Source organism: Thamnophis elegans, chromosome 11, assembly GCF_009769535.1.
Source record: "Thamnophis elegans isolate rThaEle1 chromosome 11, rThaEle1.pri, whole genome shotgun sequence".
Taxonomy (NCBI): Eukaryota; Metazoa; Chordata; class Lepidosauria; order Squamata; family Colubridae; genus Thamnophis; species Thamnophis elegans.
This window is the reverse complement of record NC_045551.1, coordinates 21,938,641-22,226,998: the sequence shown is the minus strand read 5'-3', so window position 1 is coordinate 22,226,998 and position 288,358 is coordinate 21,938,641. Positions and strand designations below refer to the sequence as shown.

At 39.0% G+C, this 288,358-nt stretch overlaps 1 protein-coding gene across 1 annotated transcript; it reads left to right on the top strand.

Moving 5' to 3' along the window:
• The first annotated feature begins 101,348 nt into the window (after positions 1 to 101,348).
• Positions 101,349 to 267,094, top strand: GLRA2 (glycine receptor alpha 2). Its single transcript, XM_032226714.1, is given in 10 exon segments — positions 101,349 to 101,416; positions 102,865 to 102,998; positions 130,983 to 131,050; positions 138,470 to 138,693; positions 152,286 to 152,368; positions 153,737 to 153,874; positions 156,693 to 156,907; positions 244,206 to 244,355; positions 266,815 to 266,954; positions 266,956 to 267,094. Coding segments are annotated over 10 exon segments (1,359 nt in total).
• The last annotated feature ends 21,264 nt before the right edge of the window (positions 267,095 to 288,358 follow it).

Here is a 288,358-nt window from a genome sequence, read left to right as displayed (position 1 = left end):
CAGGTTCCAGCTCTATGGTTTTTGTCAATTTTTCTTTACTGCAATTTTGGGCAGACCGCCTACCCTTTGGAATGAATGGTGGGGAGAGTATTCAGAATGTTTTAGTATGATACTGTAATTTCATTCCTGCACCCTGGAAGGGAAGTGTATGTGTTCATTTACAGTTGTTGTTGATTTACAGTGAAGACTTTTAAGGATTGTGTGACATATATCAAGTTGTTAAGAATGGCATTGCAGTTAACAATACATTTGTCCTGGAAGTTAGAATGAAGGAAACTTCTCCTAAATGAACTAGATCTACTGAAATAAAATTATTTCTCAGTAATTTTGTTCAAGGTCAAGCTGTCCTTACAAGTTGTTCACTATTTTTCCCTCCATACAGTATGCTTGCTCAAAAAATAAATCCCACCAAATTCAGTGCAATGGCACCTTATTACCAGTATAGTAATAGTGGTAGCAATAAACTTATATACCACTTCATAGTGCTTTATGACCCCCTCTAAGTGGTTTACATAGGCAGCATATTGCCCCCAACAATCTGGGTCCTCCTTTTATTCACCCCAATAGCTTATCTAGTACAGATTGTGGCTAATCTGAGCAATTTGCAATATTTTCTATTTTGTTTTCCTGTCCCCTAGAAGTATAATGTTCAGTCATTAGATCCTATTTTGCTACAATCCATTGCAATTTAAAATGATTATTGTAGGAATGATTCACAACCAGGGTGGCAGACTTTATACTCTATTTCAGGCTAGACTAAAATAAGGTGACCAGACGTCCCGCTTTTGGCGGGACACCCCCGCTTTTGGATGCATATTCCCGCGTCCCGCCCGCTTTTTAAAAAGGCATGCTTTTTTTGGCGCTCGCAGCTCCCGCCCATCAGCTGCTGGGCTGGCTCATCGTTTCGTTCTATGCTACCTACAAATTTAAGCCAGCCCAGCCTGCCGCTCATTGATTTGATTGGCTGGACTCCAGCCAATCAGTGAGCTAGCCAACCAGCTCACTGATTGGCTGGACTCCTTAGCTGAGGGCGCATGCGCGAGTTTCCATTTTATTTCGTCTTTCTTTCTTGTTGGGGTTGCAGCTGCTGCGCTTACTCACTGGTGGTGAGTAAATAAATAAATGTATTATTTTATTCTTATAATTTTATTGTCTTATTGTCTCGGTCACGGACGGAGCTTTGTGGCAGCGCCTGTGCTGTGCGCTTGCCTTCCTGGCTTCCCAGCGACCACGCCGCAAGTCTGCGAGGCGTGGTCGCGTCCCGCCGCCCTCCCCTGCGGCTCTCCTGCCGCAGAGTCCGTTTTTCAGCCTTGCTGCCCTTGCAGACAACTTTCACTCGCTTCCGCGGCTCTCTCGCCGCCCGGCAGAAGCCACGTGGAAGTTCTCTGGGCGAGGTGAAAAACAGCCGCCGCCCCGCCCGCCCTCCCCGGCTGGGCTGGCTTAAATTTGTAGGTAGCCTGGTAGCATAACGAAACGATAAGCCAGTCTGGGCGGGGGAGCCTCCCCCGCCCATCAGCTGCTAGCTAGCTCGCTGGGCTGGCTCATCGTTTCGTTCTATGCTACCTACAAATTTAAGCCAGCCCAGCCTCCCGCTCACTAATTTGATTGGCCTGGACTCCAGCCAATCAGTGAGCTGGCTGGGATGGAAAATTTTCAGCACGCCACGTGCTGAAAATTTTCCATCCCAACCAGCTCACTGATTGGCTGGACTCCTTAGCTGAGGGCGCATGCGCGAGTTTCCATTTTATTTCGTCTTTCTTTCTTGTTGGGGTTGCAGCTGCTGCGCTTACTCACTGGTGGTGAGTAAATAAATAAATGTATTGTTTTATTCTTATAATTTTATTGTCTTAGACTTATTTGGTACCGTGGGAATCGGGAGGCGCTGGGCTGGGGAGAGGAGAAGGGAGGGGGAGGACAGCACCCGAACCGCGATAGCAGAGAACCGATAGGAAAAGCACTTCGTTCGTCCCTTTCACCCGAACCTGAGCTAGGGCAAGCCCCGTGGCCATTGCACACGTGCGCTCCCTCGCTCGCGGAGGAGGAGGAGGAGGAAGCAGCCCGGCGTCGCTGGTCGCCGCGTGCTCCCTCGCTCGGGGCGGAGAGGAGGAGGGGGGGGAAGCAGCCCGGCGTTGCTGGTCGCCGCGTGCTCCCTCGCTCGGGGCGGAGAGGAGGAGGGGGGGGAAGCAGCCCGGCGTTGCTGGTCGCCGCGTGCTCCCTCGCTCGGGGCGGAGAGGAGGAGGGGGGGGAAGCAGCCCGGCGTTGCTGGTCGCCGCGTGCTCCCTCGCTCGGGGCGGAGAGGAGGAGGGGGGGGAAGCAGCCCGGCGTTGCTGGTCACCGCGTGCTCCCTTGCTCGGGGCGGAGAGGAGGAGGGGGGGGAAGCAGCCCGGCGTCGCTGGTCGCCGCGTGCTCGCTCGCGGCGGCTCCGGAGGAAGCAGCCCGCCGTCGCTGGTCGCCGCGCGCTCGCTCGCGGCGGCGGAGAAGGATAGGGAAGCAGCCCGGCGTCGCTGGTCGCCGCGCGCTCCCTCGCACGCGGCCAGGCTTTGGTCCCGCCTTTCCCGCTCTGCGTGGGAGAATGTGTGTGTGTGTGTGTGAGAGAGAGAGAGATTGTGTGTGTGTGTGTGAGAGAGATTGTGTGTGTGTGTGTGTGTGTGGGAGAGAGAGAGATTGTTGGTGTGTGTGTGTGAGAGAGATTGTGTGTGTGTGTGTGTGTGAGAGAGAGAGAGATTGTGGGTGTGTGTGTGTGAGAGAGAGAGAGTGGGTGTGAGAGGTCATAAAATGGGGCAAAACCAATGTGACCACTGTCTGTGATTCCTTTGTTCCATCCAACTATATATATATATATGCTATAGAACAATTAAGAAAATAGTGTGCAAATCACCTGACTTTCTGTTTCCTAAGATCTTAATCAGTGTTTAGTCAGAGATGTTCCAAAAAGTTGATTTTAAAGATGTTAGAACAATGTGACCACTGTGATTCCTTTGTTCCATCCAACTATATACCAATTATCCCATATCCAATAAAATCAAATTCTGATTCTTCTTTTCCCTGTATTTCTTTTGTTAATATATCCATTTCGGCACAGTCCATAATTTTTCTTATTATTTCTTCTTCATTTAGGTTTAGTTTATTTTTCCACTTCTGGGCGAAAGCGATCCTTGCTGCTGTAAGTATGCGTAATATTAGATATTGTATTTCTTTTTTGTATTTCATCGGTATAATTCCTAATAGAAAGAGTTCAGGTTTCCAATCTAACTTAACCTTTGTTATTTCTTCCAACCAATTTTTGATCCTTTTCCAGAATTTTTTTGCCTCTTCACAAGTCCACCATAAATGATAATATGTGCCATGATGTATTGAATCACATTTCCAGAAATTTAGCGAGGTATTTGTTGAAATTTTGGCCAACCTTGACGGTGCCAGATGCCATCTATAATAAAGCATTTTGTACTGGATTTCCTTGTATGGGATTGATAGTGTCATTCTTAAATTTATTCCCCAAAATTTTTCCCATTTGTCTAGTTCAATGTTATAGCCAAAGTTCTGTGCCCATTTTATCATTGGTTCTTTTACAATTTCCTCTTCCATTTGATACTTCAAGAGGAATTTGTATATTTTCCCTATCATCTTTCTGTCCAGACTTTGAATAATTTTATCCAATTCGTGTGGTTCTGTTTCAATACCATATATTTTAGTGTCTTTATTGTATTTAGTTTTAATTTGGAGGTAGGTTAGCCAATCACCTTTCATATTCTGATCTGCCAATTCTTCAATTGTTTTTAAATTTCCCTGTCTATCAATTAGATCTCTGTATCTTAGAATTTTGTTCCAATCTGTAAAATTTGGGTGTGTCGTTCTTTCTGTTGGTGATAGCCAATTTGGGGTTTTCACATAGTGTTTTTTTTTTAATTTTGAGCCATTGTTGCACTAAAGTTCCAATTAAATGATTTTGAAAGTATTTGTGCGTTTTATGTTTGTCATTCCATAAGAAATTGGCTTTTGGGGGAGGAGTCTGTCGCCGACGGGAGCTCAACGGAGCTCCTCTCAGAGTTCTGGTCTGTATATCTTATAAGATCTATAGATATCTCCCCTCCAAAATACCAGCTTCAATTTTGTAAAAGGCTCCCTTTTCTAGCTGCGTCACAAGATGGCGATCTTATAGCTTTTGTGTTTGATGTGACGTACTTAGTCAGCCCTACTCTCCTGAAGGCTTCTCCGTATTAACTGTTAAAAGATTAACTGAGGGGAGCAGAGACTTTGATTGTTGGCTTGCTTGATTGCTTGTTTTTATTTTTTATTTTTTTGGAATGGCTCCCAAATCTAAGCAGAAGCGCTTCCTTAATAACACATCTCAAAAAATTGCTATGAAGTCGCTGCCCTTGCCTCCTACGCCCTCCACTGGAGATTTGTTAACACAAGAATTTCTTCTCAAAACGCTTAATAATTTCAGACAGGAAATTAATCAACTGATATCGGATTTATATGATCAATTTGATGCTAAAATTGCTCAAGCAAAGGAGGATATGATCGGAGTAATGACAGTTATGACAGATTATATTGCTGAAACGGAGGATAAATTGGAACTTTTGGAAGAAACCAACTCTAATTTGACATCCAAAATCCAAACGTTACAACAGGAAATTGAAAATGCTCAAAAACAACTTGTCATGATAAATTATAATAAGACTGCGTTTGCAATAAGAGTTAGAGGACTGCGTGAAAAGGAACAGGAGAATTTGAAACAGATCTTCTTTGAGGCTCTTAGCCGTTCGGTGGGAAGTCCGGGACTTAACTTTGATTGGCAGATCCAAAAAATTTACCGCCAGAATTCGTGGGTAGCAAAACAGCGACAGCTTCCGAGGGACATAATTATATATTTCACCACAAGGGAATCCAGAAATGTGATAATACAGAGGCTTTACAACAAGAGGCTGAGAATTGATGGACAGGACTTGATTGTTTTTAAAGAAATACCATCTCAAATATTAAGAGCAAGGAGAGACTACATTTTCTTAACTGAAGAACTCAGAAATTCTCAGATTCCATACAAATGGGAAGTCCCGGCTGGCATTACAGTTACATTTGAGAATCAAAAACATCGCTTTAACTCTGTCTGTGAAGCCCGAGAATTTTATTACAAGACTTTGAAGGCGGGACTTCCTGACTCATCCGGACCTGGAGAGAGACAAGGAGAAGGAGAAGACAAGCAGCGGGACACGTGGCCACAAGGCGGAGGGTGTTGCTTTCCTCTTCCGGAAGGGCAGAAGAGTAAAGAATAAAGACTTAGCGAGGCTTTTAAAACTTCATGATTTCTGCCTGGTATAAAATGGAAAAGTTGTACATCGATGATGAGATATGGAGGCTGAAAGAAGCGCTGCTGATTGTGGACATATATTGTATATAAGATTTGTTTGAACTCTAACTCAAATTGCGCATGAATTATTTTCCTAGGCGAGGAGAGCGGAGATCGCGATCTTCTTGAGTTGTGGTTTGGGACGAACGGAGTTGGGAGCTGCGTGGGAGATGGAAGGGTAGCGAAAGCTTAACTAGACTACTTGGGGCTAGAATGCAAGCTGATGTTTGTATGAATTGCTATTTCAATATAAGGTTAAGAAAGATTAGTCAGAGAGTCTCCAGGAAGGTGGAGTAAATATGTGAGGAGCAATGGACGCGGATAAAATATATATGTGGACATGGGTAAAGGCAGGGTGGAAGGTAAAAAATTTACACGTGGATGTGGGTAAGGACAGAATGGGAGGTGTTGGAAATGAAAAATGAAAGAAGTACTTGAGTTTAATGGTTTTATAGAAAGGTTTGGATATTTGCATAAGAAATTATGCCAGCCTGCCTGCAGGTCATGGCCTTCTAAGATCAGAATTCTTTTATTCTTTAACTCAATCCAATCCTTCATCATTGTCATTGTTACTGCAGTTGCGTATATACTAGGCTCCCTGTGTGCTTCCATCCATCGCTACGAAGATCTGCTGACTCTGCCTGCCTGCTGGTAAGTGAGCCGGGTTTTTTCTTTTGTTTTTTTAATGTATTTTAAAATAATATTTTATTTATTGTGCATATGATTTTTTAAAATAGTGGTATTCTGTGTTGATTCTTTTTTTAAATTGTCTTAGACTATTTAAAAAAAGATTCTATCCAAAATAAATTGAAACAAGCCATTTTTAAAATTTCTATGCACAATACTTTGAAATGGACTCAGGAGTCATGATTGGCACTGAGTGAATTTGCACTTTAATAATCAGGAAGATACAATGGCATTGAAAAAAGTGACTGATGACTATTTTTCACACTTAGCGACCGTTGCGACCATTTTTCACACTTAGCGACCGTTGCAGCATCCTCATGGTCATATGATCAAAATTTTGTTTGGCAACAGATTCGTATTTATGCTGGTTTCAGTGTCCTGGGGTGACCTTTTGCCAAAAAAATTTTTTTTAACCCCCCCTGTGAAGTTTCCGCTGTTCGCCCATGAAGCCAATGTTGAGAAAAGACAGGAGACGAATTTTCTCGGGATGGAGCGACCCAGATGGGAACCTGAGAGCCCCTTTTATTGAGACAGGACGAAGGCAGGAGGAGCAATAGCATGTGATAAAAAACAGCCTGTAAAAGTACAATTTCTAATCTACTGCTTCAGGAAAGTTCTCTCTATATATGGTCAAATCCTGGATGTCAATGGTAGAGCACATCTCAGAATGTTATGTTATTCACTATCAGGTTGTTATGGCTTTCTAGGAGTTTGTTTTCTCCTGTGTGATTCAGCGTGACTCTGCAGGCTCTAGTATGAACTAGGCCATGGAGGACACACACCTACACAAGGAACCATATTACAACATCTCCTACTTTTTTATTTTCTTTTTGTCAAAAAGACTCTTCCTCTTCATCTGACAGGGCTAATCACAGCATTCTACACATAAACCAATAGAAAATCACATCATGGCAAAGGGTGGGCAAAGGGGGAGTAGAAAGTTATAAGCTGCATGGCATTGGGAGGGGAAAGGTCATGTGTGGGAGTAGCTGGCTCACATAGTTCATGTTACATGAGGCTGCATAGTGAGTCCTGGCCGTTTAGGCCGGAATGATATTTCTGGTGCGATGTTTTTGCATCCCTGTGTATGTGTGTTTCAGACAGCAGAAACTGCCCTGCACACACACATCCGGAATGTTTTTGTTTTTTAAAAGGCAGCGTCTCCTTCTTTGTCTCTGGGCATGCAGAAGGGATCTTTCCCCATGAAGGGGTTGACTGTTCATGTAACTCCATGTGGTTGACAATGTGAATGTTCTTCGGTGGAGCCAAGCTAGAGAGTATATTCTTACACATAGTTACTAAAGAGGATAAACATTGAATACAGCAACACAACAGTATCAGCAAAGCAACAAGGGTTGTAATGGTCTTGACAACATTTCCCAACCAGATAAAATTAGGTAACCAAGAGGTCATCCAATCCCACCAGGACTCCAAGGCTTTGTATGTTTGTCCAACTGTTTGAACGGTATCATGTAATTTGTCCACACTGGTTTCAATTTGTCCGGACTGGTTCAAATAATGACAACAGGTAGCATTCAACCAAACACATAGTAGGGGGATCTGTGGCGAAAGACGGGGCAGCCGGTCGGGGGAGTGGAGGGTGGAGGGTGCTCTGCTCTGTTTTCCCGGTCAGAGACAGAGACAGCCTCAAGCTGTGGTTCTTGCTGGTTGGTCATGGTCAGGCTGCTTCTGCGTTTGTGTAGGTGGTTGTATAGGTGGTTTTGGCAAATATGGTCTTACGTGCCATCCTGGAATCCAAAGAACTTTGTCTTTGAGTTGGGTTGCAGCATAGTTCCTTCCCCAGGTAATCAGGTCAGCAGGTCCTCGCCACGTCAAGTCAGGCAAGCAGCGATAGTAGACAGGTGGATGGGAGGTGTCTGCAGTAGGTGGAGCTGCAAAATGACGAGTCGCTGCCGAGGATGGTGGCTGCCGGTGTGTTGCACTGCTGGGAGGCCAGGGGGCGTTTTCCCCTATTGCCAATATATCTGTCCAGGGCATGTTTTAATGTCTGGTTGGCGCGCTCAGCCAACGCCTGAACCTGGCTGTTATAAGGAATGCCAAATTTATGCACAATGCCCCATTGGTTACAAAAGGCAGCAAAGGCTGTTTTTAATTCTTTTGGGCGTCCCAACGATGCAAAGGTCCGAATACAATAATTAATAACATGTTTGGTGGCTTCACCCCTTTGTGGGGATGCCATAATATAGCCTGAATACGTATCAATGGAAACATGTAAATATTTCCAAGGGGCAAATGGGTAACATGCACTTGCCAAATTTAGCAACACTCTGTCCCCCTGGGGTTTAACTCCCATAGGGAGAGGGTTTGCCTGCTGGCTACAGGTGGGGCATAGTTGAATAATAGCTGATGCCTCATTTGCAGTAATGCCAAATGGTTTTATGAGCGCTTTTTTATTCTGGTGAAAGTAAGAGTGGCTATCCCAAGGTGTGATAGCAGAACAAACATTGACATGGGGTGGGGGGGCTGATGCTGCAGCGTCAGCAACATCATTGCCCTCCTGGAGAGGCCCAGGGAAAGGCTGATATGGGAGACATGGAAACAATAACAGCGAGAGGAGACAAGACCTTGTAAAGTGAGAAACAGAGACAAAAGTTGTGAATCAATAGAAGAAGAGAGATAAGACTCATACAAACAGGTTATAATCTGAGTCACATAAAGACTAGCAAGAATTAAGTTAAACAGTCATTTGTCAAATAACTGAAAGGCCAAGATGAAAGCAGCCAATTCGTCTCTTTGAGCAGATTTTTGTGGCTCTGTGAGCTGGGTGTGCCATGTACCATCCTCCTGCCAGGCACATGACAGTTATAGCGTCTTTGATAGGAAAAGAGCTGTTGAAGGAGGCTTCCACTGGAGTGGAAGGGCTTTTGTAATTAGGGCTGCAAAAAGGGCGGGTTTCTGAGAAATAGTGGACAAGTGTCATGAGATCACATTCTTGGGGAATCAAATTTGGATTGGGGAGGCCGCAGCGCTCCCACGGGTTGGAGAATTTTACTAACAGCCTGCAAATCATGCAAAAAACGCCATTTACCAGATTTCTTTTCTATAACAAACACAGGGGTGTTATAAAGGCTGTGGGATATCTCTTTCCTCTTCTTCTCTTCTCTCTGTGTCACTCTGTTCACATTCTCTTTCACTCTTTTTCTTTCTTCCTCTCTCCCACTCTTTCATCACTTTCTCTGTACTCTCTACTGCCCAACCTGTCCCCATAATTCACCTACTAAATAGGTGCAGTTCCCTTACTGGATCCTTCGCTCACTCAAACACACACACACACAAACTTACACATGCACAAAACCATTTTTCTCCACTCCAATTCGGATCCTATAAATCAATCGCTCTGTGAAACATCTGTGAAAAGAATTTCAAGGGCTTTCCGGGGGGGCCGTGGCCTGAAGAGGCCCCGTATCAAACCCATCCCCTCCCTTTAGCTGAGGGGCGGTAACATTGTTGGGCAGACCTCTGACAATTTCCTTGTTAATCTCTTTAAGGTATTCGGAGGCCCAAATGGTATACTGAGAGGGGGTAAGAAGCATGCCTGACAAAAGGTTTTGGAACAGCATCCTGGAGAGCGCTACGCCACACTTGCGGGGCGGGGGAAGGGAGAGGGGAAACCTTCTCTTCCGGAGGGGCCGGGGGAGGTGGAGGAGTTTTGGAGAGGGCCTCAGGAGGGGCGATCTCCTAGTAGCGCGGGGGAGATGTTGCCGAAGGCTTAAAAGCAGCCCTCTGCATATCTTCCTCATGAATTTGAAGGGATTTTACAAGAAGTCTCCAAGTAGTGAGAACTTCCGGCAGGGCTCGAGGTTACTTTAAGAGAGCCCTTCTCAGGGTAAATGGGACAATTCTTAGATGTAAGCCAATAGAGAGAGGAAATGTTTTTTCGGGGGAATGGGAAGCGGATGATCTGTCGCCTGAGAGATTGCAACAGACGATTTAATGATTTCCCGAAGCTTGTGCAGGTGTGCAGTCTGAGCCTTCGAGAAACCTGAGCCCATACTCACGATTGGGAGGGTGCTCCGTTCGCTAACGGCAGGCCCTGGTTGCGAGACTTTGCCAAGTCAGGGATGAGTGAAAGGCTGGTGACACAGGTTATCACGTCGATCACGTTGCATCACGTAGGGTTGATCACGTCAATCACATCACGTCGGGGTCACCAAATGTGAAGTTTCCGCTGTTCGCCCATGAAGCCAATGTTGAGAAAAGACAGGAGACGAATTTTCTCGGGATGGAGCGACCCAGATGGGAACCTGAGAGCCCCTTTTATTGAGACAGGACAAAGGCAGGAGGAGCAATAGCATGTGATAAAAAACAGCCTGTAAAAGTACAATTTCTAATCTACTGCTTCAGGAAAGTTCTCTCTATATATGGTCAAATCCTGGATGTCAATGGTAGAGCACATCTCAGAATGTTATGTTATTCACTATCAGGTTGTTATGGCTTTCTAGGAGTTTGTTTTCTCCTGTGTGATTCAGCGTGACTCTGCAGGCTCTAGTATGAACTAGGCCATGGAGGACACACACCTACACAAGGAACCATATTACAACACCCCCCCCCCCCCGGTGAAGGGCGTCCCTCTTTTCCAATCTGAAAATCTGGTCACCTTAGACTAAAAGCTTATTTTCTGAGAAATCTGCAGATGGCTTTCTAGGTTATTGCATCTGTTTTCCAAGCATACAAGGAAGCATAAATCTATCAGGCCTTCTTATCATGCAACATAGATTCCCATTGGGTCTGTCTTTGAGTGGTTTAAAGGCTCCATATATTCATACCTTGCATTTCAAGTTTAATATCACATTCTGAAAACCTTCAATTTCGTAGTCCTCCATTTAGTGAGTTTCAGATACAATGGATAAATTGTGTCCATATGCTATATTTTTGTGCACTTGCCATCTCATGCATGTGTAAATGCACAACCTATGCATACAAAAGTCCTATTTAGATTTAGTGGGCCTTATGGCTTTAAGATTATTGTTTTTGCTTTTCTTATTTAAAGAGAAGTGAAAAGGGAAAATCTCTTCCTGTCCATTGGAACTACATTTCAGTTTATTGTTGCGGACATAGTACCGTTTTGCTACTGTTATTGTTACGTTTCGTTACTATCATTGGTTATTTAATTAGAATACAGTATTTTTACTATTTTCATTTTACTACAAGAAGAATGTAAGCCACACAGATTCCTGCTGGACTGGAACAGGATATAAGCAGCAACATACAAAGAAGGTAAATCTAGATTTTGGACAAAGTAACAAAGTTACTTAGGAATATTGAAGGCCGCATCAGGATTATGGTTGCTCTCAAAGGGGCAGTTGCATGTAAGATTATGATGACTCACAGTGGTCAGGTGGGCCTGGCTGGGTAGGCATGGCTGGGTGGTCACAGCCAGGTTGCTACAACTTGGTGGGTGTGGCTGGGGGCTGGCTCAAAAGACCTCCTATGTCCTTCTAACTCTGTTATTCTGTATTCATTTGGGATTTACATTTTAGCAAGATTGAACCTCATTAGCTGAATGGAAAATCACTAGGAAATCTCATAATTGAGTATTAGACCGAGAATTCAGAAAAGCATCCTAAAACTAGCAGTGAGACTTTTATATTACCAAGGAATCATGGACAAGACTTTGGGGATATCTTGCCAATGTTTTTGTTAAACAGCAGTTCCAGAGTAATCATTATGAGAAAAATGGAAAAAGTCAAGTAACCAAGATCTTTCCTGGAGGTGGGGTGGGCAGCTTTCCTGGAGGTGGGGTGGGCAACAATAGTGATGAAGCTCTTTCCTAATTACAGAGTCCACAATTTAAGACCACAATTGAGCCCAACATTTCTGTTGCTAAGTGAGACAGTTGTTAAGTGAATTTTGCCCCATTTTATTGCCCCAAATGCTATTCATGCCTTTAAAAATGGGGGGCGTTTTTGGGAGGTTTGCAGAGTGCAAAAATGTTTTTTTCTCTTTAGGAAAGCTCTTTAGTTAGAATGATTGATGAGAATTACATTGATCAAGTGCTGTGCCAGCAGAAACAAAGCTTTAGGTGCTGCAGATTGTCAGCAATTTCCTTCTCCAGCACATGGATAAATACATCTGGAAACATCTACCTATCTACCTTCTCTCTCTCTCTCTCTCTCTCTCTCTCTCTCCCTACCTACCTACCTACCTACCTACCTACCTACTGTATTTCTCTTTCTTTCTCTCTCTCTCTATCCCTCTATTGACCTACCTACTCTCTCTCCATAACTACCTACTGTATTTTTCTCCCCCACCTCTACCTACATACCTACCTACCCTTTCTCCCTACCTACCTACTGTATTTCTCTCTTTCTCTCCCCCTCTATCTACCTACTTACATACCTACCTACTCTCTCTCCTTACCTACCTATCTACTGTATTTTTTTTCTCTCTCTCTATTTCTCTCTCTCCCTACCTACTATATTTCTCTCTCTTTCTCTCTCTCTCTATATATATCCCTTTATCTATCTACCTACCTACCTACTACCTAACTACTCTCTCTCTCCCTACCTATCTACTATATTTCTCTCTCTCTCTCTCCCTCCCTCCCTCCCTCCCTCCCTCCCTACTTACTTACCTATCTACCTACTTTTTTAAAAATTTGCCTCTTCAAAACCTTGGTGCACCTGTATTCCGATGCTTCTTATACTCCGAAAAATATGGTAAGTCACTTTGTAACTTTGAACAATCACTAAATGAACTTTTACAGGACTATCTGTATAACATTTTTTTTTAAAAAAAACTTCATGTTCACTTCAATTTGATGCAGAAAATGCCTTTGCCTTGAATCTCTGCAAAAGATCCAGCAAGGGCCATTGGAGCTCCCTATTTTTGCCTCTCCCATCTTACCTGGGATTCCTCCTTAGGGAAAATCAGACAATGAGTCAGTTCAGAGCTCCAAAGCTGGGCTTTGCCTTCTCACATCATAAATAAAACACACCGGAACTTCCTGCTGCAGCCTACAACTCCCTTGTGCTCATTACATCAGGGCCGGACTGTACCATTTGCTCTTTTCTTGCCATGAATATAGCTTGGCTTGTAACAACTGGGAGCAGTGGGAGTCAGAAAGCTCAAAATGAACAGAAAGAAGCTGCAGAAGCTTACTGAGCTACTGTGCAAATCCACTAAATATTGTCAGTAAAAATGTGTGTATTCTGTCCTCTCTACTTCTTTAAATCCAGCTCCTCCTGGGTTCATTAATGATTTCATGATAATTGTTTTTATATTGTTACCTTAACAGGATTGAGTTTTACACCCAGAGATGCTGAAACTACAGTGCCCAGAATTCCTTGTCAGTGGAATAATCAAGTTGAGAATGGCAACATTAGAGTACCTGGGAGATGTCTACTCAAATTAACATTTGATGGTGAACAAATAAATCTTCATTGCTGATTTTGTTTAACTATTTCCTTTTGTAGTTAACATATTTGAAAGATGAGGTGAGGTGCGGCTGGGTTGGACAGGCTGGGGTGAAGTGGAGCAAGGTGGAGTAGGGTAAGGCCACATGAGGTCAATGAGCTGCAAGTGCTGCCATGCACTGGGGAGCAGGGGAGTAGCCGTCTGGACTGGGCTGGGCCAGGGCTGAAGTGGTGGGGTCCCAGCTCCTTGCTGTTTCCAGGGTGAACCTTCAGACCAGATCTAACTACATTGTGACCTGATCTGGCCCACAGGCCTTGAGTTTCACATGTCTGATTTAGAGCATCAGAAGGGTTTCGATAAGCTCCAGTGGAACACCAGATGGACTCATCTGAGTACCTTAGGTAACCATAATTCCACTGTAACTGGGTTTATAATTTGAACAATTGGGAACAGACCTATGTACTTGGGACCCGGTTTCTTACAAAGGTGGTTCAGCATCAAGTATTTAGTAGACAGGTATACTTTCTCCCCAACCCTGAACTCTTTCTGGAGGGCTCTTTTCCGATCTGCCTGTTTCTTTTGTGACTCCCTGGTTTTATTCAGGGCTTTCTGCAGGCAGTTTTCAGAGTATCCATCCATTCAGCTAATGTTACTAAGGGAAGGGGGTCCCTCAGAAATTCTGGCATTGGCATAAATTCAACATGGTCATATCAAAGGGTGTGAACCCAGTGCTTCTATGTCCCTGGCTTGACCCTATTATTTGCTTAATGAACTCCCACCAAACTTTACTGTAAATAGCAATAGCAGTTAGACTTATATACTGCTTCATAGGGCTTTCAGCCCTCTCTAAGCGGTTTACAGAGTCAGCATATTGCCCCCAACAACAATCCGGGTCCTCATTTTACCCACCTCAGAAGGATGGAAGGCTGAGTCAACCCTGAGCCGGTGAGATTTGAACAGCCGAACTGCAGAACTGCAGTCAGTTGAAGTAGCCTGCACTGCTGCATTTAACCACTGCGCCACCTCGGCTCTTAAACTGCAACCCAGTCTGAAATGATGCACTTTATGACTCCGTGCAGCTGCTAGATGTGCTGCATGAACATTTTGGTCAGACTTCAGGCTGAGGGAAGCTTCAGACATGCAATGAAGTGCTCTTGCTTTCAAAACAGGTCAACCACTGTCCAAATCACAAATCACAATAACTCTCAAGCAATTCCACTATTAAATCTATGGCAATTTCCTTCCATGGTCTGCTGGGATTGGCCATTGGCTGCAGAAACCCAGAAGTCTTCCCTGGCAATTGCTTCATGGAGATGCACATCAGGCAACTGATTATATAGTTTTCTATGTCTTTCTTCATCTTGGGCCACTAGAACTAATTTCACCTCAGGCAGTGTTTCAATGGCACAGTCAGTGGGGAGATGGGGAGGGAGTGCATCTGATTCCCACTCGCTAAATGCTTCAGCTACTATTCCTTTGGGATGACTGGTCCCACTTGGCCACTCTCAGCTAGTGCATTGATGGGCTCTAATGTTCCCCTTCTCACCAACAGTGTTTGCCACCTTTACATGTGCTCCTACACCTTGCAATCCATCTGCTTTACTCCTCCAGTGCCAATTGTTGTTCTTCCAGTTAACTGCTGGATTCCACTTCTTCAGCCACCCCAATCCCAAAATCACAGTCTCTGCCATTTTGGGGGACACTATAAACCAAATTGTGGGACACTATAAATCTCCTTGTGGATCCCTTATTTCATGGTTACTGGCTCAGCCCCCTCCTTAAGCAAGCCATCAATTTGTCCAAACTTTATAGGTTGCTTCAATTTTTTAAATGTCAGTCCCATCTTTTCCACAGTTTGAAGGCCAACCAAGCAACGGGTGCAACCTGAGTCTACCAGGAGCCATGAAGACTGTTAGGAATGTAGTCAAACAATACCTTATGTGTTATATTTAGAGCCTAAGGATGAACTGAGCATAACTGCATATGCTGATGCAAGTTTTGCTACAGACGTGTCTACACGTAAATCCACATCAGGTATTGCTATATTCTTAGGTAAAGTGTTAATTGGATGGCGGTTTATTCATCAAAAACATTTAAGTTTATCAACAATGGAGGCTGAATTCTCATGTTTGTCTTTGTTATGTATGGATTTGGTTTGTAACAAACAACTCCTACTGGATATGGGGATTAATGTACAAGAGCCTATTGTTGTATATGAAGACAACCAAGCAGCGATTCAGATGGCATCCAATCTTGCTGTAAAGACAAGGACAAAGCACACTGACTTAAGACAAAGTGTTAGTAGTAAACTGATTACACTAGAGTATTGTATGTCTGAAAATAACATTGCAGATCATTTTACCAAAGCCCAAGGTACTATGAAACATAAATATTGTTGTGATGAATACGGACTCAGACTGTAAGGTTATATATATATATATATATATATATATATATATATATATATATATATATATATATATATATATATATATGTTGCCTACCCAAAGAGGAGAATGTTAGGAATGTAGTCTAACAGTTGGGTTAGCAATATAGAAGCCATGATAGTAGTACTGTATCTTTAAGTACTGCTGTAAATGTGATTGGTTGCTGTTACCTCAAGCGACCATAAGATGGAGCCAGAATGACTGTTAGCTCTCTGTTTGTTAGACTCCGTGAGTAGGATACTGGTTGTAGATGTGTCGTGTATTACTTAGTGTGAATTACTGTGCGTTTTGCTACTGTTAGTGACTTTGTGTGCTGAACTGATTACCGTATATACTCGAGTATAAGCCGACCCGAATATAAGCCGAGGCACCTAATTTTACCCCCAAAAGCTGGAAAAGTTATTGACTCGAGTATAAGCCTAGGGTGGGAAATGCAGCAGCTACGGTAAATTTCAAAAATAAAAAATCAGTGTTATTTGAAACTCAAAGTTATGTTTATTCAAGGGACCCGCTTAATTAAAGTGTTCTATAATATCAGTATGACTTATAATACTGCAAGTCTGCAATATTAAAATACTTGTATAGGGGATCCCCGGGATCCCCCGAAGAGATCAAATCACAACCAGTATGCCACCTTCTTGGTATATTGTTTTTATTTTCACTGAGTTTTTTAAAATGAGCATTATTTCATCCTTTTTTTCTTTATGTTTGATTGGTATCTGCAATTTGTGTTAATTCTGTTCATACATATAATATAAATGAAAAACCCAGCTCTCTTAAAAAATATTTTAAGTTCTTTCTGGTGCTCCCTTTTAGAATTGGCCAACTAATATTTCTGTTCACCCAACTAATGTCAGGCAGAGTTAACTGAAAAAGTAATTTTTCATGAAAGGACATTTTCCTAGGATTTTAATTGTTCTTACTGTCAGATTTCTCGTTATTTCCAGCTTGAGTCTCCTTCTGACAAGTTTCCATTGCTTCTTGTCCTGTCCTCAGGTGCTATTGCTGCCGCCGCCTCCTCCTCCTCCAACAGCACCAGCACATTTGCTGCCCAGCGCTGCGGCTGAGGTGAAGCCGCCAAAGCTCCCGCTGGCGCCCCCGCAGCGTTGGGCGGATATCCGGCAGTGCTGTTGGAGGAGGAGGAGGCGAACCAGCCTGCCATCGCCGGCCACTGCCAGCCCCGCCGCTCTTCCCACCCCCTTCCAAGCCCCACAGTCCAGCGGATGGAGCAGCGAAGCCCCGGGGCTTCGCTACTGCTCCCCGCATTTTCTGCACGGGGATCCCTTGGAGAGGGGATTCCAGCCTGCCATCGCCAGCCACCGCTAGCCCTGCCGCTCTTCCCACCCCCTTCCAAGCCCCAGTGGGCTTGGAAGGGGGTGGGAAGAGCGGCAGGGCTAGCGGTGGCCAATGTTCCCTCTAATTTTTTTTCAGTGTGAGCGGAAAAGTATAGTGTTTGAGCAGCACATTTTCATACCTGAGCACCTGGATTTTTTTCATAGAGGTCACCCAAGACAACGAAATTAGTGTTATTTGAAACTCAATTCTACCATGTAAATATCCATTAAGTAAAAAAATCTCCCTATACAGGTAATCCTCAATCTACAACCATAATTGAGCACAAAGTTTCTATTGCTAAATGAGACATTTGTTAAGTGAGTTTTGCCCCATTTTACAACCTTTCTTGCTACAGTTAAGTGAATCACTGCGGTTGAATCAGTAACCTGGTTGTTAAGTCAGTCTGACTTTCCTACTGACTTTCCTTGGCAGATGGTTGCAAAAGGTGACCCCAGGACACTGCAACCGTCATAAATATGAGGCAGTTGCCAAAGATCCAAATTTTGATCCTATGACCATGGGGATGCTGCAATGATCATGTGTGAAGAACAGCTGTAATTCACTTTTTTCAGTGCTGATGTAGCTTTAGTCATTAAGTGAACTGTTGTAAGTTGAGGACTATACTTTCCCCCTTACTATCCAATAGTCTGCAGTGATTTAGCAAGTTATGAATAAATTACCAACTGATGTAGATTAGCAATTGGAGCACTTAAAGAAGCAAACAAAGAGGGGAGAGGAAGGGAGGGAGGAAGGAAAGAAGGGAGAGGGAGAGAGAAACAGAGACAGAGGGAGAGACAAAAAAGGAAAGAGGAGAAAGAGAAAAAGAAAGGGGAGAGGACGGTGGGAGGATAAGAAAAAGAGGCAGAAAAAAGAAAGAGAGAGAAAGAGGAAAGGAAGAAAGAAGGAAGGAAGGAAGGAAGGAAAGAAAAAAGGAAGAAAAAAGGAAGAAAGAAAAGAGGAGAGTAGAGAAGGAATAGAGGCCAAAAAAGCAAACAAGGAAAAGTAGGGAAAAAACTTTCACTGGAAAACACTATTTTTCCATCAGTGCAAAACTTTCCTAAACAAGGTTAATTTTCTGGATTTTGACTTTCCGGTCCAGGTGGACCAAGAAGCCTTTATTTTCTTTTTCTAAAATCAAATAAAATCTGCAGAGCACCAGCACGCCATATGAAAAAGAATTTGTATTTGCAAGTAGGTTGATCACCAATCCATGACAAATAAGCTGAAATGCAATATTTAAAACATTCTTACTAAACAGCAGTCTGCCTTCGCTGGATGGCTTGGATCTCTCGCTGACTCTCCATGAAAGCACCGAGATAGAAACAGCCCTCCTGTGCGACATTGACAGTAGGGAGATGGGGGAGGGGTGCCTCGCCTTCTCCTGGGGAGCCCTGTCTGGGGAAGAACCCCCCTCCTTCGGCCTCGGGACCGTCGGTTTCTCCGACGGGTCTCCCCCCCCCCTCCTCTGCCCCCGACCGACTTCCTTTTCTGGGCTTTTTGCAAATGAGCCGGACGCAGCCGAATCTCTCTCTGTGTGTATGTGTGTATGTGTGTGTGTGTGAGCGCGAGTTGCCCAATCCAGTTCCTCCCTCCGTAGTTTTGAACCTGGGAGGAACTGGTTTGGGCAACCCGAGAGCTCCGCCTGACGCCCGAAGGGCTTTGCACGAAGAAACGCGGCTTGAGGCGCAAGGACGGTCCTGGCTGTGGGGCGCAGGCCCCTAAAATCCTCTCTTTGGTTCCCTCCTCCTCCCCCTCCTTCCACAGCCTGCGTGACGCCCTAGGCTGAGAGCTGCTGCTGCTGCACAGCTGAGGGAGGGAGAGCAAAAGCAGAGGCGGGGCGCCAAGCTTTGGTTAAGGCAGGCAAGGGAAACCGCGAGCCGAAAGGAAGTCTTGCTGGGAAGACGCGGCAGCAGGGCTTTAAAGGGCTCCCTCCTCCCCAGCCAGCCAGCCCACCCAGCCCATTCTTCCCCCGCCACAACTGTATCCAACAGGCCAAGTTGCTGGGAGGAGAAAGTTTGGGCTGCAGGACATGAGATTCCTCTGGGGAGGTCCTTTGCGGGAGGCCAGTTCCAGCCGCCTGCAAAGGACTTCCCACGTTTGCTTTGGTAGAAATCTCTGCGCGGCAGTTAGAAACTTCTGCGCGGGGATTTCTTTCCATGTGCGCGGCCGCGCACGCGCGCACCTTAGAGGGAACAGTGGCGGTGGCTGGCGATGGCAGGCTGGAATCCCCTCTCCAAGGGATCCCCGTGCAGAAAATGCGGGGAGCAGCAGCGAAGCCCCGGGGCTTCGCTGCTCCATCCGCTGGACTGTGGGGCTTGGAAGGGGGTGGGAAGAGCGGCAGGGCTAGCGGTGGCTGGCAATGGCAGGCTGGTTCGCCTCCTCCTCCTCCAACAGGCAACAGCACTGCCGGATCCAGTTGTAGACTCGAGTATAAGCCGAGGCGGCTTTTTTCAGCCCAAAAAGTGGGCTGAAAAACTCGGCTTATACTCGAGTATATACGGTATATGATACTGGACTGTGTTTGATGGATCACCCCTTAACTGAGAACGTTGATGACTAACTGTCTTAACTGTGTATGAATTGGACTCTGCATACCTCTATTTCCACAGAAGTAAAATACTACAGTGTCTCCTTATGCTAGTTTATGCGTTCTTCCACACCACTCTCACTACGGTTCTCTGTACGCACTCGTTCTCCTAACGGGGAGCTTACCTAACAAAGACCCCTCTTGCCCTTGAGTGGGGAACTAGCATCTCCACCCAGGTAGTCAAAGAGGTGATGGTTCTACTTACCATTGGGTCATCCTCCCCTTCTCTGTTTTTCTGGCAGAAGACCAGATTGGTTTGCTGGGGGTAAGAGTTCCCTCCCCCTCACTGGAGGGGGAAGAGACCTCCATGACCTGCCTCACTGCCCACATCTTCTCCTTTCCATTCCTCAGCATCTTCTTGACCTTCAGCTGTCTGGGACCCTTGGTGCTGACATGGGTTGCAGGACTGGGCAATTGGCCACCCCATGGCTCACATTGGAAGCAGGCTATGGGCAGGACCATAGGTTGTGTCTTGGATGGCTAGGAGGAGCCATTGATCACTTTCACATTGGCAGGTATCTCTCCAGACCTTGTTGGGGATGACCCTCATGTGCTGCATGCTGCCAGTACTCCAAAAGTTCTAACTCCACTGTAGTCACCAGCTGGTACCATGCCCTGAGATTGTCTGGAATTCCTTGGGGCAGACAGTTTTGGTACAGCTCCTTATTTAGTCCATCTCCAAAATGGTAGACTAATAAGCATTCTGGCCATCCTCTCAGCATTATAGCTGAGAACTCCCAAATGTATTCAGTTACTGGCTGACTCTCCTGCCTTATGATGCGAATCCCAGATTCTGCTTGGCAGGCTCATGCAGTATCTCCAAATCTGGCTCAAAGCTCATCCAAGATGGCATCTACATTGTCCAACTCGGCATCCCTCATCATGGAGGAATACCACCCAATCTTCCACCCCTCCTTCTAGATTCAAAGTGATGGCATTCACATAGGCAACTTTATCCAGGTATATTGCTCTGTATCACTCCAAGTAGTTTCACACCTGGTTCAGGAAATAGGCTAGCTTTTCTGACCACCCATCAAACATGGTTTCAGAGGTGGGGGTTCTTAGTCATACTGAACCAGTACATAACCTGGTGGCAGCCTCACCTCCTGTGGGACTACTTGAACCTGAGCTCCTGCCACTACAGGGATCTCCTGGGCTTGTCCAGCAGCTGCGGGAGGGATAGCAGCCCTCCCAGGGGACCCCAACTCCTTGTGCTATGCTCTCCACCCTCACCCATTGACAGGGATGGGGATAGGGTCACCAATGCTTGGCCAGTCCCAAATCCTGTTCCCAGGACTGACAATTTCATCAACACTGCTCCTGCATTTCCATTCTGACAAATCTTTTATGCAGCTGTTCCATAGAAGGGCTATGGCATGCTGTCAGGAAATTCCACTCCGTCAGTTCTTCCCAGTCTGCAGCCTCCAGGACTTCCATTTGCTTCCTTGAGCCACTGTGGGTAGGATCAAGGGGAACTCTACTTTGGCTGCCTCCCCCACTACACTTGTCCATTGTGTCTTTGGGTCAGGGCAAATGAATCCTGCCACAACTACTTCCTCACGCACTGGCGGCTTCTTTGTCTTCTCCATCCTCACATTAAATTGGATCATCACCATGTCCCAGAGTCAGCTTGGGCTGCTGTCAATGATTTTTGAGGAGAGATCGATCCAGGCTTCACTGCGGCATCAATTTTCTGCTCTGTTTTGGATATCATTAGGTTACAGCTCTCTTGGAGGCATCCAAATAGGCTGTGTTAAGTTAAACCAGGAGAGCTGGTTTAATGTCAATTGTCCAATTAGTAAACCCAAAATAAGGAAACATTCTCAGGAGCTTTGAATTCCCAAATGTAAAACTATAGTGTATACACCATTTTGGTACTGAAGAAATCAAACCAGCTCTGGTTTTCCTGTGCAAATGCTTGCCTAGTTAAACAATAGCTTCCTTTTCTCCCCATCCTTTTGTTATGGGAACAGTCCAGAGGTGGTATTCAGCAAGTTCTGACCAGTTAGGGAGAACCGATAGCAGAAATTTACTGGAGAATCAGTAAATACCATCTTTTTTTAAAAAAATATCAAACAAACAAGACACAATAAACACCATAAAAACATATTCCCTTACAAATTATAAAAAGTGTGTCAATTGGTTACAAAGAACTTTGGTGCATCCCTTCCACAGTCATCACCTATAATCCATATCAAATTATATATTTTACATCAAATATATTTTTATATATATTACTATCATCATACCTCATCCTTCATATGACTATAGTTGTTTTAACATCCCTTTATAACAAATATTCCAAAATTCAAAGCAAAACCACATAATGGCATTCCATTGTCTATTTTCAATATCATCAAACAACATTCTATTTTTATGAAACATTCTAAATAAAAATTAATTATGTTTGATAACAAAGTTTCTAAATATCCTTTCTTAATCACTGTTTACAATTTATATCCAATTTCAATATTATAGGTTTTCATACATAACTAAGTTTCAAAACTTCCTTTCATGGTCACCATTTAAAATTTATATCAAATTTCCTCTTGTTGAACCAATATATATGTATACATTATATCATTATCAATTATTTATCTAACTATATCCATGTTCAGTTCAATTTCAATATCATAGGCTTTCATACATAACAAAATTTCTAAACTTCCTTTCATGGTCACCATTTAAAAAAAATATACCAAATTTTCTCTTGTCAAACCAATACATATGTATACATTATATCATTATCAATTATCTATCTAGCTATATCCATTATCACTTCATTTTTTAACATAATACTCTAATTTTAACTAGCTAGTATTTTGTTAATAGTTTTCATATCTCAACCTGTGTCTTTCCAGTAGTAGTATAGTCTTATTTCTTTTGCCTTATGTGGGATTAATATTCTGGTTATTTCCTTAATCAACTTTGTGTGGACTTCTCTTCACACCTTGTTGCTTGTTGTATGTCTTATAAATTCTCGGAACCCTCCATCAGCTTCTTTAATCAGCTTATCTTTGGTTATCAGTAGTGCTTTTGTCAAAGTTCCTCTCCTTAAATCCATCAATTCTTCTCTTTTTTCTCCTTCTATACCTTGAAATCTGGGGTAGAGCTCCTTTCCATCTCTTTCCTTTCCATTTTCCATTCTTTCCATTTCCAGCCACGCTCAGATCACTGTCAATATTTACAGTTATCTTGCCTCTTTGTTCATTTTTCCCTTGGGTTTTTGAGACCTCCACTTTTTCCATTAGCTGCCTATATTCAATTTCATCAAATTTTGCTATATTACCATCTATATTTTCCAATTTCTTCTCAATTCTCTCTGATGTTTCTAATGATTTTTGAATTTCAAACATAATCTGTTGTAATATGGTTTCTTCTTGGTATTGTGTCATTGTCCAATTTATAAACACTGCCACTCTAGTTGGAAAACAAAGCTTTGTTTTTCACTTCTCTCTCATTGCCAAAGAGGGCACCTGCATAAACAACCCATCTTATCTCTTTGCAAGCTAAAACCTTTGAAGTGCAAGGTCAAAATGATCAAAGAAAAGAGAGAGAAAAATATTTCCAGAACTCAGCCTCTAACCTCCAAGTGGCAGTGTAACTTCTTTTCCCTCTGATGTTACTGCTCTCTTTATATTCCTTTTATATCCTCTTTATATTCCAAGCTTAAAAGAAATAAGGGTTTTAAATGGAACAAAATAAAAAGAAAAAAACCCATCCAAGCCAGTATTGTGAAAAAAAAAAGATTTAATCCATAGGTAAAAAAAAGAAGAAGAAAAGCCAATACTTTCACTTTAAAAAGTAGGAAGTGTTTGCAAAACTTTGATCCATAGAAGACAATTAAAAAAATGATAACACACTGTCCAAAATAGCTTAAATTCGCCACTTATTTTCTTTTCTTTACAAGTTTAATTTGGTTTTAATCTTTTTTGGGCAGTGTCTTTTGTAAAAATAAAATTTCCTCACCAGATGGACACACTTTCTCTTTCCGCTTTTCTTTGGTTGCGGAGCTGTCCTGATTTCAGCAGCTTGGGGCTGCACTTCTATCGCCGGCTAGAAGAGATTCTCTTGGATCAACCAGGGACTTTGCGATGTCCCTGAGATCAGCAAGACGTACTCTTCCCTGTTACAGTCTCTCTGGGACAGTTTAGGTCCAGATGGACCACCCAGCGGTAAAAGTATCGGCTGCAAACTTGGAGCTCCGAGATTGCAAGTCCGCATCATCGTGACATCAGCTCCTTCTCCAGTAAATACCATCTTTGACTGATCCTACCTCAACTATTCTCTTCTGAGTCCAGCTGATTGGGAGGAAATGGGGATTTTACAGTAACCTTCCCCTGGGGTGGGGAGGGAATGAAGATTTTACAGTATCAAGTACTAAGCTATGCCCACAGAACCAGTAGTAAAAATTTTTGAATCCCACCACTGGAACTGTCAATCTCTTTCTCAAGCATCTGCAGTGGTGACCTTGATGGTGGCCAAAGCTCTCATGATCCACGCACACATTCTCAGCATTCTATTCCCTCCCGTTCATTGGCAACTTGAAAAGCATTAAGGTTTGAAAAAAGCAAAACGGTTCAATCTTGACACTCTCTTTCTATGTTTCAAATCTCCCATGAATATGAGAGTGCTGAAGAGATTCTCAGACAGCAAAAATATTTTTAGTGAACAAGTGCTTTAAACTTGAATAATTCTGTGACTTTGAAATAATGTGGAGCTTTTTATCAGTATGCAGAAGAAGCCTGGATACCTATGAATCAGCTAAAAGGCCATAACATCAGCATGCTAATGACTCAAATTATATAATTTGCACTTCAGTTCATTATGATGTCATTAATTTTTAGTGCTTTTCCCTCAGCATTGCTACAGGGAAGATATTGCAATGTACTTTTTAGGACTAACCTGAATGGAGGAAAGCTGAAAAGTGAGTCATGTCCTTGTGTATTGTTCATATTTTTGTGACCTGATCTGCTCCTTTTCCCTCATTTTAGTAAATTGGCTAAATAAAGGGTAGAACAGTAGCAAAGCAATGTGGCAAGAGTGGTATCAACCCAATGTAATGTAGACCAATGTAATGTAGACCAAACCAAAACATCAACTTCACTGGAAGACTAATCTACCTTTATTAAGATAGGCTATGGTAGCAGAATCTTGTAAGCCTGACTATTCTTTATGTCCTTTCCATCTTATACTCCTGTGAATTTGAGAGGTCTCTGAGTCATTTTGGTGTATCTTCCTTTGCCTAAAATTGTCAGACTTCTCTCCCTATATGTTCGCTTCAATTAGACTATGTCAGGAAATAGACACCCAATGGTTGCAAGAATATAACTTTAGTATTGTAGGGTATAATAATAGAATCTAAAACATCTGCCTGATTTTCCCTCTGTTTTTTCTTTGATCACATAGAACAAAGGTTCTATTCACAATAGAGTATGTGCATCCTTCCTTGTACTGCATAGTACACACATGCAATAAACTTTGTTAGCCCTTTAAAAATGCTCTCTGTATGAATGAATTATAAAGAATATTTGAAGTTGTGGCATGAATTTAATATTTTGGGGGAGCCAAATATATGGGCACACAATACACTATATGAAGTTGAAATACCCCCCCCCCTAATTTTCTGAGAGATATGACAGAGGATGATAATTAGTATTTCTTAAATTCAAAGGGGGACAAAATAATTGGGCCATTACCCTTCATATAAATTAAATAAAATTATAGCCACGAAATACCTTTGAAAACAATATTCTCACTGGGATATTTTCCAGAAAGACTTCTGCCATCTAGTTGCTTTTCTGCAGTTCCAGTTATCTGAAATGATAATAAACGTTAAAAGCATATTAAAAACATGCTTTTATGAACTTCCGGTGGTGACGTCGAGACGAGTGTGGGCACGAAATCAGGGCTCTGACTTCTTATCCCAATCTACATGTTTGGAGGATCCCTTCGGGGGTACGCCAATTTTGGAGAGAGATGCAGAGAGTAGGGAAACCCTAGGACTAATGAGGCCGAGGGCGACCGCCCGTTACGACGTGGGGATACCCTTTAAATCCAGCGTGCAAGCGTCTGCCTTGTTTCAATGGCAGACTTGAAGTCTCGACAAACTATCTAAAAGGGGAAGGAAGAATTTAATCAACTTGTTGTTGTGTCACCGAGTGGATTAGCGGACTGGCTAGTGAGTGGAAACAGCAGTGAGTGTGGGCAGAAAGCGAAGATCGCAGAACGGGCAAAGCAGTGAGTCTCCAGAAATTGGGTGAGAGAGCCCTATAACCTAGAGGCCACTTGGAGGAGTGAGAGCGACAGATTTTTAGAGGCAAAGACCAGCCCAAAGAACTAATTAGCATAAGTGAGCAATCAATTGGAGGGGAGGCAACAAGAAAGAGCACGAACTGATTCCAAGTCATACAGATTCAAGTAGTGGAAAAAAACCGAGAAAGAAGGAGGACTTGGAGAACTGTGGTGCGCTTGAGAGCAGCAGTTGACAGACAGTAGTTACGAAGAGAAGAGAACAACGAAACAGAAGGGGTAGAGGCTGATGCAACAGCTGTGCTGAAATTATTTAGAACTATTTAGAACAGAAGAACATGGACAATTCTGCAAAGACTGAAAAGAAAAGTAACTCAACCCAGAACTTAAAGAAAAAGTGGTGAATGAACTGACTGCATTAATAGTTTAGTGAAATAAGTTACAATTATATACAATATCTATATATAATATTTATAATACCATATTTATATCTGTTAAATTCCAGTAATCATATTAAGGATATAATGAAATAATCGCACCTTTAAGATATAGTACTGTTGATATGAATGAGCACTGAGACTTTCTCTGTCCTTCCCTCTCTCTATTTGTTTTCTCCTTTTTACTATTACCAGTTATTATTGAATAACTTAGAGATATACATAGATATTATTTCAGTTGCTTATACTGCTTTAAGACTACTGTTTGTATATTAATATAGATAGAACAAGCTAAGTTAAGGAATCATTTAAAAGGGAAGGATATTGGATGCTAATTTGGGATAACATATATAAGATATTAAAAGAACAAGATAAAATTTTAAAAGAGATGGCGAATATCACAACAACAGCACTGAGATCCAGGAAAAAGACAATTGTAAACCCAGCGACAAATCCAGTGACAAAGGTATTGATTGCTTCTCCAGCATCCCAAAGGTCAACAGAAGAAATGACTACAATGGAAAAACTAAATTCTGGATTGAATATCAAAAATGTGCAGACAGCACTGCTAACTATCCAAGAAACTATGATTAAGTTTCAAGAGGCAGTAGCTAAAAACCACAGTGAATTGAAAACGGATATGAATGAAATGAAAATAGAGATGAGTGAAATGAAAAATGAAGTTTAAAATGACATACAGAAATTAGATGACAAAATGGGAATTATACAACAAACACTGGAAAAAAATGAACAGTTAATAAAAGCGGTAGAAAAAAAAACAGAGCAAACAGAGAAGAAACTAGACTTAGTTGAACAGCAATGAAAACATCAAGCAAAAACTTAGAAGACTTTCTCATCCACCTGGAAATGGACCGTGCAGCATTTTACCTTCGATTCTAGAATGTAACAGAGACAAAAGAGGAAGATCTACCAATGATAATGTCGGGATTAATAGCAGAGATGTTAAAAAGAGACACACATGAGATTCTAAATGAGTTGGACGATATATACAGGGTAAGCACCAATTATGCCAGAAAAAACCAACTGCCCAGAGAAGTACACATCAGATTTGCGAGGAAAAATTAAAAGATATAATTTATAAAATAACAAGAGATGAGCCAATGATGTACAGAGGGAAAGAGATACAAACCCTGAAACAAATCCCGCAAAGAGTGAGGGAGCAAAGGAGAGAATATCGATTCCTGGCAACACAACTGATTAAACGAGATATACTATTTAGATGGTTGGTACATGAAGGGATGTTGGTAACCTGGCAGGAGAAAAGGATTAAAGTTGACAATCTGGAGAAGGCACAGGATTTATGTGAGCAACTAGTAGGCCCGGAAGAGGAACAGAGTAGTAAAGAGGAGATGGAATATAGAAGCCAGGAAGAACAACAACAGAGAAGAAGGGAAGAACAGGAAGAAGGTAGTAGGGAAGAGGAAGAACAGCAGAGAGAGGAGGAAGTGAGACCAAAAACAAGGAGCCAAAAAAGAAACTAGAGTTAATAAAAAACAAAGACAGGTAGAGAATTAGGAGGATGGAAGAAGAAATTCAATTATTGTCAGTAAATATTAATGGTTTAAATTCGCCAATAAAAAGAAAGCATATCTGGGCAAAATTAACAAAACAAAAGGCAGATATAATATGCTTACAGGAAACATACATTAAAAAACAAGATATAAAATACCTGGAATGTCCTAAATTAGGAAAATTATATGCAGCATCAGCAGAAGAAAAGAGAAAAGGGATAGCGATATATGTTAAAGATGTGATAAAGACAAATTTAATTTATGCAGACCCAAAGGGAAGAATATTAATTATAGAGATATGGATAAATAAAAAATCAATACTATTGGTAGCAATATACGCCCCAAACGAAAATCAGAAGGACTTTTATAAAAAATTACATGAAAAAAATAGAGAAATTGGAGTGAGGAATATCTGCATAATAGGAGATTATAATTCCATAGTAGATTAGTAAAAAAGATTACATAAGTGACAAAAAAACTAAAAATAAAAAAGTATTACCAACAACCTGTTTTGAGATGATGGAGGAATTAAACGATAGATATTTGGAGAAAAATGGAACCAGAAAAAAACTATTTACTTTTTATTCCAACCCACACCAATCTTGGTCACAGATTGATATGGCATGGATGAATGGGGAAATTGGGGCAGAAATACATACAATTGAAATATTACCAAATACTTGGGCAGATCACAACCACATTAAAATAATCTGGAAAGGGGGAAAAAAGACTAGGCGAAGATGGATGTTAAATCTGCAAATATTAAAAGAAAAAGAATTTATTTTTTTTTATATATATATCTTTTATTTCATTTTCATTTTCATTTTATACAATCACTTATATACTGTGCATAAAAAAAAGAAAAAAGGAAAAAAAAACCCAACATAACACTTCATTCCCCCATACACCCTCTCTTCTCCCCCTCCAACTTTCCTTTCACCCCTCCAGCATTCCCCTCTTCTACTTCCCTACCCCCTCAGACATCTCCCCCTCCCTCCATTTCACCCTCCTTACATTCCCTCTCACTCCCTCTTTACTTCTCCCTTCTCTTTCCCTCTTCTCCTCACTTTGGTGTATCCATACAATTCAATTTGTTTTTTACAATAAAAGTAGAAAAGAAAAAAGAAAAAAAAAAAAAAAAAAAAAGAAAAACGAGCCGCAGTACACAAGTGAATTCTTATTGTTCTAAAGATTGAAACTGTAATTCCACCCTCCCCCCTCCCCCCTATAATCCCCCCTCCCTAACCCCCTTACGGCTTCGCAGGTCCCATGCCCGGCATAATTCTTTAACAAGCATTTGAGTATAATAAGGCCAGCTAACTTTAAAATTAAAAAAATAAGATAAAAGTAAAGCCAAAAAGAAAAAGGAAAAATAGTAGAAAATAAGAAATTAAAAAAAAAAAAAAAAAAACACCCACACTCACACACAAAAAGAAGAAAGAAACAAAAAGGGTCAATAAACCCACTACGTTAACACAGCTTCCCATTATCTGTAAATCTTAAACAATGTGACTCATTCCAAATTTCGATTATTTTGCTACTTGCAGGGTTTCAAACTGTATTAGAGCCAGGTAAGTTGATCAATTAGAATTCCCCAACTAAAAGTCTCCTTGCTTTGTCTATCTATTCAGACCTTTAATTTATCTCTTTTTTATCCAAATATCCAAACCTTTCTATAACACCATTAAACTCAAATACTTCTTTCATTTTTCATTTCCAACACCTCCCTTTCTATCCTTACCCACCTCCACATATAAATTTTTTACCTTCCACCCTGCCTTTATCCATATCCACATATATATTTTATCCACATTCATTGCTCCTCCCATGTTTACTCCACTTTCCTGAAGATTCTCCGACCAATCTTTCTTAACTTTATATTGATATAGCAACTCAAACAAACATCAGCTTGCGTTCTAGCCCCAGGTAATCTAATTAAACTTTCGCTGCCCTTCCCTCTCCCACGCACCTCCCAACTCCGTTCGTCCCAAACCGCAACTCAAAAAGATCACAATTTCCGCTCTCCTCGCCTAAGAAAATAGTTCATGCACAATTTGAGTTAGAGTTCAGACAAAACTTCTGTACAATATATGTCCACAATCAGCAACGCTTCTTTCAGTCTCCATGTCTCATCATCGATATGCCACTTTTCCATTTTATCCCAGACGGAAATCATAAAACTTTAAAAACATCGCTTAGTCTTTATTCTTTAGTCTTCTGCCCTTCCGGAAGAGAAAAACAACACCCTCCGCCTTGTAGCCACGTGTCTCGCTGTTTGTCTTCTCCTTCTCCTTGCCTCTCCCCAGATCCGGATGAATCAGGAAGTCCCGCCTTCAGGGTCTCGTAGTAAAATTTTCGGGCTTCACAGACGGAGTTAATGCGGTGTTTTTGGTTGCCAAATGTAACTGTAATACCAGCTGGGACTTCCCATTTGTATGGAATCTGAGAGTTTCTGAGTTCTTCGGTTAAGAAAGCGTACTGTCTTCTTGTTCTTAATATTTGAAATGGTATCTCTTTAAAAACAATCAAGTCCTCCCCATCAATTATCAACCTCTTTCCGTAAAGCCTCTGTATTATCTCATTTCTAGATTCCCTTGTAGTAAAGTATATTATTATGTCCCTCGGAAGCTGTCGCTGTTTTGCTACCCAGGAATTCTGGCGGTAAATTCTTTGAATCTGCCAATCAAAGTTAAGTCCCGGACTTCCCACCAAGCGACTGAAAGCCTCAAAGAATGTCTGTTTCAAATTCTCCTGTTGGTTTTCACGCAGTCCTCTAACTCGTATAGCAAAGGCAGTCTTATTATAATTTATCATGACAAGTTCTTTTTGGGCAGATTCAATTTCCTGTTCTAACGTTTGAATTTTTGATATCAGATTAAGGTTAGTTTCTTCCAAAAGTTCCAATTTGTCCTCCGTTTCAGCAATATAATCTGTCATGACTGTCATTACTCCGATCATATCCTGCTTTGCCTGAGCAATTTTAGCATCAAATTGATCACATAAATCCGATATCAGTTGATTAATCTCCTGTCTGAAATCATTAAGCGTTTTGAGGAGGAATTCTTGTGTTAGCAAATCTCCCGTGGAGGGTGTAGGAGACAAGGGTAGCGGCTTCATAGCAGTTTTTGGAGATATGTTATTAAGGAAGCGCTTCTGTTTAGGTTTGGGAGCCATTCCAGAATAAAAATAAAAGACAAGCAATCAAGCGAGCCAAAAATCAAAGTCTGTGCTCCCCTCAGTTAATCTTTTAGCAATTAGTACGGAGAAGCCTTCAGGAGGGTAGGGTCAACTAGCTACGTCAGATCAAACACAAAAGCTACGAGATCGCCATCTTGTGACGCAGCTAAAAAAGAAAGGGAGCCTTTTGCGAAATTGAAGCTGGTATTTTAAATAGTAATAGAAGAAATTCCTCGGGAATGGTCCCCGCCCGGATTGGCTTTTAAATAGCTTAGCTTTGTCCTGGGGGGGGAGGCAATCTGCCTAGGCTGCAAAAAAGGCAGCGCGGAAAACTGGCCGGAGTAAAGGCTCAGCTAATGTTGAACCTCTTCTCCATTCACAGCAAAAAGAAAAGCTATGAATTACAAAGAGATCCTAACGACTGACCTCCTCTCTGCCCCTTTCTGCCAGAAAGGGGAGATATCTATAGATCTTATGAGATATACGAACCAGAGTCCTGGCAGGAGCTTTGTTGAGCTCCCGACGGCGGCAGCTCCTCCCCTCGAAGCCCAAAAGAAAAAGAATTTATTAAAAAAATGTAGAAATGAATTGGAGTTATTCCTTAAGGAAAACACAAAAGAACAGACATCTATATAAAATTTATGGGACACCATGAAAGCATATTCCTGTGGAATTATTATAGCGTATTCAGCAAAAAGAAATAAAGAAAAATGGGCACAACAGAAGATATTAGAGGAAGAAATTAAAAATTTAGAAATAGAATTACAAAATAAGCCACAAAGTGGCAAAATTAGAAAGGATTGGATGTTAGCAAAACATAAATTAAATATATTAGACCAGGAAGAAATGGTAAAGGGCCTAAAACTAACAAAACAAAACTTCTTTGAGCAAGCAAATAAACCGGGGAGGTGGCTGTCATATAGATTGAGAAAAGAAAGAGAAAAAAGATTAATATATCAACTTCAAGAGGAAACTGATGTACTACAACATACAATAGAAGGAAAGAAAAAGATTGCATACAAGTACTTTGAGAATCTGTATAAAGGGGAACAAGTAAATGGAAAACAAATAAAAGAATATTTAAATGGAGAAGAAACCCCAACAATAGCAGAAGATATGAAAGAAATGTTATAAAAAAAATAACAAAACTAGAATTGAAACAGGTGATTCAGAAACAGAAAAATAATAAAACGCCAGGCCCAGATGGATTCCCAGCAGAATGGTACAAAATAATAGATGAATTGAACTAATTGATAGAACCCTTGATGTTGGAGATGTATAATGAGGCACTGATGAAAGCAAAAATACCGGACTCATGGAGGGAAGCACATATTACATTAATATTTAAAGAAGGTGCAGATAAAAAACAGATTCAAAATTATAGGCCAATCTCGTTGTTGAATGCTGACTATAAAATATTCACAACAATAATAGCAGAGAGATTGAAAAAACTATTAAATGGCTATATACATCCAGACCAAAATGGATTTCTCCCAACAAGACAAATCAGGAATAACACTAGAATAATAGCAAATATTTTAGAGTACTATGAGGTGCATACAGAGAAACAGATGGCACTTGTCTTTCTGGATGCACAGAAGGCATTTGACAATTTAAATTGGGAATTCATGATACAACAAATTAAGAATATGAAATTAGGGGACCAATTTGAAAGATTAATAGAAATGATATACTCCACCCAAAAGGCAAATATATTATTAAATGGGGAAAGTACAGAGACCTTTAAAATAATGAAAGGAGTAAGGCAGGGATGCCCACTATCACCTTTGCTCTTCATCCTGATACTTGAAAGTCTTTTAATAAGAATTAGACAAAATTTGGAGATAAAAGGAACTAAAATTAAAAAAGAGGAATATAAAATCCAGGCCTTTGCAGACGATTTGGTATTCATTATAGACGACCCACTAGAAACAGGAAATAGCTTAATGCGAGAACTAGGAAAATAGGGAGATGTAGCAGGGTTAAAGATTAATAGAGAAAAGACTAAAATGATAATTAAAAATTTGAAGGAAGAACAAAATAAAGAATTAGAAAGAATAATAGGACTGCAAGTGACAAAGAAAGTTATATATCTTGGAATATGGCTAACTGCAAAGTGCTCAACTATAAAAGAAAATAATTATACAAAATTAGTGCAACAAATAAAAAAAGATCTAGAACTATGGGGGGAAAATACAACTAACATTATTAGGGAAAATAGCAGCGATAAAAATGAATGTACTACCCAGACTATTATACCTATTTCAAACAATCCCCATAAAATTAGGATTTTTTTTTTTACTGAATTGAATAAGATTATATTAAAATTTATATGGCAAGGGAAGAAAGCCAGGATAAAGTTGAAAGCGCTACAGGATGACAGAAGCAGAGGTGGTATGGGACTCCCGGACTGGGAGCTTTATTACAAAGCAGCAGCACTAACATGGGTCAGGGATTGGATAAATTTAAAAAATAAAAGAATACTAACATTAGAGGGCCACGATTTGCAAATGGGATGGCATTTTTTCCTATGGGAAGAGGGTAAAAAGAAACAAAAATACTTTCACAGACACTATATTAGAGATGCACTGATACAGGTCTGGAATAAAATTAGAGAAAAACATTACATAAAAATACCGACATGGCTTTCCACTATGGAAGCCATGACACATCCCAATAAACTAGATCTATCGAAAATGGTTAGATATAGTGAAATTTTAGACAGCCAAGGGAATTTGAAAACAAATACAGAATTAAAGGAGCAAAATATAAATATAGATTTGTGGCCATATCTCCAACTACAATCAAGATACAAAAAAGATGTAAAAGAATATGGAATATACACAGAATTACAACAAATAGACAAAATTTTAATTGGCCCAGAAAATAAATTCATAACAAAAATTTACAAATATTCATTAGAAGTAACATTAGAAGAAGAAAAAGTTAAAGGTTGCATGATAACGTGGGCCAAAAACTTTGGTTACAACATAGATCTAGTGGATTGGGAAAGAATTTGGAACACAAATTATAAACTAACATGATTAGCAGCACTTAAAGAAAATATGTACAAAATGTTTTATCGTTGGCATTTATCACCAACAAGATTGGGCTAAAATGTACCCAAACATGAAGCCGACCTGCTGGAAGAGTAAAAAAGTACAAGGGACTTATTATATTATATAATAACACAAAAATATTGGACAAAAATTTGGAAATGGGTGCAAGAAATTACAGGAGAACAGATAAAATACAAACCCGAAATCTTTCTACTGGAAATAATCAAAGAAAATTAAGTACATATTAACATTTGCTAACTACAGCTAGAATAGCATTTGCCCAATGCTGGAAAAAAAACCCTCGGACGAATTAGTGATAAAAAAAACTTTGGATTGTGCAGAGATGGACAAATTAACACTGAAATTAAAAGATAAAGAAAAGTTGGAATATTATGAAATTTGGAATTGGTACAAATGGCTGCAAAACAAGAATAAAATTAATTAAGCCAAAAAACAATATATATAAATATATATAGAACTGTGTATAAAGGTGTGTAAATATAGAAGCAAAATATTATATACCTGTACAGGTATGATGACATAACAATGTTTATATAATGACTGTAAGGTGTTGTAGAAGGGAAAAAAAATCTGCTAATAAAAACATGCTTTTATATAAACGAAATAACTGAATAGAGCTCCCCCTCCCCAGCTGATTGTAATAACATGCTCTGGGTCAATTATACTAGCAATAATGTAATCATGATGAATGAAAGAGAATACTTTATATATTCCCAATTTCCTACTAAATGTTTTCTTTCAAAAGTAGAAAACTGAAATGAAATCGTAAGAATGATCCTATTCAGGGAAAAGCAATCTAAAGGAAACCAATGATTATATACACTTCCTAGCTTTGAACAGTTATTCATTAGAATCAAAAGATTATTTGATTTGTAGTTTTTAACAAGCCAACATATACCAAATCAATCGTAACAATATAATTAGTGGTTCCAGTGGCAAAACCCATTTTATCATTTTATGTGTGCTTCTTCTTCATTTGGTTTTTTTACTCTCAACTTCTTCCCACTTTTTTATGAAAAATAAGCAAGCTTTTTAGATTCTTCTGAAAACAATGGACTGATTGAAACAGTAATCCATCCTTATTTACCCCTTCATGTCAACTAAAACTGTATTGTTAATAGTATATGCCCTTGAGCAGCATAGATCAGATAAACAAGCCTACTTTGAAGACAGAATGTCATTAATCAGATATATAGATCAAAAGCATGGCAAAGTCTGTTGGTGATCATTTTAACCTGTCTGGTCACACAGTCTCATATATCAAGATAGTGATTATACAGAAAATCAATACTGAAGGATTAATGAAATGTGAGAAAGTGTTACAATAACTCGTATTAAAATGCCATTGCATCAATCTCACTTTGTGGGTGTAATGTACTCTGCAGAAGCACAAACTTTATAGTTGGATTTATTATGTTTTTCAGTCTTGTGTTTCAGTCTTTCATATATTATCTAGGACTATGTGAATAAGCTAAGATTTTATTTAAATAGAATTCAAAGTTTGGAAATTCAAGTTCAATTCATATTTGAGATTTGAAGAGAAGATTCAATTTGAATCAAGTCAAAATTGGATTTCATTTATCATAAAAGGTAATAGATAATCATCAAAATGTTTGTGCTGTTTCTTTGGAGGTGAGAATGACAAAAAACAACAGGTAGATTAAAAGGTGTGTAAAATATAAACACGATATAGAGACTTGAATGTTGTAGTATTTCACAACACATTGAAAAATGTAAACATGTATTTAGCCACAATATTTTGTTGTTTCAAAGGCCAAGTGATTTGGGAATAAATTCTATTTATAATAATTGTTTAGCCAGGTTAATTAAAAATTGTGACTTCAGATCTGGGCATCTGTAAATGGATTTAGATATATTTAAAATTCATAAGTTTAGTTGTCTATTGTTACCTTCTTGACAGCAATAGCAATAGCAGTTAGATTTATATACTGCTTCATGGGGTTTTCAGCCCTCTCTAAGTGGTTTACAGAGTCAGCATATCGCCCCCACAGTCTGGGTCCTCATTTCACTCACCTTGGAAGGATGGAAGGCTAAGTCAACCTTGAGCCGGTGAGATTAGAACCGCTGAACTGCAGATAACAGTCAGCTGAAGTGGCCTGCAATACTGCACCCTAACCACTGCGCCACCTCGGCTCTATCTCATCTCCTTTATCTCACACATTGTAAGACTGGCATAAACATTGTTTGACAAAATATTAAAGCCAGGTTTCTTACAGGATGCTATTATGCAGTGAAAAATGAGCATTTTTAAAAGAACCACATTCCCAAGATAATATTAAAGTACATGACTTATATCTCCTGCTTCATTTACATAGAAATAACACAGAGAAGTTTAAGAAGCAATGAGTGTGAGTTAATAGCTAATTTACATGTGGAAAAGATTCATCCAACCATGCAAAAGATAATTAGCTCCTTACTTATTTGGAGTATCCAAACCATGTTAGAAATAAAGCATATCATAACGAATAACAGTATTATCACTTCTGTAAGTTATCCTTAAGCTGTGGATCACTCCATGTTTATTTATCATTAGGGTTTGAAAATCTTAATCTTAATATTTGCAGGCTTTTGGAATTTCAAACTTTCCCATTTCTTTACTTTCAAGTTCAGACATGACTTTTTGAGTTTAAGAATCTACACATGTAAAGCTTCTTGATGTCAACCCTGAAGCTGACCTGGAACCTCAACACTGGACTTAAACATCTTCATTATTGTTGATTATAACTACTGATACCATGCCTGGCTTTCAGACAGGAGCTTTATGAGAAGATGCAATGTTTGTTTTTGGTACATATTACAAACAATTGCAAATTTACCCATTCATTAATGCAATGAATGTTTGGATATGAAATAATGCTATGATATAGAGCAGTGTTTTTCAACCTTTTTGTGCAAAGGCACACTTTTTCCATGAAAAAAATCACGAGGCACACCACCATTAGAAAATGTTAAAAATTTTTAACTCTGTGCCTATATTGACTATAGGCAGGGTGTTTTTCCCACGGCACACCTTACACTATGTCACGGCACACTAGTGTGCCACGGCACAGTGGTTGAAAAACACTGATATAGAGTATTACAACAACAACAAAAAAGGACAATGCCTCTTATCCAATTGTGAGATATATAAGTATATTCATAAACTTCATGGATTAAAGTGAAGTAAAATTGATTTAAAAAGTGTACGTTTTTAAATGAACTTTATCAGTAAGACACCCTGCCTCCATTTTATGCATTAATATGAGAATCTACATTGTCGATAGGATTTAATTTTAGAACCAATGTAGTAGGTTACTGTAGTATACAGACAGAATGACTGCTATTATCCTTTCTGTTGAGGTTTTACATTTGATGTATCATAGGAAAACATTGGCTGTATAGCTGCTTTTTAACTAGTGCTATAAGATTTATCTTTCCAAATGTAGATTAATCTGTAGTTTACAAGCGATAGTCTGATTAACATGCAAGATAACTTGGCTTTCTTGATAAATGTTCAAGGTCACCTTCTTTTGCAATGCTCTGAAACGGGGCTGTCTAAAGCTGAATGACTGAATCTATTGACAGAATCTTGATAGGGACACTTAAAGGGCAGAAGATACTACATTAATCCATCTTTGAACATTATGAGGCTGTGTATCACTTCTAGCCTGGCAGGCAGTTTTCCAAATGGAACTGTTACTGAGTGTTTCTGTAATCTTTCTGTGCCTATAGGCTTCCTTTGTAACTTATTTAGCCTTTGGCAAGTGGTTCATTTTGGTACACACCCTCGGTTTATTAATAGATATCAACTCTTCTTTTCTCCCTTGAAGATAACCTCAGCTGCTTTTCACAGATATGTGATGACTTCATTTCAAAGCATAAAAGAACACATGAAGAGACAGACTGTATTTGGAAAAGTCTTTTTACCTTTATTCCATGAGAGCTAATGCTTCAGAGGAGATCATATAGCAAAATATATTAATCCCATTTTTGTCTCCTTCCTTCACCTTGCATAATTTGTGAATGAAATGATCAAGAGATTTGGGAACTGTTACTTCCTTTGCTGCAGAGTAATTCAGAAACAAAATATAAAGATAGGATCATAGAATTAAGATTAAGAATTAAGAAAGGCAGAAAGAGCAGACTGCAATTTGGCAGTTCAAATCTCACCAAGCTCAAGGTTAACTCAGTCTTCCATCCTTCCGAGGTGAGTAAAAGGAGGACCCAATTTGTTGGAGGCAATATGCTGATTCTGTAAACTGCTTAGAGAGGTAAAACACTGTAAAGGGGTATATAAGTCTAAGTACTATTGCTACTTGGATTATCAAGTCCCACTTTCTTCTCTGAGAAGGAATTTCAAAGCTTCCATAGCAGATATTGAAGATTCTCAATTATCCAAGTAGAGTTGTTTGGATGTTAAGTCAGGGCAACTGTGGTGCTTCTGCCTGTGAAAATGGGGCTCAGGTGGGTGTGGCCGGGGTGAGTGTGGCCAGCTCATCACTCGTGTCAGGGTTGCCTATGGCAGCCTGAGTGCTCTGCCAGAGAAAATGGGCTCCCAAACTCTGTATTCAGCTGTGACGTCCTCCTGCAGCCCTCTGCCAATGAAAATGGAGCTCAGGAGAGCTATACGGAATCCTTGGGAGCTCCATTTTTACTGGCAGAGGATTGCAGGAGACTGTTGAAGCTGAAAATGGAGCTTGCAAGGGCTGCGTGTAGCTCTCCTGAGCTCCAATTTCACTGTCAGAGGGTTGCAGGAGGCCATCGCAGCCAAAAACAGAGCTCGGGAGCCTGTTTTTGCTGGTAGAGCTTTTGGGCTGCCACAGGTGCCCCAACACAAGTGATGATCTGGCCACACCCACCCTGGCCATGCTCCCCATGTCCCCTGAGGTCAAACACAACCCTGATGTGGCCCTCAATGAAATAGAGTTTGGCACCCCTGCATTATGTCCTTCCATTTTACCTCACAGGATTTAACTTTTAGATCACTGGGCATCTTTAAAAATCTCCTCTGAATGTGTTCCAGTTTCCCTGAATCCTTTTAGAAGAACAGGGTTTTTTTCTGAATCCTTCTTAAAGACCCCTTTGACATCTAGTCTGATCAATGCAAATAAAGTGGACAATTCCTTTTCATGATTTAGAATTATGTCTCTTTTGATGCAGCATAAAACTTCATTCCCCTTTAACCACATCACACTCATATACAAGTTTGAAATACACTATATTGCCAAACGTATTCGGTCACACATCCAAATAATCAGAATCAGGTGTTCCAATCACTTCCATGGCCAAAGGTGTATAAAATCAAGTACCTAGGCATGCAGACTGTTTTTACAAACATTTGTGAAATAATGGGTCACTTTCAGGAGCTCAGTGAATTCCAGCATGGAACTGTGATAGGATGCTGCCTGTGCAACAAATCCAGTATGGAAAGATGGCTCTGTGTGCCACGTCTGGCACGTGTACTATAGGTTCACCATCATGGGCCTATACCAAAGGTTTTCCAACCTTGTCTTAAAAACCTCTAGTGTTGGAGCACCCATTGCTTCTGGAGGTGTTCCGCTGATTAATTGCTCTGTCAGGAAATTTCTCCTTAGTTCTAGGTTGATTCTCTTTTCTCCTTAAATTTCCATCCATTGCTCCTTGCCCTGCCTCCAGGTGTTGACCGCTTTTATTTGAGGCAGCCCCTTAGATATTGGAACATTGCTAGAATGTCATCCCTAGTCTTTCCCCCCACCCTCCATTAAATTAGACATACCAAATTCCTGCAATGATTTATATGTTTTAATCTCAGTCTCTTAATCATCTTTGTTGCTCTTCTCTGCACTCTTTCTAGAGTCTCAACATCTTTTTTATATTGTGGTGATCAAAATTAGATGCAATATTCCAAGCGTCATCTTACCAAGGTATCATAAAGCACTACTAATGCTTCACATGATCTTGATACAACCTAGGATTGTGTTGGCTTTTTTGAATGATCTAGTGATTGTCCACTAGAACTCCAAGATCCCAATTTACTGTGTTTGGAGTTGTAATCCTGAACTGGAGGGCAATAATGCTTCCCCCCTGATGCTTCCTAGCTAAGAATACCTCAGCATATTGCTTGTGATTCAGAAACTACAATCAGAATTGTTATGTGGGAACTAAACCTTTGATTGAAAAAAGATGAAACTATTTCTTTCCATCCATTCTGAATCCTCCTGTTTTTACAGTACTTTCACTAAATGATAGCAAATTCTTATATTGTTAGAAAGAAAAGGAAACTTTCCTCTTATTCATGTGGTGCATGCCTTTTATATGTCTCTATTTATTTATTTATTTATTTATTTATTTATTTATATGAGCCAAGGTGGCGCAGTGGTTAAATGCAGCACTGCAGGCTACTGCTAGATCAGCAGGTCAGCGGTTCAAATCTCACCGGCTCAGGGTTGACTCAGCCTTCCATCCTTCCGAGGTGGGTAAAATGAGGACCCAGATTGTTGGGGGCAATATGCTGACTCTCTGTAAACCGCTTAGAGAGGCCTGAAAGGCCTATGAAGCGGTATATAAGTCTACTGCTATTGCTATTGCTATTTATTTATTTCCCACCTACTCATCGCTGCGAATCAAGGCGATTTACAGGAAGTAAGATAAAAGAAATAAAAATAATAAAATAATAACCCCCATGCCTCCACCCCAATGATAACACATACTCATGCCATTTAATGGGCTCCATCACACTCTGGGTTCCTCAACCCCACAGGCAGAACCACATCTTCAGGGCCTTCCAAAAGATTGTTACAGTGGGGGCAGTCTCATTTCTGGAGGGAAGATGTTCCAGAGGGAGGGAGCTATCATGGAGAATACCCTTCTTCTAGGTCCCATCAGATCTCCCTAGGGGATGGAATCCATAACATTCCTTGCCTTCCCCACTCTAGTGGGTTGGGTGGTTGTGGTTAGCAAGATATGGTCCCCCAGAAAACTGGTCCCAAGCCGTGAAAGGCTTTTAAGAACAGCACCTAGAAACAAATCGGCAACCAATGCAGCTCCCACAGGAGAGGTGATACATGTTATACATGATACACTGAGGTTTGCACAAAACCATGTGGGCCATTGCATTTTGCACTAATTGGAGTTTCTGGATGCTTTTCAAGGGCAGCCCCGTGTCGAGCATGTTGCAATAATTAAAATGGGAGGTGAGTAGGGCATGGGTGACCATGAGGAGGGATTGTTGGCCCAGGAAAGGGCATAACTGTCTGCAGTTGCACAAAAGCTCCCTTTGAGCAGGAGTCGCAAGTCCAGAAGAACTCCTGGATTATGCACTGGGTCTCTTTGGGGCAGTGTCACCCCATGCAAAACTAAAGATGGTATTTCTCTATAGGCCAAAGAACCCCAAGTCCAGAGGCACTTGGTCTTGCCAGGATTCAGTTTCAATCTGTTGCTCCCCATCCAGGCACTGCGAGAGGGAAGTCATTGCATCACTTCCCACCACAGGCTGAGATATACAGCTGAGTATCATATTGATGATATTTTAGCCATGGTGATAGTCTGTAGAGATTCTCAGTCATCCAGGACATGGTTGTCCCAAAAATACTTTTTCAGGAGACAGCAGGACTTTCTTGTTTTTTTTCTTTTTGAAGACGTTTCGCTTCTCATCCAAGAAGCTTCTTCAGCTCTGAGAGGATAGTGGGGAATGGAAGGGCTTTTAGCTATACAATTTGGTATGAACACCCTTTGAATGGTGTGGGAGTAGGAATGGATTCCAAGAGGAAAAAATTGCGGACTACAGGAACCAGGAGCACTACTCAGGCGACCCTGAGGACAAAGATAAACCTCCAAGTTCTTCAATGACCCTCTAAAAGGATGCAAATGACCAGCTGCCTGCAAGGAATATAAATCCTTCCATTCCTCATTATCCTGTCACAACTGAAGAGAATGAGAAGTGAAACATCTTGAATGAGAAGCGGAACATCTTCAAAATAAAAACAAGAGAGTCCAGTTGCCTTCTGAAAAAAGCACCTTTGGTGATGGATAATATCTACAGCCTCATGTAGATGTTGAATCAGAGTGGGGAGAAATTATCCAACAGGGTGGAATCCAGAGATGGCTGGATTATTCTGGGCTGACCAGAATTATAAGCAATGCTCCAAATGTGATCTAATGATGGATTTGTATTAGGACTATTTTTAATTCCCTTCCTAATTGTAGCAAGCATGGGATTTGTTCTTCCTTCTTGTCCTCTTCTTCCTCTTCTCCCCCCCCCCTCAGTTGCAGATTGGTGTGACATTTGTATTTAACTCTCCATTGTGATTCTAAGATCCCTTCCCTGCTCATACTGCCTGTTCATATGCTACTAAATGAAATGTCCAGACTATTTGTTTTCACTGTATGTGTCCAGGATTGCTATTATGAATGAAAGAAACTCCAGAGTAGTTCCTGCCTTAGAGATAAATATTGATTTTATATTTTGCAGCTGTTTCTATTCCAGACCCCTGAATGTTATTTTTCTACCTAAAATATTAGGGTTTTTGTCTCTGTAGCATAATTAAAGTTATATCATTTTGTTGATCCACAGTAGTGCAGAAATTTGATCAGACACTACAGAAAGGATAAAATAAATTGTCTTTGATTTTTGGAAGTATTCATTATAAAATAGAGGCAGATTATTCATTTATTGGCAGTATTAAAGTTAGGTGCTTAGTAATGTGTTCATAAAGATAAAAGAATAAACACTAACTTAAAATTATGATAAAACTAAATGCATCAAAAGATATCTAGAAGAAACCAACAGTCAAATTTTATTACATAACAAAAACATAGAGTATGCAAGCAATAAAAACAATCACAGATTTTTAATACACAATCTACAGTAGGACACTGTTTCTTAACTGGGGCAACTTCCAGATTACCAGCTCTAAATTTCTGAGTAGAATAATTCATCTGCAAGGCTACAGTATTCCTAGTTAGTCCAATCTAAATAAAAATCCATAAAAACATTGCATAACAGATCAGTTAACTATTAAATGATTTGGTTTGCTTTTTTTAAAAAAAATATTATTTTGGTACCATGCTGTTTTTAAAAGATAGCATTGCAATCCCAAGCTGTTGTGGCAATCATTGGGAAGAAGAGAATGCTGCAGAGAGGGAAAGCAAAAGTCATCATACCACATTATTTTGCAAATGAAAAGCCACTTTCCATTTAAAACTGATTTACCTATTTCAATTGAATGAAGATATCTACTGTAAAATGTTTCTACTGCTCATGTGGTTCTGCCACAAAGCTATCTCTAGTTATGATCAAGTTATGTTTTTATTTATTTTGTGGAAGTTTAATCCTTCTGCCCTTTCCCAGCCAGAGATGAAATGCTGGTGCGTTTAGGTGCTGGGAGATGCTGGAGAGAGACGGGGCCATTTCAGCGCCTGACACACTGAGGTCCTCGCTTCCCCCAAGCATTTCTTTGCTAACCTGATTTCCAGCTCTGTCACATTTATTGCCATCGGGTGCAGGGAAACAAATGTTTGTGGGACTAAAAAAAAGTTAAATCAATCAATTCCAACTTTGTGAGTTTTTTTTTCACGAGAAGGTGGAATTGATTGATTGAACTTTTATTTTTAGTCCCACAAACTTTTGTTTCCCTGCACACAAAGGCAAGAAACGTGACAGAGAAATATGAAGGAACTGGAAATCAGGTCAGCAACAAATGCTTGGGACAAATGAGGGCATCTGGGCTGTGGTTGTGGGGCAAGCTCCGTGGCTCAGTGCTGCGCTGCAATGGAGAAATGGGAATGGAGTGCCCAGTGCAATGAAAGGAGGAGGAGCAGGGAGAAGAAAGAGCAAAAGGCAGAGAACTGGTTGTTAAATTATTTGAATCCCACCACTGCAGGGGTGGGGTGGGGGTAATCTTTAGGACAGCTGAATCTTTTTATTTTCATTTTCATGGTTTAAAAAACTTGGGCTTGTTGCTTGTCTGGGAAATATCAGACATTTTTAAATCTCAGAAGATTTTGCAAATAGTTGCCCTTTGTATATTAAAAAATACAAGTGTTTGGAACTTGTTTCTCAAGACTTATAACTTTTTATCTATATTTTCAGCAGGTTAAAGGTTTCAGCAGAAAAAATATTTTATTATGGATTTTTTCTTGTCCTCTTCCCTTTTCTATTTTGGTGGTGTAATTTTGACTTTGAAAAGTCACTTTGTTGTTATTATTGGCATTGTTATTCAATATTAGGAGAGTTTACAAAATTAAAACACAGACTTAAAACAATATAAAAATCACAATACTGTAAAAAACCAGGAAGGAGGGAAACAAGAACAATTCATCCAATATTTATAGTAAAGCTCTGGTTGACAATATGTAAACATGTAAAATATGCAATAGTAGGCACATCAAAACTCTAGGAATATATGATTCTTTCCTCCACACTTTTTATATTTTCCTTTCATCAACCAATTTATATTTTTTGATAAGTCCAGGTATATTACAATTAGGATGATCCTAATTCATTTCAATGAATGAAAGGTTATAGCTATTTTAATGAAATTTCTTTTTGTGGCATGGTAGCAAAACAGTTAAACATTTTGGCTCATTTAAAATGCCTCTCTGGTTGATGAAAAGAACAGCCTGTCCCATTTACTTAACATGTTTGATTTAAGCATGAGTAAGTAATTTTATTTCTTAAGAAAACCACATGTGTCAAACAGCTTTCTGATTGTAAAGGGCTAATCTTCTGAGAATGTTACTAAATTTGGACACCAGATGGAGGTCTGAGGGTCCCCAGCTAAGAAGGCTCCCAAATGCATTTGCAGCATCGTTCTTTTAAGAAGAGGTCAAACATGATGCATAGAGAACCTCCAGCAAAATGAGATACTAGACACAAGTGCTTTTGGTAAGGAATGGAGAGAGAGACAAAGATTACTCAGGAGAGGGAAGACTGGAGGGCAAGAGACAAATGAGAGATAAAATCATGACAAGCAGAGGGAGATAAACCAGGAAGAAAGGAGAACACACACTCACAAACATGCCTAGGAGTTAAAAAGTGAAGGTATTTTGTCCAGGTCTATCTAGTTTTGACAATAGCATTGGTGCATTATTCCTCAAGGAGTAGTTAGGTCAAATGATCTGATCTGAATATAGAGAACCTGTCTTAAAAACTAATAAAACAGCAAGGTATATGAATAGTGACTATATTATTCAAACTCTTTGTTTTTCCTGAGCTTGAAAAAATGATTTGTATATGTTTTCCCTACCAAATATTTTTTTTTCCTCCCAGTACTTTTAGGAAAAGTTGAAACAACATATGTTCAAACAGATCATGATAACACATGATCTGGAAATGGCCATGAGTCAATTAATTTTATTGAAGGTAAATATTTTAGGAGTTGATCTTTGATGTGCTCTTATAAAACCAGTAATTAAAAAGCTGCTTTCTCACATCCATTCTTCAGCTGTAGCATTTGCAAACAGCAAAATATGATCAGCCCTATCCTGATAAAAGTTGGCTAGTGTCAATGGTTTTATCCTTGAGTTCAAACTCTAATTAGCACTCACTTGGAAGGACTTTATCCTGAAACACTTTTCTCTCATGCATATATTTTAATATATTTACAGGCAGCTCACACTTGGCTCTCCGATAGCTGGCAGGCTCAGAATAGTACTACAAGAAAACATGGCTTGCTTCAGTATCAGAGACAGTCAACTGGGTCTGACAACATTTTTCTGACAGCCTCATTTTATATACCTAAGGCTGATTTTGTAAGAAGCCACCCATGTCTATGCTGATCTTATCTCCCTTATTCGAAAATAACAAGCCTGCTGACTTTTGACTGAGACCAGCTTCTACCAAATGAACAGCTCTCCCAGAATGAGTAGGAGTCAACACTGATTTCATGGGTTCTTGTGCTCTGATTGCCTAATGATAGCTTTTTCCCTTTCATTGCAGAAAGATGTACACTATTCACTGTTAACTCAAAGAAATGGATGGAAAAAGATTGATCTTTCACTGAAGCATCCAGATGAGAATAAAAAAGCTGCTTTTCTAAAAGTTTGTATTTCCCCAGTTTTTTTTTTTAAAAAGTATTTTTTTTCCCATATCCAGAATTTTGGATTTACTTTTAACCAAAATGTATTAGTTGAGTGTTTACAAATAAAAACAAATGAACCTGTTTACCAGCAGAGTCATGCTCTACCTACCAGGTGCAGACCATTCCCAATCCCGACATTAAGCCAAATAAAGCAGCAGATTTCCAGGTGTCCTGAAAGAGTAGCAAAAAGTTGAATATCTGATTTGTTACTCTGTCAATGACTTTCTGTTATGGCAGAGAAACTGGGATTTCTGTCTTAGAGGCAAAATAATTGGATTGGTTTGGAGGATTTCAATTCGATATAAAAAAAGGAGAAAGTGGCTTTTATTTTTTGCCAAAATAAGATCACTATAAGTGAAGGTGATTTTCAGACTCATTTCATGGTTTTTATAAAAACAAGATTTTTTAAAAGCCTACAAAAATATTTCATAATAATAAAATACTATTTTTACCAAATTACTTAAAAACTTTCTTCCTTGTCACTTTGTTGTAAAAAAATATATAAAAACAACTGATGTAACAGGAAAAGTTAGAACATTAATACTTTCCTGAAATATTAAACAAATTAATTGCTTAGTCTAATTTTCAAAACAGCTATATGCACTTAATTCAGTGAATACTTAACTGATTTGCTTAGCAAAACGTTTAGAGCAAATGTCAAACTGAAGACCCATGGACTAGATCTGGCCCATGATATGGTCAGATCTGGCCTGCAGGGCTGCCCTGGAATTGCTGAGGGGTTGGCCTCCACTGCCTTGTCCCTGGCCCACGCCCAATAAGCAGTGAGCATGAAGGGGATAGTGGTGCTCAGCAGTAGCCGCAGCTCCTTGGTCTCGCCCGGCCTCACCTTGCCTCACCCCAACTGGCCTCGCCCTACCCCACCCCAACTTTGCCCTGCCCTGCCCTGCCCTGCCCTGCCCTGCCCTGCCCTGCCCTGCCCTGCCATGCCATGCCATGCCATGCCATGCCATGCCATGCCACACCTCACCCGGCCTCTCCACACCACACCTTGCCAAGCCGCTACCTGCCCTGCCTCTCAGCAGTCTCAAGGAGAACCCTGCTTGGCCTTGCCTCCCCCCACCTCCGCCAGCCTTGCCATGCGGTGCCTTGCCTGGACTCTCCACACCCTGCCTTGCAGCAGGCTCAAGAAGGAGGTAAGTGTGACCAACACTGGCTGCAAGGTTGCAATGTGACAGGAGCTTGAGAGCCAGGCTGGGTGCTTGCCCTCCTCTCCCCAGGGCTCTGGGCAGCCTGCACCGCAAGTCCCCTATTTGAATTAATATTTTGAACTAAAGACATATTGGTGTGCATTGATCACAATTAACATATTTCTATCATGTCATGGACTCATTTCTTGATTTAAAGGAACAGTGGACAGGATTTTAAAAGCCTAAGCCCATTTTTAAATGAGTTTGCGAGGGGTAAAGTTGTTTCCTCGGTTGAGCACGGCTTACGAGGCTCCGTTTGAGAAAAATGGAAAGAAAAAATTCCAGTTAAAAAAATCCAGAAGCCTGAACTTGGCTATAGAGAAATCTCTCTTGCATGCTTCTTTAGTAATAAATCAAACTGAGTTCAGTACAGCAATTTTCCTGGGCTCGCAAGGTAAACTCCAGTACTCCAGACTGTTGCCCCATTTTCCAACAAACACTGTAGAGTTAGCAAAGGACTCACAAAGGCTCTTTCTCCCTCCCTTTTCCTTAAAGAAAAAAAGAAAAGAAAATAAGAATAAAGCAAATTCTGGGTTTTAAATCCCCAATAAAAAAATGATGGAGATTTACAATCCCACTGAGGTGGCTAAATGAAGGTTGTCTGGTTATCTTGCTTGTGCCTGGAGGCCCAAAATTTATTGTAGACATTTATTTTTTGCATTATAATTGTCCTCCCTCTCTCCGAGTTGCTTCAATTCAGAGAGAAAAATCCTGTGTGGAGTTCCACAATATGTGGGTCAATTGCCCTCTTTAACATGCTCTTTTAAAACCTTCCAAAAAAAAGTCAGTTTTCTTTCATTGTTTTATTTCCAATGCCCCTTTGGAAGGGCAAATGGGAGATTGTCCAGGGGTGAAATTACTCAAATGAGGCTTAAGTTTAAATTAAAATTAAAATGATATTCAGGCCAGAGAATCTGTGCCTCCTATAAAAACAGTCTCATAAAGGTAATTTAAAGTTAAGGGTAGAAGAGGAAAAACAGTCTCATAAGGTCCGAGCTTCAGGCTTAATCCAATAGTAACAACTCCAGTTTTGTGGGTGGGTGATAACTGGGTTTATTAAGCCAGACTCAAGCACACAAATGAGATCCAAAAAGCACTGGTTATAAAACAGATGCAATCCAGAATTAAAGTTAGCACTGGGAGCATCCACCTCCCAGTGCATTTATATAGACAAGCCACACCCTCCGTCAGTGCAGGACTTGTCTGGAAATCGGCTGTGGCTCTGATCAGTTCCCCGAGGCATCACAGTTCTTTGATGCCTTCACCCCCTCCCAGCTGATTGTCAGGTGTTCCTGTTGCCTCGTGCTGGCTGCCTCCCAGCCATACAGCTGATTGGCATTCCAACAGAGGTTCCCGCTGGCTGCCTTGCTGCCACAGCTGATTGCCATTCTAATAGAGGTTTGTGCTGTCCGCCTCCCTTCCACAGCTGATTGGTGCTCCAATGGAGGGTCTTTGGCATGTGGCTGCAGTTGCTGGCATCACAAACTCCCCCCCCCAACATCAGGAGCTTCCCCCCCCCCCCGGGTAAGGCAAATCCTAAGGAGTGACAGGCGGCTCCCTTCTCACCAGGGCCACAACTGGAAGATAGTAAGCACATGTAGTGAGGATACATAGCAAAAGGGTACTAGTCCCAACCTCTCATATCCCCCCCCTGGTTTGTGAGAATATTACCTATGGTACTTCCTGAGCAGATGGGCTGCCAGTATGTCTCTGCTTGCCACCCAGGAGGCTTCTGTATTGAGATATCCCTTCCATCAAACCAGGTACTGCAATCACCCTTTTTGTAGTTCGGAGTCTAATATCCGATCAATCTCATAATGGGTCTCTCCTTCCACCTCCATGGGACTAGGTAATGGTAATGGTTGTGGTTGAATGGACTCACGACTACTGTGAAATACAGGGTGCACCTCAGGGGTGAGTTCTGGCTGCCATTACTACCAGTTCAGTAGTAAAAAAAATTGCTCCATGCGCGTGAGCATTTTCATTTAAAATGATCTGCACATGCGCACAACATTAAAAAATGAATAAAAATTACATTTTTAAATGAAGATTGTTCTGCGCATGTGCAGAACAGAAAATCAATATGGCACCACAAATCGTCGAACTGGTACGGTCATGTGTCCACCGGAGTTATTATCCATTCGGCTGAACTGGACAGAATAGGTAGGAACCCACCTCTGGTATATCTTTCCTAACAGTCTGGGTAGTTTCACCTCCACCGATACAGGATTAATTATTCATACAATGGGGAATGGGCCCACAAACTTTGGACTCAGCTTCTGTCAGGGAACCCTTAACTTTAGGTATTTGGTTGATAGATACACCCAGTCTCCCACCTGGAATGGCTTCTGGGGAGCCCACTTTCTGTCTGCCTGTATCTTTCCACAAGGCCTTCTACACAGATTCCCACACTCCTGGCAAGGTATCTATCCATTCTTTTGGGTTGAGGGGGATAGGGAGTTCTCGCGGGTACTCAGGTATGGGAATGAAATCCAACCCATTCACTACTCTAAATGAAGTACCAGTAAAGCCGGTTCTTCTGTGGATGGCATTATTGCATTCCACCTCTGCAAATGGCAGGAGTTCCACCCAATTGGTCTGCTGATAGGTGACATAGCACCTAACACCTAAGATATCTTTCCACAATGGCGTTGGCTCTCTCTTCTGCCCTGTTAATACTTGGATGGAAAGCTGAGCTTAACCCCTGGGAAGACCCTATCATTAGGATGAACTCCCACCAGAATTTGGCTGTGAATTGTACCTTCCTATCCGAAATTATCCTCCATGGCACCCCATGAAGATGAAAAATATGCTGTAAGAATAGTTTAGCGAATCTTCGTGCTGATGGTAGCCTGGTGCAGGGTATAAAATGGGCCTGTTTAGAACGAAGGTGACTTCTTCTCAAATAGTTTAGACAAACAGTTTTACATCAGAGTGTTTTTGAAGTGTCTCCTTTTTTCTGGTTTCACCTGGTGTCCAAAATATCAGCCTGGCAAAATCATGTACCTGAATTACCAGAGAAGTCAATGAAAAAGTTACCAGTGGCTGTGAGAAGTTATGGAAGGCAAAAGGGTTAAAGCCCAGGGCAGTAAAATTAGTTTGTTTGCTTTGTAAATTCAGTTTTCCAAATCACCTAGGTTTTTGCATTCCATTTCAAACCTGGCAAAAGTTCTTTGCCAAGGTAGATGCCATCTCTGGACAGTGTCCTTCTTCTCACCTTTCTCCTTTCCCTTCCTTTCCTTTCCCTTCCCTCTTCTCTCCTTCATCCCTCCCTCCCTTCCATTCTCATTTCTCTCCCCTCCTCTCCCTTCTCTTTCCATTTCTTTCCCCCTTCCTTTCATTTTTCTTTTTTCGATTCACCTTTTCCCCTTTTCCTTTCCTGCTGCTCAACCCCCTCCTTATGCTTTCCTCTTTCCTTTCCAACCCTTTCTTTTTCTCTTCCTCTTCCTTTCTTTTACATTTTTTCCTTTTCTTTCTAGTATATCATATTTATTTCCACTCCATTTTTCTTATCTCATTTAAGGAAGGAAATTGAAGATTTAAGGGAGCAAAATATGGACCTTGAGGGTGGACAGAATGCAGTAGAACCTCTGGTCATGACTACAATTTGTTCCATAACTTTGCTCACAAACTGATTTGGCCATGACCTGAACCTAATTTTGGAAATTTGGTGCTTCAAAAAAAAAAAAGGGGGGGGGAATCAGTTGCAAAAACTTTTTTGTGTGAATTTGATCATCAGAGGCATTCATGACCGGAGAATGCAGAACAGGCTTCTAGCGCACCGTGTGAGCCAACCAAAATAAATGTTGGGATGTAATCTTATCTGATATAAAATGGAATATAATAATACAGATAGCCCTGTACCAGAAAGTGGCCCTGGCCTACTCCAGCCTGGCCAGGTACTCCCCTTGGGCATGCACATGGGATACAGCATTGAGCCAACCACACTCATGCAGCCACCTGGCCACTGTCAGTCATGACAGTCAACAGGCCCTTTGAGGTCAACCATAATTCTGATGTGGTCCTCAATGAAATTGAGTGTGACATTCCTGTCTTAGAGTAACCTCAGGAGAAAGACTTATGTCTTCTTCCCCCTTCCTTACATTGTTATTTTAGCCAAATAGAAACTCTTGATTTCCCATTAAATTCACCCACTGAGCAAATTCTTTTTACCTGTCCCTATCCCATTTCTAGCCTTTGCTTACCCAGCAGGAAGCAGTCATTCAACCCTGCGTGTATATTAGTTTACAATCCTCAAAACATGCAATTTTCCTCTCTTGGGCTCTTAAATGCCTCAAAAGCTCTTGTTACATCTTGTTTCCTTGTTCACTAATTATGTATCTTACATTGTTGTGAATTTATATAGTGCTATAGAGTGGTTGGTTTATTTTTCCTGGGTGCATGACTTTCATTCAGTCAGAATTTCTGTGCAAGGAAAAACTCATCTAAAGTATGTTGGTCCGGAGTGATACTGTAGAGATTATTCTATTCAGCATGGAATTCAGAAATTAATAAATGAGAAATAAATGTAGTCTTCACATTTCTGCAGAGTGCCAAGTTGGGAAAGAGATATGTGAGAAATTAAGCAGGAATGTTTCTTACTTTAATTATTTAAAGTGTTGATGGACCTGTTAGGTCCAATCCACTTTCATGTTGTAATGCAATATTTTTTAAATGATAAATCTGAAGTTTAACGCTACCAGAGGGTCAGATAATTCAATGTTAAGTGAAATTTGTGACAATGTTAATATTATCATAATTTTATTCAAGGAATCCTTCTCTGAATCATTGACATGGAGTATGTATTGCTGCCAATGTTCATTGTTTAATTACTTTCCTGCTCAAATATATTAATTAAGGCAGACCTAATAAATCATGCAACAGCATAATGAAATATTTAATTAGTATGTGTTGTTGCATTGATTGATGGATGTAGAAAACCAGAGTAATTTTGAACAGGTATTTACATTTGACCATGCTACATTACAAGGACATCTTCAACTAAGTTTGACATTTGAACTGAAAAAGACAGCATTTTAAAGGTCACTGTTGAATTTTTAGTTTTATTCCTCATTCTGTATATTAAATATACAATATTAAATATGTGTTAAAAGCATATCTATAGAAAATGCATATTAGAACACATAGTTCTTTAGGTGCAAAGAGTAGGCAAACATTAAACAAATGATGTTTGGATGATAAATTGTTTGAAGGATGCATTAGAGACTGAATCTAAAATGGATATTTACCATATTTCATCTACTGTTTGAAGCTCATACAAAACAGAGAGGTTTGCAAAAGGAGGTTCCCCAGATGTTGTTAGGACTATAACTCATGATACCTCAAAACTGGTAATAAAGCTAGGAGTGATATCATTGGAAGTTGAAGCACTATGCATGCCATTGTTCTGAGAACCTGACTGGATTCTGAGTGGAGCAATTAGTAATGAAGAGTGTTTTATAATAGCAAGCAAAACAGAAAGAATATTTATTTATAAAAATATATTACACATAGGCAAAGCTAAGTACATCTAGCTAACTACATTCTATTAAAGGAGAGGCAAAGGACATGTACTTTCTGTATGGAAACAAAGAGAAAAGGAATTGACTCAGCTGCTTGGAGAAAAAATAGGCAGAGGAACTGACAAAAAAGGAAAGTATCCTTAAAACTTTGCCTGAACCCCACTGATGAACCAATCTCAAACAGAAAAATATTTGAAGAGTTATAAAGCAAAGTGCACATCAATATATTTATAAGCGCTAAATAGAAACTCCACTGCATCTGAAACATTTTTTTCCTCAAGAGAAAACATTTGTATTTCCCAAGATTTACCTATATTATTTCCAGTCATAAGCAACTTTTATGTGAAAAATAATTACATGCAATTAAAAATACATTTGGTAGTATTTTTACTGCCAAACATACATGTATTTTTTTAAAAACCCTGGTGGACTTTTCTACAAACACTTTAATTAGCATTCTTCTGGCTCTAAACCAATTCTTTTTTTTTCTGATTAAAGTTTTTTATTTTTCCATTTTCATAACATATAATCACATGTATACTATTACATAACCAACATCATATTGTATTGTTAAATGTTTTCATCAATTCATCTTACCAATAACTTCCAAAAACCAATTATTGGCTCTTCTGCTCTCCAAACACCATATTTGTACTTTATCATCACTTTCTTCTCCCTCTCTCCTCCCTCTCCCTACCTCCTTTCTTCCCTCTGTCCTTCTCTTCTCAAATTCCCCTTACCTCCCCTTACCACTTCTCATTCCTCCCTCCCCTTACCACTTCTCATTTCTCTCCTCCTCTTCCTCCTCTTTGCCCTCTCTCCTATTCCTCTCTTCTTCTCTTACCTTTCTCCTCTACTTTCCACTCTTCATTTCATTTACTTGGTGTATTTCAGCTTCTGAGCAAGCTCCCTTTTATGTTGATGGTATTTATAATTCTTTTTCAATATGCATATTTAATTTTTCTCCTCTTTTTTTAGTAAAAAAAAGTGATATAACAGAAAAGTATACATTGTCATTGTGCTTTTAAACCCCTCCTCCCAACCTAATTTTGGTCGAGCTATAGACCTGGTTACAATTCCGAGCTATTCTCATCATTATCTTTATATAGTTATACATCCTTACATGCCCCCAATTTGTGATTCTGTGTTTTTATCACAATAGTTTCCCATTGTCGGTATGTTTCATATTCCCTCTCCATTTTTCTATACCTTGAATTAGATTACTCTTAGTTATCTCTAGATGACAATCTTCGCTGTTCAGTATTCATTACACTTCCCTTAATGTATTATATAAAGTAACAAGCAGTAAACATCTCACTTTGTTCATCATCTTAAAGGTTCTATATATGTCCATGTTACATAGATTTTGACCCATGCTTAGTTGTCCTTCTATTGTCGTATTCACTCAATTCACAACTCGATCAGGGACGTGCAGTCACTAGAGGCAAGGGAGGCGGGGCCTCACCAGTCTCCTCAGGGAAAGGAAAGGATTTTAAATAATTTTCTTAAAATAATTAAAGCCAGGGTAGTTGCTACCAGATTTCAAGTCACAGTGGCTTGGTGTCTGCTCTCAGTATTAACTAGGAGGAGGCCAGAAAACGAGGGGCCTCTTTTGCATAAGGATTTTTTTCGCCTTTTAAGAGTTAAGCAAGGGTTAACAAGCGAAGAATTTCTTATTCAAATGAGGCACGTATTCTCTCGCCTCATGTAGAGGGCATTTTTAGAGGCTTTTTAGAGTTTTCTGGGAGCGACTAGCTCAGTCTGACTTCAGAGCTCTGGCTTTTCAAGAGGGGAGGGGAGGGCTGGGAGAAGCAGAGTTGAAATCGTCTCTGAAACAGGTGGAAAAGGTGCGTGTGGGGAGGGGGGAGGAATTCAAAAAGTTTGATCGGAAGGCAACAGGGAAAGGGGGGGTATGGCAGAAGAGCTGCTTTCAAGTCTTTGGAAAATATATCCAATTCAACTTCTGTGTTTGTGTTTGAGAGTGAGTGAATGAGAGAAGGATCGAAGTTCTCTGTGTTCGTGTGTCTGTTTTTAGAGAGGGGGAGGGAGGGAGAGAGGGAGGAAGGAGGGGGAGGGAGAAGAAAAAGAATGGGAAAACTTATTTTGCAAGGGGGAAAAATGCTGTTGCTTTAAATCAGAACTGAGCATGCCTGGCTGTGGAATTCTGGGAGTTGAAGTCCACAAGTCTAAAAACAGCCTCACCGGGGGTAAAGCTGACCGCACGTCACTGAACTCGATTATCATGTTAAAAAGGTAAATCACAAACCTCTGCTTTACAAGCTCCCCATATCAGTTTCATATTTGTCCATATTCCATATATTTTAACTTTTATTTAGTTATCTTTCCATTATCATGTTCAACCTGATAGGAACTCCATTTTATTATCATATTTAGGAATACAGCCCTTATCTTAACTTTATATTTTCCCATATAGTAGTTTCTAATTATCTGCCTTTTTTCCTGGTCTTTTGTCTCATTTCTCTGTTCCTGTCTTCTCCCTTTTCTTTATTTTAAGACATCCACTCCCTTCAAATTTCCCCAGGTGACCAAAGGAATAATTTATATTCCTCTTTGTTGGGGGGTAACCTTCTGCTTCAATTTTCCTTATACCACTAACAGCCTCCAAGATCACTTTTGTCAGCTTTCTTTTCCTTTTTGTTGGGACACCTCCCCTTTTCACAATTTTCCCTACACCATTGCTAGGACCAAAGGAGTTTTTTGTCTGCTTTTACTTTCCCTCCTCTTCTACCCCTTCAATGTTTTGCCCTCCTTCTTCTTTGAGTTCTTCTATAGCTATCTGCTTCTCTGGATTCAAAATTCTAATTAGGCTTGGTTTTACTGATTTTACTGATTTATGTATATTCTTTAAAATTCCACATAGTTCTTCAAATTCCCAGTTTTCCATGATGTCTAGTTCCAAAGTTACAGTTAATTATACAATTATGCAATTCTTATTTCAGAGTTCTGTTCCACCTTAAGTTTGTCTGCTTCAATTGCTTTGGGAAAAAACGATGGTGGCCATCTTAGTCTTTTGTTCTACCTTAATGTCCAGATCCAAAATTGCAGTTAGTTATTCTTTCCCTTACCGGGTCTGGTCTCTTGTAGCTGCTCACAATATATCACTTGAAAACAAGCTTGCGATCAGCTATCCTACTTTTCAAAGTTCTGATTTATGGCAGTTAATTAATTGAAACCTCCTGCACAGTCAAAGTTAGACCATCAGTTATCAGTAAGAAGAAGTGCTTTTTCTTTGGAGTTAAGATTTATCATTTGGAAAAAGTTCAAACAGAATAAATCTTTCAAAGTGTTTGGTTTCTTTTTCAAATCCAAAACCAAGTTTAAAATTTATATTTGAGTGAGGTGCTGGTTGTCACCTTTAAAGCCCTACATGGCCTAGGACCCGGGTATCTGCGAGACCATCTTCTGCCACATACCTCCCTCAGACCAATAAGATCGCACAGGATGGGCCTTCTCCGGGTGCCGTCAGCGGGACAATGTGGACTGGCGACGCCTAGGAGTAGGGCCTTCTCTGTTGCCACTCCGGCCCTGTGGAATGAGCTGCCCCCTGAGATCCGGGCCCTACCCACTCTCATGGCCTTTCGCAAAGCCATTAAAACCTGGCTTTTCCGGCAGGCTTAGGGCTGTTGACCCCTTGATTGAGGACCAGCCCCCTCCTGATTGGGTGTTTGTTGTGTTTCCCTTTTTAACCTTGTTGTGTCCAATTTTTTAAATAATTCTTTTTAATCTTTTTTCATTTCTGTAAGCCTCCCGGAGTCCTCTGGGATTGGGCGGCATAGAAATTTAATAAATGAAATGAAATGAAATGAGTTTGTCACTTCTCTGCTTCCTCCTTTCTGTCCAAAAATTGTTTCGAGTAAATAACTTTTTGGGGGGGGGGGGGGGCTGATGTTTCAACCCTCCATTTTCCCTTTCTTTCTTTCTTTTTGGAAAAGTCCTGATCTGAAAATCAATATTATTTATGTTCTCAAGATTTCTTTGCCTTTTCCAGGTTGGATTTATGGCTGTGGATTAGATAAATTATCTTACTGGCCATTCAACTATTCCAAACTCTCCTGTAGTTCCTTTTGCTTTGACAAGAAGTTCAGCATCTTGTCAGCCATATTTATAGGCTGTCGCCCCGACTCCGATTCAAAAGACAAATCTCCGACTTGCAAGGGGTCTGTTGCCTCCCTCTGGGTTTAGTGAGATGCTGTCCTCTTCTCCCCCTCCAGGGGGGTTCCGGTCCAAACGGACTTTGAAGTTGGTTTGTCAGACAGGGTTCATGTGAGGCTCTTGAGAGCCCACACCCCCCACGTCTGTCCAGCTGAAGAACTTCCTGTTGACTTCTTAATCCTGATTTCACCTGTATTTTGGTAAGCAACTCCAAACTAGGGCTGGGCAGTACTTCAAATTCAAAGTTAAAAAAAGGTCCTTCCAGTCATGTGGTCAAAAGTAGTCTATAGCTCCTTAAAGTAAGTGTCTCTTTCTTTAGATTGTATGGCTACAGTGTGTTTGATGTGTTTGATTTAAAGAGTTGTAGATGGATTTTCCAGAGCACCAGTGTACAAAGGAGCTTTTTGCCTTCAAATGCAAAGTGTTGTCAAACCCTAGTTTATACACTTACTGCAGCTGTCACACCCACCATAACTATGTATACACTTTATAAAAAATGAAGTACAAAGCAAGAAAGATTATTAGGGGACTGGAGGCTAGAACATATAAAGAACATGTGCTGGAATTGGGTATGTCTAGTTTAATGAAAAGAAGGACTAGGGGTGACATGATAGCAGTGTTCCAATATCTAAGAGGTTGCCACAAAGAAGAAGGGGTCAACCTATTCTCCAATGCACCGGAAGGCAGGATAAGAAGCAATGGATGGAAACTAATCAAGGAAAGAACCAACCTAGAACTAAGAAGAAATTCTCTGAAGTCAAGTGAAATGACTTACCACCAGAGGTTGTGGGTGTTCCAACACTGGAGATTTTTCAGAAGAGCTTGGAAAGCCATTTGCTAAAATGGTATAGGGATTTCCTGCTTGAGCAAGGTCCCTTCCACCTCTGTTATTCTGTTTAGAATTGGTACCAACAAGCCACATTTTAAGTGGCAACAGGCACTTAAATTTACATAAGCCATTCATAGCAGAGATATCAAAGAATGAGAAAAATATAAGAAATAACCAATTACTTCTGAGGATAACAAACAATAAGAGTTTAATTCTTGATTGTACTGTAACACTTTCACTTCCATTAAACTTTTTATTGGAGAACTTTACAATGCGTTGTGACAAAGAATGTGTAAGGTATAACTCAGCAAACTGGCTGTTGTATTTAAGAAATAATTAAGTAGATATCTGCTTGTTTCACAAGTTTTATATTATATTATTAAAAAGAGATAATTCCTTGGTTAATTTCGTTTATAAAATGCCAGCAAGAAGAATATTTGGTGATATAAATGGAAGAAGACTTCATGTGAACAATATAGAAGCCCAGTTTGATTGACTGTTTTGCAATAGTTCATTATTGATTTATTAGCTTCAGAAATGCTAAATTAGAACAATGTAGAATTATGACATTGCTGCTATTTTTACTTTTTAAAGCGCAAATTATACAATCAAAAGGGCATCATTTGTAAGGCATCTAAAGAGCAATATGTACCAGATGCATCCACCATATGCACTGAATACATATGAGATTATTTAATGATGGAAGTTGTAACCTTAATGCATAGAGTGGCAAGATGCCAAGAGGATGCAATAAAGAGAAGAGAAGACAGAGGGTAGGTTCTTTGTCTCCCATTTTTTTTTAAAATCTCTGTTACACACTGCTGGAGACTTTTAGGTCCCCCTAAAAACAATTTGGAAACAAATGATAACATGTACAGCTAATTAACAAATGAAACAAAGGGCACTTTGAATATCAGGCAGAGATCTATTTATATGTATGGGGGTGTCTCACAGGTAATAGAATGTTAGATCAGTAACAGATTGGAACTAAGGGATGAGGGTATGAAGGAATGGGAAGAATTCAAAGTAAATGTTGAAGGTAAATAATAATTGACTAAATTAAGGATAAAGAATTCTCTCCCTTTCCCCTTCTCCCTCTTGTATTTCCTTTGACATAAAGTTATTATGGGCTGGTTCAAATCAAAGCAATATTTTCAGAAAGAAGAATATAATTCTTTTTTCCAAAACTGCTTTAAGAAAAATTTAACCATTTTCTGCTGGACATAGAATATTGTTGTAAAAAAAGACTCAGTTGCTACCAATACAACATTTAATTGAAGCATACTTAAAGCAGGACCTTTTTAGTGATAATACAGTCTTATAAACTTTCTTTGGGGAATAATGACATTATTCTTAACTGTTTATTCTTTAAGTTCCAGATTTGTGGCTTCTTCATAAGACATTGGGAACAAATTTTGTGCCCAAAATTTAACTCACCAAAAGCAGGGGTGTCAAACTGGTGGCCCATGGACTGGATGCATCATGCGCAGCTCTTGCCCCCCAACTCTGTGAAGGAGAAAATGTTGTTATATGGCAAATGATGGCAATGTGATGCTGTGAGTTTGACATCTATTACCTAAAGGAACGGAGTCACTTTGAAGATGCAAAAGAACCTATTAGCATATAAATAATTAATTTGTTGGGTAGCCCTGATCAAAGGCAGAACCATATATATATATATATATATATATATATATATATATATATATATATATATATATATATATATATATATATGTTATATTTATGCTGATAAATAAATAAAGGGAGACTAGTATAGATCTATTTCAAGCTATTTAGCTCTCATCAGCTAGCCATACCCAAGTTTTTTTTTTTTTTTTGGGAATCGAACCTGTGCTCCATTGCCTCCCAGGCAGGGAGTTAACCATTTGAGCTACAGAGAACGACTCCTTATCAGCCAGCCAGGGTGGGAGGTATATACTTAAAGTCACAACCCCTGGTATGCCCAAGTATGGGAGGAAGGTCACACTTCCACTCTCTGTCATTAGGCTCGTCACAAGAGACCATCCAGACAGAAACCCAATATTTTTTACTGTTGCCTTTTTGTTACATTTGTTATATTTATGCTGATAAATAAATAAAGGGAGACTAGTATAGATCTATTTCAAGCTATTTAGCTCTCATCAGCTAGCCATACCCAAGTTTTTGGGAATCGAACCTGTGCTCCATTGCCTCCCAGGTTAACTCCCTGCCTGGGAGGCAATGGAGCACAGGTTCGATTCCCAAAAAAAAAAAAAAAAAAACTTGGGTATGGCTAGCTGATGAGAGCTAAATAGCTTGAAATAGATCTATACTAGTCTCCCTTTATTTATTTATCAGCATAAATATAACAAATGTAACAAAAAGGCAACAGTAAAAAATATTGGGTTTCTGTCTGGATGGTCTCTTGTGACGAGCCTAATGACAGAGAGTGGAAGTGTGACCTTCCTCCCATACTTGGGCATACCAGGGGTTGTGACTTTAAGTGTATATATATATATATATATATATATATATATATATATATATATATATATATATATATATATATATATATATGTATATATATGTATGTATGTATGTATGTCAGAGTGTCAGCTATATTATCTCTGAGATGTAATCAATGAATATAAACAATTTTGTTTACTGGGCCACTGGGCCACTGACGGATTCTTACCTCTGTCACCACTCAGAATCAATTCATCTTGGTGTGAATATCTTTTTACAATGTCACTTTAAGCAGTTCATGTCTATGGGGGCGTCTCATAGGCTTGGTAATCAATTACATGTGTATGGGGGGAACCCTTTACTACACCAAGATATAGAGGTAGAAGAATAAGTTTAAATAGTTACTGTTAAGCCCACTGGCAATCTATCTGTATGTCTTGAGAGCTGCTCAGGGATAACCATGTGTGTTTTTTCTTCTTCCTCCAATATCTGGAATAGTTTCTGAAAAGAAGCACCATATTTCCAAAGTACATGTTCATGCAATCCAGCTCTCCCCCCTTTTCTCCTTAAAGATGCCCCAACCACAGCTGCCTTTCAATTTCTCTCTCTCTTCTTAATCTCTGTTGTGCTTCTCCCAAATGATCTCCTTTTGACTCAGTAAACCAAGATTGTCCCCTAGCAAAATTATTTGTATCTATGCAGCACAAAGGCAATCACTAACTTGCAGTCAAGAGAGATGAATTATTCATTTATATCTAGTGATCATTAAATTGCTATATTAATATTCTCCTGGTAAGTGGGGGGCGGGCATTGAATGATGTGCCAAGACCTCACAAATACATCTCCAGAGTCCAGCATATATGCTATACAACTTGGCAGCAGCTTTCCTAGAATTGGTGAGATTGGTTTCAATTGGAGGAAACCTTGAGCAATGGATTTGTAGTTTAATGTGGTACATCCATTTGGAGAGCAACCCAGTACTATACAGTCCTATCTACAAATGCAGTAAGGCTGTGTGTGGAAGCAGCAATATTAAGGGCGGCAGGAGTTTCTTCTGGCTCCAGGATGAGAGGAAATATGGCAAAATATGCTGTATAGAAAGAAAAATCAGTTACCTCTGTATACTGCACATTGCTCAGAAGTAGCAATGTGCTTGCCTCCAGAAGTTATGGGTGCTCCAGCATTGAAAAACTGTTGGTCTGAAATAGTATAGAGTTTCCTGCTTGAGGAGTGGGTTGGACTAGAAGACCTCCAAGGTCCCTTCCAACTCTGTTATTCTCTTAAGTATGCAAAAGAACTCTTCCCTTCTGGGAGGAGAATGGGTCGAAAGAGCTCTGTTCAAAGAGGCAGCTTCGGCAAGGAGTGACAGATTATCATATCTTAAACAGTAATTTATTTTCTGTCTTCAGATGGTAGATGTTCATGGTGACTGTCTTGCACTGACACAGAGACAATTGTTGCTTATGTTGGATATCAGAATAAGAGACTGATTAGTTGATTGAAAAAGAAAAGTAGGCATCTGTGATTGAGCTTTTCTATACTGCAGTTGGTAAAAGAAAGTTCTAGGTTCAGCTTTTGAACCAATGTGAGAACTGGTGCATTTTAAAGTTTGTCAAGATCCAATATTGTGTGCTTGTGTGTAGTGTGATCAGTTGCATCAAGAATTCAGGCTAAGTTGATTTTGTAGTCATGTTGATATTTGCCTTTATAAATAAAGTATTATGCATTTATTCCTTTAGTTCACACATGAACTACTCTCAGTGTTTCTCATGTAATATCCTTAACAATGAGATTTTTACTATTGTGCCAATCTGTGCCTAGGTCAATTTATATATCAAAGTTGCTAAGTTTCCTTCCAGAAATTTCAGAAAATGAAAGACGCTTTTATTTGCCTTTGTGCTTACTTCCTTCTAAGTTGTAAAACAATTCTTTTTGTACTTAAAGTTGTCCCACTAGTGTAAGTGCATATTCAAACTGTTTTGAGCAACATTTTAATAAATCTATGTCACCTTGTAAACTCTTGCATTTTTCTCATCTGTTACAAGGGCCTAGGGATTCACTGTAACCTAATTTTGGATCAATAAGTTGTTTGACATTTCTTGGTAAGTTGTTGGTTTTTTAAAAAAATGGTGAGTTATTTATATAATTTGGTGAATTTCTTGGCAAATTATTTTTCAAACAAAATAGCAAAATCTCCCCCATTCGCTTAGAGCTTACCAAATTCTTTAAAAGCTGAAAAACTCTCCCAGGTTGGGTTTTTTTTTTTTGAGGAAAACACAGAGGCAAAAACAAACACATTATAAATTTGCTGCACAGAAATCAATGTGAAAACTCTTTGAAAGTGGTCCTTCCAAATATATTCTCTTTCAAATGAGTCCAAATTCCAGAAATACACTCCAACCTTACCAAAGGAAATGCAGAATGACAATTTAGGAAACTTAGTTCCAGCTTATATGGCGCCATGATGATTAGAGAGCAGTACTGCAGGCTAACTCACTGCTCACTCCAGGAGTTCGAAGCTCACCAGGGTCACCAGTCTTCCATCCTTCCGAGGAGGTAAAATGAGAACCCAGATTGTTGGGGGCGATATGCTAACTCTGAAAACCACTTAGTGAGGGCTGCAAAAGCACTATGAAGCAGTATATGTCTAAGTGCTATTGTTACGGGAAAACTAAGCTGGGAAAAGTTATTTTAAAATATGAAACATTTTTATGCATACTTCAATTTTTTTTTATTTTGCATATTAAATCCTGTAGCACAGTTAATTAAAGTCATCAACCAGGTGTTAAGTATGCTAGATTTCAGTTCCCACACTTCTTTGCTAGTTGGTTGGGAATTAGAATTTTCAACATATATGGAGAACACCAGATGGGAACTCCTCTAAAGAGAAATCAACCTTTTAAAGATGGGAGATTGAAACCTCTGCACACCTGTAAATTGTAACCAAAAACATTGTCCACTGGTCAGCTACATTTTAAGGGCATATTCCTGCCACATTTATTGTTCATCAAAAGAAGAATGTGATACATGGCAGTATCTTTCATCAGAGCCAGTTTGGTGAAGTGGCTAAAACATTAGGAATGCTGACTTCTAGTTCTGTCTTAGGCACAGGTGATCATCTTCCAGTAATTCTCTTGTTGCAGCAGATTGAGGTTAGTAATCTACTTACGAAAGATCAGGACTTGAGACCACGAAGGAAGAGAAACAGGTTTATTGGATGCATCGAGTTCAGCGTGTTCACACACCAACATCTGAACTGGCCTGGCTACGCCCAGGGCAGTGATTTTATACCTTTAATCAAACTTCGTCAATCAGAGGGCGTTTAAAGAGGCGTATTCATACAAAACGTAAAAACCCCTGTTCAGAACAGGGAAGTACATCTTGGAAAAATACAAAAGCAGATATTCATACCAACAGTTTTCTGCAACTTCTCTGTTCTATCTCTCCCCCCACGTCTGGCTTCCTGTGCCCCTCCTTTACAGAGTCTTGCCACACTGTTCAGCCCTATTTGTAATATGAGGAAGTTAAAAGTCAACTTTGGGACTCCAGGGCACTGGAGTAAAAGCCAAACTAAAATGAATCTATAAGGTCCATTCTATTAAGACCACCTAACCTGGCCACCACTGGTGGGTTTACCTGTGCAACCCATGCTGTATCACTCTCAGCTCCAGGAGGGAGTCAATGGTAAATCCCTTTAGAAAAATCTTGCCAAGAAAACTGCAGCTGTCCAGGTAGTGGCTGACTTGAAGGCATAAAAAAGCTGAAATTGAATTGCTTGGCTTTTTGATGCAGAATCAATAGGAGATGAATAGAAATATATCTATCTGTGTTAAAATAGTATGATTCTTATTGTGACACTCTTTGACAAGGCTACTTATCATATGTTTTATTAATAAAATTAATAAAACTATTCAACAGAGTGAAAACATTTTGAAATGTAATTAGTATTCCATTATAGAATAGAATCTGTCTAAACATTATAAAAAGCTGCCAGAATTTTAAAGACTAATTTTGATTGCCTCCTCATTGATTAATTTGTAAGCACCTAACCAAAAATTCATATATCCAGCAGAGTAAGTTATAAACATTATAAACATTAGCAAGGAATCTGTGAGGAATATTTATTGATCTCACTGTAGAGAATGCATTTTGAATTATTGCCAAGGCAATAAAGGGTGTCTAGGAAGAACTGAAGTTCAATGAAATTGACATTTTATGCTATATGAAAACATATACTGTAAACAGCTTTAAGGATATTTTTTTCATAATGCTATTGTGTAACAGGGGCAGTATTGTTGGTTTATGATATATCTCTGAAGGTGGAGAAAGGTTGTTGCTTATTTTTGAGAAAGAGGAAGTTTCCATGATGCTGTTGATGGTGCTTTCAGTGGATCCTAAGTAGGCCTGGTCTTAGACTATTGTGCTTAATACCATGCTACTTAATGCTACTAATAATAAAGGGACATGGGCAATGTAGCCTACTGTATTGAAACCCAGTGAGATATGGAACAGGGATTTCCCCTTTCAGAAACATGTCTCCCTGGGTTTCAAGTGTGGCCCCATCCCAGGACAGGGTTAGGCAAGTATTTTGTATTATGAGTTTCTTTTAATGTTGTACGCCGCCCTGAGTCCTTGGGAGAAGGACGGCATATAAATCTAATAAACCTAAACCTAAACCTAAGTGGCTATTAATATCGATATAATATTAATATTATGGTGATCAAACTCACAATACAGTCACTGATTTGCAAATAGCTGGCTATGAGAACTTGTTTGTGAGGCTGGACTTCTGGGAACAGATAAAAGTGCTGTTATTGCATTGGTCTCTCTGCTGCATATCAGCATCAGAGCCTGAACTGCTCAACATAGGTTTACTAGGTTGGTGGTGGAGTGTCCCAGACTTATGATCCTAGGAGGCTACAATCTACCATTCTTAGGCACTGAGTCTGCAGCATGTCTTGAGTTTATGGCAACCATGGACCTGACCAAAATCATTAAAGTGCTGGTACATAGTAGGATCACAAATTGGAAATATTTAACCTAGTTTTGTCTTCAGGTAATGGTGATATGATCTGGAATTGGGGGAATGTTTCTTTTCTGTTTGAACAGATCACATTTTGATGACTTTGGAGTTTTCTCTAGTGGTATGTAAGTCTAAGTGCTATTTCTATTACTTAACAAGTCATGATTGGATCAACTGCAAGTTTATTAAAAACTTCACAAAAACCCAGAAATTGTAGAGAGTCAAAGTATATAGCAGCCTGGCAGGTCATGTTGACCAGCTACTGGAAGGGAGCAGGGACTGCTAGGCAGTGCAGCCAATCACTAATGAGAATGCAACTACAATGGAACAAACCACTGGGGACTGTCTGCTCTGAAGGGTGTGAGACAGCTTGAGATGAAAAAGAGTTTTGGATCAAAATGGGAAAACACAAACATGGGGTGCATTTACAAAAGACTGGGAATGGAGCAGGAGGATGCCTTTGTTTTCCTCCCATTCACAAGAAAGAAAGCAATTCTCTAGCATTCACAACCCACACATTTTATTCATGAGTTTGTCCCCACACATATTTACTTGCCTGGTAATTTGCAAACAGCTATGAAGATGGTTGCAAAGGACGATTGTATGACCCAATACACTTCATAACTTCAACAGCTGTTCACTATGACATTGATCTGCATACAGTCCAAACTTTCTATAGGTAGCATGCTAGGACATTTGTTTTCAAGGACTTTTCCAGATAATGATGTTGAAAGAAAGAAGAAAGTTAATTTCTACAGTATAGAATGTGCACCTGCATGCATGCATGCACACACACACACATACACACAATCCTCTTTGCAGTGGGAAGAACCTTGATTGTAGCTGCTGTAACTGAGGACAGAAAGAGAAAGGCAATTATTATTATTTTTTCCTTTGGAAAAATAATCTTTTTGGCTGAAGAGTATAAAAGAATTTTCGCAGCACTGGTATTTATGCTATTATTAAAAACTTACTTTTTGTCTTTTGGCAAATTGAAAGGATATATGAAGATAAATACTGCATATTGATTTAGAGTTGGGATTATGATTTTGTGGTACAAGTTATAAATTTAGTAAGGTGTTCTACTGATGGGATTTTTTTTCCTGATAATGTCAACTGCTTGAATGTATAACATGCTCATGAATGTTAAAAATGTATTCTGTCTCAAGACTTTTAATATGAATATGTTTTTGGGGGCAGAAGATCCTTTATGAAGACTTCCTACAACTAGTGACCTTATTGTCACTAGTTGTAGGAAGTTAAGTTCAAGTTAAGCTCAAGGATGGTACAAGCAAGTTGTTGTTAGCCTTTGCTGCCCCTTGTGACTATCAAAAATCAAATAAGAACTTCAGAAATCAAAGTTTTATCAAGTTTGTTTTCTGTTCTTATATTCTGCTCTGTCTCTGTACTGTTATAAATGAGTCCTTCCTTACTGTCACCTCTTTAATATTTCTGTATTTAAGTCCAAATCTTTAACTGAGGGCCATAGACATTATTAACAAAAAGCATCATATATTCTTTTGAGCACTGCTTTGGATTGTGTACCCAAGCAGAAAATCTAAATAGTTCATATTTACTGGATATTAATATTTGTATAACCCTAGTGTAATTCTGGTCCTTATTATAAAGGTCAAAGCAAACACTTATATGCAAGGAATTCCACAACTATTGAAACAACTGTAGTCATTTATTATGGAAAGGCTTTCTGGAATTTTCTTGTATATCCAAAGGATCTCTAATAGCCTTAAATGACTAGTGATTAAATAAAGCAGACTTTGAAGGCAGATGGCAAGAAACTATAGAGTGATTTTAGCACAGTTGGTATTAGAAATACTGAAGAGTAGCATTATTCAACTCATGTAATACAGAGAGTTCTCCAATTTTCCACAAAAAATGAAATACAATAAAAAGTGGAGTCTGGAAATTGTTTCAGATACTTGGGAATTTGGAAATTTGACAAAGCTCTGAATCTTAAAATATATATATAAGTATAATAAGGGTTTTGATTCAACCCTTTACCAACAAAGGAGAAATTTGTAGCTCAGATTTGAAATGTGGGGTCCTTGTTGCTCTTTGAGCTTGGTTATTTTCTTGCAAACATTTCAATATCCAAACTAGGTAAACATAATCAGTATTAATAAGGAATTATTATGCTCATCTGGGTATTGATTGCTGGTGGGGATGTGTTCAATTCATTCTAGCAGGACACAGGCTACCAACTCCTTCTACCAACACCTCAACATCCTAAAATTTATTGATTCATTTAGTAAACTTTCAACCAAGATACATTAATTCATACTCGACTTTTTCACTATTTATAGTATATGTAACTTGCAATCAGTCTCCCATCAAATATAACAACACAACTATTCTTCACGTGTTAACATACCAAAATAATGAATCTAAAAGCAGAGTGATTTGTTTACGATGAAAGGATGAGATAATTAACAAAAGTGGATATATATATATCCACTTTTAATACAAACATAATACATATACATAACTCTAAATACAAACAAATAATAAAAATAATAAAAATATACCAATATTACTGTGCAATCCCCCTGAGAACAACTAAAAGATATAGCATATATTCCAACTGTGCCCTTATCTCCTCCAAAACAAAATATATTCTTGGGTAGGTTTATTCCTTTTGTCTTCCACCAACACTGTTTTTATACATTTCCCCCTATTTCATTATAATTGTTTACTTTAACCATTCTTTTTAAAATTTAATTTCTGTTGTAAATTTATCACGTGTCATAATCCAAATTTCATTATACCACTAATTTCTTTGAATCTCCCAATTTCATCCCCAATATTTAGCCATCACTAATCTAGCTGCCATTACAATCAGTTTCTTTTTTGTTTCATTTATATCCTGTTTTTTCGCCAGCAACAGAAATGCAATCCTTAGTGACATATCTAATTTTACATTCAAAAATGCTCTAATTTCCTAAACACCATGTCTCATATTTTTGTGCACTATCAGAATCCTACCACATATGTTGATATGTCCCAACCTCTTTCTCGCACCTCCAACAAATATTTTGTATATTTAACATCTATTTGATTTAATTTACGTGATGTTAGATACCACCTCCATATCACTTTATATCCATTTTCCTTAACTCTAACTGACATATTCTTATATATTCTGTTCCAAATATTTTTCCAATCATTATCATTTATTTTTCCTAAATCTGATTCCCAAATTAGTTTTAAACCTTTTGCCTGATTTTCTAATTCACTTAATATTTTATATATTTTCCCAATTCTTTCTTTATCTATATATACTTCCTTCACATCACATTTTTATAATCATTTCAAATTTTGTTAACTGTCTGTCTTTCGCAAATTGTTCTTCCATTTTTATCCATTTTACTAATTGTATTAAATTCAACCAATTTAATTTCATATCTGCTAAAATGTTCTTTGGTTGTGTAATATTCTTTATCTTGTACTTCCAGTACTCCCATTTATATATCTCATTTTCTTTTAATTTACTAATCCTTTCACTTCAATCTTAGGGAATTTCTCCATTTCCACCACTGGTGTTAACAGGTATCTCCATTTATTCCATAGTTCTATCAATTTTTTTAAAAAAAAGGGATTTTGAATTCTGTTAGCAATTTTTTAAATATCCTTTTTAAACCAATATGTTTATATAGGATCACCTATTTCCATTCATTCTTTCAACTCTACATCTCTCCATATTAAATCTCTAGTTAATGATATAATATCTGGGACCACCTTTAATTGATAGCTCCCAATAATCTTTAACATTTGGAAGACCCAGCCCTCCCTTTTTTAATGGTTCATACCATACTATACTTTACTTATTTTTGCGCTCTTACCTCCATTACAATAAACCTCCAGCAACCTCTGTATTTGCTTTAATTGTTGATCCAAAAATTTAATTGGGATCATCAAAAACAAAAAATTATTTTTTGGTAAAACTTTCATTTTTATCCTTTAAATTCTTCCAAACCATGATAATTTTACTTTCCCATATTTATCTATTTTATCTTTTATATCTTTCTTTAACTTTTCATAATTTATTTTCTTTAACTCTTGAACATTTTTGGGGATATCAATACCTAAATATTTAACACTATCTACTATTTTTAATTTATATTTTCCTTTCACTATATCCACTTCTTCTTTACTATGGTTATATAACATCATTTCTGATTTTTTCCAGTTTATTTGTAGTCCATTATTTCTCAAATTCATTCAGGTGTAAATATATCCTCTCTATAATAACTACAGGATTTTGAAATATTAATAAAATATCATTTGTAAATAAATTTATTTTAGTTTTCTTACGTACACTAATTCCTTCAATCAATGAATCTTCCCTAATTGCATTTGCCAAAACCTCCATCAATAATGCAAATATTACCCGACTTAAGGTTATTGCCTCTGCTACACCATCATTTATAACTATTCTCGCTTTATTCTCTGAAAATAGTTGATTTATCACTTTTCTAAAAAAAATTCCAAAACCTAACTTCTCTATTAATATCTTGAATGTAGACCATTCCACACAATTGAAGGCCTTAAATACCTCTAATTCTAATAAACCTGCTTTTAATTTTTGATTCTTTATATAGAAACCTGTTGTGGCCCAGCAGGAGCTGTTGGGGCTGCCGATGGACTCCGATAGCAAGGACCCCTATGAGTTGGCTATGGAAGATGTGGAGGACCCTGGGCAGGGTTCAGACTCAGAGCAGGGACCAGAGGGGCTGGTTGGCCACCAGGAGGCACCTGAGGCATGGAGCAGTGGGGAAGATCAAAGGGAGTTTGTACCTGACACCAGGCAATGGAGAGCAGAGAAATGGAGGCAGCAGTTATGGAGACAGACTCATAAGAGATAATCAAGCCCAGGTGGTTGTGGCTTGGCCCCTCCCAAGAGAGTATATAAGAAGAGACTTTGGGAGAAATCCTTTTGCAGGACACAACCGTTCGTAATAATCTGGAGAACTCCTTGTCTGGTCTGCCTTGTGTTCCCGTGTCTGTTGGAGTCTGGGTTGCTGCCAACGTCTTGCCAATGAGTCATGTCTGGGCTTTCAGCCAACAGGATTGTTGTGTACTACAGTTTCTTCTCTGGTCTGTTTGGCTAGGGGGGGCGTGTCCTTGTTACTGATTAGTTATCTGTTTGACAGCTGGGTTATATAAAGAGCTGTCAAACAGGGCTCAGCTGTTGCCAGTTAGCTAATACGCGTGAAATGTGAAGTGCCACGTTGGGCAACCTGTTAGGAATAAACTGTTAGGTGATTTGAAGTCCTGGCTTGCCTCCGTTTTTCTGACCGTGTTCTCCCAGCTAGAACAAGGATTATAATTGCTGTGAATAAAGAGTGGCAAAAAGCTAAGCCTGTGTCTGCGTTCATTACCAGACCGGGGGGGGGGGTGGGGGTGGGCAGAACAGTAACCTATATTTAATACCCTTCTTACTATGTCTGACATTTGTCGGCCTCTTATAAATCCACATTGGTCATTTTTAATGTAATTCTCTATAAATACATTCACTCTTTTTGCCAATATTGCTGTAAAAATCTTACAGTGGTGATGATAGGTACTCAAAGTGAGACACAGTATTGTTTTCTAGCATTAGTGGTGACTCTTGGAGGAAAATAAACATAGAGGGGAAAGGAAAGAAACCAAAGAAATAAGAGTGAAAGTAGAACAATAGCAGGAAGCCGAAGAATGAATCCTGTACAGAAAAAGTAGCAGAAGATAGATCAGAATAAATGGAAATTGGATATAAGGAAAGAGGACGCGGCAATTGCTCAAAACAGAATGAAAAGAATGTTACCAAGAGCCACAGAACTGTCTGGAATCACACTAATGAGAAATATAAAAAACATGCTTGGAGAATGAAGTAAAATATGAGCCTGAGAAAAAATGTGCATAAGAGAAATCTTGCATAATGTAGAGAAATAGCTACAAAGAAAAGGGCAAGGTTAAATTTAAAAAAAGACAGAATAATTATGATGGAAATAAAATACTGGTTTTGAATCTGATGAAAGGGGATGAAGAAGGAGCCTCCAACAAGGTGAATGCAATTAAAGATGGTATCAAATTATTTGAGGTGAAATAATAATTGCACAGCTTTTAGAGCATATAGCCTCCCATAGAGAATCACTGAATGAATCCCACTGTTAAGGTATACTTAAGAGTTAGTCAGAACTTCCCAAGGTACCAAGACAAAGAAGTTTTGCAACAGCTGATACTCATTTATCTTGCTGGGAATGATAAAATCACTGCCTTTTAATAATTCTACCTGGAGTTATCAGTAATCTAAAATATCTAGACCTCATCAGGTTGCCTATATCTGAATGTTTCTTCCCAATGCTTCATGGAGATGAATGGAAGAACCTGATATTTGGATGTTGTATAGTTCACAATTAATTAATCTAGGGAAATTAAATATTTCCCTCCAAATTCTTGGCATTAAGGATATCACACACTTACTTTTCAGCTAATGTACTACTACTATTATTCTCATTCTATTGCTCTGTCACTTCTTTGGCACTATCTTAAATAAAATAAATTAAAAATACAATTGAAACATGATTAAAATATATTAATAAAACAGGCAGCACTAACCCACTATATAGTCAAACCAACTGAATTGCCAAAGACCATCCTGAATTAAATTGTTTAGCTCAGTTTCTTTGAATCTGGCTGTTCCATATTGAAGCTGATATTAGCAGCATTCTGAGGAACTCATGAAATAATTAGCCTTGTTACTTCAGTCCATATTCTACAGGGGAAAGAAAACAGATTCATTTCACTATGTGCAGATAAATAAATACTGCTGGAGAGTCTAAATTAAAACTAGCCTAAATTATATAAAGACTAAAAGACTGCCTCCAACCTGTTGGCCTTCCGAAGCCCCTTACATTTTTTTTTTTTAAAAAATCAGGCCTGGGTATCCCACTGAAGTATGGAATCTGTTAAATGATTGCAGTGTACTAAGTTTATTCTCCCATGTTTTTATTATAGTTTTAAATTGTTTTAATAGTATTTTTAAAATATTTTACTGAAAGGATTTTGTATATATAAAAAATATTTTTAAAAACATACAAAATTAAAGAAAGAATACAGAATGAATAGACAAGAGAAAAGGAAAGAAAAAAAGAAAGAATAGTGATGCAAAGATTTCTAATGATCATGTATATTTGAAACCAGCTTTTTTTTGTTCGAGTTTGATAGTCACTAGAAAAGATATCTAGAAGATTATTTTTGTACATGGTAATCACAGCAAGACTCTACGTGCACAAATATGGGAAGACTCCAAAATATCCACAAAGAGAGGACTGGTTGTTGAAAATGACAGTATTTGCAGAAAGGGCAAAATCCATTTCTTTGATTAAAAAGAAGACAAGTACATTTATTAATGAGAGGAAACCCTTTTATGGAGTTTTTTTTGCTGAAAATAGAAAAAAATGAAATGGGAATTATGGATTTGGTAATTAGAAAGATAAAATATGGGAAGAATGGAATTAACTTTAAAGAAAGATGATGATGATAAATGAACCTGTAATTACTGTAAAGAAAACCAAAAGCCCTTCCTTCCTTCCTTCCTTCCTTCCTTCCTTCCTTCCTTCCTTCCTTCCTTCCTTCCTTCCTCCCTCCCTCTTCATTATATTTTAATGATATGGGGTGGGGTTTTTTGGTTTTGTTTTGTTGCATGCCACCCAGAATACAATGAATGGTTATATATATTTAATAAATAAACAGGTCTGGCATTTCTGTGTGGCAAGACTAATAGCTGTTAACTTGATAACAGACATGGAATTTAATTAGGGCATCTTTCAGAAACCTGACAATAGCATTGTAGCTTTTTACTAAAAGCTGTGTGGCTCAAAAAGTCTAAGGCATTGATTAATTTTATCCTGGTTTTATATGACAAGTTGTTCCATTTGAATTCAAAGACTATGAAATAATAGCAATAGATAGAAACTGAAGGAATAATGTGCTTCTCCCATTTAAGTTACAGTTAAAGCAGATGGTAATGTAACAATTTCTTAGGATTATAAAGCAGCAGTTAATCCCTTCTCAAGAAATGGAATCAATACTTTCCCCAAAGCAATAGTTGTTTTTCTTTTTGATATTGGCAGGAGATTAAATTAGATCTGAAATGGATTTACCAGCAGGTGGCACCATGTAGCAAATATATGTTGCTATAGCATTAACAGAGGTTTGAAATGACTGGATTGTGTTCCCATGAATTGTTGTTTGAAATAAGGATCTAACCATGTCTAATGGTATGGATTGCTATGAAGTAAATGATTCACCTTATATAGTAGCTGGAAGGTAAGAGCTTGGGAAAAATCGGATCACATTTCTTTTCTCTTCTAGCAAAAAAACTGTAAAGTGGCAAAGGACTGCAAGGACCAGTCTAGTTCAACCCTTTACAACTAATTGCAACATGCATGAGAGGAAAATATGCAGACACCCACAAAAGAGCATTCATCAATATTTTCTAAAAAAATACACAACCCACGATTCCTGTGACAGGAAGAAAGGAAAGACAGGAAGACTTCCCTAAGGAAAAAAAAAGGTGAATACTGGTGATAAGGGATTCTATGTTTAGGGAAATAGAAACTATAGTCTGCAGACCAGGCAGTCAATCTGGGGAGCTATATTATCTCCCTGGAGCAAATTTCAGATGTAACTGAATACTTTACAAAAATAATCAATCTCATGGATTACTGTACCTTTCTTCTCCTAAATGTGGGGACCAATGACACAACAATGAATTTGAAAACAATAGAAAATATTACGTTTTTTTTTAAATATCAGGGCAACTTGGTCTACCCAAATATGGGACAGAGCATACCGCTTCCACTTTTGCCTTTCAGCCCCAATCCAGGAGCCTTTGCAGGCAGTTGATTTCGCGACAAAATATTTTTGTGTTGAATTTATATTTATAAACTTTATTTCTTTGTCAGTAAATATAAATTTAACAATATAAAATATTATGAACAGCTAGGGCAGTGATTCTGAACCTTCTCTAACTTGGCATTAGCCTTTTGGAAATGGGGTGCCCAGAACTCATCAATCCCATCACTCATGCCATTAATAAACATATTGACTAATATTGGTTTCAAGACAGATTTCTGTACTGGTTATTGCTTTCCAGTTTGATACAGTATATTACATCTGACCCTATACATGTAATTAGCCAGCAAGTTATGGACCCACCAACCCTGGTGTTATCCACCCCATACTTTAACAATTTGACAATTAGCATATCAGATGGAGCCTTATGAAAGCTTTGCTGAAATTGGTAAATACCCCAGCATTTCTTTTGTCCACTGAAGCAGTTACCCAGTCAAGTAAGAAGACTAGATTGATCTCACTTGAACTCTTTTTGATAAAGCCCTGTTAACTCTTTGCAATAATTGCATTGTCTTCAAGACACATAAAAATGACCTGCTCTGTTGCCTGCTTTAACACATTTCCAGGGATTAGTGTTATGCCTATTAGTTGGTAATTATTGGGATCTTCTTTTTTCTTTCTTTCTTGAAGAAGGGGACTTCATTTGTTCTTATTTGGTTTATTTTAATTTATTCTTCCAAAAAGGACAGAAAACAAGTGAAAGAATAAAGGAGAAGTTGTGCAGAGCATTAAGTACTAAATATACTAATATTAATACACTGATATTCCTGCCATTATTTATTGGCACTTCTAGGGCAGTTGGGAAATTGAAAAATATCTTGAAAGAAGGCAGTGGCGACCTATTTCTGTACCATTGCTACCAGGAGATGAGCTGACATAAAAGAGTAAAATCCCTCTCTCACACTTCCTCTCTTTGTGTATAAATAGAGCTGAAAAACTATACCCACATCCACACTTGCATTTCATGGTGCTGTTCCAAAAACAGAAGACAATAGCTCCTTCCTTTTGAAAACTCTGATACTGAAACCAAAGCAAATGTGCTAGGATTAATCCATGCTAGGAATAATTACTTTCTGAGCTTCAATATGCATTCTCAGTTCTGATCTTATTAAGCAACAGAAAAACACTGCTTTTCTAGGGCTGGGAATTATATCCTGCCCAACCTTCAAAGCAGTGGCCTGAAGAAAACATATTGATAAAAGCATAGTAAGTTGAACAGGTATAAGTACTGGAAAATATTATTAAAATAATACTTCTTTGTCTACTAAAGGTTGTTTCAATATCTTCAAATTCTACCCTCCCACACTTCACCTACTATAATGAAGTTTTACATTGTCTTTGACAAGTTCACTAGCAGGAGTTCCCTCTCTTATTACCGTTTGCAAATGGGTCATCAGTGATAGCAAGGTGAAAAAATGGCCTTGCCAGGAAGTTCTCAGCATTAGCAATTGTTTCCTACAAGGGTTCTGGGCTTAGTAGGTTTCTGCCAAAGATTCTGGCCCTAATTATTAATATAGTAGGTGCTGCTTTGACATTACTTCATATCCTCTCTTGTTGAAAATATGGTTTTAATTACTGTCAATAATTCTGCACAGTGACAAAACTGTGGTCTTCCAGATATTGCTCACTCGCAATTCAAATAAACACGAGCAATAGTTGTGGATGCTGGGAACTGAAGTCTACCAAGAACTAAAGGGTCACCCTTTCCTTCACACACAGACAGCTTTAGTTAAATGGACATGGAAATGTTCTTAAACTGGAATCTATTGTCAATCTGTTGTAATATAGTATTCAGTAATACATTTTTCCTCAAGAACATTAATTGTCTTTCAAATTGGAGAGATATTAACTACTATAAAATTAAACGTGGGAACTTTCCCCAGATGAAGGAAAATTGCTTAAAGTACTATAGATTAGATATGTTCAGCAAATATTCTACTCCCCAGACCTGATGATAATTATTTTATGTATAGCCTCATAATTGCATATGTGCTCTTTCTCATGAAATAGATGAACATATCTTAGCAGAAGACAATGATTTGAGGAGGAGGAGGGTGGGAAGTTTGGTAACTAATTGATGCAAATACTGACTCTCTGGTAATTTGTTATCTGTAGGAGCAGCAGGTTGCCAATAAACTTATTAAGCAGTGCAAATGATGAAGAAGAAAATGAATAGAGCTTGTCTCTAGTTGCTAAATTTGCCCTTCCTCAATTAGCTACATAACTATTTGAATCCATAAGAAGCAATGAAAAAATATAGGGTAGATGCTAACTCTCAGGACAATCATGAAATGCTGGTCTGGTAACAGCATTTTGAATCTTCAGCTGCTTGCAAGTCTCAAGGCACAGCTTAGTTTAATAGCTCTTCATAGTTTATATCGTTTAGAGCAGGGGTGTCAAAGTCGTGATGTCATGGTGGCATCACATGACATATTGGGACATTTTTCCCCTTTGCTAAACCGGGGGTGGCTGTGACCAGTGCATGACACATCTGGGCTGTAGGCTGTGAGTTTGACACCCCCTTTTTAGAGCAATACCTTTCTTATCCTTCCTTTCCTTGCAAGTGACAGGTAGGTGGATTGTTGTGTGTTGTGTGATTTTTAATTGTACTTACTTTTGTATCATTTTTAATTGTTAGTTTCCCATGCATTTTAGAATGGGTAGCCACATAAATTGAAGTAAAAAAACATTACATTGCTCAAATTGCCTTCAAATTATCCTTAGCCAAGTGTGTGCTGCTGCTGACCTGCAATGTTTTCTACTATTACTGATAAGTCTGCTTCGATTAATAAGCCTCAGGTTATCAGGTTACATTTAAACCCTTTTGGAACCTGAAATAGGGCAGGCCCTGAAGTTGAAAATATGGGATGACATTTCTTTTACATATAATTAAATCAGTGATTATGAAGTTTGTTTTTTTAAAAGTTTGTTTTTTAAAATTTTCATTAAAAAAAGGACTAAGAAATTTCAGATAGCTTATGACTAAAGAAACCAGGAATGATATACATTGTTTAGAGCTAGCCTAGCAAGGAGGAGTTAAAGCTCAAGTGAAAGATGTTGTTAACTTTTTTTTCTTTTTAAGCTTATTTTAGAATGTTTTTGTTAAAGATTTATACCTTGTATTGGTTCTGGGAAATCAGGTGCGGGGGGAAGGTTGGGGGGATTTGGGGGGGAGGGTGGGGGGAAGGAAGTAAATATTTGTAAAAGTTTGTTTTTTTAAAATTTCATTAAATCAGTTATTATGTTACATTGCCCTCCAGTGCCTTTTTAACATGAAATATATGAATGCATAACTTTTGAGTGGCTGAGTTATACTAGTGGGTAAAGATGAAATTATTTTCTTCCCTTATATCTCATCCCTATATTTATTTAATGAGTTGATTCCTCTCCTAAGGCTTCTCCTACTTTATCCACTTTTAAAAGCCCTAATATTAATATTAATTTACTTTCTCAATCTTGCCCTTAGCTAAGAACTGGTTTGGGGTTCACAGAAAAGCCTAGAAGAAATCATCAGAAAAAAAAAACCAAGTAATACCACTAATGTGATTAATCATCAAAAGATGACTATATGGACATGTCAGGAGGTCAGACATGTTCTTTAACATCTGTTCTTTTGCTTCAGTTGGTGGGAAATTACTGGGGAAAAGGTTGTTGTTACTATTGCTGACATGGAAGTCTGCAGTGAATGCACATCGGTGCACTTTAGACAATACATCATGATTGAATTTTTGACTACTGAAGGATAACCTCCAATTGAAATTCATCACAGAATGCAGATTGTTTATGGTGACGACTATGTTGATGTGAGTACAATGCATGCATCACTGGAGCAAAATGTATAAAGAGAGTGAACAGAGAAAAGTGCTCCAAAACAAAGTGGATAACTTGTGACAACAACCAATGAGTTTGACACAAGAAAGGTTGATGTACTGATTAAGGACAATTGACAAATCACTCAGAGGAAAATTGCTGTCAAGTTTGATCCTTCACAGGAATGTGTGGGTCACATTGCTGTTCTTCAGTACCAAAATGTTTGTGCAAGATGGGTTCCTTGCATACTGACGGTAAGGCTGAAAGCTTCCAGCTGAAATTTGCTAGCAATTTTTGTCACATTCTGAGAAAGAAGGTAACAAATTGATTCACAGCATTGTGACAACTGATGAAACATGATCTCATCATTATAACCCAGAAATAAAATGTCAGTCCATGGGATGGCATTTCAAAGCTGTACCTGCCAAAACCTAAGCTTCAGGAGAAAAAAAATCATGGTTACTTTTTGGGAGGATACAGATAGTGTTACAGGATTCACATGGCTTTCCTTGAATTTGTCATCACTATCAACTCAGAACAATAGCAATAGCAATAGCAATAGCAATAGCAGTTACACTTATATACCACTTCATAGGGCTTTCAGCCCTCTCTAAGCGGTTTACAGAGTCAGCATATTGCCCCCAACAACAATCCGGGTCCTCATTTTACCCACCTCAGAAGGATGGAAGGCTGAATCAACCCTGAGCCAGTGAGATTTGAACAGCCGAACTGCAGAACTGCAGTCAGCTGAAGTAGCCTGCAGTGCTGCATTTAACCACTGCACCACCTCGGCTCATTGCAACATTCAAAACTTTGAAACAATGATTGAAAAGTATTAAGAAGCACAAGAAAGAAATTTTGTGCAACATGTCAACACTAGGTTTCATACCTCATGAGCTAACCAAGAGGCAATTATAAATTAGGTCTCGTCTTACTAATCCATCAGGCAGTTTAGGCTTGGCCCTATGTGACTTCCAACTTTTTGTAAAATTGAAGGACAATTATTGGGCATCTTTTTGACTCAAGTGAAGTTTAAGGGGTGGAAAGGGTTGACAGAATCTGGTTGAAGAGACAAGGTCTGTTGTTCTTTCATGATGGTTTTATGAAAATTAAATGAAAAGTAAATGCAAATAAAACTAGTTGATTATTTTTCTGTTTCCAGTTTTAAAATATTCCTATTTAAATTAAAGTTATAGAAGTGGAGGCACAGTTTTTCATTCAATCCCCATATCTGCCACGCACTGTCTACATCCACTGTCTGTAGGCTAGTGCTGTCCAAACATTGCCATCAATTGTTATTTTTAATGTTACAAAAGGGAAAATTACTCAATTTTAGTTAAATTTACATTCAGATTTAGCTTACCTGACATTTCTGCAACTTTCATTTTAACATCTCAGCACATTCAAGACCTCCAATGTGGCATCATAATAGACAGGTTTGGGATCCTGGTTTAGCAAATATAAAACCATATGAGTTTATTGAGAACTGAAATGCAGCCAGCATAAAATTAAGTACAGATACTCCTGTACTGAGGAGTACAGATATTCCTTGGCCTCCAACAGTTCCTTTAGTGACTGTTCAAAGTTACAAAAACACTAAAAAAAAGTGACTTGTGACCTTTTTCTCATTCATGATCATTGCAGCATCTCCATGGTTTACATTTGAATGCTTGTCAACTGGTTAATATTTATGATGGTTGCAGTGTTCTGGGGGTCATGTGATCATCTTTTGCAACCTTCTGACAAGCAACGTCAATGGGGAAGCCAGATTCACTTAACAAACTTGTTACTCATTTAACAACTGCAATGATTCACTTAACAAATGTGGCAAGAAAAGTAAAACAGGGCAAAACTTTTACTGGACTTTAAAATAAACAAATAGAAACAATTGATTAAGAAAATATCATCTTAGGACAGTGATATATTGACTAAAAAGTCAGATTTTAAGGTCAAGAAAAAGCTGAACTATTTGGGGGTTATGTTGACAAACACAAATATAAAAGTATTTCAAAAATAATTATGTGCCTCTTTAGAATGATATTAAAAAGGACTTACAAAAATGGGACAAATTGCATTTATCACTTTTGGATAGAATCTCCATAATTAAGATGAATGTCTTATCAAAGTTCTTTGCTCTTTCTTTTCCAGACATCACTAATACTTGCAACCAACATTCCATTTAAACAATGGCAGAAGAACATTTCCAAGTTTATATGCCAAGGGGGAAAAATCAAGCTATTGCAAAATGCAAAAGAAAGAGGGGGGTTGGGTTTGCCAGATTGAAATTGTATTTTGATGCATACTATCTGGCCTGGTTAAAAGAGTAGGTGAACCTCCAGAACAAGAGGTTGATTTAGAGGACCATGAATTAAGGTTTTGATGGCAAAGTTATCTATGATATGACAACATTAAAGTTAATGTTGATTTCAACAATATTTTTGCAAGGTGTGTCATACTAAGGGTTTGGAATAAATATAAAACAAAGTTTTCTATGAAGTTGTCTCTTTGGGTGTCTCCTAAGGAAGCTTTTTATAGAAAAGAAATGGTGTCGAAGCCAGACTGGTGTCAGGGTTCCAAGGAACACCCCCAACGGACTTATGGTAAAATAATATCTTTCAACAACAGTGACCCTAAGGTCAAGGGAAGACTTAGAATTAGAAGGCTATGTTTGTCATTGGTTTACATGCCAACAACTGAAAGATTTAAATTATATAAAAAGAGTTATGGGTTTGACCTCATTAAAAATGAATTAGAAATCTTATTATGTGGTAGTGATGAACATATAAACCTAAGGTTTATAAAAATTTACTGAAACTTAATTTAGAAAGTGAATGTATAAAATGTTGTATGATTCAGTGGGCAAGGAATTTTGGATATAATGTGATGCTTATGTGGACAAAATGTGATAATGTGGACAATGTGATAAATATGTGGACAAAAGGTTTAAAATTCACACTAAACTAAAATTTAAAAGAACATTTTTATAAGATGATGTATCGTTGGTATTTAACACCAGATAAGTTATCTGGAATGTGTAAAGGTATTTCAAATGAATGTTGGAAATGTAAATCTAAAGAAGAGGCCTTTTATCATTTACGGTGGATGTGCGATAAAGCAAAGAAATATTGGAGTAGGATTCATTTTTTAATACAGAAAGAAAGCATGTTACACCAACTTCTGGATTGCAAAATATCCAAGCAAACTTAATTGTTATATTTTGCATGAAAGTGGAAAATTATTTTAGTAATTAACAAAGTACAGTCCACAGAGACAAATTTTTATTTCTGTTTCCTTTTCTCTTGATCATTGATACATGTAAGGGAGAGGAGAAGAACTCTATATCGTACAGGAGATAATAATTCCTAAAATTTCAGGGATTGGCTTTAATGATTCAACTGCATTATATTTTCAGAAGGCAGAAAAAAAGTAGTTGGCTGTTTTAATGAAGGAAGTTTGGAGTCTCAGTTCTGGCCCCTCCCTTCATTTCTTAGCTTATCAGTGTGAAATTTCAAGTTCCCTTTTCGTCTATCAACAGAAGAGAGCAAATCCCTGCAGTGACATCTTGTCAGTGGGTTTTGCTTTGGTAATCAGCTGGATGCTGCTGGAGCTGCGAAGCCATAAAAAGCTGGGAAATCAGATGGTGCCTAGAACTTGTATTTAAGGACAAATGTTGAACACCAGGGTTAAATTTTAAAGAGGTTTGTGCCTTTATTTGTCATTGAATTCATGCAAGATATCCTCTATCAACTATTCTATCTACTCTGATTATGGTGCACTTTGGCTTTTAATCTTAAATGAAATGGCCATTATATATATATTATTTATAAATGTAATATCCTTGTTGTTCCCTGTCCCCCTCTATGATATGTTCTGGCCTATTGTTGATAAATAAAAATAGAGTGATGATTCAGCCTGTGATTCATTCATTCATTTTATTTATTGTAAGCATTTATATGGCCACCCAAATCAAACAATATAATTCTGGGTGACATACAAAAATCAGCAAACAAATTACCCCCCACTAAAACCTTAAACACAAATAAATTGTAACAATTAATTGACAATCAGAGGCGGAACCTGAATTCTAGCCTTGGGCTTGAAAAGCAGCTGCATGACTGAGCTTCTTTCCATCTCTCTCTCTCTCAGCCCATCCCACCTCAAAGAATGCGTGTTGTGGGGCAAACATTACTGCAGCATTATGTGCAGTAATGTGAGTTGTCTGCGAGGCCTATTTCACTAGCACTGGTTGGGCACTTTGCTAAGGCACAGGTGGCTAAACAGCTGATTACACCCCCTTCCCTTGGCCCCAACAATTCTATGACACCACAGAATTCCTCCATGGGAAACTAGATTTAATAACTAAAGTGCCAATTCTGCTCTTTACATGCATGCAGGCATATGTACACACCTACAGACAAAAACCCTGCCACAGTTGACAGCAAATTCCCCAGGTGCAAAAGATCTTTCTCTAGCACAACAGAAATGCTCTGAATTCCTTCCTGTTGAAAGGCAGGTGGCTCTGAAAGTGAATGGAGTGATTGGGATTGGGGAGATGGGCAGCCTCACCTGGGCAACAGGAACAAGGCAAAGCCCCACACCATTAACCATATTTTGGTCATTGTATTTAGAATCAAAATGAAAGATTCTAGTTTTATGACTAAATGACTGGTGGTTCCCAAGGATTATTAGAAGGAAATATCTAACTGAAATGGCCTCAGTGACTTTTTAGAATATAATGTGAACCACAGCCCATCATAACTCTCATTTGGAGTTCTTCTCATAGGAAGTATGGGTGAGTGAGCAAGCAAGCATAGGATTCCTTTCATTTTTACTGCTATTTTCATGCTAGCTGGCTATTTTTCCCCTTGTCATCACTGAACTATCATCCTGCCCATACCTTGGGGAAGAGAGAGCATGAGAGCAAAGAGAGTTGATGGAACCACCATAAAAATTACTCAACCTTTGCAAGGATGAATCAGTGACAATTATTACTGTTTCTTCTTCACTTACTTATCTTCAGTCATGATGTGGCAAAAGCTAAACAATCAAGCGGGGAGCAGTAAGAAAGGGAGCAGCATTATCTCTAAATGATTGCAATGCTGTCAGCTTTGACAGATGCCCAAAGGTTTCAATTTTGGTGGCATGCTAAATCCAAATGCTAAAGGCATTGATTTGCAAGAATTTGCTGAACAAGTGATAAGGAAGGGCAAATGTACTTCAAAGACTATGTCAAGAAGAAGGTAAAGATCTATTATTCTAGAATATTCACTCCTAAATTAAAGGAAGGAAATGTGTTGATTTAAAAATGCACAAACATCTTAATAGTATTTCAACAATCTAACCAAGTAAAGTGCTGAGCTCTATGCATTTATTCGAGATCCATTAATTTGGATTCTTGCTAGAAACAAGGTGTTATATATAATCTGTTATCTAAACAGTCCTTTCCAGCTTTCTGATTCTATGATTTACTGCCAAAATGTATACCTGACAATGCAAACAGGAAATGCTTGTTGCCTAGATTATGGGTTGTAAAATTTTGATAGCTTAGACCTCCTTGTCAGCAGTGATAAACTGCAGATTTTTTCATTCCATTTTTTAATGATGGAGTTATTGCAAGTGATTGATAATAGACAAAACTTCAGAGACTATATCTGTTGATATTGCCCAAAAAGTATGTCCATTGTAGATGGTGAGAAAAAAATATCTGGGCTACTAACGTTATGCTATTTCTATGGCTTGTTTCATCTTTTACAAATGACAGATGTTGCAACACAGAGGAAAGAATTATTCCATATGAATACAGTTGAAGTGCCTTTTGTGTATGAATATTCTCCAGTAGATAAACAGCAAGAAGGAAGATACCTGCTTGGGAAAAAGATTTAAGGAAGGGTTTTTAAAAGTATATCTAATTTAACAAGTAGAAAATCCAGATATTGTTGCAACCATTGAATATGACATCTTGGAGCAGCTGGAAATATCTCTCTCCTATATTCTGTACGATCACTTCTAGAGCATTTATAGCCCTGTTTTGAATTCAGCATTTTCTCTTTCCTGGTTATGGGATTCTCTTTGCTCCTGTGGGAAGGGAACTTCACCAAGACAGTGTTGTATTAGGAAGACCAGTACAACCCATAACCAAACTGGAAGTCACTAGAATAACAAAGCCAGCATACATTCTAAAAGAAACCTCCTGAGAATAATTACCAGGATATCAGGACAATTAGAAATAGCTGCAGAGTAGAAAATAATACAAAAGACCTAGAAGTTACCCTTAAGAAAAGGAAAAGGTCAGAGTGGCAACAAAGACTGATTAGCTCAGGGCAAAAATGTAAAAATAGGAAATACAGTAGGGCTCATCCCATCTCCATGGGAAGTACTTTAGGGCAGAGGAATAACAAAACGCAAGACAGGATTAGAACCATTAGCAAAGGCACACACAATAAGTGATAAAATAATAGTTCAAAGAAAACAAAAGGACTTCAAAGAGGAAAATGGTATAAAAAATGTACACTTACTGTATGTCGGGGTCAGCTCACCCAGGAACACTGATCTACATCACTATCAGTCTGGCTTTCCTGAAATAATAAAGACAACTTGCTTTCAAACGCGGCTTGCTTCGATCCTAAATTCATTCACTCAGCCAGTGATGCTCTCCCAGCTGGGAAATCCGAACCTGTGGAGGAAACCTTTTTCCATTTAACACTCCCATGCACAGAAGAGAATAGGGTATTGAGAGCTGGAGACAGAAGTAACTGACCTGGGACTCTGACAAATAGTATCATTCTAGTATCTAGCAGATGAAGATGGGGATGCTTGGGTATACAAAGAGCATTTACCCTGAAAATCTCAAGAAGTTGGCAAAACTTCTGTGATCTTTTCACCTTGTGGATCCTGACATTTATCAATAGCAACAACTGTGGATGGAGACCTTCCAAATAGAATAAGCTAGCTTCTGCTCATGAGTATTTGTATAACAGAATAATAGACAGAGTTGGAAGGGACCATCAAGGTCTTCTAGTCCAACCCTCTGCTCAAGCAGGAAACCCTATAGCATTTCAGACAAATCTGTTGCCTCATCTCTTGTTAAACCCCTCTAGTGTTGGAGCACCCACAACTTTTGGAGATAAGTTGTTCCACTGATTAATTGTTCTCACTATCAGGAATTTTTTTCTTAGTTCTAGGTTGGTCTTCTCCTTGATTTGTTTCCATCCATTGCTTATTGTCCTGTCTTTGGTGCTTTGGAAATAAGTTGACCCCCTCTTGTTATTGGCAGCCCCTTAGCTTTGCTTTGAGAATGTCAGAGATGAGCAGGAGATTTGCTCTGTTTCATTTGCACTTATTTTTAATTTAAACATGTAATGTGTTAAAGCTGAAGTAAAGTGGAATGGTAGAAATTATCTTCATGGATTAGTGAGGAAGGAATTTGCTTTCTGGAAATATCTGCCCACTTGGCAATAATATAAATAGTACACCAACAACATTCAAATTATATATAAAACCTTAAATCAATTTCCTGCTTCTTGGATTACAGATAATTCTTGTTCAGCAACCGCAATTGGAAACAAGAAACTTGGTTAAGTAAAGTGTTCATGAAGTGAAACATGATTTTACGATTTTACTTCAGCTTTCCTCTGCTTTGCAGACCTGTAAAAACCATAAATGTGAGGATTGGTCTTAAAATTATTTTTTCTTCACTGTCATAACTATGAACAGTTGCTAAATGAGAAAGTCACTAAACAGGGATTAGTGTAAGTAACCTGGATTAAATGTTACAGCAACTAAGAGCTTTCCACCAGATGAGCCTCACACGGCATTACTAGTTGTCACGTGACCAGTCAAGGTGGCCTCGCCACCAGATGACCCTCACATGGTGTGACCAGCTATGTGACCAAATGACCACATAAAACCTATAAAAACAGAAGAGAACTGAAATAAGACACTTCAACTGATGTTCCCCTGATGTCACTTAGCCTGGTGATGAAACATTCAGAAATTAAACAAGAAGCTTGGAAAACAAACCAAAAACAACAAGACTTTTCCTTTCAGTTTTCCCTTGGATGTCCTCTTCATGAGATGTAGATTCATATAACCCCATTGCAATTCTTGAGATTGCTTAATAGAAAAAGAAGTGGAAATGTTTATATGAGTAGTTATTTAAATGGTTAATTGTTGCCTTATTCTGGCAATACAGCTGAGGTTTCTTCTGATAGGTGAGCTTAATGTTCTTCAATCTGAATTAAAGTAAATACTTTGTATATTGTGGTTTTCTTTTAAAGGATGAAAAGGTAGTAATTTTAGACTTCATTTTTGCTCAATTGCATTTTTTATCATACAGTTCAAGAAGCATGCTAAACTCAGTCCATTGTCACATTGAATTACTCTCAGCTCCACACAATTTTTTACATTTTGCTATTGCTCCTTCAAATTATTGCTATTTTTATTTCTTGTTATTATTAAAATTATATTATAATATTTTAAAAAGATTGTATGGTTAATGCAAATAGTATTTGATGCTTTAAAAAAATATATTTATCTGACCTCTAAAACAAAACATGAATCTGAAATCCTATGGTTAGTTACTAATATAGCCTCACCAACCTCTGAGAGCTGTTGTGAGGAGAAATTGTATTTTTATTGTGCTGTGCATGCTTCAAAAAGAAATACAAAGAAATGTTCCAGGATCTCATCTGACTGCAGCACTGTTTTGCTGTTCATTAAGGCAGCCTGACTATTCTTCTATATGAACCTGAAGAAAAGCTTCCATTTTTTGGTAATCTTCGTAAATGGATTTTTCACAGAAACAACAGAAGCAGTAGCTGTGCTCATCGAAAGTGAGAAACAGTTCTTCTGAAACATTTTTGAGATGCGCAGTCCTATTTACAAGAAAGAGAAAGAGCATGCATAATTCAATTGAAAAAGCAATTTGATTCGATAATGTTATATTATTAAAAAGATCTCTTGGAGCAGCTGATATTCCACAATTTCTCTTACATTCCTCCCAATTAGTATATATATTTCTGCATTTATTCCCTACTTCCAGGTGAACTGAATTTTTAATTCAAATCTAGACATACTTATTCAAATGTTTGGAAGCTACATGTAGTGTATGGACTGTGAGTTTTCTGACACAATGAAAAGGGTTCAGTGATATTTTTTAAAAGACACTTCTTCCTTTCCTAACTAAGGAATTTTAGAATGATTGGACCAACCCCATAATCCCCAACAGACAACTTTAATTCAATAGATATATTGCTTGGTGCTTATGGGACTTAAAAGTGCTCTTAGAAGCCTGGAAGTACTCCAAGATAGGTTTTCAGAGTGAAAAAGTGCTTTGATGACACAAGATACTTCATGCAGCTCAAAATAAAGAATGCATTTTAAAGCAGAAGGCACAGCTTTTTACACATCATCCGGAAATAAGTCCCATTGAACACACTGTGTCTTAAATCATATTAAATATTCATCCATTAAAGATGGTTTTAAAGTAAGAAATACTTTTGTCTGTATTTTACTTTCTCAAACAAAATGTGATATGTTGGGAATAACACAGTATTTGACTATGCCTTTCAAAAACATTGCCCATGAAACTCTGCATTTGGATGAGCAAAACAATATTCTTTTTCTTTTACTTTTATTTTATTTTTATTTTTTTTTGAGATTTGCAATTTTTTATTTATTTATTTTTCTTAACACATATTGTATTTCCCCCCTCCCCCCTCCCCCTAAATCCCCACCTCCCTTCCCTCCCCCCGACTTCCCAAAGACCATACGTGGTATAATTTTTGAACAATCACAGTCTGAAATATCTCTACATTGAACTCAGCTTCTTACTGTTACCCAAATTTAAAACTATTTAAAGTATTACTGATACTAAGCATAAGCTATCTGGAGTTTTTTAGTCCCATATTTACTTTTATGTAATCAATCCACTTTTTTCCAGTCTCTTTTGTATCTCTCGTTTGAATGTTCTTTGAGATATGCTGAGATTTTGGCCATTTCGGCTAAGTTCATAACTTTCAAAGTCCATTCTTGAATTATAGGTAAATCTTTCTTCTTCCAATACTGCGCCACCAAGAGTCTTGCTGCCGTTATAAATACAGGATCAAATTAGTCTCTGCTACTGTAAAATCAATACATATACCCAGTAAAAACAACTGGGGGGTAAATTTTATCCTTCTTTTGAAGATGTTTTGCAGGATCCACCATATTTTTATCCAAAATGCCTTAACATTACGACATGTCCACCATATATGAAAATATGTAGCATCACAAGAACCACATCTCCAACATTTAGGTTGAACATTTGGATACATAGAGGCAAGCTTTTAGGATCTAGGTGCCATCTATAAAACATCTTATAAAAATTTTCTCTCAAGTTTTGTGCTTGTGTAAATTTCACATTTCTTACCCAGATTCTCTCCCATGTTTCAAGCATTATTGGTTCCTCGACATTCTGAGCCCATTTTATCATACAATCCTTAATCAGTTCCGTTTCAGAATCCATCTGTACTAATACATTATATATCCTCTTTATATGCATTGAGCTTTGATCTCTTATTTGTTTAAACAAATTATCCTCAACTTTTACAAAGCCAATTTTTTGATCTGTTTTCCACCTAGCTTGTAGTTGACCATACTGAAACCACGTTTGAACTACCTTCTCTTCTTAAGTACCTCTAAAGATTTTAGTTCCATCACCCCTCTTTCTGAGATAAGAAGTTGTCTATAGGTGGTTCTATCGAGTTTTTGTTCTACATTCATATTTTCAATTGCATGTCTAGGAATTGCCCACATGGGCACTTTATCATTTAGTTTATATTGATATTTTTTCCAAACCCGCAATAAAGCATTTCTTAAGATGTGATTTTTAAATTTCTTATCCGTTTTTTTGTTAAATAACAGGTAAGCATGCCAACCATATAACAAATCATATCCCTCGATATTCAAAATTCTGCCATTAGTTAGATGAATCCAATCACTAATTGCAGATAATGCCACTGCGTCATAGTATAATTTTAAGTTAGGTAATTTCAATCCTCCTCTTTCACGTGCATCTTGCATTATTTTCATCTTTACCCTCGGCTTCTTTCCTGCCCACACAAATTTGTTGATACCCTTCTGCCATTCTAGAAGATTCGCATCTCTTTTAAGTATTGGTAACATTTGAAAAAGAAATAAAAATTTTGGTAAAATGTTCATTTTTACTGCCGCTATTCTACCCAGCAAGGACAAATGCAGTTTTTCCCACCTTTTCAACTCCAACTGTGTACTATGCCAAAGTGATTCATAATTATACTTGTATAATTTCCCATTTGAGATTAAAATATTAACTCCAAGATATTTAACTTTTTTAACTACCTCACATCTTAGCGTCGCCCCCAGTTCTTCCTTCTGTTTGATAGTCATATTTATAGCTATTATTTTGGTTTTTCCTAGATTTATTTTAAATCCCGAGACTTGACCATATTGATTGATCGTATCAATAATACCCTACTAGTTTCCTGCGGTTGCTCCAATATTATAACCAGATCATCCGCAAATGCACGAACTCTATATTCTTGCTGTCTAATTTTGATCCCTTTTAAACCGCCCAGGCCCCGTATCTTATTCAACAGTATTTCCAAAGTTATAATAAACAATAATGGGGACAGAGGACAGCCTGTCTTGTACCTTTTTCAATTTGAAAGGAGTCTGTCAGACTTCCATTGACAATGATCTGGGCTGTTTGCTGCTGATATAGTGCACCAATTGACCGTAAAAAGCCATCTCCTATCTGCATTTTTTGCAATGTCTTCAGCAGGAATTGCCAATTAACTCGATCAAAGGCTTTCTCCGCATCCAAAAATATGAATGCGGCCGGGATTTGATTGTTCTTTCCCAGGTATTCTAAAGCGTTGATAATTAATCTAACGTTATCCTTCATCTGTCTGCCCTGTATAAAACCAGTTTGATCGGTATGTATCAGTTGCTGAGTTACCCCCATTAGCCTATTTGCTAATATTTTAGTAAAAATTTTATAATCTACATTGAGTAATGAAATAGGTCTGTAATTTTTTGGTTGGGTAAGGTCTTGATCTTCTTTGGGTATCAACGATATGAACGCAGTCTTCCACGAGGGAGGCACTTTCCCTCCCGATTGAATTTTATTGAATAGTTCTCTGAGGGGTTCTACCATTTCTAACTGTAGATATTTATAATAAACAGCTGTTAAACCATCTGTACCTGGTGCTTTCCCTAACTTTAATTGTTTAATTGACTGCAAAATTTCCCCAGAGGTTATAGGTTGGTTCAGCTTATGCCTATGTTCTTCTCTGACTAGGGGGATTTCCTCTTTATCTAGGTATTTGTCTATATCTCCGTCCTTAATTTTATCCCCTTTATACAACTCTGTAAAAAATTCCCGAAATACCTTTTGAATCTCTTCCTGTTGAAACACTTCTTTCCCTCTGTAACACAATTTGGATACATTTCGAGCTTTCCTTTTTTTTCTAATCTGATAAGCCAACCACCTACCGGGTTTATTTGCATTGCAGAAAGTATTATGTTTAGCATATAATAAACTAGTAGCTACCTGGTCAGAGATCAGCATATCAAACTGAGATTTTAATATAGCAATTGTTTCCCTAATCTTTGTATCTCCTGGATTCAATGTTAATTCTGACTCTTTCCCTTTAATTTCCTCTTCCAATTCTTTTCGTTTTTGCCCTTGTTTGTATCTATGTATTTTATTTATATTCATTAATACTCCTCTCATATACGCTTTGCTTGCATCCCATACATATTCCAAAGATGTACCCTTGTTCATATTGAAGACAAAATATTCCGATAGCAATTTTTTACAATCATTAACATACTTTTCATATCTAAATAAATTTTCATTCAACCTCCAGGACCTTCTTGCCTGGGCTACCCTTCCCAATTCCATCCAGACTGGATTATGGTCTGAAAGAACTCTCGCCATAATCTTTGTCTTCTTCACCCTACAAAGTAAATCATTTGTAATTAGTATAAAATCAATCCTTGAAAGAGATGATGTCTATTGGAAAAAAAGGTAAAGTCATATTCTTCTGCATGCCTCTCGCGCCAAGCGTCTCGCAATTCAAAGTCGTCCAGCATGTCAAAAAAGGGTTTGGGTAACTTAGCTCGAAATTTGGTGTTCGGGCGAGCTGTCTTCTTATCTCTTTTGGTGTCGATCACGCCATTCCAGTCACCCATTAATATACAAGACTCAAAATCCCACTGTACTAATTTAGCATGGAGATTTCTATAAAATCCATCTTGTTGTTGATTAGGAGCATAAATTCCCAAAAGTAACGTCTTTTTCCCTTCTAAGATTAAATCTAATGCTATATATCTTCCAAAGGGATCTGCTTCAATTAGCTCAGCTTTAATGTCTTTTCTTAAATATACTACTATGCCATTTTTCTTTTCCATGGCTGAGGTCGCAAAATGTTGGCCCAGTTTGGGGTTAAACAAATATTTTGATCGGTTGATTTGATATGAGTTTCTTGCAAGCAAATTATGTCATTCTTAAACTGTTTAAGATAATGAAATATTTTCTTTCTTTTCTGTGGAGAGTTCAGTCCGTTAACATTCCATGTCAAAATCTTAGTTGTCATTTTTGGTTGCCTGAAGCTTTTTTAGAGCCTCCCGCAAGGCCTGTCTCACCTTTGGTTTGGCTCCTCCCACAGCTTCTGAGCTTGTTGCAGTAGCACCTTGGTCAGTGGCCAATGATTGTTGAGATTGTTGCATAGTAGCTTGTTTATCCGTTTGTCTGGTGGTCTTACGGTTGGATCTTTTTTCCTTGACTCCTTGCCCTTCCGGAAGAGGGAGATGATACATTTTATCTAATGGTTGTGTGGTTTGCTGTTTATCTTGTTCGTCTCGTGGTTTTCACCATATCCCGAAGGTTCAGGGTATCCCATCTTCAGAATCTTATGATAGAAATCACGAGCTTTCCATACAGAGCTGAGACGATATCTTTGTTTGTCCATTGTAACTATAATACCGAATGGGGCATCCCATCTGTACTGTATCTGACGCCTTCTGAGCTCTTCCACCAGAAAAGCATAATCTCTTCTGGCTCTTAGCATCTGAGGCGGTATTTCTTTCAAAACAATCAGGTCCTGTCCACCAATTTGAAGCTTAGTATTGTAGGACTCTTGTAGTATCATATTTCTAGATTCTCTTGTAACAAAGTATATTACCACGTCTCGGGGAAGTTGCCTTTGTTTTGCCGCCCATGAGTTAACACGAAAAATCCTGTCAATCTGCCAATCAGAATTGGGTCCCGGTTTTCCCACCAGACGGTCAAAAGCTTCAGAAAACATTTGCTTTAGGTTCTCCTGCTTTTCTTCACGCAGCCCCCTCACTCTTAATGCAAGCTCCATCTGCTTATACTGTATCATAATAATTTGTTTTTCAGCATTATCAATTTTTTGTTCCACCACTTCAGTTTTGGATATCAGGTTAGTTTTAGCTTCATTGAGAGTTTCTAAATTATCTTCCATTCCAGAAATATATTCTGTTATCACATTTACAATTCCCATCATATTATCATTCATTTTAGTGACCCTGGTATCGAATTTGTCATATAGAACTTCCATCTCATTCCTTATTTCATCTTTGAAATCTTTAATCATTTCTAGATTCTGTTCTCTGAATTCTTTAAACATTTCTAAGTTCTGTTCTCTGGATTTTTTGAACATTTCCAGAAAAAATTCTTTTGTTAGTACATCTCCACTAGGGGGCATAGATGGTGGGGGCTGCAACTTTGTGCCAGGTATGGGAGACGTTTTCGGAGGTAATTTAACAGAGGTTGATTTGGATGCCATTATATTTTGGTTTTAATTATTTATTCTAAATTACTAATCCACTGTGCTATGTGGAGAAAAAGAAATTCCTCCCCCCCCTTTTTTTCCTTCTTCTTTTTTTTTTTTTACAAGGGGTTTTACGGAGGATTTCAAAAGAGAAAGTCCGTTTGGAATGTTTGGAATGTCTCTGAATCAACAAAGAGTCTTGAAAGCTTTAAGGGAGTAGCTCTAATTAAATTATAAGAGATTATTTCTTTAATTCTGTAGCAGGAAGCCGGAGATAACAAATGCAGAAGCTGTAAACGCCATTTTGAAGACAATTAAACAAAAGAGGTTTTTATAACATTGAAGCTGGTATTTCAGATAGAGAAAGGTTTTAAAGTTCACAAGTTGGTCTTTGCTCGTATTGATTTTTAATAGTCTCTTTTCTAAAGATTGTCCTGAGGGGGAGGGGATCCTGTCTTGTGCTGTGGATAACAGCTGCGAAGTTCAGGTCGGAGTTGAATGACTCAGCTATGGGTTGATCCTCCCCCTCCGTCCACAGCTCACAAAGAAACAAACTGTGAACTTCAAAGAAGATTCTTACCAGCTGAGATTCCTCACTGCTTTTTTCTTGTCTGAAAAAAGAGTTATCTTCTTGATATTGAGTAGATAACGGTCCTGAATTCTGGGGGCAGCTCTGTTAAGCTGCCGACCGGCGACAGGCCACTCCCCGGAAGTCAGCAAAAATCTTAAATATGTCTTAAATCATATTAAATATTCATCCATTAAAGATGGTTTTAAAGTAAGAAATACTTTTGTCTGTATTTTACTTTCTCAAACAAAATGTGATATGTTGGGAATAACACAGTATTTGACTATGCCTTTCAAAAACATTGCCCATGAAACTCTGCATTTGGATGAGCAAAACAATATTCTTGTAATTCTTTTTTTTAATTAAAAATATGAAAAATATTATTATAAAATATTAATAGTATATGAAGGCAGGAAAATTGTTACATAAAAATTACACATAAAGAAACCCTCTCTCCTTCACCCCTTATTGTAATGTTTTTAAGAAGATACATTTAAGAAACATGGATTTGATCTATAAATCTACCTTCCTTTCATTTCCTTTTTTTTTTAAAATCAAAGATTCTTTTATTACATTTTCATTTTCCTTTATACAATCACTTAAATACTGTGCAGTTAAAAAAAGAAGAAGCAATAAACAACTCATAACACTTCTATCCTACATACACCCTTCCTTCTACCCCTCCAACTTTCATTTCTCCCTTCCAACAATCCCCTCTTCTACTTCCCCTCCCCCTCAGCCATTCCTTTCTCCCCTTCCCACCATCTCACCCTCCTTACATTCCCTTCTCACTCCCTCTTAATTCCCCCCTCTTCTTTCCCTCTACACCTCGCTTCGGTGTATTTCTAGTATTCATTGGTCTATTTGTTTTGTACTAAAACAAAAGAAAAATAAAAGGAAAAGAAAGAAGAAAAGAAAAAAAGAAAAAAAAAGCAACAGTATCCAAGTGCATTCATTGTTCTGAAAATTGAGTCTATATTTCCACCCTCCCCCCCACCCACCCCCTGACCCCCCTCCCTGACCCCCTTCCGACTTCCCAGGTCCCATTCCCGGCATCGTTCTTTATCAAGCAAAGTCTGGAGTATATTGAAACCAAATAGATTAGAAGTTACAAAATAATAAAAAATAATAAAAAATAAAGAACAAAAAAGAAAAGAATAATAAAAGAAAAAAAGGGGGGGGGGAACCCCCCCCAAGAAAGAGAAGTCAATATACTCTCTAACATTAAACTCAGCTTCTCATTATTTTTAAAATCTTAAACAATGTCTTTACCTGCTTCCGCATATAAATTCTATACCTCCCATCCTGCCTTTACCCGTGTCCACATATATATTTTATCCTCATCCATTGCTCCTCTCATATTTACTCCACCCTCGTGTAGACTCTCCAGATAATCTTTCTTAACCTTGTATTCAAATAACAATTTATACAAAAATCAGCTTACATTCTGGATCAAGGTAATCTAATTGAACTTTCACTACCCTTCCATCTACCCCACGCACCCGACTCCATTCATCCCAAACCACAATCCAAGAAAACTATGATCTCCGCTCTCCTTGCCCCAAAGAATAGATCATCCGCAGTTTAAATTAAGATTCAAACAAGTCTTATATAAGTCCCATACAATATATGTCCAAATTCAGCACCGCTTCTTTCAGTCTCAATATCTCTCATCGGTATACAGCTTTGTCATTTTATACAGACAGGAGTCCTGAAATTTTATTCAAATTAAAAATTTAAGAAGTATTTTAAAGGCATAGCTGGATCTTTATTCTTTACTCTTCTGCCCTTCCGGAAGGGGAAAGCAACACCCTCCGCCTTGTAGCCACGTGTCCCGCTGCTTATCTTCTCCTTCTCCTTGTCTTTCTCCAAGTCCGGGTGAATCAGGAAGTCCCGCCTTCAGAGTTTTGTAGTAAAAATCTCGGGCTTCGCAAACAGAATTGAGACGATATTTTTGGTTCTCAAATGTGACTGTGATACCAGATGGCACTTCCCATTTATATTGTATCTGAGAATCTCTGAGTTTTTCAGTTAAGAAAGTGTAGTCTCTCCTTGCTCTTAATATTTGAGATGGTATTTCTTTAAAAACAATCAAGTCCTGTCCATCGATTCGCAGCCTGTTATTGTAGAACTTCTGTATTATCGCATTTCTGGATTCTCTTGTGGTGAAATATATAATTATGTCCCTCAGAAGCTGTCGTTGTTTTGCTACACACGAGTTCTGGCGATAAATTTTTTGAATCTGCCCATCAAAGTTAAATCCCGGACTTCCCACCGAACATCTGAAAGCTTCAAAAAAGGTCTGTTTCAAATTCTCCTGTTCCTTTTCACGCAATCCTCTGACTCTTATTGCAAACGCAGTCTTATTGTAATTTATCATAACGAGTTGTTTTTGAGCATTTTCAACTTCCTGTTGTAACGTTTGAATTTTAGATGTCAAATTAGAATTAGTTTTTTCCAAAAGTTCCAATTTGTCCTCCATTTCAGAAACATAGTCTGTCATAACAGTCATAACTCTGATCGTATCTTCCCTTGTTTGAGCAATCTTGGCGTCCAGTTTATCATATAAGTCCGATAAAAGTTGTTTAATTTCCTGTCTGAACTCTTTAAGGGTTTCAAAAAGAAATTCTTGCGTTAAGAGATCTCCAGTAGAGGGCGTGGGAGGCAAGGGCAGTGATTTTGTAACAATTTCTTGAGATGTATTATTAAGGAAACGCTTAGACTGCTTCGATTTGGGAGCCATTATAAAAAACGCACAAACAAACAAAGTCTCTGCTCCCCTCGGTTTTAAATGGGATACTATTTATAGACTTTTAACAGTTAATAAGGAGAAGTCTTCAGGAGAATAGAGCTGATTGAGTGTGTCATATATCAAACGCAGAAGCTATAAAATCGCCATCTTGTAACGCAGCTGGATAAGAAAGCCTTTTACAAAATTGAAGCTGGTATTTTGAATAGTAATAAGAAAAAAATTTACAACTTCAAGTTAATATTTGGTTTTGAAGCCATTTCAAAATGTATCTGCCTGCAGTTAATAAAACTCTATTGCCTGAATATGCAGCTTTAAGTAAAGAGGCTGAGTTCCCCTTTTATTTTGAAGTTTAAGGCTTGGCAAAACTTTCAGTGAGTAAACATTGTAACAAGACCGTTCAGCAGATTCATCACCATTTAACTTCCAGATAAGCAAAGTTAATGAAGGAGTAAAATTCTTGTAGAAATAAAACTAATTAAAAAGCTTCTGCTGGCCTATTGTGAAACCAAAACATATGATAAGCAATCTCTTTTGTTTTGAATTCTTGTGAATTCTTGTGAGAATTAACAAAAAGTGTTCATTATTACCGGAGAAACCAGCCTGCTCGGCGCCATTTTAAAAGCCTCTAAGTAAATAATTTTTCGGAGGAGAAAAAGAAAAGAAGCTAAAATGTTGATAAACAATTATTGTGCACGGAAATGGATTCAGCTCGTGATAAGATTAAATCAAACAAAACTTTGAACTGAGTGGGGGAGACCTACTTTGTCCTGCACAAGGTAGTTTGAAATTCCCAGCACGGACAGCTGTTCTGCCTTGGGCTAGCCCCCCTTTCCCTGCAAGCACAAAAGCTGCAAAAATCGAAGAGCATTTGCCAGCAAAACAATTTCTTCTTTCCTTCTTGCCTGAAGGATAAGAAAACCTGATAAGACGTCAGATGGAAGATCCTCTAAACAGGTACGTAGCCAGGAATTCGGAGGCAGCTGATTTTTTTGCTGCCACCACCAGCAGGCTCCTCCCAGGAAGTCCAATATTCTTGTAATTCTTGTAATCCACACTCATGGGAATTTACACCTGCCAACCAGGCTTACAATTATGATTTCTTGCCTGCCACTAAAATATGGCAGTGCCTCAAAAATTTTCACCAAAATGTCCCCCCCCCCCCCCGTTAAGATTTATTCCAGTCTGGCATTGAATTGGAAAGATATAAAGAAAAGACCCAGCGTCACTTTCACATCTTCTGTTCTGGTAATAGAAGGAAGTATGATTCCTAAAACATTGCAGCTGCAATGGAAGTAGAGTGTATAAGTCATCCTGTTCTGATATGTTGAAGATACATAAGCCACCTCTGTACCAAATTAATGATATAAAGAATTTTCTGATTAGTGATGTTAGTCTTCTTCAATACTACAGAAAGGCCAATCCATAAGCATATTCAACATTCCACAGTTGTAAGGTCTACAATTCAGTGCTGTAAGCATCTTTCTTTAAAATTCAATAGTGATTCTATTTCCCACTTTTTCTGTAAAACTTTTTGAAGAAATGTAGATAGGAGACTTGACAGTAGCTTGGCTCTGCAACACATTGAAAATGTTTTTAAAATGAAAGTATCTGTCAGTGTTATTGCTTGCTTAAAAGTGCTGGTGGGGAGAAGGTTTTCTAGTTTAGAAAACCAACCAATTATTTAAAACTTTTTCCCATCAGGAATGGCTGCTACAGTAGATTAGATAGACAGACAGCCAGACAGATAGAAGACAGAGACATAATTTTCATTAAAGACTTTTTAAATGGAAGAATTAATATAAACTGATATAAAGTAAGAAAAAGAAAATAAAATCAAACAGGAAGCTAAAAATCTAAAAAAGGGGAAAAAGTAAAAGTAAAAACTGTGAACAAAAATATACAAAGAAGTACAGTAGTTTTCAATCTTCTTCACAGCAGTTATAAGTACAAATTTACCTCTTATTCTACTCAGTGACAAGGTCACTTTCCTCTTTCTATATTGTGTCTAATCATAAAAGCCATGAGTCATAAGTTCATTTTTCCCCCTGTTTTATGCAAAACATGGATTTTTCCAGTCAGCAGTTAATGTAGATCTCTTTTCTCTAATCAAAGAGGTCAATTTAACCATCTCAGCAAGTTCCATCATCTTCACCAACAATTTCTCCATTGTGGATAATGTTGAATCTTCAGGCATACAATAATCTTACTGCTGTTATCATGTATGAAAACAAAGTTCCATGATTTTTTCCTGTTTGTCCATTAGTTCCAAATCTCTGATCTCAACTTTATAGTAAACTTTAAAATCTTCTGAATCAGTGTATGTAATTAAATACAGAATTTTCAAATTTTTTACATGTCTACCAAACATGATAAAATGTTTCTTCTTATATACACTTTTAACATAAATTTGAAATGACTTTATACATTCTAGACAATTTCTCTGGTGACATAAGCAATGGCTTCTCATTTTTACAATAGTATTCATTCAGATGATTAAAGTTTTGGAATCTCTTGTAAAGATCTCAAACAATTCAGGTATTGGCCACATGTTTATTGGAATTTAATGACAAATTTCAGCAGGAAATTGTGCACAGTCTTTATTTTATTTATTAAATGTATACACCACCCATCTCACTGTCAAGTGACTCAAGGCAGCTTACAACAAGCTAGAAACTACAATATAAAATGTTAAAATAATAAATATTACAATTGAAATTAACAAAGATAGCCAAGGAAGAAGCAATATAGATTTGGAGGTAGAATATTCTTTTAATCTACTAGCCATCTTGAATAAGAAACATCCAATTGGGAAGATATCATTATTGAGACCCTGCATTTCTCGCCTACTTTGAATGGCAAATTCTGGAAAGTGAAGATCTAACAAATCAGTTTTGTTTTTTTAGGTGAGATAGGCAGGACTATGTCATTTGGCTACATTTCTGTCATACCTTGGTTTTGCTCATATTGTCTATTGGTCAGTGTGATTGATTAGGAAAAATTATGATTTAGTACAGAAGGAACATTTCAAAAGGAAAATTACAACTTCTTGCTATTTAAGTGCACATTCCTTCCTGATATTTCCTACCTTGAAATCTAGTCCTATTTTTGTTCTTAAAGTATATTCTCTAGTAAAGAGATAGAAATCTAATTTCTTTTACTATTATTTTTATATTATTGTTATTGTTATTATTAAAGAGAGAGAGCTCTAATTTCTTTCCATTAATCTGAAAGTACACACTATCTGCCTTTCTCTCAAATTACTCCTATTTTCTAAGATAAACATATTATAAGATATCCCATAGATATAGAAGATGATGGTAGAATACAGGTACTCCTCTACTTACAACCATTTTTTACTAACTGTTCAAAGTTATAACAGCACTTACAACTGGTCCTTGCACTTATAACTGATACAGCATCCCAACAGTCACATGATCAGTATTCGGATGCTTCGCAACCCACATACATTTCTAACAGTTGCAGTGTCCTATCATGCAATAATCATTTGCAACTTTCCTAGCTGGCTTCACCAAGCAAAGTCAATGGGGGAAACTAGATTCTCATAATGACTGCATTATTTACTTAAGAGCTGCAATGATTTGATTAACAACCATGGCAAAAAAGATCATAGCATTCGGTATGACTCACTTTCTTAACAACTGCCTTACTTAACAACACAAATTCTGGTCTCAAGTTGTGATCTTAAGTTGAGGACTACCTGTAAGTGCTATTCCTAACTTATGTTTTTCAATAGAGACATGCTGTTTTAGAAGCTTACATGGAATGTTTTCATCCATCACATTTAGTTGTTTTTTTCTGAGCAGATTGCTATCACCAAATATGTGTTTTATATTCTTTTTTCTTTTTCCCAAACATGTAACTCTCTTTTGCTGCTTTTTTGTTTACTCAGTATATCCTTTTCCAGTTCTACTTACACTTTGTAAAGAAGTTGCAAGATATTATTTCAAATTTTGGGCTTTGTTTTTACAATCCTCTTCAGCCTCGCTCCCTCCCCCCTCTCTCCCTCTCCCTCCCTCCCTCTCCCTCTCTTCCCCCTCCCTCCCTCTCCCCCCTCTCTCTGTCACTGTGATATTATTCCCCGTGCAATTTCTATTATTAATCCTCATTCTCTAATGGATAATCCACTTATCTCAGCATCAATGAATCTCTCCGTATACATGTACCTGCTATTCTATGACAAGAATAGAGGATTTTTAAAACAGAGGATGGGACAGCAGGACTACGACCCTGTTTCTCGAAGAGAGAACGTCTCTTAACTCCAGTCACGTTTGATGGAACCAGAAGCATGCGCACAAGCTGAGCCTGGAGCTGTCCAAGTGCTGAAATTTATAGCCAGTGTGTAAGATTACAGCCCTCCTTCATTCCGGCACAGGGAGTATAGCATTTTCCCCTTTCTTTCTTTTTTGAGCACAACATTAAGCATGCACCTTTGATATTTACAACTTGCTAATAAAGAAATGGGTGAAAGGCAAATAGCCTCTCTCCCATTTTGACAATGCTTCAGACAAATACTGATCTGTAAACCCAAGAGAACTGTAGCTCCGGAAGACAGACCAACGTGGCAGCATTATTCTCATCTCCATAATGTTAAGGTAGAGAAAGATTTGGTTTTCCTTTTGGAGGGTGGGAAGACATACAGCATTTCCAAAAGAAGCTTTACAGAGAACTGACAGTTCCAGATGGTCGTATCTTTTGTATTGGCTGCTTGGGAATGCTCTTGGGTTTAACCTAACCATGATTTTAAGGACTGATACTTTGGATGTTTTTTTCTCTCCAATGTATGCAAACACAGATCTTTTTTTTCTGATTATAAAGAAATTTAAATTATTACTGGATTTGGACATTTAGAGAAGACAAGTATTTTCTGACAACCTCTTTTTATTGATGCTGGAATCGTTTCTGGAATATTTTTTTCTCACATTCAATACAGAAAACAGGAGGAATGAACCGACAGGTAGTGAGCATTTTGACAGCCTTGTTTGCAGTTTTTTTAGAAACGTATCATTTCAGGTAGGTAAAATTATTCCTTATTTGCAAGCCTCTATTAAAGATGCAGGGATTTAGAGCTGCTTCAGACTCACTATTCTTTTTGCTGAATCCCTAGTCTGAGTATATAGGCTAGGTATAATTGTGCCATTGGAAATAGCTGTTGCTTGGTAACACTCTTAAAAATTCCACACAACTTTAGTCTATGGAGAAGTTACTGAGGTATTCTTCCCTTTAGGGTACAATGTTTATGGGTAGCTAAAAAAATTTCCTCAAGTCAATGAAATTTCATTTATGTAATAATTCATAAATATCAAACAGAATAATTTATTCTTGTATACAATAGTGAAATTAATTTGCAACTGTGGACGTACACTCAATTGTTACTATTTAATACATGTTAATAGTTCTGCTGTATTAAAATCAAGGAGATAAACTAGGGGAGGAAAAGAATTTCCATGCTCCTCATGTGTACTTACCCTTGCTACAACAGTTCTAGTCTATGTTAATAAAATCATGGAGAACTGAAACTTTACTGGATTAACTAAAATAATATTTTACTATGACCTCATCTATGAGATAGCGCAGAAGCAGATTTTTACTAATAGAAAAAAATCTAAGAAGAAGCCACTGTCTCAATAGATGTTAATCAAGAAGCATTTTTCTTTAACAATTCAGCATGCATATCTGATTCTATTACCTATAGAAGGAATAAGTGAATGTTTAAATGGAAAAAAATCAGTGTTTAGACTTATTCATTTTGTATTATTAAATGAATAATTCTGGGCTATAAGTAAATTGATAAAATGTATGTAAAGAACATTAGAATTTAAATGTATGAATATTAATATATTAATACAGTATGTCAAGTTATAACAGTGAGTTTTGAATGTTACTCCATATGATTATCATATATAGAATGTATTATTATATATCATATCTATTTATAGAGCTGGCTAAGTAAACAAGAGGGAAAAACCTTATTTGCTTAGGAAAGAAAAGGGTTGGACTTTAAATGCAGAAAGCTATGAAAGCATAATAATTAACACCTAATAGATTTTACATTAAGGATTATTATCCACATTTTTCTTTTTCTCAGAGGAAATGAACAACCAACTCATTTAATTAGTGCCTATTAAGTTGATTGATTGTTTAATGTTTTTATTGGTTTGGCCGCCAACATTGTAAAAGTGTTTGCTGGTTGTGTGATATGTTTGACCAGGCTTTCAGAGATAATGTAGTTCCATAATTGAAAAGGAAATGCATGACTCTGCTCTGCAAATATAAACTCTTTTTGAAAATAATTAAATGACAAACTTATGAATTAAATATCTTAGTCTGATCTTTTTTCAGTTTGATTCCAAAAAGTGTTGCTGTTTTCACTGTTCTGTAAAAGTTATATTAACATTACACTTTTCCAGTAAAAGTGATGTAACTACAATATTACTAATGATAACTAATAATTTATCTAGGACAACTTTCTGTAAAGAACATGATTCCAGATCTGCAAAATCCCCTTCACAGACACTCTCTCCTTCAGATTTCTTGGATAAATTAATGGGGCGGACATCAGGTTATGATGCACGAATAAGGCCAAATTTTAAAGGTAAACCTATTTTAGTACATACAAAATTAACTGTTTGTAAAGGACACATTGCGATAAATGAATATGAAGATTTTCAGGTACTTTATTCTAGAATAGCCATCACTCACCTGGGGTCCTTCAATTAGTTGGACTTTCTGGTAGCTCCATCACTACTGACTGTTAGTCATAAAAGCTAGAGTTGAAGGGATTTGTAGTCTAAAGCAATTTAACTTGGTTCTGATGGGAACTGAATTTAAAATATATGGAGAGATTCAGATGATGAAATCTTAACAAGGATTAGGTATAGAGGAGTATTCCTTTCACAAATAATTAGAAATCTATATTTAATATAAGTAGAAACACTGTAAATGAAAGAACACAGAGATTATGTAATTTTGTATCGCTTCAAATGTTACATTTAAAAATAGTTGACATATACAGTTTTATGCCTTTAAATACCTGAGGCAGAGAGAAATTTGGTATCTGAAACATTTAGTTATGTAAAGTTTATTCTATACATTTGATCATGTATAAACTTGGTGTTTTTTTTAAAAAATTGCTTTTATGAAGACCTCAGCCAGCATGAAAATTCTTCCTGTGATTCATTTAGTTTATGTTCATGACATCAGAACTGACTACTTTTGAGTTTAGCATCACAGAGTTTTGCTGGTATCAACAGGTAGAACATAACATAAATCTAAATTTGCATAGTTAAGCAGCTCCCTCCAATCATGACAATATGGTACAGGATTAGTAGTTTGGATGTATTTAAATTGAATATATATATTAATACTAATGGAGACTTTGTAAAATTAAATTAACTTTACTTATTATCAGAAACAATTAATTTTGAAATGGAAATATATACAAATAAAACAAATGTATATTTGGATTTCTTTTGCTTAGTCATAACACAAATTTAAATTCATATTCATATATTCATATTCTAGGTACTTATTCTATGTTATGCTATAGATTTTGTTTTTTCTTTAATGTATTCCAAAGTTTTTTCTTTAATGTATTCCAAAGTAGGTAAATGGTGATTGAATGTGTAGGAGATTCAGTTTTGAAGGAAGGGAAGAAGACTTGGAAGATGGAACCTCTCAATTTAAAATACACAATTATTTTCTTGTATATTTGTAATGTTGATTTACACTATGCTTAAATGTATCATACAAAATTCCATCTTATTATTTCTTATAATTTTATACATAGCTATAGCTGTGGAACATAACCATATACTGTAATAGACAAGAGATGATCATCAGCCTTATTTAAAAAAATCTCACTTATAAGTATATTAAACTGATACTTCATAAATCAGAGTTGTACATTGAAAATATTACTCACTTTTGGAAACTATTAATTAACATGCTCTGCCTTCCATTTGTTCCATATTAATTCATTATAAAAATATCCAGAGAGAGTAAAGTAAATGTTTCAAAATATGGAAAGAAATATGGTTGATTATATTGAATGCTCTGCAATCAAATTGTTTCTCTGGTTAAAATGGCTGGTAAAGTTTTGGGCACACTCTATTATCCCACTTGATATCAAATGTTAGATTATTGCTCTGAACAAACTACTTCAATCATAATCTCGTAACTCTCACATTTGGTCTTCTAGAAAAAACACGTCACTCCCTTTGCAAACTTCTAATAAAGTAATAAAAACAGGTTAATTACTATTGATATATAGAAACCACTCAAGAGTTACAAGAAAGGCAGGAAACTAGAATGCCTCTTCTAAGAAACATTCAAACAAATTCAAATGTTACACCTCTAATAATTGTTGTGCCAAATCTCTTAGAGCAGTTTACAACCTGGAAAGCAAGATTATCACAAATTCAGTATAGACATACTTGTTACAATAATCAATGGGGATTGTTTACAGAAGATTGGAAACTAGACTTTTATACCTTCAATTATCAGTGAGTATATCAACATGGGCCCTCTTAGTGCATTTGATCTTTCCAACTGAGTTTTGGTTTAATAGGTAGGATGCTAGATATTTATTTGATATTTTAAATGTTCTATCTATTTTCAGTCTGCAAAGTTTTCACAATGCCCACTTTAATTCACACAGTCTGGGTTATGGATCACAGTAAGCCAAGAGTTGGTTTACTTCTTTATTGCTCATTTGCTGTGTGAACTCAGCTATTTTACTTTGTAAACCATGATTTATGGCTTAGTGATTTGTATGAACTAAGCCAATGACTTAGTGTGATGTGTGGACCACAATAATATGAACACTCAGTACAAGTGCTTCTCTTCCTAATTTAAATCCTTTATTAATTTTTATGAGACTAAGCACACCTATTAAGTATTCTGAAAGATGGAATCATTTATCAAACTCTTGGCTAGTGCAGTTTAGCTAACCTAATGGGAATTCTTCCTCTTCCCTAAAGCTATCTATATATCCTCAAAATCCACTGTGGAAAAATGAGGAAAAGTTTAAGGATATGAAAATTACTTTATGATGGAGATCACCCACTCCTATACTATTTTTATTGATGGAAGCATATGACTAAAGTTTATACAATATTTTAATTATAACAAATTCTTTACAGACAAGACCGTTCAAACTTTTGAATAGAGTTTGCACACAACTCTCTATTCTATCACTTAAAAATTGCCTTGTAAACTCCAAAGCATCCTTCCACATTACTCAAATTGATATAGAAAAAAAACCTTCCTTTCTTGAAGCTTGCAAAAGCTGCCTAACATAACAGCTGGAAAGCAAGTAATTGTAAAAAAAAATCTAATTTTGGAATTGTGGGACTATGACTGTGATTCAAATATATCTCATTTGTTGAACTCATGTAGCTTTCCAAACTGCTAAGAGCTTTCAATAGAATATATACAAGGGTACATTAGGAGTGATAATGCTTACTTAGTTGTTCATGTGGGAGTGACATATCACAATAAACTGCTTATTCAAATTTACTTAGACCCTGAACATTTTAAACAAGAACAGTGACTTTAAAGCAAAGGGACTAAAATTAATCTGATATAATTGTCTTTTAGTTGAAGGCAAATAATCATTAAGAACAAGAAACTCTTTTTTCTTAATTTAATATATTAGTGTCTCTTTCCTATCACTAATACTTTAAATAAAGACCAGCTAGCTAAATAAGTGCTGTTGAATCAGCTCTGATTATTTTTAACTGTAAGCACAAACACCCTCCATTATATAGCAATAGCAGTAGACTTATATACCTCTTCATAGGCCTTTCAGGCCTCTCTAAGCGGTTTACAGAGAGTCAGCATATTGCCCCCAACAATCTGGGTCCTCATTTTACCCACCTCGGAAGGATGGAAGGCTGAGTCAACCCTGAGCCAGTGAGATTTGAACCGCTGACCTGCTGATCTAGCAGTAGCCTGCAGTGCTGCATTTAACCACTGCGCCACCTTGGCTCATTATGACCAAACCCTGGTAACTATCCACAAATCTACCAAAAATATTTCAGTAATAAAGCTCATATTATCTAGCAGTGCCATTCCTCCAATGTCTCTTTATCTTGCCAAGCATAATTGATTTTTCTAGACTTAAAACCATTTACAATACATGTCCAAAATACGTAAATTTCTGCTTGACAATTATTGTTTCAGGGAAATGGCCTTTATTTCACTAAAGACCATTTGATTAGTTCTTGCAAATCATAATAATCTTAAAGTACCACCTCCATATTCCTAACTTAAAGCAATCTATCTTCCAGAACTTGCTACACGGGAGGGAGGGGCAAAAGATGTAACAAATGTTGTGCCATTGCAATGTAAGCATTGCATCAATGTAAGCAATTTGCATCATGGTGCTTCAGCCATGCACATTAGCAGTAAGGCTACAAGTGTATCACTTGTATCATCATTTTGACAAAAATCATCAGATTCTGTAGGGACCTTTGCTATTGTCTTTCTCAGTTTTTCACTTGTACACACTATATTTTGCCACTGGTTAGGGTTAGGGTTGAGTGACAGCAGCTTTATTTTAGTATGCAACTTTAATCAGATTTTCAGATTTTATTTTTATTTCCCTAAAGTGCTCTTTATTTCTTCTTTACTTTCAATTAACAGAACAAAATCATTTATATATTTCAAATGGTCAATACATCAGTCCACAGCTGCTGGCAGATTCCAGCTGCCACTTTTATATTAGAGTTGTTTTATAAACAGATGCTGACAATATGCATCTATATCTCACTCCTTGCTGGTATCAACTATTATTTCTTCAAATGCAGTTCTTACAGGAAATTCTTGTTCATTATAAAGTTTCCTCAAAATAATAATCAGTAGTTCAGATATGCTCCACTAAAAAATGTTCCACATTCTACTGTAACCTATAAAATTAAAGTCATTTTATACTTCATAAAACAAAGGTAAAGTTCATTATTAAATTATCTTGCTTTTTCTTTTGTTCGTTTCTATCTGACTTCTTGTCCTGTTTCTTTTCTGAAAACTTTAGTGTTTCTCTTTCTGTGTATGGCTCTATTCCTCTTGGCAATATATAAGCAAAACATTCTGCATGTGTATTTAATGCAATAATTCACTAATATGCAAATGTTCTAACATGTTCTTTGATTAATACAAGTACATAAACAAAACACGTCCAGTTTTGTATATTCTTTTTCCGTATTTGTTCACAACAGTTTTCACACAGCAGCTTTAAATAGTTCTATGCATATTTCATATGCACCTGGTAGTCTTCTATTTATTCTGATTTATCATCTCTCATACCTAACTTTCTGGGGAGGTCTGCTCCCAATTAGATTTCTCTTTTTTCATGTTTTGATATAACTCCATTTGTAAAGTATTTCATTGTAACCTTTCAATTTCCTTGTAATCTCATTTGCCTCTATTAGTCTTCTTCCATGATTACTCAAGTAGTCTCTAATTTATTTTATTTATTATTTTTTTACTGATACAGTGACTCTAGGTAGCTTGCAATATTCTTTAGCTAAAAAAAAGTTCTTGAAGTTTTTCAGCTGTTCTAAAATCGTCTCTCATTTTTTTTTAATTTCTTGCTTTTCCTTGTCTTTTTTTGCTTGACATTGAGAAGTTACATTTAGTAATTACACATGCTTTATGACCCATTTCCCAACTTTTCCTTGCTATTATAATAGCCTATTCGGAAAGCCACTTGGATATCTTTTTACTTTAATATTATGGGAATATTCTGCTTTTAATTTATCTCCCTATAAATCCTCACATTCTGTTTATCATAAGTTGAGTATAATGAATTAGCTATTTAGGTTTAATATATTAAATGTATTTTGACTGTATGTCCTCTGGGTGAAATCTTACTATACAAATACTGTCTCTAGTTGTTTACATTTAACATATAGTTTGATACCAGTAATTTATTGTCTGTTCTATAATCTTCATCTTGGCTAACCTGAATGCTGTTCTCCATCTTCTAATTCCTATTACATAGTTGATTCTGTGAGGGAGCCTATTTATGTTCTTTGAAGCAGGTAGCAGCTATGAATAAAAACTTCTCTTAACTTTATAAACTTAATTTCTGCATTATTGCATTCTTCTAGTCCAGCATCTTCAAATTTGGTATTCCTGTCACTTATTACTACTCATATTACCAAAATAATAATGGAACATATTGAAGAATTCTATGGCAAATTAGAAGATGTGATAAATGCAACTTCTATTGCATTTAGAACAAGTTAGCAGAAATACTAACATTGGAGAAATACAGAAAGTAGAAGTTGTTGGATTAGTAAAAAACAATAATGCACAAAATAGGGTCCATCAGCAGCTTATGCCAAGGATAGGATCATAGGGGCAGCTGAACTCTTCTACCTCTTGAAACAATGAAGACCAAATCTATCATAGACTAGTAGAAAAGAGTACCTTTGACAGCATTCTAAAATTCTATATTGTTCCATGTATTTTGAGATTTTGAAATGACTAAAGATGAAGGTTGTTAGAAATAAAAAGAAGGAATATAAAGTCAGTTTATTGCTCAAGGTTAAAATAAATGTATTGTTGTCTCTAATAATCTTTAATAGACTTTTGCTGGTATAAGATTCAAATGATGAGATAGTATGGATCGGTTTATTGATAAGCAATGAGGTCGGCAAAGAAGAGATTATTTTCTATATTTTAAGATAATGCAATGTTACCAAAATTATTGATATTTGTGATCTATGGAGAAGTCATATATTTTTTCTTTATTATATTCTTATTTTTTCTTTCTTTTCTATTTTCCTTTCAATTTTTCTCATGTTTTGCTTTCTTTTCTGGATCTTTATACTTTTACTTTTTAAAAAATTGAATTAGATTTTATTGAGAGTGTAATATTTAATAAAATTACTATTGAAATGAATTTTTTGCTTCCAGATCTGCTAGATTCCAGTCCAATTAATAATTTATATAAACATATATAGAACTAGGAACTAGTGGGAGCCATTATCAATGCGATAACTTGAATCTCATTGATACTGCCTCCCATTAGTTCCTAGCACAATACTTGTTTTCTCAAAGATAATCTCTGTAAGTTTAATACACTAGGTAAGTATGCTTTTATGGCAACAATCTTAAAGTACTGTATGTCTTTCAGCAACTTTTAGAAACTTCTTCCCATTTATAGCCTGGCCAAATATTTCATATATTTCAATGTCTTCTATTCTCTAAAATAAATATAACCCAGTAACTGCTGTTTAGAAACTTTTATTACTGGTGGAAAGATCATTGGATTTTGAAGTATTTTATTTGTAAGCTAAATGAAATTCCATTTTTTGCAATAAATAGGAGTACCATGGCATCAACCTGGAATTTCTTGATTAATAATTTTTTCTAAAGATAAAAGGTCTGAAATCGTGTGCATCATGCCACTATAAATTAATGTTATCAAATATTAAATATAATTATTTTACATGGAGTCCGTGGTGCTCCCTGAGCTTCGTTGTTTTCTTGCAGACATTTTATTACCTGACTTCAGTAGTACTGAAGATGTTACCTTGTTGGGTAACAAAATATCTGCAAGCAAATAACTAAGAACCCCAAGAATTTCATAGTTTAATCCTGAGTTTATGCATATTCTCTTCAATTAATAATTATTGTATTTGTTTATTTATTTATTATATTTCTATCATACTTTTTCCATTGCTAAAATCCCAAAGGAATTTTGATGTTAAACTACTGAAATCCTGAATAGTGGAAAAATATTCGTTTTGCAGAAAAATGTTTCTAACATTAAAAGAATCCTTAAAACAAAGATGGTTATGTAATTACTCTAAATGTTTAGGGTTAGGGCTAAGCACATAACAATCTGAGCAAGTTCAGCTAATGGACTTGTGGCCAATATCTGGAAGTCAGTAAATTTTCAACCCCCAATTGGGAGATATTTCATTTCACAAGGGAAAAAAAAGAACATTAATTGCCCTAGCAACAGTTAACCCCCCACCCAAAAAACCCCCAGCAGATATACATTAGACTTAGAACACTCTTTCCAGTCTTCTCCTTTGTTAAAGAGAAAAGCAATCAGAGTTTGGTAGTCATACTATGTATGATCTTTATAGAAGTACAACACTTAAGATTACTCTCTACTAGACTTGTATTCCATTCTAATAAATATTATTAATCTTAATTGTGAGAGTATTGTTCCTTGGTTTAATCGCTCCCACAATTAAACCAAGAGACCACAGACTACTACAAGGGAAATCTGACATCTCAATGAAGTTTTCCATTTTCTTCTTCCAAATGGGAATCAGCATATTGTGTCTATTGATCATGCTCAGTTTGCTGCAGTTTGGGTATATGTCAATTTAGGATTTTGTTTTCCTTTTGGAAGCATTTTTATGTATTTCTGTTATTTCCCCTCAATGCAGTAACCTTCCTTTGTCTCTTTTATTTTGGCTACAATTCTTTGGACACTCCTTGCTGAATTCACAAAGCATTGAAACGATAAGGATATTTTCTTGGATTTATTCCTGTTGGTTTATATTAGTATGAAGCTCTTGCTTAACCTATGCTAAGATTGATACTGGCTTATTCAGTACATTGCAAACCAGAAAGTAAATACTGTTTAATATATATACCCATTCATTTTTTCTGAATCAGGGTGCTATACTTACGTGAAGAATTTATAACAGTGTGTCAATGTACTACTGATAAATGATTTGCCACTATATTAATGTTTGCTATGCATCTGTAAAAGTGCAGCTGAAGTAATACAAGGCAGCTTGTGCTCTCTGTGCAAGGTTTTTTGTGGTTCTTTTTACACTGGTTGATTAATGCCTACAAAACTTCACCCTGATATTGGAGAAGATATTACAACATATCAGGAGGTGACTGTATGATAAAGATGATGGACTATGTGATAATGTGATACCTTAGATAGAAAGCCAAGTCGAAGACTCAGGAATGCAAACCAGCATTAAAAGGGAATGACTAGATATAACACTGTATTCTCTGTGCTTTAAGAAGGTCATCTTTTTTTCCTGAAGACTTGCCCAAAGGCTTGAGTTTGCATGGTAGGCAGAAACATAATAAAAGGAGCTCTCCTTATATCTGTATTGCAACTTTGAGGAAGGTCCATCGTTCAGTATAAACATACCTGTCTAAAATATGGCAGAGCTGTCAATATCAGCATTTGTTGAGCTGAAGTGACAGATGATCCAATTCATTAGAAAGCAGCTCTTGTATGTATTCTGTCCCAGATGCAGAGTTTCTGCTTCCCATGCAGTTCTTCAATGGACAAAGCATTAGTCAGTTAGCAGAAGAAATTTCATTTTTTTGTCTCCTAGATCAGCCATTAAACAATATTTTACCCAAGTGTACAGTAAGGCTTACCGTATTTAGACAAGTTTCAGACAGGAACAGACACCAGATTTAGTGATGATTCAGATAAATTCAGTATACATCTACATTTTAGATCACAGCGAACAGTTTTATTTGCTTTTATTTATATCCTACATGTGTTTTTTACAGCTCAAGATACTGTACAAAATACTCCCTCTTATAATAACAATCCTACGAGGTGACTGGGTTGAAAAAAGTGACTGGTTCAAAGTCATCCAGTCCCTACTGGAACTGACAGTTTCACTGACAGCACTCCAGCATGGTTTCTGCCTAACCATTCCTCTAAACTGCATACACAATATTCCTGGTAAATTCAGGAAACATAAGTATGATATATTTTCACAAACATTGTGATAGAATGTAGTGTTCATCTATTGTACAAAACTAGGCTAGGTAAACTTTTGTGGATATACTAGCAAGAATGGATATAAAAATACTTCCCTATCTATAGTGTAAAGTGTTTTGATCCTGGGACAATTGTACCATGTCGATATTCATACAGCAGTACTCATATTGCTCTTGAGTACATTTGTAATTAAATAGCACTATTATTTTTTTCTCTGTGCAGCTATTGACACCTCCCCCAGATATTTTGAATAAATGAGGTTGTCCCATTTATAGTCTTGTCCCTAAATATGCTATAATGACAGGGCTATTATTTAATGTTCCAGTGTGCCTCAAATTGGTCCTTCTGATGAAGATGAAACATCCTCATGGCTCATTATTAGTGAGCTACAATTTGGGCACCAAGGATCATAGGTGTGAAAAAGAATCTCTGATTATAATTCATTCTGGACCAATGAATTGAAAACTGGATAACACACATATTGGACTAGGTCTTTTATTTATAATTTACCAATATTTATATTCAGTGAATTCAGAAAGTATTCAGACCCCCTTCATTTTTGTCAGTTTTGTTGTGCTGCATCCTGAAGTGAAGGGGGTCTGAATACTTTCTGAATTCACTGTATGCTACCTTCTGGCAGATTTTTTTTCTCCCTGCACTTAAGCCTAATTGCTTAGAAATTGGAAAGTTTTGCATGGAAAGAATGAATTATATAAGCTATTAAGTAATAATAAGAAAAAAAGTTTGCATTAAATATACTATTGTAAACAATAGCATGAAAGTAAAAAGAATTGTTGAATGGAAAAAGTCATTTAATGGGCCACAAGAGGAGGTCTGCAGAACTGGTGATAACAGAGACACCATTTCACTTTCTCTATTGTTTTAAGTACAGCTCTATGCTTTGAAAAAGGTTCAGTGTTGCTCTTGAATGACTGCTCCTTCCTATTTTATTAAGAAAGAAAAATACACTGTCTGATGGTGAACAATATAATAGTGATTACTTAAAGGGGAATCTTATTTCTGATATAAGCCAGATCACAAACATTTGTATATTTAATTAGTTTTTAATGACGTTTTTTGTACCTTAATTGTGCCATTGTTTTGTGGGTTGCTGAGAAAAACTGTAACGAAGCTATGTAAATTTAAAAAGTAAATAAAAACAAAGTACAACAACCTGGGCACCAAAATCATGCTGAACTAATTTACTGTGATCTGTTCAGATCAAAAAAGTTAAGATGGCAAGTGCAATCTCACAAAAAAAATTCCCATCTTGAATTTTTGACCTCTCCCCCAATGTTTTTGTAGTATTACTGTAGCAATTGATGTAACTCCTTTCTACTTTACACCCCTGCCATTTTGCTAACTCTAAAAAAAATTAAAATCTGATTAAGAGAGATCCCTAGTGTATTAGCTAAATCCTCAAATGCTCCCAACACCTTTTTCTTTTTTTTAAAAAAGTCTGGAGATGCCTGAATAAGTGAATCAATGAGATTATTTCCATTGCACTTATAATACACTTTGTAAAGATTAATATGAGTGTGTGTGTGTGTGTGTGTGTGTGTGTGTGTGTGTAAGCAGTTAGCTTTCTCCCATAATTGGGGCATATCAGGGGTTGTGACTTTAAATATATACCTTTCTCCCTGGCTCAAGCTGATAACGGAGGACAGCCTGTGGCTTAGTGGTTAACATATCTGCCTGATATGCAGTCAACCCAGGTTCGAATCCCAGTAAGGGTGTGGCTAGCTGATGAGAGCTAAATAGCTTGAAATAGATCTATACTAGTCCCCTTTATTTATTTATCAGCACAAATATAACTAACATACATACATACATACATACATACATACATACACACACACACACACACACACACACACACATATATATATATATATATATATATATATATATATATATATATATATATATATATGTCTCTAGCTGTTCGGGTTTTCTCCTGCGTAGAATTGGAGATGTCTTGGTGACGTTTCGACGAAGTCACATTCGTCATCTTCAGGCTGCTGCTGACTACTTCAGGTTTGGTGTTTCCAGGAGTAGTCTACTTTCTGGAAACACCAAAACTGAAGTAGTCAGCAGCAGCCTGAAGATGACGAATGTGACTTCGTCGAAACGTCGCCAAGACATCTCCAATTCTACGCGGGAGAAAACCCGAACAACTAGAGACCTACATACTAACACCCGCGAAAACCTCAGAATATATATATATATATATATATATATATATATATATATATATATATAAATACATATATATATATAAATACATATATATATATACACACACACACACACACACACACACACACACACACATACACAAACACACACACACACACATCCAGCCCAATGAAATTTTCCCTTGCATTAGCTAAAAACAAATCCCCACATGAAGAAAATCATATTGTTTATATACTAATGCAGCACACCAGAAAAAAAGAGATGACAGTTCTAAGTCGCCACCATAAACATGGCTGAAAACATTCAAAGACATCCTTTTAAGATCTTTTTGCTTGGATGAATGAATCTGTCACTTCTCTTTTCTCCCACTCAAATGGCTTATGTCCAAGGAAAACATACCAAACATGATGTTCACCTTTCTCTGGTGGTATCAATCATAGGGATCTCATCCCTCAACATAGCTCAGTCTCCCACTTTCAGAATTGAGTGGGTTAGTAGGTATCTACTCTTTTAACTCTGGAGCAATCTCTTACTTTTAAAAATATATTTTACAATGGAAACAAAATATATTTGAAGCAAAGCTCCAATGACAATAAGCTTTCTCAGATTTTTATTCTGAATGGGATATAATATGAAGCTGTACCTATGAGAACACAACATGAAGCCACAGGGCCTATGTATTCCTCAAAGCTTTGATCCAAATATCACCAAAGGTGCTTCCAAATTGTGTGGTTTAAATAATTATGGAATAAGCACATTACTTGTAATTTATATTTAATTTAAATATGAAATTTAAGACCCGGTTACAGCACAGAAACCGCTTTGGTCGCATTGACCGATGATCTCTGGAGGGCCAGAGACCGAGGCCATGCCTCCATCCTGGTTCTCCTTGACCTCTCGGCGGCTTTTGATACCATCGACCATGGTATCCTTCTGCGACGACTGCGGGAGGTGGGGGTGGGAGGCACTGTTTTGCAGTGGTTCTCCTCCTACCTCTCGGACAGGTCGCAGTCGGTGTTAGTGGGGGGGGCAGAGATCGACCCCTAGGCCCCTAACATATGGGGTGCCGCAGGGTTCGGTCTTATCCCCCCTACTATTTAACATCTACATGAAACCGCTGGGTGAGATCATTCGGAGGCACGGGATAAAATACCATCAATATGCGGACAATACTCAGTTGTATCTGTCCGCCCCGTGCCAACTCAATGAAGCGGTGGACGTGATGAGCCGGGGTCTTGAGGCCGTTATGGACTGGATGAGGGCTAACAAGCTTGTACTCAACCCGGAGAAGACCGAGTGGCTGTTGTGTTTCCCTCCCAAAAATTCGACCAGTGTTCCATCGCTCAGGCTGGGGGGTCAAATTTTATACCCCTCAGAGAGGGTTCGCAACTTGGGAGTCCTCCTGGATCCACAGCTGACTTTCGACCACCATCTGACGGCTGTGACCAGGGGGGCATTTGCCCAGGTTCGCCTGGTACGCCAGTTGCAACCCTACCTGAATCGGGAGGCCCTCACAACAGTCACTCGGGCCCTTGTGACCTCTAGGCTGGAATACTGCAATGTGCTCTACATGGGGCTGCCCTTGAAGAGCATCCGGCAACTTCAGCTAGTCCAGAACGCGGCCGCGCGAGTGATTGTGGGTGCACCTCGGTTCGCCCACATAACACCTATCCTCCGCGAGCTGCGCTGGCTACCTGTTGATCTCCGGGTGCGCTTCAAGGTGCTACTTGTCATGCATAAAGCCCTCCATGGTAGTGGATCTGCGTACTTGAGAGACCGCCTCCTGCCAATTACCTCCCTGCGACCAATTAGATCGCATAGATTAGGCCTCCTCCGAGTACCATCTGCCAGTCAATGTCGACTGGCAACCACACGGAGGAGAGCCTTTTCAGTAGCAGCTCCGACCCTTTGGAACGATCTCCCTGTGGAGATTCGTACCCTCACCACCGTCCAGACCTTCCGCACAGCCCTTAAGACCTGGCTAGCCCGTCAGGCCTGGGGATAAAGATAATCTGCCCCCACCCGAATGATGAATGAATGTTGTTTACTATTTTTACTTTTATGTACTGTCTTGTGTCTATTGTCTGTACCCTCCTTCCCCATTTTATGTAAGCCGCCCTGAGTCCCCTCAGGGAAAAGGGTGGCCTATAAATACTAATAAATACCAAATACCAAATTAAGCCAGAATTTTGTTTTTCCCTTTGATCCTACTTATTTCTTTAGCTCAGGTCTGAGTTCTTGCAAACATCAAATATAATTCAAAATATTTTCAGCCCACATCTGGAGCTAACTTAGCATAAGATAAAATTGAATCTTGATATCAAAAAGAATGGATCTTTCTGAAAACATTGTGATTCTTGTTTTTATCTTATAGAAAATGCTGAAAGCTTCCTACTATTTAGAATGTAGGTATTATTCTTTGGGAGCTTGAAAAACTGAATTCACACTTTGATTCTTCCTGCAGAGAAGGCAGAAAATCTGAATGATGATGCTTCCCAAAGATATAATTGAAATATAGTGTCATGCTGTGGTGTTAGTTTGAAGGCAGTGGTGGGTTTCAAAAATTAACTTACTCCTTTGTAAGTTAATGTGGCCTCCTTTGTGGGAGTGGCTTGCCGGCCATGTGACCAGGTGGGGGTGACTTGCCGGCCATGTGACTGGGTGGGAGTGGCTTGGCAGTCATGTGACCGGATGGGAGTGGCCAAGACTATGTCACTGAATTCTTTGCCCCAATGGATGATCTACAAAAAGAAGATATAAAAAAGGAAATTTATTATTTTGTGCACTTACTACTTAAATAAGATTAAAATAAGTACACAAAACAATAAAAGAGATATTTACAGAAGGTAAGTAGCTTACTACTTACTAGTATTTCAAAGGGAATAAATACATATTTAATTTTACACATGTTAACAGCTGTTGGAATACTTCATGTCATGCTTCAGGTTACTTCCCTAGGATATATCTAGATTGTATCAGTTAAAGAGGCAGCATTCTTGCTTCCTACATGTAGGCTTTACTACAGGTTAACATCTTCCTCACCTATTCAGAGTGTTTATGCAACCAGAAAAGTACTTTTGGGTTGACAGAAGAGATGCAGAAATCATAAGATGATAGCTACTACATGGTTTATTTCAGTGGTGGGTTTCAAAATTTTTTGGAACCTACTCTGTGGGTGTGGCCTCCTTTGTGGGAGTGGCTTGCTGGCCATGTGACCAGGTGGGAGTGGCTTGCTGGCCATGTGACCAGGTGGGAGTGGCTTGGCAGTCATGTGATCAGATGGGAGTGGCCAAGACGATGTCACTGAATTCTTTGCCCCAATGGATGATCTACAAAAAGAAGGTATAAAAAAGGAAAATTAATATTTTGTGCACTTACTACTTAAATAAGATTAAAATAAGTACACAAAACAATAAAAGAGCTACTTACAGAAGGTAAATAGCTTACTACTAGTATTTCAAAGGGAATAAATACATATTTAATTTTACACATGTTAACAGCTGTTGGAATTGTGTTTGCACAACAGTGGAAAAAACAAAGATATGAAAATAAATACATATTAGAATGTGCAGGAATGAATAAATTGACAAAATCAAGAAGGCTTCGAATACTTTTTCATGTGGGATTTGTTTTATCAATTACTAACAAACAGAAACAGCAATTAGAAATCTAAAAGTATGAAAGAAAACACCAATTATGTAAGGAAAGGTCATTAAAATGTATAAGGAAATATTATTAGTACTTGATCATTATTAATGTGTAGATAACTGTGGGACATTACACACTCACAGACACAAACTATGACAGTGCCAGGAAAACACCGAAAAGTAACAATTTCCCCCCAAAAGACTGCAGATGAAACCAGTTTTTTTCCCTAACCCTAAGAACAGGAAAGACAAAGCCACTGGAATAAAAACCATCAAGGCCTTGTGGGAAATTATAAAGGACAATGCCAGGAAGCTCACAGAACCAGCAACCACCTCACAATTACCTAAACAACCAGGTATCACACAGAAACACACAAAATCTGGCAAAGCTGCCTTGCACCAACCTGGCATGCCCATAGAAAAGCAGCCACCTTGAGACACACAAACCATGCACCAACCTGTACACTTAAAAGCAACATATTGCATCACAAATAAAACATTTGCAAAAAGGAATAACATTTCTTCTAATAAACATTCTATAAACAATAAATAAATAAAAATTCCCTAAAAATAATTAAAAACCACCAAGTTCAGAGAACACCAAAGAAACCTACAGTCCTCTCCCTCCTTATCTTTTTCCTTTTTGTCCTAACTTTCTTCTCCTTCTCCCCTAACCCCACTCCCTTCTAGTACTGATGATGTTACCTAGTTTGGTAATGAAATGTCTATAAGAAAACTACCAAGCTCAGAAAGCAGCAAGGATTCCACTATCCCTCACCTCCTATCTCCTCCCTCCCCCCAACTGCCCATTCAAAGAAGTCTAAGACACCTTCTTTTCCCCCGCAGCAAACTTGTGGCAGTTGCCCAAGCTCCCTCCCCGCGCCTTCTTGCCTTCCCTCAGGTGGAACTTTCTCACACTCACCCTCTCTCAAGGCTCTCAGCTCCTCAGGGGACGCCTCGCCGTGGTGGCTTGACAAGCTCCGGCTTCCTCCTGCTGCTGTTGCTGCTGCCCTCTGGCTCCATCAGAATGCAGCACAGGAGGGCTTGGGGATGCAGTGTGGCCAGCACAAAATACCATCCATACTGCACCTAGGAGATCCTAGGAAACAGGCCGCGCCACGTAAGCTCCCGCGCCCGCCCTCGTGCCTGTGTCCATGCTTTTTGGTGGCCTGGCATCTTGGGCAAGTCTGGGGACTTTGCAAAGGCCTTGCGAGGTCCCTGAACTTGTCCAAGATGCTGGCTGTACTGCATAAGCTCTCACGCCCGCCCTCACGCCTGCCCTCACGCCCATGCTTTTTGGTGGCCTGGCATCTTGGGCAAGTCCAGGGACCTTGCAAAGGCCTTGCGAGGTCCCCGAACTTGTCCAAGATGCTGACCGCACTGCGTAAGCTCCTGCCCCCACCCCATGCTTTCTGGTGGCCATGCGGCCCTGTGCTATAAGCGAGCCCGGGATCCTTGCAAGGCCGCAAAAGGTCACTGGACTCGCTTATAGTTCAGGGCTGTGGCAGGCTGCTCCAGATGGCCTGCCGCTGCCCCCCCTGCCCTGCGCTTACTTGCAGCTTACTTACCTCCTTGGAGTCGGCAGGCAGCAATAGAGATCCAAGCAGGAAAAAAGGTAAGTGGGTTTAGATAGGGTTCTTAGAGGCAGGTGGGGCGATTGGTGAGCCAGCCAATCAGTGACCCGTGGGTGGGACTAGGATAGTGCGGACGGGCAGGGGGAGCGAGCAATGGAGCTGCTTCCAGATGGGCGAGTGAGTGAGCGAGCGACAGGGCTGGGCAGGCATTCCGGAACTTACTTCCGGGTCCGGTGACGAACTGGTTCGTGAGAACCGGTGCGGACCGGCAGCAATCCACCACTGTTTGAAGCGTATGTTATGCTGACATCTATAGAAGCTGAATATAGATGTCAGGCTTATAGTCCATCTAAGAAAGCAGAAATAATAGAAGAGCACAAGAAAAAAATATTTTAGAGTGTATCTAAAATATTAATTGTCATAACTCAAGCTTATTTGACTGCAACATTTTTATTTCTTTTGTGGATCACACATATTTTTGTTTATTTTATTTTGAAAAGTTTATATTCATATTTTGCCCTACCTGAATAAGACTCAAGAGCAGTGGTACAGTAAGTCATTATTAAACCAACTTAAACTGAATGCTGACATAACATTGCATAGTAGACAGGAACAAATATTAGAAAATAGTTATTCTATTGTGTGAAAAATTCTCAAATGCTACAATATTGTATAACATTTGGAATATTGTGAGAAAAAAATCTTTCCAACATTATGTCTAGTCTCGTTTCTTTTCCTCTCATTCCTTTTCCTCCATGGTTATGTTCCTTTTCCTCAGCTAGTGATCCTGGTTGCAACTATTTTTCATATGTGTCATAATATAATGTTAAAGAATATGCTTTGCATTTTGAATCCTCTTCAGTCTTCTCCCAGGGATTGTGCTTGCTTTGTTCATTGACCTCTCAGAAAAAGTTGACTTACTAAATTTAGAATGGCATATAGTAAGGCTGTGTTGCTTGGTTCTTTTTAACAATCTGGAAAAAAAAATTAATTAGGATATCTAGAGACATACATATATACGTGTGTGGTTGTGTGTGTATGTGTTTGTGTGTGTGTATGCATGTGTATATATGTATACATTTATAAACATGTGTGTATGTATGTGTGTGTGACACCAAGTCAGGAATTATGGAGATTGTACCAGAAAGAGATAGATGGAGTGAGCTGAAAATAGTGAAGAAGGATAAGAATAAGAAAAAGGGCATTTTATAAGAAGTTCAAACTAAAAAGAAAATAAAATAAACATTATACCAATTGTTTGACAAATAGATCAGAATGCTAACAGGTAATAAAGAAAAGATAAAGCTACTCAACTCCTGTTTTGGTTCAGTATTTTCCAACTAAAAAGTAAATATTCCACCAGGAAACTGTAATGATCAGGAGAGTATTGAAACTTAATATCAATATAAATATCTTCAGGAATATCCTGCTATTTGAATGAATTTAGATTTATAGGATGAGATGAATTGCATCCTGGTGTACTTAAGGAAGTAGATAATAGTCTAGCGGTAGTTTTATGCCTGAAAAACAAGTTAAATGCTAGCTTACTGAGGGAATAGCAAAGGTTTTTAGAGTTAGGATTTCTATCTTCAAAAAGAGGAAAATTGAAAAATCAACAGACCAGACAGTCTGACTTCAGTACTGGGAAGATTTTAATGCAGGGATAGATTTTCAAGCACCCTGAATACAGTGCAGTTATTTCCAGAAAATCACATAAATTGGTCAAAAACAAATATTGCCAGATTAGTCTTAATTTTTTTTAGTATTTTTTATTCACCTAATTTTTTTAATGGACTGCGGAAATGCAGTATGTCTTGATTCCATTGATAGCATTTGAAAAATATCACATCACTTTATTAGCAAAGCAGTTAAGAGTGGCTTGAATGGCATAACAATTAAATAGAAACATAGATGTGTCACAAATTACACTCAAAGAGTAGTCATTAACAATTTCTCTTCACATTTTAGAAAGACATTGAAGGATATGCCAGAAGTTCAATCTTGAGCCCTCTATTGATCAATACTTTAGTAATAGCAATAGAATATGAAATCCTCTTCTCTTTCCTTCTACTTTTTCCAGTATTAGAATATTTTCCAGAGAACTAGGCCTTCCCATCTGAAGTAAGCTAATTTGAATCTCTTTTTTGGGTATTGGAAAGGAGTATGAACATAGGTTCTAATATTTTCAGGAAAACCCATCTCCAATTCAAATTTTAATTAGCAATTAAACAAACAAATTAATTTATTATTTAATTACATCAACGATGTTTTTTCTCTTGTACTTGGCAGATGTAGGTTCATAAGCAAACATTATTAAATATGTAATACTATAGCAATGGGAAGGGCAAAATGATGAAAACAGAACAGTTTGCATTGCTCGGTTAGTAGTGCTTTGAGAAGACAACTGTTTGAACTGAATCACACTGGAAACAATTTGCATTCAGACAAATTGTCGGGGCTGCCTCCAATCAATTCCTATGAAAGAAAACCCTTAAATCTATAGATTCAGAGAAAAGGTTTTACTAAGAATGAACTGAATGCAGCAAAACTTAGGCAAGGTTTGAAGTAAATGTGCATGAAAAAGACAAATTGAAATTTACCCCAGATTCCACCCCCCAGTGTCATGCAGACAGTGTCCAATCATTGGCCAGGGTGATATTTTGAGAACGCCTCTAATCCTGGTACTCTGTGCTGCCCTTGTGCATCCCATTCCTTTGAAGATGTTAAAGCTGGTAACATAAACCTGAAGTCAAGCCACTCAAAATAGAGTTTTCCAATAGTTCTTTTATTCTTGTGTTATTCAGAAAAAAAGCAAAGCAAGTGTGCAATTAAGCTTAAATAGTTCCTTTATATTTGTACATATACTTTTCTAATTTCAAAATTATCTTACTACAATAAGCTATGGCCACCAAGATTACTCAAGTTACTATGCTCAACAAAGCTTTTCAAATAACTATGCCCAACAAGACTACTCAAGTTGCTATACGTTTTGTTGGCCACCTAGGCTACACATTCACACAATACTCACACAGACTCTCAACATAGGTGATCATGCTGTGTTAGAGTGGGCTGGGAAGCAGACTCAGGATGTCCCCTGCTCCAACAAAAGCCAACTTGAACTTCAGAGGTCTGGATTCATTCCAGTCTTCTCTTTATATCCAGCTTATTTACTCTGAATCCATATGTATGGTACATATTGCCCTGGTCTTGTCAGGAACTTCACATTTTTACTTCCTCTTCCATGACTCTATGAAAAGTGTAATCCACTACATCTCTTATGCTGACTAATGTTCTACCTCATATCACCAACAATAAATAATTCATACACTCACTTAGAATCTTTCCTTGTCGGTAGTATACACATTCCAGCAATGTGAGTTTCCCAGTAAGTTCATGAAAAGGCTATCTATGGCTGTATTACAGATCCTCTATATTCATAACTTATATTTGTGATATATTCATAACATATAACATAAAATATGTAACACTCGTGCCCTTGTGACCTCCTGACTGGAATACTGCAATGTGCTCTACATGGGGCTGCCCTTGAAGAGTATTCGGCGACTTCAGCTTGTCCAGAATGCAGCCGCGCGAGCGATCGTGGGTGCGCCTCGGTTCACCCACGTAACACCTATCCTCCGCGAGCTGCACTGGCTGCCTGTTGATCTCCGGGTACGCTTCAAGGTGCTAGTTGTCACCTACAAAGCCCTTCATGGTATTGGATCTGGGTACTTGAGAGACCGCCTACTGCCAATTACCTATACTAGACCAATTAGATCCCACAGACTAGGCCTCCTCCGAATCCCATCAACCGGCCAGTGTCGACTGGCAACTACCCGGAGGAGGGCCTTCTCTGTGGCTGCTCTGACCCTCTGGAACGAACTCCCTGTGGAGATTCGTACCCTCACCACCCTCCAAGCCTTCCGCATAGCCCTTAAAACCTGGCTGTTCTGACAGGCCTGGGGCTAAAGACTCGCTGCCCCACTCGAACGGTATGATTGTTGTGTTTTTTTTAACTATGTATGGTTTCTATGTTTTTTGTAACTTTGTTTTTTTCCCCCCCTCCCTTTGAGTTGTGAGCCGCCCTGAGTCGGGAAAAGGGCGGCATACAAATAAAATTAAAATGAAAAAAAAAATGAAAACACTGACCTGTCAGAGTCCAAGCCTCCCCATTGATTCTCAGCAATTCCACTCTCACACCACCTGCATGCTTCCCCTCTCAAATATCCTTTGTTCCCTCCCTCCTCATTTCCATGACAACTGGCAGTTGTCCTGTTAGTAATTAGTGTAGCACCTGGGGTACCAGGATTGAATTAATTCTCTCACACATTCTGTTAGTTTGAGGATGGTGAGAGGAGCTTAAGCCCTGGATGGTTTTTAACAGCTTCAAAAACTCCCACCAAAACTGTGATGTGAAGTGCACCCCCCCCATCAGAGATGATGTATTCAGGAGCACCATGCAATGGTGTTGCACAAAAAGTTTGGCTAACATTTTTGCAGAGAAAATCTTGTACCAAGGGACAAAATGTACCTGTTTCAAGAAAAGGTCTATAATGACCCAAATAACAGTGTTTTCCCAACTCTCAGGTAGTTCCACTAGAAAGCCTATAGATATCTCTTTCTATGGTGCTTGTGAACTTGCCATACTTTTCAAGAGTCCTGTCAGTTTCCCTGATGGTCTCTTTGCTACTTCACAGATTGGACAGCTGGCCACAGAGCTTTTAATGTCCTTTTCAAAGAAGGGCCATGAGAATTTCTGCTTCATCAAGTGCAGGGTTTTTAATGAAACCAAAGTGTCCTGCAGACTTAGTTATGAGCACCCTGTAAAATTGTGTTTCTCAAGCTCAAGGGCACATTTAATTCTAACCAAGGCCAGTCCATCACACATGGTGCATTCCTTCTTATGAGCAATGAGCCACTTATCAATTTTTAGCACTTCTTTCAGCTTCTTGCACAGATCATTCGACAGCTGTATCTGTCCGTCCCATGCCAACTCAATGAAGCAATGGACGTGATGAGCCAAGGCCTTGAGGCTGTTAGAGACTGGATGGGGGTTAACAAGCTTGTACTCAATCCAGATAAGACCGAGTGGCTGTTGTGCTTCCCTCCCACTAATTGGCCAAGTGCTCCATCTCTCAGGCTGGGGGGGTCAAATACTACGCCCCTCAGATAGGGTCCACAACTTGGGAGTCCTCCTGGACCCACAGCTGACTTTTGAACATCATTTGTCAGCTGTGACCAGGGGGGCATTTGCCCAGGTTCGCCTGGTGCACCAGTTGCGTCCCTACCTGAACCGGGAGGCTCTCACAACAGTCACTCGTGCCCTTGTGACCTCTAGGCTGGAGTACTGCAATGTGCTGTACATGGGGCTGCCCTTGAAGAGTATTCGGCAACTTCAGCTGGTCCAGAATGCAGCCGCACGAGTGATCGTGGGTGCACCTCGTTTCACCCACGTAACACCTATCCTCCACGAGCTGCACTGGCTGCCTGTTGATCTCCGGGTGTGCTTCAAGGTGCTAGTTGTCACCTACAAAGCCCTTCATGGTATTGGATCTGGGTACTTGAGAGACCGCCTACTGCCAATTACCTCCACTAGGCCAATAAGATCCCATAGATTAGGCCTCCTCCGAATTCCATCAGCCGGTCAATGTCGACTGGCAACTACCCGGAGGAGAGCCTTCTCGGTGGCTGCTCCGACCCTATGGAATGAACTCCCCGTGGAGATTCGTACCCTCACCACCCTTCAGACCTTCCGCGTAGCCCTTAAAACCTGGCTGTCCCGACAGGCCTGGGGCTAAAGACTTCAACCCCATGCGAATAGTATAACTGTTGCATTTTTTAATGATGTATTGTTTTCATGTATGTAACGTGTTTTGTCCTTCCCTCCCCCCGAATTGTGAGCCGCCCTAAGTCCCCTCAGGGAAAAGGGCGGCATACAAATAAAGTAAAGTAAATGAAATGAATGAAATGAAATGATCTCAGACTCCTTTCTCCCCTGAGATCTAGTGGTCACTGGAGTGGCTAGCTGCTTAGAGGGAATGACTAGTCAAACCACTTTGGCTTTAATACTATTGTATTGAGGCAATATGGATACAGCATCCACCATAAAACTCTTTCCACCTGGAATATAGTATAGGGTGAAATTGAACCTGTTAAAGTATTGAGCCCAGTGGACTTGCTTATGGGATAGTTTTAATGGGTTTTTCAGAGCCTCTAGATTTTTATGATCAGTCCACATTTCAAACAGTGTTTTTGCTCATTCTAGAAAATGCCATCAAGTAAGCAAAACCCATATTGTATATGCCTCCTTCTCCCATACTGCACACACCTGCTCAGGTTCAGTAAGTTTTTTAGAGGTATACATGCAAGGTTGCAGCAGGCTCTTCTCTTGTAATATTACAGCTCCCACAGCTACATCACTAGCATCTGCCTGAATTATGAAAGGATCATTTGAGTCGGGGTGCTTTAGCACAGATTCCATCACAAACAGCTGTTGAAGTTGTCTATGGAGATTCTCAGTCATCCAGGTCATGGTTGTCCCAAAGGTGCTTTTTTTTCATCTCATCTATCTCCAATTTACAACAAAGTCCTTTCAATAGTTCCAAGAAGGCTCCACACCAATTTGCACCACTCAGATGATCCTGATGACACAGATAAACCTCCAGGTGACCTTAATGACTTGCTAAAAGAGTGTAAAGGACCTGGTGTCTGCAAAAAATATAAAGCCTTCCATTTCCCACCATTCAGTCAGAACTGAAGAAGTTTTTTGGATGAGAAATGAAATGTCTTCAAAGAAAAACCAGAAAGTCCAGTTGCCTCTTAAAAAAAAAAGCACCTTTGGGAGAGCTGTTGAGGTTTTTCAAGTCAGTGGCTGACTTGGCTTCAGTTTACCCTTGCCTTTAGTTTTTAAAAGGTTGGTGATTGGTAATGTGATTTTGGCAAATGAGAGGATAAATTGCCAGTAGAAATTGGCAAAGGCTAAAATACTTTGCAATTGCTTCCTAGTTCAAAGCCTAAGAAACTTTGTAATTGCTTTCTAATGTAGGGAGGGGCCATATCTACTGGATGCATCACTACTCCTTCATGAGTGAGTAACCCAGGTAATCAATTATATTGGTGAAATTCTCATTTAGAGAGCTTTCCATACAATTCGGCTGCTCGAAGTCTTTTTAGGACTGCTCACACCAACTTCACATGATTCTCCATAGTCTCAGTATATATCAAAATATCATCCAAATACACCAGCACCCCTTTATATAAGTAGTGATGTAACACCTCATTGAACAGTTGCATGAAAACAGCAGAGGCTCTCTGCAAACCAAAGGGAAGTGCTTGGAATTGAAAGCATCCCAGAGGGCAGCTAAACACAGTTTTCCACTCATCGCCCTCCTTGATTGAAACCCAGTAATAAGCCTCCTGCAAATCTATTTTGGTGATGATTTTGCCTTTGGCTCCGTATGCAAGCGTGTCTTTCATCAGAGGCAATGAGTAAACATTTTTTATGCACACAGCATTTAGTCCTCTATAGTCAATGCCAAAGGCAAAATCATCAAACGAAGGGTTCCATCTTCTTTCTCACAGAACAACACTGTGGCTGCCACTCGTGGTCTAGGTGGTTGAATAAATCCAAGTTTAAAGTTTTTGTCTATGAATGTGTGAAGCTCCTCTAGCTCTCATGGAGGCATTGAGTAGAGTTTAGGTTTTTGGAGTTTAATCTCAGGAAAGATTTCAATTCCACAATCAGTGGGGTGATGAGGAGGAGTGCGTAAGAGTCTTTCTCACTAAACAGATCTTGTAGATCCCAGTACTCCTTGGGGATTCTGGGGTCACTTTTTGGGTGCTCCTACATGACTGCCCTTAACTCCCTCAGTTCTTTTGTTTTCTTTCCTCTGGGCATTGGGATCGCTTCCCCTTTTTTGGCTGCTTTTGGCTGCCAAGTTTTAAGAACCCTTTCCTCCAGTTCATATAAGAGTTCCATTTCTGGAATCAAGACAGTCCAAGCAAGAGGGATCTTGGCATCTCACATGCCACTATGAAACTCAGAGTCTCTTTCTGCTTTCCCATTCTCATTTCCACTTACTTTTACTAAGAACGAACTGAACGCAGCAAACATCAGGCAAGGTTTGAAGGAAACATGCACAAACAAGACAAATTAAAAATTACCCCATAGCCCACCCCCCAGTAGTCAGGCAAACAGAGTCCAACCACCATCCAGAATGATGTTTTGGGAACGTCTCTGGTCCAAGTGCTCCATGCCACCCTTGTGCATGCTGTTCCCAGGATAGTTGGCCTTTTTAATTTTTTTTTAAATTTTTAGACAGACATAGACAAACAAGACATAAAACATAAACCATCTTCCATTACATACAGTGTGTCAATTGGTTACAAGGTTTTTGTGTATCCTTTCCATAGTCATCACTTGCAATTTACATGAAATCAAATATTATCAAATCGAATATGTTTATTATCATTATACCTCATTTGTATGACTATCACTATTTATTCCTTCATTTTCAATGAGATATATTAAATATTGGGATCATTTATATTATAACAATTCATTACATCATCTTCAATCTATCCAATAATAATATATCTTTACATTATATTCAATATCATTCTATTATTCTTGTATTATAACATTCTCTAGTATCTTCCATTTCCATGTTTTTTTATCTAACCATTGATAAAATAAATCCCATGTCTTATAGAATTGCTCATCTTCTTGTTTTCTAATTTCAAATGTCAATTTACTCATTTCTGCACATTCCATTATTTTGTGAATAACTTCCTCCTGCATTGGTATTTTCACATTTTTCCAATTTATAGCAAATACAATTCTAGCTGCTGTTAACACATTTACAATCAAATATTTCAATTCTCTATTGTATGTTTCCGGTATAATTCCCAATAAAAAGATTTCTGGTTTAAAGTCTATATGTTTTTGTATCATTTTTTCCAACCAGGTGTGGATTTTAGTCCAATATCTTTTAGCTTCTATGCAAGTCCATCACATATGGTAATATGAACCTGGTATCTGATGACATTTCCAATACTTTTCCAATTTATTCTTGAACATTCTTGCTATTCTCGTTGGGGATAGATGCCACCTGTAAAACATCTTATACAAAATTTCTTTATATGCTGTTGACATTGCCATTTTATAATTTTGAGACCACAATTTTTGCCAAGTTTTCCCCCCAAGCAATCATAGATTCTTTAACTTGTTCTTCTTCTAGCTTAACTTCTAATAAATATCCATATAGTTTTTTAATTACCTTTTCATCAGTACCTATCAAAATTTTATCTAACTCAGTCATTTTATCATGGAAACCTTCCATTTTAAGATCTTTATCATATCTGGAATGAATTTGCGCAAGATGGTTGGCCTTGAAAATGTTAAACAAGCCATGCTCTCTGAGTCCAAGTCTCCCCATCAATTCTCAGCAATTCTCATACCACCCTCATGCTTCCTCTCCCAAATGCCCATTGCTCCCTCCCTCCCCATTGGACAGAAACTAGTATTCTTCCATCTCAGTGATTATCTGCTTATGGTTGATTATTATGTGTAGTGCTGTTGGAATATTATAGTTAAAATTTGCATTGCAAATCAGGAACTTTCATTCTAATGTCATTTCTGTTTTGGATATCTTAATTTCTCTTACTACTTACTTAATTTTTCTACACCTGATTTCATCTCTTTTTCCCTTGTGCATTTATTTAGTAAAAAGATAATACTAGTGTATGGTTTTTCTATGACTTTTAGCATTATATGTTTGTAGTGCTAACAGTATATTGCATATTTATACATAATATATATAGCATACATACTGACTATGAATAATATCTGGCAGTACCTTAATATGAGAAAGCATGTTGTCTAATATCTGCTTAGTTGCTATCAGCTAAGTTGCTTAGTTCTTGGCTACAGCTAGACCACTACCACCTTTCTATCTCCTTTATATTTGCTGTCTTTAAAAAGGATAAGAATGAAACAACTATTCCAACAGAGGATCCCCCTGTCCCTAAAATACACTGTCACCAGTTTTACACTTTGCTTGTTATAGAAGACAGTCTTGTTTTAAGGTTGTTTGTTTAACACAATTGGATGGCATAAATCATAAAACATAAAAAGTTTATGTAAATCCCCACTTTTACCCAAGAATAATATCAGAAGTTAGTTTAGCTCCCTCATGCTATGTGGCTTTCTTCTAAGAAGCCATTCTCCTCTTTCTATTCTGATTTAAGACTTTAAGGGAAATATGTAGGAAAACAATGCATTCAAATAATTTAGTCTCAGTTGTTTTTTGTACAATTTATCAGAAATGAGAACAGTGGTGGGTTTCAAATTTTTTTAGAACCTCTTCTGTAGTTGTGGCCTGCTTTGTGGGAGTGGCTTGCTGGCCATGTGACCAGGTGGGAGTGGCTTGCCGGCCATGTGACTGGGTGGGCATGGCCAACTTGTAAAATGTGGTGAAACTCACTTAACAACGCTCTTGCTTAGCAACCAAAATGTTGGCTCAGAAACTCTGGCATTTGAAGCACACAAGTCTTAAAGCTGTCAAGTTACAAGACCCTTGCACCCATAACCCTTTAGAAAAAAAAACCCAGGGGTGTTCAAACTTGACAGCTTTAAGACTTGTGGACTTCAACTCCCAGAATTCCTCTTCCAGTCATGTTGTCTCAGGAACTCTGGCATTGAAGTGTGCAAGTCTTAAAGCTGTCAAGTTACAAGACTCTTGAACCCCTAAGCGTTCAGAAAAACCCCCAGAGATGTTCAAACTTGACAGTTTTAAGACCTGTGGACTTCAACTCCCAGAATTCCTCCTCTCACTCTTCATCTTGATAATGTGTGGATGGGCGGGGGGAGGGAGATGGAACTTGTTCTAAATGGCACTGTAGATTTGTGGAACCTCTTCTATAGAAGAGGTTAGAACTGGCAGGAACCCACCCCTGGATGAGAATTCCAGATGACAGTACTTTCTCTGCAGAGAATCCTATGGTTGTCTCAGATCACAATGACTATTTGTGTTTCAAGATCATTTTTGCTGCATTTGTCATTAAACCATAAATTGGATTAATAATGTTCACTGCAATGAAAAAAGGAAGGTTAGAAAAATTGATCAGGATTTGTATCATTTGTTGTTGTGTCTCACGTTTTGCTTAATTTCAGCAACTACTGCTTCAGATTGCATAGATGCTGGTGGAGAAGAACTTTTCTATGATATATATATTGCAACATTTTTATTGCATTTCACAGGTCCTCCAGTAAACGTTACTTGCAATATTTTTATCAACAGTTTTGGATCAGTCACAGAAACCACAATGGTAAGTGCGGCAATGCCACTGGCACTGAAACAACTATCCTTGATATATGTGATAAACACAAACTGTCATTTTTTTTCTATTTATTATTCAATTTGCAGGTCCTCCTGTAAATGTTACCTGCAACATATTTATCAACAGCTTTGGTTCAATAGCTGAAACTACAATGGTGAGTGGGGTTGCCTATTGAAGCCATCTTGTGAAGGAGAGGCATGTGTCATGGATCTGAGGTTTCTGAAATCTGGAAGCCTCAGATGTGAGGCTGACCAGAACGTTTAGTGTCTTTCAGAAAAATCTAAAAAGTCATTTTTAAGAAAAAAAAACCTTGTGAAGTGGTTTTTGTTTTACCTAGCATTCAAATTAAATATATTAACAAATGGTGAGCATAGAAAAATACAGGCGGTCCTTGACTTACGACCATAATTGAGCCCCAGGTGTATGTTGCTACATTTAAGTGAGTTTTGCCCATTTGATCATAAGTCACTTTTTTCAGTGCTGTTGTAACTTTGAACAATCACTATAAATGAACTGTTGTAAGTTGAGGACTACCTGTATCAGTTCTACAAGGCAGAATAAAATTACAATAAACAATATTTCATGATGATCAAAATCAGCTAACTGAAGCAGTTATCTTTCTTATATTTCCTACTGGCAATATAACATAAAACATAAGGCAGGCCTTATGTTTTTAACTCTGCATGAAAAATTGCCCAAATCATAGCTTTTGCTTACATTAACAATGGCCAACTCTTTTGGTAACTGTATCACAAATCAATTCATAGTATGAAAGAACACTATTAGTAATCTATTCCATCTACTGATTTTCTTCTTAATTTAGTGGAATAGCAGAAGGAGAAACAACTAAGTGTGCTGGGTAAACTTGAAGCATTTGGTCTCTCTCGCTTTTATTCACATATAATTGGTGCCAAGTACAACAAAACCTATTCAGGTTATGCCATCTGCTTCTGGAATATTACAGACATCAACTTTATTTTCAAGAGGAAAATGCCATGAAAGCAATTCAAAATTTTAAACTCCAGAGCAAGGAAACAACAGCAATGGTGGAGATAAGGCTAAGAGGTTGCTTCCAGCCCACATTCAGTGGCTGACTAGCAAGATGATATGGAAACTGGCAGAATTTTCTTTCCTCTTCTTTCTCACACATATTAGAGCCACGTAGGAGATATTGCAGAAATAATAAGAGAATCCCACTTCAAATCCATCTGTAGTTCACTTCACCATGCATTTTTATTAATTTTTCGCTCTGCTTGAGAAAGGAAACATAAAATTAGGACATGAAATGGAAGCCCAAACTAGCAACATAAAACCAGCTCCTCTAATAGTGTGCAGCCACATACCCTAGTATATCTGTACTTGGGAGACAGGATTATGAAATAATTTCCACTATGGGAACAGAGCTTCTGTGTCTTCCCCAGAATGGAGACACATCTGAAATATTTTCAGTCATCCTTCAGTTCACATTTGTTAAAAAGAAATATACCGTAAGCATTGTTCCATTAGTATTGATAAGCTCATCCCCTTGTTAGCTTTCTTCATTTTAAAGGATCATACTATTTAAATTCTTGAATCAACTATGCCTTGGATTTCACAAATTGGCCACACATTTCTATTTATCATTAAGCACGAGTCTGTGAGCCAGTTCAGTTAAATATAATGCAGATTATGTTTGTCAATTAGCATGTGAGATTAGCTCCTGCTTTTAGAGGTTGTTTGAAACAACAGTATTGGGTCCCTCCCCCTACTTTCAGGATTTCTTCCACTCTGGGACAACAGCAGAAAACTTCTTTACATTTTATATCTCCCCTGATGACATCAGCAGCCTGCACCTGCAATGCAGCAATACTTAGCAAGCATGTATTTGCAGTGTTGGGTTCTGCCCTGTTTTCATACATTATCATATAACCCTAAGCAGAAAACTAATTGGTCCTTTTTGCCTGAGTTCTCCAATCTTTCTCCCCAAAAAAGTTACATTGATACCCTTAACTAGATTTCTAAGTAAGTAAGGAGGAAAGTCTGTGAGGAAAGTCCTAGACCTGATTATAGATGAGCATGAGTGATAATGAAATTTTAAAAACTGAAGTAGGGTAAATTCTACTTGTCACTAGCTTTGCAAGATGGCATTCAATGATGATATTTGCACGAACTAATGCTGATTGCATTAATCAGACTCATCCATTGCATTTTATTGTTTCTATAATGTGCATCTATTGTGGTTTTATTACTGCTTTTCAGCTAACAAAAAAAAGCTAAATATTGGAGTAGCTTCGAACCAAGACTTTCTACTGCCTCATTTGCTAAAACATACCTGCTGACAGTGTCAAAGGAGATCGTTTTAGTTCAGTGCTGTTCAGATGTCTGTGACTGAGTTTCTTAAAGCTGACATCTCACCAATAAATATATTTGAAACTGAATGAAGGAGTGCTGTTGAAGGCAGACATCAGTTACTACTCATCTGCTTTGCTTTATAAAATCAATCTAATGATAAGCAGTATTGTGATATAATAAAATTCTGAGTTTCCTGGGACTTCCAGAAGTAATTCTGCCGAGTATCCTATTTGCCTAGGTGCTTGAATATGACTGGGTGAAGTAAAATTGGAAAATGAATGCAAATTGAAAATTACACATAGTGTGTTGATATAAACCCAATTCTTAATCGGGAACTATTGTTTCTGGCAAGGAAAAAAAATCCTCCTCCTGAAACTTTTGTTTTGATTCTTATTTTTATTTTAGATGGGTTTAACAAATATAAATGTATGTGGGTTTAAAAGCTTAAATTGCATATTCTTTGCAATTTTAGACTTAAACAATATTTCTGTTTCTAAGCTTGTATTGAATTTTTAAAAATTGGGTTTGATATGTATTCATATACATTCACATTTTAAATCAATGCACTAGGCTTTTGTGTGGTTTTTTTTCATTTTATTCCTTGCCTTTTTGTCCTCACTCCAAATGCTGGGCAAGATGACAAGTATTTCCAATTTTTTGTGTCACTATTTTTATGTTGTGTTTTTCTCAGGCAGAAAGCCAGCATTTGTTAGACCATCAGCTATTAAAATAACATGCTGCTACATTTTAACACATTGCCAGGACTGAGCATTCCCAAAGATACCAAAATCATAAATCTATATTTCATACAGCTTTAAGAAGTTATATCTGTACCAGTTTTAATCATTTTATATACATATGTATGAATGTTGTCAAGGAATTCAGGAGTTCAGCTTACTTTTTTTCTTTTATTGGTATATTAATTTGCCAGGCAGATATTCCAAAATAATTAAATAATGTTGCCATTTAAATTAATATTTTGTAAACTTCCTTGCTTTGGACACATATACATTTAAAGAGTGTATACATAGAAATATGCACATTAAGATTTCCTGTAAGAAAATGTATTACTTTGATATATAATATCTTACTATCTAGATAAATAGAGCATATTCTTAGTCTTAGATATTAAAGTTTTATAGCAAGAAAGTACCTTACATGATAAAATATAAGCCACTTTAATTGTACTCTTTTAATTCTTTCCCACACTCATAATCCATTCTGTGAGAAAGAAGAGATAGGATCCACTTACCCATCTTCTCGTCCTGCTATATGTCTGAAACCATGCCCTGTGTTGAAAAAAAAACACAGCATAGTTTGGAGTTAGCTATATTGATGAAAATTCCCTGTTTACTCCAGAACAGTAATGGTATATGAAAAACTCTGTAAGAAGTGTTGATTCCCTTACAACCTAGATCCAGGTTTGATGTATGACAGAACTTGATGAGGGTTGAACATCCACAATGGGGAGATAGATTTGTTTGTGAAAGCTTCCTATTTGCATTTGAATGCTGTTTGCATACAATTGTAATTGCATGGAGGGCAATATAAACACTTGATTCACACTATATATTTTTTAGTTCCAGTGACTGAAGGCTGGCCAACCTGGTCATAAAGAGCCTAATAAAAGTAGGAACATGGAAAGATTACCCCCCCCCCCCCCGCCAAATAATGGGTTATACATAAGAAGGACTCGTTGTTATAAGGATAATGCCAAAATCCACTTTTGGTTAATTTGGCACATTTGCTGTTCTATGAAAAAGGTACTCCATAGCAAAAACTACAAAGGAAATCCCTTTTCAGCTCAACTTTATCAGGTTGTGTCAATGCACTGAGTTCATCCCCCAGTCTGTTACTTAGGACAGAAGGAAAAAGCTTAATTTGCAAGAATGGCATTTGATATCCACAAACATTTTTGTTGATGATTCTAAAAGGATTATAAAATTTTGAATGCTTTAACATTGCAATCACTTATCTGAGAGTAAGCTCCCAGTAAATTATATATGAGAATCATTTGTTGGACTATATACTTTTAATTCTGATGATTTTCCAATTTTCTTGGGAAATGATTCTATTTTAAAGATACTTCTACAACCATTTTTTTCCTGTTTGACTGGGCAAAAATTACATTTGATCCTCCAGGTTAAAATCTGTGTTGTGTCTGTTGCTAAACATAAATATCAGACAATAGTGAGAATAATTAATTCCAAATTCTATGGACTGATAATAAGTAACTTTAAAAACAAACTCTATGCTGTCCAGATGTGTATTTACACAAGAACATATGGTATGCATTTGCACAACTTGTGTATGAAACATCTAGTTATTGTTCATCTTTCTCTGATGGAAAGCATCCTTTTATTGCCACATGAAAGAAATAAAACTTCAGAGCTTCCTGAATCTGTTTGACCCATAAATATAATTATTTAACTATCCTTGGATTATACCCACTTTATGATGACATATTATCTCTGATGTATTTAGGAAGATTCAGACAATCTTATCCTCAAAAAGTTATCACCCAAAGCTTTTCCAGATGCTTTGGCAGATTCCACTTGTACATAAGATTATTCTTAGGAACTGCTAAAATAACAAAACAATTTTCACTTCACTCACATCTCATTTTAGGATTTGGCATTGCCCAAGATTAAAACATTTATGGGGGGGAAATTGCAATCTGTCTGATTCAATGTCTGTTTCAATATGGGATAGGATAAAAAGAGAAATGCCTCCCTATACATGGGATGATGGTCAAATTCTTGTTATGTTGTTGAAATAATTTTAATTCAAATAATTATATTTCATTACAAGAACTTTAGCCCTATCTGCTACAGCTACACTTAGCATATGACTGATTGTAATAGTGGCTAGTATATAGATATGTATATTCATTCAAAATGCAGACATGTGAATCCATTCAAATGCAAGATTACTGTCAATGGAGCAGGTGTTTGAATGACACTCTTTCACATTTCTGGCTCAGCTGGAAAGCTAAAGAACAGGTGATTATTGCATGCCCTTGTGCCATTCATTTATATCCCAAAAGCCATTAGGGCAGGGGATCCCAACCTTTTTGGCACCAGGGACTAATTTCATGGAAGACAATTTTTCCCCACATGTGGGAGGGGAGGAGGACAATGCATCCTAGATTCTTCACATGCACAATTTACAGTAGCAACCACGCTCCTATGAGAATCTAATGTCTAATGATCTGAGTGGAAGTGGGGAAATGATGCTAGAACTGGGGGGAGCCTGCAAATACAGGTGAAGCTTCACTCACTCTCCCACTGTTCATCTCCAGCTCAGTTCCTAACAAGCCACAGACCAGTTCTGGTCCATGGCCCGGGGGATGGGGACCCCTGTATTAGGGTGAACATATCTGGAAAACAAAACAAATTAAGCAATATCTTAACTGTAGTTTGAATTTTAAAAAAATGAAATTAGATAACTCTTAAAGAAGATAAAGACTGGTGGGTCTTCATGACATTGCGGCCCATCTTTGATTAGCAAAATACCGCCTAACTTCATAGTAGCCTTGAAGTAGATATGATGTCAGGACTCACTCATACAATATTTCTCATTCTCAAAAAAACAACTGAAAGGTGAGGGGAAAAGTCAGTAACAACCTCCACCCACCTTCAAAGACATTCCATATCAAACAATTCTGCCTGTTACACAATGATGCCATAACCTTGTACCATTAGGGGGAAAAAAACTCTTAAAGTTACTCAGTGTATATTTTACATAATTTTTCAGCATAGCACAAAATGTCAATGTTATCAAATGTTAGTTCTTCCCAGGACAGACTGTGTTTATCTTCCAATAATTCAAAATGCATTCTCTGTACTGAGGTCAATAAATATTCCACACAGATTCCAAGCTAATGTTTATTTATAAATTACTCTGCAGGACATACTGTACGAATGCTTAGTTAGATACTTGCAAATTAATCAATAAGGAGGCAAGCAAAATTAGTCTTTAAAATTCTGGCAGGTTTTTATAATGTTTATACAGTTTTTATTCTCACTATTATGGAATACTAATTATATTTCAAAATGTTTCCACTATGCTGAATAGATAAATTTTATTAATTTTATCAATAAAACATATGGTAAATGAAAATTTGCACTCCATGATACAGTCAGATTTTAATTTTGTTTTGGTTCTGAAAAGAATGAGGTAAAATTGCCAATAATAATAATAATAATAATAATAATAATAATAATAACAACAACAACAACAACAACAACAACAATAATAATAATTGGGTGGGTGGGGCCCGACTAGTAACCAATGCCAAATCCAGCGAAATAACTGGCCGCTGTGATACAATTGTATAATAATAATAATAATGACAAAATCACCATCAGTCAAATGCAAATAGCCGCACTGCTTGGATCTGCGCGCATATTACGAAAATGCGTTACGACGTCCTAGGCCCCTGGGTGAGGCCCGACTAGTAACCAATGCCAAATCCGGCGAAACAACTGGCCGCTGTGATACAATTGTATAATAATAATGACATTGAAAAATTTGCCATCAGTCAATTTTAAAAAGTGGCTTTACGGGGAACAGCTTGTATCCTATAGTGGTACATATAACACCACCAAACATCCAGATCAATAGGTAGACAAAAATGCCAAACCCGGGTCTGAACATCTGGCTGAGTGTGCAATGATTAATAACAATAACAACCACAAGAAGAAGGAGAATGTAGGATTTTCAAATCCAAACAGACAGACATTTGGTCCACAGGAAATGCATGATTCGAAGAGAAACAGCTAGAAAAAAATTACAAAATACCACAATCTGCAAATTGAAGTTGAGCGATTGTGGAGGAAGAAATCAATGGTTGTACCAATAGCAATATAAGCCCTTGGAGCACTATCCAAAGGATTGCCTAGATACATAGGAATGTTGAACTTATTAGGCCTAAATATTCTGACTTTGTAAAAAACACCTTATTCGGAATTACCTATATACTCAGATGTTAGCTTAACAGCTCTTAGATGCTTGGTTAGGATATGAACTGTTAAGTGTTTACCAGTCCCAGACTGTGAATCTAATTTAAAGTTAACAACAACAACAACAATAATAATAATGACAAGAACTCCCAGATTGTCCTTGACTAACATAAAGCATATTGTATCAGATAATTCAATAGTTCATCTAGGTTTCAAAGTCTAAAAGCACAATCACCTGGACAAAGATTAAATAATTGATATATCTGACATTTCTATAGGACTACAGAGTGAACATTTTTTTGAGGCAGCAGTGGAACGACTCCCGTCTTGCTTATAGTGAATACCCTGATGACTCCTTGGATTTGGATCCATCAATGCTGGACTCTATTTGGAAACCCGATTTATTTTTTGCCAACGAGAAAGGTGCAAACTTCCACGATGTTACCACAGACAACAAGCTTCTAAGGATTTCCAAAAATGGGAAAGTATTATATAGTATCAGGTAAACCACTGTTTGTACACGTTGGGCATATTCTTGGTTTTTGAAAAATGTGTCTTAGATCATAGAATGGAATTAAATATTCAAAATTTGAATCCAGTAGGCAGAAAAAAATGTCTCCACTTTGCTTGACTTTCCTTTTCTCAGATGGGAAAAAGCATCATCATCCAAAAATATCAAGGATTGATAAAAGAAGTTTGCTGCTCCAAAACAGCGTTCCCATCTTCATGAGTTGGGAGTGCAGAAAATGAAGAGCTTCCAGTTGTGTGAATTACATTCCAAAACAAAAAGAAAATTTAGTCTACTATATGTCTGAAAGCATGCCCCATGTGCTAGTATTGGGCTACTAATAATGTAATTTTTGCAATGGAGCCTTCCAGATAGAAAGTACACTTAAACTATGAAGCTAAATTAATAATTTCTATACAGGTAGTCCTTAACTTACAACAGTTCATTTAGTGACTATTCAAAGTTACAACAGCACTCAAACAACTGACGTTTGATTGTTTTTCACAGTTACGATCTTTGCACCAACCCAATGATCATGTGATCAAAATTCAGATGCTTGGCAACTGGTTCATATTTATGAAGGTTGCAGTGTTCCTGGGTCATGCCTTTGCAATCTTCTGACAAGCAAAGGCGGGGAACTCAGATTCATTTAGCACTAGTAACTAGTGTTACTAACGTACCAGCTGCAATGGCAATGGCAATGGCAAGAAAGAATAGAATAACAGAGTTGGAAGGGATCTTGGAGGTCTTCTAGTCCAACCCCCTGCCTAGGCAAGAAACTCTACACCACTATAGACAAATGGTTATCCAACATCTTCTTAAAAAATTCCAGTGTTGGAACATTCACAACTTCTGGAGGCAAGTTGTTCCACTGATTAATTGTTCTAACTGTCAGGAAAATTCTCCTCAGTTCTAGGTTGCTCCTCTCCTTGATTAGTTTCCACCCATTGCTTCTTGTCCTACTCTCAGGTGCTTTGGAGAATAGCTTGACTCCCTCTTCTTTGTGGCAGAAAGGTTGTAAAATGTGGCAAAACCCACTTAACAACAACAAAAATTTTGGGCTCAATTGTGGTCGTAAATCCAATACAACCTGTATTCTATTTTTCTTTCTTTCTTGCTACAATTTCTTTTATCACCTGAAAGCTACTTAATTATTTAGTGAAGAATTTGAAATTATAATCTGAAATCTCACAAATTCTTCTTAGATGCACCCATACAGAAAAAAAAAAATCCAATTTCAGTGTATTTTCTACTTTATCTGTTACAGTTTCTGATTTTATTTATCCAACTTTCAAGAAAGGCAAGTTAGTTTTAACGCAAGTCCTAAGATCCTTTTTAGGTGCATGCCAGCCAGGGCCAAGCAAATGCTGGTTTCATGAACTATTGTTACATTTTTGTAGTTATTGCATTCCAATGGTCACTATAGGTTGGATACAGATGTAATACCATTACTGCTTTACTGAGGACAGAGACAATATTTTAAATGGGTTTGGTTTTTTTGGAGTTTGCAGAGGGTTCGTTTTTTGCTCATAAACTTTTCTATGTGTAGGAAGCATATCAGGGTCTTTTCCTCATTCAAAAAAAAAAATCAGCAGAAATCACATCACCATTGTTTTATGGATTAGGCTGAGTTCTAGTGAAACAATCTCAGGGAATTTGGAAACCATACAAAGCAGTTTGAAATCTTTGCAGCCCACAGTAGTAGACCCCCAATTTCTTATGTACACATCCCAAAAACAAAATAAAAAGGGAATCTCTGAACTCAGGCTGTTTTAATTGATTGATAGAAAAGTTAATAGAAATTAGGGCTTTTCTATCATCAGTATAAAATAAAGCTGAAAGGCTACCTTTCTGAGTACCATCCTGATACTCACACTCTTCTGCTTCAGAACAGACAGAAACAAATGATAAGGACAAATAAAAATAGAATTGGTCAGGGGGGCGGGGGCGGAGGATAAACACAAGTTAAGGCTACAATTGTGGCTATACACATTGGATAGAATTCAGTAGTATTTAATTGTGATCTCTGCTCAAATTATGGAAGGCAATCCTGCATGAGTTGGAGGGTGAGGCTTAGAAAATCCAAAAGGTTTAGTCTCTGGACTCCAAATTTTAGCTAAGTATTTTATTCTGAGGCTCATAAAAGATAAAAGGACTTCACCCCCTAAACCTATTCTCTCAATCATTTTAGAACTGCTTCTAACAGACATAACTACTCAGCATTAACTTGACCTATTAATGCCAACTCAGCAGTCCAAAGACTATTCAGGATAATGGCTTCACTCTGTCAGAGGCATCTTTTGAGTTATCAGTTTCTATTCTTGGCTGGGGAATTCTGAGAGTTGAAATCACATCTTACAGTTGCTAAAGTTGAGAAATGCTGGTCTAGACTACAATCCAAGTATTAAGCTGTCTCACTTCTATTCTAGGGACATGATGGCTCAGTGGCTGAGACGCTGAGCTTGTCGATCAGAAAGGTTGGCAGTTCGGTGGTTCAAATCCCTAGCGCCTTGTAACGGAGTGAGCTCCCATTATTTGCTTCAGCTTCTACCAACCTAGCAGTTCGAAAGCATGTAAAAATGCAAGTAGAAAAATAGGGACCACTTTTGGTGGGAAGTTAACAGCGTTCCATGTGCCTTCGGTGTTTAGTCATGCTGGCCACGTGACCACAGAGATGTCTTTGGACAGTGCTGGCTCTTTGGCTTTGAAATAGAGATGAACACTGTCCCCTAAAGTCGGGAACGACTAGCACATATGTGCGAAGGGACCCTTTACCATTACCTCTTACACTTCTGTTTAGCTTTTAAGACCAAAGTTAATTAATCATGGTTAGTTGATTTCTCTGCTTGGATTTAGGCTATACCTATGCCTATTAGAAATGCAATCTCGTGTTGTTATTTCTTATTTATATATTTATATGTGAATATCATTATTATATGGTTATATAACTATAATTTTCATTTTATTAAATTCAATATGCTTTATCTTACAATAAACTCAAGTTCAAAGATGCAATTAACTGATTTTCTGTATGAGAAAAGTTAATGAGGCACAAACATGTTTATTCAGTATGTTATTCTTTCAAGATATATCAACAGCACCAGAGTGAATGGCCACCTGAATTCTCAGAAGTAAATGTGCTGTTACTTAACAGTGCTATTTTCACCTGTATAATCTGAAGGAAAACAGAATGCTCTTATTTGCTTGAGTGATGCCAGATATATCTTACTAGGAGCAATGGTGCAGTAGTGTGTTATTTGAAGTGCAGTTGGATAATTTTTCTGACATTTGTACATGTCACAGAAATAATATTTCAAGCTGTCATTTCAGATTTGTAAAATGTATATGCTTCAACGAAAGTTAATATGATAAAGTATAAATAATAGTTGGTTTTGAATCCAAAGCTTATCATACCATATTCTATTGACCATAAGTGCCTCCTTCATAGGCAATCAGTATGAAGGAAATATATTAGACTTTATATCTAGCAAGTACTTTGAGAATTACTCAGTAAAAGCCAGTGGGTTGGAATTTGTCTTCCTAGTTCTTTTCAATGGATGAAAACCAGGGGTGAAATTCAGCAGGTTCTGAAATGTTCTGGAGAACCAGTAGCAGAAATTTTGAGTAGTTCGGAGAACTGGCAAATACCACCTCTGGCTAGCCCCAGAGTGGGGTGGGAATGGAGATTTTGCAATATCATTTTCCTGGAGTGGGGATGGAATGGAGATTTTGCAGTATCCTACCCTTGCCACACCCACCAAGCCACAACCACAGAACCGGTTGTAAAAAAAATTGAATTTCATCACTGATGAAAACCATATAAAGTAGTCTTCTACAACTCTCAGAATTTCCAGATTCTGATTGATGGCTCTTGAAAATGGCTAATGCAGAGGAAGATTTCAACAAGTCTGGAATTTGCAATAAATTCAAGATGATCAACAGAAAGTATATCACTGTGTCAGACATAGCAACCTTTTGGTCTCAGTCTTGAATATTATTTTGGCAAGGAAAGGGAGACCATTTAAACAGGTAAAATGTTTTCTCTATGCCAGAGTTTGGTATGAAAAGCTCTAATCTAAAGAAGAAGGTACACATTTAAAACTAAATTTGTGCTGTACATCTCTGCTCTTCCCAACTTCTCTGAGTTCTCTCTTCATTGCCAGATCTCATCCACCAAGAAGCAATATTTGAAAGACATCTTTGTCAAAGTTTTGGTCACACCCTCAGACCTCTATATTTGTGAGGAGGAATTGTCACCTCCAGTTTAACTCATGGCGCTTCTTCCAGGTCTGAGGCATGAGCATTTTGTGTTTGTTACTATGAAATAACAGTAGAATTAGGAATAGGGTGTTTTTTTGTTCTTGCTTTCCTGAAACTTGAAGAAGAACTAACTCCAGTTTAGAATTCCAACATATAGTCAGGTCATGATAACTAAGAAACTATACTAAATTAGAGGCAGACTTAGTCAGTCAACAATAAACTACTATAAGCACCCACAAAAGGTATAGGGATGGGACATTTAAGGAAAATATTGTTTCTGTACCAAGTGTCGAAGCTTCAGGAGTTTTGAGCTCTATAGCAATAGCATTTTATCTTATATATTGCCCCATAGCACTTGATAGCACTCTCTGGGCAATTTACAATGTAGAAGCATTATTTACATATTTTCCCCAACAATCTGGATTCTCGTTTTACCAACCTTTGGAAAGATGGAAGGATGAGTCAATCTGGAGCTGCATCAGGATCCAACTCCAGGCTGTAAGTAGAGTTTTGCCTGCAATGCTGCATTTTAATTACTGTGCCACCAAGGTTCTATATTCATATCTTTTGGGGAAAACGGAACTACACATTTGTACTTAGGCTTTGAACTAAAAAATACAAATTTTCTGTCATGTATTATTTACCTATTTATATCTACACAATTGGAAAAGCAGAACAGGATGTAATACAAATAACCATATTGGTCAATAAGAATTAAAGAATAATTTACATAAAACTATGTAATAAAATTACATAATTCAATATCTTAAAACATGAAAAGAAGAAAGATATCAGACAAATATTACATGCTGGAAAAAAGCCAATATTGTGTGGGTTTCTTTAGTAACCCATACATGTGTATATTGATTTGGATCATACATCATGCTATTCCATTTGTTTTGCTTTGCCTGAGCATGGTGCACTGATCCATCCATTGTGCTTTAGCATTATAGATGAATCAGGCTATCTTGATTAATTCAACAAAACAATCCTAACTAATATTATTGAATTAGGTTTATGGTTAGCAATCACTTTTCTCATTAAAAAGAGAAAAGTTCTTATCTTCTAACTGATTCCTTATTTGTTTCTCAATGAAGAAGCTGTTGTTTCTTCAGATTTAGAAGTTTAATGTTTTTCAGTTTCATATAATTATGCCAATTATTTACTATTTGCCATGTAATCAAATAACCATGTCTTACTTTGTTTCAATGTTTTTTTTACAATTGAGAACAAAGGTTTGTCATTGGAATCTTTCTTTGATCCAACAGGATTCCTCCATTTCCACTTAAGTAAATGATTTGAAATGATTATATACCCAACATGAGTCATGATGATTGGTCCAAGAATACTTGTAGCCTCAAGGGCTTCCTCAGTCAATACTGCTGAACATAGATAGCAAGTTTTCTATTTCATTCCAAGAAACATTTCAAAATGGCAATCTAAGTTCCCCATAAAATTAACATTGTTTTAAAAAAACCAAAAACCCCTCCAAAAAAACAAGGAAGAATCAGAGCTACCCATTTTGTTTTATTGTCTTCCTTTTTTCCCAGGTTTCAGGTTTCCCCAATATATTATTACACCCAAGCACTGAAAATTTTCACCCCTGAATTGCTTAGAAGAAAGGTGAGGTTCTTAATACCTTCCGATGAAGAAACCAAATTTGAAGATCTCACATAAAAGTAGCAACAGATTATTTCGAAAGAAATGTGATACTGAAACTTTGAACTTCAGCTGACACTAAAATATTTACAATGGCCAATATTACATAGGACAATGTCCCTTTTAAACCCAATGGGAATAACTGCCCTTAAATAGTTTGTATTTATTCTAGTGGATTTGACTAGTAAAGTCTTTGTCAGTTTGGTCAGGGCAAATAACCTGAACATGGAATCTTCAGAACTGCAAACATGAATATAGTTTGTAACAGTATGTGCATTTGTACTTCATTTTGTGTATGTGTTTACAGTGCACAAACACTTCAGCCTGATTTTAAATTTATTGTATAATCCAACATAGCATTTTAGAGAATTTTGATTTTCCTGGTAACAGTGCCTTATCCTGGAAGAGATTAGCAGTGAGAGCACAAAGATCAATGTCAAAATTATTGCTTGTTCTCCAAAGCCAGGAAGATATCTCTCCTTCCCTTCCCACAGTTATATTGGTTGTGCCCAGATAACATTGATAGGTTGTGTTTTTGTTCATGTTTTCAAAAAGATAAAGCATGGATCTTGCATTCCCAAAGGAACTATTTTTGAAGGGGAAGAAAAATGATTCAATTATCCTCAGGCAAAATTGTATGAAATTCTTGGCTATTTGAAATGTCTTTCTAAAAATGTATGTTTTTCTGAGAAATAAGTTGCCTTTTTTTCAGAACTTCTACAGCACTGTAGTTTTCATTTTGTTAAATTAATCTTTATTGCAGTTTTCTCATGCTATAAAAGAGTAACACATTTTAGCAGCTGAAAGTAACAGCTTCCCTAAATCCAAACAGGCTCTGCTTTAAATCCATCCTGATCTTGTGGCATTGCTTCATCTAATAAAAATTACAATGCCATATTTAATTAAAAATGGGAGAAATGTTGGCAGTCTGTATATAGTTTTGTCTATGGGGAGCAGTCTTGGCTGGAAAGTTTTTTAAAAAAACTTGGCAGTTTCTTATGGAAATCAGGACTAATAGGATTTTTGAGAATGTTTACTGGATGTAGGCCAAAGAATGCATCTGTGTACATAAGAGTCTATCAGACAGTAGTTTCAGATGCATAAACTGGTAGTGACTTATGGCTATCTGTGAACTGTGTTTTGGCAAAGTAGCACTAGCATAATTGCACAGTTCGAAAAATAAACGTTCCTACGAGTCTGGTTGTAAATGAGTGTCATTACACTTAGAGACAGAGGCCTGAAGGAAAGCAATAAGAGTTTTATTGCATTCTATTTGGAGAGACTTTATTTTCTTTTTCAAGAATACTATGTTGAGTCCTGGGTGCTATATTTCAGTAAAAACAATAATAAATTGAAATGGTTCACTATAGAGCTATACAACTGTTAATGGTCAGATATTATGAGAACGGATAGAAAAGACTGCTGTAGTCACCTGCAAGGGAAAAAAATCATGCTTCAGATAGGTCAAGAACAGTGAACAAATATATGTTTCGATAAAAGTAGTCTTAACTCCCCTGTTAAGCAAATTTTCTGAATTTTCATATTATTTTCAAATTATTTTAAAAATGCACCAGTTTTCCTGTGATCTACTTTTTATAGTGCTGCAAAAACATTAACTGTAAAATGATGATTGCCTGTGTTTGGTTTAAGATTGCTGCTAAGCCTTTGGTGTTTATAAGGGGTTTCTGTTGAATACTTTTACCTAAAATGAAATTCTCAGTCATCTAATATTCATGAAAAGCTGTTCCTGGGAAAATATCACATGAAAATGAAAGTGGGGTGGGGAGCCAAAGGATAGAATTTTTACTTTTACTCTACTATTCTATAATACTATATAAGACCCTTGATTAAAGGCCCAAATGATCACATTATTGAATTAATAGTTTGGATTAGATACTTCTGTCAGAAACTATGTGCATTTCATATGCCTTCCTTCTATTCCTCTACTTCAGGGGTGTCAAGCTTGCGGCCCGCAGACCAGATGCGTCATGTACTGGCCCCACCCCTCCCCAGTTTAGCAAAGGGGAAAAAACTACCGATATGTCATGTGACGCCGCCGTGATGCTGCTAGTTTGACACTCCTGCTCTACTTCCTCTACTGAGCCGTGGTATCACAATGGTTAGAATGCAGTACTACGGGCTACTTCTGCTGACTACGGGCTTCCTCTAGTTTGGCAATTTGAGTCTCATGGGCCCAAACTTGACTCAGCCTTCCATCCTTCCGAGGTCAATAAAATGAAGACCCAGATTATGGGCAATATGCTGACTGTGTAAACTGCTTAGCGAGGGCAGTATATAAGTCTACTTGCTACTGCTATTTATTCACATAAACTTGTTAATTTATTTGTATTTGTTTGTGTGGATGGGTGGGAAGGAAAGAAGCCCTCATTTTTTCTATCCCAAATCTGCCTAGTTTTTTTTTACTGTTCTATGTTTTTGTAGTTTTTACACAAGGGAACTTAATGGTACATGTCCAAGTATAATATAAGTAGTCCTCGACTTTCAATCACAACTGAGCTGAATTTTTTTCTTGGTAAGACAGTTGTTAAGTGAATCTTGCTCTATTTTATGACCTTTTTGCCACAATTGTTAAGTAAATCACTGTAGTAATGTTAGTAACACTGTTGTTAAGTAACACTGTTGTTAAGTGATAAGTGGATTCCTCCTTGATTTTGCTTGTCAGAAGATCAAAAAAATGATCACATGACCCTGGGACACTGCAATTGTCATAATTGTGAGTCAGTTGCCAAGTGTCTGATTTTGATCACATGACCATGGGAATGCTGCAATGGTTGTAAGTGTGAAAAACAGTCATGTGTCACTTTTTTCAGTGCCATTGTAACATTGAATGGTTTTATAACCATTTTACTACATTTTATAAGACAATAATAATCAACCTCCAATATGAATATAAGACTAAAGTACAAGTAATCTTCAACTTACAACTAGTCATTTAGCAACTGTTCAAAGTTACCACAGACTTTCCAAAATGTAATTACAGCCCAGTCCTGAAGTTATGTCCCTGCAGCACATTGTCTTCATTCGCCCTTATGAGAGATACTGCAGTGTGCCCCCTATTTTCTCTCCCATCCTGCCTCACTGGCTCCCACATAGCCTGTTCACGCAATCCTTCCCACCTTAGTCAGCAATCACTCACTTACCTTTCAAAGAGCTCAGGAGGTCAGGATGGTGAAGGAGGACAGACAGCTCCATTGCTGAGCCACATGACACAATTTCTGAAGTGGCTATCTTTTTCTGAGCAGAAAATAATAGTGGCAAAGCTGAGGCTGGCTAGCTGTCCATGTTAATCCTAACCTTAAATTCGCTAGCATTAGGTGAGGAAAGGGAAACCAAGAGAAGCTAACACTGACAGCTAAACCTGGCATATGCAAGGCTAGAGAACTAAGGCTAGCATTAGCAAGGAAAAGAAAATATAGAGGTAATTTAGCTCCACCAGTATTAGCAGTAAGTTGTTACTATTTAACAGGAAATAAACAAACCCTAATCAGGGAACTACCAAGGAGAAACCAACACCCCAGCAACTATGTCAGGGCAAACTACTGTACACAAACAGAGCAAAACCCACTCCCGCTGAAGATGTTACTACTCTGGTAATTAAACATCAGCAAACAAGCAAACAAGCTCAGAGACCTAAAAGGACTCTAGAATAAGGAATATATATTTTCAGTCTGGGAAGCTAGCTATCATTCTTGAGAGTGCTGGTTAGCATCACAACAGTTGTCTTTACAAAATTAGTAGTATAGGTAGTCCTCCATTTACAACAGTTAATTTAGTGATGTTTGAAGTTACAATGGCACTGAAAAAAGAGACTTACGACAATTTTTCGTATTTACAACGATTGCAACATCCCCACGGCCACATGATTTATATTTGGATGCTTGACAATTGACTCACATTTATAACAGTTGCAGAGTCCCAGGGTCATGTGATCACCTTTTGTGACCTTCTGACAAGCAAAGTCAATAGGGAAACCAACTGTGTTACTAATTTCACAACTGCAGTGATTCAGTTAACAAATGTGGCAAGAAAAGTTGTAAAATGGGGCAAAACTCACTTAACAAATTTCTCACTTAGCAACATAAATTTTGAGCTCAGTTGTGGTTGTAAGTCGAGGACTACCTGTGTAGAAACACCATAAATAAATCCATAAATTTGAAAACCACACAGCTATAAATAGAAAAACCAAGTAAATCTAATTTTATGGAAGTGGTGGGTTTTTGTTAGTTATTTCTGATGATGAGCTACTACCAATGTGATAGAAAGATACATTTACATTGTATACGTTAGTTGTGCTGATTAGTAAAGAGGATAATGAAGAAGAAGAAGAAGAATCAAGCACGGGAGAGTTTCTGGTATCATATCTTACAAATGTAACAAAGTCAAATAAACACAACTGCATAGTTGTGTTGGAAGAAATATCCATCTGGTTTAGTTCCAAGCCAGGAGAAAGACACTGGAAACATGGAGGCTGAATGGAAAGATGGTTTAATGGTGAAGCAGAACCACCAAGCACATGGTTCTGAGCAGCTGAGAGGGGGGGGGGTTATACCTTCTCTTGGGCTTTGAACTTGAATGTCCTGTTTTTATGGGAAAACATATATTCTATTGGGTGTTGTCAGATTCCTATGGGGTCATGTTTGTTTGAGCTTCCAGGTTTGGTTGAAGTTTGTTGAGTGATGCAATGTCTTTAGGAGATTGTGCAATGAGATGAGGTCTGTGTCTTCTATTAAATGGTCCTATTATGTCCTGAAGGGCCATTTCTTAATCCCATCACCCTGGAACTGAAGGTCTTTTGTCTTGTAGATAAGCTGGCCCAGCCCTGCTGGGGCTATTAAGAAAGGTGAGAGCTGCTTTCCAAGAGCATGTTTTGCCTTTAGGGAAATATAATATTTTGCCTTTTTAATATTTCTCAAAATATTTCATTCCTCTAGGAGAGGGGTGGGTGCTAGCTTTGTACAGTTCAAACAAATAACAAGCTAATGAAGTGTATACTTAATTAGTGTGGTATACTTACAATGTGATTCCAAAAGTGGCTTGAATATAGTATTCCAAAAGTGTTCAGTAAAGGTTCCTTATCAAACTGGAATGAGTCATCAGTGAGAAGTCATAGAATTTGGAGTTAGACTTAATATTCTTCAAAAAATTAAATTAATGCCTTGAAAAAGAAGAAATATTTATTAGATTTAACAAAAGTTGATGGTATATTAAGATTATTTACAAAATAAAAAGAGCGCATTCAAAATGCCTGAATTGGTGGATAAATTAGTGAAGTGGACTGAAAATAGCACCATGAAATTTAATAGAGACAAATGCAAACTTCCTGAGTTACAAAGTAACAAAATCACATGCATAGTTACAAGATGGAAACTATACTGACCTGATCTGATCTATGCAAAAAGGTTCTAGGAATCCTTTCTTGCCAGTAGTTCCTGCCCATCCAATAAGATTTAGTTGGAAAGGCACTTTTTGAGTCTCATCTTTCAAGGTTTGCCATCATCAGGGACCATGGAGGCATACCTTTTCTGTAGCTCTTATCTCTCCCTCCCCCTGTCCTTGGCCTCTACTCCATCTTAGAGCAGATCAACATCATCCCTGTTTGCATTTAGGAAGTCTATCTAAACCTGTCTATTCCAAACAGTCTTGGGGACTGATGGTGTGACAGATCTCTTCCATTCATTACAAGTTTTTTTGTTGTTGGTAGGATTGCTTTCCTTGATGTGTCAATGGTTAGGAAATTGCTTCTTATTGGGTTGGAGGGAGTTGCTTATTTTTCCTCTGTGTTAACTACTTCAATTTATTTTTGTGTCACTTGCAAGCTGCTCAGAACCTTTAAGAACTGAGCAGCATATAAATTATAGTAATCAATAACAAATTAAGTAACAAAAATATGCTGAATGTGCATTAGCAGTGGGATGAGGCTTCTAAAAAAAAAGACAAACACAGTTTTAGGCTACATGAATGGCAATTTAGTTTCCAAATTATGGGAAGAAGTAGCTGGACTTTGTTCTGAGTGAGACTCACCTTAATTCCCGTTTCCAAATCTGGGTATTTAATTTTACGAAAGTCGGAGAAGAAACAGAATTGGTCTAGAATTTTCTATTCAAATGAATAGAAAATAAGACAAGAAGCTAGAAGAACAGGGTATATGAGTAATGAGAAAATATTATCAGAAGAAATGTTAAAGACTGAGAGACATTCTCTAATATCCCAGACTCCAGAACCCAGAATAGTTGTTTTATGTCACAGAAAAACAGATTCTGGATGAATGTTAATATCAGTTCTGTAAAAGTAAGAAACTAAGAGTCAGTGATTAAGAAGGTTAACTCCCTTTATGTGATTGTATATTTGGGAACCATACATTGGGGAGGCATTCATTGTTGTCCTGCAATGAGTAGACATTTGGATTCCATAACCTAAATGGTTTCTGATATTGTGGTTCTCTTCTAAGGAAGTGTGCTGATCTACAACTGAAATTTTATTGCATTCTTACCACACTATTCCACTCTTGTTAGGCCCCTCTCTCTGTGTGAGAAACTTTGAATTACTTATCTAAATAAGAGTTTGCAATGAACTCTCCTTTATTTGCATTCATTGACTATAAGTAATCTTGATTGCCATTATTTATTGACCAGCCTCACTATATTTCAGCACAGCTTCTTATAGCATATATATATATATATATATATATATATATATATATATATATATATATATATGTGTGTGTGTGTGTGTGTGTGTGTGTGTGTGTGTGTGTGTGTGTGTGTGTGTGCGCACACGCGCGCATGTGTATGTATATGTATATGTATATATATATGTGTATATATATATGGGTCTCTAGTTATTCGGGTTTTCTCCCGCGTAGAATTGGAGATGTCTTGGCGACATTTCGACGAAGTCTCATTCGTCATCTTCAGGCTACTTCAGGCTTGGTGTTTCCAGGAGTAATATATATATATATATATATATATATATATATATATATATATATATATATATATATATATATATATATGTGTGTTTTTATTTGTGCTGATAAATAAATAAATAAATGCCCACACTTGGGCATACCAGGGGTTGTGACTTTAAGTATATATATATATATATATATATATATATACACACACACACACACACACACATACATCTGTTAATACATATTAGGTGAGGAATTGGAGATGCCACTGTTGTAATCTCTGAATATGATCTTTTGCTAAGTAAAACTAATATTTCAATTCTAAGCCTACTAATAATATTTTTTTAACGATAGAATACATGTTGGTTGAACAGGCTTAAAGAAATCAGGTTTCTTTGTTTTTTAAAAGATATGGCTCTAGATTTTCTTTTTGTGCACATGTTCATGTGTTTCTGTATGTCTAAAAGAAAAAGAATACAGTGATTATAGAGTAACATACATATTGAAGCCATTCAAAGGATTAAATTTCATGTAAGTCTACACTATGTGCTACTTGCAAAATAAATAGTACAAAATGCAATATTTCATTTAACAATAGGTGACAAAAAGCTCCAAACGGAATAGATTGTAATAAACTTTGATCATTTTCCTTCTAGGAGTGGGTTTTAAGGCTTCATTTTAGCAGCAATTCCATATGTAATGAACATATTTATATTTCTTTGCATTCCTTTAGGCTAACATTAACTTTATCCTGTCCTATGGACCTAAAGAATTTTCCAATGGATGTACAAACATGTACAATGCAACTAGAAAGCTGTAAGTCAGATATTATATATATATATTTAAAAATACACCACTCATACTCTTTGAGATGCTGCATTTAATATCACTTCATGTAGTATAATACTAAGCTTCTGGCATATGCAGACTATATCACTGAAGAAAACAACTGGAGAATGCAAACTGAAAAGGGATACAGCATCTCTACTACAGTTGCTACTACTTTTTTACTTTACTATTTTTGAAAATGAAAAGGTTAATTTCATTGGCCTTAGTTTGTTCTTGTAATAGAACCTATTATGTCATCTTAAAACCTGAGGGTTTTTGAGAAGACAGAACTAAATGTTCTAATTCACAGATGTCAAACTCGCTGCATCACGTTGTCATCACATGACGTTTCACGATGTTTTTCTCCTTTGCGGAGCTGAGACAGCCTTGGCCTGCATGTGACACATCTGGCGCATGGGCCACCAGTTTGACACCCCTGCTCTAATTCAACTTCCTATAACCTGACAGAACATTTTATTCTTGAAATCCCACAAAGAAGGTGCCTAGGAATTCTGGGATTTGCATTTCCTATATGTTTGGAGAGAACCTTGGGCGGTGCTGGTAGTGGGAGGATCTTATTTCTCAACATTGAGGAATGGATATGCCCTTCTTGGACAAGATGATTAAATTTTGAGCTATTTGTTAATGTTTATCAGTAAGCAAGGTGTTTGCTTTCTCCATTTCTTTCTCTTTAGTGATAGTATACATTATTTTCATACTTAAGGGCCTGAATAAAATGTCTCTTTGAATAATTGACTTTTTTTTTACTTGGAGGGCTATTTGACACTTGAAATGCAAAGACAAAGAATAAATACATGGAGTAAATAGTGACATTTCTGAGGCAAGCCATTGGGGGTACATTTTTTACATTTAACATAGTGCAATATCAATCCTCCATATCCCCCAAAGCATAAACTGGATTGGGGTAATAATAATAAAAGTGACAGGTATAGAAACAACTGGATACTCATCCTAATAGGATAGGAGACTTGACAGCATCTAATGCAGATTTTTCCAATATAGAGTTGTCCAAATATGTTAGACCTAAAAGTGCCTTAATTTGTGGCTGCCATGCTGTTGTGGTCTATAAATTATAGCCTCATTTTATATAAGATGTAGAAAGTTCTATGCATTTCACTTTAATATATTATTATCATTGCTTATGGTCAAATGTTCCTCAAATTTAATCTAGATATATTTCTAATTTATTGATGTGATATCACTCCATGCATTAACCATAATCTGAATGATTACTGATGCCTCTTCTTTCAGAAATTAAATAATTTTCTACTGTTGTTGCTTGTTGTAGCAACTCTATGTATTATTATCTAATAACAAATAATTTGTTTGTTATAGTTGGCTATACAATGAATGATCTCATATTTGAATGGATGAGTGATGGCCCAGTACAAGTAGCAGAAGGCTTAACTCTGCCACAGTTTATTTTGAAAGAAGAAAACGAGCTTGGTTATTGCACAAAGTATTACAACACTGGTAAGTATTATGTTACTCAACAATGATTTCCAAAATTTATGAGAAATATTAGAAACTTATTAAAGAATTCTGGTTATTAATATTAAAATTAATACACTTTAATTACATAGCTAAATCAATAAAATGGATTGGATTACCGTGTTTCCCCAAAAACATGACCTGTCCTGAAACTAAGGCCTTGCCACATTTTTCATGTGGGCAAAAATATAAGATGCCCGGAAAATAAGCCTCCTGGACAACTCCCCCCTCCGGCCAGTCAGAGCACCGCTCACAGACCTAGAGGTATCCCGAAGACGCCAAGCCATGGGAGCTAGGGGAAAAGGCGCTCACGTTGCTTGGTGCCTTCATGATACCACTAGGTTGGGGAGTGGTGTTCCGCCTGGCCAGAGGGGAGAGTTGCCAGGCAGCTGCTCCCTTGCGGCTCCTGAAGAGCCGGGCACAGCCTCAGGGGTGAAGCAGCCATGGGCCAGCTGCCATAGGGCCCACAACCATAGAGTGCACTCCTAGAGCAGCCACTGCTGGAAGAATTGGAAGCCAGATTCCAGAGTTTGGAAGCCAGAGAAGAAATTATGCTCGGAGCATGGTGGCAGTGGCGGTGGTACCCTGGCCCTGCAGGGAGAGCTGAGCCAGGGCATGGTGAGGCTAGGAGGCATGTGAGCTGGGGTGGAACAGGTGCTCACGCAACCATCCTCTCCAGCCGGGCAGAGCTCCATGCACTGACCTACGGGGTATCCTGAATGTGCCAAGCTGTGGGAGCTGGGGGGCAGGCAGAATGCCATGTGGCTTGGCGCCTTAGGGATACCCCCTAGGTCAGTGAATGGTGCTCTGCCCGGCTGGGGAGGGGGTTTACCGGGCAGCTGCTTGTGAGCATGGTCACCTCATGGCTGCTTCACCCTTGAGGCTGCACCCAGCTCTTTGGGAACAGGGTCAGAAGGGAGCAGCCGCCTGACAACCCCAAAATAATAAGCCCTCCCCTGATAATAAGGCACAAGTCATATTTTGTGGGTCAAAAGAAAATAAGACCCTGTCTTATTTTTGGGAAAACACCGTACATTTCTGTTAAAAAAACTAATTCAAATCATGAATCAATATATACTTATCAGCAGTCAAGCTGCAAATTAGGTATTGATTTATTTTGCTGTGTTGCATAACACTTAGGCTATTGACATCTTGATGTCTTGATAAATTGCAAATACTGGTATGTAGCCAAGGAAAACATCCATTGATGGCAAGCAACAATTCATCTTTAAAGTCATGCCAATCCTCTTAAAAATTTCTATGAAAATGCTAGATTAGAGCCAAGCCATATGGATAGCATTGCAATCCCTGAATTAAACTCCAATAACACATTGTTTGCAATCAGTTTTTATTCGATATATCCATCATATCCAATGTACCAGAAATAACATCAGCATAGAGCATAGTAGTGAACTCGATGGGTTGGCATTTGGAAAATATAGTCACAGCTGTAGAAATTCACTGCCTTAAACTGATCTAGTTACTTTCTCCCACCCCAGCCTACCTTACACAATTGTTGTGGCAAAAACAAAGAGAAGAAAATAGTATGTATGCTGTCTTGAATTCCTGGCTGAATGGTGGTATATTAATCCAAGAAGTTTTATAATAAAAGAAAGTAGCTTCATAGCTTTGAAAATAATCCATCAAATCTCATCAATCTGTTTCATTTAATTCCTTATAAAAATACTAAAACCAAAACATCAATTCATTTTCAAGGTTTCAATAGATAAGGAATTTCAAAGGACATGATTCAGATGTGTAACTGGGATATATCCAGCCACAAAGAGCCCTCAGGACATGCATTCTCTATGAAACCCCAGAATCAGAAGGCAGCTCATAACTAACTGACTGACTGATTGTATTAAGAGAAATTAGGTTTTATAAATATACATCTTTATTATAGACCTTAGAATGGGGGCAGGGCATGTGAAAATGGTTGGTTTGGTTTAATGGTTTATTAAACTTGTATGCCGCCCTATTCCCAGAGGGACTCAGGGTTGCTAACAAACCAAGGGGAAGGGAACAATACAAGAACAAACAGGACAAAAAATAAATTACAAAAAACAGATTTAAAAAAAAACTCGCAACAGTCACAACAATTCGAGTGGGGCTGGGAACTCATCAGCCCCAGGCCTGCCGGAACAGAAAATACTATCTAGGAGTACCCAGATATTTCTATTGCAATTTGAAAACTAGAGAAAAAGTGATAGAGCCAGTGAATAATTTTTAGGAATACCAATTTATAAATGCCGTTGAGAATTGTAGTTCCATACCAGGTCAGATAATTATTTGCAGCATTTAGGGATTTCACTAAATAGATCCAGTTGCCAAAGTCATTTAGTTATTCAGATCTTTTTTAAAAGAGCTGGTCTCTTATATCAAGTCCCAATGTCAACAAATGCTCTTATCAAACTATTTGGACTATGAATCTTCAAATGCACTATTTAGTTCATTATTTTGTTTAAAAGTATAAAGCTGTATTAATTTCTAAAGCCCTCATTTTCAAAACATTAAACAAATACTCAATGAGAGATCAATAAATTGAATCAATTGTTATAATTGCAGTCATCTTTGTGTAAAGTGATATACATCTCTCAAGTGAGTAACTTGAAGTTGATTCCTTTAGGATAGAATGTCAGCCAAGATATAACTTGTATTAGTACTGAAGGAACAATGCCCATCCAGTTGAATAAGATCCGACATTTCACTGTCCATGTGCCTAAGGCAGTTAATTTATGCTGATGAGATAATAGGATTAAAATATACAAAAATGATTTATAAAAGCAATTTCATGTTCTAGGAAAATTTACATGCATTGAAGTAAAGTTTCATTTGGAGCGTCAGATGGGATATTATTTAATCCAGATGTACATTCCTAGCCTGCTGATCGTCATTTTGTCCTGGGTATCTTTCTGGATCAACATGGATGCTGCTCCAGCCAGAGTTGCACTGGGCATAACTACAGTCCTGACAATGACCACTCAGAGTTCAGGCTCCAGAGCCTCTCTTCCCAAAGTAAGTACTTTCCACTTAATTCTGAACAAACTAGATAGAGATGAATCCTGTAATCTTTTGTGTTATGTCCCTTATTTTTTTCATGCATTGAAATGATCAGAAATGTTCTTAATAAAATTATGAACCAGATGTCTTTTATTTCATGTGTATACAAGCAAGTGAGATTTATTATACAGTATATGGTTGAAAGGTAAAATTAAGATATAGGGCATTATGTGAAATACGTTTCTCTTTATTTGCATTATGGAGGGAAGTTTTTTTCTAAGTTGAAAGCTGTACTCAACTTTTGAATATCTGACTAATTAAAAAGTAGGTGGGAAAAGGACAAAAAGTATGTCTATAAAATTATACATGTTTAATTTAAATTCCATTAATTACATACAGATAATAGGATTGATCTTGTATGCATTTCTTAATTTTCTCCTTTAATACATCAAAGAGATACTTGAAAAGTTAGGGGGACTGTACCTAAAGTTTTAGGGGCTATGTAGTTGTATGTACAATATACAACCATGTACAATAGAGAGGAGATACTGTCAGACCATTACAGTTTCTGACTGTTTTTTCCTTTCACTCAAAACAAGTAGTTTTAGCACATGTAGAAGCATATGTATAATATTTTACATAACAGTTCAATAAAAGTTGACCATATTTAATTGCAACCATCCATATATTAAGTTTATCTTTAGACAAAAACCTCATAGGGATGTTGCAGTGCGGATAATAGGAGGAAGAAGTATTAGGTATATTCACCACCTTGAGTTATTTATAAAAATAGTGGAGGCAGGGAAAAAAATAAAAAGGAACAATTACATTCATCCACAAGTTACTTCATGTCTTAACATATTAGTAATCAGGGCCATAAATTTGTCTTCAATAATGTATAATAATTTATTTAAATTATAAACTAATTTGTTGCCAGTGTCAATTTCTATGCAATACGTAAAAGGTAAAGGTGAAGGTTCCCCTCACACAAATATGCTAGTCATTCCCAACTCTAGGGGGCGATGCTCATCTCTGTTTCAAACCTGAAGAGCCAGCGCTGTCCAAAGTTGTCTCCCTAGTCATGTGGCTGGCATGACTCAATGCCGAAGGCACACAGAACACTGTTATCTTCCCACCAAAAGTGGTTCCTATTTTTCTACTTGCATTTTTTATGTGCTTTCAAACTGCTAGGTTGGCAGAAGCTTGAACTCACTCCATTATGCAGCGTTAGGGATTCGAACCGCTGAACTGCTGACCTGGTTGACAAGCTCAGCATCTTAGCCACTAAGCTACCACGTCCCTATGTAATACATATGTTGTTCAAAATAAAAGCATCATCCAAAACTATTAAACTTTATTTCAAAGTCAAACTACTATATGTAATTAGTTCTTCCTACAACATAGTCACTTTGCAAACTGCATGTATTTTGGTGAATTGCATCTCCAACTGCACAATTTACTCATTATTGTCTATGTATCTCAATGCAATTCAATGTTGGAAGAAAAATCAGGTCTATCCCAAGCCAGGAGAAAGATGCTGAAATAAAATGGAGGCAGGCTGCAGGAAAGAAGATCTCCATTTATTTGGTAGCCAGAAATTTCTGTGACAGAATCATGTTTCTAGGATGGCTGACAAAATGGGATTTAAAGAAGATGGGCTTTTATACATTATTTGGGGCTTTGTGATTGAGATGCCTGTTTCTCTGCAAGAATATGTCATTCAATATTTTAATGACTGTTGCCAGATTCCTATGGGGGTCATGGCTGGTTCTATAGGAAAAAGGGAAAATGCAAATCCTAGGTGTTTTGTTTGTCTGAGTTAATCTTGTCAGCTTTGGCTCCTTGCCTACTGTGTTTATTTGGAGTCTCTCTGCTTATGAATAGGGTGGCCCAGTTTTCTGAATGAATAAAAAATATCCATTCCTAAAGACTAGCCTCTTCAGTTTTCTGCTTGAGGCTGTTTTCCTATAGCAAGAAGACTGGATCTGCTTTCTGCCTTTAAGAAGATGTATCTCCTCCTCTCTTTCATGGAAAATATTTTATTCTGCCTCTTTTTAACGTTAAGAATAATTAATATTTTATTCTGGGGAGGATGGGGCCTTCCTATACCAGTAAGTTTAATGTATGATTCATTGTATAAGACATAATCTGAGTTCTAGTGAAGTTTCTGGTATTAAGATAAAAATATTTTCCTATTCTTTAGACAAACTGAGGATGTTCCATTCTGTATTCCATTCCAGTGCTTTACAATTTGCATATAAAATAGATATATAAAATATCAGATACGTTTATATATTTATAAAAATTGATTACAGAGTTTTTAGTCTTAGAAAAATTAATTTGTTTTTGGAGCCATTGAGTTAGGTGGTATACAAGTTAAATTAGTAGTAGTAGTAGTAGTAGTAGTAGTAGTAGTAGTAGTAGTAGTAGTGATATAATGTCTCTGGGCCTGAAAATATCACTTTTCTTAATATATATCTCACTAATTACTATAATTATAAATACTGCCAGTAGATTGCAACAAAATGGCATTTATTCTTTAATACAGAAAATAGTATAAACTCATTGTTACAATCAACTAGTTGATTTAATGTAAAGGTCCTAGAATCCATTCAGATCTTCCGTAAAATCATTTTTTCCTATCAGTTTGAGATCTAATTGCCGTAATTTAGAAAAAGGACCAAATTGCATTTATTAGAATAATATAACTTTGAATTGTTATATGAAACATAGAAAAAAATCTATTATATTTTAAATTCCAATTTAGTTCTAATTACCTAAAAAATAGAGATATTCCAAAGGAGCTCAGAAAGAAGAATCTGCACTAAGCAAAGATATCCATAATTTGTGACTGGTTAAAGATATGTGATATACAATCTGAAAAAAACCAAAACCTCCCATTTTTACATATTGTTTAATATAATTTTAGAATTGGAGTGCTCCATAGAAATGTGTGAAATTATGTACCGGGTGGCCTATATTGAGTACATGTTAAGATAACAGATCCTGATTGGAGTGACAGCTATTTTCCTACTCATTAGTGGGTAGCAATATATATTTCATTAATTAGTGTCTGTGTGCCAATTACAAATCCATTCTAGAATCTATAACTTATCTGAACTTGGGGACTGCAGACATCTGGCAGCAAACTGCACAGTGTTTGATCATATTTTATTGCTGTTATGACTTGTAGTTCAATGTAATACAATCTGCTTCAATTTAATATCTTGGAGAAACATTTAAAATAGCACAGACTTTGTTTATATTGCTCTTCTGGTTGTAATATGAAATGTTGTTAAAAAGGCTGGTGATTTGTTATTGTTGGTTCAACTTACTGAGTTGCTTTACAAAAAACATGGATTTTCATGCACACTGTGCAGAGGAAAATCCTTCCTGATAAACTCAATGTGTGGCATGTTCTACTTTGGTTTTTTTCTAAATAATCTTACAGTATATTGTTCACTAATATTGACAAGCAGGTCTTTTTTGAGCCAGAGTAATTCTTCGGAAGTCATTTCCCTTCTCATACAAGCTTTTAAAATAACGATGCACATGTAAATTGTGTTCATGCAAAAGCCCTACTTCCCATCTATTCAGTATAGGTTATTGACAGATTGAGATTAAAGTTCCAGTTAGCAATGTGTGTACGGGGTCAGAGGTGGGTTGCTATTTTTTTACTACCGGTTTGGGCGCGCTCCTGCACACAGAAGCATTCAGGTGGGCGAGTTCGCCCGATCTGGGCTGAACCAGCAGCAACCCACCTCTGTACAAGGTGCAGTTCAGGTGATCCAGAGATGTAATCAGAATTTTAAATTGGTTTAAATATTTCACAAAGTTCATCTGCAAGATGTCATGGTAAGCCATTGTTGTATATTGGTTAAGGTATTGGAGACTCAGAATCAAGTGTGTCCTTAGCCATGGCCCTTTCCCATTTTCAAGGTTTTTGTAGCATTGATACTGATTTGCTCTAAACTGCAAATTCTGCTGCAATTGAATTATTTGAATTAGTTATTTGATTGATCTTCTCTGCAATAACCTTAAATATTAGTACATCATCATTATTACTCAAATATTCTTACATGAAATTAAATGTTGTGGAGTATTATTTTGGAATCCTAAATATGATTACTTCATAATATATTTATTTAATAAGCATTATACTTATTCAGTTCAGACTCAGTCAATGTGACCATATAGTATTTTGATGAAGTCTCTGAAGAAGGATAGCTGGTACACATTTGGATGTCTATAACATGGTTTTAGATAATTCCTTAGAATTATTTCCTCTGCATAGCTTAAACTAAGTTTTGGTAGCCTAAAAAGTATACAAAAGGGTTAACAAAAATGGAAAAAAATGGTTTCTAATAATCAAGTTTAAAGTGTTATCTTGAAATTTGATTTGAATTTGATTAGATTCAATACACCTAGAACTATAGATAAGTCCGAGTATAAAATCATAGTGAATAGTTTTTCTTCATGCAAATATTTTCTTAATGCAATATTTGTATTTGCTTGTGGATGGGGAATTTTGACCATGGAATGTTCCATAAAAATATGTATCTCAGCACTGTGCTTGTATAATTCTATATATAAATATTTTATAAAACAGAAGGATTATGTTTGAGTGTCTGTACATAGACAGGTATACTAAAATTGTATAAGGTTGTGTGTGTTTGTACACACATGTATATAATAATAGACATGAGGAGTCAATTTTTATGTCTGGTTTCCATGGAAATGCTGTCTGTGATTAATGGCAAGAGGTGTGTTGTATAATTATAGGCACTAGTTCTTACTCAGCCTAAGAAAATACTACATCACTAAATAGAACAAAACATTTTCTACAGCAAATATAATCATCTTTCTATTTCAGTGTCCAACTTATTTGTGAGGTGATCAGAAACATTCTGTACTGAAATTTCTTCTTGAAAGAAGAAAGAATGTGTTCTAAAAGAAAATAGTAACTATATGATTGCAGATTGTACAGGGTAATAATAACTGTCAGGGTAGGGATTTAAGAGCTGACCAGCTGCTACAATGATGCAATGATGCACTGTCTTGGCTAAATGAGACAAACTACCTGTCCTGGTGTGTAAAGATGGAAATGTACCTGCAAAGGGAGGAGTTGTGAATGATAGTTACTGATCAACCAGCAGTCTTGGATGATGGGGACTGGAGAAGGAATGAAAAGGCATTAGCCAGCATAATCCTGCATTTGGAGGACAGTCAGCTGATACATGTGAGGGCTCTCCAGTCTGTGAAAGAGTGCTGGGAGGCTTTGCACAGTGTGTATGTTAGAGAGACTGTGGGCAGCAAAGTATTGATGACAAGGAGACTGTATAAGGCACAACTGTGGCTGGCATGACTTAATGCCGAAGGTGCACAGAACACTGTTACCTTCCCACCAAAGGTGGTTCCTATTTTTTCTATTTGCATTTTTATATGCTTCCAAACTGCTAGGTTGGCAGAAGCTGGGACAAGTAATGGGAGATCACTCCGTTACGTGGTGCTAGGGATTTGAAACACCAAACTGCCAACCTTTCTGATCAACAAGCTCAGTGCCTTAGCCACTGAGTCACAGTGTCCCTATATGTATATGTATGTTCATGTGCATGTATGTGTATGTATGTATGTGTGTATATACATATACATACACACACAAACACAAACTCACAAACATGTTTTATTTGTAATTTTCCTGTAACAACCATACGTATCTTGTGGACAGTGTATTGACTCTGTCAATATACTTTTTACACAATGCTAACAATAATAATTCAATTAAATAGACATAATCTTTGCCTTCCAACTTCTTTCCGTAATATGCATATTATAATTATAATAGATTCCTTTAAATATCAGTGTGTATAATACTATTTTCCAAATTTGTACTCATCTGCGCTGCGCTGGCTACCTGTTGATCTCCGGGTGCGCTTCAAGGTGCTACTTACCACCCATAAAGCCCTTCATGGTAGTGGATCTGCGTACTTGAGAGACCGCCTCCTGCCAATTACCTCCTTGCGACCTATTAGATCGCATAGATTAGGCCTCCTCCGAGTTCCATCCGCCAGTCAGTGTCGACTGGCAACTACACGGAGGAGAGCCTTTTCAGTAGTAGCTCCGACCCTTTGGAACGATCTCCCCATGGAGATTCGTACCCTCACCACCATCCAGACCTTCCGCACAGCCCTCAAGACCTGGCTATCCCGTCAGGCCTGGGGATAAAGATTGTAATCCGTCCCCACCCGAATGATGAACGTTGTGTACTATTTTTACTTATGTATTATGTCTTACTGTCTTGTACTCCCCTCCCTATATATTGTAAGCCACCCTGAGTCCCCTCAGGGAAAAGGGCGGCCTATAAATAATAAAACCAAACCAAACCAATCATCTCCCCCTCCCAATTTTTTGGTGTTCTACATTCGCACCCTTGTCTTTAAACAGTACCATTCTCTCTTTATAATTATCACTTTTTCCATAAATACATTTAAACATCAATAATATTTCTTCATACAATGTATTTGTTGTCCCCTGCTGAATCACTAATATTTTAATATTTTTAAAATTACTCAATATTCCACCAGAATTTCAATATCTGTTCAATAAGCGCTCTGTGTGTTTGTGTGTGTGTGTGTGTGTGTGTGTGTGTGTGTGTGTGTGTGTATGTATGTATGTATGTATGTATGTATGTATGTATGTAAGTGTATCTGTTCCAGTGTAACTCTGGAACGACTCAAGGAATTTCAACTAAACCTGGTACACAGTTGACTTACTCTCTGGGAAAAAATACTGTGGGGGTAAGACATCCCTAACACCCCTTGGGGGGTGTGTTCTGTTAAGATACAGTCCGTTGTGTCTTAAAATGGCTTCTACTGTACAGTGCGGTGGAATTGCCATGGTAATGGCTTCACAGTATTCCACAAGGAGGCATTCCACAACCTGGTAAGGGGAAAAATCCAACATTAGAAATTATGTTTGGTCCAGATATTTTCCCCCTATAAATAAATACCCGGGCAATGCGGGGTTATCAGCTAGTTGTTAATAAGATTTAATCAGTCTGGGATTATATCTCTAAAGCCCCTGAATTTATAGTCCTTGAAAGTTATAAGTTTCAATATATTTTACATGCTATTAATAATACTACAATTAAATATACATAATCATAGTCTTCCACCTTCTAACCTTAATATGCTTATTGTTATAATAAATTATATTATATGTCAGTATATGTACTATTATTTTCCCAATTTGTACTTTCTACATTTTTCTATTAGTTTTTAATACAGTCACCATATTGCAAGATATTTTATCTCTAGCTATCATCTCTTAGCCTTTTTAAAATTTTATCATTTATTGACTTTTTGAGAACTCTTTTATATTTCTCTCTTGGAATCTTATATCTCTTTCTAACATTTTTATACAAACTGAATGTTCCCTTTCCCCTTGCCTCCTTCTGCTGCATGGGTCATCTCACGTAGTAAAACTGTGCTCACTCTGACAATAACAATTTATAAATAGTTTATAAATTATTATATAATTATGTATAATTTATACATATATAATTATAATATAGTTATAAGTATATTATAACTAAAATCAATTATCTTGCTAATTGGTAAAAACCAAAACCAAAGTTTCAGTATTTTCCACCTCAAGCACAAAGTTCAGAAGCGGTCTCCATGTGGAAACAAAGGTACTTATATTATTATCTTTACTCAAAGTACTCAATTTTGCCATGACTCATGTTCCAAAGTTTATTTTTTGTCACATGTCCACCATAAATCATAAAAAAGTCCTTTCTGTACTTTTACACTTCCAACATTCATTTGCCATACCTTTATACATCTTAGAAAACTTATCTGGTGTTAGATACCAGTAGTACATCAACTTATAACATTTTGTTTTAAACTATAATTTAATGTAAATTTTAAACCCTTCATCCACATATTTTCCAATTGTTCAAGCATCACATTATATCCAAAATTCCTTGCCTGCAATGTTTACATGTTCACTTTTCAAATTCAATTTCAATAACATTTTATAACTCTTAGCAATAATATGTTTATCATTTCCACATAGTAAGATTTCCAATTCATTTTTAACAAAATCAAACCCATAACTCTTTTTATCCAATTTAAATATTTCTTTCAGTTGTTGGTAGGTAAACCAATGGCAAACATAACCTTCTGATTCAAGTTCTTCTCTCAGCTTTAGTATAGGGTCACCAAAGTTGAAAGATAAAATTTTGCTATATGTCCACCATTACTTTGTCACCATTATTTTTCTAAATAAAGCTTCCTGGGGTGACACCCAAAGAGGCAGTTTTGTAAAGAGCCTTGTTTTATATTTATTCCAAACTCTTAGTATGGCATGTCTAACAAAATGATTATTAAAATCAACATTAACTTTAATTTTATCATACCATAGATAGCTGTGCCATCCAAACCTTAATTCACGGCCCTCTAATTCAAGTAACCTCTTGTTCTGGAGATTCACCCATTAAACTGGTGTTTATTCATACCATATCATATTTTGTTATTACTGTCTTTTAATGAGTGGATCATTCAGGCATGTAAAGTCCTAGTGATATTATTATTCTTTTTAAGGAACAGTCACTCACACAAAATAATATCTGAGAATTTGTAAGAACCAACCATACTGCTAGGCTATAAACAGTTCTCAGGTGCTTTTTCAAAGAGTTTTCTAGTAATGATTACTCAAAATCTGGAATGTCAGTTGATGAATAACTCATTTCATTTGGAGTAGGTGGGAAGAAATAATATTTCTTTGCAATTTCATTTCTTTGCAACTTTGCAACTTTAATAAGATTTGTATGCCGCCCACTCCCTAGGGACTTCTTCATGTTTTACTAGAATAACAGAGTTGGAAAGGTTCTTGGAGGTCTTCCAGTCCAACCCCCTGCTCAAGCAAGAGATCCTATACCATTTCAGACAAGTGGCTGTCCAGTCTCTCCTTAAAAGCATCCCACAACTTCTGAAGGCAAGCTCTTCCACTGGTTAATTGTTCTCATTGCTAAGAAATTTCCCCTTAGTTCTAGGTTGTTTCTCTCCTTGAATTGTTTCCATCCATTGGTTCTTTTCCTGCCTTCGGGTGCTTTGGAGAATAAGTTGATCCACTCTTCTTTGCAGCAGCTCTCAGATATTGGAACACTGCTGTCATGTCACCCCTAGTCTTCTTTTCACTAGACTAGACAAACCCAACTCCTGCAACCATTCTTCATAGTCTTCATAGACCCTTAATCATCTTTGTTGCTCTTTTCTATACTCTTTCCAGAGTCTCCACATCTTTTTTATAACATGTGAACAAAACTGGATGAAGTATTCCAGGTGAGGTCTTACTCAGACCTTATAAAGTAATATCAATACTTCACATGATCTTGATTCTATCCCACTGTTAATGCAGCCCAGGATTGTGTTGGCTTTTTTGGTTGCTGCTACACATTATGGTCTCTCATACTTGTGTACCTCCTTTATGATCTTGCAAGTGATTGTTTACAGCTTTTTACAGTTCCCAAAGGAATGGGTATCAATGTTGCTTTGCTTAAATTGCAATGAAACTACTCTAAGAACACCTACATAGAACATTACTTGATCCTGAATATTTTTTTCCAATTTTTTTTTTAAATCTTTTGTTCTCTTACATAGCATTTTAAGTATGCATTCACATAATTGTTATTCTTCTTTACATTTATCATTCTTATACAATTATTATTTCATTTAATAGGTTATAATATACAGTTTGGGTTGCTTTATTTACCATCCCTTCCTCCTGTTGTAACACCACCTTATTTTCCCTTTCTTTTCTCCCGCTCTCCCTTCTCTACTTACTTACTTCCTCCTCTCCTTCCCCTTCCTTCTTCCCTTACCTTTCTCCTACTCCTGTGCTTCCTCTTCCCCTTCCTACCCTCTCTCCTTCCTCTCCCTTCCACCCTCCTCTCCTTACCTCTTTCTTCTTTCCCCACCTTCCTTTCATTCTCTCATCCTCTCTATCTTTCTTTTCTATTATTGTAGGTGTCTCTTTCAGATCCTTGGGATGGTATTTCTGCAGACCCAAATATAATTTGATATTTCTTATTCCCTTACCTTCGCTAATCTATCCTAACTATATTTCCCCCCTTTATATCTCGCTCTTGGATATATACTTATATATTTAATATTTTGTTTTCTGTTTTCCCCTTCTCCCCCCCTTTTCCATTTAAAAGTACATCGTCTGGGTTCTATATCTTCTCCCTACTTTCTTTTCTAGGTTCCTTTCTCTAGCCAATCATAAAATCTTCCCCATGTCTTGAAGTACTCTGATTCCTCTTTATCCTTTATTTTCATTGTCAATCTATTCATCTCTGCACAATCTAATATCCTTTTTATTATCTCTTCATCTGTTGGTAGCTTATTTAATTTCCAATTTTGGGCAAATACAATTCTTGCTGTTGTAGTTACATGTATAATCAAATAAATATCCTCTTTCTTGAATTTCTCTGGGATAATACCTAGTAAAAATATCTCTGGTCTAATTCTATTTCTTGTTGTAACATTTTCTTTAACCATACTCTTATCTTAGTCCAATATTTCCTTGCTTCTGCACATGTCCACCACATATGATAATAGGAACCTATTACTTGTTGATACTTCCAATATTTCACTGATTTGTCTTTAAACATCTTTGCTAATTTTTCTGGTGACATGTGCCATCTATAAAACGTTTGGATTAGGTTTCCATTGTAGGCTGTTGACATGGTTAATTTGTAGTTCCTTTCCTATAGTTGTTGCCACTTTTCTAGCTCAATCGTGTGGCCAAAATTCTTTGCCCAAGTTAACATTGTATCTTTAACTACTTCTTATAACCTAGTTCTTAATAGGTAGCTATGTAGCTTCTTAATTATTCTTTCTGCCATTCCCATAAGTATTTTATCCAACTCCGAACTTCCTAAGTTAAAACCGTATTCCCTTTTATCTTTTTCATATCTTGATTGTATTTGCAATTGTGAAAACCATTCTATATCAATCCCTTGTTTTTCTAATCCTTGTTTATGTTTTAGTCCCCCCCCTCTTTCTGTTAAGATATCTTTGTATCTAATGATATTTTTCATACTACTAATATTTGGATGTGTCAACTCTTCCATTGTTGAAAGCCACATTGGTATTTCTAAATAGTGTTTCCTTTTCACTCTTTCCCATATTGTTAAAAATCCATTCCTTACGTAATGTCTTTGAAAATAGCCATGTGCCTTACTTTTACCATACCGCAAAAAAGCATGCCAACTTAGTTGCAAATCATGACCCTCCAACATCAATAATCTTGTATTACTCAGCAAGATTCATTCTTTCATCCAAACTAATCCTGCTGCTTGATATTCCAGTTTGGTAATCCAAATCCACCTTGAACTCTTGCATCTTGCAACATTTTAATATTAATTGTTCCTTCCCCCCCCCTGCTATATATATTTCCCCACTATTTTATTCATACTTTCAAAGTATTTTTTCTCTAATTTTATCTGTATTGTTTGGAATAGGTATAGCAATCTTGGTAGTGTATTCATCTTTACTACTGTTATTCTTCCCATCAATGATAATTCTAGGTTTTTCCATCTTTCCAGATCTATTTCTATTTGTTTTCTTACCTCATAATAGTTATCCTCCTTTAGTGTTACAAACCTTGATGTCAATTGAATGCCCAAATATTTCATTTTTTTCACCACCTGTATGTCCAGTTTCCCCATCAACTCACTTTTGTGTTTTCTGCCATGTTTTTCACCAGAATTTTTGTTTTTATCTTTATTAATCTTCAAGCCTGCTACTTCTCCATATTCTTCTATTATTTCAACTAGTTTTGGCCCTGTTTCTATTGAATCTTCCATAATAAATACCAAATCATCTGCGAATGCTTGTAATTTGTATTCTTTCTAGACCCTCATCCCTTTTACCTCTTTATTTTGTCATATTTCTCTATTCAAAATCTCTAGTGTCAGTATAAATAATAATGGCAATAGTGGACATCCTTGACTAGTTCCCTTCGTGATCTCTATCTTTCCTGTCATATCACCATTTACCATTACCTTTGTCAATTGGTTATTGTATATCATTTTGATCATATTTATTAATTCCACAACAAATCCCATCATTTGAAATTGCATTATCATAATGTTTCTGAATATTTATTCCCAATGTTCATTACTGATTCTGGTATAACTCAAGAAACTTTCTTTTTAAAAGAAATCAAAGTAATGTTGCTCCTTTAAAAATGTTAGTTTGAAAATCTATTTTTATTTGAGATTTCAAGATCATTGCTGCCACATTCCAGATACATCGTGAATTCAATGATACAACAAAGTTTAGAAAATACTACCAAATTCTTTTCACATTGTAAAAAGAGGCCAATTTGCCATCTTGACCTGTGTTACATAGACTGCTACTCACATAGTTCATACTTATACCCTGTTTTGCTATTGAGTGAAGGTAGTTAATATAAAATTATACTTGATTCTGGGCAGAATCAAGAAGTAATTCAGTCTATTTCTTATGTTACAGTTTTTGTTCCAAGCCCACCCATTTTCCTGGTGGATAAGTTCTGATTATTTATTTATTTATTTATTTATTTATTTATTTATTTATTTATTTATAAAATTTATATGCCGCCCAATCCCAAAGGACTCCGGGCGGCTTACAAAAAAGAGAGAAAAAAAGACACATAACGAAAACATAACAAAAAAAAAAACGGTTTAAAATAGCAACACCTCATACATTCATTCTAATCGGGGCTGGACCTGAACAGTGAGGTCAACAGCCCCAGGCCTGCCAGAACAGCCAAGTTTTTACAGCTTTCCTGAAGGCCATGAGAGTGGGTATGGTCCAGATCTCTGGGGGTAGCTGATTCCAAAGAGTCGGAGCAGCCACAGAGAAGGCTCTCCTCCGGGGGCCCGCCAGCTGACACTGTCTGGCTGACGGCATCTGAAGGAGGCTCAATCTGTGGGATCTTACTGGCCGCTGGGAGATATGTGGCAGTAGGCGGTCTCGAAGGTACACTGGCCCTAAGTCATGTAGGGCTTTAAAGGTAATAACCAACACCTTGAATTGCATCCGGAGACCAATTGGTAGCCAGTGCAGCTCGCGGAGGACAGGTGTAACGTGGGTGTACCTCGGTGCACCCAATATCACTCTTGCGGCCGCATTCTGGACTAACTGCAGTCTCCGAACATTTTTCAAGGGTAGCCCGATGTAGAGCGCGTTGCAATAATCCAGCCTTGAGGTGACAAGGGCATGAGTAACCGTTTGAAGTGCCTCCCGATCCAAATAAGGCCACAATTGGTGCACCAGACGAACCTGGGCAAAGGCCCCCCTGGTCACAGCCGATAGATGATGTTCCAGTTTCAGCTGCGAATCCAGGAGGACCCCCAAATTGCGGACCCTCTCTGAGGGGCGTAAATTTTCACCCCCCAGGGTTAAGGATGGACTGTCTAAGGTGTCCTTCGGGGGCAGCATCCAAAGCCACTCAGTCTTATTGGGATTGAGCACAGGTTTGTTCACCCTCCTAACAGCCTCCAGGCATCGGCACATCACGTCCACCGATACACTGAGCTGGCACGGGGCAGAAAGATACAGTTGAGTATCATCTGTGTATTGATGGTACTTTACCCCGTGCTGTCGCATGATCTCACCCAGCGGTTTCATGTAGATGTTAAATAGGAGGGGGGACAAGACCGAACCCTGTGGCACACCACATTTGAGGGGCCTAGGGGTCGACCTTTGCCCCCCGACCAACACTGACTGTGACCTGTCAGAGAGGTAGGAGGAGAACCACTGTAAAACGGTGCCTCTCACTCCCACCTCCCCTAGGCGTCGCAGAAGGATACCATGGTCGATGGTATCGAAGGCCACTGAGAGGTCAAGAAGCACCAGGATAGAGGAATGTCCACTATCTCTGGCCCGCCAGAGATCATCAGTCAGGGTGACCAAAGCGGTTTCCGTGCTGTACCCAGGCCTGAAACCGGACTTCTCAACAACCTTCCCCCAAAAAGGAAGGTTGGAGACAGGACGATAGTTTTTCAAAATAGCTGGATCCAGGGAAGGCTTCTTGAGGAGGGGTCTTACCACTGCTTCCTTTAATGGTTGTGGGAAAGACCCCTCCTGCAAAGATGCGTTAGTAATCGTCTGGAGCCAGCCTCGTGCCACCTCTCTGCTGGTCGAAACCAGCCAGGAGGGGCATGGGTCCAATAAACAGGTGGAGGCACTCATCGCTCCCATGGCCTTGCCAACATCCTCAGGGGTGACAAATTCGAACTCATCCCAGAAAATCCGATTAAGACTAACCCTCAGCATCTCGGCTGGTACTGCCCAAGCGGAGTCCAGGTCTGTCCGAATCTGAGTGATTTTATCCGACAGAAACTGAACGAACTCCTCAGCTCTTCCCTGCAGGGATTCCCCCGCCTCCTCATCTTTCAGGAGGGAGTGGGTCACCCTAAACAGGGCGGCTGGGTGAGATTCCGCAGATGCAATAAGAGCAGAAAAATGCGTACATTTTGCCGCTTGTATCACCACTAGGTAAGTCCTGATAAAGGCTCTTAATAGTGATCGATCAGATTCAGAGTTACTAGCCCTCCAACGTCGCTCTAGGCGTCTCTTTTGGCACTTCATCTCCTGGAGTTCCTCGGTAAACCAAGGAGCCCTCCTGGATCCACTGCTGCGGAGAGGCCTCAAAGGCGCAATCTGATCCAATGCTTCAGCCGCCGCAACATTCCAGGCAGCGACCAAAGACTCGGCCGGATTGCAGACAAGGGAGTCAGGTATCTCTCCAAGTGCCCTCTGAAATCCCTCCGGGTCCATCAGGCCCCTGGGGCGGAATCACTTAGTCGGCTCCACCTCCCTGCAATGGGGGAGTAGCGTCCTGAAGTCAAGCCTCAGCAAGGAGTGATCTGACCATGACAAGGGTGAGGTCTCTATTCCCCTCAACTCGAGATCACGTCTCCACTGCCCTGAGAGAAATACAAGGTCAAGCGTGTGTCCTAGTCTATGAGTTGGACCCTGAACTACCTGGGTCAAGTCCATGGTTGTCATGGAAGCCATGAACTCCTGTGCCCCATCTGAGTGTTCACCGAGAGACGGCAGATTAAAGTCCCCCAGTACCATTAGTCTGGGGAACTCCACCGCCAACCCGGCTACTGCCTCTAGCAGCACAGGCAGGGCTGTCGTGACGCAGCTGGGAGGTAGGTACATCAACAGCAAGCCCAATTGAACCCATAGGTCCAACTTCAAGAGGAGAGACTCACACCCCACAATCTCTGTGAGGAACTAATGACCTTCGGACGATAACTGCTACTCCCCCACCCCTTTCTCTGGTGTTATGGTTGGTGGAGCACCTGGAACCCATCTGGGCACATTTCTGAGAGGGGGACTCCTCCCTCTTGGCTTAATGGATTAATGACTACTTCTTTCAAACCAAAATGTTATTAAAGAATATACTTTTATTGAATTCTTGGTTTAGTAGAATAGATCTCAGTGGTGCTTTAAAGAGGTATTATTTCATACATATTATTTATAATACATATATTACATTATTCTATACCTTTAATTTTCAAGCCAGTACATATATAAAAAGGGAAATATATCTTTTCCTTATCAAATTGGGCTGAAAGATTGATCCAGAATACTTGCTTCCATGTTCTGCTCCTTTTTCCTTTCTCTCGCTTAAAAAAATAAGAAGAAGACAGGAGTAGTATGTTATTCATGCTGGCTGTTTATTGTGAGATAGGGGCCATAACTTTGGAAGTTGGAAGGAAGATATTGAGATTTGCCCAGGATAAGCAGGGCAAAGAAAGTTGTTTTGTCTAAACTACCATGTATTCTCTGTAGGAAAACTTTTCCACATATTTTTTGCTCTAGAGTGAAGGTAGTTAATATAAAATTTCCCAAATGCAAATGCTTTATGACTGCTTTGGTCGTGCTGACCGATGATCTCTGGCGGGCCAGGGATAGAGGACATTCCTCTATCCTGGTGCTTCCTGACCTCTCAGCGGCCTTCGATACCATCGACCATGGTATCCTTCTGCGATGACTGGGAGAGGTGGGAGTGGGAGGCACTGTGTTACGGTGGTTCTCCTCTTACCTCTCAGATAGGTCGCAGTCGGTGTTGGTTGGAGGACAGAGGTCGACTCTTAGGCCCCTAAAATATGGTGTGCCTCAGGGCTCGGTCTGTCCCCCCTCCTATTTAACATCTACATGAAGCCGCTGGGTGAGTTCATTCGTCGGCACGGGATCAAATACCATCAATACGCAGATGATACCCAGTTGTATCTGTCTGCCCCGTGCCAACTCAGGGAAGCGGTAGAAGTGATGTGCCAGTGCCTGGAGGCTGTTAGGGTCTGGATGGGAGTAAACAAACTGGCTCTCAATCCAGACAAGACCGAGTGGCTATTGATGTTGTCCCCCAAGAACGGTCCAGATACTCCACCTCTTACCCTGGGGGGCGAAACTCTTCACCCCTCAGAGAGGGCCCGCAACTTGGGTGTCTTCCTGGATCCTCAGCTGACATTAGAATACCACCTGTCGGCTGTGACCAGGGGGGCTTTTGCCCAGGTTCGCCAGGTGAACCAGTTGCGGCCCTACCTGGACCGGGAGGCACTTCAAATGGTCACTCATGGTCTCGTCACCTCTAGGCTTGATTACTATAACACGCTTTACTTGGGGCTGCCCCTGAAGAGTGTTCAGAGACTACAATTGGTCCAGAATATGGCCGCACGAGCGATATCGGGTGTACCTAGGTACACCCATGTTACACCTATCCTCCGCGAGCTGCACTGGCTTCCCATTGGTCTCTGAACGTGCTTCAAGGTGCTGGTCATTACCTTTAAAGCCCTACATGGCTTGGGACCTGGATACCTACGGGACTGCCTCCTGCCACACACCTCCCAACGACCTGTAAGATCGAACAGATTGGGCCTCCTTCGGGTACCATCGACCGGACAATGCCAGTTGGCGACTACCCGGGGGAGGTCTTTCTCTGTAGCTGCCCCGGCCCTGTGGAACGATCTTCCCGCAGAGATCTGGACCCTTCCCACTCTCCCGGCCTTCCGTAAAGCCATTAAAACCTGGCTGTTCTGGCAGGCCTAGGGCTGTTGACCCCAAAATATGGTCCAGCCCCACTCAGAATGGAGTGCATGATGTGTTTTTTAAATCTATCTTTCTTTCCTCTTTTTTTTTTTTTTTTTTTGATTTACTGTATTGTTAGCCGCCCGGAGTCCCACGGGATTGGGCGGCATACAAATGTTATTAAACTAAACTAAACTAAACTACATCAATGAAGCTTTTGTAAAAGCTGTTTGCAGTTTACAAAATTGCTCTACGTTTCATCAAAATTAAATGCATGGAAGACAAAACTGAGTTTGTAATGAATGGTGCTGCAGGTTCATGCGGTCAAGCTCATGAAATAGTCTGCCTTCCTTCACATGTCCTAACCTCTTAATTACAGATTGACCAGGCTAATAGCAACTGTTGATTCCAGTAAATTTTTAAAGCATATTTTTCTCCTGACAGGTCTCAGAAATAGACATCTTAAATACTCACATCTTGCGCTTTATTCTTTGGGAGAATAATTTCTACCTTTAATTAATATTTCAAAATACATCACATTGGTAAATAAATTACCTATAAGAGAGTAGAGAAACAGCTTAAATGCAAGCAAAAGACTTATTTTTAAACTTATAGAAAAATGATAAGATGTAATATTTCAGAATGTGACGTGGTGGCTCAGTAGCTAAGACGCTGAGCTTGTGGATCAGAAAGGTCGGAAGTTTGGCGGTTCGAATCCCTAGAGCTGCGTAACGAAGTGAACTCCAGGTACCTGTCCCAGCTTCTGCCAATCTAGCAATTCGAAAGCATGTAAAAATGCAAGTAGAAAAAATAGGAACCACCTTTGGTGAGAACAGCATTCCGTGCACTTTCGGCATTTAGTCATGCTGGCCACATGACCACAGAGATGTCTTCTGACAGCGCTGGCTCTTCAGCTTTGAAATGGAGATTAGCACCACCCCTTAGAGTTGGGAATGACTAGCACATATGTGCAGGGGGGACTTTTACCTTTACCTTTAATATTTCAGAAAATGAGAAGTTATTTACTTATTTGATATGTTCTTATAATATGTCAAAATATGTATTCTGGGTCATGATTTGCCACCTTGCCTTTTTCATTTTCCCTTGGAATTTAATCTACTCTTTGAATTATTTCATATATAGAGAATAAATCAAGAAAATCTAAGCATTTTTTAATATCAATCTCTTCTATTTTCCATGTTTGCCTCCTTTTCTAAAATAAATAAAATGCCAAAATAGATAAAATGAAGAGATGCTACATTTCTAGAACTTCAGATTATTACTTTTTAAATTTGTAACAAAAAATAACACATTTTAAAATAAATTCATAATTTATTTAATTAAATATTAAACTCCATAATATCTCATCTTTAAAAATGTCTTTGCAGACAGATATTGCCAAATACTGATATCAATCCATGAGCATGTGATTTTAATTGAGCATATGCATCATTTAGATGGCAGTTATAGATTTTTCTCTTGATATTTGCCATTCAGCCTGTCATTGCATTGCAGATTAATCACTTCCAGTTAAAGGTTAGGGAGACTCGCCACAATTGCATAGTTAAATGCATTTTGAAATATGGAAATTTCTTTTGCACTAGGATTAAAGTCTGAAAAATGCTGCTGAAAATGTAGTTTGAATTTGAAAAATATTTTTGCTTCAGATTTGTGAAGAATTTTATGGTGATTTTGTTTCTTGTTCTAATTTTTGATAGTAATGATAAATATATTCAGCAGCTTAATATTATTAGTGATTCTGTATTGTTGAAATGATTTTGCAAGGCAAAAGAGTGCTTATAGTATATGTGAAAGTTAAACAGGTAGTTTTAGTTGAACATGTTAAGAAATATTATCAAATCTGCAGCAAAAGTTAATTTCTAAAGCCATTCATTATTCAGTAATAATGGCTAAGAGTTTCTTCTTATTCAGAAAAAAATCAATCTCAATCCGGTGCCCAAAAATCACAATAAAACTTTACCTTTGTTAAATCATCAAATTGCTGTGTGATAATTCAAGTCAGAATATTCTCTTTCTTTTTCTGACAAAATTCATGGATGTGACAATGATTTAAGTCCATGAGAGTAAATGAATTCACTGTTGACATTACAAATTCAACAACACATGACAGATTCAAAAAAAAATCTGCAGAATACATATATAATACAACGAATGACCATTGGATATAAAGATCTTATATTTTCAAAGGTTTGTAAATTTTTCCAACCAAGCCTTTTATTGCTCCACACATATATTTACTGGCAGCGGTTGTAACACATCTTAGCAGATTCCACTTCAGTTGTACTGAATTAGTGTTTTCTCAACTTCTTTGAAAATATTCTCACCCATAGTTGTTCCGTGCAAATTATTCACAGAGGTGTTAATTTTCAGTCACTTCAAATTCAGCATCAACTCTACAAATAAACAGCAACTGAACAATATTAGTAACATATGTTGCCTTGTTAAGAACCAAAGAAAATCACTCACAATCACTTGCCTTGTGATATTGCTCCCAATGTACTCAACCTTCCAGCAGTTGTTCTCACCAAAAGGCTAATAGTCTTAAACACGTTTATTTTGTCTGGACACATTTTTTAGGCTGCTACAAACAAATACAATTTAATTAACTTGCCCCCCCCCCAAACAGCTTTCCTTGCTCAGTTAACAAGGAAGCTTTACCTTGGTTGCAGTATCATTTTTTTATTATTGTGAAGAAATTCTGCTGTGATCAAATATTCCATTTTACATTTTTCTAATTGTTGGTTTCCTTTAAATTGGAATGTTGTGAGAAATGTTTAGCCTGGTAATGTTGACATAGATTGTACTGTTGTTGCATAAGAAATAGAATGCTTTGCCATCTAGAATAATCCACCCTTCTCTTTGCCTTAAAAGTAAGGCATTCAAAATCCATGTTTCTCTCTTTTTTATTATTATTTTTATATGCTGTATGTACTGGTAATGAAAATAAATAAATAAAATGTTCCAGTATTCCAATACTCAAGGCACTCGAAACATTGTTGAGTTATTGCAACTTTTCGTGTGTGGAAGAGCAGGAAAAGTGATGAGAGTGCCGCATAAAGTCTCACAAATTTTCCACTCTGCCATTGTAGTAAAAAGGCAATTGTAATTAATACATAAACAAATGCATGTGGCTGTGTTCCAATGAAACCTTATTCATGGACACTGACACTTGAATTCATATAATGAAACAACCATGGAATATTTTTATTTTCCATTTTTTCTATAATTTAAAAAAGTTGTAAAAATATCATTTTAGCTTGTGGACTGTACAAAAACAGGCAGTGGATTAGATTTGACCCCTGGTTTGCTGACCCCTGGTTTATAAAATTGGCCTTGTGAACTGAAATTTGATGGTTTGAATCCCTTTATGATGAATTTGTTTTTCTTTTCCTGAGCTAACAATTTCCCCCTCAACTTTTAATAATCCCAGTGGTAATATCTATTAAATGACTGGGAAAAAATTATGAAATGAGGCATTGGTTGTTTTATTTTTTAAAAAGATCAATGGAAAAGAAATTAACTAAAAGAAAATAAAAGTAATTAAAGGAACATACATCTCTCTAATAAAAAAGAACATTTGTAGCTCAGGGTTGAAATGAGTCCTCTGTTTCCTTGTAGACATTTCATACTAGCACTGATGATGTTACCTAGTTAGGGTAATGAAATGTCTGCAGGAAAACAAGCAAGCTCAGAGAGAACCAAGGATCCCTCATACATCTCTCTGTTGGGTTTCAAATCAGCAACCTTCTGTTTATAAAGCAGGAGTAATAAAAGCACTGTTACAGCACTCTTAGTAAAGGTAGTCCTAAAAGACAGAGCAATAGGCAAACTGGTTTATGCCTGTATGCATATGTGGCCTTGATGCTCTAACTTGGTATATATAATTCAATTTAAACTTGTGCTGTGCATTGTATACATAGACAAAGACAGAACCAAAGGGAGGGACAAAAATAGATGCATCCAGTAAAACCCACCAACAGGAAGGAAAGGGATTGGCATTTGTTTTTTCTAAAACAAAGATGGGTAGGTGTATGCAGCAGATGAATTATCTAGTGGGAAGACATATTAACCTAGAGCCCAGATGGAATGCCTTGCTAGCTGTAGCCAAAGCAGATGAGTCTGGATAATATTTTCTTAATCCACCATCAGCACAGGATAAAAGCAGGTTAAATGGTTAAGCATAATATGGTTTTGATCCCCCAAAATGATTAGCAAATAGGGGTATATAGCATAGACCAGGGGTGTCAAACTTGCATCATCATGGCATCACGACTTTTTTTCACTCCCCACACCCACCATGAGCAACCTGGCCACGGAGAGTGAGCACAGCACAGCAGTCTTGAGGAGGTAAGCACAACTGGGTGCCCCCCTCGGGGAGGTGGGGCTGCAGTAGGCTGCAGGGTCCTGGGAGTTCAAGGTCCAGGCTGGCCACTTACCCTCCACCTGCCAGGTTCCAAGCAGCCTGCGCCACCATCTGGGGGTCATCTGCCTGGCCTGAGAGGGATGGTGAGATTCCTCTTGTGGACTAGGCTTTGGTGCTCACTTTTCTTTGCTGGAGATCTCGGATCCCCCCTTCCAGTGTTGCCTCCCCCCCCCCACAAGAGGCGGAGGATGACACTGCTGCATGTGGAAGCATGAAGGAGAAAGTTTTCAGGAAGCAGTTGCCTTCAAGTCCAACTTCTGCCTTGACAGATCTCTGGAGAGGGGAAGGGGATGGTAGGGGACCTGCTTGAGGGAAGGCTGTCCAACAAGCCAGTTTCTTTATCACATATGATTAGAAATGAGGATTCCCTTTCGAGAAGGACCAGCCTCCCTTGTGCAGGACTAGGGAGCATTGTTCCCCTGCCTCTTCTGCTTGCTCTTTAGAGACCTGCAAAGGGAGGAGTTGGACTCAGAGGAAAGTGCTTCCTGCAATATTTCGCTTCCACACTTTCACACACAGCAGCGTTGTCTTCTGCCTCCTGCTTTGTCGGGAAATGCCAATGATGTCTGGGATTGGGAGAAGAATTTGTCCTTTGGCATGCTGTGCACACGCACATGCACCATTCCAAGATTGGAGACTTTTATCCACATCTGAGCTTACAAGTTGCCAATCATGTCTGGGCTGGGGAGAAGGCCCTCTCCTTCCTCTGTGGATAAAAGTCCTCAAATGTGGAATGTGAGTGTGGTGTGTGCATGCACATACACGCACTTGGCTGCCAGAAGTTTGGGAAACAAGTAACTTGTGGAGCACCAAATTGTCCCCATGTTGAATTAGTTGGTGCAACTTGTTCCTAACCATCCCAAGTCAGCCATGCCCAGTGAACAGCATCAAGCCAGCCACACCCACCTAGTCATGACAACCTGGCTACTGGCCCTTTGAGGGAAAACATAATGCTGATGCTGCCCTCAATGAAATTGAGTTTGACACCCCTGCTCTAGCTGGATAGCTAACATTAAACCAGCTCTAAATCTAATGCAACTGACTTGGACCCTTTCAGGAGAGCTGTAATACTGAGATGTCAGCAGCTGACAAGAAGATGGATGGTGGGGCAAAGTTAGGAGAACATCCCCTCCAGGAGGTACTGGCAGCTGCATAAGTATGGCCTGGGGCTCATCCAATCAGTGTGTGCCCTGAACAGGGGTCCAAGAAGTTGGAGCAGCCTCTGTACATGGAGGAGAGGTGGCTTCAGGAGCCACCTCTCCTGGTCTAGGGAAAAGGAGCAGTGGGTAGGTGGCATGGGGAAGGCAGTGGAGGCAGAGTACCCACTGGCTCCTCCTCGAGCTATGGTGACTCCTTGAATTTTCATTTCATTTCATTTTCATTTACTTTATTTGTATGCCGCCCTTTTCCCTGAGGGGACTCAGGGCGGCTCACAATTCAGGGGGAGGGAAGGACAAACAAGTTACAAACATGAAGACAATACATCATTAAAAAAGCACAACAGTCATACTATTCGAGTGGGGTTGGAGTCTTTAGCCCCAGGCCTGTCGGGACAGCCAGGATTTAAGGGCTACGCGGAAGGTCTGGAGGGTGGTGAGGGTACGAATCTCCACGGGGAGTTCGTTCCAGAGGGTCAGAGCAGCCACCGAGAAGGCTCTCCTCCGGGTAGTTGCCAGTCGACATTGGCCGGCTGATGGAATTCGGAGGAGGCCTAATCTATGGGATCTTATTGGCCTAGGGGAGGTAATTGGCAGTAGGCGGTCTCTCAAGTACCCAGATCCAATACCATGAAGGGCTTTGTAGGTGACAACTAGCACCTTGAAGCGCACCCGGAGATCAACAGGCAGCCAGTGCAGCTCGCGGAGGATAGGTGTTACGTGGGTGAAACGAGGTGCACCCACGATCGCTCGCGCGGCTGCATTCTGGACCAGCTGAAGTCGCTGAATACTCTTCAAGGGCAGCCCCATGTAGAGCACATTGCAGTATTCCAGCCTAGAGGTCACAAGGGCATGAGTGACTGTTGTGAGAGCCTCCCGGTTCAGGTAGGGACACAACTGGTGCACCAGGCGAACCTGGGCAAATGCCCCCCTGGTCACAGCTGACAAATGATGTTCAAAGGTCAGCTGTGGGTCCAGGAGGACTCCCAAGTTGCGGACCCTATCTGAGGGGCGTAGTATTTGACCCCCCAGCCTGAGAGATGGAACACTTGGCCAATTAGTGGGAGGGAAGCACAGCAGCCACTCGGTCTTATCTGGATTGAGTACAAGCTTGTTAACCCCCATCCAGTCTCTAACAGCTTCAAGGCCCTGGCTCATCACGTCCATCGCTTCATTGAGTTGGCACGGGGCAGACAGATACAACTGCGTATCGTCCGCATACTGGTGGTATTTTATCCCGGGCCATCGAATGATCTCGCCCAGCGCTTTCATGTAGATATTAAAAAGAAGGGGGGACAGGACCGAACCCTGCGGCACCCCATATGTTAGGGGCCTGGGGGTCGATCTCTGCCCTCTGACTAACACCGACTGCGACCTGTCCGAGAGGTAAGAGGAGAACCACCGTAAGACAGTGCCTCCCACCCGCACCTCCCGCAGTCGTCGCAGAAGGATACCATGGTCGATGGTATCGAAAGCCGCAGAGAGGTCAAGGAGTACCAGGATGGAGGCATGGCCTCCATCCCTGGCTCTCCAGAGATCATCGGTCAATGCGACCAAAGCGGTTTCTGTGCTGTAGCCAGGCCTGAAGCCTGACTGGAATGGATCAAGATAACTGGCTTCCTCCAAGGACCGCTGGAGCTGAAAGGCCACCACCTTCTCAACAACCTTCCCCACAAAGGGGAGGTTGGAGACTGGACGATAGTTGTTTAGAACGGCTGGATCCAAAGATGGTTTCTTCAGGAGGGGTCTCACCACCACCGCCATTAAAGCGGGGGGAAAGACCCCCTCCCGTAGGGAGGCGGCAACAACCGCCTGGATCCAGCCCCGTGTCACCTCCCTGCTGTTAACAACCAGCCAGGAGGGGCATGGGTCCAGCACGCATGTGGAGGCACCTACAGCTCTCATGGCCTTGTCCACGTCCTCAGGGGTAACAGCCTGAAAATCAATCCAGCGATGACCTACCAGATTATCCCTTAGTGCCTCGGCTGGTTCTGCAGGATTGGAGTCCAGGTCCGCCTGAAACCGAGCAACTTTATCCGCGAGGAATTGGACGTAATCCTCAGCCCTGCCCTGCAAAGGATCACCCATATCCCTCCTATTTAGGAGGGAGCGGGTTATCCTGAACAGGGCGGCTGGGCGCGACTCAGCGGAAGCAATCAGAGAGGCAATGTAAGTTCTTTTTGACGTCCTGATTGCCCGGATGTACTCTCTGATGCAAGATGTTAAAAGTGCTCGGTTCGATTTGGATTTACTGGATCTCCATTGGTGCTCTAGGCGTCTCTTTCGGCGCTTCATCTCCCGGAGTTCCTCAGTAAACCAAGGGGCCCTCCTGGATCCACTGCTTCGGAGCGGCCGTAGAGGCGCAATCCGGTTGAGAGACTCCGTCGCTGCCGAGTTCCAAGCAGCAACCAGAGTCTCCACCGGACTGCGGGCGAGAGTATCAGGAATAACCCCAAGTTCCGTCTGGAACCCCAAGGGGTCCATAAGTCACCTGGGGCGGAACCACCTGGTCGGTTCCTCCTCCCTACAGTGGGGGTTTGGTCTCCGAAAGTCAAGCCTCAGTAGGTAGTGGTCTGACCATGACAGGGGTAAGATCTCACTACCCCTCAGACCAAGATCACAACTCCACTGCTCCGAGAGAAATACGAGGTCGAGCATGTGACCCGCCAAGTGGGTTGGGCCCTGAATTACTTGGGTCAAGCCCATGATTGTCATGGAAGCCATGAACTCCTGCGCTCCATCAGAGTGTTCACCGAGCGAAGGCAAATTGAAATCCCCCAGAACCATAAGCCTGGGGAACTCAACTGCCAGCTCGGCTACCGACTCGAGGAGCGAGGGAAGGGCTGCTGCAACGTTGTTGGGAGGCAGGTACGTTAGCAGCAAACCCACTTGACCCTTGAGGTCCAACTTCACCAGCAGGGACTCACACCCGACAAGCTCCGGAGCAGGGATCCTACGAGGTGCTAGAGACTCTCGGATAATAATGGCCACACCCCCACCCCTTCCCTGGGCCCTTGGCTGATGAAGCACCTGAAAGCCCTCTGGGCACATCTCTACGAGGGGGACTCCTCCCTCCGGGCCCAGCCAGGTTTCAGTAATACATGCCAGGTCTGCCCTCTCGTCTAAAATTAAGTCCTGAACGAGAGGAGCCTTATGAACTACAGACCTGGCATTTAGCGACAGCAGCCTGAGACCAGGGTCCTGATTACTCACACCATCTGGCCTTGGAGTGGGACTCATAGGGCCGGAAGGAGGGATCTCTGTGACGTAGCGAACCCTCCTTCCCTGGTAATGGCCTGCCCTAAAGTCCCCGCCGTATCTGCCCCTCCCTGTTAAGACCGTAATGCTCCGGCCCACTCCCATGTCCGTGGCCCCTCCACCCACCCCCATAACTCCCGCATGCTCTGGCAGGCCCTTCGAATCAAACATCCTGAGGCTGGGATTGGCTCAGGCCCCCCTAATACTTCTGCACAGCACTCAGCACAGAGGGTACCTGGATAGGCCCCAGCCTGCTCAGACATACACAGTCACAGAACCATTCGCTCCCCACTAACAATTTAAAAACACAGAAAAGTTACAACAATAATAGGGGTTAAAAAAAAGTGGGCACATACAACAACAGTCACATCATTCTCACCTCATTCATAAAATGCAGAGAGACTAAAAATTGCGCAGATCTAAATGGAACAATGTGAGAAGGGGGAGGGAGAGGTACTCCGCTCCTCTCCCTTCCTATAGCAATTAAATTGACCAAGATGGTTGAAAACCCAGCCACAATCCACAGATGGTATACAGAGGGGGAGGATAACGTTTCCCCCCTCTAGTAAAGCTGAAAAAAGTCCCAAATGTCTAAGAAAGTAATGTGAAACCGGGAGTCCTCCTACGCCCAGATGTTTAGAGGCCCAGCTGGAAAAGGGCCAAATGGCCAACGGGGGAGATAAACTGAGGCTCCCCACTGTCAATAACAGGCAGTAGAAAAAACTCTTCAAGTCCACCAAGGGAAAAATCCACCCAAACAGGGTTCTGAAGAAGATGATGATAAAGTTAATACAAGGGCTGAGTTGCAGAGGGAGGAGGAGGGAGGGGGGAGGGCATCTGGAAGGGCTATGGGGGCACCTGAATTCAAGTCGCTCGTATGCTTCTTCCCCAGCACCTCCCCGGGCTCAAAACAAAGCACAAAACAAAAAGCACAGCAGTTCTTTCGGTTGCAAGCTGCCCGTATTGTCTCCGTGCCTCCGTGGGGGGGAAAGGTCGTTCACAGTCTCTGTGGGGGGGAAGAGGGGGGGAGCCGATCGTAATCTCTCGCTGCCACTCACTGCTACTCCAAACAGTTGCTCTGTCTGGGGCTGTCAGGGAAGGCTTCTCGTTAATAATCACCGTTCCTTGCTCCTCTCAAGTTCTTCTTTCCAGGCTTAACTCCTCCGGCATCAAATTGCAACAGAACTCGGGTTATCATCCAGGTTGTTTGTTCTTCACACCCGAGCGAAAAGCTCAAGCAGCCATCTTCCTCGCACATGCGCAATCCTCTCACTTTCCATCCATTGCTTCTCGTCCTGCTTTCAGGTGCTTTAGAGAATAATTTGACTCCCTCTTCTTTGTGGCAGCCCCCCAAGTCCTGGAATACTGCTATCATGTCACCCCTAATTCTTCTTAACCCTAATTCTGCAGTCGTTTTTCATATGATTTAGTCTCCAGGCCTTTGATCATCTTAGTTGCTCTTCTCTGAATTTTTCCAAAGTCTCAGTATCTTTTTTGTAGCATGGTGACTAAAATTGGTTGCAATATTCCAGGTGTGGTTACTAGTCTTACTAGGGTTTTATAAAGTGGCACTAATACGTCATGTGATCTTGATTCTATGCCTATGTTTATACAACACATGATTGCTTTTTAGCTTCTATGGCTGCTGCTACACACAGCTGCCTCATATTCAAGTGATCATCCAATAAAACTCCAAAGTCCCTCTCACAGTTACTGTGTCAGGTTTCTGAAAGATGCCCTAATTGATTCATGAGCCTCAAGCCAAGTTTCAAAAGAGCACCATTTTGGCAATACCCTATTGCAGTCAGATCTAAGTCTCATTTGAATTATAACTGAACTTTACCCCTGTTCCTTCCCTCCCCTCAGTCTGTGTCATAAATCACATTCTCTAATGAGGTGCACCCCTCACAAGCTTGCTGTAATAATCTGAGATCCGACTCTAGCCAAAGGTATGCATGGAATGGGCTCCCCCCCCCTCTTTCCTCACCATGGCAACTTTATGAGTTGACATACTGTTTTTGAGCCAGGTCTTGCCTAATCTGTACTTACACTTTTGATTTTTCCTGCCGAAATGTAAAAGTTTGCTTTTCTCTACAGTGAAATTCATTTTGTGGATAGGACCATTGTTGACCAACTGTTTCCTTTACCTTTTTCTTGTTATTAATATGTTGAAACTTTTTTTTAATTATCTTTGACTTTCATTGCAAGTCTGTTCATTCTGAGCCTTTGCTTTCCTGACTTCATCTTTGCATGTTCTGGCTATCTGGTGGTAATCAGCCTTAGTTAAGTGTCCCTCTTTCCATTTTTTTGTTCTTGTCCTTTTTGTCTTTCAGTTTGTCAAAGAGATCTTTGTGCAGCCATGTTGGTTTCTTCTTGAATTTCTTTTTATTTTTCAGTAGTATTCTGCTGGACTGGACTTTTATGATCACATTTTTCATACTTTACATACTTTCACATATTTCACACACTTCATGTGATTTTGATTCTATGCCTCTGTTTATACAACCAAGGATTATATTAGGTTTTTTTTTTTGCTGCTGCCGCACACTGCTAGCTCATGTTTAAGTGATTATCCAGAAGAACTCCAAGATTGTTAGATTGCAACTCTATAGAGAATCTACATTTATGTTTGGAGTAATTTGGACCTATAAAATTACATAAGGCTCAGGCACAGTACATAAGATGCACATATAAGGCTCCCTCTGTGTGCATATCGCTGATTTCACACATTTCCTTTTTTGGGATCCTGGAGTATCCTCAGGCTTTCCAGCTTGACTGGAGAGAAAAGACCCTCAAATATCCTTTTGTTTTTTCCTTTTCTCAAGAGATGTTGAGTCTGTGTGACACTAAGAGACTTGAATAGTTTCAATAAGTTACAGAAAACCAGAAAGCTGCTCTTCTTTGTCCCAGTGCAAAACACTAACACATCAGAAGAACAGTGAATGACACTCTTTAGAATTGCCTTTGGAGTCTTTCATGCATGCAAGCATTCCGCACCATACCACATCAGGGCATCAGTAACCCAGTTTTGCCTGACAGTAATTGCTTGCTTTATATTTCTATACACAAGGAAGATAGATAAACACACACATCTGTTTTGCTTCCTAGAAGGGAAACATTTTTCCTGTACAAACCCAGTTGTTCATATTTCCACAGCAGCTCGCAGGCTTAAAAGATCAGCACAAACATTCACACACATTTCTGACATGCAATTTTCTATTTGGTATGTTTATTTGATTAGATTTATTTCTTTAGAGAAATGCCTAGCATTCAGAGAATTGGAAAGTGCCAAATCAGGCTAGATTCTTTTAAAATGAAAATATAAATAAAATTTGTATTCCTAGTCTGTCTTTTATGGTTATATTTTTGGTAGGTTGGGCTATATTATCTTTTTGTGTGAAGAGCAATACAAAGAATGAATTAAGCAGCTCAGCTTTCTCTTTACTGTCCATTACATTTTGCCATCTTGTAATGGCTCTTCTCCTAACTTAAGAAAGTGAAGACTCTTGAAACGGATTATTTCAAAAGGAACCTTTAATTTAGAAGAATGGAAACCATTAAAGGCAAAGCAACATCTGAATCCCCTTAGGCAATGCAGGTAGAATTAAAGCAGTAGTGACCCCTCCCATGCAAATTCTAACCAATGCACAAGTGTGAAGATGTTTCCTTTATCAACTGCCCTGAGAGCTGAATAAACATACATTCCTGTTCTGACCCCCCCTGGCCTGTGAATAAACCAGGCCAATGGCTTGGCTGTTTGCCACTATTTAATGAATGTGATAACCAGTCCTTTGGCTGAAGGCCCAGGCAAACTCACGTTCAAGATAATTGGTTGGCATCAACCCAGAAGCTCCAAAAAAGCAACTCAGATAATTCCACAAGACATGACTAGAATACAGATTTCTTCAATAAGAGTTCGAATAGTTGTTTCCTGCAAATGTGCCCTCCCAATGCCCTTCCTTATAAACCCTCTTGGGAGGGGCCCAGGCACAACCACCTGTCTGTAATTATCATCTATGAGACTGCCTACGGAGTTGCTGCTTCTGTTTCTCAGCTCGATGCACTCTAGCATCAGGGACAAACTGCCTCTGATCATCTCCACTGCTCCATGCCTCAGGTGCCTCCTGGTGGGCAACCAATCTCTCTGGTCCCTGCTCTGAGTCTGAACCCTGCCCAGGGTCCTCCACCTCTTCCATGGCAGACTCATATAGTTCCTCGCTATCCGAGTCCATCAGCAGCTCAATTGTGCTGGGCCACAACATATTCCTATGGCTATCTTCCATTAGGAATTAAAGTAAAACACCGCACACAGCAACCATAAACATTCCCCAAAAGTTGGTGGGATCTCCGGCCTTTCAGTGTCAGGAAATTGTAAAATATCAGCTGTCACAGGCATTGTCAATAAACTGACTCCAAGGCCCTCCTCCTCCCAATTGAATGGCAGTATCACTTTTAGGGATCTGACATGCTGCCGTTCTTTACAAAAAGGAGAGATCCACCTGTGAAAAGAAAGAAACAAAAATCCCATCATAGTAGTTTAACAAGGTTTGTTAGGATATTGGGAATGGAATTATTTCAGTAAGGTAGGGGCCCTAATATAGTGTTTAGTTACCCATTCATTTTGAGATGAGGGTAGATGCTTCCAAGCAACTAAGTATTGGGTTTTCCCCCTGTGGATCCTAGGGTCCAGGATTTCCTTAATCTCAAAGTGTTTTGTCAGGCGGCCTCCCTCAGTAACCAAGAAAGAAACCACTCAACTCCATTTTGCAGAATTAAGAGTACTTTTACTGGTCATGAGTAGATAGCTGCTAGGCAAAGCAAGATCTGAGGCAAAAGCGCACGTAATCATAGATATCAATATGTGACCCAACCCCTTCCCCTTGGTAACCCCATCCCATAGTCCAATCCCTACACCCCACAGGTGTCAAGTGGGAGATATCTTCAAAAAGCATCATCAGGTTGGTATGCCGGACAGTTGGCCTTGGCGGCAAATCCTCTATCTGCAACATACACGGTAGATGGTGAGAACAACTCCCTTTTTACAGTTGCTCCTGCACTGAATACTCCCCAACCCAAATACCATGCCCCCCTCCCCATTTCAATGGCAGCCGAAAGCAAGCAGCAAAACAGAGGCTGACATGTTGTTTGCCTTCTATCATGATAGGAACGGGTGGTGTAGGTGCAGGTGGTCTGAGTTGTGAGATTACTTCTCGTTTGAGTAAACTAATGTGAAATATTGGGTGGACTTGCCTGAGTGTCTTTAGAAGGAGTAATTCTACAGTTACTGGGTTGATAACTCTCGTGATAGGGAAAGGTCCAATGAAATTTGGCCCTAATTTCTTTGATGTCTCCAATGACCTCAGGAATTTTGTTGATAAGTATACTCTATCTCCAATATGGAAAGGTTTGGGTTCTACTCTTTTCTTGTCAGCTTGAATTTTAAAAGCCTCTCTAGCTTCCTGTAAAGCCAATCTAACTACTGGCCATGTATTTTGTGACGTGTCTATCCATTCTTTTTTTTTAATAAAATTTTTATTTTCAGACAGACACAAACACAAACACACAACACATATAACATAAAAGCCTCTTCAATGACACATAGTGTGTCAATTGGTTACAAAGTCTTTCTGTGTCCTTTCTGTAGGCCTCACTTGAATTTTATCAAAATTCACATATTGACAATCAAGATATCTTTGTATACATTGTTATTATGCTTCCTCCTATTCTAAGTCATTCAATCATTTTAGCATTGATAACACTCTCTAATAATTTTCAATTCCATGTTTTTTCCCATTATTAGTATCATCAATCTAATATACATGTATACAAATTGTTATAATTATTAAACATCCATTAAGCCCAGCTATTATTACATCCTTTCAACATAAGGCATATTAAATTTGAAGTAAATTTGTATTATAACATTTTATTACATTATCCTGAAATTATCCAATGATATTCCATCTTTGTAATCTATTCTATATAGAATTGTTTATCTTTTATAAAAAGGCTTTTCAACATCCTCCCCATGATCCTCACTTATAGTATTGTATAAAATTTCATATTATCAATCTAGTATATAGAAATGCTTTGTTATCATTATTAATCATTTATTTGACTATAGCTATTATTACGTTGTACATAGCACTCCAATTTAACTACATTTAACTAAAATTTATTGTGACATTTCATTTCATCATCCTGTATCCTTCCAGAGATAGTGCAGTCCAATATCTCTTGCCATTTGTAAAGTCTGTATTATAAATGTTTTCTTGATAAGTCTTACGTGGACTTCTCTTAATAACTTGTTGTTCATTGCATGTTTTATAAGAATTTGAAATCCTTTATCTGCTCTTTTTATCAACTTCACTTTTGTTATCATTAGTGCTTTTGCTGAGATTACTCTCATTATTTCTGCCAAATTTTCTCTCCTTTCTTCATCTGTTTTCTGACATCTGAAATGAAGATCCGGTTCATCAATTTCTCCTTTCCGTATTTCACACTTGTCATTTCCCTCCACTCTCAGTTTGCTGTCAATATCAACAATTTTCTTATCACTTTCATATGTCCCTGTTATTTTTTCAGCTCTGTCCTCTTCATCGCTGTCCCTGTACTTTTTATATTTTGATCTATAATTTCAAGTCTCTTTTCAATTCTCTCTGTAATTATTAAAACTTTTTGAATTTCTAAGAAAATTCTTTGCAAAGTTAGTGCCTTTTCTTCTTCACATTGTGTCATTTTCCAGGTTATAAACACTGCCAAAACATCTGAGATTTTTTAGGTCAAACACATTCAGTGAAGTTTTTCAAATCAAAGCTTTCTCTTTCCTTCAAAGGAACACCTGTATCAACAAAATGTTTTCACTGAACCTTTCAGTAAACAAAGCTTATAGCTTTATCAGATATTGCCTAGCCTCTAGCCACTAGATGGCAGTTACCTCTTTTCCATCTGTTTCTGCCTCTCTGTCCAAGAGAGGAAAAGAAAAAAAGTGTAAAAATCACACTGCGTCCCAGCCTTACCAGAGAAGAAGCTTTTAATCCATGAATACCATAAATGAGAAAATATAGAGGAAAAAGGAAAAAAACAGACCAGTCCAGTTTAAAAGTAAGAGGTATTTGTAAAGAGTCCATCCATAGAAAACAAACAAAGTTAAGGTAGAAAAGATAACATGATCGTCTTAAACCAGAGTTAATTTGCTGCTTGTTTTCTTCTGTCTTCAATTTTATTTTAAATTCCAATTCTTTTGGGTTTTCCTTTCTCTAATAATAAAATTTTTTCTCACCAATTCAACACACTCCTGTACTGCTTCTGTTTTAGAGGCTTGTCCCAACCTCTGGCAGCCATTTTGGTTGCTTCTCTTGTAGCTGGCAAAAAGAGCTTTCTCCTGGATCAATCAAGGGCTTTGTGATGCCCCTGAGATCAGTAGGACATGCTCTTCTCTATCACTGTTCCTTCACAACAATTTAGGTCCAAAAGGACCATCCAGAAACAGAGATATCGACAGCAATCCTAGAGACCCAATATTGCATGCCGTGTCATTGCGACGTCAAGCCCTGGCCATCCCATATCTATCCATTCTTTAAGTGAGGGGATAGTGGGTTCTTCTGCAGGTAGTTCAGGCATGGGGTTGAAATCCTGGCCTGTTGCTACTCTAAAAGGGGGGAAACCAGTACTTGAGTGCACAGCATTATTGAAGGCCACTTCCGCAAAAGGTAAAAGATTAGTCCAGTTATCCTGTTGAAAATTAATAAAACATCTTAGATATTGTTCTAGAACCGGGTTCAATTTTTCAGTTTGCCTGTTAGTGGCCAGATGGTGACTGGAGCTCAATCCTTGGGTTGTGCCAAGTAAGGTCAAAAATGCCCTCCAAAATTTTGAGGTGAATTGGACCCCTGTGTCGGAGATGATTCTCTGTGGGGCTCCATGAAGGCGATAAATGTGTATCAGGAATAACTTGGCTAGACTTTTGGCAGTTGGGATTATTTGGCAAGGTATAAAATGTGCCTGTTTTGAAAACAGATCTGTTACAACCCAAATGCGCTTTCTGGTAGTTCGACAATAAAGTCCATAGCAATCTCCTTCCAGGGTGCTGAAGGTTCAGCTACCTTCTGTAACAGTCCTCGGATTTTCCCTTGGAGTCTTTTAGCTGCTGCACAAATAGGGAAGCTAGCTACATAGCTCTCTGTGTCCTTTTTTTAGTGATGGCCACCAAAAATGCCTTTTAATTAGGTGTAAAGTGTTCACAAAACCAAAGTGTCCAGCTAATTTGGAGTCATGGCATCTTACCATTAAACACAGTCTTTGGCTAGCCAGAACATACAACTTCCCTCCCACCTAAGCTAAGTTATCTTTCATCGGGCAGCTGGATTTGTTGCTCAAAAACCATTCATCGATGGTTAAAGGTTAAAAGTTTGGGTGGTGTCATTGTTCATCAGAGTGTCTTGTTTTTCCTGGAATCTGGTGGTTACTTTAGTGGCTAGTTGATTGTTTTGTATCATGAGTTTGATTACATCTGGCTTCATACTATTGTATTGCAGTTTCCTGGATAGTGCATCTGCCAGAAAATCCCCCCCCCCGAGATATCTGAGCGTAAATTCAAACCATTTAAAGTACTGGGCCCATTATACTTGTTTTGGGGGAGTTTCCTTGGGGTCTTTAGGGCTTCTAATTTTTTATGATCCATCCAGACTTCCAAAGGGATTTTACTTCCCTCTAGAAAATGCCTCCAGGTTAAAAGAGCCCACCAAACTGCATACACCTCTTTCTCCCAAATGACCCACCTTTGCCCAGATTCATTCAATTTTTTGGATGTGTAAGCGCATGGTTGTAATTGGTCGCTCATTTTTCTGAAGCAGGACCACTCCTATCGCCACATCGCTAGCATCTGCTTGTATGATGAATGGTTTCTCTGTGTCTGGGTGCTTTAGAATTGGCTCTGCTGAAAACAGCCATTTAAGTTTTTCAAATGCAGCTTGGCATTCCATTGTCCAGTTCAAAGGCTGCTTCGGTTTTGGGTTATCCTCCCCCTTCGTTTTTAAGAGTTTGGTGATGGGGAGAGCAATCTGGGCGAAAGCGGGGATAAACTGGTGGTAAAAGTTGGCGAATCTCAGGAAGCTTTGTAACTGTTTACGTGTTCTGAGTGGATCCCAGTCAAGTACTGCCTGTACCTGCGAAGGATCCATTTCTATGCCCTGGTGTGAAATGCGGTATCCTAAGTAATCATTTTTTTCTTGGTGGAATTTGCATTTGGAGAGTTTAGCATAAAGTTTAGCAGAGCGAAGTTTGTTCAGAACTGCCCAGACTAGTTTTACATGTTCTGCCTTGCCTTGGTCTCAGAATATAACAAAATGTCATCTATATAAACCAAACAGCCCTTATACAAATGCTCCTGAAACACTTTCTTTATTAATTGCATAAATACTTCAGGGGCCTCTTGTAGCCCAAATGGTAGCACTTTGAATTGATAGCATCCAAGAGGGGTGTTAAATGCCGTTTTCCATTCATCTCCTTCCTTAATTCTGATACAGTAGTAAGCCTCCCTTAAATCCCACTTGGAAAAAATTCTCCCTTTCGCGAGGTGTGCTAGCATATCCTTCATGAGTATCCTTCATGAGTGGGAGAGGATACCTATTCTCCACACTGACCGAATTCAAATTTTGAAAATTGACACACTTAGAGCCATCTTTTTTTTCTCTAAATAACACAGTGGCTGCAATTTTTGGCCAGGCTGGTTCAATTAAACCCCTTGCTAGGTTTTTCCTCAATGAATGTCCTCAGTTCTTCCAGCTTGGAGACATGCTATACATCTTGGGTTTAGGGAGTTTGGTCTCAGGTAGAATTTCTATTGCACAGTCAGTGGAGTGGTAGTGGGGGAGCTCATCAGAGGCTTTTCACTAAAAACCTCAGCCAAGTCCTTGTATTCTTTCGGTGTGCCCTGGGTTGGCATAGTGTAAGCAGGCATTGCTGTTTCTTCAGTATACTCTGCCACTGGCCAGCGTCCCTGCTTCACAACTTTAATGCGGTTGCGTGCTTTGCGGTCTGCGATGGGTCTTCAAAATGTCAGCTCAAGGCCATCATGAAATGGTTGAAGTCCCGCAGTTCTGGTGCATCGCCATCATGTAGTGTCACCATCCATCTGGCGGCAGCTCCTTCCAGAGCTAGGGTAACCACTCGGACTCGGGATGCTTGGGTTTGAAAATCACACCTGTATTCTTGCATGCAGGTGAGCACGTATGCCACAAAGAATCCCAATTTTTTCGGGTTCCCATCAAACTTCACCCCAAGGGAAGGAGTTTTTCTTTCTAATTGCAGGTTTCAGGGTTGGTTGGAAGTGGCCCCCAATCCATTCGCCAACTGGGGGGAGGGTTTGCTGGGTTCCTACCTGTTGCTGCTGTGCCATCTGCTTGATCAGCAGGGCCCATAGGGGGGTGAGCTCCCCTGGTGTCATCCGCAGTTGCCGCCCTTTCAATGCCTCTTGGTTGCCATCCTGGTTGCCCCCGGATGTTGAGATTTTCCAAAATCCTAGTAAGAGGGGGCTTCTAGCTCCAATTTCCACCCTGGTTTTTGGCTACCTCGGGTAAGAGTGACTCCCATGCTTCTCCCATCCCAGCTGTCTTTCGCCCCGATGCTGATTGACCAGCGGAGCTTTTTGGGATCTTCCAGACTCACCTCATCCTCTCCGACAGGGTACATGGAGCTGGTTGGGGGGGGGATTGACATCCCCCTCCAGCAGTCAGATTCCCTTTGTTCACTGTTGTGCTCAGACATGGTTTGTAGGGTCCTCTCAGTACAGCAAATGTTGTCTCTCCTGGTTGACCAATTTGCGGATTTTGCTTTATGTAATGGCTCTTCTCCTAACTTAAGAAAGTGAAGACTCTTGAAATGGGTTATTTCAAAAGGAACCTTTAATTACGAAGAATGGAAACCATTAAAGGCAAAGCAACATCTGAATCCCCTTAGGCAATACAAGTAGAATTAAAGCAGTACTGACTGCTGCCATGCAAATTCTAACCAATGCACAAGTGTGAAGATGTTTCCTTTATCAACTGCCCTGAGAGCCGAATAAACATACATTCCTATGGCTATCTTCCATTAGGCATTAAAGTAAAACACCTCACACGGCCATCATAAACATTCCCCAAAAGGTGGTGGGATCTCGAGCCTTTTAGTGCCAGGAAACCAGTTGTAAACTATCAGTTGCCAATAAATTGACTCCAAGGCCCCCCTCCTCCCAATTTGAATGGCAATATCACTTTTTAGGGATCTGACACATCTTCTCTCATTAGTGAGAGTTACTCTTGCTCTTTTAAAGGTAAAGGTTCCCCTCACACATATATACTAGTCATTCTTGATTCTAGGGGGCGGTGCTCATCTCTGTTTCAAAGCCAAAGAGCCAGCACTGTCCAAAGATGTCTTCGTGGTAATGTGGCTGGCATGACTAAATGCCAAAAGTGCACGGAACGCTGTTATCTTACCACCAAAGGTGGTTCCTATTTTTTCTACTTGCATTTTTTACATGCTTCCAAACTGCTAAGTGGCAGAAGCTGGGACAAGTAACAGGAGCTCATTCTGTTACTTGGCACTAGGATTTCGAACCACCAAACTGCCGACCTTTCTGATCAACAAATTCAGTGTCTTAGCCACTGAGCCACTGTGTCCCTTGCTCTTTTACAACATAATAATACTACTAACCTAGCTCCTTGGGAAGAACTCAATAAATAAAATGTCAAACACAGTCTAAACATCTGGCTGACTGTAAGATGACCAATAATAATAAAAACTTGAGAATTTATGTAAGATAAGTGAAATTTGCATCTCTTATATTCAGCAACTGGATAAAAAAGGGCAATTAAGCCCAATTCTTTCAAGTGGAATCAACAAATATTAGGGAAACAGAGGGTGATGTAATAGCAACAAAACTGATCCTTCATCACTTTGCTCACATTCATTAGAATACCTGTCTGTGTTTTGTTGCAATAACATTGGAGGAATGTAACTATAATGACTACCACAAAAGGATATTAAAATAGCACAATAGGTCTTCCTCTATTACCAGAACCCTTTAGATGAAATTTCACTGATTTGAAGAATGATTACATTACATGATTTTCATTGCCCCACAAATTGTAACTCCTGAAAATGATTAATTAATTCTTGTCTTCCTCCATGGCCTGATTCAGGTTTCTGGACTTTTTTATTCTTTTGGATGATTTCTTTTTCCGCTGTTTTTTTTTCTTTGCCAGTCTAAACATCCTGACTATTTCCCTTGGTATCTCTTTCTCAGTCTTCAATCTCTGCTTGGTTCTAGCTTCAGATTAGTCTCCTTAACTCTTTTCACCTCTCTCTTTCTGTGTCTGCGTTGGACCTTTCATAGTCAGTCAAAAATCTCTCTGCTTGCTGCTCCCTGCTGTGCAGTTGTAGCTCTCAGCTAACCTAGCCAGAGGATCCTCTTCATATTCACCATAATTCCAACACATGTTTCAAATGACTAAAGAGCTGTAGTTGAGTAATCATCCACTGTGCACATGTTTTACTTGCAGAAGTCCCTTTTGTGTCTTTGTCAAAAACTTGCATAAGGTTTGGTGTTTTGGTTCAGATCCTAGGAATACATTTGTTTCAAAATTTGGGAAATTGCTTCTTATCAGATTTAATAATATTGAGCTAGAGAGATTAGATGATTGGATTCAGCCTAAAACTTTTTGATAATCCTTTGTAATGCTTGGGATCTGGGTGTCAAGATTGATCGTGCATTTATTGGTATTGTGTTCATGCTTGAAGAACAAGAGATTTCAAATGAAAACAATAAGTTGTTAGATTTTACATAGTGTTCTAGCATATCTTTGTAAGCAGCACAAGCAACATATATAAAAGTATACATTTGTTTTTTCCCAAGTAGAATTAAGAATACTCAAGGATTTCATTTGGCTTTTATTTTAAACCATTTTATAGAGTAAGGTATTCAGACTGCACTCATATTAGTTTTCACAACATTCTCCAAACATTGGCACAAAAAACAAAACAAAACCCTATGAAATATTATATGCAAGATATGCTTTGATTAAGTAAAAATGTACTTTAGAAAACTATATACCCAAATAAAAGCATACCTTCAAGTATTAAACTTGAAAATTGGTTGCTTTTTGCTTTTAAAATACAAATTGCAGATTGAATTTAGTCCATACATTTTCACACAGTGAACTAGCAGAAATATGGTCTGGAAACTGTGTCTTCAGGCAATTTCTCATGGCATCTTGGACTGCTGCTTAAACCAGCTGGCAATGACACTGGTTTAAGAAATCCCTTTCAGATTTCAACTTCTGCCTCCATTTTGGCCATAATGAAGGTGATTTGTTCAAACCACAGGATAATTACATGATGTTCCTCAAACGTTCTCCCAAAATGTCCAGCTTCAGCACTACAACAATGTGGAAATCTAGTGGTAATCAATTTTTTTTGCATCAGTATAGCCCTTAGTTTTATTATTTATATACTGTATTTTTTGCACTATAAGATGTACTCCCTCCCCCCCCCCCGGCAAAAAAAAGTGGGTGGAAATGTCTGTACATCTTATGGAGCGAATATTGCCTATCACCGCTGCTCGCTGCTGCCGTTTGCTGCTGCTGCCTATCAGTGGTTGGATCGACCTCCTGGAACACTGCTGATCAGCTGTTCCAGGCGGTGGGGATCGCCTCTACCCATCACTGCTGCTGCCTGTTGTCGGGAGGCCAATCCAACCGCCGATAGGCAGCGTTGATAGGCAGCAGCGAGCAGCAGTGAAAGGCAGCAGCAGTGTTGGCAAGCAGCATTGAGAGGCGGCAGCAAGCAGTAGTGAGAGGCGGTGGCAGTGAGCATTGGTGATAGCTGGGGAATGCTGGCGAAAGCTCTAGCATTTCCCGGCAGAGGAAGCAGGCACACAGGAGGCAGCAATAGCGCCATTTCTGCTCTGTCAGTCTGCTGATTGGTGGGGATATGGGAGGCCGGGATCCAGCTCTCACTCAATTGACCGGTGGTGGGTGCAATAGAGCAGAGCCCTGATGAGCCACATGCTGGGGCTGGGAGGCAGAGGCAGATTTTTTGTTTTCTTGTTTTCCTTCATAAAAGGTAGGTGCATCTTATGGTCCGGAGCATCTTATAGTGCAAAAAATATGGTAATCATCATCATGTTCTTTTACTGACCCCATAATCCCCTGCAGGGTGGAGTCTGGGCAACCTATTACTTATATAATCCTTTCAAGAAATTTAATGCCACTTCCAAAGTAAAGCATCCAATTGTGTAACAGAAATCACATTTGCCTCAAGAACAAAAAGTCACGAGTTAAAAACAACAATAACAATAAGGAAGAACTTCTTTTTCTGGAAACATTACTTTTCTTCCCCTAAACTATGTAAATCTTCAAAGACAGATGCGTCTTGTGTAGACCAGATGGCAGCATGGAATGTAGACTGTTGAAATAGTGTAGGTTTCTGCCAATTTCCTTCTCTGCCTCTAGTAAAAATATATAAAGGGAAGTTTTATTTTTAAAGCAAGTTGAGCATGCATGTGTATATTTTGATATTTCCACATAGCAAACAGAATATTTTTTTAAATATCCAGAATCAAAGATTATTCTGATATGTAACCAGTAGCATGAATAAAGAATTTAATGAGTCAATGTATTAAAACCTAGGAAGATTCATTCCAAAAAAGGGCAGAATGATTTTGGTGAGTAATGACTAGAGACAAGATAGGAGGAGACATTCCTGCTGCACTGCACCTTAACCATTGGAGCAGTGGCATTTCTTCCGAAGGCCATCCATTTTGCTGGTTAATTGTTCTCACTGTCAGAAAAATTGTCCTAAGTTCTAGGCTGGATCTCTCTTTGATAAGTTTCCAACTTCTTGTCTTATCCTCAAGTGCTTTGGAGAATAGGTTGTCCTACTCTTTGTGACAGCCACTCAAATATTGGAAGATTGCTATCATGGCACCCCAATCCTTCTTTTCACTAGACTAGACATGCCCAATTTTTGCAACTATCCTTCATATATTTTAGCCTCCAACCCCCTGATTATATTAGATGCTCTTCTCTGCACTCTTTCCAGAGTCTCAATATCTTTTTTATATTGTGGCAACCAAAACTGAATGCAATTTTGCAAGTATGCTCTTACCAAGGCATGATAAAGTGATACTAACACTTCACGCGATCTTGATTCTAATCCCTCTGTTAATACAGTCTAGGATTGCATTCGCTTCTTTGGACATTGCAGCACACTGCTGGCTCATATTTAAGTGATTGTCCCACCTATTCTATACATGCACATTTGGTTTTTCTTGCCTAAGTGTAAAACCTTACTTTTCTCACTACTGAATTTCATTTTGCTAGATAGGGCCCAGTGTTCAAGTCTCTCGAGATTTCTGAGGTGCTGGCTGTTTTTGCCAGCTTAGTGTCATCTGCAGATTTGATGAATTCCCCTTCTATTCCTTCATTTAAATCATTTATGCAGATATTGAAAAGTATTGGGACTAAGACAGAATCTTGGGGTACACCACTGCTTACTTCCCTCCAGGTAAAAATAGTTCAGTTAAGGACTACACATTGAGTGCGGCTTGTCAGCCAGTTATGAATCCATGTTGTAGTGTGGCTATCCCACATTTTTTTTAACTTACTAAGAAATAGGTTGAGGTCTACTTTGTCAAATGCCTTATTGAAATCTAAGTATACTATGTCCACTGCTTTTCACTGGTCTACTAATTTAGTCACTTTGTCAAAGAATAAAATTTCTTTGGGAAGAGGAAGGGAAGGGGACATCATGTGTTCTTGACTTCCAGAAATGATAGCCTCTCAGCTCCGGCGATCCTTGGATGAAACCGATTATCTAGATCCCTTTCAGTCTGGATTCAGGCCTGGCTACAGCATGGAAACTGCTTTGGTCACACTGTCCGATGATCTCTGGAGAGCCAGGGACGGGGGTCATGCCTCCGTCCTAGTGCTTCTTGACCTCTCAGCGGCCTTCGATACCATCCACCATGGTATCCTTCTGCAGTGGTTACGAGAGGTGGGGGTGGGAGGCACCATTCTTCGGTGGTTCTCCTACTACCTCTCGGACAGGTCGCAGTTGGTGTTGGTTGGAGGGCAGAGGTCGACCCCTAGGCCCCTGAAATATGGGGTACCGCAGGGTTCGGTCCTGTCCCTCCTCCTGTTTAACATCTATATGAAGCTGTTGGGTGAGATCATTCGGCGGCACGGGATAAAATATCATCAGTATGCGGACGATACACAGTTGTATCTGTCTGCCCCGTGCCAACTCAGTGAAGCGGTTGACGTGATGTGTCAGTGCCTGGAGGCTGTTAGGGTCTGGATGGGGGTAAACAAGGTTGCACTCAATCCTGACAAGACCGAGTGGCTTGTGTGTTTCCCTCCCAATAATTGGCTAGGTATTCCATCTCTCAGGCTGGGGGGTGAAATTCTACACCCCTCAGACAGGGTTTGCAATTTGGGAGTCCTCCTAGATCCACAGCTGACTTTAGAACATCATCTGTCGGCTGTGACCAGGGGGGCATTTGCCCAGGTTCGCCTGGTGCACCAATGCATCCCTACCTGAACCGGGAGGCTCTCGCAACAGTCACTCACGCCCTTGTGACCTCAAGACTGGACTACTGCAATGCGCTCTACATGGGGCAGCCCTTGAAGAGCATTCGGAGACTTCAGCTTGTCCAGAATGCAGCTGCACGAGCGATTGTGGGTGCACCTCGGTACACCCATGTTACACCTATCCTCCGCGAGCTGCACTGGCTGCCTATTGGTCTCCGGATATGCTTCAAGGTGCTAGTCATCACTTATAAAGCCCTTCATGATATTGGACCTGGGTACTTGAGAGACCGCCTGCTGCCAGTTACCTCCCAAAGACCCATCAGATCCCACAGATTAGGCCTCCTCCGGATTCCATCTACCGGCCAATGTCGATTGGCAACCACCTGGAGGAGGGCCTTGTCTGTGGCTGCTCCGGCCCTTTGGAACGAACTCCCCGCGGAGATCCGGACCCTTGGCCCTTGGTTAAAACTTGGCTGTTCCGGCAGGCCTGGGGTTGATGAGTTCCCTTCCCCGCTCGAATCGTGTGACTGTTGATTGTTTTTAAATTTTCTCTGTATCCTGTTTTTTGCCTTGTCTGTATTACCCCCCTCCCCTGGGTTTGTTAGCCGCCCTGAGTCCCTCTGGGAATAGGGCGGCATATAAATGAAATAAACCTATAACCTAACCTATTGTGGCTTGTGTTTGAACTGGGGCAAGCAGGAAGTAGAGATTGCCCTAAGCAGAACTGTTACTTTATGTAGCTGAGAATTCTCTACTCTTATTAGCAACAACCCTCTATGTTATTAGGCTGAGGAATATAGTTCTCATTGTTTAGTTCTGTGAGTCCTTTAAAAGGAAAGCTGCCTGCAAGTTAATTTGTATTTTAATACTGAAACTTTTTATATAAAATAGTAACACATTTTGGGGGGAAAGGAATATATAATATTTACATTTCTTTGATAGAATATATCTCTGCAAAAATATTAACATACAACTTTTGTTTTTAGACTATGGTCAAATTTGAATTCAGTCCTAGATTTTCTATATACTATAATTTTTGTTTGCACAATATGTGCTTTTTAGCTTCTCAACAATTGTCATGGATTGAATGTGATGAAGATAAATTTTAATTCATTTCATTAAAATTCCTTTTAATTCAGACTTTTCTTTGCATTTTATAATTTTCCAGTTCGGCCACTGAATAATGATAATGTTTATATGCTGGTTTTACACTTGTACAAGATTCTTTGTAGTTTGTTTTTCTCTAGCAATGATCTGTGAAATGTTGAACTAACATTGGACTTCTACATATAATATATACATCTAGTAATAGAACTTTGAAGTAAGTTTGTGCAGACAGTATTACTAGGGTGACCAGACGTCCTGCATCTGGTGGGACAGGCACGCCTTTTCATAATTTTTCCAGCGTCCCGGACCGTTGTCAAAAAAAACCCGCTTTATTTTGGCACTCACAGCTCGCTCGCTCCCCCGCCCATCCGCTGCCGCTCGCATGGGCTGTGTACTGTAGCGAGTGAGCGAGTGGATGGGTGGGGAGCGAGTGAGCTGCTCATTCGTTCCCCCGCCCATCCGCTGCCGCTCGCATGGGCTGGGTACTGTAGCGTGTGAGCGGGCGGATGGGCGGGGAACAAATGAGCCGCTCATTCGTTCCCCCGCCCATCCGCTGCCGCTCACATGGGCTGGCTACTGTAGCGTGTGAGCGGGCGGATTGGCGGGGAACGAGTGAGCCGCTCATTCGTTCCCCCGCCCATCCACTGCCGCTCGCATGGGCTGGGTACTGTAGCGTGTGAGCGGGCGGATTGGCGGGGAATGAGTGAGCCGCTCATTCGTTCCCCCGCCCATCCACTGCCGCTCGCATGGGCTGGGTAACCTAGTTAGAACTTATTTGGAGTCTGGCAGCGCGTGGCTGTATCATCGGAATGGCACAAGGACAGGTTGGTTTTTGCTCTTTCTCCTTCACACATTTGCCCGCATTCCCCTTGTTTCTTTGCAGGCGTTCCAGGCATGCGTGGCAGTAAATTTAGCTTTTTAATCTTTCACGTGCGTAAAAGGTCTGAGGGAGAGCTCATTGTCCACAGGAAAAACTTCAGGGCAAATTCTGTTTACGCGGTGGTCTCGAGATGCGCAGAAGTAGGGAAGGGAGGGAGGGCAGTGCTAATGGATGCTCTTTCTCCATCGCGATCTCCTCTTTTGATCTGTGACCACGAGCCGTTCCTATTGGCCGTTTCCCTTGTGACGCCTGTATCAGGCGCCGGGCTTAGTTTCCGTATCTTAAGAGAGACCGGAGATCGCAGGGTTTCTTGTATGCTGCAAGGAGAGGCAGAAGCCAAGAAGAGCCGGGCCTGCCTTCTCGCTACCCCCGCTCTGCCCCAGTCACCGGGGATGGGGACAGCTCTCTGCTAGACTCGCTGCCAAACTGGACGGGGAAAGCTGTTCCCACCAGCCGAAGTCAGAACCATGCTGTGACCAAAATTTGGAGAAAAATGGTTTTGTGTGTGTGTGTGTGTGTGTGTGTGTGTGTGTGTGTGTTTGATTGAGCGAGGGATCCGGTAAGGGAACTGTGCCTATTTAGAAAAGGTAAATTATTGCAAACATGATCAGTCGAAGATAAGTATGGGGACAGGTTGGGTGGTAGAGAGAAAGTGATAAAAGAGTGGGAGAGAGGAAGAAAAAAGAGGGGAGAGAGACAGAAAGAGACAGAGAAGGAGAGAGAAAGTGACAGAAGAGTGGAAGGAGAGAGAAAGAAAGAAAAAGAGAAAGAGGGTAAGAGAGAGAGAGAAAGAGACAAAGAGGAGAGAGAAGGGAGAAGGAGAGAGAAAGTTATAGAAGAATGGAAAAGGAGGAGAAAGAGAAGAGACACAAACAGAAAGAGGGTGAGAGAAAGAGACAAAGAGGAGAGAGAAGGGAGAAGGAGAGAGAAAGTGACAGAAGAATGGAAAAGAAGGAGAGAGAAAGAGAAGAGAGACAAAGAGAAAGAGGATGAGAGACAGAAAGAGACAAAGAGGAGAGAGAAGGGAGAAAGAAAGAATAAGTGAAGGAAGAATGGAAAAGAAGGAGAAAGAGAAGAGAGACAAAGAGAAAGAGGATGAGAGAGACAGAGAGAGAAGAGAGGAAGAGGAAAGAGTAGGAGAGAACATCTCATTTCAACCCTGAGGTGCAAATATTCTCTTTAATTGGTAATTTTATTTGCCCATTTACTATCCAATACTCTCATTTCTCCTTAAGTTCATGAAGAATTCCCTTCTTTTTATTGAATTTATCACAATATCTTGAGAACAACTTTTTCAGCATAGCTTTACAGCTATTTAAAATATATAGTAATTTAGGTCAGGTTTTCAGAACATTAGTCTATTTATAAGTCAATGGTTGCAACCATTTTTCACACTTAGCGACCGTTGCAGCATCCTCATGGTCACGTGATCAAAATTTTGTTTGGCAACAGATTCATATTTATGCTGGTTTCAGTGTCCTGGGGTGACCTTTTGACAAAATATAAAATTTTTAATCAAGCCCCCCCCCTCCCCCGGTCAATGGTGTCCCTCTTTACCAATCTGAAAATCTGGTCACCTTAAGTATTACAATTAAGGATGCCTTAATTTACAATCATATGCTCAAATAGCTTAGAGTAAGCACAATTTATTATAGTGAATGTTAAAGGAAAGTTAGAAGAAGAAGAATTTGCCCAAGGTAGCCTATTGTGTTTCATACCTAATATAAATTAAAATTAGGCTATTTGCATCCACCTTCTCGTTTATAATACTGTTTCTCTTTACTTGCACCTCTACTCTAGCTATAGCTTTTAATCAGATAATGATGAAAAAAAATTGCACAATTACTGGATTAAAAAGCCTGCTCTAAGTGGAAATGAATGCTTAAAACAGCCCCACAACACAGTAAGAATTATCTCCTCTGTGTGTTTATCGCACACAAATTGTTAGAGAGCACTGGATACTTTTTTACACTGAAAAATTACTGCAGCCACAGAAAGTGTGGTTTACTATGAAAGTAACCAAATTATCATTATGGCAGAAAACACATTTTTCATTACCTATTTTCATTTCTCGTTAAATGTTCATTAAAAAAATGTTTTCAGAGGCTCCTAAAACCCAGTTTTAATTTTGTTAACAGTTTTAGCTCTAAAAATGATTAAACAGTTTCCTTGCTTAAAAGAAATATAATGATGTTCCATATATAATTCTGGATGTCTATTTCATTAACCACACATCACAATAGAGTAAATTTTCTTTATCAAAAGTAGAAGTCTTGCCCAGAAGCAGAATAGCATTATTTACTCTTCTATCTACTTTTCCACCTTTAAATACAAGCTATGGATGTGAAGGATGATCTGGCTGCAACATCTGTCATCCAACTGATCACCAGGGTTGATTTGGCTGATCTGGTTGGGTAGACAGGATTCCCCCTCTTCCCTTGCCACTCCATGTGCATCCTTCCCAAAGCTAGCACACTCAGTGGAATAGGACAGCCAACCCAAATAATAGTGTGCCAATCTTTTATCAAGGGTATAGTATTGCTATGCAATCCTGCTAGAGCCTCCAAACAACAAAAGTTATATATTTACCCAGGAATTTGCAACATAATTATTCCAGCACAAGGATAAGCTTGATATGTGAATTTTACTTGACTTACAATCACAACTGAACACAAAATTTCTGTTGCTAAGTGAGACATTTGTTAAATGAATTTTGTCCATTTTATGATATTTCTTGCTACAGTTGTTAAGTGAATCACCATGGTTGTTAAATTAGTTGTTAAGTGAATCTGACTTCCCCATTGACTTTGTTCATCAGAAGGTTACAAAAGGTGGTAACATGATACTGGGGTACTACAACCATCATAAATATGAGTCAGTTCCCAAGCATCCACATTTTAATATGTGACCATGGGAATGTTACAATGGTTGTAAGTGTGAAAAAAGGTCACATGGCTGCCTTCATGCCTAAGGAAGGAGTAGAACCCATAGTCTCCCAGTTTCTCCCAGTTTATAGTCTTATCATTTTCTACACTCTTACATTTATGCTTCATTTTTCTTATATTTAGCAATAATATTTATAGTGTACATTTCTATTCCACTCCTTAACATACCATTCTCATACAAATCTCTAAAATGTTATTGCTAGTATTTTTTTCACTTTGGTGAAATTCTAAAACATTTTATATTTTCTTTCTTAATTCTGTTCACCTTGCTGGAAGCTCCTTGTGTAGTTCTTTTCATCCATTTCCAAAACAACAATTCCTAAACAATACTATCCACATTGCCTCTCCTTCTTTTAAATATTCGTAGCTCCTTTTGACTTCATTCTTATAATTATATTTTTATATTATAACTTTATCTTGTCTATCTATAACTAGCTTTCTTGTCCCTTTTACTTTATTATTCACCAAGCATTTTTTTCTGTTTTCATAATAATATTTTCAAAATTCTGCAACACTTGGCATCATAATTCTCTTTAGTCTCTTTTAAGCACTTTCCACATTCTCTTTTGCTATGTTCAATTTCCATTAATTCCATTAGATGATTAATATATCTTTTACTTTTTTAATACAAACGTGTATTTTTCTTTCTGTAATTTTCTCTTTTCATTATCCTTATTTCACATTCTTTCTTTTTTCAAAGTCCATTTCTCCTCCCCAAGATTCATTTTTCATATTACTCAAATTCAAATGCTTTCCTTACCCTTATATCATTCATTAATTATCTTAAGCTTACATGCTAAACAATCATCTTTTAAGTATGTTCTTTCTTTTATCATGAATGCATTTATCTTTAGATCACATAATAAAAACAGGCCTTTTTCTAAGCAGAATTTACAATTCTTAATTATTCTCCAAAGAGCCCAAGAGGGTTTTTGTTTTTTACCATGATTCATTCGGAAGAGAAGATGGAATTACCTATCTCCCTGAAAATCTTGTGGTTTTCCCCATATTCTTGAGAAAAGATATAATTTCAAATGAAAAAGAAATCCAGGATTTTTAAAGTAAAGATTAAAGTTCTTATAATAATCAAGATGAAGGAAAGCCATGCTAGAAGAAAGGAGGAAGTGAATATTGATAGACAGTTTGCTATCTCCAGCTGCAACTGAGATTTGCATTTAATGGTATTACACTGAATTGTACTGAATGATTGAAACTTTGAAGAAGAATAAAGTATTTTTGTTTGGAAAACTTGAAAAGGGGAAGTACAAGGATGGAAGATATTGTGAAAAGGGACAAAAGCTCTCTTTCTGGGCTGAAAAGAAGATGAACAGCTGAAGAAAAAAAGAAATGTAATTAATTAAATGTTTTACAGTTGATTTGCTCATGACTAATTAAGCTGAATTTCCAGAAATGCTTTTCTGGTTAAGTAGTTCAAGACAATGGCACATCTCCCTTATTTCGTTATCGCCAAATCACTGATTACAACTTTCACATCTATTATCGTTCACAAACAGTAAACATAACAATCATTACAAAGAGGTGAAGCAAACTATGACTTTTGAAAATTCAACAAAATATCATTAGAATTCCCCATGTCTCACTGATCACTAACCATTGTTTAAAAACATGTTTCCCCAAGACACAGCCTTAGCCTCAATCCATGTGATTCTTTCCATACCTTTATATCAAACATTTCTCCAATGGATTTGGTGGTTTAATATGTTTGTTTGTAAGCTTGTAATTTATTTATTTGCTTGTTTATTAATATGATCTAGAAGCTGCCCAATTCCCTAAGATCCTAGGTGCTTTACAATATTTAAAAACAATGAAAAGTAAACAATATACCGGTAAAAAAAATACTTCAGAATTCCACAGGAGCTTAATTCTAACCTTAGGCTTGGGGCAAGCAACCATGTTTTCAATTTTTTCTCCCAAATGATTTCCTGAGCATCATTGGATTAGGAGCCATATGAAACTCTGCAGGGAATCTCTTCCAGAGTGCAGGCACATTTCCTAGGTAACATTGTTTAATAGAAAAGAACTGTAGTGACCCACTCTGGCTAATTATATAGCACAGGTAGTATCTATTGGAGATACTGTCGGTAGTCCCTCAAATTGCTGGGTCCAATACCTTGAATTGCTTTTAGAATCTGACTGGCACAGCAGAGAAGTGCTTGTAAAATACTGGTATTAACTGGCATACTGAGATATATCCATTATTGCTCATATCTACTGATGTTTGGAATAGTTATATTTCAAGGACAGCCCCATGTTGGATGCATTGCATTTGTTAGGTGACTAAGGCAGTAATTGATGAATCTGTGTAAACAACTTCTTGCACATAGCTACCACTTTTCTTTGAGCAGGGACTATAAAAAAACCAAACCCTCCCCAGAGTGTGTACCATTCTTTTGTGGAGAATTGTTACTTCATCCAAGACTAAAGATTGTTGGTAGATGAGTTGAACACTTTCTTTGCCCGCTACGAGGTCAGGAGACCTGACCCTGTAGCCCCAGCCCACCGGCCCTCCAACTCCCAGCCACTCACCTTGCATGAACACCAAGTGAGAGCTGTATTGAAGGCTGTGAATTCAAATAAAGCTGCGGGTCCAGATGGGGTACTGGGGATAGTGGTAAAAACCTGTGCTGACCAACTATCAGAGGTCCTAATAAGAATTGTTAACATCTCCCTGCAAACGGCCAGTGCTCCATTATGTCTGAAAGCAGCCATTATCATCCCAGTCCCAAAGAAAACAGCAATAAATAGCCTGAATGACTACAGACCCATTGCACTAACGTCTGTAGTGATGAAGTGCTTCAAGAGACTGGTTTTTCAACACCTCAGGTATTTATTTATTTATTTATTTATTCATTAGACTTATATACCGCTTCATAGGGCTTTCAGCCCTCTCTAAGCGGTTTACAATTTTTTTAGCAAATTGAGTCAGCAACTTGCCCCCACAGTCCGGGTCCTCATTTCACCCACCTCGGAAGGATGGAAGGCTGAGTCGACCTTGAGCCGGTGAGATTTGAACCGCTGAACTGTAGATCTCAGTCAGCTAAAGTGGCCTGCAGTACTGCACCCTAACCACTGCGCCACCTCGGCTCAGTAAAAAAGGTCATGCCTTCCATCAAACTTTGACCAATATCAGTTCACCCACAGAGGAAATAGGTCACCAGGTGATGCCATTGCTACTGCCCTTCATAGCAATAGCAATAGCAGTAGACTTATATACCGCTTCATAGGCCTTCAGGCCTCTCTAAGCGGTTTACAGAGAGTCAGCATATTGCCCCCAACAATCTGGGTCCTCATTTTACCCACCTCGGAAGGATGGAAGGCTGAGTCAACCCTGAGCCGGTGAGATTTGAACCGCTGACCTGCTGATCTAGCAGTAGCCTGCAGTGCTGCATTTAACCACTGCGCCACCTTGGCTCTTCATTCTGTAGTGAGTCATCTAGAGAAACCTGGGAACTATGTCAGAATGATTTTCATAGATTACAGTTCGACTTTTAACACCATTTTGCCGGACATCCTCATCAAAAAGTTGACTGACTTGAATTTTCCTTCTCTCACCTGGGATTGGATTAAAGACTTTCTGACAGACCAGCCACAAACAGTGAGAGCTGGGCCTTTCACATCCTCCTCCCTAAAGGTCAGCACTGGCTCTCCTCAGGGCTGTGTGCTCAGTCCCTACCTGAACTCATTGTACACATACGTCTGCATATCTTCTGATTCGTCTAACTTGATAAAATTTGCAGATGATACCACTATACTGGGTCTTATTACAGGAGGAGATGAATTAACATACAGAAAAGAAGTCCAGAAGTTATCTTCATGGTGCTCAGAAAACAACTTGCATCTAAATACTAGCAAGACAAAGGAGATGGTGGTAGACTTCCTGAAGCAGACAGAGGAACCTGCCCCACTCTACCTCAAGAGGGACTGTGTGGAGAGGGTCTCCTCTTTCAAACTTCTGGGAGTCCACCTTTCCCATCTGGAAAAATAACATGAACCAGATGGTCAAGAAGGCTCATCAGAGACTCCATTTCCTGAGGTTCTTGCGGAAAAGTCAGGTGGAACAACAATGACAACTTCCTTTTACTGGTCTACTGTTCTGACCGAGGCTTCCCAAGAGCATGAAACAAATTCTTTGTCCCAGCAAAAAACCCTTTTATTAATTTATAGTCAATTCTGCTCATTCACAGCTGGCAAAGTCTTTCAAAGGAGATTTAAGGTCACAGATCTTATCTGGCTTGGAGAGCTGACAGGCTGATATCTGCAGAACTTGGCAAGGAGTCTCGGAGAGTCACTAACCAATTAGCGAAATAATTGTCTCCTGCAAATTCCACTCTCCTTTCTCTGATCTTTTATTTCCTCTGGGAGGAGCCATTCATCGTCTGGCCTTACTCCCAAGTCGATTCTGCACTTTACTTGTTCCCTTTATCTGGCAACTCTGCACATGCACACACAGGGAACAGGCTCCAGCTGTTCATCTGCCTCACTGCTGTCTGATTCTGGCAACAGCTGATAACTGGCATATAGCTCTCCCCCCCCCCCCCACTCTGCCTCTGACACAGAGCCTTCATCAGAAGCTTCCCCAAACTACAGGACTGGCCCATGTTCCTTCCCAACCTCTTCACTGTCCGAATCTGCTGCCAGCTCTGCTGGCCGCTGGTGGGCCACAACATCTATGATACAAAGTGTCCTTATATATTGTGTTACAGTATGGTATGCTGGCTTGACAGCCATGGACAGAAAGGCATTACAGAGGGTGATGAGCACAGCACAAAAAAGTATGAGCTGTCCCCTGACACCACTGGATGAAATCACCAGGACCCGCTGCCTCAACAGAGTGAGAAAATCCTCAGGGATGATTCACACCCTGGTCAGCACTTCTTTACTCTCCTTCCATTGGGCAGGAGATATAGAAGCAAAGCCAGCCAAACAAATATGCTGAAAAATAGCTTTTATCTGTGGGCTATCAGACATCTGAATGCAACATAACACCACAATTAGATTTAATATGATAGACTTGCAGGGCCACTACAACATGCAACATGATCATATCGGTGTAATATAATATAATGTTACATACATATAGGTATATGGGAATGTGTGTTAGTTATTACTTATTTGAGTTTAGGGATTTTATTTCTTTCATTTATTGAATTATTGAGATGTATTTGGTGTTTCGGGGGGCGGGGTGTTCACCAAGGGAGGCTTATTCAATTTCATTATACACATGTTGTACATTGACAATGAAGGTTTGATTTGATTTGATAGCATCCCCCCATCCCAGCTCTGACAAAGGTCATCAGTGATCAGTGCTGCTTTTAAACTATGCCTCCATCTGAAATCCAACTGAAATTAGTCCGGATAATCTGTTTCCTCCAGGATCCTCTGTAATGGCAGCCTAATCACATTCTCAGCAAAAAAGACTACACAAACCATTCCAGAATTTTTAGGCCCAGTGCTGGTATATGGAGAAGGAGATCCAATGTCACTTTCAAGTCAGAGTAAAATTCACTCCCTCACAGAAGCCAATGACATAACATGAACCCAAATAAATATTGTAGTAGGTAAACTGGAACTCATTTCAACCTATGAAATCTGAGTAAATTAATAAGATATTTGAAGGCTGATGAGGAAGAGTAATATCATGGTCTAGGCCAAGGGTTGTCAAACTCACAGCCAGAGGGCTGGATGCGTCAAGCGCTGGCTATGCCCAGTTTAGCGAAGGGGGAAAAAGTCCCGATATGTCATGTGATGCCACCTTGATGATGCGAGTTTGACACCCCTGGTCTAGGCTCAGGACTCAGATTCTACATTTGAATCTGATCCTAAAGAAGCTGCTCCAGCTGAGCCTGTAGAATGTCAGCTCAGGAAGGACAAAGCCAGAAATCACATGGGCCCAATCAAACATAGACACTACCAGCTGGAAAAACCAGGTGACTAGAATGTAAGAAGTCCCAATTTGTAATGCAAACTAAATTTAAAGAACGAGAAGAATTGAGAGAAGATGAAAAAGTGCAAGAAAAAAGAAATAAAAAGAAAGACAAAAAAATAAAAAAGTAATAATAAAGAGAAAAGAAATACATAAAGAAAACCTTCAAATCATCACAAAACATATAAACAAATTTAGTAACCCTTCACCCTCTCTAAAGTTGCACTCACTTATCGTTTTGTTCCATATCTAATATTTTATCAATAAGAACATCGATAAAACATCATCTTTTCAGACCTTGGGTGAGCTGAACCCATAAAGGGGAACCGGAAGTAACAACAGATATTATTTTAATCTTGATAAAATAAACCTATTATCTTTTCCTTCATTTTGCTTTTAATAGTCTTAATCTTAAGTTTGAATAAATATTGCAGTAAGATTTGATTTTTCTTCATTTGTTCTTTGTCTCATTGCACAAAGTTCTTCAAGACTTTAAGAAGCCCCTCTAATAAATCCAATAGGAAAAAAATATCCAGGTCAATCTTTTAGTTTGTCATTTATATTTTTCTTTTTAATTTTAAAACCTCAACCACTTTCTTATAGATCCAGCAAAACATCCTTTTCTAAATCATTATCTTGGTCTGTCAGTTGCAATTCCCCTTTCAATACCATCTCTATTTTGTCAGATAAAATTTATTCTATATCTGACATTTCTTCAATAACAATCATTGGAAATAATCGATCCATAGAAGCAGACATCATTACTGACATAGTTGATATTGTGGCTATTTTCTAATTCAGCTCTTCAAAAGTGTCCTTCAATATTTTTGTTAGAAAGTCTTGTACCACCTATCTTTCCTCTATCTAAAATATTTAGTACCCTCTAGTGCCATTTGTGAAATCATAAAATTGCTTATCTATGTTTTGTCTTGTAAAAATGTATTTCCCCCAAGAAGCTGTTTGTATTTTATCATTAGTTCCAAATCTTATTGTAAAAGTTTCAATACTCCCAATTTTATCTGAATCCTTAGTCTATGTATCTTTCTAAGGTCAAAATTTTATTTAGCGTTTAGCTTTTGAGATGGCAAATCTTAATCTAATTGCAATTTAAGCCTCCCTAACATCTAAGTTACACTATTATATGTTGCTGCTTTTGGACTGCCTTTTAAAACAAGCCAGAAATTAACAAGTGAGACAGAATGCAGATGCCTGCCAGCTAGTGGATGAATAGCAATATAGCAATAGCATTTAGACTTATATACTGCTTCACAGTGCTTTGCAGCCCTCTCTAAGCAATTTACAGAATATACATATTGCCCCCAACAATCTGGGTCCTCGTTTTACTGGTCTTGGAAGGATGGAAGGCTGAGTCAACCTTGAGCCTGGTGAGATTCGAACTGCCAAATCACAGGTAGCTGGCAGTCAACAGAAGTAGTCTGCAATACTGCATTCTAACCACTGTGCCACTGCAACTCATGAAAGCTGCAATAGCAGAATAACACCAAGTTTGTTGGCTCTGCATTGGTGTTCATCTGTAAACTCTTACATAGCTTGAGGTACTAGTTGACTTCAGGACCATATCTTCTGAGCAGAATCAATGTATCCTGTTGCTTCTTCTAGGGAGGGTTGTTTTTGGTTCTTACACCATATTAGGGGAAGGGAACAAGAGCCCCTGGGTAGTCTTTCTTTGGTGCAGCCCCATTGTTATAGATCAGTTTCCTCCTAACGTCAGATCAGCCTATTCCCTTCTGGCTTTGTATATTCTGATGGGTGTTTGGGAAGTAGGAGAATTGGGCTGCCTGGGTTCTGCCTTGGAGTGCTTATTGTCAACTGCCATCTTATATTTGCTTGTGCTTTGCTGCTATGCCATGACAGACTGCCATGAACTTTGGGGAGGATGAATGAAAGGGGAATGCATGGGGAAATGAAAATAAGTTCTGTATCTACTCCAGATGCTGCTCAAAGTCATCTGGCTGGAAGAAGAAAGATGCTGTATACGAAACTGAACTTGGACTGACCATTACATAAAACATCTTGCCTGAATCTGATTGGTTACACAGGGATGGAAAATGGGAGGCAGTTCAGGGAAGGAAAAATTGAATGTAGGAATTTTGGCATGTGATTCTCAGTTTTGGCTTTGCAATCCTGCAATACACTTGACTTCTAATAAAACTATATCTTTCTCAACAAATGGAGCCAAGGATTATTTCTATCTAGAGGTTTAGAAATAGCAATAGCACTTAGACTTGTATACCACTTCACAGTGCTTTTACAGACCTCTCTAAGTCGTTTTACAGAGTCAGCATATTGCCCCCAACAATCTGAGTCCTCATTTTATCCACCTCGGAAGGATGGAAGGCTGAGTCAACCTTGAGCCTGGTGAGCTTCGAACTGCCAAATTGCAGGCAGTCAGCAGTCAGCAGAAGTAGCCTGCAGAACTGCATTCTAACCACTGCACCACCGTGGCTCTTTGTTTAAGTTGTGACAGATCCAACAGCTTATATTGTGTTCACAAGTATATTTGTTTTGTTTTTGATTACCTCAATGAGCACTTTTATTTTCACTGACTATTGGCTGCTAATTTTATTGACAATATCATTTTACTGTTACTGCTGTAAACCATTCATAGCTTAAGATATGATGGTAGAAAATGTGGTGTAATAAATAAGCAAAATAAATAAATAGCCAGTGAATAATTATTAAAAACCAAAAATCTCCTGGCAATAGGCAAAGACCTTTTAAATTTTCCAGCCCATTTAATGCATTAGTGTAACTATTCAAGATGTGAAGATTTTTGTTTAAAAAAGAAGGCAAGCCAAATAGACATGAAGCCAGCTTGTCTAACTCAGATTTCATGAGCTGGTTATAACTTAATGATCCAGGACATTCCCCCTTTCACCTTTTCTTCCTTTAATCTGACAATCTTTCCCTGGGTTTGTTTGCCTGATGTTTGTTGGTTCTAAATTCAAGATGATAGGTGAATAAATGTCAACTTATATGGAAAGAATAAGGCCACTAGGTTATATGCGAAAAATAATTCATTGGTGAGACAAGAATTTCATCATTATAATTCTAATTAGCAATGACAGTTGAGATTCTACTGACATTCCAAGAATGTAAAAAATTGTCCATTATCTTTACCTAGCTGTGGCAGGACTATCAGTTCACTGAACACTGAACTTGAATGATTTCATGGCTATTGGACAGTAAGAACAACTAAAAGTAAAACAAAGCATTTAGCAACCCAAGGGAAATTCCTTGGAATGAAAGCAGATTCATTCTTCAGATTTTTTTAAATGTAATAAATGCTCCAATATTAGCATATGTCAAGCTTTCTAGTTCTACATTCAAGGGATGCTAAACTTATTAGAGGAAAAAAACAGGAGAAGAAGCTAGCAGCAAAAGAAGAATCAATATAGCCTCTTATATTTTCTAGGCTACTTTAAAGAGAAATTATTTCAACAGGAAGTAATAATATGCCCAAGCACAGAAACAGAATTTGCTCAGTTACAGAAGCAGAGAGCTTTGGCTGTTTTTTTTTTTTTTTTTTTTTTTTAGCAACAGCAAGTTTCTTCAACCAATTGAAACTTTGCCATGAAGTTGAGGAACTTACTATTCTTTGCCCATTATACACTTAAAATAATGCACATCACTGGATCCTATTTGCTAAATCGTTTTATGATTCCATTGTGTTCCATGTCCTGCCTTGGATTTGCTAGGTGTCTTGAAGCAATATTCTCAAAAAAATAATTGTGCACAGAGAGAAAAGGGATAAAGGGGAAGACTCTGAGCTCTGACTACAGCAACAGTAGGTCATGAAAATCCTGATCTTTTTGGATAATAACATATAGGCCAGCAAGCTATCTATACTCTACATTACCCAAGAATGCCATCTGTTACTTTGGGAGGATAAAGTTAAGTGACATTTTTGGCAATCTTAATATCAGAACCAATCTTTAAGAATTGCAACAACTCTTTGATGATTTATTAAAGTGTCAGACGTTAGAAGTAATAGTTGTTAACTTGTCACATTTAAAAATTCAAATATTGAGATTTAAATTACTAGAAAGCAATGTAAATATTTTCATTCACTATAGACCAAAAATGGATGGCTGTTAGCATACCTTATCTTCTTTTTGTTAAAATACATACGTTGTTCAATTTTCAAATCTCAGCCTTCTCTGCAAGTTCCATCATCTTCACCAACCATTCTTCCATTGTGGGTAGTGCTGAATCTTTCCATCTGTGCACATAAAATAATCCTGCTCCAGTTATTGTGTACAAAAAAAAGGTGCATGATTTTGTTTCAACTATTTGTCCATCAATCCCAAAAGAAAAACCTTTGGTCTAAAATATATATTAAGTGTAGGTATTTGAATCCAGAATTTTCTAGCTTTTTTACACATTAACCAAACATGATAAAATCCTTTCCTGTCTTTTTTCCCATATGAAGTTGACTTTTCACATTTTAGAAAATTTCTCTGCTGGCATATGCCAATGAAATATCTTTTTATAAAATTATATTTAAAATTTTAAGATAGTAGATTCAGTCCTATTTTTCCCATTGTTCCATCTGTATATTATTGATAACTTTATCACTTATTTTAGACACTTTATCATACATTAATTTACTTGTTTTTCTTCTGTTTAAAATTTCAATAAAAATTTATACATTTTACCAATGACATAATCATCATTTGTACACAATTCTGTTTCAAACTCAAACTTACAATGTTCAAAACCATGAATTATTTTGTGTACTTTAAATCTTCCCAGTAATTGTAATTGAAAACCATTGACAACTTTATCCCTCTGCCACCTGTTACTCTTTTAGGTTTATTTTACATTTTTCTTGACAAAATTCATGATAAATGATACCTATTTGTGTTTCTCTATTATTATTTGTCTATAAAATGCTTCTTGTGCTGAGAGTTGCAAAGATTTTTTGACACAACCTGGATTTATCTCTGTTCTATATTCACCATATGGAACCTCTAACATAATGACTTTTAAAATCCACATTAATCCTTACTTTATCAATCATAAATATTCATGCCACCCAAATCCCAAGTTTTGTCCTTCTAACTTCTGACTCCAAACGTTGCATATTCATTTAATAAATAAATAAATAAATAAATAAATAAATAAATACATACATACATACATACATACATACATACATACATACATACATACATACAGCCATATGATCCAGGACCGGGAGGTGAGTAGGGGAGGGGCAAGTACAGCAAGGACAAAGGCAAAATGGACTGCTAAATTGGCCATGCCCACCCAGTCACATGCCCACCCAGCCATGACCACCTACCCATGACCCCCCCCCAGCTGGTCTGCCCCCCCAACAGTCTGAGGGACTGTGAATCGGCTTCCTGTTTAAAAAGTTTGAGGACTCCTGCTCTAGCCAATAAATTATAATTGCACAAACTTTAGCACACTCTGTGTAATAAACCCCATCTCACATAGTGCCTTAGTGTAGAGGGTTAAGAAAATGCTGTGCTAGAAAAAGGAACCATTTTCTCCCATTAGTAACAAACCAACGTTAAACCTTTGTTTCATAAAGGAGCTGCAAACCTGAGGTGATTGTTTTACAAACCTAAATAATAAAGGAGGCTTGATATGTTCAAAATAATTAAAAAGTTTTCTTGATGGTGGACAATGGTGTGAAATCCATCTTGATTAATCCTATACATGTTCTTCCTTTGGAAGTTTCAACCCAATAGCAATTCTAATTCTACTGAGAAGATTTAAAACAAATCTTTATATATTTCTATTTACTAACCCTGACTAAAAAGCTAAAGAAATGATGGGATGAAGAAAAACTGATATGCTTTCTATGATGGGTTTTCATTAAGAAAATAAAGAGATTATATTCCTCTTTGTATTTGTCTAGGTACTTGTGCACAAAATAGAACATTCTCTGATTTTTTTTTTCATTATGACGCCAAAAACAGAAACAGTCACAAGGAATCTGTTGAAAGTAAAGCTATCATACCATCAGTCAGTTGATAATTTATACTAAGTTTTAGGAAGTGATCATTTTCTACAAAGAAGGGTAATGAATATGATTAGAACTGTTGTTTATTAAATTTATATGCCACCTAACATCCATCAATTATGGGTAATTACAAATAAAAACTTTAAAAACAAGAAAAAATAGAGCAATAAACAAAATGAACAATGAATGTGGGAAGTGAGAACAGGAATTGTTACAGTGTCCTGGGCTCATGCAATCACTGTTTACAACCTTCTGGCAAGGAAAGACAGTGGGGAAGACAGATTCACTTAACAACCATAAAACTAATGTGGCAAGAAAAGTCCTAAAATGGGGCAAAACTCACTTAACAAATTACTTAACAGCATACATTTTGGGCTCAATTGTGGTTGTAAATTGAGGACTACCTGTAGTCCAAAGGGATTAAATCCTACAATGATCCAATAATGGAAGTGCTAGATTGTTCGGCCCTGAGAAAAAACAAAATTGTTGTTTTGCTCATATTCATAGCTAATTGAACCACTAAAAGTGATCTAGTTCACTAAACCAAGTAAGCAGAACTAAAAATTAGAAAATGAAGTGAAGCAATAAATATATATATTTGCTGCTCATGATTAGAAAATAGAAATCCTATGCACAAAATAGGGTGGGGACATCATCTGACTTCCTTTCTTTTGGAATGAAACTAATGGATGGAAACTAATCATGGAGAGAAGCAATCAAGCAGAATAGAGCTGGAAGGGATATTGGGGGTCTTCTAGTCCAACCCCCTGCTCAAGCAGGAGGCACTATCTTTTCAGACAGGTGGTTGTCCAGCCTTTTCTTAAACCCTCCAGTGATGAAGCTCCTACAAGTTCTGGAGGCAAGCTGTTCCAGTGGTTAATTGTCCACACTATTAGGAAGTTTCTCCTTAATTCCAAGTTGCTCTCCTTGAGTAGTTTTCATCCACTGTTTTTTGTCTTGCCTTCTGGTGCTTTGGAAAATAAGTTGACCCCCCCCTCTCTGGCAGCGTCTCAAATACTGAAATACTGCTATCATGTCACGCCTAGTCATTCTTTTCACTGGACTGGCCATATCCAATTCCTGCAACCATTCTTCATAAATGTCAGCCATGCCTCCTTCAGTATCCAGGAAAGAAAACCAGTTGGGCTCTCGGTGCCCCTCCTTTCCTGCACTTGGTGGCTCCTCAGACCACCATATGCACAGACAGCTCATGAAACTCCTGTGTGTACTCAGCCTCAGGCCTCCCCTCCTAGGTTAAAGGTTTCATCCAGCTTCTTGCCTTTTGATTTGGGAGGGGGTCATCAAAGCGTTTCCTCAGGGCTGTCATGCAGTGACGTGCGGTGAAGGATACCGTTGGTGAGGCAAGAGCGGTGAGTCCCTCCCCAGCCAGCCAGCCACCCACCACCCACCCGACCTGCTCCCTGCCTGGCCGGCCAGCTGGCACAAAGACAAACCGCTCTTCTCCTCCCAGCCAGCCAGCCACCTGACCTGCTCCCAAGAATGTCAGTGGGGACGGAGGAGGCGGGGGGCGAGGCGGCAGAGCGCGGCAGCGGCGAGAAGCAACGTCCCCACCGCTGTGTCCGACAGGCGAGACCAGAAAACCTCTCCAGAATCACCCTTGCACTTGCGCAGTCGCTCAAGTGCAAGACATGATTTGCTGCTCCCAGATCAGGAGGCGGGAGAATCAGTGCCTCTTTTGCATATTAAATATTTTGCTTTTTAACTCCGCCTTAACTTTTAAAAGGCGAAAAATTCCTTAAGCAAAAGAGGCTCCGAATTCTCTCGCCTCCTCCTAGTTAACACTGAGAGCAGACACCAAGCCACTGTGACTTGAAATCTGGTAGCAACTATCCTGGCTTTAATTCATTAAAAAAAATTTTTAAACTCTTTCCTTTCTCTCAGGAGACTGGGGAGGCTCCGCCTCCCTTGCCTCTAGTGACTGCACATCCCTGCTGTCATGAACACATTGTAATCCCTCAGCAGGGGGAATCATCATTATGCAGAGCTACCATCCAGGCAGCCGCTTTGCCTTCCAAAGTCATAGTAACACTTCTCACTTTGGAAACTTCTGATGGGAAATTCTCACCATGCTCTTCCATTTAATCCTAAACTTGCACTAAAAAATACCCAGGTTCTTTGGGATCTCCTCTGTGCTTCACTCCAAGAGGAGGAACCTTTGTATTTCGCTGCCTTGGGGGGTTTACCTAAGGTGACCTAAGGGGGGCGGGGGGGCTTGATTAAAAATTTTATACGGAGCAACAAAAATTTTCATACAACACAAAAATAGTATTGTATTTTTTTTTTATTTCAACATAACTACAATTTACAAATATAAATTGTAACTGTTGCCAAACATCAAAATTTTGATCAAGTGACCATGAGGATGCTGCAACGGTCGATAAGTGTAAAAATGGTCGCTAAGTGTGAAAAATGGTCATCAGTCACTTTTTTCAATGCCATTGTAACTTTGGTCACTATACCACCTTTCTTGCCACAGTTCTTAAGTGAATAACTGCAGCTGGTATTTTGTATTTTGGATAGAATCTTTTTTTAAATTGTCTAAGACAATTAAAAAAAGAATCCACACAGAATAAAAGTATTTTAAAAAATCCTATGCACAATAAATAAAATATTATTTTAAAATACATTAAAAAAATAAAAGAAAAAAACCCAGCTCACTTACCAGCAGGCAAGCACATATAATGTTCAGACTGTAAAACTCCTAGGAATATTTTTTTTAACCTGAAATATTGCTTCACACAGACCTACCAGAATTATCTAATTACTTAATTCTGGCAGTTTGACCAAAAGATCTTATCTATAATTAGTAGATTAGAATTAATGATAATAATTACAATAAGAATATAGTAAGCATCAGAAAAAATGCCCCCCCCCCGGCTGCTGATTTCCCCTTCTGCACCATTTTTTTTGTAAGCGCCAAATTTCCAAAATTAGGTTTGATTCATGACCAAATCAGTTTGCGACCAAAGTTATGGAACGAATTATGGTTGTGACCAGAGGTTCTACTGTATTCATGCCTTTACATACTCTATACCACCTCAATATGTTGCACAGCCTTCATAAGTTTCTAATACAGATAAAATTAAATACAACATCAAAACCATAAAAAAGTAAAATTAACCTGGCTGGAAAATCCTATGCCTGTCTTGCTATTATTACTGACACACTTGCTGCAGTATTTGATGGCTAAAAGAAAAAAAATATTGTTAAAGTGTGTATTATGTTCACTCCCATGTCTTGTCTGCTGCGTTGATTTTGAATTCATTAAAAGAGCTTATTTTACATCAAATCCCTCTCATATTATTCTCCTATGTCTCCTAAGAGACAGCATACTATACATGAAATTCCTGTAACTGTATATTTAGTAAATTGTGGAGCTGAGTTTATCCAATTAACTCAGTTTTTGGACTTGAGTAATCACATACAATAAAGGAAATAAAACTATTTAGAATGAAGTGTAGTTGGGTATTTGTGATTAAGGGTGTCATGCAGAAACAATTATAGTTTTGATCAGGAAAATACCCTAAAAAACCCCTTTTGTTCTTTCAGGGTTTTTTTTTAACCTTGCTTTGGGAACAAAAAACATTCTTGCTACTACAGATATTTGCAGATATCAATTCAATGATTTTTCCATGGCACATCATAGTGTTACACATATTGTTTAGAATAAAAAAAACAGCAGCTGCACATTTTTAAAAACCTACATTATTTTAAAATACATTAAAAAAAATAAAAGAAAAAAACCCAGCTCACTTACCAGCAGGCAAGTCAATCCAGAATGATATAGATGTTAATACAAAGAACTGAGCAAATTAAAATGATGAAATAGTCCCAGGGAAATATTTTTCAAAGAAAAATGAGGAGCGGGCGGCATACAAATTCTAATAAACTTGAATAAACACCATTTTTTCCCCACATGAGCCGACCTCCAACCTCCGTGCCCCTCCCCTCCAGAAAATCCAGGAAGTAACACTCGCGACCTCTCTAGCCAAGTGTTTCCTGCAGCTCTATGGTACTTGGTCATTTTTTCTTATAAAATGAGGTAAAAGGGGCATGGGGGGGGTCCGTTTTGTTGCTTTAATGTTTTAATATCTTCAGTGAAAGTACTGAGACAGAGAGAGGGATTAGACAGGGTGTCTTTTGTCTTGCCCCGGTTAGGATTTCTTAAGCAAATCCACTGGGCTTTCAACATGAAGCCAGAAAATTGGGACTTTTTAAAAATGGCCCGGGACACGGGACAAATTGTTATAAAGCGTGATTGTCCCACTGAAATCGGGACGTCTGGTCACCTTAGGTTTACCCCCCTCTTTGGGGAAGCTTGAACTGCTGCTGCTGCTGCTCTGCTGGGCCCCTCCCCCTGGCCCAGCTCCGATAGCCATTCCCAGGGACATTTCAGGGCTAGCCAGGTCTTCTGCTCCCTCCTCCACCTGCTCAGCTAATCCACTCTCCCTTTCAACAGAAATAGTGTCATTCCCAAGCCTCCTGAAAAAGATGTAATGTATGGGTCATCATGAGATCCTCTCTTTCAGCTGCCTGCCAGTCATCCTCTGGTTTTTGGCTGGTTGTGACCCTTGCCATTGTCTTATTCTGCTCGCTGCAGGGCCTAGACATTTGGGTGCTCCCCCCCATGGAAGCTTTTAACTCCAGGATGGGCACGAGGTAAGATCTTGCTTAATGTCAGACATGTCTCCTTCAGTATCCAAGAAAGAAAAACCTCAACTTCATTTGAATAGAGATAAAGTACTTTTACTAGATATGAATTGATAGCAGCGAAAAGGAAAGCAAGATCTGAGCCAAAAAGGCGTGAACATGTACATATCAAGCATTTACCCAGCATCGTCCCCCCATTCCACTCTCCCAATGTCCAATCTGAAACTCCCTAAGGTGTCATGTGGGCTGCATCTTCAAAAAGCCTCATCAAGTTGGTATGCGAGACGGTTAGCCTTGACCAAGTCCAAACATCAGCCATCAGCATGCACAGATGATGATGAGAACAAAGCTCCCTTCCACATAGTCCTCCAGTACCACACGATTCCCTTCCCAAATACCATGCCCCCACCCTCCCCATTTCTATGACAGCCAACAGCAAGCAAGCGAAGCAGAGGCTGACAATAAGTTTTTGTTTCCAGTTCCCTTGATCAACTTAGTTGCTCTTCTTTGCACTTTTTCCAAAGTCTCAATATCTTTTTTGTAATGTGGTGACCAAAACTGGATGCAGTATTCCAAGTATGGCCTAACTAAGGCTTTATAAAGTGATACTAATATTTCATGTGATTTTGATTCTATGCCTCTGTTTATACAAACAAAGGTTGTATTAGCTTTTCTGGCTGCTGCCACACACTGCTGGCTCATGTTTAAGTGATCATTTACTACAGAGGTGTTAAACCTGTGCTTATTCATGTGTGTTTAGATCTGGCCCATGGGGCTGGCCTGGAAATAGCAAAGGATAAGCCTGCGGTGCCTCTGATTCAGACCATTTTAAACATCACTGAAAGTGATGGACGGTATAGTCAAAATTACAAGGCCAAGGCTATCATGAAGCTGTGTGAATTGAGAATATGATATATGAATGGATTGTGTTCTGGTGTCTAAACTAGGATTATAGCATAGCAATCAATAGCTACAAATGCTGGGCTGGCCAGAGCCTTAATTTAGTCTTGAATTGCCATGTCAACGGTTCCAGAAGTGAGAAATGTATTTGGAGTTTTAAAATGTCATTAGAGTTACTTTGGGCATACTATTCAACATGTTCACTTTTTGAGATATAAGACAAAACTACATTATAGGGGTTATATGCAACCAAATTGTCAACATGCCACATGGCTCTAGTTCACATACATTTCCATTTTAGAGAGATTCGGTGTGCTAACAGATAATTCTGGGAGACATGGATGAAATCTTTGAGGTGCTAGGAAATCTCAAAGTGGAAAATTTCTGGTTTTTAACTGTGCTCACAAACATTACATAATCTTCAAACTGCATCTGAAAACATTTGCAGTCACTAGAGATTTAAGAAAAGCTATAGTGCTTTTTCTGCCAATACAACATCATGTGTGAAAGTGCTATGGCAATGATTCAGCCTTGGATTGTATCTCAGGAATTTTAAACCACTGTATACAGTACTGAATATGTTTCACAATAGCCTTTTCAATATCAAAGACCAATATCTGAGGGCAAAAAGTTCAGAATAAATGAGGTCATGATAACATGGAGTAATAATTTCAGTTAAAATATAGATTTCCAGGTGTGAATAAATAGTTTCAACAGCTAATGTCAGTAACTAATAAGGGGGCATATGTACCAGTAGCTGTAAAACTTTGGTCAAGATATAAGATAGTGATGATTTATGTTGCTATTATTGCTCTCTGTCTAATTGCATAAAATACAATCTTTACTGCATTCAGTGATCAGTACATAATAAAACTTGATAATATGAATTGATTACATATGTTCATTTATTCAGCTAGATAAATCAGTTAATTATCTAACTTTTTAAGTAGAACATAGCAAAATTTAGGTACAAAAATAAGTAATAGAATCACATGTGCCTGAGAGTAAAACTGGTACATAAATGGGGACTTTATGTAGATGTCGAATTATCAACCATAAATGTGTGATAGCATACAACAGACAATGTAAGAAGTCATGTTTTATAATTTCAATAACCCCTCCATGACATGGGCAAAACTTAATCACAGTAGAATGTCCTTGTATCTCCCTTTTAAAATGGCTGTAGGGACGACATTAAATTGTTTCAGAGAAAATGTTCTCCTTTATTTAGAAATTGCAATTTGGCTTAAATATCTGTCAAGTCTAAAGAGGGAAAAGCAATTTGTTGTGAATATATCCTTGGGGAATAATGCCAGATCTAGCTGAATATCAGTATCTTTAATCTATTGCCTCAATTCTGCTATTGCATGCTCATGCCCCAGTGTGTAGATATGAGTTAATAGGAATCCAAGAAGCTCCATTTTAAATCTATTGCTTTATACCACAATGACATAAAATTATCAAGAAGAATCTGAGGAGTCAAACCTAGATGATTTGCCTATTGTGTAAAAGTGTACAGCTAGATGTTGTTCTCATTTTTAATAATATTGGCCTTGTAGCAGTGGTGGGTTGCTGCCAGCCCGCACCGGTTCTCGCGAACCGGTTCGTCACCAGACCCGGAAGTAAGTTCCGGAACACCTGCCCCGGCCCTGTCGCTCGTTCACTCACTCGCCCCCGCCAGTCTGGAAGCTGCTCCATAGCTCGCTCCCCCTGCCCGTCCACACTATACTAGCCCCACCCATCGCTCACTGATTGGCTGGCTCACCAATCGCCCCACCCGCCTCTAAGAACCCTATCTAAACCCACTTACCTTTTTTCCTACTTGGCTCTCTATTGCTGCCTGCTGACTCGGAGGAGGTAAGTAAGCTGCATCTAAGCGCGGGGCAGTAGGGGCAGCGGCAGGCCACCTGGAGTGGGCTGCCATGGTCCTGAACTATAAGCGAGTCCAGTGACCTTTTGCGGCCTTGAAAGGATCCCGGGCTTGCTTATAGCACAGGGTCGCATGGCCACCAGAAAGCAAGCGGGCGGGGGCAGGAGCTTATGCGGTGTGGCCAGCATCTTGGACAAGTTCAGGGACCTCACAAGGCCTTTGCAAGGTTCCTGGACTTGCCCAAAGTGCCAGGCCGCCAAAAAGCATGGGCACGGGCGTGAGGGTGGGGGCGGGAGCTTACGTGGCACAGCCAGCATCTTGGACAAGTTCATGGACCTTGCAAGGCCTTTGCAAGGTCCCCGGACTTGCCCAAAATGCCAGGCCACCAAAAAGCACAGGCACAGGCGCGAGGGTGGGGTCGGGAGCTTACGCGGCATGACCGGCGACTTGGACAAGTTCGGGGACCTCGCAAGGCCTTTGCATGGGCGAGGGCGGGGGCGGGAGTTTACATGGCGTGGACGGTCTCCTAGGACCTCCTAGGTGCGGTACGAATGGTATTTTGTGCTGGCCACGCTGCGTCCCCAAGCTGTGACCAGGGGGGCATTTGCCCAGGTTCGCCTGGTGCGCCAGTTGCGGCCCTACCTGAATCAGGAGGCCCTCACAACAGTCACTCGAGCCCTTGTGATCTCTAGGCTGGAATACTGTAATGTGCTCTACATGGGGCTGCCCTTGAAGAGCATCCGGCGACTTCAGCTAGTCCAGAATGCAGCCGCGCGAGTGATTGTGGGCGCACCACGGTTCGCCCACATAACACCTATCCTCCGCGAGCTGCGCTGGCTACCTGTTGATCTCCGGGTGCGCTTCAAGGTGCTACTTACCACCCATAAAGCCCTCCATGGTAGTGGATCTGAATACTTGAGAGACCGCCTTCTGCCGATTACCTCCCTCCGTCCCATCAGATCGCACAGATTGGGCCTCCTCCGAATTCCATCCGCCAGTCAGTGCCGACTGGCGACTACACGGAGGAGAGCCTTCTCAGTAGCAGCTCCGACCCTTTGGAACGATCTCCCCATGGAGCTTCGTACCCTCACCACCGTCCAGACCTTCCGCACAGCCCTCAAGACCTGGCTATCCCGTCAGGCCTGGGGATAAGATCCTAATCCGCCCCGCCCGAATGCTGAATGAATGTGGTGTTTTACTGTTTTATTTTATTTTATTCACATATTTTATGTTTTGTCTTGCACTCCCTCCCACGAATTGTAAGCCGCCCTGAGTCCCCTCAGGGAAAAGGGCGGCCTATAAATGCCAAATAAAACTAAATAAACTAATAAAACTCCCATTACCTAGTTTGGTAATGAAATGTCTGTAAGAAAACCACCAAGCTCAGAAAGCAGCAAGGATTCCACTATCCCCCACCTCTTCTTTCTCCCTCTCTTTCTCCTGTTTGTCTTTTCTCCTCCTTCCCCCCCAACCCCACTCCCTTCTAGCACTGATGATGCTTTCTGCTTTCTGAGCTTGGTGGTTTTCTTACAGACATTTCATTACCAAACTAGGTAACATCATCAGTGCTATAAGGGAGTGGGGTTGGGGGGGGAGAAGGAGAAAGATAGGACCAAAAGGAAAAAGATAAGTGGGGGGAGAGGACTGTGGGGTCCTTTGGTGTTCTCTGAACTTGGTGGTTTTTAATTATTTTTAGGGAATTTTTGTTTATTTATTGTTTATAGAATGTTTATTAGAAGAAATGTTGTTCCTTTTTGCAAATGTTTTATTTGTGATGCAATATGTTGCTTTTTAGTGTATAGGTTGGTGCATGGCTTGTGTGTCTCAAGGTGGCTGCTTTTCTATGTGCATGCCAGGTTGGTGCAAGGCAGCTTTGCCAGATTTTGTGTGTTTCTGTGTGATACCTGGTTGTTTAGGTAATTGTGAGGTGGTTGCTGGTTCTGTGAGCTTCCTGGCACTGTCCTTTATAATTTCCCACAATGCCTTGATGGTTTTTATTCTAGTGGCTTTGTCTTTCCTGTTCTTAGGGTTAGGGAAAAAAACTGGTTTCATCTGCAGTCTTTTGGGGGGAAATTGTTATTTTTTGGTGTTTTCCTGGCACTGTCATCGTTTGTGTGTGTGGGTGTGTAATGTCCCACAGTTATCTACACATTAATAATGATCAAGTACTAATAATATTTCCTTATACATTTTAATGACCTTTCCTTACATAATTGGTATTTTCTTTCATACTTTTAGATTTCTAATTGCTGTTTCTGTTAGTTAGCAATTGATAAAACAAATCCCACGTGAAAAAGTATTCGAAGCCTTCTTGATTTTAATTGTCAATTTATTCATTCCTGCACATTCTAATATTTATTCATTTTCATATCTTTGTTTTTTCCACTGTTGTGCAAACACAATTCCAACAGCTGTTAACATGTGTAAAATTAAATATGTACTTATTCCCTTTGAAATACAAGTAGTATGTAGTAAGCTATTTACCTTCTGTAAGTAGCTCTTTTATTGTTTTGTGTACTTATTTTAATCTTATTTAAGTAGTAAGTGCACAAAATAATAAATTTCCTTTTTATATCTTCTTTTTGTAGATCATCCATTGGGGCAAAGAATTCAGTGACATCGTCTTGGCCACTCCCATCCGGTCACATGACTGCCAAGCCGCTCCCACCCAGTCACATGACCGGCAAGCCACTCCCACCCGGTCACATGGTCAGCAAGCCACTCCCACTTGGTCACATGGCCAGCAAACCACTCCCACCCGGTCACATGGCCAGCAAGCCACTCCCACAAAGGAGGCCACACCCACAGAGTAGGTTCCAAAAAATTTTGAAACCCACCACTGCCTTGTAGAAAACTATTATAACTGAGACACAAGGTATTTTTAATGTGGTCTCAAGAAATTTAGTATGGACTTTTTCTAGAACAGCAAAAAGGAACTACATGGGCCAACAGGGTCCAGAATAGCAATTGTACTCTAACTTTGGTTAAATATGCAGAGATAAGTGATGTCCTTTAGTTTAGGAAACAAATAGCAATGTTGTCGTTCATCTGAAACACAGTAATCTGTCGATACTTGTAGTGGCTTCCTTATGCCGTATCATTTGCATATAGAAGAATTGGATTATATTTACCGTATTTTTCTGAGTATAAGACACTCTGAAGTATAAGATGCACCTAGCTTTTGGGGAGGAAAATAAGTTAAAAAATCTACCTCTCCCTCCCAGCAATTAGCCACCTTGCAGAAAACAGCAAACAGCTCTTTCAGTTTCAGTTCAGCCTGATTAGCACAGGAAAAAAAATCTGCCTCTGCCTCCCAACAATTTGCCTCCTTGCAGCAAACAGCGTGTTTCAGTTTCAATTTCAGCACAGACTGATTAGTACAAGCAGCTGATTGTTGGTTGGATCAGCCTCCCGACAATCAGCTGTTTCAGGCTATAGGGATTGCCATAGCCTATTGCTGCCTCCACATGCTCCATTTTTAGCCTCTGTATGCCCTATTCCCTGCCATTCTGGGCAGCAGGGATTGGAATGGACAGAAAATGCAGTACATGGAGGCCGAAAACGGGGCATGCAGAGGTGGCAATAGACAATGGCAATCTCTGCATTCTGAAACAGCTGATGGACAGGAGGTCGATCCAACTGACAATCAGCTGTTTGTGCTAATCAAGCTGTGCTGAAGCTAAAACTGAAACAGGCTATTTGTTGTTAGGAGACAAATTGCTGGGAGACAGAGGTTGAAGGGTGGGGGCAGCAGGTGGGTGGGACTACATTCTGTGTATAAGACGCACCCAAATTTCACCCTCTTTTAGGAGGAAAAGTGTGTGTTATACTCTTAAAAATACAGTAATTGCTAATTTCAGGAGTTGTTAGGAAAGGTCATTCAGCTTGATTCATTAATTGAAGAGAAACAGCTAAGAATATAAATTGATTTAAATAAATAAATAGAGCCATCATATACCATGTTTCCCCAAAAATACAACATGTCCTCATAATACAGCCATGCCACATTTTTCTGCTGGACAAAAATATAAGCCCACCCCACATATAAGCTCCCTGGACAACCCCCCACCTCCGTCCAGGCAGAGTGCCACTCACCAACCTAGCAGTATCCCGAAGGTGCCAAGCTGCGGGAACCTGGGGGAGGCAAAGGTGATCACGTTGCTTGGCATCTTTGGGATACCACTAGGTTGGTGAGCAGCGCTATGCCAAGTTGAAGAGGGGCGTTGCCGGGCGGCTACTCTCTTGCGAGCGGACTTCCAAAGAGCTGGGCACAGCCTCATGGGCTAATGGCTGTGTTGCACTGTCACAGCAGCGCAACATAACAGCCATGAAGCGATCACGCTGACGAGCAGCCACACAGCAAACCCTCTTTGCAGCCGGGCACAGCGCCAATCACTGACCTAGGGATATTGCCAAGCTGCGTGAGCGCCTGTTTGCTGCCACCCGGCTCCCGCATCTTGGCGCCTTTCAAATGCCAGTGAATGGCGCTCTATGCGGCTGGACAGGGGGGTTGTGTGAACGGCTGTTATGCTCTCGCTCGCCCATCTCCCAGACTCACGATGCATGGCCCAACTCTCATTACGGAGCTAGGGCAGCTGGCCCACAACCATAGAGCATGCGCCCAGAGTGGCCACTGCCAAAAGATTCGGGTTGGAAGCTGCGGAAAAAGTCAGACTGGGATGGCACCGGCAGCGGAGGTGCCCATCGTAAATATGAGTCAGTTTCCAAACGTCTGAATTTTGATCATGTGACCTTGGGCATGATGCAACAGTTGTAAATGTCATAAGTCCCTTTTTCAGTGAATTTTGAACGGTTACTAAATGAACTGTAGTAAATCAAGGACTGCCTGTATCTACTTCTTTGATTATAGAAACACCTTTGATTGGGTCAGTCATGTTGAACTGTGAATATTCTTAGGAAAGTGAGACTCCTAGAGCATCTCATCATTCTCATCTGAAATCTATACAGAGGTCAGAAAGTTGCAGTCAAGTCAGAATATGACAAAACAGACTGGTTTAAAATTGGCAAAGGAGTGATACAAGACTGTATACTCTCTTCTTGCCTATTCACCCTATATGTCAGATAGATATTGATGGAAGCTGGGCTGGAAAAAGATGTGTAGCATTAAATGTGGAGGAAGAAACATCAATAATAATCTGTGCTGATGACACTATGATAGTCCAAAATTAAGATAATCTGTAAATTTTAGCACTGAAAATCAAAGAGCATGATAAAAAGAGATTAATAAGATTAAAGAAGACTAAATTAATGACAAGTGCTGTAAACAGTCTTATAAATGACAGTAAAAGTGTTGAAATGGTGGATAATTTCTGCCTTTTAGGATCAACAATTAGCTGCAAAGGAACCAGTAGTCAAGAAATATGCCACAGACTAGTATTTAGCAGACTAGCCATGAAGGTCTTGATAAAATAATCAGAGGCTGGGATGTGTCTATATTAAAAAAGATCAGAATAATGCAATGGTTTCTTGTGACGCGCTATAAAAGCAAATGTTGGAGTTTGACAGAGTATTCACACTTTTGAATTTTTGCATTAGAGAAAACTCGTTTAAAAACCATGAATAAACAAGAAAACAAGTAAATGAATCTTCAGATAAACCAACCCAGAGTTCTCACTTGAGGCCCAAGTGACCAGGCTCAAATTATCTCTAATAGCTCTTTGGAGAAATTTATAATTCTGAGAAGGGCGGAAGGAAAGAAATGAAGGGGAGGACCAGCAGCAGGATAGATGGACTCAATTACAACAGTAATGGGTGCACCATTAGAAAAAAATGAACAACTACAGTAGATTAGAGATAAGATCATTATACTAATGGAGTAGTGTGACCTATTAACACTCTACATTTTACAGAAGTGAAAATGTTATTTACAAAAACAATATGTTTTCCAATATATGTACAGAATAGTAGAAAGGTACGAAATAAGGTACTACTTAATTTTCTCCCTCTTATGTCTCTTTTCTTCTCTTTCAACTTGTAATTTGGCTTTTTTCCTCTCTTTATCTCAATTACTGATCCTGGAATATCTCTGAATTTTCTCCTGATCAACTTGCTGATAAAAAGTTTTTAACTTACACAAAAGTGCTTTTTCAAGGGGCAACTGGACTTTCTGGTTTTTCTTTGAAAACATTTCACTTCTCATCCAAAAATTCATTTGACTGGATGGTGGGGAATGGAAGCATTTATACTCCTTACAGACAGCTGGTCATTTGCATTCTTTTAGCGGGTCGTTAAGGTCACCTGGAGGTTTATCTGTGTCATCAGGATCACCTGAATGGTGTGTGGAGCCTTCTTGGAACTTTTGAAAGGACTCTGTTGTAGATTGGAGATAGATGATGTCTATCCCTCCCCCTCTGTTGAGAGAGGGCTGTGCAATTTTGACATAGATGGCCTCTTTGACCCCTCTTTCCAACCAGTGAGACTCTCTGTTCAAAATGTTTATGAATGCATGTCACAACATAGAAGAACAAACACATCAGGACCAGATTCAGCAGTCCACCTTCATTTAAAAGGCACAGGCCACTCTTTTCAAGACAGCAAAGTCTACATTTTGGACAGAGAAGTAGCTTTGATTCTTAAAGTGAATGAGCCACACCCATCAAGCCATCCCAATGATCTACTCTGAGCAGCTCCTCAGAATATAACCTTAACATAATATACTATAATTTGTGAATCTGGGACCTTAGATCTTACATGACACCCCTACAGTATTTCATAAGAAAAATGTCACAGAATTATTTGTGCTTAATATAATAATAATAGTTCTTCTGTAAATGGAAGAGAGTCCCATGAGACTGAATTGGCAGTAGGTAAATGAAAACTATCATTTGACACTGGTGAGTGAATGGATGTATGAATGGGCAATTGAGTTTGTAGGGGACTGGGAGTCGATCTCAGTTGCTGTCAAGAGTGAATCACTGAATTGTATGCATGGTGGAATGGCAGGTAAGTTTAACTATAATAATTATAATAATCATAATACTGAGGAGCTGATGGAAATATGATATTGCTCTCTGGTAGATAGAAATCAGTAGCATAAAGTCACATTGAAGACACTAAAAGCTTTGGAGTAGCAAAATTGGGGGAGCAAATCAGCTCCCATCTGCAATAATTGCATCTGGATAGAGCAGTTTGACTTCTGTCTGCTCAATTATCCTACAGTGGAGTATTTGTATCCTGGTATTTGTCTACTCTGAGTTTGATTATTTGGGGGACATCATTAAGTGGGCATGAAGGCTAGGTGCAGAGTACCGCCTTACCTTTTTGGAAACTGGCAAGTAGCCTTCTCAGATACTCTCAAAGCTTTATGGGAGCAAAGTCCCAAGTGATCTAAATAATCAGGGGCTCCCATGAGTAGGTCTTTAAATTGCCTCTAAGGATATCTTTTCTGAAGCAGGAAGAAGAAATTACTTGTGATATAATAGAATCATCAGAGCCTTGCCTGCAGAGACTTGGCCTTGGGTAAGAATGGTCACTATAGGAACCTGATAGATGCTTAGTAACCTTGCTGAGCAGGTTCCTTTGCCCCCCCCCCCCCACCACCACCACTCTGTCTTCTACCTTGCAGCAGGAGAGAGAAACACCAAAAAATATGAAACTTTCTCCAATAATCCCTCATTCCTGAAAACACTGTATATTGTAAATTTAGCATCTACCTGATTTCCTTGAATTCACTAGGGGAGACTTGGCAGGACAGCAGTTATGAGAGTGAACAGATTATAGCCTCCCAGTGTGCCCTCTGTCAAAATTGTTGTTTGGGAAGTACTTTTCAGCTAGAACTATAATTCTCTCTGGCTGGAGAATGAGCCTGTCACTGCTTCTGGTACCACAAAGACATCTTGGGTATCTGTCTGACAGGGTTGTGATTGCACTTGCTCACTAATGGATTTATTGTCAGGTGGTATAGAAGAGCACAAAGATGACCTTGGAGGAAATATACCATGATCATTAGTAAAACAAGAGTTTATTTGGGGAAAATAAGAAAACGTAAGAAAGAAACTAATTATTCTCTTTGGTATAGGAGAGAGGAAAGGAAAGAACACAGTCAAGTCTTCAAGATTCTGTTATTGTATAGCCTATGTCAAGAAAGAATTTTATTTTTTTTCCTTCTTCTAAGAAAGTAGAGTTTGAATGTTTCTTGTGATACCTGTTTCCTGATCTGGCCTACTTTTAAGTAGACAAATGGACTATCTATCACTGCTCCATTAGAGATGTTATCAACCTTAGTATTACTCATTAGCAGCTGAGCATAAATAGCATAGTCAGGAGGTGATTCTTGGCCACCAGGTCAATAACTAGGTTTGGAATCTGGCTTTATCTCCTAGATCAGTGATGGCGAACCTATGACACGCGTGTCAGTGCTGACACGCGTAGCCATTTGGGGTGACACGCACAGGATTTCATGCGATTCATCCTCGGCTCCTGCACGGCCGCCGAGGATGAAAGAATCTGTGCTGGAGGAACGGGGGGGCAGGACGTGTGATCTCCCCCGCCCACACTCACTTACTGTATCGCCGCCGCCCCTTTCTGAGCGCAGGGGCTGCTGGTAAGGCGTGCGTGCCGTGCGCACACACGTCATCAGCGCGACGAGGGAGGACCCGCAGGAGAGGAGCGCGGGAACAGTGCGCGCCTCTCTCCAGTCAGGCCGGCACAGAGAGTCTACTCCTGGGACTGTCGGTTACGACCGCACCACACTTATCTCAGTTTACGGCAGGGCTGTGGAGTCTGCTGCTTCCAGCTCCATGTCCTCATCAACATGCCGCTCCGGCCCGCCCCCGCTATGAATATTCATATTCTTCGCCCTCGCGTCACTAGGAATATTCATAGCAGGGGCGGGCTGGAGCGTCATGTTGATGAGGACGTGGAGCTGGAAGCAGCCGACTCCACAGCCCTGGTTCACGGCACCCCAAACAAGTTCAATAATATCAAGGGCAACATACGAAATCGACTGATGAACAAAGAAGTTACTAAGCAGGTATGTTAAATAATTTGTTTTTGGTTTATTAAATACAATTATATATTGCAATTATACACTTTTTGTAGTTTTAAACTATAAATTTCGCAAAATTATGTTTTGTCGAAGTGACACACAACGCGAGTTATGCTCGCGTTTTTGCCGATTTTTGACACACCACGCCAAAAGGTTGGCCCATCACTGTCCTAGATTAAGATGAAGCTTGATCTCTGGATCTTATCTTTCCAATTGTTAACTCCTCACTCTCATAATTGAGCATGGCATGATTATGGAGCAGGTAACTGATCTCTTGTATAAGCTGTCATTGTTTAATGAAGCAAAACAAGCTCTCACTTGTCATCTGACTGTGGTTTGAGATCCTTCAGTGTTTCTTTGCCTTTATTTTGCCAAATTTCCGACAGTTCTTGCTTCTCCTGTTGTGGTGTTTGCATTTCCCATCTGTAAGTCCTTATCAGCTTATCCTCCATGGAAAATGTTGGCAAAAGACAATCTTTCTGGTGGTCACTTAGAGCAGCAGGAAATGTGAGTGAAGAAGAAAGTCGGGCAAGTAGATGAGAAGTAATTAAAAATGAATAAAAGTAAAACTATATACAACTGTATAAAATTATATGACAATACAATGTATAAAAATGTAGGATAGAGTTAAATAAAAAAGTCAAAAGTAGCAAAAAGTTAATGCATGTTGTGGACCCCCACTTTGCATTTCTTTCCAGGGGCATTTTCCACCCTTGCTATGACACTGATGAAGTCTAAGACAAGAGCTATTATTTCAATGCATATATGGTCAATTTGATTTTGGTATTGCCAATCCAATGATATCTACATATGACTCATCTTCTAGGTTTTCTGCTGAAAGGTGGTGTGTCCTATAAGCATTGACTTTTCCTGGCAGAAATATTTCATACTCAAAGGCCAAATTTTTCCATTATCTTAGATACTGTTTCCCTATTATCTTTAGCATTACACTCTATCATAATTAGCATGATATTTTTTGTTTTGTTTTATGAGAAGTTGTTACAAACTGCCACAGAACTATTCCACTTTCTCTGCATCTGTTTCTAGAGCATAATAGTATTGATTGGCTTCTGTTGGATGAGATATTGACCTATTATCATTTTGCACCTGAACATTGATTTTTACATTTCCCCCCCCTAACAATGATGACTACTGGTTTCTTATGTGGTTCTTCTGGTTTGAAATCTCCCATTTCTTATCAGGGAGATGGGTGACTTATAGATTTAATAAATGGATAAAAATAAAATTCCAATTAATTTCTGTTTGCTGATTCCCAGAATGTCAGTATTCAGTATTGATATTTTTATTTGGCTTGTGGTTCTGGCATTTGATTTACCTATAATATACATATATCTGCAGCATTTAACATTCCTTTGTCTCTAACCATATCAGCAGCTGGATATGTTCTGGCTTTAATCCAGCCATAGAATAGAAACAAATAATATTTGCACTTCAACCTTTGCTCTTCCCCAGTAGTTGATTGAATGCTCTGACTAAGAACAGCTCCTCTTCCACAATCATCTTAACATTGTCTTGATTGTGAATGCCCATCCACTTTTTTTAGTAAAATATTGGAGTGGATGACCAGTTCCTTCTCCAATGGATCATATTTATCCTAAGTCTACTCCCACGACCTCCCCATTATGGGGGTCTTTTTGGGAGCTTACAGTTCTGATAGCTGACAGTCTAATTGAAACACATTGTACACTGCAAGGTACTAATCCATGATAGAAATGAATAGGATTGCTTTCTGAAGAAATGTTTGGAATGAACAAGTACATATTTACAGATGTAGTTGAAGCATTGAGATGATCTTTGAACCTATGAGCATTAAAGATTGTGGTAAATATTGCATGCTTATAAAGTAGAAAAGAGTCCTCCAATAATCTCAATTAAATGTTAAGCTAACCAGGTGTGCAAAGGAAAAGATATTTCTTCAGCTATAAAATGACCAGCTGCATTATATTTGTGGTGTTCACAAGATGGAAGGAAGACTGTGTGTGGGGTGGTGGTGGATGTGTTTGTGTACTCCCTGTAGAATACTATTAAAGGAAATACTTGGGGCAATCAAAAAGATATGGAGCAAGACAAAACACAGTGATCCTTCACTTACATATTTATAGTAACAAGTATATTTAATATAGAAACCTTAAAAATGATATAGATTCCTGTAATTAAATTTGTGCAATATATTAACAACAAAGGCAGATTTTTTAAAAAAAATGGGTTTAGAGAATATATATTACTAATTGTACACTTTGGGGAGGATGAATAGAATATTTCTGTATTTTCCAAATTGTTTGGATATAAAATATGTTTTTCCAGATGGAGATCTATTTAGAACCCCAGAACAGTTAAATATTCTGTGGTTTGTAACACCACCTGCCAGCATCCCAAACTGGATTATGTTGCCTGCATCTACTATTTTATCCTTTTTGCTCTCTCTTCTATATGTAATACAACTTCTATTTATATAATCGCAGCATACATAAATAGTGTCACACAGTGAACCACCTACAAATACTGGTCAAGAGATCCAACTTTGATTCCTGAGTAACTGAAGGTCACATGATAGCTGCTTCCACAGGATCTGAGAGATACAATATTTATCTTGTTAATCCCAGTGGGAGTTTTACTGATGGTTGCTAGGGATGCAGGGCTTCATACCCGGGATATCATGTTTTATTTATTACATAGCAATGAAAATATAGTTTTGTTTGCATAATTCTGTATGCAGTTCTGCTTTGGGAAGAATTTATATAGAACGCTGATTATTTAGAAAAATGCAAATCTATGAAAGTGAATTCTCTTGTATAGAAACCTTTGAAGCATTTTATATCCATGCATGTGTGCATTGATTTCATTCTCCGTCTGCATTGGAGATGGAAAAAATTGTAAACGAGAATAAAATAAGCACGTCCACTTTGAACATGTGCTACAATTCTAAAAGTAACAAATTTTAATATATGTAAAACTTGCTTCTTGTCAAAACCATTTCACCTGTGAAGTCAAATTGCAATACTACAAATAATAAAGAATTACTAGACAGAACTGTTATCTTACTATATTTGTATTTCACCATTGAGAGCAATACAGATAATCCTTGTAATTGCAACTGGGCCAGAATTTGGACATAAGTCATCATGGTCCTAAGTGAAAGCATCACATTATTATACTTGATAATGTATAATAACTTGATAAACCATCATTTTTATGATAGTTGTTAAACAGCCATTGTCAGAAAACATTTTTAAAAGTTAAAATGTGGTCATGTGACTGCAGGACACTGCAACTGGGTATAATATAAGACGGTTGCCATGACTGTGGGGATTAGTGCAGCAGCCATAACTGAAGATAGGTCATAAGTGTCTTCTTTTGAGCTCATTAATTTTGAATGGTTGTTAAGTGAGTGGTCATATGTCAAAGACTACCAAATAGTTAAAATTATCCAGCTAAAATAGGAACTGGACCTTTGAGATGAAGAAAGGCCAAGTCACAATTTGTTTCAGATTTGTGACTTTCCAGTTTGGTGTTGCAGCGAGACAATTGAAGATGTGGGTGTCAGCCTCTGCTTTGCTGCTGCTTCGGCTGCCATTGAAACGGGGAGGGGGGCATGGTATTTGGGAAGGGAATCATTATGTGCTGGAGGAAGATTCTAGATGCTGGCCTGACCATCTCATTGCGCATGCGGAGGAAGGGAGTTCCGCCAAGGTTAACTGTCCAGCATTCCATCCTGGTGATGTTTTTGAAGATACCTCCCACCTGACAGTTGGGTGAATTATAATTGGACTATGGACTGGGGTGTCAAGAGGAGGGGATTGAATTATACATGATATTCTTTGCTTTCGCGACTAATTAACCAGATTCAGCTTTGCTTCACTACTATTCATTTGTAATTAGTAAAAGTACACTTAATCTCAAGCAAATGGAGTTGTGGTTTCTTTCCTGATTATTAAATGAAGTAGCATCTGACAATAAGCTGAATCTCACCTCGCACCCAACCTGGAGCGAACAACTTCCGAGGGGGGTCCCCTCAAAGAAGAAATGAAAGCAACCAGGAAGAAGACATGGGCGCAACAGCAGCACCATCTTTAACAGAAATGCTAGCTGACCTGAGAGTGGAAGAGCCTGCTGTTCGACCCAGATGGACTTGGGGTGTGGGACAGAAAGAGGAACCTGAGGAATTACAAACTGGAGTCACGAGAGGAGGCCAAGAAAACCCCCAGCTGCTGACTGGAGTGGTTCTGGAGAGGAAGATTACAAAATGTCCCAAGCCATGAGACTCCTCGAAGAGGCATGGAGTGAACGCTGAATTCGAGAGAGAGATGTGGAAAGGGAACCAGCAGAGGAACTGGAAAAAAGGTACCCACTGCATAGCTTAAGGGAGACTGGAGGGGCCGAAGGTGGATGTGCGCAAGAAAACCCAGCACCGACTTCCCCCCCTGCGGCTAGAGACATTCAAAGAGCGGGGGGGGGGCAGGCGATGCCGGATGGCTAAGGTCCCACCCTTAAGCGTAAAATATGATGGAGAGCCCAGCGGCCTCGGGTTGTTTATTATTCAGGTCTGGAATTATATGGAAATATATGGACCTGATTTGGTTACTGATGAATCTAAAGTGAGAATAGTGTTAAGGGCTTTGGAGAAGAAAGCAGCGAACTGGATGGTTGGACTACATAATAGTAACTCCCCTCTCTTGAGGAATTTTGATGACTTTATGGCAGCAATGAGGAGAAGGTTTGATGACCCCTTGACCGAGCGTCGAGCTAGATTAAAATTTACAACCCTCAGACAGGGAAAGAAAACTGTGCCTGAATATGTGCAGGAATTCCGGGAGTTGTCAGCCTATATGAGGGAGTGGCCAGAAGAGGCCTTGCTGGATTGATTCACTGATGGCTTGAATAAAGATGTTTACCAACAATGCATAAACAGGTGCATTCCCCGCCGTTTGGAGCCTTGGTATGAGAGTGCTGCAGATAGAGTGCTGCAGATAGAGCCAAGGTGGCGCAGTGGTTAAATGCAGCACTGCAGGCTACTGCTAGATCAGCAGGTCAGCGGTTCAAATCTCACCGGCTCAGGGTTGACTCAGCCTTCCATCCTTCCGAGGTGGGTAAAATGAGGACCCAGATTGTTGGGGGCAATATGCTGACTCTCTGTAAACCGCTTAGAGAGGCCTGAAAGGCCTATGAAGCAGTATATAAGTCTACTGCTATTGCTAGATATTGAGTTGGACTTAACCAGGCTTCGTTGCATGGATGAGGGAGAAGTTGAGAAATCCCCTCTACCGCCCCCCTAAAACCCCCCTCCCAAGGAGTGAAAAGGGGGGTAGGGGAGTTTTTGCAGGCAAGCCCAAGCCCTCCACTTGTTTCTGCTGTGGGAAGGAGGGGCATCGTGCTGTAAATTGCGGAGTGAAGCTGACCCACTCTGCTCCACCCTCCCGGAGGGAGAAGAAACCTGAGAAGTCTCCAGGCAAGAGAAAGGAGGCTGCCTTTGCTGGAGAAGATGTTTCTTGACACTTCGAGCCAGAGGAGGGGGGAAGCGGAAGTCCCAGCTCATCTTATGACAGTGATTCTCATCACTGGGTAAGTTCGTGTTCTGGCCCTATGCTTATTCCAGTCGAGCTTAGAGTGCCCTCTTCTGGCGCAAAAGAAAAACTCATGGCTCTATTAGATTCTGGGTGTTCCCGTTGCATGATAAGCCCTGAAAGGTTGAGAAGCTGGGCTTGAAGCTAAAAACTTTGAAAATCCCTATTGCTTTTTGCCAAATAGATGGCTCTATTGCGGGAGGTGGTCCTGCTCATTTTTCCACTGAACCCATCGAGATGTGGATGGGTACCCACCAGGAAATAATAACTTTTATTGTGGCGCCTGTGATGGATCGGCCCTTTATTTTAGGGCTCCCCTGGCTCCGTAGATGGAACCCACATATTAACTGGAAAGAGGGGTGGTTGCGAATTCGGACAGCCACACCTCCTGAGAGGAAAGTTGAAGCTCCAGCCTCTGATACTACTACCCCCACACTGGCAGCCTGGGGGCAGGAGAAAATTGAGGGAGAGGAAAAAATACCAAGGGAATATTGGGACCTCAAGGATGTTTTTAGTGAAAAGTCTTCTGATAAATTACCCCCCCCCCCCAGACCCACAGATTGCACCATTGATATTTTACCTGGAGTAAAGCTTCCAAAGCCCCAAATATATTCAATGACCCCTAGGGAGATGGAGGAAATGACGAAATTCATTGATAAAAACTTGGAAAGGGGATTCATTGAACCCGCAAGGCCCAAGGTGGCAGCCCCAGTATTGTTCAGAGAGAAGAAAGATGGCTCCTTCAGATTATGTGTGAATTTCAAAAACTTAAACTGCATCTCTGCTCAGAACTTCTACTCCTTACCACTGATGAAGGACATGCTGGCCCAACTGGGGAAGGGCCGGATTTTCACTAAATTGGACCTAAGGGAGGTGTACTATAGGGTCAGAATTAAAGAAGGGGACGAATGGAAAACTGCTTTCAACTGCCCCCTTGGTTGCTTCCAATTTTGAGTAATGCCATTTGGCCTCCAGGGGGCGCCAGCAGTCTTCATGCAGTTGATTAATGAGGTTTTACATGACCATCTTTACAAAGGCATAATGGTCTATTTAGACGATATCCTTATTTACATGGAAACACGTAAAGAACATGTGAAGCTTGTTCACACGCTTCTGAAGAAACTCCGAGCGGCAGAACTGTATGCCAAATTGTCCAAGTGTTAATTTCATCAGGAGAAAGTTGATTACCTGGCCTATCAGATCTCCCACAAGGGGATAGAGATGGACCCCGCTAAGGTCAGGGCTGTCACCGAGTGGGAGGACCCACATACACGTAAGCAATTACAGAGATTTTTGGGATTTGCTAACTTCTATCGTCAACTTATTCCCTCCTTCGCTAAGATAGCTCTCCCAATAACTAACCTTCTTAAATCGAAAGGAGGGCCTAAGCCTAAACCTAGCAAACCTTTGGACTGGACTATGGACTGTCAAGCTGCTTTCGAAGTTGAAACGCCTCTTTGAGAAGGAACCGCTCTTCAAGCACCCTGACATGGACGTGCCTTTCGTGGTCCAAGCTGACGCTAGTGATGTGGCAGTGGGAGCTATACTACTTCAAGCAAATAGCCAAGGTAAATTACAATCCTGCGCTTACACCTCTTGCAAACTGACTGACACAGAAAGATGTTGGGCTATTTGGGAGAAAGAGGCTTTTGCTGTTCGTTGGGCTTTATCAACCTGGCACCATTTTCTGGAGGGTGCCAAGCACCCTTTTGAGGTGTGGACTGACCATAAAAACTTGGAGGCATTGAGAATCCCCAGAAAACTTTCTCCTAAGCAAATGCGCTGGGCTCAGCATTTCAATAGATTCAATTTCACCTTGAAATACATTCCGGGAGGGAAAATTTTTATTGCTGATGCTTTATCCAGACTCCTTCCGTACAACTGTTCTAAGCTCAGTGTTGTTCAGCCTGTCATTCCCACAAAGAGCCTAGCTGCTCCTGTTGTTACTAGAAGTCAAACAACTTCCAGTCACTGAGGACTTTCTATCTAACCTAAAAAAGGCCCTCACTGAGGATGACTGGTTTCAACAACACATGGATGAATGCACTATAAAAGATGGATTGGCTTGGATTGGAGCAAAGTTATACATCCCTGTGTCCATTAGGACCATTGTACTTCAACGGGCTCATGACTCCCGGATGGCTGGACACTTTGGGTTCGTTAAGACCCTGCACCTCGTTAAGAGACAATTTTGGTGGCCGTCTCTGAAAAAAGACATTGAGGCTTATGTAGCTAGTTGTCCAGTTTGTGCCGCTGCTAAATGCCCTCTGGGTAAGCCCCAGGGGTTGCTCCAGGCGGTGGCCCGCCCAGTAGCCCCCTGGAAGGAGATCTCCATGGATTTCATTGTTGAACTTCCAGAAAGTCAAGGAAACACAGTAATCTGGGTTATTACTGACTTATTCTCCAAGCAAGTTCATTTCATCCCTTGCTCCAAGATACCTTCCGCTAAATCTCTCGCTAAGATGTTCATCTCATATATCGCTTACATGGGGTACCTGACCGCATCATTTCGGACAGGGGTGTTCAGATCACCTCCCTATTCTGGAAATAATTCCTGAAGAGGATTGGCTCTGCCCAAGGGTTCAGCTCCTCCCACCACCCTCACACTAATGGGGCATGCGAGAGGACTAATTCTGTGCTGGAGCAATATTTACGTTGTTTCATCAACTACCAACAAGATGATTGGGTGGAATTGTTGCCTCATGCTGAGGTAGCTTACAACAATTGCGTGCACAGCAGCACTGGCTTTACCCCTTTTTGTGTGGTGTACAGCCAGGATTTTGTGCCCATTCCTGAGATTCGTCGTGAGCAGCCACAGGTATCTTCGCTGTCCAGGTGGAGTGATTGCCTTCGGGATGTCTGGCCTTTGGCACTCCAGACTCTAGATGCTGCGCACCGCGCTCATAAGAAACAGGCTGATAAGGAACAGACTAAACCCCATGAATATAAGGTTGGTGATCAAGTTTATTTATCCACTAGATTTCTTCAAATGACGCAGAAGTCAAAAAAGTTGGGCCCCAAGTATGTTGGCCCGTTTCCAATTGTCAAGATCATCAACCCTGTCTCCGTCTGTCTCCAGTTACCTAGGCATCTCAACCGAGTTTACCCTGTTTTTCATGTTAATCTCCTGAAGCCTCAATTCACTTCTTCATTGAGAGCACCTCTTCCTCCTCCTCCTGCTCCACTTTTGATAGAGGGAGAGCAGCATTTCGAGATCTGTGAGATTTTGGACTCTCGTAAGCGGCGGAACCGTGTCCAGTACCTGGTGGCTTGGAAACATTTCCCCCTATCTCATGCTGAATGGGTTGACGAGTCCCATGTTCGAGCTCCTCGTCTGCTCCGCAAGTTCTACTCTGCCTATCCTGACAAACCCTGATTCTTGGACAGTCTGCTAATTTTTTGTGTGTGTTTTTCTCCCTTCCCCTTTCTCTCTTTCATGTCTTGTTGACTGTCTGTTTGTTTCTGTTCTTTTCATTTCTGCAGGTCTGGATCGCCCTTTTCTGGAGGAGGGGCGGATGTCAGCCTCTGCTTTGCTGCTGCTTCGGCTGCCATTGAAACGGGGAGGGGGGGCATGGTATTTGGGAAGGGAATAATTATGTGCTGGAGGAAGATTCTAGGCGCTGGCCTGACCATCTCATTGCGCATGTGGAGGAAGGGAGTTTCCCACCAAGGTTAACTGTCCAGCATTCCATCCTAGTGATGTTTTTTTGAAGATATCTCCCACCTGACAGTTGGGTGAATTATAATTGGACTATGGCCTGGGGTGCCAAGGGGAGGGGATTGAATTATACATGATATTCTTTGCTTTCGTGACTAATTAACCAGATTCAGCTTTGCTATGCTACTTTTCGTTTGTAATTAGTAAAAGTACACTTAATCTCAAGCAAATGGAGTTGAGTGGTTTCTTTCCTGATTATTAAATGAAGTAGCATCTGACAGTGGGGCTCTGTAAATCCTAGCTGATCCCTCTTCATTTGGGAGGCCCCAAGGGGCTAAAGTCATCCTGGAGGCGATACAAAGAAAGGAGGGACCCTTTGCTGATTGTGAGAGAGCAGCGGCTCTCCTGCTCAATCCAAGACACCCTCCCAACCAACGAAGAAGAGAGACAGCCATTATGGCCAGACTGAACCCAAGGCAACTGAAGAAAGAAGCACTAATGAGCTATTTGTGAACTGAGTATTGGAACTGCATGAGATGACTTTCAACTTCTATTTTAGAGACCTATCCATAAATAAAAGAATTACTGAAAAAAACATTCTCCAAAGCGTAGAGAAAGTAGCGAGTTACTATGCAGAGATAGATTACAGACACAAAAAAGAAATGAAACTATAAGGGGAGACTATTAAGTTTAAACTATAAGAAAGACCAGATTAGAATTTACAGTATTGTGAAAAGTGATTTAAACTTGCAGATAATATTTTTTGATTACTGGAAGAAATGTTATAAAGAAAAATGATCTTTTTGACTATTTGACAATCAGCTGATATATCTTTCGCTTGGTTTCAATATTGGAAGCTAGAGCTAAGATGACTCCTACTGATAAAAAAAGACATTACACTACTACATAGTTGGAAGAGACCTTGAAGCCAGGTTTGATAAAAAGAAGGGAAACAAAGTGAAGAAAGGCAAACAACCCCTGGAACAATGGATTATTTTAAATAGAACTTAGTACAAGTGGAAAGAGAAAGGGCAGGGGGACTGGGGGACAAGAGAAAGATGGTAGCTATGAGATTTGCTTTCTGGCAGTTTGGGAGTAAATGGTGAGCCTTTTGAAGACTTTCAAAGTAGTGTGGATGGTCTTTTTTTGGAATTGTTTTGAACTGCTCTTGAGTCTATGCGGGTGGACTAATGAAACATGGGGGGATTTGATGGGCCGCTCTGGATTATAAATACTGTTTGATAGAACATCCTAAGAAGAAGAAAAATTAAACAAGATCTACAAATTTGGACAATTTAGAGGAAGTAAATTGACTCTGAGGAATATAAATGTAGTTGATTCTGAAAAACAGCTGCGTCTTTTGTTTTTCCTCCTATCTTACTATGTCTTTGATATTTTGTTGATGAACTATTTGAATAATTTAAATCAAGTCAGTGAGGGTGAACAAGACCCACAGATCAACGTAGGGCACGTGTTTAGCATGCAGAAGCGTCCTGGTTCAATACCTCACATTTCCAAATAGGGGGATCAAAATCTTGAAATTGTTTCCTGTACAGACAATCCTTGATTTACAATAGTTTGTTTAGTGACCGTTCAAAGTTAAAATGGCACTGAAAAAAAGTGACTTATGACTGTTTTTCACATTTGCAACCATTGCAGCATCCCCATGGTCACATGATCAAAATTTGGCCGCTTGGCGTCTGACTCATATTTATGACAGTTGCAGTCTCCCAGGGTCATTTTTGCAAGCTTTTGCAACCATCTGTCAAATAAAGATAGTGGGGAAGCCAGATTCATTTAACAAACATGTTACTAACTGCAATGATTCATTTAACAACAGTGGCAAGAAAGGTCATAAAATGGGGCAAAATTCACTTAACAAATGTCTCACTAAGCAACAGAAATTTTGGGTTCAGTTGCAATCAAGGATTAAATGTATTCCTAAAACTGATACCCAGAGGAATGGAACAAATGAATGGCAAAGCATAACAAACAATGTAGATTAAATGTGAATGTTTTGTGCTTATCAAATTCTTCAATAATAAAATATAAAAATATTCAGAGGGGCCCTTGTAGATACTAAGAACAATTATTCTGTGTACAATTATTCTGTATATCTCTGTATGCATTGGCAGCCTTGTTCCCAAGCACATTTGTCATTCCTCAGTGCAAGACTCCATGATTTTATTTCTTGCTTCCTTCTCTTGCAGGTGTCTTATGTAAAAGCTATTGACATCTGGATGGCTGTATGTCTGCTTTTTGTCTTTGCTGCATTGCTTGAATATGCGGCAGTGAACTTTGTGTCAAGGCAGCACAAAGAATTTTTGAGGCTTCGAAGAAGGCAAAGGAGGCAACACAAGGTACAATATCCTACGTTCAGCATAATTATAACTGCTCATATATTCAATGAAAGGAATTGAGAATTTAAAAGAAATCCATTTACTGCCAGTGGTCTTTGTAATTGGCATACCAATGAGGACAAGCACACCCACATTTAGTCAATATTCAGACTGAATGGTCTTTGTACTCAAACTTATGACATTTAAACAACTTTAAACTAGTTTTGAATATTACTTTCCTATTCAATGTAAATGACTTTTCAGCACTTGTCTTCTCCTGATACTTTTGACCATTATTCTAATAATTATGAAAAAGTTTAAATTCTGCTTTATTTGCCATGGAATCAGTCATAGTATACACCGTATCTGCTAAGTTTTTTTAATGTAAAGGAATGGAAGGGCTCCTAAAAATAATCTATTTATTCGGAGCTGGTTTTGTCTTGGATTTCCTTTGATATTTACCAGGCCATTTAACTGTACTATTTTGGGTTTTTTTATTACTTAATTTGACTTTTCATAGTCAGCCCCAACTGATTTCCTTCTGAATTGCTTCCTGCAGTTCATTCTGATGCCATTCACTAACTATGCCATTCTTTTTGTTATTTTACCTTGTTCCATATGTCATTGCATCATTTCCATTTTTATTTTATTGTTTTGCTATTTGCTGATCAACAAATTTGAGAACAGACACAGGCTGGGACCATTGGAAATGGCTTGAGGGTAAAAGCATCATCAACTTATGGAACAATGGAAATTAGAGCATCAATCCAAATTTCTGGGTAAATTGAGAGCTGGACAAGGAGACAAGATGCTAATATATGCATGATATTATAAACTGGCAATCACCATTATTCATAAGATCATATATACCCCAGTTCTTCTATTAGACAAAATGCTCTTCTAAGCTTCATGAACTTTCTGTGTACTTCTTTTGTCCTGGATTTCTTCTAGATTTCCATCAACCTAGTTCAATGGCACCTTCAGTGTCTCATTTTATTTGGACCAATATGGATTTTGGTAGTTCAGTTTTACAGTGCACGGTTATTGAAAACATTATGCAGTAATTAGATGGTAACAGATGACATTAAATCAGGTTCAATTCCTGGTTGTCTACATTCAGATTGAATGAATCATTCTTTTTGCAGTCTATAGTGTAACTGCCTCCAAATCCTTATTTCCTAAGTATCCAATATGTATATATACATGTGAGAATTCACCTATCTTTATTATAATGGTTTGTTACATAGTCAGCCAGATGTTTAGATTAGTTTTGACATTTTTATCAACTTATCAAGTTCTTACCAGGACCTGGAATAGACAAATGTTGTTAATACTGATGATAATGGTATCATCACAGGATGTAAGCAGTTCCAAGTGAAGCTACCTTTTGTAATTGACTGGTGGTGATTTTATCAATGTTGATGGTGTTCAAGTGGTGATTCAGTTGTTTTGGGATTGTACCAAAGGTGCCTATTACTATTGTTATCAGCAGTTTTATATACTCACTGGAATAGGGTGTGATTTTCACTACAAGAATAATACATTGGAAAATATTTATTCCACAGACAACATGAACCTAATTCTCATTTTCAGTGTATAGATAATTCTATATTTTCACCCTTTGGTTAACAATTGTTCAGAGTTTCAACAGTGCTGAACAAAATGACCTATCTTACACTGTGTCACAGTGTCCCCATAATCATGTGATCATAATTTAGGTGCTTGGCAATTGGCATGTATTTACAATATTTGCAGCATGCTGGAATCACGTAATCACTATTTGTGACTTTCCAACCAGCTTACAACAATCAGCCAATGGGGAAGCTGGATTCACTTACCAACAGTGGCAACAATGTTCATAAAATTGGACACAGTTGCATAATGGCTCTGTCAGGTCTTGGGCTTGCTTGCAAAACCTCCTCTACCCCCTTTTTCACTCCTTGGGAGGGGTTTTTTAGGGGTGGTGGTGGAGGGGATTTCTCAACTTCTCCCTCATCCATGCAACGAAGCCTGGTTAAGTCCAGCTCAATATCTGCAGCACTCTCATACCAAGGCTCCAAATGGCGGGGAATGCGCCTGTTTATGCATTGTTGGTAAACATCTTTATTCAAGCCATCAGCAAATCGATCCAACAAGGCCTCTTCCGACCATCCCCTCATATAGGCTTACAACTCCCGGAATTCCTGCACATATTCAGGCACAGTTTTCTTTCCCTGTCTGAGGGTCGTAAATTTTAATCTGGCTTGACGCTCGGTCAGGGGGTCATCAAACCTTCTCCTCATTGCTGCAATAAAGTCATCAAAATTCCTCAAGAGAGGGGAGTTACTATTATGTAATCCAACCATCCAGTCAGCTGCTTTCTTCTCCAAAGCCCTTAACACTATTCTCACTTTAGATTCATCAGTAACCAAATCAGGCCCATATATTTCCATATAATTCCAGACCTGAATAATAAACAACCCGAGGCCGCTGGGTTCTCTATCATATTTTACGCTTAAGGATGGGACCTTAGCCATCTGGTATCGCCTGCCCCCCCCCCCCGCTCTATGAATGTCTCTAGCTGCAGGGGGGGAGGTCGGTGCATGGTTTTCTTGCGCAAATCCACCTTCGGCCCCTCCAGTCTCCCTTAAGCTCTGCAGCGGGTACCTTTTTTCCAGTTCCTCTGCTGGTTCCCTTTCCACAGCTCTCTCTCGAATCCGGTGTTCACTCCATGCCTCCTCGAGGAGTCTCATGGCTTGGGACATTTTGTAGTCTTCCTCTCCAGAGCCACTCCAGTCAGCAGCTGGAGTTTTTCTTGGTCTCCTTCTCGTGACCCCAGTTTGTAATTCCTCAGGTTCCTCTTTCTGTCCCACACCCCAAGTCCATCTGGGTCGAACAGCAGGTTCTTCTACTCTCAGCTAGCATTTCTTTTAAAGATGGTGCTGCCATTGCACCCATGTCTTCTTCCTGGTCGCTTTCATGTAAAGACATTTTTCTTTTCCTTCTATGAGGGCACCCCCCTCAGAAGTTGTTCGCTCTGGGTTGGGTGCTAGGTGAGATTCAGCTTATTATCAGGTGCTACTTCATCTAATAATCAGGAAAGAAACCACTCAACTCCATTTGTTTGAAATTAAGTGTACTTTTACTAATTACAAATGAATAGTAGCGAAGCAAAGCTGAATCTGGTTAATTAGGCACGAAAGCAAAGAATATCATGTATAGTTCAATCCCCCCCCCTTGGCACCCCAATCCATAGTCCAATTATAATTCACCCAACTGTCAGGTGGGAGATATCTTCAAAAAACATCACTAGGATGGAATGCTGGACAGTTAACCTTGGCGGGAAACTCCCTTCCTACACATGCGCAATGAGATGGTCAGGCCAGTGTCTAGAATCTTCCTCCAGCACATAATGATTCCCTTCCCAAATACCATGCCCCCCTCCCCGTTTCAATGGCAGCCGAAGCAGCAGCAAAGCAGAGGCTGACAGGCTCACTTAACTTTACTGCTTAGCAACAAAAGTTCCAGTCCCAATTTTGGTCATAAATCAAGGATGATCAAGTTTGGCCTTCACAAAGTGTGGAGGTTCCTTTGAATTGCTAGAATTCATTTTTGTCATCTTATTTGGTCCAAGAAGTTACTGAGTCAGATAAAAAAATGCACATTCCTTAATAGTCCACTAAATACTTCTACGAGTATCTCTAAGAGAACTTAAAGATAATATTAATTTTTAGTCAAATGTTTTTAGTGGCCACTCCCTCTGAACATGAAAATTTCATGAAATGACAGTCTTTAATGTTTTATCTTCTGTGACTGAGTTCATCATCTTTTAGAGTTATCTATACTCATAATCATTGTTACATCATTATGTCATATTTCCTTGTTGGATATACTCATATCTGGATGGAGTCTACGTATTATGCACTCAACTTACTGTGATTTATAATTTGTCATTTTAAAAGGATTCTTTAAAAATTATTGGCATTTTGTATTGTAAGGAAAGCGTTAGGCTTGTGATCAAGACATAAAAAACAGTGCGTAATGCAAACATCCTTTTGTTGTTTCCCCTGAATAATTTAACAAGCACTTGTCACATGTAACAAGTCAAGCAGGATACCATCTATCTCCCAAAAGACAAAAAGTCATCACAACACTGAACCAACATTTCATACAATATTAGACCTGACAGTGTTTATTCTGATGTTAGCACTTGTGTTACCTAAACCTCAAGACTGATGACATCAGAACAACAGGAGTAGAAAGGGAAAAAATTAATTGATGTTATATTAATAAAACAGTGTTTTGAATACATCCATATGAATGAGGAATTGGTGTTCCAGCCAATGTTCTGGAAGGACAAGTGCCAGTTCTTCTCTGACTTACATTGATAACTTGTGACTTGCTGATCTATTAGTAGACCAACATAAAACAAAACATTACTTTCCTGGACATCAAATCATACAAATGGGTTCCTGAGCACATCATGATCTGCCCTAAAGAGAAAATCAGGGGAACATAACATTTACAATAATGGGAAAGAATGAGCATGTGACAACTAAGAACAAGAGAAAGTACAAATGGGATTGTACGAAAGTAAAATCTATAGCTAAATGGTGTTCTGATTTCCTCTCTCTTTAACATGTTTACATAACAGAAGAAAGAGAAATTAGTTCTACTGTATATAAATACTCCAGAAATATATTGCCTATTTTTTCACTCCAAGGCAAGCCTAAGGACCCTTTGCAGGATTTAGTCCTGCAAATTTTTAATCCTACCAATTAAAATACTCTCATATATATTCACGTATAAATTTCCAGAGTATCAGATGTAATGGTTACAGTGCTGGACTAGGTTTTAATCCTTCCTTAGACATGGTATCCACTTTAGTGACCTTGGCCCAGTCATATTCTTTGATACATTAGGCTTTGCAACAAACTGGGTGAAAAACAAAATTCTCATTGCATAATGCACCATAAGATTTGTACACTGGGTGAACGCAGTACAAAATCAAAATGAGTAGGAGGCCAGGCAAAACAAGCACTAAGGAGACAAAATATTCACATGAAACTTATGGAAGAAGCAGGTAGGTAGGTAGGTAGGTAGGTAGGTAGGTAGGTAGTTTTATTTATATGCCGCCCTTTTCCCTGGGGGGACTCAGGGCGGCTTACAGTTCAAAAGGAAGGGAAGACATACAAATTAAACACATAAGACAGTACATCGTTAAAAACACAACATTCATTTACAATTCGGGTGGGTTGAAGTCTTTAGTCCCAGGCCTGTCGGGACAGCCAGGTTTTGAAGGCTATGCGGAAGGTCTGGAGGGTGGTGAGGGTACGAATCTCCACGGGGAGATCGTTCCATAGGGTCGGAGCTGCCACCGAGAAGGCTCTCCTCCGCGTGGTTGCCAGTCGACACTGACTGGCGGATGGGACTCGGAGGAGGCCTAATCTATGGGATCTGATTGGTCGAGAGGAGGTAATTGGCAGTTTCCCATTTGCAGTATTAAGTATCTGGGGGTGCAGATAAGGCTCCACATGTCATCCTTAGTGAAGCATGCAAATCAGTGTCTGCCCCTCCTAGAAGAATGAAATATTTTAGGAAATATTAAAAAGGCAGAATATTATATTTCCCTGGATGAGAAATGGAGAAACATGTTTTAAAGGCAAAGCAGCTCCCTGCAGCTCACTATTCCCCCCCCCCCCGCCCCATGCTTCAGGTCCAGGGTGATGGGATTAAGACATGGCCCTCAGGACATGATAGGATTAGCCCTCACTCAAGATCTAAACCAGGACAAAGTCATTAAGCCATAATGCCCCTTAATTACATCATCACCCAGCAAAATTCAACCAGGCCTGGGATTCAAGACAACCCCCAAAGTTACCCCTGCATGGCCTCATGGGAGTCTGACAACCAATCAGATTACATTTCTTACACAAGAACAGGAAGCAAGTTCAAAGCCCAACAGAAGTTAAAAATCTCTCTCCTCTTTCACCCATGTGCTCTTTTTGCTCAGGACCTCAAACCTGTCCTGTCCATCATTAAACCATCTTTCCAAGCAGTCTCGATGTTTCCAGTGCCTGTCTTCCCACTTGGAATTGAACCCAGATGGACATTTCTTCCAACAAATGTATGCTGTTTAGTGTACATTGTAAGTGACAATAAAGTTATTCTAAGTTCCTTCCCCCCATATGTATATATTCTATTGGGGGAAAAAACCCTTTTTCTTGCAGGTAAGAATATTAAACAGAAATGGAAATTAAAAATTAAATCCTGCAACATAATTTAGGAAGATTCTATAATTCGTTTAAAATCACTTTCTATAGATTGAACTCATTGTTTCTAACTGATATGCACTGGCATATTCACAATACTGTAAACTTAGACTCCTTTTGTAATTATGCAAGTAAAAACTAAAAAGCTCTTTAGTATTCAGTAATTTTCTATACATATGCCTGATGGATTTCTTCCTGTTCCTTTGTGAATAATGATATCACTGAAACCGAATGTCATATCCAGCTGTAGATGATTTATAATACTACAGTATATGACACTTAGCATCCTCTTGATGGGCTATGTTGCACAGATATTGTGCATTTAATTTTTAATTGTTACAAAAGCATGTTTGGAAATTCAAATGCATTTAATACCATCGTCTGAAGCTAAAGAAGTTTTTTTAAAAATTAAAGAGATTTGAATGCTTTCCTAAAGAGCAATATTTTAACAATATCAATGGCAAGATGCAATATCATAAAGCTTTGTAATGTGAGATATTTGTGTTATCCAAATTCAGAAACAAAATACAGAGTAGTTGAAACATTTTTACTACCGTGGGTGTGGCTAGGTGGGGGGCATATGAGTGGGCATGGCCAACCTGATGTCACTCACATATACTCAGTCACATGACCCCCACCCCACCAAGCCATGTCCACCAAAATGGTGGTGAAAATTTTTGGGACTCCGATGGAGAGAAGTGGGGGGAGAAGAGAGGAGGAAAACTCTCAAAAATAGACCGCCCGGAGGATTTAGGGTGTGGAAAAGCCATAAATTTCCTAGAAGGATTGAAGCATTCAACTTTGCAGGCCTGAGGCCACGCTTGTATTTAAATCCACGGGCGAGTGGGGGGCGGGAGAGAACAACAGGAAGGAAAGGGTGGGAGATAGGAAAAAATGCAGGCAGAGGCGCTGGACTGTGCAAGCAGGGTGGGAGGGAGGGAAGAAAGTTCACCTGATCCTGGCTCAGGACAAGGGGGGAGGAGGAACCGGATGCACCATCACCCCAAAACACCCCCAGGGGCAATGCAGGCTGTGGAAAACCGCAGAGCCCAGATGTCAAAACTCCCCACCCCACCGGTGGTGTGGAGAGCAGACCTGCATTGGGCTGCCGGCATTCAAACCAGCCTGCATTCAAACCAGCCTGCCTCCTCTCTCCCCACATGGGCTCTCTGGAGGGGAAGGGAAGGTATCTCCCAAGACCCGCTTCCCTTACCACTCACTGCCACTGCCCATGCCAGACAGTCCCAGCCTCTTACCCACCACTTTCCCGGCCGGCCACCCAGCTGATCAGGCAAAAGGTGAGTGAGGATCCCATTCAGCATTTTTCCTGCCAGTGGAAAAAGTATACCAAGAGCTCACCCCCACCACCCCGCCCACCACTTGGAGCTCCAAGTGGAGGGGTTTGCAACACTAGCAGCTTTGGGAGATACTGACCAGTAGGGGGGGCTAGGTTAGCATGAATCCTTACCTGTGTGTAGGCAGGAGGAGGCAGTTCTGTGGATGCATGTGCCAAAGGCGAGGCAGGGCGAACGTCGGAGCAGGTTGTTCAGTGGTGTGGTCAGCCAGTGCAATAAAAATTGCTCTGGGTAGGTGCAGAAGCAAAACCCAAGATGGCAGCACCATTGGAGAACCAGTTCGGGGGCATGGCCAGGCTGCCATTACTACCTATTCAGCCAAACTGCTCCGAATAGGTAGGAACCTACCTCTGGTTGAAACTGATCCTTCCCAAGACAGCATCATTGGTTTCAACTTTTATGACCAACCCTCCAGTTTCTCTCCTAAGTAGCCTCCCAGGCCCACAGTTTCAAACAGTGTGCAGAATTCTCACCGATATATACTGTATTAAATTTATTTGCTTGGTAAATTATAGCACAGAACTCTGTCCACTACTGTCTTTCACCAACACCTTCCATTTTTCACACTAAAATGATCATAAATATATTCAGATAGTCCTCAACTTATGACCACAAGCGAGCCCAAAATTTATGTTGTTGAGAGTGAGAAATTTGTTCAATGAGTTTTGTGTTTGTGAATCATTGAGGTTGTTAAATAAGTAACATGGTTGTTAAGTGAATCTGGCTTCCCCGTTGTCTTTGCTTTTCAGAAGTTTGCAAAAAATGATCATAAGACCTGGGACACGGTAGCTGACATAAACCTGAACCAGCTACCAAGCATCCAAGTGTAAATCATGTGACCGTGGGGATGCTGCAACAGTCATATGTGTGAAAAATGGTCATGTCACTTTTTTTTAGTGTTGTTGGAACCTTGAATGGTCACTAAATGAACTATTGTAAGTTGAGGACTACTTGTATACAAGTATTTCACATACCTAATTATTCTGACCCCCCTCTTCGCTCATTCACAAATGACAGCCACACGAAGCTTGCAAAAGAATGTCTTTATCAGTCCCGGCTCAAGCTGACTGCAAGCCCAGAATAAACATAGATAAACGGCTCTTACAAAAAATCTTCACTCAAACTAAATACGTGAATCCAGACACTTGGCTAAAGGCTTCTCTCAATGGTTACACACGAACGGAGAACAACATTGACTTCTGCAACTAAGGCGTGGCACCATTAGTCTTTTATCCACAGGAGGAGATCCTTAGGAGATCCACAGGAGGAGATCCTTAGGAGATCCTTAGGAGGAGCCACAGCTGCTTGTTATCTTCTCCGGTGAGCATCCTGAAACCACTTACTGATAGCAGCTCCAAAGGCTCCTCCTGAAACACAACACCTAATGATATTACTTAGCAATAATTAATAAAATTAAAATAAACATACATATGGAGAATTTAAAAACCATGTAAAATTTAAAGTTGCTTTAAAAAGTGTGGAAACCTGGAAACCCATCCTTCAACCAGATGTAATAAAGCACTAAGTGTAGCATCTCACTGATTATTTCAAAAGCAGTTTGAACAAGGGTTTTAGAAAATGGTAGCTTGCAATTCAGTGGTGAGATTCAAATAATTCAAATAATTTAACAACCGGTCCTCTGCCCTAATGACCAGCTGGGTAGGCGTGGGTAGGCTGGGTAGGCGTGGCTACCCAGCTGGCCATGTGACTGGGTGGGCGCGGTCAACTCAACGTCACTCACGTCGATGGGCGCTTCACCTTAACTTTACAATGTAATAAGGGTTAACCGGAGAGGCAGTTTCTGTAAGCAGGGCAGTAAAGATGAGGCTAGAAAGAACACTAGAATGTTTCCTTCCTGCCTTCCTTACAGGATTAGCCCTGTAAAGTGGAAAAAAAACAAAAGGAGATTTCTTCCAACAACCAATTCTCTGAACTGCTTAGAAAGTTAACAACTGGTTCTCCCGAATAGGTACGAACTGGCTGAATCCCACCACTGTTGCAATTGCATTATCAAACTAAACTTGAGTTAGAATTAGAAAGAACATGATCTATCATATTTTTAAAACTTGGAATGAAACTTACAGATTTCTCAGGGATCTGTGGTAGGTTGCCTCAGTACGTCAAAAACAGAATGTTGTGGCTAGTTTGCTGCTTAATCTTACATATCTTTTTTTGCACAATTTCATACATCTCACCTCACAGTAGACAGTTGCACAGCAGGGGATAAGTAATAGCAGTAGACTTATATACTGCTTCATAGGGCTTTCAGCCCTCTCTAAGCGGTTTACAGAGAGTCAGCATATTGCCCCCAACAATCTGGGTCCTCATTTTACCCACCTCGGAAGGATGGAAGGCTGAGTCAACCCTGAGCCGGTGAGATTTGAACCGCTGAACTGCTGATCTAGCAGTAGCCTGCAGTGCTGCATTTAACCACTGCGCCACCTTGGCTCTTTAAGTGTTTTAACAACAACTACAATGATTTATAACTAGTGCCTGATTGTTTATAGGAAACAGGATGTCTTTCAGCTGACATACAATTTGCTTATATTCAGCAGGGACTTCATCACAACAGTAATTTGCCAAGTTCAAATACTCCAGTTTTGTTCATAGATGTACATTGTTCTTCTTTCTTGAAAATAGGCAAGAACAATTGATAAAGATGCAGAAAACAAAAATAAGCATACATTTATTTTTCAGGTTAATAGAAATTTATTTCGAAAAATATCCTTTATTTATGCTCACATGCACATAGAGATTACCAACTAGAGTTCTCTTTTCTATATTAATTTGTTTCAATTTTTATCTTGGAGGGAATTAGGGTTTCTTTTTTTCACCTCTTCAGTTAACTTCCTTTCTTTAACCCAGAATTCTGCAATTAACTAGGAATCCTAAGAGTTGGTAAGATGAGCCTAATAAATGTTGCACCAAATTCTCTTGCACTTTAAGGTTCCTTCGTTTTCTCCTAATATCATCTGAAATTTGGGATGTGGGGTACTTGAAATAAATAGTCATAGTTCAAATGATCCTGAAGTTGCTATCCAACCTTAATAAAATTTCATTACCAGGTGTTTTTTTTTAATATTAAAGAGATAAAAAAAGAATAGTGTCTGTAGTAGATCATTTTGCAAATGTATTTAATGCTGCCTCTGATGTTTTTAGTATCAGTGCAAAGAACAGAGGCCCACACTCTGGAGGAACAGTGTATTGCTTTAGGTATATCTATAAAAGCTATATAATCTCATAAGTAAGTATAATCTTTATTGTCATTGTATTTAAATACAACAAAATTGAACATCATCATACAAATGCCATGATTATATAGTATCATGACATCCAATGCAGTTTTAAGTCTCAGCATTTGTCTGGTGATATCATTATGCATGGGCCGTCATTGGCAGATATCCACATTTACATCAATTCTTAGGGTATGTAATGCCTTTGCTCAAAAATACATCTTACAGAATCTAGAATAATGCCCATTCTGAAACTATACAGAGTTATCATCCTGTAGAGCCCTTATGGCAGCAATGAGTTCCACCCCTCCCCCCCACTTGCTTTTCCCTACATCTTCATGAATGTCCTTGATGGACTACATTGTAGAGATGGTATATGATCTAAGCATAATAAGTGCATAAAAGTGTCTATGAAGATTCTCAGTCATCCACGTCATGGTTGTCCCAAAGGTTCTTTTTCAAAAGGCAGTTGGACTTTGTTTTTCCTTGGAGAATCAGTCAGAATTGAGTTTCTTGGATGACATGCAAAACATTTTCGAGGAAAAGAAAAGTCCAGTTACCTTTTGAAAAGGTACCTTTGGGACAAAATGCATGGAAAGAAGAGCAGAATGATGCTTTTTACTATCTTTGCCTCTAAGCACTGTGCATTCTCAATTTTGCACAATACAGTAATATGTTCATATAAGTTATACATCGAATTTGTATGAACATATAAGTGAACAGACTCTGTAATAAATGTCCAACAGGTAAAGGGGTAGAAATACAGGTAATCCTTGATGTATGACCACAATTGAGCCCAGCATTTTTGTTGCTAAGTGAGACAATTGTTAACTGAATTTTGTTCCATTTTTTTTGAAAAGTTTTTTTATTTTAATAAAGAATAAAGACACAAAAAAAGAATCATCCTTCATTACATCTTGTAGAAGGCATGTCGACTGATTACAGATAACTATCGTGCATTTCTTCCACAGTCATTACTTATAGTTCATATTAGATTATACACTTTAAATCAAAAATCTTTGTATATCTTACTATCAATGTACCACCATTCTCATTTGACTACAATTATTTGAACATGCTTTTACCTCAAATCATTCATACTTAAAAACACAACCACATAATGGCATTCATTAGCAGGGACATGCAGTCACTAGAGGCAAGGGAGGCGTGGCCTCACCAGTCATGAAGAAAAGAAAAAGAATTTTAAAGAATTTTTAAAAAATAATTAAAGCCAAGGTAGTTGCTGCCAGATTCACAGTGACTTGGAACAGTGCTTTGTGCTAGCCATAGGAGGAGGCCAGAGAACTAGGGGCCTCTTTTGCATAAGGAATTTTTTGCCTTTTAAGAGTTAAGCAAGGGTTAACAAGCAAAAAATTCCTTATGCAAATGAGGCACGTATTCTCTCGCCTCCTGTAAAGGGCATTTTTAGAGGCTTTTTAGAGTTCTCTGGGAGCAACTAGCTCAGTCTGACAGAGCTCTGGCCTTTCATGAGGGGAGGGCAGGGCAGGGCAGGGCATGGAGAAGCAGAGTTGAAATCGTCTCTGAAACAACTGGAAAAGGTGCGTGTGTGGGGAGGGGGGAGGAATTCAAAAAGTTTGATCGGAAGGCAGCAGGGGAAGGGGGGGTATGGCAGAGGAGCTGCTTTCAAGCCTTTGGAAAATATATCCAATCCAACTTCTGTGTTTGTGTGTGAGAGTGAGTGAATGAGAGAGGGATCCAATTTCTCTGTGTGTGTGTGTCTGTTTGAGAGAGGGGGGAGGGAGGGAGAGAGGGAGGAAGGAGGGGGAGGGAGAAGAAAAAGAATGGGAAAACCTATTTTGCAAGGGGGAAAAATGCTGTCACTTTAAATCGGAACTGAGCATGCCTGGTTGTGGAATTCTGCGAGTTGAAGTCCACAAGTCTAAAAAGTGCCTCACCAGGCCTAAAGCTGACCCCACATCACTGTTCATTAGCTATTTCAAAAAATCATCCAATAACATTACACTTTTGACATCTTTTAAGTAAAAGTCAATTAATAAAGTTTCTAAACCTTTCCCCCAACTCACTGTTTAGAATTTATATCCAAATTATTTTTGCCAATACTATAGCATGTATATATTGTTAAACAATGTCCATTGACATTTCCTTGTTGTTTTTATAATTGGCTAAAAATCATTTACTATTTATGTCCCATCTTGTCTCGTCAGAACCCCCTGCCCCCCCCAAAAAATCTTATACCTTTATAACAAGATCTAAATAAAAATTTGTTAATAAAATTTATAGGTCTTTTTCCCAAGTCACAATTTGCAATTTATATCCAAATTTCTTTTACTAGATTGCCAGTACATGTATATATCATTAAGCTGTATCATTTCATTATTGTTATTATAGTTAATTAATTGTTAGCGAATAAACATTGGATAACAATCTAAAACAATCTAAGAGTTACTAAATTCCTACTTATTAATTACCAAAATCAACTAATTTTTATTATCAACTTTCATTGTCAACCTGTATCTTTCTAGTAACAAAACAGTCTTATCTCTCTTGCCAATTGTGGTGTCAGTCTTCTTTTTATCTCTTTATAAGGTTTTTATAGACTTCTCTCCGCACTTTGTTGCTTGAAGGATCTCTCAGGTAATCTCGTTGCCCACCAGCTGCTACTAAAATTAGCTTGTCTTGGTTGTCAATCTTGGTCTGAAAAAAATTATCTTCTTAAGTCCATCATCATTACTATTTTTTTCCTTCTGTGTCCTGGAATCTGGGGTAGAGCTCCAATTTGGCTCCATTTTTATGACACTTCTTGCCACAGTTGTTAAATGAAACAATGCTATTATTAAGTTAGTAACATAGTTGTTAAGTGATATCTGTTTCCCATTGACTTTGCTTGTCAGAAGGTGGCACAATGTAATCACATGACGCTGGGACAAGTCAACCATCTTAATATGAATCAGTTGAATTTTTATCACATGATCGTGGGGACGCCACAATGTTTGTAAGTGAAAAATAGTCTAATCACTTTTTTCAGTACCATTGTAGCTTTGAATGCTCACTAAAGGAACAGTTGTAAATCAAGGATTACCTGTATTGAGCATTCTCTATTTCCAAATATTTATTATACTCAGAGGGCAGATGTTAACACAAGAAAATCCAGAAACAGGTCTATGATTTTCAACAATTATTTATGGATTTGTAATGACTGATTTATCTTTTTTTTCTAAGAATTAATTAACATAAATCTATATCTTTATTTTTAACCACACAGGAACACAATGTGGCATATATTTCATTCATTTAAGTGAGCCCCTATTTTGTGGACTATATGGCAGATTGTGGTCCTATTTCAGTACTAGTAGAATAAAACACATTTTCTATTCTGTGCTGACATATATTGAAACCTAATAGATGCCCTACTGACCTACTGGCAAAAAACTAGTATTTGCATTTTTGTCCTTGAAATTCAATTAAGCCCTGTATTTGATAAAGTTGTTTGCTCTCCATAGCAGTTCAAATGTAAAGAAATTAAATATAAACTAGACAGTGCCTTGAATGCACTCAGTTCAAAGTCATCATTTCTTTTGAAACCGAGTGAATATTGAGACTATGTCATTTTATTCTGGACTGCGATAGCAAGAGGATTATAGTAACAGAATAACAGAGTTGGGAGGGATCTTGGAAGTCTTTTTGTCCAACTTTTTGTTCAAGCTGGAGTACCTATATTATTCCAGACAAATAGCTGTCCAATCTCTTCTTAAAAACTTCCAGTGCTGGAGCACCTATAACTTCTGGAAGCACGTAATGATATACAGTCTGTAAGAATTAGCTTGACAACTGAAGCATTCCTTCCAAACCTAATTTACAGATGGATTTCAATTTCAGACATTCTGAATAATTGATTGTGATGGATGAAAATTACGGAACTTGCAGATGCCAAGTCATATTTTCTATGCCTCAAAATAAAGGCTACATGGAGGAAATAATTATGATTTACATAGCAAATCAACATAGGATTTCATAATACCAAATTTGGGAAGGGAAGAAGAAAATGAAGATGTACATTATTAGTTGCAACATATCTAGCAATACCTGAAAGTATGTGAGTTTTTATTCACTGCAGAATGAGCTATTATTTGAAGCTAAGGATGGATGAATCAATAAAATAATTGTTAGGACATATTTTGTAAGAGACAGATTCTACTTATATTCAAATGACTGGAAAATATGTAATGCTGAAAGTGGTGAGTACAGCGACTTGCTTAGAATCACTAATTACCATGGCTTCTGTATTTGAACTTAGATTAAAGGGATTTGCTTAGCTCTTATTATTTATTTGCCACTGTTTACAACTACCTGCATTTCTGTGACATACAAACTAGTTTGGTCACCACAATGTTAAAAAAAAAGTTGACACTCAAAAAGAGTACATAGAATAGCAACAAAGATGATTAGGGAACCGGAGACTAAAACATAAAGAACAGTTGCTGGAATTGAGTATGTCTAGTTTAATGAAAAGAAAGACTAGGGTTGACGTGATAGTAATATTCCAATACCTTAGGGGCTGCCACAAAGAAGAGAGGGCCAAATTATTCTCTAAAGCACCTGAAGGCAAAAAAAAGGAGGAAGGGATGGAAATTTATCAAAGAGAGTTGTAACATAGAACTAAGGAGGAATTTCCTGACATCTAGAACAATTTATCAGTAGAACTACTTGCCTCCAGAAGTTGTGGGTGCTCCAACAATGGAGGTTTTTAAGAAGGCATTGGATAACCACTTGTCTGAAATGGTATAGGGCCGTGATGGCACATGTGCCAGAAGTGGCATGCAGAGGCATCTCTCTGGACATGCAAGCTGTCACCCATTGCTGTTCCAGGTTCTGGCGCGCCGGCCAGCTAGTCTTCACACATGTGTGAGCACCAGAAACTGGAAGACCAGCCACCCAGTGTGCATGCACATGCTGGGAAAAGGATCTTCCGATTTCTGGGGCACATGCGTGTGTGAAGAACAGCTGGCCATGCACATGCATGCACTGGAAACTGAAAGATCATCTTCCTGGCACATGCATGCACTCCAGCCAGCTGCTCTTCCAGTTTCTGGTGCTTCTGTGCACATGAAAACCAGAAGAGCAACAGGCAGTGGTTCACGTGCCCAAAGATGCAAAGAGAGGATCTCAGCGGTCGCTTCCTAGGGGAGCAGAGCTGTTGGCCAGGACTTCCCTCCCTCCCTGCCTGAGTGGGCTTCTTGCATGGCCCCAGCCCTCCAGCTCATGATACTGATGCATGCCATGGTCCAGAGTGCCTGGCCAACTCGGGTGCCCCAGAAGAACAGCAGCAGTAGCAGCAATCACAGGGCAAGGGGCAGGAGCAACCGGCTGGCCTCCACAGATGCTCCCCTGCCAGCAAGCTGGGCCCTTGGCAGCATTTCCATCTGTGAGGAGCTGTGCTCTCCTCTGGCCCTCCTGGGGCAGCTCACCTCCCTGACAGCAGCTCCTCCTCCAGCATCCCAGGTGGAAGCAGTGGCATGAGAACTGCTGCCACCCCCTTGCTTCACTTCCAGTCATGGCAGGAGCAGTAGGTGGGGCGACCGGATGAGGGGCAAGAGGGTGGCAGAGGTTCTTGCACTGCCCCTTCTGGCCGGGATGCTGGGGGAGGAGGAAGAGCTGCTCTCAGGGTGACGAGCTGCCCAGGAGAGCCAGAGGAAAGCACAGCTTCTTACACATGGAGACGTTGCGGAGGGCCCAACTCCCTGGTGGGGGAGTGGGCGTGGGGACGAGCCAGTCACTCCTGCCCTTCATCCTGCAGCTGCCGCTACTGCTGTTGCTCTTCTGGGGTGCTGGAGCAGTGCAGGAGCTGAGTCCACATGGGTGGAATGTCTGTCCAGTGCCAGAGTAAGAGGAGCGGCAGCTGGGAAGCAGTTGCACTCCCTTGGTAGAAATGGTAGGAGGGGGGACTGTGCTGGCTTGTTCTCAATGGTGGGCTGGGAGGGACACTTCATTGACACTATACTGGTTTCGAGTGTGTGCATGCGTGCTGGCCAGCTGGTCTTCATGCATGCATGCATGCCAAAAACTGGAAAACCAGGTGGCCGGTGCACATATGCACGCTGGAAACCAGAAGATATGCACGCCTGGCAGTTGCTCTTCCGGTTTCCTGTATACGAGCGTGCACACACATGGGTGCACTCCCATCTCGGCACTCTACCCAACCAGAGACAAAGATTCGTTACCAATGTGATCTTTAAAGCATTCTTTGTTCAGGCTCCTGTCTCTACCTTACCTGTGGAGTTTCCTATATCTTGTGTAGAGGGTGACAGTCCCCCTTTGCCAAGTTGTTTTTCGGCAGAATGCTTTAAGGATTTATGAGCCAGGAAAACGCCCTAGTTTGGTTCCTTTATCTATGCGGCCTACTATTCTTGTGTAACAATTTCTTCTTCTAGCTTGGTTCCTTTATCTACAGGGCCTCATATTCCCATCTAATAATTCTTTCTACTAGCTTTCAAAATGGGCCAAGCTTTGAAGCCAAGCTTTTGAAGCCAAGAATAGAAGCGAGATGCAGCAGTGAGATAACATTTGCAGCAATGCCATCTAGTGTTAGGATTACAATTTGCTATGCTAGAAAACAACTAATTTCGGACAGGATACAATAATATAAGCAAAAGCTAATAACAAAGGTTAATTCTTAATAAATGATTTCTAGTAGTATATCATATCAAAGCAAACAGCAAATATTGATTTAATCAGTGACAATTATGTAGTAACATAAGCAATTCATAACAAAAGCCAATATTAATTCATATTGATTCATATACCTCTTCACTATCCCTATCCTATTCCATTCCATTCCATGCCATCCATTCCATTCAGCAGAACTTCTGTTATGCCCAGAATCAAGTATGGGAACCTCTATTCCAATTGTGACACTATCATATATCTCTTTATACCATCTAGTGCATATCTGGATGCTTGCAACCAAAACTCTACTCTTCCAGCTAGGTTGCTCCATATAGCTGTGGAGACTTAAATAAGCCTTCATCCATTACCTTGAAGTTTTAGTCCTTTTATCCACACACGAGGACATCTTGAATGTCATGTTTCTTCAGGCTTTCCTTCATCACTTTTCTTCTGGCAAAGGCAAATATCAAGTCGAATTTATGCTCCCCTCATATCCAATCTTTTGAAAACCAGGAACTGGAATTACTTCTTTTCTCCTATCCAAAACTGTATCATATATTATATGTCTTAAAATAAAGGTATAGCTCAACCAAAGCTAGACAGCCAAGTCCTAATGTTTAAATGTTCTCTCTGTTGGACTGTTTCGTTTCCCTCTATCAATAGCACCTTGTCATTCAAATGAAAATGTGAAAAAACAGACCATTCCTGTCACATTCCTGCGCTATACTTATCAATTTTCAGGTTTGTAAATAATATCATATTGTTATTAATACCTGATGTAACACATATTGCTTGCACATCAGTAACTGTTGGACACAAAATCTTGGGTGTTTTTTTTAATGCACAGAAACATTCAAAATATAACTGGTAATAAGATAATATATTCAAAAATATAATTATGTCAATCTACTACATCCTTTTTCTTAATGGATAGAATAACTATTTAAAACTCACTTTTATTTTCTCACTAGAAAAATGTTTTATAAGGAGCATGTATCTGTAACTGAATATTTCCAAAATCCTTACCAATTCTGGTGAATAGAAGAGGAAGCAAAACTATTCCACTGGTAAATACTTATTATATGTAGTACATACAATACTGTATATGTAGTACAGAACTTTCAGAATTCATGTTTTTATAAAGCAAAGGGAGGGGATGATGGAAAGTTGTGTTAGCCTTTATTATCTATTTTTTTCTAGACCACCTTTAATCATTCAAATTCATCAGGAACTTCAATCGACCCTCTGGAAAGCAGAAACTCATCATTCTTGAGAAAAGCTAAAAAGTCAAAAGTGTAATTCATATAATAAATTATTACCATAGCTGACAGCATGCAAATAAATTTAAAATACAAACATGGACTCCTTAGTTCTTTAATTAATCTTTTTACCTGGATCTGTTTGCCTTTTGCAGGTGAAAAAGAAAGCAGCTTGGGAACATGCTTCACCACAGTCTTTCAAAACTCTAATTAAAAGTTTAGAAGAAACTACATATCCAGATTTATCATAGTATTTTTCCTTGTTAAATGTTTTATTTTCCATTTTTCATTTTCATACAGTCACATATATACTGTGCATAACCGGGGCCATACAACATTAAACAATAATCACAGCAGTTCCTCTTGTCAACAATACCCCCAGAAATATAAATAAATAAAACTCAAACTCAAATAGAAACCCAATATACATCTTCCGCTCTCCATACACCTCTTTTCTTCCGCCCCCTCCAACTTACTATCTTCCCTCCATCATTCCCCTCTACCCTACTTCCCCTCCCCCTCTACCACTCCTCTCTCCCAGTCCACTCCCTCCCTTCCTTCTCACCCTCCCTCCCATCCTCTCTCCCGCCCTCTCTCCCCCTCTTCCTTCTATCCCACTCCTCCTCCCCTTGGTGTATTTCTACTATATGTCAATGTATTCAGCTTGTCCTATTTTTACGGAGAAATTAAAGAGAGACAGTATACATGTGAAATTGAATTACGTTGAAATCTAACATATAGTATATGTCCCCCCTCCCCCAGCCTCCCTCCAAACACCCCACCTACCTCCCCCCCCGACTTCCCAGAGCCCGTACACGGTATAGATTTTTTAACAATCACAGTCTAAATATATTGAGACAAAAGAAATAAAAAAAAGGGTTAATAACCTCTACATTGATCTTAGCTTCTTCCTGTTACATAACTTTGAACAATTTAATTCATTCCTGATCTTAAGCATAGGCTATCCGGAATTTCTTAGTCCCATATTTGTTTTGTATATAGTCAATCCATTTTTTCCAGTCTCGTTTATATCTTTCATTTGACTGATCTTTCAGATATGCTGATATTTTAGCCATCTCGGCTAAGTTTGTAACTTCAATGTCCATTCTTGAGTTGTAGGCAAGTCTTCCTTTCTTCCAGTATTGCGCCACCAACAGTCTTGCCGCCGTATTAGGTGCAGAACCAAGTTAGTCTCTACCACTGTAAAGTCAGTACATATATCTAGTAAAAATAACTGAGAGTAAAACTTTATCCTTCTTTTAAGATATTTTGCATAATCCACCATATTTTTATCCAAATGCCTTAACCTTTTACAGGTCCACCATATATGAAAATATGTAGCATCTAGAGAACCACACCTCCAACATTTAGGCTGTACATTCGGATACATAGAAGCCAGCTTTTTAGGATCTAAATGCCATCTATAGAACATCTTATAAAAATTTTCTCTCAGGTTTTGAGCTTGTGTAAATTTCACATTTCTTACCCATATTCTTTCCCATGTATCCAACATTATTGGTTCTTCAATATTTTGAGCCCACTTTATCATACAATCTTTGACTAATTCTGTTTCCGAATCCATCTGTATTAGTACATTATATATCCTCTTTATATGCATTAAGCTTTGATCTCTTATTTGTTTAAACAAATTATCCTCAACTTGGATAAAACCAATTTTTTATCTATTTTCCACCTGGCCTGTAATTGCCCATACTGGAACCATGTTTGAACTACCTTCTCCTCTTTTAATACCTCTAAAGATTTTAGTTGTAGAACCCCCCTTTCCAGAATGAGAAGCTGTCTGTAGGTAGTTCTATCCTGTTTTTGTGCTGTATTCATATTTTCAATTGTATATCTAGGAATTGCCCACATGGGTATCTTGTCATTTAATTTATATTGGTATTTTTTCCAGACCTGCAGTAAAGCATTTCTTAAAATATGACTTTTAAAATTCTTATCCAATTTTTTGTTGAATAACAGAGAAGCATGCCAACCATATACCAGATCGTGTCCCTTGATATTCAGTATTCTATCATTAGTTAAATGAGTCCAATCACTAATTACAGATAGCGCCACTGCATCATAATATAGTTTTAGATTAGGTAATTTCAAGCCTCCTCTCTCGTGTACATCTTGCATTATTTTCATCTTTACCCTCGGCTACTTTCCTGCCCATACAAATTTGTTGATACCCTTCTGCCATTCTAAAAGATTCACATCTTTTTTAAGTATAGGTAACATTTGGAAGAGAAATAAAAATTTTGGTAGGATGTTCATTTTCACTGCCGCTATCCTACCCAACAAAGATAAGTGCAATTTCTCCCATTTTTTCATCTCTATCTGTATACTATGCCAAAGTGGTTCATAATTATGCTTATATAATTTCCCATTTGAGGTTAAAATATTAACCCCAAGATATTTGACTTTTTTGACTACCTCACATCCTAGCATCCCTCCTAGTTCTTCCTTTTGTTTAGTATTCATATTTATAGCTAATATTTTTGTTTTTCCTAAATTTATTTTAAAACCAGACACTTGACCATATTGATTAATCGTATTCATTAAAACCATACTGGATTCCTGCAGTTGTTCCAATATTATGACCAAATCATCCGCAAAAGTGCGGACTCTGTATTCTTGCTGCCTAATCTTGATCCCTTTTAGGCCATCCAAGCCCCGTATTTTATTCAACAATACTTCCAAAGTTATAATAAACAGTAGTGGGGACAAAGGACAGCCCTGTCTTGTACCTTTTCCAATTTGAAAAGAGTCTGTTAGACTTCCATTGACTATGATTTGTGCTGTTTGCTGTTGGTATATTGCTTTAATTGACTGTAAAAAGCTATCTCCTATCTCCATTTTTGCAATATCTTCAGCAGAAATTGCCAGTTAACTCGATCAAAGGCCTTCTCAGCATCCAAAAATATGAACGCAGCAGGAATTTGATTGTTCTTTCCCAAATATTCTAATGCATTAATAATTAATCATATCATAGTATTTTTTATGTAAACGTGTTACCTTTTAGAATGGAAAAAGAAATCTTCCAGAAAGAGTTATATTACACTCAAATTTTGCAGCTTTCTGTGGAATTTACCATTATCATTAGATCTACTTTTAGCTAAAACTCTACATTAATCAAGCTATTTGTGAAAAATACCTGTACATTTGCCAAACAGGTGTAAGGCTATTAGATCTGGATTAGCATCCCTTATATCCCTGGCACTCATCAAGAAGACAATATAGTTTTAAATTATCTGTCTGTTCTTTATCAAAATATATTGGTCTTATCAAAGCAAAGAGATTTCATAAAGTCATCCTGTTGGACAACCAGAAACCCAATCTCTTCAACCCTTGAAGGAGGGTCTAGGACAGCTTGCCATGGCCAATTTGTCACAGCCAATTCATTGAGGGACAATTTGCCGTAGCCAACTTGCTATGGACAATTTGCCACTGAACAAGAGTTATACTAACATTAAAGAAATGATGGAATAGAATAATTAAAGAAGGGACAGAATAAAATATAATGACAAAAAGTAAAATATTTTTAAATTATTTTAAATAAATTGAATTGTTGAATTATCCTGCTCCAAGTCCTGCAGTGAGTTGGTTGTGGTGAGTTGTCCCATTCTATTGAAGGACATCTTAAAAGCAAAAAGCATACTATATACTGCAATTTAGTCAAATTGATTGTTTTGTTACTTTTCTTAATTTTTTGTTGTTGGTTGTTATTTCTTCAGGAAGAAGATGGAGCTCATGACAGCCGATTTAACTTTGGTGGCTATGGGATGGGTCACTGCCTACAGGTAAAAGATGGTACCACAGTCAAAGCTACACCTCCCAATCCTCTACCACCTCCCATGCCAAAGATTCAGATTCCATCAAAAGAAATTTGTGGACCGTGCCAAAAGGATTGATACAATATCCCGAGCTGCCTTCCCACTTGCCTTTCTCATCTTCAACATATTTTACTGGATCACATACAAAATTATACGTCATGAGGATATTCACAAAAAATAAGTAACTCTTTGCAAGCTGGATTTTCTAGCCAAAGTGACTTTCTTGTAAATAGTGAAGTATCTTTTTTTGTCCTTGGCACTGAAGGTTTGTTGTCTTGTGATGCTAAACAAGTAATGGGGAACAGTAACCATTGCACAAAATAAGTTACATTGATAAGATTGCAAAATGAAGAAGTACTCTCTGTGTGGTTTTTCCAGTATTCTTGCCAACACACACACACACACACACACACAACAGGGCACAATTGTTCTGAGTTGTCAGTGTGTTTCAGCTCTACTTAAGAAATTCTTAAAAGCAGCGTCAAGGGATTATCTGTAATGGCTGAACTGCAGTGAGTTTTAAGAGGACCAAATTTTTTTCAGGGTAAAGTTGCTTTCCTTTAGGAAAGAAGTATCTACACTACAAGCTACATTCCATTAATCTCTGTAGTTAATGGTTATCCCAGAAGTCCCTGTGTCAATGGTAAATTATTTCTACTAATAGGGCACGGGAAGAAGAGCCTTATACTTTAATATCTTTATGGGTGTACATTTTAATATTCTTGCTTTCTTAGAACTGAGGTCCAACTTGCATAGACTGTGATTAATTTCACTGCTTTCATCTACAGAAATGCTTGTGCTATGGATAATGTTTCTTATTTTAAGATGGTGCACTTATTTCAATTTAGTTTTTTAAAATTAACTACATGCAGCATAAGGTGCCAAACCATACTTTACCTATCATAATTCTACACCATATTGTTGGTTAAGAATTTGTGTCCAAGAGTAGCTCAGTTTAGCATTGGAATTTCTATTACTGATCTCCTTGTAGTTGCAACTTGATAACTCAGTAGGTAAACATGACTTGTTTAAAGACCTTGACTTTATATCTTTACTAAAAAAAAACCAGGTGGAGGTCATTTAAATATCATTAACTTACTAAAGCGTTTTAAACTGTACTGTGATTTTCATAACTGTTAACCCTTTGCCAGCGCTGTGTGGTTTAAATCCTTGCTTTGTGTTTTAAAGTACATATGAAAACAGTTTTAAAAGCAAATAGAAAATGGAGGTATTTTTGCTTACCCAGAAAAAAAAGCTGTAATATTTAAAACAAAGCAAACATTAAGATTTTACATTTGCTGTACCAATTTATTACAGAAAAGTTAATTGTTCAATTTCAATAAAGTTAAGTGTACAATTCATTTTTGTCCATTATTCTTTCCTACTATGGAGTCCCTAAATGGTGGTGCAACTGTACAGATCAACTGTAATTTTTGTTATTAGGGATTTAGTATTTAAATTTTAACTTTATGTGCTGATACTCAGTGGTGGGATTCAATTTTTTTTACAACAGGTTATGTGGGCGTGAGTTGGTGGGCATTGCTGAGTGGTCATGTGACTGGGTGGGCATGGCCAACTCAATGTCACTCATGTTGAGGGTGCTTTGCCTAGCCTGGCCTCTCGTGACCATGCGGATGCTGCAACAGTTGTAAGTGTGAAAAACAGTCATAAGTCACTTTTTTCAGTGCCATTGTAACTTTTTTTTATGTATAAAGTTTTTTTTATTTTCCATTTTCATAACATAATCACATGTATACTATTACATAGCCAATATCGTGTTGTATTATTAAATATTTACATCAATTCATCTTACCATCAGCTCCCAAAAAACAATTATTGGCTCTTCTGCTGTCCATACACCATATTTGTCCATCACTTTCTTCTCCCTGTCTCCTCCCCTCCCTACCTCCTTTCTTCCCTGCAACATCCTTTTCTACTCTACTTTCCCTCCCTTTCTCCTTCTCCTCTCTCCCCTTTCCACTCCTCCTTATTATCCTCATCTTCCCCCCCACCCTCTCTTCCTACCCTGCTTCTCTCCTCTGCTTCCCACTCTTCATCTCATTCACATGATGTATTTCAGCTTCTGAGCGAGCTCCATTTTGTGTTGATGGTGTTTATTCCATTTCAATATACATCCTCCTTCTTTGTTTAAAAATGAGACAAAACAGTATACATATATAGTCATAGTGCTTTTAAACCCAACAGCCCCCCAAGCCTAATACTTCCCTCCCACCCTCCCCCCAACCACCCCCCGCAACCTTCCCTCTCCCTGACTTCCCAGAACCAATACAAGGTATAATCTTTAACAAAAACAGTCTAAAATATGTTTAGAAAAAAAATAAAAGTTAATAACTTTCAATTGAGCTTTAGCTCCTCCTTGCTAGGCTAACTCTAGACAATTTATATCATTCCTGGTCTTAATCATAAGCTATCTGAAGTTTCTTAGTCCCATATTTATTTTGAGTATGATCAATCCATTTGTTCCAGTCTTGTTTATATCTCTCGTTTGAATAGTCCTTAAGGTATGCAGATATTTTAGCCATCTCAGCTAAGTTTGTCACTTTCAGTGTCCTTTCTTGAATAGTAGGCAAATCTTCCTTCTTCCAGTATTGCGCCACCAACAGTCTAGCTGCGGTTTAAATGCAAATCAGATTAATCTCTACAACTATACAATCAGTGATTATACCTAATAAAATAATTGAGGGGTAAACTTTAACCTTTTTTTAAGAACATTTTGCATAATCCACCATATTTTTATCCAAATGCTTTAACCTTTTTGCAAGTCCACCATATAAGAAAATTGTAGCATCCATACAATCACATCTCCAGCATTTAGGTTGTAAGTTTGGATACATAAAAGCCATTTTTTAAGGATCTAAATGCCATCTATAAAACATGCTATAAAAATTTTCTCTCAAATTTGGGGCTTGTGTAAATTTTACATTCCTTACCCAAATCTTTTCCCATGTGTCCAACATTATTGGTTCTTCAAAATTTTGAGCCCACTTTATCATACAGTCTTTAACTAGTTCTGTTTCTGAGTCCATTTCTATTAATACATTATATAATCTCTTTATATGCTTTGGACTTTGATCTCTAATTTGTTTGAATAAATTATCCTTGACTTGCATAAAGCCATTTTTTTTATCTGTTTTCCATCTGGCCTGTAACTGCCCATATTGAAACCATGTTTGAATTACCTTTTCCTCTTTTAGTACATTCAAGGGTTTTAATTGTAATACACCTCTTTCTAAGGTAAGAAGTTGTCTATAAGTAGTCACATCCTGTTTTTGTTCTATGTTTATATTTTCTATGCGGGTCTAGGAATTGCCCACATAGGTATCTTATTATTTAGTTTGTATTGATATTTTTTCCAGACCCACAGTAGAGCATTCCTTAAATATGACTTGGAGTGCCTGCCTGCTGGTAAGTGAGCTGGGTTTTTTTCTTTTATTTTTTTAATGTATTTTAAAATAATATTTTATTATTGTGCATAGGATTTTTTAAAATAGTTTTATTCTGTGTGGATTCTTTTTTAAATTGTCTTAGACTATTTAAAAAAAAGATTCTATCCAAAATAAATTGAAGTGAAACCATTTTTAAAATTCTATGCACAATACTTTGAAATATATTGTGCATAGAATTTTTAAAAATAGTTTTACTTCAATTTATTCTGTGTGGAATAGTTTGAAATGTTTTACTTCAATTTATTCTATGTGGATTCTTTTTTAAAATTGTCTTAGACTATTTAAAAAAGATTCTATTTAAGAATCTTAAGAACTGTGGCAAGAAAGGTGGTATAGTGACCAAAGTTACAATGGCATTGAAAAAGTGACTGATGACCATTTTTCACACTTAGTGACTGTTGCAGCATCCTCATGGTCACGCGATCAAAATTTTAATGTTTGGCAACAGATTCGTATTTATGATGGTTTCAGTGTCCTGGGGTCATGTAATTGCTTTTTGTGACCTTTTGATAAAGTCAAATGGGGAAACCAGATTCACTTATGTTACTAACTTATCAGCTGCAGTTATTCACTTAAGAACTGTGGCAAGAAAGGTGGTATAGTGACCAAAGTTACAATGGCATTGAAAAAAGTGACTGATGACCATTTTTCACACTTAGCGACCATTTTGACACTTAGCGACCATTGCAGCATCCTCATGGTCACGTGATCAAAATTTTGATATTTGGCAACAGTTACAATTTATATTTGTAAATTGTAGTTATGTTGAAATAAAAAAAATATTACAATACTATTTTGCGTTGTATGAAAATTTTTGTTGCTCCGTATAAAATTTTTAATCAAGCCCCCCCTTGCCCCCCCCCGGTCAAAGGTGTCCCTCTTTACCAATCTGAAAATCTGGCCACCTTATCCATTTTGAGTCTGGTATCACCTAAATATGTTAGATTGAACACTATATTAATGCCAAACAAAAGACCATCTGATTGGAGAAGACTGATGTAAAACTTCTTGCTCATATCTGTAGATTCAGATGGTTTCATGATAAAGGTTTTTTTTAAATAGAATGAATTGTTCAAAACTAAAACTAGAAAGAGAGCTAGTTTGGTGTAGTGATTAAGGTACTGGGCTAGAGAACAGGAGACTGTGAATTCTAGTCCTGTTTTGGACACACAGCCAGATGGGTATCCTTGGGCCAGTCATTCTTTTTCAGCCTTATGAATGAGGCAATGAAAACCACTTCCAGATGTTGCCAAGAAACTGCAGGTAGTCACCAGGTGTCAACAATGACTTAAATACACAAAAAGAAAACAAAAACATGTGGAAAATCATGAAGTCCTAATTACAGCTTTTGGTTGCACTTGAGTTTTTCTGCTGATCTCTCAACCCCAAGACAGTTTTGAACAGAGTAAAGTGTTCTTTACTCACATCTCCATCAATCCATTTTAGTCTTTGAAATATGAGGAAAATAAGGTTATGTAAGGAAAGGAAACAAGATGTTAGCAAGCTTGTAATGAGTTGTTGTATGAGGTAAAAGACAAGATGGTGCCCTGGCCCATTCCACATGACAATAAACTTCATTTCTGGCAATAGAGCCATTCCTTCTTTATTGCTGGAAATGGAGCAATTCCTTCCATTGTACTGTAATACAACATAGAGTATTCGGAGACTCCAGCTTGTCCAGAATGCAGCCGCGCGAGCGATCATGGGTGCACCTCGGTTCACCCACGTAACACCTATCCTCCGCGAGCTGCACTGGCTGCCTATTGGTCTCCGGATACGCTTCAAGGCGCTAGTCGTCACTTATAAAGCCCTTCGTGGTATTGGACCTGGGTACTTGAGAGATCCCACAGATTAGGCCTCCTCCGAATTCCATCTGCCGGCCAGTGTCGACTGGCGACTACCCGGAGGAGAGCCTTCTCTGTGGCTGCTCCGACCCTCTGGAATGAACTCCCCGTGGAGATTCGAACCCTCACCACCCTCCAGGCCTTCTGCAAAGCCCTTAAAACCTGGCTGTTCCGACAGGCCTGGGGCTAAAGAGCTGTTGCCCCCGTCTCAAATGGTATGACTGTTGTGTGTTTTAAATTATGCATTGTTATGTGTCGTTTTTTTAATTTTTTGTCTGTATCCCCCTTCCCTGGTTTGAGTTGTGAGCCGCCCTGAGTCCCCTTCGGGGGAAAAGGGCGGCATATAAATATAACAAACAAACAAACAAACAAACAAACATACCTTGTTAGGGAGCCCAAAAAATGCCATCTAGTACGTACATCTCTAAACCTAAACCCTGCAACCACCAGAAGCTGGATTGCTTAAGGAGAACAATTGCAATATTGTTATTATGCTTCCAAGAAACTGATGCTCAAGATAACTACCTCACTTTACCTAATGTTAGAGTTGAATTAGGGCTACAAGCACCAGATAAAAGAAAAGAAAAAACCTATTATCTAACTTCTCTCTGCCCTGAAGTGAAACATTTTAGAATAGAGGTCTCTTCTTAACTACCATTCCAGTAAAATAACTATTAAATATTAAAGAGCCACGGTGGCACAGTGATTAGAGTGAAGTACTGCAGGCTACTTCTGCTGATCACCGGCTTGCCAGCAGTTTGGCAGATCAAATCTCACCAGGATCAAGGTTGACTCAGCTTTCCATCCTTCTGAAGTTGGTAAAATGAAGACCCAGATTGTTGGGGGCAATATACTGACTCTGTAAACCGCTTAGAGAGGGCTGTAAAACATTGTGAAGTGGTATATAAGTCTAAGTGCTAAGTGCTAAATAGCATAGTACTTTAAAATAAATCTTCAATGGCAATGGTAAGCATAAATTACTAACAATTTCTAATATGTGATCAAGTGGAAAAAGGAAAAGGAAAGCATAGAACGTCTAATCTATATCAAACAGTAGGAAATTGGAACTTCAAGCAATCATGTAAAAATGTTTACACTAATGTAAAAAATGTGTCAATTTTCTACATTAGGAAGGTGCAATGGGAGGTTTGCTACCATGTAGATGGAACTGCAGGGAGTAAAATAATGCTTAAGAACAAGAATTTTCAGAGTATTATTTTCATGGGAGAAAAATAAGAATAGCTCATGTATTGTCCATGATTATTCCAATCGTCTACTTTTATGTAAATTGAACTGAATCACTCAGATGGTAGAGAGAAACTCCTTCAGCTGACCAACTAAAAACAATGAAACCAATGCCCTCCATTAATACTGAGCACAGGTTGTGATCTCTTGCAGGTGTGATGTATACTGTAATTAATGGAATTTGCTTTAATAGAACATAACGTGGTATTTCTATTTGTTCAGGTTAGCTGGAACAGTGTGTTACTATTCATGCAATTAACTCAAGAGATTGCAATATATTCAGTGCCATCTGCCTTCCTGAAAGTACCTTTTGTACTTAATAATAAATTCTACTACAATTTGGAAACTTTTTAAATAACACACCCACACACAAACACACACACACACACATTTTGCCAAAATTCATTTTTGTCTGACTGCAGTATTCTCTATCTAAAATAAAGGTAACTTAAAAGCTTAGTCCATTTAATTCCCATTCCTAAACTGAGCTTTTAATTTAGATTATCTGTGTCATTTGAATACTGGTGATCGGTGGATTTTGTTTACCAAGAGCGAGCAAAGTAATATTTGGATTTCTTTCTTTCTTTCTTTTATAAGCTATTATTTTTCTTCCAGATGAAAGGGCAACATTTTTTCTTTTGCAAAACTGTGTGAGATAGGTTAAAGTTAAGGATAATAACTGTCTGTGTTTTATAACTAAATAGGAATGTGAAATCACTGTATGGCTGTGTTCACATGATGCATTTATGTCCCTCTTGATTAAGACCTTTCAGAAGGTATGTGATTGGATCCATGAGGAAGTCAACTATTACTTTGACAGAGGGAAGGGGTCTATCTGCTTTGAAAAGTAGTATCTACCTTTCCTTTCAGAAGCAATTATTCAACAAAATCCAACAAGACAATTTTAATTGATGTCCATCCTTCACTTCTTAGAGAAGTTTATTGAGTAACCAATAGGTTTGTGGTTCCAAAGGACTTAAATAAAGCAGATTATCTAGACCCCTTGCATTTTGATTTCAGACAAAATTAGTGTGTTTGTGTTATTAAGTTGTTATATTTATTTATCAGCACAAATGCAACACAAATATATATATCTGTGTGTGTGTGTATATATGTATGTGTATCAGGGGTGGGTTTCTCGCCCCGTTCCAACCGGATCGGTTGGAACGAGGCCGGCGGCGTTCTCACGCACGCACGCGGCGCGCGCGCGCACGCATGCGGCGTCCGCACGCACGCATGTGACGCGCGCGTCATCGCGTGCGCACGTGCATGCGTACTAGCGTCTGCGCGATGCTCCAGCTGCTCCTGGAGGATCGCGCAGGCGTTCTGCGCATGCGTGGAAGCGCGAAATTCAAAAAAACCGGGTAAGGAGCGGGCGCGGGTGTGCGGGCGCGCGCGGGCGGGGGGGGCTTCGCCGTTCCCGGAAGTTACTTACTTCCGGGTTCGGCGACCAACCGGATCGCAGGGACCGGTGCGATCCGGTCGAAACCCAGCCCTGATGTGTATGTATGTATATGTATATGTGTATATGTATATGTGTCTGTATGTATATATATATATGTGTGTGTCTGTGTGTGTATTCGTAGATTTTCACAGGTACAGATATGCAGGTCTTGGCGTATTCGGGTCTTTTCACGTGTAGATTGCCAAGTTACTCTCAATCTTACAGGCCTGGAGACTGTGGAGATCTGGATATGGAAGAACAGGCTCAACCCTAACAAAACCCAGTGGTTATGAGTTTTAGGAACTTCCCAAATTTGGTTATTTCCTTCTCTAGCCTGAATGAATGAGGTAACAACCTCCAAGACAGAGATGGTAAATAATTTGCTGTTCTGTGGACTCAGGACTGATGTTCAATTGCAATTATTCCTGGATTAAGAGGCTTATTTATACTTACCTTAGCTACTTTCTAGTTGGACTATAGCACTAAATGGTACATGTGGCCATTTTGAAGCACATCTGGAATCTGCAACTCGTCCATATGCAATTTTGAGTGCACCACAGTACATCCATATAACATCTCTGCTTTGAGAGTTGAAGTGGCTAATAGTTAAGTTTCCAGATGTAATTCAAAGTGCTGGTTGTCATCTGGCATGGCACAGAGCCAGAATGCTTGCAGGATGCCTGCTTATGCCAATTTCAACAGATCTGGCATGGTGGCCATGCTATGGGTCTTTTCTGTGAAACAATGTCATATAATACAGGATCAGTCAAACTGGACTCAAATGTCTTTACATCAATGCATGGAGTATGAGGAATAAACAAGATGAATTAGAAATGCAAGTAAATGAGGTTTACTATATAATACAATAAATATGATATTGCTGACATTATGGAAACTTGGTGGGATGAAACTCACAAATGGAACATATTGCTAGAAGGATTTGAATTATTTTAAAGAAATAGACCAAATAAAAGAGGAGGTGAAGTTGCGCTATATATAAGAAATATCTACATCTCTATAGAAATAGAGCACAACAATGATGAGAACTATCTTGAATGCATTTGGGTCAATATAAAAGGTGGGGGGGAATGACATTGTCATAGGTGTATATTATAAGCCACCCAACCAATCAGAGAAAATAGATTTCTGATTTTTGCTAGTCAACTAACTAAGGTATGTAGGAAGCATACCACAATAGTAATGAAGGATTTTAATTACTCTGACATCAACGGGGAGACAAACTCTGCACCAAGCGGAAGATCAAAGAGGCTCTTAACCAACCTAGCAGACCACTTTGTTTCCCAAAACGTAGAGCCCGCACCCCCCTCCGTGGCCAGTTTTCAGCCTCCACTGCCTCCTGCACCACTTTGCTGGCTGAAAATGGGCCACCGGGGGGGGGGGACAGGTATCCTGCCTCATGCACTATTTTGGCCTGCAGAGGCATTGCCGGCTGGTCTTTTGATATTCCTGGGCCAGCCCCGTGGGCAGGAGGCAGAGTGCTGCAGGAGGCAGCACCTTCTTCACCTTCCCTTTATCAGCATCTCCAACTAGAACTAGGTACCCTCCAAGATCTGTTGTTCAGAAGAGCCAGATGTTTTACCCAGGTCTTTGATGAGAAAGTGAGCCCCCCTCATATCATTGAGTTTGCCATCTTTTATCTTAATCTTTTATCTGTGATTGATTTAATTGTACATTTCTTGATTGTTGTGAGTCATCCAGGATCATTGAGAACTGGGTGGTATATATCAATTTTGTAAATTTTTAATAATATTAAGTCCTCCTCTAGGGCTATGTCAGAGGTAGTAACAAAGATTGATAGACTGTTGGACAGACATTTTTTAGAGACATCTAGAGAAATTGTCAGTTCATTTATGCTCTGCTCCTATACAAAAGATTCAAGTCCCATAGCAGCTGGGTCCTTTACATGTCTTTAATCTCTACATATGGAACTGAGAATATTTGTGCCAAAAAGTAAATCTCCCTTTGTCTGGAATAGCTGTTTTGAATGCAAAGGGGGAAAAAATGCATCTTGAGCCTGTGTCAACGCCATGGCCATGCCCACTCTGCCCCTGGCCGTCTGAGGTCAAACACAACCCTGATGTGGCCCTCAGTGAAATTGAGTTTGACACCCCTGCTGTAGACTCTCTGAGGGCAGAGGTGATATTCAGTAGTTTCTGACCAGTTCTGGAGAACTGGTAGTGGAAATTTTGAGTAGTTTGGAGAACTGGTAAATATCACCTCTGACTGGCCTCACCCCCATCTATTCTCTTCCTCCCAAGTCCCAGCTGATGGGGAAGAAATGGGGATTTTGCATTAACTGTTGTGTACTCGAGTTACAACCGCCAGGTGTCAGTCCAGCTGAGAGGCCATCACCATTGATTCAGGCGCATGGGCGTTCCGGCAAGAGAATGGCAAAGTCCTAATTGGTTGCCAGTTTGACAGCTACCATATAAATAGCTGTCAAACCAGGCATGTTTGGTTCTGTATTGTGTTCTGCTGTTACTATTGATTAATCAACCTATTGACTGCTACAATTGCCTCACTAATTATTTGCAACTGTGGAGTATTTAATAGTAACCTTCCCCTGGAGTGGAGTGGGAATGGAGATTTTAAGTATCCTCTCCCTGTCATGCCCACCAAGCCATGGCATGCCCACCAACCCACGCCCATAGAACTGGTAGTAAAAATTTTTGAATCCTACCACTGTCGGAGGGACATCTTCTTCACATGAGGAATTGGTTTAGCTTCCCGGGTTTAGAACTACATGGCAGTTCTTCCAGAAAGTTTATTGTTAAACTAAAAATAAAAAAAATTAAGTATTTTTAAACATTTTTATGGTTTCTGGGATATAAAAAATAAATTTAAAATGCCTTTATCTATCTATCTATCTATCTATCTATCTATCTATCTATCTATCTAATTATTTAATTATTTTCTACAACTAAGCTGGAGAGGTTATAATTTTCTAGTTTGGAAAAACAATATTTTCCATTAAGAATTACTTGTGATAACATAGGACCAATAATACTTTTAATGAAAAGCTTTTGTTACACATATATTTGAAAACATTCATATATTGTCTCACATTAAATATCTCATATCTATAACTTAAGGCAGTTATCCACCCATTTCAGATCCAAAACAGAAATATTTATATTTGCATAGATGTTCCCTAGAAAGGCAAAAAAAAGATTTCTTGAATTTATTTAAGTTTAGCATGAGCTAAATTGCTGTGTATAGAATCAAAAACAATGTAATTTAAATATGTTGCCTTAAAGGAAAAAATAACATTAAACTTTTATTATGTAAAGAAATAAAAAGCATAATGTTCTGATCATCCTTCCAGCACAGCAACTCTGATATAATGAAACAGCAGTTTCATTCCTTTTACAGTTCTTTTGGAATAATTTAATTAGTCATTTGGTAATAAATTATACCTTCAATTGGTTGCTGTATAACTAAGTTACTATTGTACTGCAAAATCTAGTATTCTCTTTTAGTGCACCGCTAAGGAATCTCCAGAAACATGATTCCTTATTGGGGTTAGCAAATCTGTTATTAGCATGCACAATTCTTGTCAAGACAACATTTATTTCTTTTGTAGCACTGGCAATATAAGACAAATGCGAACTTGATGCTTGTGGTATATGGATTTACAGCAACTTACTGTAGTTAATTTAGTGACCTTTCAAATTTACAATGGCACTAAAAAAAGTGACTTATGACTGTTTTCATACTTATGACCATTGCAGCATTCATTTCATTTTCATTTCATTTCATTTTCCCTTTATTTGTATGCCGCCCTTTTCCCTGGGGGGACTCAGGGCGGCTCACAGTTCAAAAAAGGGGGGGGAAGGACAAACAATTACCAACATAAAGACAATACATCATTTAAAAAACACAACAGTCACACAATTCGAGTGGGGTTAAAATCCTAACCCCAGGCCAGCCGGGACAGCCAGATCTTTAAGGCGGCGCGGAAGGACTGGAGGGTGGTGAGGGTCCGAATCTCCACGGGGAGTTCGTTCCAGAGGGTCGGAGCAGCCACCGAGAAGGCTCTCCTCCGGGTAGTTGCCAGTCTACACTGGCTGGATGATGGAATTCGGAGGAGGCCTAATCTATGCGATCGTATCGGAGGTAATTGGCAGTAGGCGGTCTCTCAAGTACCCAGGTCCAGTACCATGAAGGGCTTTGTAGGTGATAAGTAGCACCTTGAATCGCACCCGGAGATCAACAGGCAGCCAGTGCAGCTCGCGGAGGATAGGTGTTACGTGGGTGAAACGAGGTGCACCCACTATCGCTCGCGCGGCCGCATTCTGGACCAGCTGAAGTCGCCGAATGCTCTTCAGGGGCAGCCCCATGTAGAGCACATTGCAGTACTCCAGCCTAGAGGTCACAAGGGCATGAGTGACTGTTGTGAGGGCCTCCCGGTTCAGGTAGGGACGCAACTGGTGTATCAGGCAAACCTGTGCAAATGCCCCCCTGGTCACAGCTGACAGATGGTGTTCGAAAGTCAGCTGTGGATCCAGGAGGACTCCCAAGTTGCGAACCCTGTCTGAGGGGCATACAATTTGACCCCCCAGCCTGAGAGATGGAGCACTTGGCCAATTCGCGGGAGGGAAACACAGCAGCCACTCGGTCTTTTCTGGATTGAGCACAAGCTTGTTAACCCCCATCCAGTCTTTAACAGCCTCAAGACCCTGGCTCATCACATCCATCGCTTCGTTGAGTTGGCACGGGGCGGACAGATACAACTGTGTATCGTCCGCATACTGGTGGTATTTTATCCCGTGCCGTCGAATGATCTCACCCAGCGGTTTCATGTAGATGTTGAAAAGAAGGGGGGACAGGACCGAACCCTGCGGCACCCCATATGTCAGGGGCCTAGGGGTCGATCTCTGCCCCCCCCGACTAACACCGACTGCGACCTGTCCGAGAGGTAAGAGGAGAACCACTGTAAAACAGTGCCTCCCACCCCCACCTCCCGCAGTCGTCGCAGAAGGATACCATGGTCGATGGTATCGAAGCCGCCGAGAGGTCAAGGAGCACCAGGATGGAGGCATGGCCTCCATCCCTGGCTCTCCAGAGATCATCGGTCAACGCGACCAAAGCGGTTTCTGTGCTGCAGCCAGGTCTGAAGCCTGACTGGAATGGATCGAGATAGCTGGCTTCCTCCAAGGACCGCTGGAGCTGAAAGGCCACCACCTTCTCAACAACCTTCCCACAAGGTCACTTGATCAAAATTCAGATGCTTGGCAATTGACTCATATTTATGATGGTTGCAGTGCCCTAGGATCATGTGATCACCTTGAGAACTTCTAATAAGCAGTCAATGGGGAAGCCAGATTCACTTAACAACTGTGTTACTAACTTAACAACTGCAGTGATTCACTTAACAATGGTGGCAAGAAAAGTCGTAAAATGGGACAAAAGTCACTTATCTATCTCACTTAGCAACAGGGAACAAACTTCCGGTTGGTCCATTGGGGCCATTTTTTACCCTCCCCAGCCTCTGGAGGCTTTCCTGAAGCATGGAGAGGGCGATAAATAGCCTCCTCTGGCCCTCCAGAAATGAGAAAAATCATCTGCCAGCACATGCATGCGCACTGGAGCTAATGCCTGGTGTGCCACCTAATATGGCTCCACATGCTACCTGTGGCACACGTGCCATAGGTTCACTATCACGGGCCTAAGGAGAAGGCTTGAAACAGAACAACAAAAACCTTTAAGGGTATTCTAAAATATGTCTGTGAAAGAGGTAGGGAAAGTTAAAAATCTGAAACTTTGGAAACACTGTTGTAAAGAGTTGTTTTTTCACTAATTATGCAAACATGTCAATATACTTTTAGATAGAATACATTAGACATATGGTACATACATTACGCCATTTTTGGGTCTATGAAGCAATTGTCCTCCTTAGTGTACTCTCTTATTATACGCTGTAAAGACTCAAAGACTTGCCTTATAATTCCTTACCTGGTAAAACACCTGGGAAATTCTGATCTTTTTATGTTGTTATCAGATCAGTATGATTTAGTTTCCTTCAAAGGAGCTACATTTTATTTTTTTGCTTGTAAAATTAGACAGATTTTATTATCCGCTGACAAATACACTGCCATTTATAATTTTTTTCCTTTTGTTTTTATTTTTAATGTGTTTTGTTTATAATTCTGGTCAGTGACCATAATAAAAATATTCATTCATTCATTCAAGAATTTCTAATGCTAGAATAGAGGAAGCCAGATTTGTTCAGATTTAATAGATTAAGTCATCCATCCATAAAATTTGTCCAAATTTAATAGATTAAGTCATTCATCCATAAAATTTGTTCAAATTTAATAGATTAAGTCTCCATCCATAACTAAAACTATACATCTAAAACTTTCTTTAATTGAATGTATCTAATAACTTTAAAAATAATTAGAATAGTTTTGCTTTGAAAATTGAGACACTTATAAATATTTATTGTAACTGTTGTATAGCATTCATATCTGGAAGATAATGAATGAATTTTTAAATAAATCTACAACTACTACTTGTGTGTATTTCTTCCCTGGAAGAAGCACTATTGATATTCACCTTCAATTAACCTAACATAGCTGTCTTGCTGTCTCTGCCTCTGTCTCTCTCTCTCTCTGTCCCTCTCTCTCATCTATCTATCTATCTATCTATCTATCTATCTATCTATCTATCTATCTATCATCTATCTATCATCTATCTATCTAATCTGTCTATCTATCTATCTATCTATCTATCTATCTATCTATCTATCTATCTATCATCTATCTATCTATCTCATTGTCTGTCTGTCTCTCTCTCCCTCTCCCTCATAATCTCTCTCTCTCTCTCTCTCTCTCTCTCTCTCTCTCTATCTATCTATCTATCTATCTATCTATCTATCTATCTATCTATCTATCTATCTATCTTTCTGGATAGCATCAAGCAAAGGTTCAGCTGTCTCCACTCTCAGCATCTATCTCGTCTACAACTTGAAACATTTTCTTCCCCCTATTTAATAATATGATCCAGTCTAAACTGAAGTCCCTCATATCTCAATTTCAGCAAAAGCAATACTGCATCAGCATTCTCACTTAATATCATAATAACAAGGTTTTTAAAAAGCAACTGCTGGCAACATTTCAGAACAGAAGAGACCTACAGAGGATCACAGAGGCTATTTATGCTGCACTTCTCTGTGCCAAGAAACACGTCAGAAAAAAGAACTCTTGGCAAGCACCTAACACTTAAGGCTAAAGGAAGGAGGTGTGTAATAAAGTCATGGGCACAACACACCTATGAAGATACACATAAAGAGGAAATTTGCATAGCAACAAGCTTCTCAGCAGAGGAAGAGAAATATAATCTCTTGCTCACTGCTCTGCCATGGTTAATTGGAATATTCTGGCTAGCATAAGTATTAGAAATGACATTTGCTTCTTTTCATTTAGATTCATTTAGAAAGTGCTACACACAAATAGTTAACTATTAATACCACTTTCTCTATTTTCGCCATAACTATTCACTGTATAATTTTCTTAAGTTCCAATTTTTCCATATCAGTTTGTGGGGTTATTATAGATGTTGCTCTGTATTTGGAATATCTTTGAGTCCTCGACTTACAAAAGTTCATTTAGCGACTGTTCAAAGTTACAACGGCACTGAAAAAAGTGACATGATCATTTTTCATGCTTATGACTGTTGCAGCATCCCCATGGTCATGATCAAAATTTGTTTGCTTGGCAACTGGTTCATATTTATGACAGTTGCAGTGTCCTGGGATCATGTGATCAGCTTTTGTGACATTCTGAAAAATAAAGTCAATGGGGAAGCCAGATTCTCTTAACAACTATGTTACTAACTTAACACTTGCAGTGATTCATTTAATGAATGTAACAAGAAAGGTCATAAAATGGGGCAAAATTCACTTAATAAATGTTTTACTTAGCAACATAAATTTTGGGCTCAATTGTGGTTGTAAGTTGAGGACTATCTGTAATGTAAACTTTGTTCTGAACTTAGTACACAAATAGCAATATCCACAGAATACGTCAGTTTCATCAGAATGACAAGAAAGGATCACAATGCGAATTTCGCTCCTTATATATGTGAAATACATGTACGAAAAGGGATGGGGATTGTGTTTCCACATGTCAGTGCTCATTTCATCATTTGCTTCCCTCCCTTCCTCTTGGGAATATTAAAACGTTCTAATGTAAACAAGAAGATCTAAATGAAATCTCATTCTGATCAGATAAAGGCCTTTCCACAGTGCCAGCCTACAATGGGTGTGGTGTGAGTAAGGGGTGGTCTTTTATAAATTGTCTCCTTTTCCAGCTCTCTGTAAAATCTAAATAATCCAAATTGTGATTTTTCTTTCTACCTATTTGTTTATGCCGGATAAGAATCACATAATTCCTTAACTTTGGAGTCCATGAACAAATTTTGTTGTTTCTAAGGCAGAACTGTCTCAGAACTTACTATCTCGCACACCTTCACCCACTGATCTTTGCTTTCAACACCTGTAGTTTAATTAGGATTACTGTTCTGTGCTAGAAAATTGTGATGATAACAAGCTGATGCCAAAGAAATCAATGTAAATTTAGTGATCAGATCCCTGCATGGATTACACCTGTGACTATGTAGGGCAAATGGAGAGGAAGCTAACTACCAGATTGCAAGAACACAAGTGAGCGGTCAGACAAGGAGATCCGAACTCATTGTAGTTTCACATTGCAATGAACAAGAACACACAGCAACTAAGATCATTGGCCATGCAAGTACAAAGATAGTCAGGGAAATTTGATTGAAACCTGGGAAATGGACCCCTTGTCAGTTAACAGGAATGCTGATTTACCACCAGCTTATCAAATATTTAGGAACTGAGGTCTTGGCAGTACAAGGAAGCAACAGCTAATCACCAGCCATCAACACACCAATCATCCAATAGGAAGGCACCACATAAACACGACTCACAGACTAACCCAAAGCATGTATTTCAGCAGAGAGAAATTCCTTGAAGATGGGCTCCAGCATGAGTCTGAAACCTTGGAAGAGTAAATCTCTAGTCTTGGTGACCAACCCAAATTTAATCTCTCATCATTACCCCAAGATATTTATATTTGCCTTCAATAGAGAAATTAAGTAAACTCCAAACCTGGTAGCATGGAATGACTTGGTAAACATAATCATATCAGTATATGAAACCAAGAAAATGATATTTTCACAATCTCTTAACCACAAGCTGTGCACATTTTGTCATATGGGGTCCAAAATAGATGACTCAGAAACTGCTTCTCAGAGATTATTCATACCTGTAATTGCTTCTCTTTTCATGGGGATATTTGTTCTGTTAAGTCTCTCACCTTGATCCCCTAGTAGAAGCAAGGAAATACATTCTGCGTACAAAACTATGCATGTAATAGCATGGACTGAAGCTTTTATCCATGGAAACAGCTCTTCTGTTGAACGTCATCCTCACTCAATTCCAGAGTCCTCTTGAGTTCATAACGAGCATTGCTTGCAAAGGCATTTTCTAGTGATGCTGTCAACCTTTACAGTAATGGGTCACTGGATCCTCATAAATGTTAATTCAATGTTTATGACTGAGACTTTGGTGCCAATAGATGGCAAGCTGCTTAATGCTTCGCTTGAGTGTCACATCAAATGGAATTGTATGGGAAATATACCAAGGGAGTCTCTTGGTTATTACACATTTTACTCCAGTTTATTGCCATGTTTCTGTTGTTTTCCATGTTTGATTCCAAGCATCCTGCATGAAACCCTATAGAACATAAACATTAGTTAATTCAAAATTCATTTTTTTTGAACTGGTTGATTCATAACCATTTCATTTTATACATTACTGAACAGAATGACAGACTTAGGCCCTTTCTACAGATCAGACCATGCTCAGGTCCTTAAGGTGCAATGGGGCAGAGAAACCCCATCCAATTAATTATCATCTTGGCTCCTTCAGAGGAAGTGGTGCAAAGATAGGTGATCTGTCCTTACTACACGTTAATCTGTGTGCAGCTTGACATGCAGCTGAACCCACCTATCCTCCAATAAGCAAACCGTGTGCATAGATCTGGATACTTTATTGAAAGAACAGGATATGGTGAACTGGGGAAAATAGGAATGCATGCAATGACAACAAAATGCAAGATAGGCAGTATTGAGTTACTGATGAACATAACAATTAATAAATACAAGCAACCTAAATCTCATCAGCAATGCTCTGTGTGTGTGTGATGTGGGTTTATCCTTGGATGACCAGGTGCCACAGATTAAGATGGATTCTTCTTGGTGCTTCTGTCTCCTCCAAATGCTAAGGGAAAATGGAGTCTGGCTTCCCAGTGTGCACTTGTTTTGAGAGTGTGGGCTGATGGGTAAAGGGGTTGGGTCAACTTCAAAACAATATAATTGGTATTTGACCCTCCGGCCACTAGATGGACTAGAGACCAACAACAGTATATAAAGATTGTATGTTGGAGGCATGACAATAGGCTTGCAATGTTTCCTGTGGAACTGCAAGAGAAGCAGTTCCCCATTGAAGGGAATTTCCACCTCGTCCAGCCTCTTGGGCTCATCTCTATTGCCTAGAAGAAAGGAATACAAGCCAGCTGAACTCTGATGATAAAATGCAGCAGTGAGGACACTCACACAGCAGCAAAATTGCTATAGAAGGTTTGATTGTGTGAGGTTGGTAATGGCTTCTAATGTAGGTAGAAATAATTCTTTATTGTTCACCTCTTTATCCACACTCTTCCCTAAATGTTAATACATCCTATTTACTTTAACTAATGTTAGTTCTAACTCAGAAGGGGAAACACTGTGCTCCCTGAGAAAACAATTCCTGATTTCTTATGCAAACACTTCCCCAAATTTTAATATTTCTGGCTATTGATGTTATTCCTATGCACATGTTTTGGATAGAATGGAATAGAATAATTCTTTTATTGGCCAAGTGTGGTTGGACACACAAGGAATTTGTCTCCGGTGCGTAAGCTCTCAGTGTACATATAAAGAACAAGTGATAAATCATGATCAAAATCATAAAAATACATTAATCAAAAATACAAGATTGTCATAGGAGGGTGGGCTGTGCTAATTGTACATGTATCTGATGTGATTTTGCCTAATTTCATCTGCTGCTTCCTGTCTGTTAGAAGCTTATGATCCACCTACAAGTGTGGAAAAGCATAGCTAGCTGATTAGGTTTAGTTAAAAGAATATCTGGAATGATGGTATTGAAGGCCAAGTTGAAGTATACAAAAAGGACCATTACATAGATCCTTGGAGATTCAAGATGTTGTAGGATATACTGCAGAGCCATATTAATAACATCATCTCCTGATCTATTTTCTTGGTAGGCAAATTACATGGGTCTAACAGTGGAACTGTGACAGATGGGCCAGAACTAACCTTTCAAAGATTTTCATAACTATGGATGTCAAAATAACCAATTTGTAGTCATTCAGTTCTTTGATAGAGGGTTTCTTCAGCACTGGGATGATAGTAGAGTGTTTGAAGCAAGAGGGAACATAATACATCTCTAGTGATTTATAAAGATGCGGATTAGGAATGGAGCAGTAGATCAGCACAGGTTTTCAAGCAATAAGCAGGTACCTTGTCTGGGCCTCGTGCTTTCCAGGCTTTTCTCAGTGAAATGGACTTTGCACATCATTTTCTGTAATCACCAGAGGTGGGAGCCCAATGGGATTGGGTCACTTGTAGGAGGCTTGGTTGTTGTTGTTGTGTCCCACCCAGTGACATGCAGTCAGGGGAGGCAGGGCCCCACTACTGTCATGATGAAAAGAAAAACAAAATGAAAAGGAAAAAGGCAGAGGTAGTTGCTGCCAGAGTCACAGTGGATGACAATGGTTAGTGCTTAACTCCAGGGGGAGGCGAGAGAATCACGGGCCAACTTTACTCTAGCTTTATGATTACTTGAGCAGAGTTAAACAAGGATTAAAAGGTGAAAAATTCCTTATGCAAAGGAGGCACGTGATTCTCTCGCCTCCTCCTGCAGAGAGCATTTGTTCAGAGCATTGTTAAGCAGAGTCATCCACGTGGTGACTCTAGCAGCAACTATCCCATTTTCATCATGGCGGACAAGAGGAGAGTTGAAATCCTCTGACACAGCTGGAAAAGGTATGTGGGTCGGAGGGAGGGGACAGGGGGGAGGAATTCAAAATTATTTGTAAGTAATTGTAATTGATTTTATTATAAGTAATGTGTGTGTGTGTGTGTGTTTGTGTGTGTGTATGTTGTGTGTGTGTTTTTAACGTGCCTCTGCTGGCGCGCAGCCTGGCACTTTTTTATTTTTTTATTTTTTAAAGCCATGCCGCAGCATAGAGCGGGACACGCCGGCTTCTGGCCGTTCAGCAAATTCCGCTTTTTGGCCAGGGCGGCGGCATGTACTTTAACGTGTCAGCGTGCCTCCTGGCCATAAAGCAGGAAATGTTTTGCTCTATGGTGGGGCAAAGCAGCATGCATTTAAAGTGCCAGCGTGCCTTCCAGCCATTCAGCAGGTCCCGCTGTATGGCTGGGACGATGGCATACACTTTCAGGTCCCGCTGAATGGCCAGAAGGCACGATGGCACTTTAAAGTGCATGCCGCCTCACCCCGCCATAGAGTGAAACATGTCCTGCTTTATGGCCTGGAGGCACGCTGGCACTTTAAGTGCATGCTGCCACCCCGGGGCCGGCCATACTCATGAGCTCGAAACGGCGAGCTCTCCGGTGGGGGTGGTGCCAGCGGTGGCAGCAGCAGCAGCAGCAGCAGCGATGGCAAGAGCCCTGCCACCCAGCTGGATTCACCAAAAGTGGCGCCGGCAGCAACGGGACATGCTCAGGAAGAGAAAGCCAGAGCCGGCTGCCCGGATTTGCACTCCAGCTGCCGCCATCGCTTCTGCTGCTGCTGCTGCTGCAGCCACCAGAGACTCCTTCCCCACCTCCGCCTGCATGGGATGGGGAGTGAGCACGCAAAAGGAGGAAAAGGAAAGGGCGACGGCTCCAGGACCCAGCAACCCACGGGAGCGCCGGAGAAACCAGCCAGAGGTTGGGGTGGAAAGGATTTCTTTGCCTCCATCCCACCCTCTGGCGGCTTAAAGGGGCAGGACCCGGTTACCAGGCAGCTGGCGCTGCAGTGGCAACCACGTTACTACGGGCTTTGTTACATACGCACCTGGGCTTGGCCCGAGAAGCGACCCCTCCAAATGGCTGTCACCTGAGGCCTCCTTGCCTCGTTTCCTCTGCCACACCAGTTGCGGAAAAATGAGCAGCTCATTCTCCGTTCTCATTTTCCTCCGCCTCCGCGCTATTGGGGTGTGTGTGGGGAGTTAAACCATCGCCTTGTGCCAGAATTCATAGGAATAAAGGCTGAATTGTTTTAGCCTACTTACCTCCCCAATATGCAAAAGATCACTTGGAGTTAAGTAAGA